Raw genomic sequence first — 285,735 nt, forward strand, 5'->3', positions numbered from 1 at the left:
TTAACTGTTGTCAGTGTTTTCCTAATGTGTGCCAGTGTCTTCTCAACTCCTAATATTTTTTCTTTATACTCTTTCTGCTTGTTCTTTTTTCTGTGACTTAAGTCTGAAAACTGCATTGGATATCTTCCTCTTTGCTGCCCAGAGACCTTTGACTAGAGCAGATGCCATACAGTATCTAACTCCATTATCCTGTGTTTATCTGAGTTTACAAATTAAAGATGCCATGGACTGTGATAACACTTCCAGCTACAGATAACTACAGCTACAGAACTAAATGCAACATGTAGGTGACATATTTAAGTTAGGCTTTAGTAATTCAATAATGTCTGCAAAATCAGCAAATTTTGTTCTTTGCTCTGCTTAAGGAATTATTAATAAATGATAGTCCTCTGAGCAAACCCAGTTTTCCATCCTAAAAATTGCCTGTGTATTTCTTTTCTTATCTCTGCTTTTCAACTGCTCTTTAATCAATGATTTCTGTATAATCAATCGATTTCTGTAAATCAATCAATTTCTGTATAATATTGTTGAAAATTTCTGATGAACCTAAAAGTTAATTTTATGTATTGTTTTACTGTTACAACCTCACAGTTCTCAGACTAAGCAGCTGTTGGACTATGATAGTCTTTTTCCAGCTCTCTTTTTTCACTTCTGCCCTCTCTGCACCACTATCACTCATTGCATTCCTGATAACATAAAATTACAAATTTATTAGAACAAATTACTCTGTTCTTTCTGTTGTCTCTGTGGAGAGCTTAGAGTAACTTTGGTTGCCTAACTTAATAATAAATTGGACTGAAACCCTCTTTTCTGACTTTGGCTTCTGAATGTGTCTTTCTTATTTATTAAGTAAAAGGGCTACATTATGACTATGTTGTACCATTGTAAAAAGCATCCCACAAGTTCCACCAAGTATGTAAAAGGACGACATTATAATGTAGCTACCAAGTAAATACAAGCCAGAGAAACTTCACTTTTTCATTCTCTGACCCAAGTCTTTCTTTCAGGAATACAACACTCTAAAGACACTGCTGCCATTTTTCCAAATTAGTTTTGATCTCTGTGTTAAATGCTGTAAGAGAGCTGAACAACACTAGTAATCTTGTGTCCTTGCACTGAGGAATGTTTGTGCAATTCAGGTAACATGATGTTAATTAAATGAACTGTAGATCATAAATGATCTCCAGGCAGGCATCTGCCAGTGGCGTGTTGCTAAAGTAATGGGAAAACAAGGGCTGACTCATTAACTGCGAGTTCGCCGTGAGGATGGAAACAAACATCACTTTTGGCTCTTTTGCTTCAGTTGGGTTGGGATGTTTTAATTTTCACTTCACTGGATGTTTTCACTCTCTAGTGTGCCATGTCACGAAAAAAACAACCAGAGGCCAACCCAAACGAAACCCAAACCGGTTCCTGCTCCAGGACTCCACCCTGGCATCTCTGGCAGGGTCGGGCCACTCACAGCCTCCCCGAGGACACAGTTCTGGTCAGCCCGTTCATCACTGCCGGCTGCAGCCTCTCGTGCCCCAGGCCCTTGGAACGCCAGGGCGGCCGCTCGGCGGGGCTGGGCAGTGACGGGAGGTCTGTCCGTGCCCTCCCGGGCGGCCCGGGCCCTTCCCGTCCCCGCGGCAGGGCGGGGCGGTGGGCGGGGAGGGCCGGGCCGGGCCGGGCTGGGCGGGGGCGCCGGCGCCTCCCAGTGCGGCGGCCGCCAGTGAGCCCGGCGGGGGTGGCCGGGTCAGGTAGTATCGGCGGGGACCTGAGCCGAGCCGAGCCGAGGGCGGCCTGCAGTGCCGGCATGGTGCTGCAGGAGCCCGCCGGGGCACGGAGTCAGTCGGCTGCGGGGGGAGGGGCTGCTGCTGCTGCCCCCGCCGAGGTGCAGCTGTCCCGGCGTCGCTGGGCCGTGCTGCTACTCTTCAGCAGCTACTCCCTGTGCAACGCCTTCCAGTGGATCCAGTACGGCAGCATCAACAACGTCTTCGTGCGCTTCTACGACGTGAGCGCCTTCGCCATCGACTGGCTCTCCATGAGCTACATGCTCGTCTACATCCCCCTGCTCTTCCCTGTCGCTTGGCTGCTGGACAAGAGGGGGCTGCGCCTCGTCGCCCTGGCTGGCTCGGCCCTGAATGCTGTGGGCGCCTGGGTGAAGCTGGGCAGCATGAAGCCGCATCTCTTCCCCGTCACCGTCCTGGGGCAGGTCATCTGTGCCCTGGCCCAGGTCTTCATCCTGGGCATGCCCTCGCGCATCGCCTCTGTCTGGTTTGGCTCCCACGAAGTCTCCACCGCCTGCTCCATCGCGGTCTTTGGGAACCAGGTAATGGGCATCTGCTCCTCGGCTGGCCAGGCATGTGGGGCCGGCTGTCACCCACCTGTTGGGAGACTGGGAGTGCTAAGGAGGAGAACCAGGGAGGGGGAAGAGATGCACAGGGCCAGGAGGGCAGCAGCAGTGATAAGAGGCACTTACCGGAAATTCCCGCTGGGAAATGCAGCTGGTACCTGGAAGGATGCCGCTGTGGGCTGATGCTGACAACAGAGGCAAGTGGGACCTAAGTCTACAAAGTTTGGGGCAGCAGGGGGGTTGGATATTATTCCGGATTTGAGAGATGTTTGACTCAGGGTCTTCTCCAGTGCTCTCCTCTTCCAATGTTTGTGAATTTCCAGTCCAGGGTTGTGATTTAGTAAAACCATGGATGGGCTGGAGGGAAATGCACAGTGCTGAGAAACATGCTTTAGGCAGTGTCCTTCCAACCTCGGATTTGCAGTTGCCTTTGGACTTGACACTGCAATATCCTCTTCCTGCTGACAACTGGATGGGGCAAAGGAGATTATCTGTCTGCTGAAAACCATATTTGTCACTGAGCCCTGGAGGAAAAGGACTTTAGCACTTTCATACCTCTTAGAAGTAGATACAGGTCCACTGCTTTTTCAAAGCAGTTGCTTTGAAAAAAAGAAAAGTTCCATCAGGCTAGTGTGAGGTCAGTTCCCCAAGCACTCTTGCATCAGCATGGGTCAGGGCGGCCCATGACCCACACTTGCTCAAGCTGTGACTGTCTTTTCTTGTAGCCAGCTAGAGCTCAGAGGAGATACATTTTTACACAGCTTTAAAAGGATCAGGAAAATAGCTTCTTGACCCTTGCACTGAAACACGCGATCATACCAGTTGAACGAAGCAGATAGGCCAGTACTGATGCAATGGGGCATAAGTAGAATGAATGTGGCTCTGCAGCCCTGACATGAAGAAGAGGGAAGCAGAACCTGTCATTAGCTGATGCACTGGACCTGTTCCCCTTGCTTTGATACCTAGGTACTCCTCTGCGCGTGACTCTGTGCATCACCCTGGACCATTCAGCCTGCGAGTGGCTGCCATTCAGATTTGAATGGTTTGCAGTTCTGGTAGCTTCTAATGCAGGCTTCTTCCTGTGTTTCTGTATTTATTTAAATACTGCTGAGGGAAAAAGAGGTGAATGCTTGGACTGAAGGTTGCAGAACACCACTAGGGAATTAAGGAGACTGCTTTCTTTACATTTTGAAAAGAGAAACCATATTTATCTTTCTCTGAATGCATCTAAGCTTTCCTTTTTGCTCTTATCACCCATTCTAGCGGGCTGGGTTTTATGTGTTTTTAAATGAATCTTTAGAGTGGAAGGCATCTAACTTGGCATTAGCAAATAAGTAACTCAGTGTTTTGCTGTCAGACTTTTTAAAAATTATTCAGGTGGAATTACTCAACAGTGTGCATAAGAAATCTAAACAGTGAAGCTGTCAGCCTGTACTATATGCCTGTGTGGAATCCTCATCATCCTAAAAGAAGCAACTTAGCATAACGGTTGTGAAAAGCAAACTTTGGCTACACTTTTGGTGCCCCACACTGCTCTGGCAGTTGAACTGACATGACAGTGAGACTTCAGTTCAGTACACAGTCTTTTCTTTGTAAGCTCAGACTTTCCTCTTATGGAGCATACTCCATAGGAAAGACCTATTAATTCCCATAGTCAAGGGTCCTGAGATGCAGAATCACAGTGAGTGAAAAGTAGCTATTTTGTTTACTGATGATGTCGGGCAGTGGGAAGAAATAGAGGCATCCAGTTTTCCTGACTGCAGTTAAAGAGTGTGTGTTAGGGAGCGTTGGCAAAGAGTATAATAGAGTGGTTTTGTAATTGCAGTATGTGAGTATGGCAAGTATGCTCAGTCCTCTACAACTATATGGTTTTCCTTTCCTTGCCATGTTGCTTAGTTTAATTATTATTATTATTACTGAATAACAAGCACTGTTGTCTCTCTCCATCAAGAACTGCAAGTGACTACATGAAGAAGTGGGACAGTGTCACTGCTTCTTTATTTGCTATACCTGCCCTCTTTCTGCTTCTGCCCTCTTGGCCTTAGGCTGTGCTTCAGCGGTGCTGCCCTACCTGCTGGCTCATCTGGGTCTGCCGAGGCCCTCAGGACGTTGTTTGCTGAGTGATGGTAGTCTTTAGGTTCAAAGTTAGCCCTGAATAGTAAATCATTGAATCAATCAGACCAGGTGTTAAAAATCCTTTAAAAAACCAAACAATCCCTAGTAGGGTATTAGAATCACCTCACTTGTTTCTGGCCATGTGTTGGCTGTGATATCTGAAGTGGAAAGAAAGGTTAGATTAAGCACACTTGAATACGTGCTGGAGAGCTTCTAGAACATCTGTGGAGGAGGTGATCACATTCACTTGTTTACCCACTGCTGATTTTCTTGGCATTTTACTTTTTTGCGATCTAACAAGAAGATACACAGATGTTTTTCTATTCCTTTTTCCTTTCTCCTTCAAGTTCATGTAAGGGTAAGTATAGAATGGAGTTTGCATGTTGTATGCTTTGGCATTATTATAGTAGTGTTATTAAAATATTACTTCTCAGTGCTTGAAAGACTAGGAAAAATCTATATGGGGAGTCATGCTCAGGCTTAAGTTCTGGGGTAAATAAGCAGAAGTGTTACAGAAAGTTCATTAATGTCCTTCAGATTTGTTTGAATATTGGGAGGAATTTGTCTGACATGCTTCTGAAATACAGCCATCAGTAGCAGTGTGCCTGCTATGTCAGCAGTGTTACTTGTGGAAGAGCTCGGTGCTGGATGTCCGCATGAAGCCCCCCACACAAGAGGCGGGTAGGGGAGGGCTGTTTGTGTAAGGCCATGCTTCCATTTGGCTGTATTGATTCATCAGCTGGTTCCAGTTCCTGGTTCAGACCAGCCTGAGAGCTCTGAACAGACTTCTAACATCTACACTGGAGAGAGATTGTCCTCTCATTCTCTCTGGTGACATGACCGCAGTGGGAAGAAATGCTTTCCTGAGGTAATAGCATTTGGTTGTATGTGCTTATTGGAACAGCAGATCTTGCTCCTTCCTTTAGCACACTTGCTCTTCTGTCTTTTGGCGATGAGGATGCACATGGTGCTGTGGCATGACAGAACTGATGCAGTGGTGGGGATGTTTAAATAACAAGTTAAATTCTCATGGCTTTTTAAAATTTATAAGCTGGAGTCTGATGGCTGGGTACTAGTTCTCTTCTTCAGCTGCCATAGTGCGTACTGGACTGCTGTGCCTACTGTTCTAGGCGTATCTGTCTCTTACTAGTTCATCTCCACGTTGTCACTTGATGGGCAAGGGACATGGGCAGCATGCAGAGAAGTGTATAACTGTGCTGCACATGGACAAAGAAAGAACATTTATGGGTTTGAATTTATATTGCTTTACCACCAGTGTTGGGGTTTGTTTCTATTGAGGGAGACCTTGTTCCTGGTTCTTGCTGTTTTGACAGAGAGAAATAAGCAGCTGGTGGGAGTAAAGATGTGGGGGTGTTAAATGATTTTTTTGCAGTGATTTTGCCTTTTTTTTTTTTTTTTTTTTTTTTAAGCAGGGTGATAGAAGGTGGTGATGTGGTTTTCAAGGAAAGAAAACTTCAGCCTCATATTAAGTTCTGCCTCTGGGGGAAAATGATGTAGCACCTTATTGATCTTTAGGTCTGTCCCTATTCTGATGCAGCTACTATGTGAGTTCAGAGGTTTAGGGCTTCCATAACAGAAATGACCTGAGACAGAGCTTTTAGGTGATATCTGCAGCCTGCTGGGAATGCCACTCTAGCAGTGATTAGGTGGTGGCTTTTGAAGTGGACAAACTGGATGATAAGCTGTGAATGAAATTCAGGGAGATGCTCCCTCTTTCACTTCTGATGAGTCCTTTTCTTTTATTCTGAATTAGGGGAAAGAATCTGCCTGGGGTAAAGGGTAGGGTGGGTTTTCCTGTGTAATTGGTCTGCAACATGTGAATGGCCATTGCTTTTGTGCTGGTGAGCCTGCAGTGCTGTTTTTGCTGAGCATGTGCTTGTTTGATGCCTCCCTGATAACTCTGTTCTGTACCTTTTGTCCTTCAGGGAAGGCAGTATCCAAAAGTCTAAGAAGCATTGTGGAAATGGAGCATGTCCTATGGAATTCTTGTCTTCCAGTCTCGAGTTTACTTCTAGATTTCTTTGGCTGTTCTGTATCTGCTGAAGGCTCCCCATCCCTACAGATGAGATTTGATCCCTGTTAGAAATACAGGCAGGTGGTGATCTGCCTCACTGTCCTCTGTAGCTTGGCCCTGTATCTCCCAGAGTTTTAACTATTAGAATAGAGAAGATTTTAGCAAGGAACAGAGAGGAGCTTGTAGTGGCAGTAGTTAATGGTTGACATTCTCCAGCCCTGTCTCCTTTCTCCCTCTGTAAAGAAGGGCGCGGTGGATCAGAACACTTGGGTCACAAGGAGTGCAACGTGGCCAACTCTCCAAGGTCCTGGATGTGGCTCATTGTGGGAGGGTGTGCTGACCAAATAGCAATGTGGCTTTCTATAAATGGACATGGGAGCCTGAAATGAACTTTTTTCTACCCGTTTCATCTGGTGCTCTCTTCCCAGCCATACACCAAAGCCAGCTCCCCCTTCTCCCTCATCAAAGCGTTGGGTTTTGGGTGAAGTTCTGCATGCGAGTTTAAATGAATGCCTGCAGTGTTTCTGCTGGGAGGGCCTGCCCTATGGCACCCTCAGCACCTGCCCTGAGGGATCCTTGGGACTGGCTGTATTCCGTGACTGTAGTAGGTCCTTGACCAAAGTATTATATTCTCGCTGAGGGTTCCAGCAGCAACTGAGGTAGTTGTCAGAGCTGAAACCTGTCTCTACTTTGTTCTCTCTCGTCTACTGCTGCTTTTTTTCCTGTATTTTGTTTATTTCCCTGCAAAGTGGGGGAAAGTGCATTCAAGGCTGACAGGCCCTGAATGACTTGCATAGGTCACTGTGCAGTATTGCATCATATTAAGCATTATGAGATGATGCCACAGAAGCAGAAGTGTGATGAGGAAGGGAGTTTGCTTTGCTTACAGAAGAGCTTTGGTTGTGCAAACTTCAGACAAGTTTGAAAAAAATTGTCTTCCACATCAATGGGAGAGTAAAAAGAGCCTAAGACCTATCTTATCTCATCACAAGGCTAGATTACAATTTTTCCTTTCACAACTTGGGTCCTTTCTGCTTCTTAAAACACTTCAAGAAATTTGTCTAAACTGTGCAAATACAAGCTGTGCAAATATGTACATTGACTTCCTGACTATCTGGATTTCAACAGTCTCTTTTAATTTTGCTCTCAGTGGTATGGAAGAAGCATATTATGGGCAGCAATCCATACAAAAGTATACTGGTAGGAACTGGCATCTCCCGCTTTAAATAGCTCCTCAGTTGTGTGTTTTCAGTTCTACTGCAGCCTTTTGTATAGAAAGGCAGCTGAGACTTGTGCTCTTAGCAAAGTATCGGGAAGTCGATGTGCAATTGGAATCACGGGCTGTGAGAAGCGGGTGGCTGGCTGTTCTCTGCGCATTGCGATACATGAGTTGTAGGGTCCGAAAGTTCAGCTCTTCCTGTGAAATGTCATGGTTACAGCGTGGGAGGCACCCGTAGTTAGAAAAGGAGGGAGCACCATAAGGCAGAGAGCTTTGATACACAGACAAGAGTAGAGGAAGAGTCTGTGGAATAGGCTCTGGAGCTCTAGAATAGGCTTCTCCTCAAATGGCCTCCCTGGGTGAATCCAGGGGTGATCTAAGTGTGATGTGGAGTGTATCCTCCTAACTCTCCAAAGTCTTGTCTTGGAAACTTGCTAAGACTGTGTTGAAATCATGGCGTCTGAAAAGCCTGTTGGATTGGTGTTTATCAGTGCATAATCTTAAGATCTTTTGATTGCTGCAGTTTCTGTCCAGTTGGCCAAACCAGCAGGCTGTTGGCCTTGGGCTTTCCTGGGACTCCTACCTGTGCTAGGCCTCTTAAAAATTCCCATCACTTTCCCTTCCTCCGTTCCTGATTTGAATATCTGGTAACAGAGTAGTTTGGTGTGTTTGTGTGTGAGTGGTGTGGATTTTCTGACTTGTTCTTTTGAACTCCTGGATGAATACCAGGTAGTCCTGATGCTTTGTAGAAGAAATTAGTTGAAATAAATTGTTTAATGTCTTCCACTCATAATGCTTCTGACTTTTGCTATGTGAAGAGGTTCTGTTGATGTGGAAACCTCCAGTAAATATCATGTCATGAATGCTGGCCCAAGACCTTCTCTTTCTTGAATGTTCTCCTTCCCCAGCGATCATTTTTTGGCCCTACAGACCTGTCATGTTTTCTGATTTTGTTGTGTTTGAAGAGTTTCAACTTGGTTTGTAAAGTTGTTCTGCTGGCTTTTTTGGTTTAATTATGGGTTTATGTCAGACCAGTCCAGCTTGCTGCCACTTTTCTTTGCTTGAAGGAATAAGATTCAGTTTTTGATTTAGGTTATGTTCTTGGTTTTTTTGGTTTGCTTGTGGTTTTGGTTTTTTAATTTTTGTTTTTTACTTAACTGTAGTTCTTTTATTCTGTTCTAAAATATTTTGCTAATATGCTTTAGGCTTACAATGAGCCTCTGATGCAGTGTCTTTGCACAGTCTGAATGCCACTTGCAAGCATTTAATTTTTAGGCTTTTTTTTTTAATTGCCTTTTAACACACTTCTTTCCTCTTAGGCAGCTTCCTCTTGTGAGTTATATATTGCCATAGTGCTTTGGAGGGTGGTTTTTTTTGTCACTGCTGCAAGGAAGCTGAATTTGAGTGCAGCGCAGAACCATTCTGTGATATTGATTGTAGTCACACTGTGCTGCTCTAGGTCTAAATCACAAATTGTGCTGCCTCTTATAAGTTCTCCTCAGAAAAGAGTATTTATGGAATCCAAAAATTGCAGTCTCTGCATCATCCCTGTCATGACACTTATTTAGCTTGCAAGGGCATTGTCGAAATTTCTTACTGTTGTATATTTTTTGCTTTTGCAGCATCTCTCTCTTTCTATCTTTTAACATTTTAATTGACCTTCTGGGTTTGGTGGTCTCCTCTGTCAACATCTGTACTTATGGAATTTTATAGGGCTTTTGAATTCTTGTTGCTGATTCTTAGTTTTTTTTGAGGTGGAGGTCCACCTCCTGCCCTCCACTCTTCCATTGATCATTCATTTACAGATTTTATGCAGATATACCGCTGATTATCTTCCTTCAGTAGACTTTGAGTATACAATCACCTAAACTTAAGAGATCTCATTTTCCATTTCAAGACTTTGGGTACATTTGTACCATCTTCTTAGCTACTTGCTCTTCGTTTTGTTGCCTATTCTTGTATACACTTGAATCTCGAATATGATGTTGTTGTGACTGGTCCTTGACAAAATTCAGGTAGGAAATACATTCCTTCTGTCTTTAACCAGCCTTTAAATAAAAAGTCGTCTGAACAATGCACTCTGTTGTCATTGTTGATTTCCTGGTAGTCTGTTTAAAAGTTACCCCAAAGCCTTTTTAAAATAAAGTGCCAGCAGCCTGGTTCCTGAAGAGAGATCCTTGGAGATCAGGGCAGTCCTGGGGGTTTTGAGTGTGAGGATGTTGAGTGATGTGCCAAATTTTGGGAACTGGAGCCTATCTCTATAGGTCTTGGACTCCTTTTTGCCTATATAAAGGTTGGAAATGCTGGTAAGAAGGACTGTATTATGATCCCTTATGACTGATGGTCTTTGTAAGAAGAGTAGAACAGATTGTTGCAGAACCAACCTTAGTTTTACATTGCTTTATTTTCCCTCATGTGAAAGGTGTGGAGAAGGGAGAAAAGTTATTTTTCTCTTTCTAAGTTATCTTTTGAATTTTCTGGTTAATCGGTTACAGTGTTGTCTGTGGGCTGACGGTGGTGCGGGTATTGGTCTGCTGAGAACCAGGCTAAAAATCTCCTCGTGAAAGGTAAAATATGTGCAGTATAATATTCTTCATATTGTTGAGAGCTTGTCTTCATTGGTAAAAATGGTATGACTAATCCAGGGTTTGTGAGTATCCTTCAGGAAATCTTCAGTTTTGGCCAGGTCAGAGAGATTCATCGTCACAGAATTAATAGCATCAGTTGCTCTGAAATATAAAATGTAGTTCCTATTGCTGTGATTTTTTTGTTCATTCTACTACCAAAGATATAATGAACTCTTAATGGATAAAAGTGATTCCTTTCTTTTGGAAAGAGAAGGGAGAGGACAAAACATCCATTTATAGTTAGAAAAATTGTTCAGGTCTTCTGAAAAGGCAACAAGTAGTGTCCAAAAATACTAAGTCTGTGTCACATTGGGTAAATTATGACTGTAGGACCTCCCAGTAAAGGATTTCTGAACAGTTTGCACAACAGACACTGAATACTTTCTCTGCTAGGTATATCAGATAGATCCTTTTTCAGGAAGGAACAGCTAGAGGGAGACCAGAAAAGATTGCATTTCAGCTGTGGTCCTGGAGAAACTTATGTCAAAAGTCAGAATAAAGCATGATCTCCCCTCCTCTCCTGTTGTTGTTTAGCTGCTGTTCAGCAGCTAATGTGGCTAGCGTGTGATTGCAGAGAGAAGTAGGCCAAGAAGCATGTAGCACAGGAATCCAGCCTAGTTCTTCCAAGAATTAAACAGTGGTAAGACAAAGGATCAATTTCCGGAAAAGTGTTTATAGACCTTATTTGTTAAAGGGTGTAGGGAACATGTGAGACCTGGTATGTAAAAGGCAATAGGACTCTTCCCTTGAATGGAAAGGAGCTATGTTGAGAGTCTCTTCCTCTAAGGTTGAACCTTTGGGAATGCTACGGAGATAGGAGTGAAGCCCAGGGTGGCTCTGTCCTGGGCTGACCATGCACACCAGAGCCACAGGCCTGCACTTGGCCACAAGCAGAGCAAAATAAATGCACTGCAGAGACAAGCAGACTTTTGCCCTCTGTGAGCTTCTGTGTTTAATGCAGTTACTCTTTCTGTGCAGCTGCAGGCTTGTGCAGAGGAGGGGAGGCATGCAATCTGAGGAGGATCAGAGCTTGAAGCCTCTAAGCCAGCTGATAGTTGTGCTCACTGATAGTGGGCAGTGCAGAGGAGGAGAGCTGGCCTGACTCGCTGCGATGAGAGGCTGAGGATAGACCATGTCTGAAAAAAGCTGAGCTCTGGCAAGTTTAGTCCTGTGTCAGGGGCTATCTATGCTGTGTGGGTGTTAGGAAGGTTTATCCTTCCTAATGGTTTAAGTTTCCTCCTGAGCTCTTTCAATCCAAGCTTGACTTGATGGCACAACTTGCGTCTGTCTTCAGTCCATGTAACCAAGGCTCAAGTGTTCTCATTCCTGACAGTACCCTGAACTGATGGGGCACATCTGTAATCTCTTGGTGGCTATCCCCCCTGGCTCCCTGCAATGTCCCAGCACCAAGAATGAATTTAGCACAGGTATCTGTTGCTGATCCTTACCCAGGCTATTCCAGGTCCCAGTGGAGGGCATACTGTTTGATACAGGAGAAGTTTGGCCAGACATGGTTGAAAATTACTTGTTTGTAAGCTAAATAGGGTGTCCGAGGGTAGCAGATATCTCTGTTTGAAACATAAGTGTTCTTCCTGTCTCAAAAATCCACCAGCTGGATGAAGGAGTAGGAATTTTGTGGAGAGTTTTCTTGGGCTGGATGGCACAAGCTGATTTTTATCTCAACTGTCAGATATGGGAACTGAAATGTATTTGGTCTGAGATTTTTATCCTGGCTAGTGAGTGGGCCTTCTAAAATGAGGCATTTGAGAAACATGGAGATATGACAGAAAAAGGATGCAGAAAGCATGAGGAGGTTTTGCTAGAAGGCAACCTGGGCAACATGTCTGAGCTCATGCCTGGGTTACAGGGCTCTTGGGACATCTGATCTGTGTAGCTTATGTGCTTTGTTGTGATTTATGGGCAGCATAGTACTCGCCTTTCTTAGTCCTTGCTTTCTATACCTGTAGAGTCACAGACCTTTTCCAGTGACTGTGAATACATTGAGCACTGCAGAATAATTCTTTAGGGAAGCAGTTGGCTAGTGGGGCTGTCTTGTTGCTGTTCAGTTGGCTGTGAGGCATAAACAGCATCCTCTCCAGTCCGTTGCTCTGGAACAATGACTCATGGTTCTGCTAATTGATTCCTATCAATCTAATGTTTCCCATAAGGAAACACTAAATGCAGTGGACTTTTGACTATATCCTCATTTACTCATAGTGTGATGAGTTCAGTGGCTTTATAGAGGTTATATTGGTGTAGGATGAATAACCACTGTTTTTTTAAGCTGCTATTCAGTCTTGGTTCAGTTAGCACTATGCTGCTGCTGTCAGTGCTTTCCTGCCTCTAGGCAAATAGTGTAGCCTGCAAAAGAGATTGGAAATCTCTGTTTCAAGCAAGAATGAGAATGGCTGCATGGCCACCTGGTATCTCTTTCTTGTATGCCTTCTCAGTCCTTCCAATTTTTGAATGCTCTTGTGTGTGCCTGGTCACTGTCCACAACAGCAAATATAGGCCTAAATCAGGCCTGTGTTGCTAAGTGAGGGTGTTGCTAAACAACAAAAAAATGTTTTTTCCCCAAACATGGGTGAGTGTGCAGAGCCTTGAGAGCAAGTGGGAGTTGAGCTTTAGCATGCCTCTTTTTCAGATGACCAAGATGCCTGCAAATGCTTGGGAAGAGTCGGGGGGACAGGTAAATACACAGTCCTTGGAAACCAAATGGTGATTGAAATACAGGCACAAACAGTGTAACTCAAGGAGTGGGGGGAAAATGGCTTTTGTAGGCTCCTCTGCAGTTTAGAGTACTCATGAATATGCTGAGTGCACTTTGGCTCCCACTTTATGAAAAGAAGAGTGTACTCCTAAGCACTGAAGCAGTGATTTCTTCTCTTCCATTTGAGGGTGGCACTGAAGGTTTGTGCCACTGTCAGTTGCTCTCATTGCAAAGTGTGTGGCAAAGCCCGTGGTGCTGCATCACTTTGTTGCTGAACTGAAGAAACAGCTGTGGAGTTAAAAGGCCTAACGTCTTCACCAGGCTGCATGCTGCCACTGCAGGAGCTTCTCAGCTGAACATATGAGGGGCTTTTGGCACAGTAGGGACTGTAACTGTAGGGGTTTCTTCTTGTAGCCCTTCAGAGCATTTTACCAGGGTCAGTTGCCAAGCCCCATCACAAAAGCAACCTCAGTGCGTAGGATACGTGCTGTCAGCGCTTCTTTTGATTTCAACCTTGTTGTTTTCCTAGGTTCTCCTGGTGGTCATAGGGTGAGTCTTGGGAGGGTGCTCATTTGTAACAGTGTCATAAAGTGACTAAGCCAGATTAATATCTCATTTATTATGAGTGGGCAGGTTTCTCTCTTGGCCCTTTCTCCTTGCGCTTGTCTGGTTGGAAAATAAATTGTTTCAACTCACTAACCTAGTAAAAATTGTGGTGGGTTTTGATGGTCTTGTTTTCTGCCATTTTTAATGAGCAAAATTGGATTACCGGGTAATGCGACCAGCATCAGAGCAGGTGCAAGGTAAGGAGTGGGATGTGTGTATGGACAGGAACATACATGCATGGGGGAGGTCAGGGGAAGCAAGACCTCCATTTCAATGGAGGCAAGTATTCATTCTGCTCAATTCTATTGTAAAACTTTGCCTTGAATATCCTGACAGTTGGAAGTGTAGTGGGGGAACCTCTCTTATGGCCTAATTGCAAAGGGTAGCTGGCTTTATCTCTTAATTTTTGGGTGGTAAGGAAGGTTTTCATCTCGGTTGTGAAATCGGATTAGGCTCAGTTGAGACTTTACTGAGCTATAGGGTGGTGGCAGTGTTGTGGTTTCATGTCATGCCTCTGTTTATCCCCTCTCTCTTTTGCTCAGCTTGGTATTGCTGTGGGCTTTCTAGTCCCTCCGGTTCTGATTCCTAATGTGGAGGATGTGGAGAAGCTGGCCTACCACATCAGCATCATGTTCTTCATGACTGCAGGTGTGGCATCAGCCCTATTCATCCTGGTCATCCTAGGTAAGGAGGTGGGAGCATGCACAGGAAACCAGGTGGGACTAAGAAGATCAGCCTGTGGGGGGTGGGGGGGCTGTGTGCCAGGAAATGGGTGGGGAAGGTCATCTGGTGATGCAGCATGCAGCTGACAGGGTCATGCAATACCCCATCTTGCTGCTTCAAGTCCTTGATGAACTGCACATGTGAAGGGGAGTATAAGAGGTTGTGAATGAGCTTGCCAAATTGTTCATTTCATCCTTTGCCTGCTTAATAAAATCCTGGCATGAGTAAGTCCTTTAAAAGCCAACAGAAGTCTTCCAAGTTTCTCAGTCATCTTCCCTGCAAACAGAGTGTTGGGCCTTGGGTTGTGCCTTGGACCTGATGACCTCCTCAGGGTAGAGAGAAAGAGGCAGGTTATATGGCATCACAGGAACAAGCTGTTCCTAAGAGAAAAAAAGGTAACTAGTTATGAGTGGATAGAAGGAAGCACTGACGGCAGTAGCAGGAGACCAGAGGTGCAATTCTCCTACTTCATGCTTAATCCATGAAGTAGAAGCCAAATCTTTAGCATGAAAGACTGACATGCTCACTGGAGAGCAGACGTCTACTGAACTCCATGGAATTTTTTGGATAGGCTCCTCTTGCCAGTTTGTTCATGTTGCTGATGGCTGAATCAGATGTAGACTTCAAAGAATCTGGGGCAGGGAATAGACAAGGTACAAGAATGGCTGTCTAGCACCTGGCACAGCAGAATTGCCTGCAACTGGCAATTCTGGACACTAATGCTAGTAAGGGACAGCAGATGACTTGGCCAGCCTAAAAAGTGCCAGGCCTGAAATAAAACCTGGCATACATAGGTCATTGCTCACCAGGCACTGGACACTTCAGAGGCCATCTTTGCTATCTGACTTTTCCTAATCTGCTTTGGCATTTGTAAATCCACATAATATTTTAGCAGCTGGCTGATCATCCTTCTGAAGACAAAGGAATGAAATGCAAGGCGTTTTCCTAGTGGGAGGAGTTAGTGTTGGAGAGAGCCTGTTCTCTCCTGTTCCTGGATGAGTTCATGCATGAAGATCAAAGCTTAAGGACACTGGTGTGTTTTGTACACTTGGTTTTACTAGTCTCTCTGCCATCCCTCAAATGGCTCTACCCACAGTGTGTGCTCAGGGCCCCTGATGACACCATTACAAACAGGTATACTTTGTGTCTGATTTCAGTCTTCAAGGAGAAGCCCCAGAACCCTCCAAGCCGAGCTCAGGCCTTGATCCAGTCAAGACCAACAGCAGAATATTCCTACGTGCAATCAATCCTCCGTCTGCTCCACAATGCCAACTTTTTGCTCCTTATGGTCACTTACGGTAAGGTCTGGCCTTTCTCCTTGTGCACTTATCACTCCTCCCTCCCTCTCTGTGCTCTGCTGGATCAGTAACTGGCCAGAGTTGTTTTAGGGGAGCATGAAGATTGCTGTCTTGCCACAAACTAGGAATCCTGATAGCCCAGTACTCTTAGCAGTAGTTACAAGCAAATGCCTAGGGAAGAATACAAGCAAGGCAAGTACACAGAGCACAATATACCCCCACTACTGTTCTCCCAGACTTTGACTGTTTTTTGTTCAGGGGATTTCTTTATCCTGTTCTTTATTCCTTATCCTGTTCTTTTTTCCTTAACCTGTTCTTTTTTCCTAGTCACTCAGTTACTTGCAATGAGCCAATCTAAGTGCTTACCTAAGAAGTATATTGGAGTGTCTAAGTGCACGTTACAGGACTGAGTGAAAGTCATTTCCCAAGGCAAGGGTATGACTGCCGGGCATCCCAGTAGAGGTCATGTGGACTATGCAGATGTGCAGACTTCGTCAGCTTCCTAGGCAGTCCCTGTGAAACAAATAGAAGAAAAGGCTGGAGAACATCTTCTTATGCCATCTGTCCTGGCACTCTGAATTTGCTGCTTGCTTCTCTTTAGCAGTCTCAGTCTGTTTCTCTGAGGGCAATGTGCTGTGTTGAATCTATTCCCTGATGCTGAATTGGCATATGGAACAGTGTTTTTCTCTTTAGCAGAAAGGCCATTGTAGTCTCTGCCTGGCTGCATAATAAGTTATACTGTAGCCAGCTAGTCTGCAGGGAGTTGTGTCCTTTCTCTTCCTACCATCTTGCTATGGAAGCTCCTCAGGTAGAAAGTTAAATATTGCTGAAAGTTCTACCATTATGCCAGCAATTGTATCTGAAGGACCTGGCGGATGAGTAACCAGGTTGGAGAGAATGAGACAGTGGCTTTGTACCTTCTGAGGGTGCTAATGGTCTTTGGGGTTGTTGAATTATATGCTTCTTTCCTTCTCAGTGCAATAGACTTTTAGAAATGCCCCTCTCAGATTGCTCTTAAACTCCACTGGTTTGCATTGCAGCTGCTTGTTTTGGCTTTTCTTTTTTTCCCCCATAGCACACAATGCCCTCTCAGAAAGTGAAGACAGAAAAAACTGTCAGGCAGACTGTGTCTAAAGTTGGATTGTGTCATCTGCACAGTACGCAATTAGGCTTCAGGGAAACAGAAGGTGAAAGCATTTATTTTAATAGGCGTAAACAAGTCCTAGAGGAGAGAGGAGGGGTCTCAGTACAGAAGAACATGTTTAGGAGGATAATTCCCTTCTGGGAATGTGGAATGTGGAAAAGCTGTTTCAGTGGCTCATAATTTATTTTTTCTTCCTGCTGGTCTGTGCATTTATTCTGTTCCTCTTTGTGTCAGTGTCATGTCAATCTACAGCTTGACTTGAGATGGTGACTGTTGCTCAGAGAGGGAACTATGCAGTGAAACTTTTTTTTAAACTTCTCTGGCTTTAAAATGGGGACAGTTTTTCCTACTTAAGTCAAAAGTTATGTTGGCCAAGATTTAAGACATCTGCAGCCACATGAGTGCAACTGAATCATCCTGCCTAGCTAACACAAAGATACCTGCAGCCTCTCAGCTTTTGTGTTAACATAGCGTATGCCAGGGGAGGGAGGGGGATACCTGCTGCTTTTTCATCTCCCCTGGCTGTAGAAAGAATGGGGACCCTTCCATGATGCCAGGTCAGAACAGGTCTGCAGACCTCTAAGGCCTTGATATTACTAACAGCTGTCAACTCCTTTCCTGTGGTAAGACTTGCAGTGCTGGAAACATTGGTGCCGCTGCCTCTGTGCCAGTACTAGCGAACTGTTTTTGAGGAAAGCCCTCAGATAGCCTTTTCTCCAGGCTGCTGACATTGCTTCCATGAAGCTGAGGCATAGCATGGAATGGACATTAAGAAATGTCCGAGTTTATTGAGTTGGGCTCTGCATTCGAGAGCATATTGCTACTGGGAGGCAGTAGGCAGGAAAGGGTGGTAAAGGCTGGTAAAGTAGGAGTGGTGAGACAGTCTCAAAGCATCAAGGTTTGGAAAGGTGACGGGGCAGTGAGGAGGAGGCAGGGCAGCAAGATCTGCATAAGGAACCATTGTCCTGGAGGCTTACATGAGTGAAGACAAGAAAACCAGGAGTCTGGCATGTAAGCAATAGGCTGCTTACCTACAGAAGACCTGGGTTCTAGTCTGAGGCTTAATAAGGGCTCCTTTTGGAGCCATAGGCAATAAACTTCCCCATTCTGGCCTCTATAAAATAGAGGAGACATTGTGAAGTCTCAAAAATGCTATTCTACAGCACGTTACAAGCAAACCATGGTAACTAGCTAATGAATCAGGTGGGGCTGGACCTTCAGATGTCCTCCTCCCAGCTACTAGTTCTGATTTTCCTCATCTGCATGGGCAAATGGCCACTGCCCTGTTGGAAACAACCGTTGCCTGTTTTATGGGCATTCAAACAGCTGTAATTCTCGGTGAAACTTCACGGAGCAGCTGTGACATATAAAGTGCCTACAGCTTTTGCCAACCCTCGCATATGCAAATTTGGCACACTGTCTTGATTCTTAGAATATTTTGCCTGACTGTGGTGCCAAGTGTTGCTGCCAACTCTACATTACTTTCTGCCCAGCTTGGAAGCAGGGGCCCTTCTCAGTCTTGGAAATCATATGCATCACAGAGCTGCTGTGAAGCTTTTGTACTGACAGCATCAACTACCAGAACAGCATCTGTCTATTTTCACAAGGCTGCTGTCCTCTTGGCTGGGTGAGAAGTAGAGGTGCACAAATGATTGGTCTATGTTCATGCCCAGCTTTGAAGTGAAGTAGCAAAGGGACTGTGCTGATCTGCCATACTCCCATGTCCTGGCACTGCAGTTTGTGATGTCTCCTAATGAGTGGGCTGATCCAGAGGTGGAGATAAGATGAAGCTGAATTAGGGTCTCTAGAACTGTTTTGCTACGGCAAAGTGTTTCAAAGAGACAGCTTTCAAGGCTAGAGGGCGCCTCCTTGCTGTGAGATCTCCAACTGTTCTCCCCCATCTCTGGCTGCTGGCTCTGCTGGAGTTTCCAGCCTTCTCGAGTAACTCTTGGAAAGCATTGACTAGATTCCTCCTGCCTGAAGAGCATGTCACTCAACTTACTAGCCTCTCCTGTAACCTTCTGACATGTGGTTTTGGAGCAGGAAGCATTGTCACAGGCTTATTTAGGATCACTTGAATGAGAGTTTTCATCTGTTATGTGTGCCATAAAACTGGGGAGTGACCTTTGCTTAATCATAGGATGGTTTGGGTTGGAAGGGACCTTAACAATCATCTAGTTCTAACCCCCATGCCGTGAGCAGGGACACCTTCCACTAGACTGGATTACTCAGAACCCTGTCTATTGTGGCCTTGAACACTTCCAGAGATGGGGCATCCACAACTTCTTTGGGCAATCTGTTCCAGTCCCTCACCACCCTCACAATCAATTGTAATGTTGTCAGAGATGGTGTGTAAAGGAAGTGTAATGTCCCCTTCAGCTGCCAATCTTGTGGCTCCTCATAGTGCTCCATGAGCTGTGCAGTGCAACAGGTATTCAGTGTTTAGTGGAAGACTGGGCTAGGCGCAGGATTGCTGAGTACTTAAGGATCAGGGGAGCTAGAGGACTTCAGGGTTAGGGGAGCTCAGGGGTTTGTTCCCTGTGTCAATGCTCTGCCTGCTAGACTGCACTTCTGTATCATGTATTGTGAGTTTCTGCTTTTAGCTGAGGCTGAAAGAGGAAAAGTAGGAAGTGGCAACTTGACACATATCTGTTCTGTGAGGATTTCAGGCACCTATGCCAGACTTTTTAAAACCATGCCTCCTTATGGAGCCCATAGATGTGTGAGCTGCAGTGGTGAAATCTGTGTCCCCCATCCCACCCCCCTACTTCAGGATCACTGAAGCCTTGAAGAGAAACTAACTGCAAATGTAAATGACTTTCTGAGAAGAAAGTTGTGCTGACTGTTACAGACCTCATCCACCTGGTGAAGGTTTCTCAGTATCACCCAAGGTGAGAGTGTAGCCATTGCAGTATTGCTGATTCAGTGCACGTGTGTATGTTCTTGCCTACTCTTAGCAAAGCGCTTGGATTTTGTGCCCTTTTGAGAAGGCATTTAACCAAAGAGAGTTGCATGTAAGCTGAAGCAGTGTGTCTGAACGGGGCTTGACCAGTATCACCCCAACAGTTTCATTCTCACCTTGGGTGATACTGAGAAACCTTCACCAGCTGGCCGATGTCTGTAACAGTTAATCTAACTTCCCTTTCAGAAATACAATTACTTTCACGGTTGGTTTTTTTTCAGGCCTCAGTGATATCTTTTAAAATGCAAGATTTTCCCATGCAGACACACACATAGCAGGTGCCTGGGGGTAGTGCTGTCTGTGCTTCGCCATTGGCTCTGTTTCTGCTTGCCTTCTTCTGTTTCTTGGCTTGGAGAGAATACTTTTTTACTGGCTGTCAGCAGGGAGAATGCTATCAGGCTCTTCTCTGGAAGGAAAACGCTCAGGTCAATGACACTGTTGTTAATTGAATCCCAGGTCCTTGTTAAAGGTGTGATGCTGAGGCAGGTGCTTTTCTAGTATTCTGACTTGGCTGGGGGGAAAGGAGAAAACTCCAGTGCTAAAGATGGATCTGGATGTGAGGAAGGGTTGAGACCCTTCCTCACATCTGGATGTGAGGAAAGGTTGCAAGACCTTTCAGTACCAGAAATGTGCACAGCCCTTCCTCTAGCTGCTAGGGTAAGAACCATCCTGAAACTGCAGGGTGCTTCCTCCTGCATGCTGAGGCCTGAATGTCTGCATTTCTTTCAGTATTCTATGTCTAGCCACTCTGGCTGAGTCTCCTGAGACTCTGCAGCCTTGTACTGGATTGACGCTCCCAAAGATTCCTCTCTCTGCTTTTCTACCTTTCCACAACCCAGCAGGAGAATAGCAGGCTCTGAATGTGCTGCATTTTTATCCCCCTCTTAGGTCTGAATGTAGGTTGTTTCTACGCCCTGTCCACTCTGCTGAACCGCATGGTGATCCACCACTACCCAGTAAGTGTATCCAACCCTTGTGGCCCTCTGATGTTTGCTGTTGTCTAGCACTGGCTGCCAAAGAAGAGTCTGTGAGAAATGCAATGTTACAGCACTTCTGGCTGGCTCTGGCACACGCTGGCTGGCTGGAAAGAGAGCATTGGTTCCTTTTCTCTTTACACCACCCCATGCAAAAGCTAGTGAGCTCTAGCAAAGACAGCTCCTTTGCACCCTGAATGAAAGTGTTTACTTCTGAGAAAATCTTCCAGCAACTCACTCCCCTTGTTCCTGACTATGATTTCTGCTAGGACATCTGTTCCAGGGGGCTACCCACACTGGTGCTCTGGTGGCAGAAGAGTGAAGTGCTTCAGTACCTGAGCTACTGTAGAGCTTACTGCTGGTGCTGTATGCCAGAGAGCTCCTTTCTGTGCTGCCTTATAGTAGGTCCTAATATTTCCTAGTCAATCTGGCCCAAATCCTAACACCAGAGAGCAAGCTTCATAGGGTTTATGCTGACTCCTCTGAGAGTATCTGTTCATGCTGGCCAGTGCACACCTTTTTCTCTGGGCTGGCTCAGAGAGAAGTGCCAAACTACTTTTCTTACTGGACCAGAATGCACTGGCTCATAGTGGGCCCAAAAGTGTTCTTGCAAAGGGTACTTCTGGTTATTGTTTTACCAGCAGAAAACATGTAGGGAGGCTAACTTTGATGTCTCTTCCTCTCTGGGTTTTCTGCATTTTGCTTTTTGTTGGCTATGACTTAGCTCCTGCATTTGTGTGAGTGTGTGTGTGTCTCATCACAGGGGGAGGAGGTGAATGCTGGCAGGATTGGACTCACCATTATAGTGTCGGGGACGGTTGGGGCTCTGATCTCCGGCATCTGGTTGGACAGAACCAAAACCTACAAGTAAGTCCCTTGTTTGCCTTTGTGTCCCTGGTGACTGTGCTCTTCCCCCATACTGTGCGAGTCTGGGGGCACAATCCTTGGGAGGATTTGTAGGGGAAAATATGGTTCTTCAAAATGCAGTTAGTCTAAAGTGAAGTTTGGAGCTGTGTGTTAGTCTGTACTGGGCCCATACAGTGGCCTTAGGGAAACATAGGGAGAGGGTGAGGTGGCCCAGCAGCTGCTTTGTCAGGGATGAGAGAGTTCTTGGTGCAAGAAGAATCAAGATAGTACCAGGCCATTTCTCAGCCCTTACAAACCAGCTTCTGTGAATCTTTGTCCAGCTTAATAAAAGGCACATTGAATCCAGTGCCCAGAGGCATTGTGTGAGGGTGCGTTGCTGTATTTAGGGCAGGCATAAGGGTTACTGGGATTGCTGGTGGATTATTCTGGGTTTGCTGCCTGGCGGGTTGGAAAGGCAGGTCTGGCCATCATACCCTGCCATATGCAAAGAGACGGTTAAGTCTTTGCTTGTCCTGCAGCTCCCAATCCTCAGGCACTCAGATCTCATTGGCAGACCTCTGTAGGATATCCCAGGGGATGTAGAGAGCCTCTCATGTCTTACACTGGGGTCCATGTAATCAGCTTTTTGGTTTCTCTGCTGTCTTTGAGAACTGTGCTATAACCTGTTGTCTGAGCAGGTTGGTGAGACGGGGCTTTACTGGTGATGTGCTGGTGAAGGCAGTTGAAGGCATTTTTGGAGTTGTTTTCTTTGCAGCAGCTTTTCATCTGGGTGAGTCCTACTGCCATTATCCTACCTGGTGTCTTGGTCCAGAAAAGCACATTCTCATTGTAGACAGCTTAGCTTAATCTGGCTAGCTGTGGGTTTGCAACTTCTGAAGTGGCTTCTGGCCCTAGCTGTAAACTACAGGGATCAAAAATAGATAGAAAATTGGCTTCTCTAATAAGAAAGAATGGTTGGTGAGAACTCCTGGGTCATAGGAAAGAGGACTAGATGACTAATACAAAGACCGGCAGGTTGATCGTTGCTGTTTCTAGATGGTTGTGTGGCACTGAGTTCTCATTTGTCAGTCCTGGGACATAGAAACACAACTGTTGGAACTGTTAGAACTGCACTGGCTAACCATTCAATGTAACTTGTGTCTCTTTCCAGCCCAGGGCTAGTGGTAAGGTAGCCTCAACTGGGACTGGATGATCTTCCTGATTCTCCGTAAGTGAGGGTAGGTTGTGCCACAGAAGCCTGAAGAGCTTTGTCGCTCACCAGGCAGAGCTGGGACTTGAAATTTGGCAGAATGGGTGAGGGGAAAAATCCACAAATCCTGTATTTGTTCCATGTCCCCTGCTTCCATGGAGGGACCACGTAAGTAGGCAGAGCTGGCTGACAGTGCAGAAAAATAGGACTATGCCACCCATGGAATTTATCCTACAGACCCCAGGGACTATCTGGGGATAGATTTAGCCTTAGATGAGGAAAAACACTACTAAGAATTTGTTCTCCACTGCAGCCCACAAAATGGAATTCTGTGAAACTAGCAATTTTTTTTTCGGAGTGCTACAGAGTCTTTATTTAGCCCCATTTAAAAGTCTATTTAAAAAAACTGTCAAGATGCCAGATGTTCTAGGTAGGTACCCTCCCCCTTCCCTCCGTTGCTGAGATAGTGTCAAGAATGAAGTGGTAAGCACATGAAAATCAGGAAGAAGAGATATCAAGTCCTTTTTTTAGTCAGCTTGGAGAGAGAGAGAAGCAAATGAATGGGATCCAGCTGTGATTGAGGGGAGCAGGGGAAGGTTAATAACAAAAGGAATTGCAGAGCTCTACATGTGTGTTTGATCTTTACTGTACCATCAGCAGTTCCTTGAAAGGGTGAAGCTGTGCTAAGTCAGGCCTTCCCCATCTGTCATGCTTGAGCACCAAATGGCCTTTCATTCTTGCTCTTATTTGGCAGGCAAATCCCTGCAGCAGCCCCTGCACCATTCTTGCTTTTGGAATTAGCAGGCACAAATTTGGTCAATAAAAATAAATACATTAGTTACGTAGTGATGAGTGAGCAGTGCCAGAACTAGGGTTGTTTCTGGTGGTATGGCTTGTTAAGAGCAGCCCACCTCTTCAAAAGAACACGTTTTAGAATCATTGAATAATTTAGGAAAAGACTTTTAAAGTTTTGACGTAAAGTTAAATGGGGCTCCATGTGCATCCTTCAGGTTCCTGGCTCAGAGGAGGGATGGCGTTGTGACACCTGGGGACTGCTGGGTGTATTGCTATTTGTAGGGGAGTCTGACTTGAAATGAGGTATTTGGGGACTGAATTAATCATCACTTCTCTTTGGCCATGCTTTGGTTTTAAGTGCAGTGTTCCCATGGCCTCACATCCAGCTGGTTGCAGTCAGCACTCTCTGTTTTCATTGCTGCATCTCTGTAAGGCAAGACGTCAGAAATATCCATCTCTCTCCATTGACAAGGCAGAGGACCCCAAGTGGTGTTTTAAACTTAGATCTGTACAGGTCCAAAGTGCATTAAAATGTGGGGGAGGGAGGAAAGACTTAGATAATGGAGAATGGGGCGCTTGGATCTCTTCCTCTGAAAGGTGAATGATCTCTCAGCCCAGCCTGACCAGCAATTTGAGCCTTCTTGTTGTAGCCCTTTCCCAGCTTAGTCCTTATGTAGTGCTTATGTCTTTACCCTGTCCTGCCATATGTTTTATATAAACAATTTACCAAGGCTGTCCGCTTTTGTGACCTTTATACAGGAAGAAAGTGGCATAAAACCAAGTGCTAAAGGATAAGGGGGTGGTGAAAACGAAACCAGCCTTCTCCAATTTGTCTCTTCTCCAGCATTTGACACCTCAATGTCTTCAGCAATGAGATTCTTCTGGAAGCACAGGGACAAGGCCTTTGTTCAGGGTCTTGCGCAGCCTGGAATGTCCTCATGGCAAAGCCTGTGGAGGCTATCTGTCATCCCAGTCTGTACAGCAGAGCATTCTGGAGCTGCACACAACATCCCAGTGAGCAGCTAAAACTGTTGCAGGTGGCTGTGACCTCTACCTCCTCCCTCCCTGAGCTTGTTCATTTGTTGCTTCAGATATTGCTTGACTTGTGTTTTCGCAGCTGCAGTCAGTCCCCTGTGAGTCTGGTCCTGTCACTTTGGCTTTCCTCGTCCAAGTGACCCTCTGAGACAAGGCTGGGCTGGGCCATGCCCATTGCATATTCTGAGGCTTCCTCTGGAGTTGACTGAACAGCAGTTGTGTTCTTCATTTCAGTCCTGTTCCCTGCTCATGCTGGCCCTGTCTGGCTTTTTTCCCCCAAGGTCTCTCTTTTCTCACAGTCCCTTGCGTGAGCTCTTTAATTTGCCTCTTCAGAAGGGTAGGGAATGTGACTGGGAGGGCAGCTGAGTGTCAGGGCCAGTTAGGTTCATCTAAGTGACAAGCGTGTTGGCTCCTTCACAGATCGTCCTCTGACTGCCACAGAGACTTGGCACCAGTGCCTTTGGAGCAATGCTTCCACATGGGTGCGCAGGGCTTCATTCCCAAACCCCAGAGCACAGAGCTGGATTAACCCCAGCTTTCCTAAGGTGGTGTAGCAGGATGCCTAACTTCCTAACTTGTACACACTGCACTAGGCAGCCTGGTAAGTAGGCTGTCAGTTTTCCAGACAATAATAATGAGTCCCTATGAAGCCATCATGAGAACAGGTTGCTAAAAACACCAGAATGCAGTGCCAATGTCCTCTGTGAATCTGCTTCTCCTTTGTACTTTTCTCTCTCCCATAAGATTTATGGCTATGATAAGAGGCTTATTAAGCTAAACTGGCATTCTTCTCATGTCCTAGTGCCCCCAGAGCCACAGAGCATTCTTGTCTTCTAGTGACAAAGGCCGCTTCCTGAGAAACACCCTGCCTCGCTGTCTTTCCCCAGTGATTTCTTTGTTTCCCTGTTCACCAGTGTCTGCCAGTATTTCAGTTAAACCCTCTTAAAATTTTTGGGTCTTGCTTGGACTGTTGAGTACTAAATCTCCTTTTTTGTCATCAGTGGTATGCTCGGGGGAGCAAGGTCTTGCTAAAGTCGGGTCCAGCAGAAGTCTACTTGTGTGTTTAAGGCTGTTTCCTGCAGCGGGAGTTGCATCCAGGGCTGTCTGTTCAGCTCCTGTGGGCGGCTGTCCTGAGCAGGCAGCGCTCAGGCGAGTGGCCTCAGGGCACTTCCCGGTCTGTGATTCCCACAGCACTCAAGCCTGTGGTCTTGTTTTTTCACAAGGGTCTGTTGATACATTTTATCTTTCTGCAGCCTAATGATTCAGGAAGGTCAGTGAGGAAAACTCTAGTCCCCTAGATCCAGCTAAATGTACACTAGATGAGGTACCCATGGCAAGATCAGTTTGCTGTGTTGTGCCCCCTGTTTACTTCTGCAGTTTCAGTGGAGAACACTTTCAAGAGCTGTCTGCTTCAGCGAGCCTGCCTGCTCTAGTTCTCAGTGGTGCACTGCATGTTCTGGGAACTTCTTTCTTGCACCTTGACTAATGACATAGCATCAATGTGAAACAAAGTCCCAACCACATCTGGTCACTATCTTGTTCATCACCTTTGCTTGGAGATGACTGGCAAAATGCAACTCTTGGCAACTGTCATGATACAGAATCAGATACAAATCACATGTAGTACTTGAATCATAAGCTTAGGAAACTGAGTGAGATGCTGTGTGACTATCCTAAGACCTGTGCACTGAGCCAAAAATGGGCTGTGGGGAGAAAAAAACCCCACCAAAACCCCAGCTGAGTGTCGCTGCTGGCAGCAACTAAACTTCTTAGGGCCACAGCCACCTCTTGGAGACCTGCACTGTATTTTAGCACTGCTGTGTATTTTACTACTGCTGTGTAGTTTGGAGACTCCTGTTTATGGAAGGAGCACCCAGTTCAAGCTTGGTCTGTGTAGCCCAAGCACAGAGCTCTAATTCTAGCTTTGAGGTCTTTTCCTAATCATCTCTTTTCTCCGTGGCTGCTTGTTAAGGCTTGAGAGACATAAGAACTCATGGGAGAGATCTGAGGAACCTGTATTGAGCGGAAAAAGGCTTTTACTTATATCTCTTTGACTTTCTGGAACTGCTCTCTAATTGCTCAGTAGATCTTTTAGCTCTTCGTCTGCAGCCTCCAGGCTGTGTGCCAGCCATGTAGAAGCTCTCTGCAGTGAATTATAACAGAAGTAAGCCATCCCTTCATTTCGCCTTCACAGATGATTTTTTTCCTCTGAAAACATTGGAAAGAATGTATTCTGGAGGTTAAGGGATTAAACTACTCCTTTGATACACAACAACATTACTTGTCACAGCAAAATGTTTAGCCTTTCAATACATTAAATGTGTCTGGTGAACCTTTGTAAGTATGGATCAATAGCTGAAGCCTGAAATTAGCTTCTAAGGCCTGTATTTGGATAAGAATTGACATATGAGTATGACCACACTGACTGCAGTCATTGCAGCAGTGAGGGAGGACAGAACCTTAGCTAGAACAGTCTGGATTTATCTGTAGTAATTCAGTGTACTGGAAACATTTTATTACCCATTATAATACTATCTGCCCACTTGGGGTTGGATTTTTGGCAGTGGTCATTTGCATTAAAAAGGAAAAGTGAAAATAGTTTGAGTTTTAAAACTAAAACTTCAGTAGAATTCTAGGAACTGGTATCAAACACATTCTTTGATGGATTAAGACTAAAATTTGGTTGAAAGTAAACAAGCAGCTCATGGTTATACCTTTAACTTCTTCCTAAAAGACAATGGTGAAAAGGTTTTATTAACTCTGATATCTGTTCAACTATCAAAATCCTGGTGGAATTTGAGTCAGGTAAAGGATACTCCTTTCCCTCCTTTCCCTCCTAAAAGCTATGTACTATGAAGAGTTACTAGCTGCCTCTTGTACTAAAAAGAGCCTTGGTCTTATTGATGTGGGAAGGCTTTCCTTGGTGTTTAGTCAGGGATGACAATTGCTAAACGTTTTGGATCTTCTAAAGCTGGCCTGGACTGCTGCATGTGTCTCACAGTACTGAGTCCACTGATGATCCTCACGTGGCCTGGCTGCAGGTTTGGCTGTTCCCAGGATCTGCCTGGCATGCTTCCTGAGCACAAGGTCTCTTTGTCTCCTCTGCACAGAGACAAGAGCTTGTGGCTCAGCTGCAGTTGGCTGTGGAACTAGCACTATCCCGTGGCTTGAGGATGAGGCTGTGAGGGCGACCTGGCTTGCACATCACCTCTCCAGTTACAGCAGGCAGTTTAAACAACAGAAGGGAGCAGCAATGAAGCTGTTTTGGACAGCACTGAAAAATATATGGCCATAAGACTGTAGCAGTGTTGACATCTCTTTCTTTTGCTTTTCCTGCTTGAGAGGGCTCCATCTCCTTAGCTCCTGTGTGTTCGATGGGTGCCCAAGAAAGATTAGTGGTTGTTTTATTTGGCTTTTGTTCTCCCCGTCAAGTGGCATGTACAGGACATGACAAGGCACCTGTCAGCCCATGGTAGGATTTTCCTTCTACTGCCCTACTGTGTGCACAGGTCCTTTCATGCTCTCTGTTAGTCCAGTTCCTCTGTCTCTGGTAGGAGTGGCGAGAGAGCTGTACAATTTTTTTTTAATTTTTTTTTTTAACCATGTGCTACAAGCTATACCAAGATCTGTGGGCAAAAAGGAGGACTGGATTAAATGAAAACTTGACTGCTTTTTCTTGCAGACAGACAACCCTAGTCGTCTATATCATGTCTCTAGTGGGAATGATAATCTACACCTTCACTCTGAGCCTAGGCCATCTCTGGGTGGTCTTTGTGACTGCTGGCACGCTGGGGTAAGTTCATGTGCAGGCTGCTTTCCTCGACATGCTAGGAGATGAGCAGGGAGGCCAAGCTGATGGTGCATGAGGGACTGGGGAGAGACATAGTGTGTGCATGGCTCCTGCATGGTTTAAGGAAAAAATTATCTGCTTTTCCCATCTCTCACTTGTATGTGTTTCACTAGAGTCAGGGACGTTATTGTGACCCTGCTCAGCTGCATCTGCCTTAATTGTTCCAGGCAATCAAGTGGAAACATTTGGAAAGCCAGGGATACCATAGGTGACCAATGGACAAGAATGAAAAGCATGTCTACCTAAGTGGCTGTTTGACCGTGCTGGGGGTGATGCGCCTTAGAGCTATGGGCCATAATCTGCCTCTTCAGTCTTCTTTCTGACAGTTGCTGAATCTTCCTTTCTGTGTGCTTCTTTACAGTTTTTTCATGACAGGATACCTTCCGCTGGGCTTTGAGTTTGCTGCAGAGTTGACATACCCAGAATCAGAAGGAACATCATCAGGGCTCCTTAATGTCTCAGCACAGGTAAGTGTGCTGTTTTCCCTTTGCTTGCCTCTTTTTAGGCAAAGATTAAATTGTAGTTCCAAGCCTTGACTTCTCTTTCTTATCCATTATTAGTGTAATGTACTGTAGATCTAAGCACCCTGAGACCTGGCTTTTTGATTTATGTTCCCCATAGCATTTCTCTAGTGGCAAACAGAAACATTCTGTTTCTGTTTAAGAAAATCCATCAGGATGCCAGTCGCCCTTGCCTTTTCCAACATTGCTCCTAACAGCCTAGGGCCTGACTCTTCTACAGTGAGAGATGGGATTCCAACCTTAAGGGTCATTTGTCATCCCATCAGCTGCAAGGATGTGCCTCTGGATGTGTTTATAACCGAACTTTAGCCTCACTAGGGCAACTGTTTGGCTGGCCTGTATGCTCTGACACTTTGGTAAAGCTGGGAAGCTGTTTGGGCTGCTTTATAATAGGAGTACAGCTGGACACTGGCTTTGTTTGTTTGTAGATTTTTGGTATTGCTTTCACCATTGGCCAAGGGCAAATCATGGATCGCTTTGGAACGAAGGCAGGAAACCTCTTTCTTTGTTCCTTCCTGTTCCTGGGGACCGTTATGACAGGTAATTAAAATTTTCAGTGTTCTTCTGCTCTGACTTTTCCCCTTGAGCTTGGCATATGAGTTGAAGGGCTTTTGTGTGCTGTGGTGTCTGCAGGTAAGGCCAGAACCCACACAGTAGTCCTGTAGCAATGCTGTTGTTCTTTAAGCATCTGATCTGTGTTAAAAAGAAGATCCAAGGCTTCTTGCTCTGGCTGCTGGTTGGGTTTCAAGGTTGCATCTCCTGCATGCTGCAATAAGGAATCTGTATCCTGCTTGTTTCAAAAGTGCTCTCAGCCTCATCCAGGAGAATGGTTTCCCTTGCTCACCATAACATAAGGGAAGAGGCTTCTGCTACTCCTTTGAATCCTGGGGAAATTGATTTGGTCTCTGCATGGTGACTTAACTGCCTTCACATCTCTCTTCCTCCCTCTGTTCCAGCATTCATTAAGGCTGATCTTCGAAGACAACAGGCCAATTTGGAAAATGAACACACAGTGAGTAAACCCCCCTTCAACCCCTACTGTGTCCCAGTTACTAGCTCAGGACAACACGCAACCTCTCTCCTTTCTAGCAAAGGGTCTGGCTTGTGGAGAAGCTCCTTGTTGGCATTTTCCGACAGGTGGATGTAATTCCAGCACATCCAGCTGCTGAGGCCTGTGTTTGCTCACTGTTAATGTCACGCAGAATCTATAGGCTCTGGTCCTTTGGGAGTCTGCAGGGCTTCACACATTTTTGTATTGGCTAGAGCCAGATGTAGGGCAGTGCTGTGCTCACTTCTCTCCCCTGAAAATGTGTTGAGCCCTTCAGTGCTTTGCCCTTTTTTAGAGCTGATTAACTATTATTCTTGGCCCCTAGCGTTATTCTTCTTATTCCTTGCCATCAGCTGCCAAGTGGGGTTCAGTATATGTGACCGGAGGAAACTGGGTTACAAAGCCCAAATGAGGGCTTGAGCAACCTGGCTCCTTACACTTTGCAGAGTGCTGAGGACAAGGCTACTAGTTCATATCTGCTCACCAGAACTTGGGGTGTGATGTCCCTGTGACATGCTGTGCAATAAATGCAGCTGTTTGCATGTGGGAGGGGGCCTCTAGTGAACTAATTGCACACATACTTTTAGAAGCTCTTTCTGCAGGGAAAGGGAGGGGACTGGTTGAGGCAATTTTCCTTATTCCTCCGGGCTCCTCTTCTACGACATTATCAGAGAGATCCACTCAATGTTCAGGAAGCCGTCAGTGACCATGACTAGCAAAGTGTGTAAATCTCAGTTCTCTGCCAGCTGGAGTCAGCTCTATTCAGAAGACAGTGCTGCCCTCGTCCAGAGAATCTAACCAGTCCAGTCTGGAGAAAGACCAGAAGGTCCAAGAAGCAGGTCTTCTCTGACCAGCTGCTCAGGAAGGTGGATTTTCAATTACAAAATACATGCTTTTTGATTTGTATTTTGGTTTTGTTTTTACTGAACTATCTGAGCACAAATGCAGAGGGTAGGGTAAGGGAGTTCATGCTACCTTGAGTAGTTCTTGTACCTATAATTCTAGACTAGTTGGATGAAAAAAGGCTGTACAACTTATCCAATTTGGATGTAGGAGCCCCCCCCCTCATTGTAATAACTTAAACATTATTTCTTCTTCTTTTTCTGCTCTGAGGCTTACAACTTTGGTTGATTTTAGCAGTGGTGAGCATCATGGTCTACAGGACCAAGCTAGAAGACAACTGCTCTCCCAGAATCCTGGTGTGAATGCAGCTAACTGAAACACACTTAGCTAAGTTGAGCGGGAGTAAAGACCAGTCTGTTTTGATACACACCCAATTGCTTGTATCCTTCCATTAACTGTTCTGAAGTCAAAGGCAGAAGATGAATTGTAAGGCCAAACCATCCTCTGCAAGCCCTAAGGCAGCAGGACTGTAATGAGAGGTGCTGGTGGCATGGTGAATTAATTCATAACATGTACGTGGAAGGCCCAGGAAAGGACCCAAGGTCATTTGGCAGTGAAGGTGATGCCTACTAGTACTAAAGTCCTTTCTATTTGTTAGGCATTTCTCTCACCAGATGAATTGTACATTTTTGCTTAAGCCATTTTTAGTATAAATCTTTTCAGTCTAAATATTATTGTAAGAGTTTGCTGCTGGAGGGGGGAGAGCATTGAGACCAGAGCAAAGGTGGCACAGGTGTCATTTTTGTAATCCTAAAAGCCTCCAGAACTGAGAGTAGAAAGAACCAGAGGGATGTGTGTGAGGTAACAGGTCTCAGTCAGTCAAGACTCCTTCCCCCGAGAGTCATGCTTTGAGGAAGTCATGATGGACACAGTCCACAGTCCCAAATGTGGCCTCCACATGGCTGAGCTCACCTGGCTACTTCTCAAGCTTAACAACCAACCACAAGTGCTCAACCAACTGAAGGTAGGCTGAATCTGGTGTTTGGCACTTAAATGGATGGCTCAGCCAGGAATCAGCAAGCTGGGCTTTGGCATTGTGTGCTGCTTTTGTGGAGAGTTCTGATGGAGTAAGGTATTGGAGCTTTTCTATGTGGCATAGCTGCCTTACACATGCTTGGGTGATTTTACTGGTTTTTTCCTTTACCTGTTTCTCTTTCTTATTTTGTCCCACTTTCATTTCCTTCCCTACTTGCCTCCATATTTTCAGGGATGGTGACTTGTGACTGTTGTTTCAGAGACTCCAAGGCAGCAATCAGATCATGGATTTTGGGACTGTAGCTTGTAACTGTAAATCATCAATTCCCACTCCTGCTCACTAGCTTATACACCAAGGTAGGACAACTGCACTAATCTACTTCTCTGAACACTCACGGGGTGGCACAGACACCAAGCCAGTAGCACTTCTGGGGTGACAGCAATGGCCATAGAGTATCAAGAATCTTTCTGGCCTTCTCAGGTACTCATCTGAGAGGAAAGACAAGACAGCATCCAAGGACATAGTGCAGATCCAACCAGACTCATGTCAGATAGAGTCATAGAGATTCAAATAGGTGCAGCGAGGCAAAGCCTGGTGCTGGATTAAATGGAGAACTGAATTGTCAGTCAGTTCTTGGGGAGAGGAGGTGCAGACATTGGCAGACTCTTCTTTGACATTACTTTTACAGTCCAGTTTCTTGGCTGGAGGTGATATAAGGAACCCTGTAGAGAGTGGGCTTTGATCACAGCCAGGGTGCATGGCCAACTTCAAGAAGGAAGTTTAAAAACATCTAGCAATAAGAGAGTCATTGGGTTCGTGCCATTTGGTATAAGAATGCCTGAAAATTTTAAAGCTCTGTGCTTGCTGGTCTGTGAATCTCAGTGGCACTTGGCATTTGCTCAGCTCTTGCTTGGGGTGGTATGCTTTATTACTCACTGTCCCCTGCTTCACATGGCTGGCTGGTCTGCCAAGTTAACCTTGCTACCCTTTGCTTTTCAAGGTGTTTGTAGAGTGTGTGTCCCTTAGTTCCGCAGCCAACAGGACTAACAGGCAAAACCAGAGTGAATCCATTGGGAAATCCAGACTTAATCCTGCTAAGGCTAAGGGATGTGCTACAGGGACCATGAAGCTGCTATGCTTTGATGGAAGTGTAAGTAAGAGTCCCATGGGCAGGGAAAGATTTTTCTCCAAGCTGAGTGCTTCTGAAGTTGTCTCCATGCTGCAGTCTGGCAGTTTTAGCAGGGTGCATGTGTGGTGTTGATTTGGGACCAAGTAGTTGAGGAGCTGTAGCTGTAGCTGCATGAGATGGGCAAACCCACTTGGGGTATACTGGAACTTTTTCGATGGCTGAAGTTTATGTCATCGCCTTTGTCAGCAGACCTAGCTTGGTGCAGTTACCAGTGTTACCACTGACATCTCAGTTGCAAAACAGACACTGCAAGCAAAGCTCAAGTATTAGGCTCAGGTATTGATGCCCTGTGTCAAAACTGCTTCCATAAAGACTGGTCATCTTCATAGGAGACTCCCTTCTGGACAGAACAGAAGGCCCAGTATGCAGACTGGACCTACTTCTTAGGGAAGTCTGCTGCTTTCCTGGGGCCAAGGTTAAAGATGTGAAGAGAAAGCTTCCTCCCCAGTACAACCCTCAGATTATTATCCATTATTGATTTTTCAGCTGTGCAGCAATGGGGTCCCAACAAGTCCCAAGGAAAGGCAGATCCTGCTTGACTAACCTGATCTCCTTCTATGATAGGGTGACCCACTTAGTGGATGAGGGAAAGGCTGTGGATGTAGTCTACCTGGATTTAGTAAAGGCTTTGACACAGCATTTTCCTGGAGAAACTAGCTGCTCACAGCTTGGGTTGGTACAATGTTTTCTGGGTAGAAATCTGACCAGATGGCCGAGCCCAAAGAGTGGTGGTGAATGGAGTTACATTCAGCTGGCACCCAGTCACTAGTGGTGTTCCCCAAGGCTCAGTATTGGGACCAGCCCCTTTTAATGAACCGGACAAGGAGATCAAGTGCACCCTCAGTTTGCAGACAACACCAAGCTGGGCAGGAACGTTGATCTTCTGGAAGGTAGGAAGGCTCTGCGGAGGGATCTGGACAGGCTGGATCCACGGGCTGAGGTCGACTGTATGAGATTCAAAAAGATAAAGTGCAGAATCCTGCACTTGGGTCACAACCTCAAGCAGTGCTACAGGCTTGAAGAAGAGTGGCTGGAAAGTTGCGTGTTGGAAAAGGACCTGGGGCTGTTGGTTGACCGCTGCTGAACATGAGCCAGCAGTGTGCCCAGGTGGCCAAGAAAGCCAGCACCATTCAGGCTTGTGTCAGAAATAGTGTGGCCAGCAGGACTAGGGAAGGGATCATCCCCCTATACTCAGTGAAGCTGCACCTCTTGTATTGTGTTCAGACAAGACAGACTGAGGTGCTGGAGCATGTCCAGAGAAGGGCAATGAAGCTGGTAAAGGGTCAGGAGTACAAGTCTTATGAGGAGCAGCTCAGGGAGCTGCGGGTGTTTAGCCTGGAGAAAAGGAGGCTCAAGGGAGACCTTTTTGCACTCTACAACTACATGAAAGGAGGTTGTAGCAAGGTGGGGGTTGGTCTCCTAACTAACAGGTGACAGGACAAGAGGAAATATCAGTTTGCTCCATGGGAAGTTTAGATTGGATATCAGGAAAAATTTCTGCACTGAAAAAGTTGTCAAGCACTGGAACAGGCTGCCCAGGGAAGAGGTTGCGTCACCATCCCTGGGGGTATTCATGAGACATGTAGATGTGGCACTTAGGGGGCATGGTTTAGTGGTGGATTTGGCAGTGCTGGGTTAATAGTTGAACTGGGTCATCTTAAGGTCTTTTCCAACCTAAACAATTCTGTGAATCTGTGGTTGTTGCAAGGAGAAGAGTGACATTTAAGAGTCAGTTGTGAGCTTCCAGATCATGCAGAGCCGTAGAGTTGTGCAGTCCTCACACTTCCCACTGAAGCACTGTACCACTGGCTGTGTAGCAGTTTGTCTTCTATCAGTGCCCTCATCTGCTAATGGTTATAATTGAACAGATGTTGCAGTTAGTAGATTAAATTAGCCTAATAGCATTGTGTACTCCTTGTCCTCTATTAATAAAACTGTAGTATGGTTCCAACAATCCTTTCACTTTTCTCTACCTCAGTTCCCAGAGCTCCATCTGGGTTAGCTTTCCAATCTCAGGACACTTGGATCAAGTGCCTATTTTACATGATAATGAGACTCTCTGTGTTCTACCTTTGTAAGTGCATCTGAAGCAATTCCAACATTGTGCCTTAAGGTTTTGTAGTAATGTCAGTTGATTCAGCACACACATTATACTCATTAATATACTGTGTACTGCCTGGGCTCATTTTCTCCTAGTTTCCAGCATCCATGCAAACCTTGTCATTGTTTCTTTGCGTTTTGAAAAAGCACTTTTGCTGATCTGCCACAGTTTGTTTTGATTTAGGATTGAATTATTCAAGTCTCAGGCTATGTTTGCTTGGAAATACTTTTTGGTTTCTTTTGACTTAGGATTGAATTGTTCAAGAAAAGTCTTAGGCTATGTTTGTTTGGAAATACTTTTAAGTTTTGAGGGCTTTTAGGAAAGCAGCTATCATTTAGAGTGCAGGATTCTAAAATGGCAGGACTGTCTTTTTGTTCAGAGTGGGCTTTGCTAGGCCTCTTTGAAACTTGCAAATTTGATTAATGTGTGTTCAGGGCACTTGAGACTCCTGTCTGCCCATCTAATAGAGTAGTAGATAAATTGATTTTTGTGTGTGTGAGAAACATATTCTTGATAACAGAGGATAAGTCAGGACTCGATCAGTGCCAAATACCTTTTTTGCTGGTTGTATGTTTGCCTGGATGCAAAGATGCATCTGTTGGATTGCAGTGGAATACCCAAAAGCTTTTCCTTCCAAAGCCAGTGTGATTTAGAGGCTGGCTTAGGTCATTAGGACAAGCATCCACCCTCAGTAGCTTACTGGTTTCCCTCGGAAGCTGTACCATGCTCAGTCTCTAGTGAAATACTGCCAATAAAATAATGCTAGAATTTTGTGTAGCAGGCACAAACAATGTACCCATCCTCTGCTTTCCAAACTTCCCTCCTCCCTTTCATGTTTACTGTGTGGCAAATAGCCTTCTCCAACTGTCCCAAAGCCATAGGCAGGTCATCTCTGTGCCCTTTTCCAGTACTATGACTGCTAGCTATGAGAGCAGCCTTCCTTTCCTAAGGTGATGGAGCCTTGCAGACTGGCTGATCTCCTAAAACTCTGCTCCTGTAGCTCCACAGCAGGTGAGTGGTGCTCGGACACCAGAGGTTCTTGGGGAGCCTGTTCAGAGTTGCTTAAGTGCTTCCATAGTGCATTCTAGTGGAGTTTCCCAAGTCTAAATGCAGTTTTCGCCTTATTCCTAAGTGTAGCATTACAGCATGCATTCCCCTACCCCTCCTGCTTGTAGAAGTTACCTCTTTGCACTTCCTGGCTTTTGCTTCCCAGCTTTTGCTTCCAGACATGTCTTTGAAGCTTTCCTGATCTCACTCCTCTGCTTTGGGATATTGCTGCTGATCTCTATAAAACCTTTTCACCTGCAGTTTGTGTAAGAGCCTACTCAAAATGAAACTGTTTCATATCTCTTGCTTCCATGCTGCCTGGACTTCTCTTGAACTGCACTGGCAATGTGATCTTCTTTCTCATGCACCTCTGACTTCTGCCTCAGATGTCAGACTTACCCCACAGTGAGTAAATTCAGAGCCCAGGCTGCAGGAAGCTCCACATTCACCCTTACAAGTCTGCATGCCGTCTTCTGAATTGGTGACAGCTGGGCAGAATCAGAACTTGGAGAGGTATCAGAAATCCCCTGGGAGAAGTCTCGGGTTTAATCCTAACATACCCTAGAAAGGCTCAGAAGAAGAGCTCATCAAGCTCCAGCCAGGAAGGCTGAACTGGAACTGCGAAAGTGGTGGTAATTGGGCAGCAGTCTTTGTTTTCCTTGCTATTCCTCTGGGAAATAACTACAGCTCCCTCCATCTTAAAGTTTCGAGTAATCAGGCTAGTTCTTCTACAGGATTTATGAAGAAAAAGAACTTGTGTATCTTTGCTCTCTAAGATATGAGTAAGGAACTTAGAAGGCATAACTCTGTGGAATTATCCCAGCCATAAATCCAAGTTGGGGATAGGGAAGAAGCAGGACCGAGGGTGCCAGCCCTGAATGGGCAGTGTGTGGGGACAAAAAGACTTGAGGATGAGCAAACCAGCAATGTGTCTGGGAGTTGACGCCTCACACGTGCCAGAGGAAGGACACAGAGAAGCTATTTGTTGTGCTGAGCCTCCTGAGGATGCACAGGATGCGGGTTCTCTCTGGTGTTTGCACAGACACTGTGCTGCCTCATGGCATGAAGGAGTTCCCAGTGCCTTCCCTTGCCCAGGGAATTGGCCCTACAATTCACTGCTTTGAGGCTGAGCTTGTGTCACAGTGAAGTGTTGTTGATGAGCTGGCTGTGAGGCTGGTACCACTGGAGGTATCAGCCCCACAGTGTATTAGCAGTGCTTTGAGGACTGCAGCAAGTAGCTTAATGGAAGTGGGACCCCTTGCACTGCCCTGCTGCCCCAGTGACCCTTGTTTGGGCAGTCAAAGTGTCTGGAAAAGGAAGAGGGAACCAGTTACACTCTCTGAGGATGGTGATTCTTCTTTGGGGATTTCTGCATGCTAGCAGGGAGTTAAAAATTAGGCAGGCTCTGGCCAGCTGATGTCTCTGAAGCCTGAGTCTGGCCACCCAGGATCCTAACCATATTATTTTTTCTGTCTGACTTGCAGAAAGTGTTGCCAGAAGCTTACACTAATCCCATAGTTCTTGAGGAATCAAGGTTGTGAAATGGAGGGGTGGCAGAGCTGGGAGATGCAGCCCTCCTCATTCCCATCTTTGCTACCTGCACCAGCCTCTGTGACATGTGCCCCATGGTCGGGAGGAAGCATCAGGACAGGAGCCCAGTGAGCTGCTTCTGGAGAATGTGAAAGAGCAAAACAAGAAGGGCGTTGCTCTCTTCGGTTATACCTTTGCATCTTGCTATTTTAGAGACTTTGCTGCTTGGGAGAAAAAGTTGGGAAAACCCACTGTGTCCCACCCCATCCCACCATGTATGCTTGGAAAAAGCACATGTGCTTAGAAAAGCCACAGTACCAGGCTAGCCCTCAGCACATGAGGGTGGCACGTTGCTTCTGGCTGTGCCTCCTCTCACAGGCAAACTGGGACATGAAATGCAGAAGCTGGACCACACTTTGTGAGTAGACCTGGAAGAGCTTTCAGCTAGTTCTCGGGAAGAGGGATTGCTCTGCCTTGGTGCCTGTGATCCTCTGTGTTGCACAGGTGATGGTGGAGGCCTCAGTACATCACCAGCAAGTGAAAAGCAGTGCATCAGCCACTGCCAGCTCTGTTTTTATTATTTGGCTTTCCCAGATGAAACACTCTTAGTCTGGATAAACCTCTGCTCAGAATTCACTGGGGTTGGCCTGATGTCCCTATAGATTAGGAGTAATTGAGAGATACCAATATGCCTCCTTCTACCTGGAGGCAAGACTAGTTCTGCAACCTAAGCCTAGCTCATCGCTACATTAGTAATAGAAGTGAGTCAAACCACAAGTTTGACTGTCTTCCATCTTAATAAAAAAGTGCCTTTTGCATGTTTCCACAGTACATAGAAACTTTTGTGAAGTGTTATATTAAGAAAACCAGCCAAGGCTGTGTTGCTCTTCACAGCCATAGAGAGGGGTACGATGGGAATCCAGATTTGCTCCAGTGTAGAAGCTGCCCTCTTACCAGCATTTGTGTCTTATAGACACTACCCATCTGTATGCTGCTTATCTTCTAAACATAAATGCAGATCCTTACATCACTTCTCCTTCATTTGCAGCATCCCACCCCTGGTGGAGACATCAAGTGTCCTTAAATCACGCAGTTATTCATTTATCATTTGAAGGAGGGGACAAAAACTGCACTGAGGTGGAACAGTTAAACATACTGCTCTCTGACATACCATTTTTGACAAAATATTTTTTGGGTAAAATTATAAGAGTCTTTGATACATTGCATTTTGATACAGCCTGCCTGAGTTCAAGAAGTGTTTGGACAATGGTGTGATTCTTGGGGTGTCCTGCCCAAGGCCAGGTGTTGGACTTGATGATCCTGATAGGTCCCTTCCAATTCTGCATATTCTATGATTAAAGTCCTATCTTTGGTAGTTTGGGATTGAGGATGGGGGTTTAGAATGATTTCAAATAGAAGTTTTAATGTAAAAACATTGGAAGTGTACAATGAAACCTGTCAGATTCATATTAAATATTTGAAACAATCTACATGTAGCTCTTTTAACAGGCTGAAATGTTTTGCAGAATGGAAAAATCATTTTCCTGCCCAGTGCTACTACTGTGCTCTTTTCTTCCGTGTTTTTCCTCTCTTTCTTCTGCATGTGAATTGTCTTCCCAGCTAGGAGTTCCTGCTGGTTCTTTCCTACTTTCTGTGTGCAGCCCACTGTTTTGGGCATTATTTTGTCTAGGTCTAAGCAACCTGTTCCTGTTTTCTCCATCTTCTACAGTTATAGTTCACTACACAGGTAGTTCAGTCCTTGCTCACAGATGCATACAGTTCAAATTTGCTATCACCAGCATGCTGCGGACGGGAGAGCTGCAGCAACCCTCTTCATGTGTGTGATGTGACCAGTCAGACCTGGAACTTTGTGGGAAGGAGTCAGGTAAAGGTAGGTTTGCTGTAAAGAGAGATGATGTATCCTGCAACATACAGTAGAAGCTGCTGTTGGCTCTGATCCTCTACCCACTTCTGTGTAGCAGAAAGACAAACATAGCATGCTGCAGCTTTCTGTCATTTATTAGAAATGGCCCCTGATGAACACACACATGCAAGTTACATGGCAGTGCCAGGGGCAGCACCTGTTCTCTCTTTCTGGTCCAAAGTGTTCAGTGAATCCTGGATAGCCCTGCACCTTCTCCCTACAGTTACACTGGGAGAGAAGTCCTTAGTGCACTGGGCACGCCTGAGACTTTGCCTGCTATCCAGGGAGTCAGTCATCAATGCCCCTTCAAATGCCCCCCACAAGCTTGACACAAACTCCTCTGGGTCTTTGACATCAGTCAGTTGAAATGTTGCCTGGACAAGAAAAAAAGACTTGGTAATGAACAGTGATTGACAGAGTCCAACACTGATCCACCACTGGGACTGGTGTCCTGGAGAAGTTCAGCTGAGCTTTAGTGGAAGTCTGGCAGTGAAGACCAGGGATGACACTGACCTATACAGAGCCCTCACCTTCAGTTTTTCTTCTTGTTTTGTGATAGTGCTTCTACCTCCAGGTACTGCAGCCCAATCAGCATCCCCATAATAGAGAAACCTGTGATGGAGATACAAGATGAGTTGTGTAGAAAATGCTGGACAAGAGATGAAGCATTCTCTCCCACCATCCCATCCCTGCCCGTAGCCTGTAGCCAAATGGGGAGTTTTTCTGGGGGGTCATAGCTCCAAGGAGAGTTTGTGGGGGGAGGATAGAGAGCAATACTTACTTGCTACCATGAGGGGTGCCATAACTCCAATTGTCAAGGCTGCAGTGTGGTAAATGAAGACTTCGGAGAGGAAGTGAGCAAGGGCCAAAAAGAAGGTAAAGAGCGTGATGTGATAAAGGCTGTTGGAGAGCAGAAGAAAGCAGGTTATCATATCATACTGTGGGCATGAGTATGGCTGAGTGGAAAAGAGACAAACCTGCATGCTGTCCCCTCTGCCCTCACTGTCAGCACAGAGGGCACTTGGTCCCTTACCTAGTGAGGTGCAAAAACTCCCTGGGCAACAGCAGAGGGGAGAATGGGGCATTGAAAGTCACAGGCATTATCTGGCCTGAAGGCAGGTGAAGAGAGGAGAGCACGAATAGGGCACTAGTGAAGTGAGAAGTATGTGCAACTTCTCACAAAAAACACAAAAAGAGGGTGAGAACAGGGTGAGCAGAGAACTGGGGTGACAGGACTTGGCTGACTGCAGGCTGCATCACCTAACATATCTTCCCACCTGTGCTCTGCTATGCCCTAGGGCCCACAGCTGATGAAAGGGAGCAGGTCCAAGAGATCCAAGATCAAATCCCTCAAAGGAACAACCAACTTAATGGGATTTGGCGTTGCCACCACACCCTAAAAACATATAATTGAATCCCTGCACCTCCCTACCTCAGACAAGCCTAGGCAATCCAAGGATGTGCTGCCAGGTGAACAGTGACTTCTGCTGTGGAGCTTAGGGAAGCAGTGACAAAAGAGTGTGTTCTAGCAACCTCCAATAAAGGCTTTGCCTAGCACAGACCCTGACTCAGCCTGCTTGGAAATCCCTCTCAGAAACATTTCTGTTAGCACAGGGAGAAATGGCCTGCCTCCCACCTCAGCACCAGGCTGCACCTCAGGCCTTGTCCTCTGCCCCAGATAAGAGTGTAGGGAAGAAGGCAGTGGGTTAAGGCCACTGCAAGGGGGCGCCTCAACCTGCCACAGTCTTCAGCTGAGCTGTCATAGTACAAAAAGTATTGAGCATCAGCATTAGGAATTGCTTCATCAACAGAACAGAAATACCATCAGAAAACGCTTTCAAGCTGGAGCTCAGAAACTTGTGAGAGTAAGAAGCTCTGAGCTAAGAACAGAAATCAAATGCACAGGCTGTCCCCACAGAGGCAGAAGGGAGCAGCTGCTATCACGCAAATCCTGCACTGGTGTTTGAGCTTTTTCAGGGGAAGGCTGTCAACACTGTCAACAGGACGTTTAGGAATAGCTTTTGATTTCCCACCTCTTCCGCGCTGCCCTCTAAGCTAGCTGCTCAGGCTGTGACTAGTAAGCAAACCAATCGGGCGTTTCTTTACATACGTCCTGTTGCGGATGTCAATGGCGCAAAGGCAGCGGATCACTGACGACAGCAGAGTCCAGACGCCGAAGGTCCGAGCCTGGAGTCCGTTCACTGCGCAAAGGAAGGAAGGAGCACATGGGAGACCACGCATGGCCCCGCCTGCCACCCCCAATCCTGCCGGCGCGGCGCAGTAGGCGGGTCCCGGGCCCCACAGGTGGGACCGGAGGAGAGCCGAAAGCCCACGGCTGGAAGGAGAGCTCCAGGCGCCGGGGTGGCCGGTGCGACCCTTACCGAGGCCGGGGCTGGCGGTGTACAGCTTCTCCGAGAGGAAGCCGTGATCGCGGAAGCTCTGCAGGGTGTTCCCGGCGGCGATGACGGACACCATGACGAGCCAGCTGCGCAGCACGTTCAGGAACCGGCTCATCCTCCCGCTGCTCGGACTCGGCCCGTTACCGACGGCGCTCCCGGAGCGCCCCGCGCGCGACACCGCCCGGCGCTGCGATTGGCCGCTGCGCTCCGCTCCACGCGCGCGCCACGTGACGTAAGGGCCACCGCCGCCAATCGGATCCCTCGCAGTGAGGGAGGCGGCCCCACCTCTACCCCGGGCCCGGCACCGCCCCCCTCGCGGAAGGAGGCGGGGGGCGCCTGCGCGCCTGGGCGGGGCCGCCGCCCGTCGGTTGTTGTAGTAACGGGGAAGCGGCGGGAGGGGCCGGGGTCGTTGGGTATGTCCGGTCCGGCTGCGCGGGGCAGGTACAGCGAGCACAGCGACTTGCTGCCGTGCGGGTCCCCGCCGTTCTTGCTGCTTCTGGGGTCGCCGGAGGTCGCCGTGCTCGGCCTGGCGCGGGGTAGGCCGGGCCACAGCCGCCCCTGGCACCAGAGGGCCGCTCCTGGGCCGGTGGAGGCGTTACGGTGTCCGGCTGGCCCCGGGCGAAGGGGTGGTCTCGGCGGGCGTTTCCCGTTGGGTCGGGCCGGCCTGGCGCGGGTCTGCGGCCAGAGGCAGGGCAGGGCAAGGCAGGGACGGGACAGGACGGGACGTGCTTCACCGGTTCGCGCTCTAGGCGCTCTCACGGGCAGGTGGGGAGTAATCTCTTAGACGGTGATGGTTCTTCATTTATTCTCCTGGCTAGGAGGTGATTTACAGCCTGTAATACGATCGCTGATTGTCCTGCGAGAAATACGTACTGGTAGGAGGTGGGAGTTATCTCACTTCTCTCGCTGCCCTGCTCAGCTGTACATTCGTGCTTTTAATCTTTTTTGCAGGTGACCACTCTTGCAAGAGCCCTTGAATCTCCAAGAAGGAGTTTTGGAGGTTACTGAGACTGGGCTGTATGAAAACTCCCAGAGGAAATGCCAGTTGGGATGGCTAAAGATCTGGAGGAAACGGGCTCATCCTCAGAGGAGGAGGAGGAAGATGCTATAGATGAACTGGAGTGAGTAGGGAAAAACCCTTTGAACTGTTTTATGTGTCTGTGCTTCCTGCAGGATTTGTACTAATCTGAAAAGACAGATGCATTTCTTACCCTCCTACCTATAAAGCGGAAGATGGTTGGTTTGGGCCTCAAGCCTGTGGGCAGGCTGCCTACACTGGTAGCCTAAAAGACCACCATATTCACCAGGGTTGGACATGCAGCTTTTCCTTGGCTGCCCTGAAGTCTGCAGTTTCATTGATTTCTTTCTATCATGTTCCTAAGCTGGGAACTTCTTTGATTATGTCCTTTTTTGTTTGTTTTGGTTTGGTTTAGCTTTTACTGCTGTAGAGAATAGAAATCTGTACAGTAGAATGATATACAATGTTTTATGCCCTTTTAAAAAACTGTCTTGTGAGAACTCAACAGCTAGAGTTCATGTTACTTCTAGTATAAGTAATTATGTTTGTTCCAGCTTGGTTTAGTAACCTCTTTTATCTTTGTTTATGAAGAAGTTACTCCCTTATTCTTTGCCAGAGTGGCATCCCTTTTCTTTTCAGCTGTAACATGTCCTGTTAGTTTTCTTTTGGGTGCACGTTGTGCCTGAGTGCCCAGTTGCAAACTGCAGCAACTTAAGGCATTTAGAGGAATTTCAGTTCATACTAAGTGGCTGGCTTGGACTTGCTAGATCCTCATGGATGGAAAGGTCCAGAACTGACTTCGCCTAGAATGTAACTTTAAAAGTGTGTCTGCATCAAGTGGCCAAGGGTTATGCTAGAAATGAATGACTGTCAGTGGGAGGATTGAGCCTTGCTGCAAATCCTCAGGACAGGCTTAATATAAACTCCTGTCCTTTTACCTCAGCTCATTGCCCACTTACATAAGGCTCTGGCTTGTAGTGTAAATTCTGGAAGCTTCTTGGGTCCCTTCCAGTCTTAACAGCTAATTACACCCTAGTAGTAGGTTTGGGGGTTTTTTTAATCTATATTTTAGAGGTAGTGGAAGCACATGGGAACGCTGTGAAGTTAATTTGTCTGGATGATAATGGTAATAACTTGGTTAAGAGACCAAGGCTACATTTAAGAGCCCTTGTCCTAGCTCTAGGAAAAGGTGGGGTGGAGATGCACCACCACCATCAGAATATTGCCCTTTTATCTCTGTTCATGTGTTTTAAGTGTTGGAAGTGTTTTGTCTTCTCTAGTTTCTCCAAACCTTTGGCAGACAATGATCTTGCACATTCTTTAGACAAATGCTTCTGTGTATCTCTGCCAGTTTTTGTATTTCTTCTTGTTAGTGTAGATACAGATGTCTCTCCAACTCCTCAGTCTCTGTTTCTTGTTAACTTTTTCTTAATCTCCTTGTGCAGTGAGTAATAAGCAGCCTGTTTTATTTGCTTAGGGAGGTTGACAGGTTTCCTTTGGGTGATCTTAGAATTTCATGTGACAGGTCTTAATTTCTTTGATGCGTTCTTAATTCCTCTGAGGAGACGATAGTTCCCAATGCTGTCTTGTTTGTTTTGCACAGAACCGATGACCGTATCCCAGAGCCTGTGGCTTGAGTGGCGGACTGGGGACATTGTTCTTGAATTCTGGACTTGCGTTCCACTGTATCTGACAGGAATTAAAAGGGAAGAACACACAAGTTTATCCATTGTGTTGAGTCAAGCTTGTTCTAGTCTCTCAAACTCTGCATTAGTGCATTTCTGTGCACTTCAGAGTCCAGGATTACAACCAGGCAGACCTCACTGATTTGCAGTTCTGAAATTGGAGGCTGAAACCTGCATTGCAAGGGCTGATTGTGTGGATACCAGCAATTGTGATTTATCCTGAATTATAGATGCTGTTTTCAGGCTATGCATTCAGAGAACTGTAGCTGTGAAAGCTCATGAGATTTCTCCCAAATTGTACTCAGTAAAATAAGTACGAATTAAACAGAACTCAGGCTGTTTAATTCATACTTAATCACCCAAAAAGAGGGTGATCTGGAAGATTCCCTTTATAGCTGAGTACCAAGGATGCTGTATTGAGTTTACGTGGCCAGGTTAGCAGGGGAGCTACAGGGTGGCTTCTGTGGGAAGCTGCTGGAAGCTTCTCCCATGTCTGACAGAGCCAATGCCAGCCAGCTCCAAGATGGACCTGGTGCTGGCCAAGGCTGAGCCCATTAGTGATGGTAGTAGTGCCTCTGTGATAACAGAGAAAAAGTTATTGTGCAGAGGTAATTGTGCTCAGAGAAGAGTGAGAATATGTGAGGGGAACAGCTCTGCAGACACCAAGGTCAGTGAAGAAAGAGGGGGAGGAGGTGCTTCAGGCACTGGAGCAGAGATTCCCCTGCAGCCTGTGGTGAAGATCCCAGTGTGGCAGGCTGTCCTTGGAGGAGACCCATGCCAGAGCAGGTGGATGCCCAAAAGAAAGTTGTGACCCTGTGGAAGGCCTGTGCTGGAATAGGCTCCTGGGAGGGACTTGTGGACTCATGGAGAGAAGAGCCCATGCTGGAGCAGGTTTACTGGCAGGACTTGTGACCCCATACAACCCTGCGCTGGAACAGCCTGTTTTTGAAGGACTGCACCTTGTGGAAAGGCATCTATGTTGGAGCAGTTCATGAAGAACTGTAGCCTATGGGAAGGACTCACATTGGAGAAGTTTGTGGAGGACTACCTCCTGTGGGAGGGACCCCATGTTGGAGCAGGGTATGGACTCCTCTCCCTGAGCAGCGGCAGAAACAACGTGTGATGAACTGACCATAACCCCCATTCACTGTCTCCCTTTGCCACTGTGGGGAAGGAAGTAGAGAATAATGAATGAAGTTAAGCCTGGGAAGGGGGGAGGGTGGTGAGGAAGGTGTTTTTAAGATTTGTTTTACTTCTCATTATCCTGCTCTGATTTTGATTGGTAGTAAGTTCAGCTAATTTCCCCAGATTGAGTCTGTTTTGCCTATGATTGTAATTGGTGAGTGATCTCTCCCAGTCCTTATCTCTACTCATGAGCCTGTCATTATATTTTTTCCTCACCTGCCCAGTTGCAGAGGGGAGTGATAGAGTGGCTTTGGTGGGTACCTGGTATCCAGCTAGGGTGGGACCTGGAACCACCACAGATGCCTAGTGTGTGTGTGGGTGGGTATGCAAGTCAGCACAGGCAGGGCTTGGGAGCAACCATGAAATCATGGCTGAAATGCAGACAGTAAATTTATTTTCGTTACCTTGCTAACTGTGGGATCCCCAAAGCAGCACCTGGGCAGAGGCACACAGGCAGGGATACAGGCACTGTGGAGCTTGGTCCTTGCTAGAGAGTCACTTGAAGCTGCTGTTCACACCTGTTTTTCAGGGATTCTTGCAGATGTAGCTTACCACTATGCTTTGACCTTTCCCACAGCATGACAGGAATTTCAGGCATGTTCAGTAGAGTGCCTCAGAGTCTATTAGATCCTGTGTTATCTGACCACAGATGTCCTACTTGTCAAACACACAAGGATAGATAACAATTAGAATGTTACATGTATTTTTCCACATCCAAGCTGCAAGTCACTTAGCTGTGTTTACGATCCTCCTCACCATCCTTCTGTTATTTGCCATGGTGTACCTGCCCAAAGGCTAGGTAGGCAAACATGGGCAAGTATGGAGAATTGCTGTGTCCTCATTGTGAGTAACTGTTTGCGTGTATGAGGCTCAGCAGTTCCTTATACTGACTGTCTTGTCATTTCAGAGATCATCCGTGTATCAAGTGGACCGGTGGTGGCTGCAGGCGGATCCCTGTCTTGGTATTTCATGCTGAAGCCATTCTGACCAAGGACAGCTACCTCCGCCTCATTGGAGGTGGGTGTTACTATGTGGCAGGTTTTGGCCTGAAGGCATGAGGTGAAAGTCTCTTCTCTTTGTGGTGTGGAAGAGGACGTGGTAGGAAGGAAATTGCAATCCTCTCTTGTCTCTGAGCACTGAGATGTTCAGAAATGCTTGATTCACTGGTGAATGTGTATAATGGTTTTGGATTGTGACAAGTGTCTGTGTTTGTCCCTCCATTGGTTCTTGATGTGTTGTGAGTTGGAACTGTCTGCTTTCAAATTGAACGTGGAGGCTAGGCTAGAATTTAGAACCAGAATATAAATTCACTATAGCTAAGAACTTTAAAATCAGTCATTGCAGTGAGTTTTGAGGGGGTTTCACTGGGAAAAAAAGCAGCCAGCCCTATGGTTGTATGAACAGTAACAAGCTGTAGTAACAGATCTGTGCATCTACAGCCTCACAAGAGAGAGAAGACCATAATAAGCAAAATGATTGCTGGCAGCACTTGAACTGGGAGACCAAACCTGTCCTGTGTCAAATAAGGGAGAACCTCTAAATAAGAGGCTAACTTGTTAAAAACAATCACTTTGGGTTGAGAGAGTTAGTACTTTTGGGTGTGTACAGCTGGGTGCTTATTCTGGATGTGCTGAGTTGGAGAAAACCTTAAAATCTTCTTTCTGTGAAGGTGCTGACACTTCTTTCCTCTCTTGCTTCTTCCTTTCTTAGGTAATTGATGCCTTCATTTCTAATATGCTATCCAAGCAGAAATGCTTCTGGCTCACTGGGGTAAGGGGTGGAGAAGGTGATTTATATGTGGAAACTCCTGATCCTTTTCATGTGAGTTAAAAACATACGTGGATGGTGGCAGAAGCTGATGGTAATTGTAACTTGTATTCTAACTAGAGTGTGGAGTCTCTTCTGCTTTTTCTCAAGTGATTTAACAAGTCTACTGCTGAATAGTGCAACTCATTAAGTTTCCTTCTGCTTTGTCTGGTCCCAGATTATGATACTTCTTACTCTTTTGACTTATTTTTGTGGATAGAACATATTTCCTGAGGTTTAATCTAATCTCCACCTTTTTATTCTCAATTTGAACCAATTTTTAAAGTGCCTTTTTGAGTCATTCTAGCATTGCAATTTCTGCCTCTTCTCTCTTGGAACTTTTATGGATTGCCACATTCTTTTATATGACAACTGGCCTCTAGTCTTGCTACTTGCTTTCAGTTTACCTTATACCTCCAGTAGAGTTTACTGCTTTTGTTTTTATGACTTTCTACTTGGGTGTTGATTTTATCTTTTTATCTCCTTGTCCTATTTACTTTATATCCTGATACATTTTGCAGTTATTTGTTGGAAGATCAATATAGGTGGATGAGGTGTAAACAAAAATTCAGTCTTTTATTTTGGGTTGTTGTGATCTAAAAGGTGATCATATAAGCTAGCTGTGTCAGTAAGAGGCATAAGGTTACTTTTAGCTAGAAATACTGATCTTGAATAGAGAAGAAAGAGCTAAAATCATGTTTGGAGTGTTATAAAGCAGTCTATATACAGGGATGTTTAAAAAAAATACTTTGTGTATTTGTTAGGATGTCCTGTGCTTTATTTTGATACAATAGGGTTCAGCGGTACAACTCTTTTATAACTAAGGATTGATGTAAGTTAGTTCAGTGGCATCATTGGAGTTAATGCTCCAAGAGATGGATAGGCATTTCCTATCACCCTTTTCCTGTTATGTGCTATTACTCTCTGTGAATTAAATGCAGTTGTACTATGCTGAGTCCTTTTCTCTTCTTTGGTAACATGAGTAACTTTGGTTTATTATTCTAAAGACTCTAAAGACTCTAATGTGTAGACTCTAATGTCATGTCTCGTTGCCTCTTAACAGAGCGCTACCACATGTCCTACAAGATCGTGCGAACAGACAGCCGGCTGGTTCGAAGCATTCTGACTGCCCATGGATTCCATGAGGTGAGTACCATGAACTTCTCATCTGGTTATGTGCTGGGCTGGGAGGTGATGATGATGATATTCTGGGGGTTTTTTTGTGTTTTGTTGTTTGTGGGTTGGCTTTTTTTTTTTTTTTTACTCTGCAGGGTTAGAACCAGGAAGCTGCTGTGCACCTCCTTGAGAATTTTATTTATTTTTTTTTTTTTAAAGTACTCTGACGGTCAGACTGAAAATAGGTCCTGATTCTGCACTCTCAAAGGAGTACCCTTTAGTCTTAAGCCTGCAAAATTAGGGAAAAAGGGATTATGAAGTTTGGTAATGTGTTTTTAATCTTTTTGCTTTTAAAACCTCATCTCATACCCTTGGAAAGATCTGAAGGAATTAATCTCTCAGCCTTTACAAGCTCACAGAACTATTGGTGTAGAGTTTCACATTTCTCTTCCATCACCTATCTTTCTCTAAAAAGTCTCCTGTATGCCCCTAATGACAGTTTGAGACGTGTGTTTAGGGTGGATTTTTTTCTGAATAACTCCAGATTAAGGAATTGGTCTCACAAGTTTCCTGAAGAAATATAAAGCGCTTTAAAAATTGGGTTTAAATAGTTTATGAAAAGAACAAACTCACAAGTTTGTTTAGAAAAATATGACATGGTTATTTCCCAGGATGGAAATAGCTTAGGGCAGGAGTTTGGCTGGAGTTACCCTTATATTAGAGATGCGTAGAGGAGATGGTCCTAAACTAGAACTACTTTGGTCTCGTAGACCTAAGGACCAGTGCTGCTGCTTTTCATTAGTTCTGTGTTTTTGTGTGTGTGTTTATGTTGCTTTTTAGGTTCACCCTAATAGCAGCGATTATAATCTCATGTGGACAGGATCACACTTGAAGCCCTACTTGCTGCGTTCCCTTACAGATATTCAGAAAGTCAATCATTTCCCTAGGTAAGGCCTTGATATCATGTTTTGCTGAATATCTCTGTGATGATTTGCAAAACTTTGAATATAGATACCTTAAAAAAATAGAGTATACATGATAACGTCCCAGCATACTGGGCCTGTGCCACATGCTGTCTTCATTCTAAATGGTCTTTGGGGTTTTGGGGAGATAGTGTTTGGGTTGAAGTACTTGTCTGTAGCCCAAATATTGAATTTATTGGATTTTTAATTTTATTTTCTTTATTTGATAGTGTAAGTAAAGTATTTGGGACTTTGGGTTTTCAGTTACAGATAGTCATATGTCCCATTTTAAGGTTTGCAACCAGCATTCCAACAGTTTGCTGTGTTTCAGTCTGTCTTGGGCATTTCAAGAAGTGCTACAAATGATATTAATACAGTGATAGGACAGTAAAACTCATGAGTATTGCAGGTTAGGGTTTAGACAACTTATAGGGCTTTAACATCTAAGATACTTTAATATCTAGGATAAAGAGTTGCTATAACGTTGGGGAAAAAAATAGATACAGTCTCTTTTTTTGGGACTTCAGGTCGTATGAACTGACACGAAAGGACAGACTGTACAGGAATGTCACTCGTATGCAGCTGGCCCATGGATTCAAGACATTTCATATCTTACCTCAGACCTTTATCCTCCCGACAGAGTACCAGGACTTCTGCAGTAAGTGAATGGCTAGTGATGCCCAGACCTAAAGCAAAATAACTGGGTGGGGGAAAGGGAATTACTTTTAATATCCTAGCCTTTTGATTATACCAGTGTTTAAGGTGACAAAATTAAAGAAAATTGGAAAGACAGTGGAAAAAGCCCACATGATTTCTTTCTGCTGCTTGCTTTATGCCAGTGTAAGTCCTCAAGAAGCTGATGTGGGCCAAAGGCTCCAAAATCGAGCTTTATGTGCACAGGGTTGTTGATGATCAACTTCACAATATCCTTGACTAACGTCCAGGAGAACTGAAGAGAGAAGTGCCAAAAGGAGGCATAGGGCTTAGGAATGTAGGCAACATTCTTGGTTCTTGTTTCTCTGCAAATAAGCAAAATGGAAGATATTTCAGACTTGTGCTGTTTTCCTTTAACCAGATACCTATTCTAAAGACAGAGGACCATGGATAGTGAAGCCCGTGGCCTCTTCCAGGGGTCGAGGTGTCTACCTGATAAACAATGTAAGTGTTCAGCAAAAGGAATGCTCTTCGGTAACGCTGTGTTCAAAACTATGTTGGCTTCCAGGCCAACATAATCAGACACTGTCCCTACTCTGAATTTCAACCATATGTTGGTAAGCAGTTCAACAGCCCTGAGCAGCTGGCAAAGCCTACCTGGACCTGTGCTGTGTAACCAAAAGCAATCTATTTCTTTCTATGCTATGCTTATCTTGCAATCTACCTTCAAGTCTTAGCTTTTTAGGAGTAAGTTTATACTCCCTGAGAGAGTTTGGGAAGCTGTGCTGCTTCATACTCTCCTTGTGGCTGACAGTAGGCTGGCCTTGGGAAGATTTCTAGAACTCTCCTTAGTTGTTTCCCTGTGTGACCTGAACAGTCCTCAAACAGACCCCTTGTCTCCCTCTTTCCCATGAAAAAGACTAGTTAAAAGGAAACCTTATACAGTAGGAAGTATGTCAATCTTAAATCTGTTATCTAAAGGACAGTGTGCCCTTCCTGAGGTGTAATGAGGGTAGTTCTTTGAACTAATATGCTGGTTATATTGTCTTCTGCTCTTATTGGGCTTTGCAGGAAGTTAGGTTGTCATAGGTAACAAACACATCTGAAAAGGAGCCAAATATACGAGGGGATTCCAATAAATATTCTCAGCAGTGAAACTGACTGTTGAGTCATTTTTTTTTTCCCACTCATTCGAACCCCCTTAGCCTTCCCTGCACTGAAGGGGTCATGCTGCCTCATCTGTTCTCTACTTGGATCATTTCCCATAAAATAAGGGAGCAATTCGCCAAGTGTATGAGGTAAGTATTTCCAGAGCTGCACTCAGTTTTTTCTTTGCTTGAAAGGGAGGAATGAGCTCAGGCTCAATGGCAGTTCACCATGACCTGGGGAAAAGACCCTTCTGGGACCAATATCCCTTTGTGTATTATCTCTGTTCCAGAAACACTTCAACTAGTTTAGCCCACAAGCCAGTTTCCTTCAGTGTGATGCCATTAAAGGAGTGTCTTCTAGAATCTCATCATGAAAGTTTTTAAAAGCGGCCCTCCTCCACTAGCAAAATAACAAACCCTTGCATTTCTCTGATCCATAATAGAACAGGACGTCACTTTTGTGTAATGTGCTGAGGGAAATTTATCTTGTTCCCTCACACTGTATAAATGCACTTTATATGCTTAGGTTTCCTGCTCATGATGCTGGTGTTGTGGCTGAACACATGCAAAATTGGATAAAGGCAGAATCATGTGGTTATCTTGGCTCTTTTGCAAACTGAAGGCAAGAAAATGTATGAGAAATTGTTTGTACGACTAGTTAAATAAAACTGGTTGCAAGAGAGGCTTCCATACAGCAAAAAGTAAAAGCCTTTTCAACAGATCCCATGACATTGCAATGTATGTTTGTCATAGTTAGAGCTTTCTGTTCTGAGCCTAAAGGGTAGCTTCTTCCTGGCACAGGAGCCCTGAACTGAGCCTCAGTAGACGGTATTTACTCATGTAGGCAAGAAGGTTGGACACCAGCCCAGGATTTGTTATAAAGGAGGAGTCATTTTCTTCACTTGTGACTTCCTTACCAACTGTAGCTACATGCTCCTTCCAGTGTCTTCTAAACCCCTCCTTTATGTGTTTGGTTAACCCTTGAGGAGCAAACACAATAACAATCACTTCTTAGATATGTCTTTTTTCCTGCTTATTTTACATCATTACCACGTGGCTGCTAAATCTGTATTCTACTCTAAGGAACATTACACTGGAAGATTCAATGAGTGGGTTTTTTTGGCAATGTAATCGTTCCCAGACTTCTGATTATGATCTAATTACCTTAAATATGTTGTGACTGACTGTTAAGTTTTTTCATTTTGTTTTTATTCCTTCCCTCCCCAGATGTAGTGATCGGTACAGGCTGGCTTTAGGAGGGCAAGACTGGAAAAAATGATGAGTTTGGTCTAGTTGTCATCTTATTCCTTAAGCCTCCTGTTTTTTCATTTTTGAATTCTCTGTTCCTCTGCAGCCAAGCCAGATTGTTGTGGAAGACAACATCCTGGTTTCTCGTTACATCAACAATCCCCTGCTCATAGATGGTGAGTGTGCTTAGGAATTGCTTTTCTCTCTTCCCCCAACTTGCATTTGAGGATCTCTTTAACATTTACAGTAATTTAGTTGAATAACTGAGTGGTCTAGCTTTGACTAGTACCAGAAAAATGTAACTAGAGAATTCGTTAAAACCTGAAAGCTTTTCAACTGGGAAAGCTTCGGGCACCTATGTCAGCAGCAGATAATGGTTTATTACTCTCAGGGTCTGTTGAAATTCCTCAACTGGATATGATGTCTGAAAGATATTTGCAGTCACTGACTCTTGACAACTGTATTTCAGATTTCAAATTCGATGTGCGCCTCTATGTTCTGGTTACATCCTACGATCCACTTGTCATCTATCTCTATGAGGAAGGATTGGCCAGGTAGGGGACGATTGTTCTATTTCAGTGTACCTGCACTTAATGATCCAGACATGCTTTGGATCTGTACCCCTGAAACAATAGTAAATAAGGGAAGTGCCAGTTAGGGAATTCTGCTGAGTTTATAGGTATGATACTTCCTCATGCCATTTCCCATCAGTTTTCTTTATATAGATTATTAGATCTTGAGTGAGGAATTTTATTACATATGTAATAAATAAAGCAAGTTTTCAACTCTTAAGGGTTGAATGGCCAAACACATCATCATTGGCATGTTCATTCTCAAGGTTGGATTCTTCTTGAAACTTCTTTGGATTATTGGTGCCTTTGTGCCCCTTCTCCATTCTCTAAGGTGAAGGAAATCCAGACTTTCTCAAATTTGTCTTAAAAAAGAAGAGCAGTCAGAGAACTGTTGATGGCTGTATTGGTGATTGTTTTAATACTTTAAACTACTCTTCTAAATACTAAGTCAGTATTTGTATTTTCTGCAGTATCCAGTAAGTGGGTTTAGACTACTTCAGTGGTTTTACTCTGCAAGATACTAATTTTCATGAAAGATACCAAAAATTCCCCAGGAAGAGTACTTATCTACCAAAAGGACCTGGTTCTCTTCATCACAGAAGTTTAGCTAAATATTTATAGAATCATAGAATATGCTGATTTGGAAGGTACCCATTGGGACCATCAAGCCTGACTCCTGGCCCCTCTCAGGACACCCCAAGAATCGCACCATGTGCCTGAGAGCATTGTACAAATGCTTCTTGAGCTCAGACAGGCTTGGTGCTGTAACTAATAAATTTGAAGCAATCACCCCTCTGAATTTCCAACAGATTAGGATTTTAACTATAGTGATGTTAGAGAAAAGAGCACCTTAGGACTGTCTTCTGCACAGTTTTAAGTAATGCTGTATCTGTCTTATAAGCGCATATGATGTATTCAGAATGAATATCTCTAGGGTTCGTGCCTGCCGTGGTTCTGACTTGGGTAGATACTCAATCCAAATTATCTTTATCCAAAGCAGATAATGAATCCCAAAGAATATATTAATAATGATCCCACAAGAAATATCGCCCTTTAAATAGATGAATACCCTTCAGGTGTGTTGTGATGTGCCTCTGCCTTCAGAGATAATGTGAAGAGATTGTTTCCCTAAAGGGAGGCAGAAGAGAGAAGCTCATATTCATCAGTGGAAAGCTTGACAACTGTATTCACTCTAGAAAGGGAGCCTTAAGCATATGTGGCATGCAAGACTTTTGTCTTGAGAATTGGCAATTAAATTGTTAATTGCTAATATTGCATGTTTTTGGAAAGTGAAGAGGGGAAAAAAGAGTTTTTGCCAGGATGTTCTCAGAATGGGCAGTGCATAGCAGGCCTTCAAAATAGGATTTGCACCATTGTTAATGTCTTAAAGGTGGTTCTGCTGATCTTGTAACAAAGGAGTTTACTTCTGGAAAAATCCATCTGTATAAACACAAATGTTCTACTCTGAGGATAAGTGTGCATTTTTATCTCTGACAGTAGAGTAACATGTTTGCCTTATGGTGGGGAAGGAGGAAGTGTAAATGGGGCTGTGTATGGTTTGGGATGTGGGGTTTTTTGTTTGTTTTTGTTTTAACAATTCCAGTCCAATATTAGAGGTCTGGGGAAGGAAAGGAGGAAGGGAATAAGTATATTCTTCTTGCTGAAATACACTGATCAGACAGTTCTGGTGAATCCCTTAAGACACAATCATCAAATTATTTAGGTGGAAAGGGAAGTGTGGAGTTTTTTAGTCCAACCTCCTTCTTAAGACCTTCAAAGTTTGGGCACATGCTCTGCAGCCTTATACCATAAAGTTTTTAATATCTTCCAAGAATGGAATTTCTGTAGTTTTCCTGACAGCCGGTTTCAACATTTGATCATTCTCACTGTGTCTGTGTTTTTTGTGTCTAACCAGAATTTCCCTTGTTGCAGTTTGACTGTTGCCTCTTGTCCTTCTGCTATGCACCTTTAAGAAAAGTCTGGCTCTGTTTTTATACCCATGCATTAAGGAGTTGAACACAACAGTTAGATCTGTTCTTAGGGGAGGTTTAGGTTGGATATTAGGAAAAGGTTCTTCACCCAGAGGGTGGTTTGGCACTGGAACAGGCTTCCCAGGGAATTGGTCGCAGCACCAAGCCTGCCAGAGTTCAAGAAGCATTTGGACAACACTTTCAGGTACATGGTGTGAGTCTTTGGGCTGTCCTGTGTGGGACCAGGCATTGGGTTTTGATGATCCTTGTGAGCCCCTTCCAACTCAGGATATTCTATGATTCTGTGATAATTTGTGAGCCAGAGTCTGTGCTTCATAACCTGGAGGCTGTCTGGCTGAATTCCTTTGTTCTTTTGACAGTCAGAGTATTCAATTCTAGAGCTCGAAACAGTGTTGTAGTCAACCCTGAGCAATTAACTTAAACTTTCTTTCTGGATATCCATCCAGAAGCATCAGTCTCGACAATTTTGGACTCTCCGTCTTGCTAAGGTCCCATGTGGCAGTAATACTTGCAAATCACTTTTCAGCATTCTGAAATCCTGAACAGTTTTATGTGTGTTGAGATTCCGTTTGTTTAAATGATAATCAAATCTGAAGCACATGGTGTTGACATACAAGGGAAGTGGAACAGGACACCACAGTATTACTAATGGTACTTATCCTTCAAATTGCATCCCATCTTACAGCTCTCTGTGAGAGGTAGATAGTATATGGAGAATAAATGGGGTATTAGGTATCTTAATATGTTCTGTGGTATCAGTCAACTCTACCAGTACAACTGGAAAACTGGTATAGAGGAAATAATGAGATGTTCTCTCTCTTCCAAGGTCCGGACTCTGGAGAGTAGCTCTAGTTCTGTTACTAAGCTTCAACTGCCCACTGAGCAATTTCAGCTGAAGTGTCAGCTACAGTCAGCCTTGTAATTGACTGGTTTCACATGATAGGTATAAGCTTATTGCAACCAGTATCTTTAATTGCTCTTAAGCTTTTCCCATCTTCTGTGACTGTAGAGGTGATGTGTTCGTGCAGCAAGTGCTGTCCAAGCTCTCTTTGGAGGACAACATTCAAGGTGAGCAGAGGTTGACAAAACATCAGATGGGCTGTTCTGTATGGCCTCCAGATGGCACTAGTGATCTTTAGCTTTAGCCATTCGGATTTTCCCCATGCTCTAGATTTGCAGATTCATTTGATGAGAGTTAAGGAACCTGGAGCTACTGGATTATGGCTTCCTATTTAGCCTTTTTGTGTTCCATTTGACTGCAAGTTAAGTGCTGGGAGAGACCCTTTTATTGCTCACATGTAATGCTTTGGTTTAAAGCTGGGACAAAACTTTAGTTGTGCATGGAGAGGGAAATGTTTTAACCTTGGAGTGGAAGCTGTTCTTAATTCTTTGTTTAAGAAAAAAACTTACACTGCTTAAGAGTAGAAGTAATTTTTAGCAGAGAATTGGGAGGTAATATCAGGATCTAGAATCAAAGGTGATGTTGAAGCAATCTAGGGTGAAAATCACCAGCAAAACAAAGGAATCTGGTTTTGCAACCTCTGCTAGTGCTTTTGGTGCACTATGGTGACTTCCATGCTTTGAGTTTGCTTTCTGAAGGCAGGTAGTCTCTGAACTGTAGTAAGGGTGACCTTCTGGGTTGTTCTCTTATTTTTTTTTTTTTCTTTTTTCTTAGTCTGTCCGAAAGGTCATGTTCCCCTCCAGTGTTATGCTTTGCATACTCCAAGAGGAACCTGACTGTTTCAGTGAAGTTGGTGACCTTATCAGAAAATAGTAAGATGTAGTCATCTTTAAAAGGAACAGACTTGGTATAACACACATTCATGATGTTTGACTAGATACTTCTTTAGACCTAGTTTCTTTTGGCACAGCTAGACGTGTCATGAAATGATCTAGAGTGGAATTTGAGGCTTCAGAGCTGAGGAGAAGTAAGGGATTATGGATCCAACATTTGTACCTTGTATTTCATTTTCCATGTGGAAGAGTGAGAAAAATTTCCTCTGAAGGAGATGGGAAGGATATGTACCCAGATGTGTATAACAATTCAACTTCAGCTTTTCTTGTGGCACTGGGTGACTTAAGATCCTCCTGTTGGATTGAAAAACGTGTTGAACGCTTTTCTAGTACATAAAAAAAAGTAGACAGAATGTGCTGCTGTTCAATTGGCAGATATTTAGTAACTTTCCACTGGAAAAGACAAATATAATCTAGATTGGTCGTCTGTGATTCACAGCCTGGAGAATTGTACCTGGGACCTTTGCATCGAAAGTGTAGGTTTGGAAAATGAAATGATCATGGCAAGCTTGATCCAGATTTGCCTGAAGGTATAATTCAGTCATCTGGTCATACGTGCATCTAGGTAGTTTTATTTATTTGAGACTTCCAAAACAGGTGATTTCAATAAATATATTGTATACCTTTTGTATCTTATTTTGAATAAGTGGTACATTGTTAATAAACTGCAGACTTAATTATAAACTTTGACATGCTTTTGAAGGTGACTCACCAAGCCCAGTTACGGGGAGTCCCAAGGCAGCTCTTAGAGCCAGCTGCTGAATTGGTGGGTTATGCTGGTTTTTGGAGGGGCGTTTATGCAAGTAGAGAATAACAAGCCTGACTTGTGCCTGAAGTACAGTTGAAGAGAACATAGGGCCAGGAATAGCTTGTGCTGTTTGTGAGCCTTCCCTGTTTTGTCAACTCTCTCTCCTGTCTAACTTCCCTTTGTTCTGTGTACTTCCTTATGGGACAGAAAGGAGCTTGGTGGACCTGTCTTGCTTGGTACCTGCAGGCATAATGGAGGCTTGACACTCAGTGTGGGGAATTCATAGTGAAATGGCTCCTTGTTTGGAGGGGACTTCTCTATAGTCTACTTTTTTTGCTAAACTACCTTGTTTAGGCAGCCCTGTTTCTGAGCTTGAATAGCTGTAAGGGTCCTAGCCCAGCAGGAACTTCTCATTCAGATTTACACTGAATCTGAAAAATAGATTAAAGGAAAAAAAAACAAACCAAAACTGAGCTGAAAACCAAATGTTCTTGCAAAGGGCCCAAGGAGCAGCAGACTGGGGAGATTTTCCAGAGGAACACGAGAGTTCACTCTGGGGTTAGACAGCAGCTGCAACCAGCTGCCATGCTGCCACCTGAGCTCACACCACTCAGCCTTGTGGCACTCCCTCCTTCAGTAGCCTGGCTTCCTAATTAACACTGGCCTCTTTGGGCTATTTGCTTTTTTGTGCTGGATTCTTGTGGTTTCCAAAGAATTCAGGTGTTCACTCTGAGCCAAGGAATTCACATTGCCTCACAGGCTGCACTTAGGTCAGAGCTGGCCAAGCTGGCTGCAGTAGCCCCATCCCCCTTGTAGTAACCCTTGCCCAACAGGCCTCTGCTCCTTAGGGAGTGTAATTCATTTCTGCATGGACACCTGGGATTGGGCTATAACCTCTTCAGTTGACATTGCCTTGCACAGAAGCTGTGGAGCAGTGTTACTTGCTAGATGTACTTCCTGGACTTTGGGCCAGTGGATAGTGCATCAAGCCAGGATGTTGCTTCCTTAGTTTTTAATTAAGATCTATCTGTCTATCTGTATATGTCTCTTAATAGAAATTTACTGCTTACACAGACACTTGTTACCTGATACATGTTTTTTACCTTGAATTTTCTTCTCTAAAATGAGGTAGTTGGGCCTCAGTCTGCTACTGTTTGAGAATTGCAACTAAGCTTACTATATATATTTTTATATATATGGGCAATATAAGTATTTTAATTTTTTTTTTAAATTATATTTAAGTCATGGCCTTGTTAAATCTGATTCCCATGGTAGATAACTAGGCACTTTTCTGTGGCATAGGATGTGATTCTTGTACAAGAGTTTCATTTTGAACAACGTACTCTTGTTGAGCATGGTCAAAACTGCTCTTCTGGTTGAAAGAGTTGTTTAAAAAAAAAAGTGAAAAAATGGCTCCTTGAGTCATATTTGTGTATCTTGTAGAGATATAATTATAGGACTGACCTAGCATATCCAGTAAAAAGATGTGTGCCTTGTCAACTCCAGCACCCTGTCTTCTTGATGTCATGTTTTAGGAAATTCTGAAGGAAAGGTCGCTAAACACTAACTAGCAAATTATTTTTTTATCTCTTCCATAGACCCTGCCTCATCTTTCGTTCCTCAAATTATTCCTTCTCTCCCACCATTCTCTGAGTCTTTGAATACTGGACTGGTTTACCCAGGCATAACTGGGTGTATATTATATATGTGTATGTATGTATGTATACATATGTATAACTACATGACCCTACTGTTGTGCTTAACAGACAGGGTACTAAAAATCATAAAGGCTGGTCAACTCTTGGTGTCAGTCTGAACTAGAGAATGTTTAACACCGAATCACAGAGTGGCTGAGGTTGGAAGGGATCTGATCCAACCCCTTGCTCAATCAGGGCCACCTAGGTCTGGTTGCTCAGAACCAATGTGCAGATGGCTTTTGAATATCTCCAAGGAGGGAGACACCACAACCTCTCTGGGAAACCTGTACCATGCTTTGTCACCCTCATGGTGTTTCCTTATGCTGTATAGGTTCAAAATCCTGCAATGGCAATGCCTAAGTTGGAAACATGCAAATTTGTTGTGAAAAGATAAACGGGGAAAAAAAAAAGTCTTTTCTTTTCCTGTTCCTGTAGACATCTGGTAAAACTGCTCCTGGATCTTGCTCTTTAACATAGAACTGTTTGAATAATTTTATTCAGTTTTGTTTAGAGAAACTCTGCCACTCTTTGGTGTCACCAAAACTTCTTTTTATGTTTAGTAATTCCCTTACAAGCTTTAGTTTCTGTTCATACTCAGTTGCTAGCTGATGTATCAGATGGATGCTGTGAAAGATACTAATGTTGGAGATTTAGAGATAAGGGGATTGTGATGGTCTTTAGACTTCCTTTTTCCATCCTGTACTGTAAGGGAATTGGGTTCCCTAAACAAAGTGGCAGCTAATAGACTAACAGGGAAACTAAAGTCTAATGTGTGTGTGAGGGACACGAGGGACTGGGAAAGTGACTCCAAGCATAAAATTGTGGAGCATGCTTGTAGAAACACTGCACTGACTCTTTCCAGGGCATTTATGCAGGAACTCTGTATGCAGTCATGGAAAAGTTTATAATTTTTGTAGCACTTGTTTGAGAGAAAAGGGATTAACTATTCTTTCCTTCTTCCCACTCTGAGGTTCTTTTATCTTCTCCTCTTCCTTTCCCAGGCCCTGACTAGATGCCTCAACTAAGCATTACATAGCTACCAAGCTTCATGTGAAACCATGTAACATCTTCAGTAAATATTTAATGATCCAGTTTACATGTTTTCAAAATTACGTGCAAAACTTAGTCTTGTGGTCAGTTAATTTCCTGAACTAATGCTGAAGATAAGGCAAAGAGTGGTGTACAATCCCTCAGGTAATGTCCTGCCTGAAACTGTGACAGTAAAAGGGTAGGTTCTTTGGGTTAAGGCAGTGTGTGGTGTGGATTAGGGCCAAAGTTTTGTGGGGTGGATTTGGGGATTTTCCAGTGTGAGCTTTGAAGTGTTTTGTAGTTTGCTAGGTGAGCAGGGAAAAAGCTTGCATGTCACTTGTGGAGTAGATGGTTTATTGAAGGTGGAGCTTAAGCTTGTTTATTAAGCTTATAATGGACTCTTAGAAGAAGGGGAAGGAGAGCAGTAACCTGTCAGTATCTGAATACCAAAGGTCACACTGAAGCGTGACAGGGAGGCAGGGAGTGGGGATATCTACTGTTAGTCTGGAGATTGAGAGTAGTTCTGGAGTCTGAAGGAATTAATAAGGATTTCTCCCTTGATTTACTTTTTGTGCTACCCTGGCTGCCTGCTGCTATTACTGCCACCCACCCTTCTGATTACTCTGTCTCCCTCTCCAAGAAAAAGTACAACCAGAGGGAAGGCAAATGTGCTATTGTTGAAGGTGAGCTCTGTAGCAGTGTGTAGCTGCTGATATAGAGAATTGGTTGTTGTCTTCATCCAAGCTGGCATATGCCAGTGTGACTTGGCTGTGACCAACTGAGACATGGGGAGGTGTATCAGAACAATGGAAAGTACGAGTGTCACTTCTCTATTCTAAGTTTTGAATTCAGAAATGAAGGGCATCTCTTCTGTCCTGCTGGGGAGCGAAGCTGCAGTGAAAGGGAGAGAGGCTGCCAGGACTATTCACACAATATGATTGCTGCTACTTCTTCCTGGGAGACTGTATTACTGACAGCAGTTTGTGTGGAAACTGAACAGTGCGCAGTCAACCTCAGTTTAACCTTTCCTATTTCCAGCTGTAGTTTTGGGGTAGAAGCTCTCCTACACTATTTCTGCTTAGAGGCTTTCGGAATCTAATCTCTTGTATGTCATGTTAATACGTGTCCTTTAATTTTCTTAACTTATCCATTTCCTCATATTTTAAAAGGACAACATTCATTACAAGGGGAGGATCTTTTGAACAGTAAGACCAGGTAAACAAGTTAATGAAAATGAATATCATGTCATTCAGTTTAGACAGTGAACACAAGCAGTACATAACAACAGGACATGGGAAGGTGCTTCCTGTGTTCTTGCTGCTGTAAGCTGTATTATCTCTGAGTAATACATATCATAGAGATGAACCAGGTTGATATCGTGATAGGAGCCATTGCTCTTGCATCCTCTACCTGTTTCTTCTGCACATTCTTTAAGTACATTGGCAGGTTAAAGAAAGTTCAGTGGTTCAACTTTGAAAACTGGTGATTAGAACTTGCATTATGGAGAAAGCAAATCTGAATTCAGGCCAAAACAGAGTTGATACCCTTCTGATGGTGGATATAGAACAGACATCCATTCCTTTCTTGGCTACCTGCATAACATTTCATGTTGTTAACAGTAAGATTTTCTGGTTTAGGTGAAGTGGGGTCAGAAGAATGCAGTGAAGTGGCAGAAAACCTTCCTGTCTAATAGTGGAAAACTTCTCCTTTTCCGAATTTTTGTTTTCACTTGACAAGTCCTACAGGAAAGTTCTTTGTAGGAATTAAAACCAATATGAATCCAGTTGTTGAACCATTCAGCCCACACACATTATCAACAGTGCCTGTTAAATCTGTTTGGGTCTGTGCATTGCAAGGCCTATGGAGTAGTCCATAACTTGGACAGGAACAGATCACAGTGGGGGGGAAATGACAATTGCTTGAAGCAGAGCAAGAAGAGATGGTATTAGTAAGCAGAAGATAGTGTTTAAAAGAGTTTCACTTGATAAAATAGACTCTTTTGGCTGAAGATGTGCCTCCACGTGTGGACAATCCAGCCTCTGGTTTAAGAGTACTCTTGGATTCCTGTCTAATTGCAGGCTCCCACATAGCAGCATCCACGAGTAATGCTTTGGCTCAAAACAGTCCTATCCTGGCAGACGATGGTCTGGACTCACTTACTTGTGCCTTCATCACTTTGGCTGGATTAAAGCAATATGAGACACCTGGGCATGAAGCCTTTAGTGTTTGTGAAAATAGCTCGTGCAGAAATTGCAGCATATGCTTGTGGTAAATTTTGTTACTGGGAAAACATCAAGCTCGCCCTTGATTTTCTGTGCCTAGTTAGCATATAGTTTCTGAATTGCTTTTAGGATCTTGACCCTTATCTTTTAAGTGACACATATTCTATTCTTAGTAGTGGCCCAGAATAAAATTGGAAAAGAGTAGAGGCCCAGAATGAAATTGGAAAAGAGCATAGCCCTGAAATAGAATCATCTTCTAAAAGATTGCAAGATTTCTCAAGAGTTTATTCTAATCTCAGGTTAACACCTTGAAGATTTTACAAGCATTGGAGTTTTCCTACCTTTCATTCTTACTATAAGGCCTTTTTCTATGACTTTGGTTTCTCCAAAAATAGCATGTAAATTTCTGTTGATGCAAGACATTCTATGGCATGCAAATTCCTTTTCTTTTCTGGAGAGAGCAAGTGTGGTGGATGAGTAGCCTAGTTACTACAGTGGAAGAAAGGTACAGTAAAGTATAATATGAAAAGCTGTAGAGCTATAGAGTACTGACAGTAATTGTAACTGGTATTTCAGAGGTAGTAACAGTCTTCCATCCAAAGCAAGTGCAGAACACAAGTATAAGGAGTGTGGACTATTGCCAGCGTTGTACTTGTGATCTGTTACTATTCTGACATCCAGAGACTATTGATAGAAGCTCTAGAAATAACTTGTATTTTCTATTTGCAGACTTGCACTTAGCATGAGGCTAGTCAGACTAGCTCTGGGTGAATGTATTAAAGCTGGTATTGAATTCTGTTGTATAAAGCTTGGGGGTTTTTCGATAGTAGATTTGAGTCATTAAATGTTTTGTTTTGGGGTTTTTTTTATGCATTGCTGAGGTGGCCCATGATGTCCCTTAAGATTGGTAGCATCCTAATAAAAGAGAAAGTTTTTGTAGTGAGAACTGTGGAACACAGCGAAATACCTTCTGAATAGTCAGTCCCCATGGAAATGTAAATTCTGTGGGCATGGAGCTCAGATCACCTAATAATTAAGGATGGGCTCTGTAGAAGGAAGCTAATACAAGCATTTGCAAGGTACAGAAATAGTGTTCTCTAGAGTATTGTCTGTGTCTACCAGGATTCATATTCTCATATTTCTGAGTATGAACAATTAAAAACATAAGCTGAAAAGCATGGTAAACCTAAATGTCCTCTGCTTTGAAGTACCAAGGGAGCCATGACTTCATGTAATGGCTTGCTATTTGTGCTCATTATCTTCCAGCATCTGGCTGAAAGTATATAATCTGTTGATTATATAGTGAATGCTTTCAGTATACTTTCAATAACTTATTGTTAAGATGGAGATAATGAAATCATAATTAAGAACAAAATACGTGGTAGGACTGTTGTCACTGTTTTCAAAACAGAAGTGCTAAATCCTGGAAACTTTCAGTTAAACTGAGAAGAAATTCAAATACTTTAAGCTGTGGAAATATGTGGAGAGGGGATCCAAACTTCCAAACTCTTTTCTGTTGCCAGATGCTCTGATTTCAAATGTAGTTAAAGTTGAGAAAAATACGGTGCAAAATATTTTTCACTCTTAACTTTGCCACTTAGTTACATCATGGAGGGTCCTCCCCCTTGCTTCCGCATTTGTATTTAAGGATAAGTTTAAACTGATGAGCATCTTCATGGATTTGCTGGTATAGTTCTTGTGGAAAGTTATTTCTCAAAATGGCTACTAAGTAAGGGAAGTAGTGGCTTCGTTTTCATAGAGAAATAAAGTCTTTGGTTTTTTGACAGTTCTTTCTAAAGGAAGGATTATTTTGTTTTTGGGTGTAACTTGTTAGATGTCTTTGTATAGTTCAGATTCTTCTGAACTATGAAAAATAATAGGAGAAGGATGAAGAGAGATGACTATTAATAAAGCAAATTGGAGATGCATTCTTTTCTGGACATTAACTTCATTGCATAACCAGGTGATCCAAATTTCCCTCCCTCTCTCCATCCTCCATTCTTCTTGAACACTCCTTTTTCCTGCACTGAGGCTTCACCCATATCTACTCCCCTTTTACTGCAGCTAATCCTGCCCTCTGTGGTACATACTTTTCCTCTTGCTGGGGCTTCTTTGGATAGCACGTGTTTGACTTTACCCTTTCTTACTCCTCTTTTTCTCTTTTGAGACATTGGCACCTTAAGCTGTTGTGGGACAGGAGGATTGTCAGAGTGAAGGTGTTTTTCCTCTCATTAATTTGTTTTGTTTTTTGGTTGCTAGTGGTCGTTTGGGGTTGTTTTTTTTTTTTTTTTTTAACTGGAACATGCTTGCTGTTAGATCTCTGGGGATTGTCAGTGTCTTATACTGGTCATTATTCCAACCAGATGCCCTGGATTCTGCTCTCAATTTTTTGTTTTATTTATTTTTCTCTAAAGTCTGAGGCCTAAAATATGTATTGAATCAGGATTACATGCAGCATAAGCAAATGATTGCTGTTGGGCTGAATGATCATTGCAGGTCCTTTCCAACTGCATCTATTCTATTACGTATTCACATTCTATTCCATTACATTTAACTTGATAACATGTCCTTGTCTAGATGTAAGATTTTGCAAATGTCACCACAAATAGTATTATCATGTGCTTAATGTTTGATTTTTTTTTTTTCTTTTAAATTGTTTGGTGACCTGATCCTAACTGGAGGCACTGCCCACTTTCTGTTCTGACTCTGTATCCTAACACTGTCCTTTGTTATGTTTGAAAGAGGATGTACCTGCATCTGATTGAAAGTTAATTGACATCTTTCTGTAATATGCTCAAGTGGTTGTTCAGTCAGATCTGTGAAGTGATCTGACTTGCCTGTGGCTACCTAATTTGTGAAGCAGATGAAGTACAGTGTCTGGAGTGTGCACTTTCAGCAGGTGATGAGCTTTCAGCTGCAGTGCATCTGTAGGCTGACAAAGGCTGATCATGCAACTACAGATTTAGAAAGCAACTTTTGCACAAGATGTAATTTTAAACATTTTAAATTGGCGTGGCTATCAAGAGAAACAGTCCTTCCTGAGGACTCTTCATGAGAGAAAACTCTTCCAGACTGCTGTTCTCATTCTCATTTTGACCCTTTCCTTTTCTGACACAGGTATATGATCGGTTCTCCTCTGACTGCAAATGGCAGTGGAGGGGTAGCATGAGCAGTTGGTTGCAGGAAGCTCCTTCTCCTCCCCCAGAAGCTTATATTGTTTCAACATTCATTCAACCTCTTCTTAAAGAGATGTCCTGTTGATAAGATTACTCAATTGTTTCAGTGCAGTTTTGTGCTCTATTCCTGTGCTCTTTTAGAGGCTTGTGGTGTCCACTGTGTTGTGTCACCACAAGCGTTTCTGTACCCATGCAGTGACCTGATCTGGTTTAATACATATTTCAGTAAAAAAGACTGGCTTTAGATGGCTTGCTGTGCAGCACAGATGCTCTTGTACAGGTAAAATGAAAGTGGATAGCTGAGGAAAGAGTTTGGAGTTTGGATAGCTCCAGTGGCCACTGGAAAAATAGGAAAAAAATGCTTATAAAGTTTTAACTTTGTAGACAGATCAGGGAGCATGATCTAACTTTGTCCCTTGGCATCCTTCTCCCTTTTACATTCTATTCTCTCTGCCTGCACCTCAACTCAACTAAAAAAAAAAAAAATCCCCAAAACCTTACAAAACAAAAACCCTGAGCTATTTTTCAGTTGAATCAATTATTTGATTCATTTCAACACAAACATCTGTGATGGTAGGGCACGGCTAAGGGAGTGGTGGTGGGGTACTTGGTTACACTATAAGGTAATACCTTTCAATCAGGAGGTTGCCACTGTTTCTACAGTAAACAGGCTGATTTCACTGTGTAATTGTTGGCTGTAGCAGGGTTCATATGGAGCCCAGATAAACTTGTAGCAGTGTCTTGCTCCTCATTGCGATCTTCCCTGTGCTCATCTAGGTGACATATTTGAGATATGAAGGGCTGCGTAGTCCCTAAGAATGACAGCATCTTGGAGCAGATGCTGCCTTATTGGACCAATTGGTCTGGCATTTAGGTTGTACCTGGTTTCCTGGATGCCTCTTGAGAAAAAGGATTGGCAGTTGTAGGCTGTGTAGTTGTTGTTGTTAGAAATCTGTTTCCACTCTTTCCTAAGATGTCCATATAGAGTACACAAAAACTGACCTATAAGTATGAGGCTTCAGGAAATACTGGCTGCGGTATGCATATGTAGTGTGATTGCTCTGAACGTGTGTGTTTCCCAGGACCAGTGGATCTTAAGTATTCATGGTAGGTCCTATTGTGACACTTACTGTCTAAAACAAAGTGACCTATTTGGCCAGAAAGTCCAGGGACTGCAAATTAAGGAAATAAAAAGAAAATGTCTAGCATGATGTGTAGACTGTTAAACTGTGAAAACTCCTAGGAGAAAAAACTTCTAAGACATTGGAAAACAAACTAAATGCACCTGGATGTGTCCCTTGAGGATGAACTATATTTTTTGTGTGGAGAGGTTTCATTTAATGAAGTCTCATTGTATACATTCTGTCCCTAGCTGTTGCTGTTGAGTGGTCTGTTTAGTGGTCTGTGGTCTGTAGTGACATGCTTGCTGTACCTAGCAAGCATGCCACTTTTTTAAGGAAGACTCTTAATCTTTATCCCTCTTTACAGGTTTGCAACAGTGAGATATGACCAGGCATCCAAGAACATTAAAAACCAGTTCATGCATCTGACCAACTACAGTGTCAACAAGAAGAGTGGAGATTATGTCAGGTACTTGGCTGGAAAATGGAACTTGATCTCTAGAGGTTGGGTCAGTTTACCTAAGTTGGTTTAATGCTGATCCATAGAGGTAGGCCAGTGGTGTTAATCTGCTTCTTTCTTTTATTTTTAGTTGTGATGATCCTGAAGTAGAGGATTATGGAAACAAGTGGAGCATGAGTGCAATGCTGAGGTACTTAAAACAAGAGGGGAGAGACACTGCAGGTCAGTACAGATCTTGTTCTTTTATTCCTTTGTTGGATCTTAATCATCTCACTAGTGTGGATCCTAAAAAGTCAAGGAAGAGCCCCAGTGAGTCCCAATTAGCACCAGAGAAGGGTGGAGGGAAGCATTGTTCCTTATTCTAGCATTAGAGCTGTGCATTTATTCCCTATCCCCAGACATGAGGCCTAACCCCTTCCTTTTTGCAAATAGTATTCTGAGACTTCCTCAGAGTGTGTTTCTTAATGTTTTACCTACATTTCCCGTTTCTTAAGGTCATTCCATTCCTTCTAAAAGCTTCCCTCCCTCTACTGCTCCCATGGCCTGTTCAGTCTGATGAGTGACCAACCTCTGGAGAACTGTGCCAGTTTGAATGACTCTTGGATGTGGTGTCATCTTTCCATGGCTCAGGTTTTTGCTGAGTGTTTTCATTTCAGTCTGTGTTTCATATAAAACAGCTCCCTCTTCCACACCTTTGCCAGGTCTGCTGGGAGTAAATGCATCTGCAGAGCAGAATCCGGGTATATCCTTTAAGGGATAAATTGGCCTGTGATACTAAGGCATCAGTTAAACTACTGATAGCAGCTATGGCCCATATTGCAAATGTTGCCAGGGAACACTTAGATGTTGGGTAAAGGGGTTTGAATCTGGCTTTCAGATGGAAGTAGGCTTTTTCCTCCATCATGTGTGTGCATGGCTGTCCAATCACTTGCATGATATGTATGCAGCAAGCCGTGAGCACATAGTTATTTATATTGATACATTTCCACACCTCACCCCAACCTGAAGTATAAAATGTGCCCTCCTAATTATTAAGTAAACTGCTGAGCAATGCAAACAGGTTTCTTTAACTATACATTAAAAGGCTTCTTGCACCTTTCTCTGATGCATCTGATTCTGGTCACAGGGAGGTAGAATGCTGGCTGGAAAATGCTGGCCTTGTCTGGGCTGGCAAGATTTTTGTACTCTAGAATGTTTATGTGCACTGGGATGTTTCCATGCTGTGTTGGCTTCACTTAGTTGTCTTCTAGTACAGAAATTCACATCTAAATTTGCTTGCATGCTCCTTCTGTAATTGTTCAGGTCCCTGCATGTCATCATCTGAGCATGAGAAATAGCAATTGTAGGCCTAAAGCAAACTCTCTAGTCAAGTGGTTTGTAGTAGATGCTCTTTGAAGTAGGGATTACCTCTGTCTGTGTGGATTTGCTTGTGCTCCCTCTGAGAGGTGGGGAAGGCTGTCCTTTCATCCCTACTAACTTTTGAGAACAGAACTCCAGTATTTGTTCATTCCTTTCTCCTCTCACTTCTCTATTGCTTGTCCTTGAAAACAGAAACTAACTGTGGTGTTCTTTCTATCGCATGACTCATCCCAAACCCAGTGTAGAATCCAGGTCTGCATCTAATATTCATCTTTTCTTGCCTTTTCCTCCCTCTGTCTGCTTAGACTCCTGTTCCAGAGCTCTGTTCACAGGCTCATGCAGGAGCTGCAAATGCTTTCTTATTGCGGGTTATCTATAGGTCAGCAGGACTGGAAGCTGTCACCAGTCATATAATTTTGAAAAGATTTATGAACAGCTGCTTTAGAGGAAGGTGCAACATCACAGAACAGTTATTTCATGAAAGTCCACAAGAAAAATTTTTATGTCTTGGAGACTATGGTTTATTTTCGGTAATTTAAGGGTTTATCTCACTAACCCACTCTGGTTTAATCCTTCCTAATCCTCTGAGTGGGCAGTGATCATACTCCAGCTGACTTATGCTGATGTATTTGCCATATGTTTCTGCTTACCTGCTCTGTACATATACTCACATTTATCATTCTCATTTGTGAGTATTTTTGCACTAGCATACTTTTGCATGTATCTATATACTTATGCTTGAATGGATTTCTAAACATCATTGCTTTGTCATCCATAGGCTCTTATGTGCTTTGATTCACAAAGGTATCTATCCATATGTGTATTCTCATGCCTTTCTAGATATTATGTTTTACTTTGCGATCTACTTTTTCCTTTTTTTTTTCCTCCTCTCCTCCCCTCCTTGCAGCACTGATGGCCAACGTGGAGGACCTGATTATCAAGACTGTAGTTTCTGCTGAACTGTCCATTGCCTCAGCTTGTAAAAGTTTTCTTTCACATCGTAGCAGCTGCTTTGGTAAGGCATTGGGGACGTTTTTGTTGATTGCCTCTTGACTACTGTTTGAAACCTCCAACTTTGTGATGCTAGAGAAATATGCAATTTGTAATGCTAGAAAGCTGGAAACTGTTTTGTTTTGATTTTATTTCTCCTCATTATAGGCCTCTGTGAGGGCAGGGGATGCTGGATCTTAGTTGACCTGTACCAGTGTCAGTCATCAAAATCTCATGATAGAAAATGAAAATGGGATGATGAAAAAGGACTTGAAAGGGAACTGGGGAAGCGCTGGAAAGTCGAAGTTACTGACCCACTAGTGCCCTCGCAAAGGATTGCTGTGGATGATTAAACACACTCTTAGAGCATTTGATATTTTCAGTTGAGCCACCTGAAACAATGTAGTTCTGCATTTTCCTACGTGCATCTGAGGACTAGGGAGAAACGTGAAGCGCGGTGCCTGGAATGATGGTGGTGGTGAATGGTTTGTGTTTGTGTGAGACGGCCACAGAGTGGCGTCAGAGCCCATTCCTGGCAGGCGCTGGAAGCACAACTATGTGCTGGCAAAGGGATTTGAGAGCTCGCTGGCAGCAGCTGCTGGGACGAGGTCCAGAAAGCAGCGGCTGGTACCACAGTGTGCCTTCTCCCACTTTCCAGTGACTGCTTCCCAGCCTTCCCTAAAGAGGCCTCCTTCTGCTCATAGCCATCCTTTGCTCATGTGGATACATGCACAAAGATGGAGTCCCAGTCAATGCTTAAGCCAAAGGCCAAGCTTGGCTTAAGCTATCCAGTGTTTAGGTATCAGGTAAACTAGCTGTGACAGATAAAGTAAATCCATTTATGTGGTCCTTGCACTGCACTTCAGATATTGACACTTCTGTAGCTTTCAACACTCCTCTATAAATGCTGTTATCTTTGGATATTTGGGGGTGATGAGACAGATCCTGATGTCTTTGTTCCAAGCTGAAGGACCTTGTCATGCATGGAGATTTATGAGTTAAATAATAGTTTCAGTGAAATAGCACTTTATTGGTTACTCCTGAACTATCAACAACTGGATTTAAAAAAAAAAGCACAGCAAAGAAACTTCAACTGCCTCTTTTTTGACTTCTCCCTTTTCCTCCCTCAGTTGTGTCTCTCAATTCCTCTGAGCTGTGTATATGGAAACTAATGTTCCTCATGTACTTTCTGCTGGGCCTGGCTCTGAGGTTATCCCACTTCCTGCTGCCTCCCCAGGGCTGCACTAACCACCCTCTTAGCTGCTCCCCCACAAATAAACTGTTTTGTTCCATCTATTTCAGTGTAAACATAAATTAAGAGCTTCCCAGGAAAGAGAGCTTAAGTAGGAGCCATACTGCTTCCCTAGGGAGCCTTAGGCATTTCCAGAGCTCAGTCATTTTTGCCACCTTCCCCCACAGTTAAGTGAGGGTCCTTGTCCCAAGGATTTGAACTGTCGTCATGCTGCACGGCTCATTTGTCACCAGCGTTTCTTGTTCTGACACTCTTTGGTTGTGCCACTTTTAACCCTGTTGTAAAAAGACACTTTTTCTAGCTGGAGATGTTCAGAATGGCTCAGTGCATAGCTGTTAATGCGAAGGAGAAAACTGGGAATGAAGATTTCAAGGCCAGCATGCAGAGTCTCACAACTCTTTTAGTTTTTTCATTGTGGGTGTGCACAATGAACTCCATGTGTGCCCTGAGAAGGGCCAATCATTTGAAAAGTATCTCAGACTTCAGAAACCTTTATCTGAGATTCAAATGCAGAGGTGGACCTTGTTTGGAAAACTTCTAAAAAATATAACTGTGTATTCTACTCTAGTTTTTGTAAAGCTGTTCTAGGGAATAGGATTCCTGTACAATTGCCACCTTCTTGCTAAAAATTAAATTATAACTATTATTTGTCTAGATGAGGTTGACCACTTCAACAAGTTAGTGGTTTTTCAGTCCTTTTCCAAGTAGATGTTTTTATGTGTAATGTACTTGTTTTCTAGATTTAAAGGAAAAGAATTCATTCATGCCTTCTTCATTTTCTAAAATAAGACCAGGGAGATAGTCCGATTTCAGCTACCAGTGCTTGCCTAGAAAGTGAGAGTGGTGGGTTGGGATGATTCTTTTTTAATGTCAAAGTGGAGTGCTGCTGACAGTTTGAAAGACTGTAGTGAGTCCCATTTTGGCTATGTAACGTGAGCTGTTTACTGCGTTCCAGTAACAATCAGTTTTCAGAAGACTTGGGATGCTCAGTTTTGGTCTTCTGAAGTGCATCACAGGAAGCAGTGCAAGTACTACATGATTTTGTTGCCCTGTTCATGCACTGTTATTAACAAAGTGATCTCAAACCTCTATTTTGTTCTTTGTAATTAGCTAATAATACCTCATGTAAAATTAAGCTCCTAGTAAAGCCTGTCTTAATGAGTAAGTAGCTCCAGAGGAGGGTATCCTGCAGGTCTCCAAACCACTGCATTGTCCTGAAGTTGGTAACCAGTTGAGTTGTTGGTTGCCTCTGGAGCCTTCTTTAAGAGAAAGCTAGATTTTGCACTGACATTGAGGGATGTGGTGTCTCAGTGTGAGAACAGGAGGTACAGTAGCAATGCGTATGCCCAAGCCAATTAAAGACTACATTGTTCTCCCTCCTGAAGTAAGCACTTCTGGGTAGGCTAGAAAAGGCAGTGAGACCTGCTTTCAGACAGTCTGAAAAATCTCCCTGTAGGATGGTTTAGCAGGGCATGAAATGAAGGCAAGTTGGGTGCAGCACATATTTTTGCCAGCATCCAGCGTAGCACTGGATTTTCTGCACTCACTGAAATATGAGCCTGAAGAAGCAATAGATTGAAGTCCCCTGATTCATTCACAGTTCTAGTCAAGCCAGCTGTGATGCTGTTGAGCTCTTCTGCAATCAGGAAGGCAGGGTAGGGTAATGGGCATATTGATCCCACCAGAGCAATGAGTTTCTAATTTAACTGCTTCTGTGTCCTAAGGCCAAATTGGTCAGGCTTATGCTTGTAATCACACCTACATTAAGATGGTATAGAACAAACAATAAACTATTGTACTACTTTAGTGGTGCTGACTTGGAGCTAAATGCTTAAAGTCTTCATTTGTATCTAATCACCAGTTTCTCAAGCACCTATGGTTGCTATTCTTCATGAACATTTTATTTTCTTGATAGTAGCAGTTGACCTATTTGGGGGAAGTCTTTTGTAGGATTGAACAATGCTGACCTGTTCCGTAATGACTTTTGCAGGGCACTAAAAATTTGATATTCTTAAGGAATTTCTTGCTTGACATGAGGTAAATCTCTGTTTAGTGACTTGGGTCAGCCGTACATATACTATGCATATTCCCTATGTTTTTCTGGTTTCTTAGATGACATATCACAGGAAAGCTGAATAGGGATTCCCTTCCCTTACCTTTTTTTGCAAAGCTTAATTCTTTATATTTTTATAGCCTTACCATCAGTCTTTGCTTTAAAGCTGGTATGTAAAGATGCCATTTGGAATCTGAAAAAGGTTGTCCTTAGAGTCCTCTGGCTACGATCAGATTCAGGAGGCCTGTACCTTTCAAGACAGGTATTGTGATTATCTAATGAGCAAAGTAGGTTTTGTCGTGTAACTATATCTTCAAATTTAACAAAACTGTCAGCTGAGCCTGGAGAGGTAAAATGACTTCAAAGGATAGGTCTTTTAGTCATAGATACTATAGGAATAGGGGGTCTATCCCTGCACTGATCTTTCTACTTATCACTTCCTGGCTCTAAATGGTACCGAACTGATTGTTGATGATTTAGCACCCAGAGCTCAGCTGAAAGGTTCAAGATCCCTGTTGCTGCAGAAGCTTTCTGGTTTCTTTAAGAAGCTGTCCTCAGCTTGGTAGCACCAGTTTTCTCTCTCAGGATGCTGGGGCAGACCTAGAAAGAGTTAAATCTTCCAAGAACAGTCATAAAGAAATGACTAGCATTGCCAATTTATCATCAGTGGACTGATGTGTTACCAAAGTCTGAATCAGTCCTGGCTTCTCATTCCATCTTCTACTGCCACTGGTTCTTGTAGTGACATTAAGGTCTTTGGCAGATAGACAAGAACACGAAAGTAAGGAACACCAGATTATTCTTGTCTCCTGGTTTTCTTGCAGCTAAGCTTCTTGGAGTTTGGGAGCTTAAAATCAGAAGAACTTGGGCTAATAAGGTCAGGAAACATGCTCTCTTTCTCCTTCACCTCATGTACCCATCTGTCTATGGAATCAGCTCACTTTTATTGTGATCTACCCGCTACTACATTTTGTTAGTTTAGGCACCTAAATTTGTGGAGGACCAAGCAGCTGCACATCTACTCTTATATTCCTCTGTGTCATAAGGACATCATAAGATGTCCAGAAATGGTTTCTGGGATATTAACTTCTTTGCTCATTGTGATATCACATACTGGGTTGAAAATGTTTCTCTTTCATGGGTGATAATTTATTTACCCAGTAAGATTAGGATTATAAAGGCAGCCCAATTTGCACCAAGACTCCTGTTCTTTGATGTTAGCCTTGAAGGTGACCTTATTAGCTTTTCTGATTTCAGGGTTGAAGGATGATTCTGAGTCTGATTTTGGTATAGGTGATGAGCTCAGCTCAGCTGTAATCTTCTCTTCACCAAGGAAAGTAGTGGTTTATGTAGAAGGAGAACAAACAAGATGATGAAAGGTCTTGTTATTGTTTACTTTGGCTGAACACCCCGTGTCCACCGAGACTCTGCTCAACCCTCCCAGAGGGAGAAGAAGGAGGGAAGGGGGAAAGGAAAAAAAACTTGCAAAACCGAGGCTGCTGAGAAAGGTGGTTTTATATTTACACAGAGAAGAAAAAGAAGAACTATAAGCACTATACACACAGGGAAAACTAACAATAAAGACTGCTTCCCCAGGAAGGGTGTTTTCCTCCTCCGAAAACAACCGTCTATCCTGCGCAACTGTCCCGGAAGAGAAGAAGGAAGTTGTTTCCTTCTTGTCTCTTTATATCTGAGCTGACGTAACATGGTATGGAATAGCTTATTGGTAAGATATACATCAGGTGACCTATGCTAGTTCCATTTCCCTCCCAGAGAGCGTTGCAAACCCACTACAGGTCTTGAGGACAAGACTGACAAGGAGTGGCTGAGGTCATTTGGCTTGTTGATCTTGGGAAAGTCTGAGGGGTGACCTCATTGCAGTCTACAGCTTTCTTAAGGAGGGCAGTGAAGGGGGAGGTGTTGATCTGCCCTCTGGTGACCAGTGATAGGACATAAGAAAATGAAATGAAGCTGTGTCAGGGGAAGTTCACAGGCTCTTCACTGAAGAGGGTGGTCAGTCACTGGAACAGGCTCCTCAGGGAAGTGATCACAGCACAAACCCTGTCAAAGTTCAAGGAGTGTCTGGATGATGCTCCTAGTCATATGGTTTAGACTAAGGTAATCCTACAAGGAGCAGGGAGTTGGACTCAGTGATCCTTCTAGGTTCCTTCCAACTCGAGTTATTCTGTGTCTCTATGTATGTGCTATGAAGTTAATCCACTTCTGAAGACTTTTATTTGGAATGTGACTAAGTGTCCTTCAGGCTTCAGTAGAAGGAAAGAAAGTTGAAGTCATCTTACGAGTGATGGGCTTTCTCTGGTTACCTATAGTGCAGAAAAGTAAGGCAATCACACATTTGGCCAAACTAGTATGACGAACTCTGGCAGATGCAGGCCGCATCTCATGGTGCAGACAAGAACACCAACATGTGGAATAATTTTGTTCCCTCTTGCTGGGTCCTTTCCTATAATAACACTGAGAGATAAAACCTTTATCTGTTAAAATAAAGCTCTGTAAAAAAGGAAATTAAGCTGTATTAGTTAGAGAGCAAGACAAATTCCTGTGCAAGACTACAGCACTAGTACTTCCCCAAAGCCTTTGGTGTACAGAGTAGAGTCTTCTATTTTATTACTTGATATGATAGTGTGGCCTTTTGCTTATCAAAGCATAAATTATTATACTGGTCTTTTGTAGAGTAACAGGAATGATTTGGGACCTGACTGTGATAGCCCCCAACATGCACATTTGTTCACGTCCCTGTAACTGAATTGAAAGAGGTACTGTACTATCACTAGGTAAAGGGATGAAGTTCATTTACAAAATACTGTGTAGTCTCTGAAGCATTAAGTTTGGCAGCATGTTCAGCAAAGCACTATGACCATCACTATACTCTTGGAAGTCTTTCTCCCTGACACTGACTGGTTGCTGCTTTGGATGAAATTGTAGCACAGTTAACTTTTTTAACAACTTCTTTTTTTTCTAACACCTTTATTCATGTTGTCTGTAAGCACAGTTTGCAGGATACCTTTATATAAGGACAGAAAAAGTAGGAAGGAACAAGGGAAGACTTGAATTTCAGTGGCAAAGGTGTAATTCCTTGCATTAGTAATGTCTGTAAATATGCTTCTGCATAAAATCAGATGATCAGATTTTTATTATAAAACCAGAGTAGTTGCATGCTCCGCAAATTTTTTTTCACTCTGTTTGTGTCCTTTCATAACTTTAGATTGTCTCCATTCAGTTGCCAAATATGTACTTTGCAGTAAAGCTGCTTTTTTCCCTAGGGAAGAAGCTGCAAACAAAGACCAGAATTACGGTGACCCCCTAGGAATTGAGTTTATTCATTCTATGCAAAATCGTGAAAAATTTGTTTGCGCTACCATGCTATCACTTGTGACTTACTTTCTAGACTTACAGAGAATAACAAATTCTTTGGGGATATTTTGTGAAAGGGAGTACCAGTGTAGTCTTTGGACAGGATTATAAGCTAAACTTGGAATACATGGAAGTTTATCAGAACCAAAAAGCTCGAGACTGTATCTCTAGCCTTCCTCTTAGTCTTAAATTATGTCATTTGCAAAAAAATCTCTGGCTGAACTGTTGCTGTTAGACTTTAGTCTGAAGATAGGCCTTCTTTTGGGAGGATGGGAAGCTCAGTCAGCAATGCCTTCTCTATGGCGATTAGAGGGGAGAGACTGGCTGTTCTTGCTGTGTCTTGGCAACAGCTGGTACCTCCCGATATAATTCCAGTCTCTTTAGCAAACTGCAGCGGTGAAACACATTTTGTGGATTGTAGTAGCGAGAGGAGGGGAGCAAGGGAAGGCACAATGGAAACTTCGTATCTTAGTTTCTTTTGTTCTTCTCTTACGAACAACAGTGGCACTTGGTGGGTAGGTGGGATGTCAGGAACGTACTGTTGCCACAGAATGAAGCGTGTTTTTCAGTCATTCTGTTTTCTTTACTCTCTCTGCAGAGGGAAATGGCAGTCCTGCTTAAGTTGGTAATTGCAGAGGATATACTTTCGATCTTGCTATGCTTCTTGTTCTGCCTATGTATTTATTTTTAGAAATGACAGAGGAGTTTCACAGTGGAAAGGATACTACTACTTACTTCTGTGTTTAATCTAGGTAGTGTCTTTTCTAAATGTGGAAGAGGGCCAAGGACATATTTCTAGGTAAACTTCTGACTGTTGAGCACATCTTTGTGCTAAGTCCTATGTGGAACCTGTGAGGCTTGATTCTGTTGCCAGAAAACGGATACTGCATAGCTCCTGATGCCATGAGGTATCAGAGAGATCTGTCTAGAGGTTGTAGATTTGACCTAGAATACATAAAACTTGGGGCATTATGAAGTGTCAGTGGAGTCTTCTTAGGAGACCGTGAGGCATTGCAGATGACATTAGATGTCTGATGTATTGAGTCAACAGGGATACCCGGAAGAGCTTACTGTCCTAATAAACAAGGCAGACACAAGGGAAAGGAATGTAAAGCTCCAGCAGCGTGGTTAGGGCTAGCTGAGGTCAAGAGGTTTCCCATGTGTATTTGTAAAAGTGGACAGAGTGAGTAACTGGGTGGGAAAGATGGAAGTTTAAAGAGCAAGTGATTGCAAGAGAATTGTGTGGGAGAGGAGGACCAGGTCAGAGGAGCCAAAATGTAGCAAAGGTCCTTTGAGGGGCAAAGGGAGGGAATGGCCAGCAGCAAAAGAAGCAACAGTTAGTCAAAACAAAATGCGCTGCTTCCTGACTGAGGCTGGGAGGTTGTGGATCAGCAGCTGCTACAGGCCCACTCATTGGCTTCTCTGACTTGACTATGAGCTGCCTCTCCACTGGAGTTTTCTATGCCATTAAAAGTCATGGGTCTTCATCAAATCTGAGATTATATTTTGAAATAATGTATTAAAGTCATCAGAAGCCTCCCCTGGTCAAAGTGCTTTGCTAATGTTTACACTTACAGTCCCCACCTCCTCCTTTCCTCTCTACTGCAGCCTTTCCTGTCTGGGGAGCAAGAGAGCCAAATGTAGATTCAGCCTCATTTCTTTGGAGTGAACCAGCTCTTTAACTCTCTGCTGTTTTGCTTCCCACTCAGTGTCTGGCTAGAGAGTCTAGAAAAGTGAGCACGCAATGCTCACTCTGCTGCCATTTCTCCCCCTTCCAAGTCCCCCCCACAGCTCATTAACTTCCTGTTATAAGATACATGAGCTTTTGCACAGCTGTCTGCATATGAAGATCTTGTCAAGCAGTCCAACTCTCCAGAGCCAGAATCAATGTCAGGCAGGCAACCAAAGGCCAAGGCCAGAATTCAAGGAAAGCATTATGGCAAAGAAACTTCCTGCTTTTACTCCAATCACTAGGGAACTGGTTAATTCCATGGAAATCCTCCTATTCTGCCAGTACCCTTTTCTGTGGTGTTTTGAAAAAAAAAAAAACTGTCTAAGTTGCCCTGGTGATCATTAACTGTATTTCTTAATGCTGGAAAAGGGAATTGCATAAATGGCAACTTGTGATTTATAGTCATTTTTATGTAGCATCCTTCTTGTGACTCTTTCCAAACTAGAGAGAAAGTGTGTGTAGAGTGAAATAGTAAAATCAGTCTTGGAATGGGAAGCTGGTTTCAGTCTGACCTGTGTAGAGCAGAACACATCTAGCAGATATAATATGTTGTAGAATGTTTTAGAAACTAAAGAAAAAATATTTCTATCATGGTTTGCTGCAAAGTGGCAAGCTGTCAATAAGCTAACGGGTTGTCCATGGGAGGTTGTCCATGTAGATGGAGCTACCTAGAAGTCTGTAATCCCATGAGAATATTGCAGAAAATATACAGGAATAATTGAAAAGAAGCTGATGCTTGAAAGAAGCAAATTTTCTCTAGCTGACTGGAACAATGTATATAGGGATTAAAAAGTGAAGAGGAGAATGGAGTTCTGTTGTTTCCAGGATCCAGTGGAAGAAGTAGATTGAGCCTGCTGTGTGTGTCAATTCTATGTGAAAACAAGTAGTAGAGTTTTGCATTAACTACAGTTTGTGGGCAGCAAATAGTTTATTTTCCTATATAATACTTCCCTAAGACTCCTTTTTTGTTCCCTTCTCTCCCCCACAGACAAAATATATTTAATCTTGATTCTGAGGAAGTGAAAATTCCCCCTTGTGGAATGTTATTTGTTCAGCTCTAGAGAGTTCACTGGATTTAACATAAATGACTTAGATAGGAATGACTTGATAGAGACTAGTGTTGGACCTTACCTGAATGCTTAAAGACGTAGTAAGATGAACTTAAGAGTGTCTGCTGTGTTTTCAGAGCTGTATGGTTTTGATGTCCTTATTGATGACACACTCAAACCCTGGCTGTTGGAAGTGAACCTGTCCCCATCATTGGCCTGGTAAGTGATTTCCAGTTTCATATGAGGACTGTTGCTGGAGATGATTGTCCTTGAAACTTGTGATCCTAGGAGGGCATGATTTCATGATACCTGCAGGTTATTTGTTCCACTGCTGATTGGCAGAGAGGATAATCCTTTGCTTTTTCCTTTGCATAAAAAAACGTGTTGCAGCAATAGGTTTTGAAAGAGCCCAGTTGGGATTCCATTTTCTTTTTAATTATTTCCTTTTCACAGTCCATCATCATTGTTAACACTTCATAATCTCCCATGGTAGGTGAATTTTGAAACTTTGCAGACTGTTGTGTGGGATTTCAATCTGCTTGGCTGATAGAAGCTTTAAGGTTGTGGAGTCCAAGCAGAGTTCAGTCATTATGTTGAGTATGTAGATGAATGGTCAGCCTCAAATATTTGGCCTAGTACTCTCTTTAGCTAAAATCTAAAGAGTGAGTGTTGTCTTGACTCTTATGCTGACCCTCATGCTCTAATGAAAATTGGGGATTTATTTTTGTAGGTTTCTCAATTATGATTTTTTTGTGAAAGAGGTGTAGTTAATTGTGGTTTTTAAGAATTCTAAGACAGTAACTTTTATCTACTTCATGAAATGTAGCATAGAAAATGTCTTTAGCTAAGCAGAGCTAAAACAAAGCTCTACATGTCTGCATTAGGACACTAAAAGCTGTGGAAAAAGGATAAACAGATTAATCTGTTACTGTTTGATCTTTACCTATACATGTGAAAATTGCCTAGTTTTCTTCTAATGTTGTTTTTGCCTTTGTTAAGAATCAGTACAAAGAAACTGTATTGGGAGATACACTGGATGCTGATGCATTCTTCTCATTTAATACCAGACAAAATAATTTCTCTTGTCCTCTGTTGCATGTGGGGACAGTGATGCTCCTTTGGACCTGAAGATCAAAGCTAGCATGCTCTCAGATATGTTCACTCTTGTAGGTAAGCGTAGCAAAAAGCTCCTTCAATCCTTCCCTTATTTAAGACCAATAAAAGGTAGGTTTAGGAGCTGCATGTTATTAGATGAGTATAATGGAGGCAAACTCCAGTTAAGGAAAGCAGTTGTATTTAGCACTGGGAGGTGGTATGTGTACACTTCAACTTCAGGATAATGTCTGATTGTTATGCTTAGATGGTATTAAGAGTCCCCAGTTTCATATTTGAAGACACTGCTCTTTTTAAGTACTTGGTTTTGAAGCAAGCTACAGTTTTTATTATAAAAATGTAATGGAAGGTACAGTGTGGGATTGAACAAAGCAAGGTATGAAAATGGAAAGCGTCCTTATTGGTTCTTGGGCAGGGACAAGAAGATTGTGTACAGACTGAGACTGTGAACAGGAATACTAGGTTTATATGTCAGGGTTTGCCTGTCCTAAAGTTCTCACGTGGCTCCTGATGCCCCTAGGCTTCGTGTGCCAGGATCCAGGCCAGCGGTCAAACCGGGCCATTTATCATTCAGCCGAATCTGTCAGGAGAAATCCATACCAGAAGATGCAGGTAAGTGATTTTAACAAGCCAGAGCTGCGAAGGATAGCAAAAAGTCATTCTCATTGAAGTTGACTCACTGGTGAGAGAGGCAGTGAGCGAGATTATCTGGATTTCTAGCATAACTACAGAAGAAGAAATTTTTAACTGTGTGGGTGGTGAGGCACTGGAACATGTCCAGAGAGTTTGTGGAATCACCATCTCTGGAGGTGTTCAAGACCAGGCTGGATGGGACGCTGAGCACCCTGGTCTAGTGGAAGGTTCCCTGCCCATGGCAAGGGTGTTGGAGCTAGATGATCTTTAAGGTGCTTTCCAACCAAAACCATTCTATGATTCTAAGAGACTCAGGGGATGCACCTCAGTTATGCACCTGAGTTATTCAACCACTTTCATTTTGTTGTGGGTAACAAGCTTCCAGAACCCTAGAGCTTTATGAATGTTTCCAAGACCTCCTTCTAGGCAGAAAAAGCTTCTTGCATTTGAAATTTAAGACTTTTTTTACCATTCTGTCTTGGAGTCTCTCACTTCCTCTCCCATGGATCATTGGACTGAGACCTCATGTGGCTTGCTCTGACTGCCCATTGCCTTTTCTGCTGAGGTAGTACTTTCTTAACACTGTAATGCTGAATGGCAGTTGTTCTCTATCTGTTTTTGGCTATGAAATGGATTCCATAAATATCTGTGGAAATGGAGCGTTCACAAAAGGCAGGGAGATCTGGTACATCGCTTGGACTTTAAACACATTTCTCCTCAGGCAAATAGGCAAATGGTGCACCCTGACAGCTGCTATGAGGGACATGAACATGGCTGAGTAGCTCAAGTTCAGTTAGGAAATGATAGGTCATTTTTGTTCAGTGACAGTCTACCAATACACTGTCCATTTTGGTATAGGGAAAACTCACAGAAGTTGCAATATTTTTTTTCTTGTAAAACTCAGTCTTTAGTCACTGGGAGAGAGATGAATAGCTGGTAAGATGCGATTTGAGTATCTATAGGATGCGTGTCTGAGTCCAAAACTTCTAAGGCCAATTTAATAGATAGTGTTTTAAATACAGATCCATATGACCATAAAGGTGCCCTTTGTAGCAGACTAAAGGTACATCAGATAAATTAGGAACCATTCCAGAAAAAGTACCCTTCTCTCTAAGAGTAATGTGATCAGATCCTGATGATTTGACATCTTTTATCTGAAAAAAATTATACAAGACAGTCTCAGAAAATTACGCTGCTGGGAAACATTGAATTTTAAGGAGGATTTAAACTTTATTTTACTTAAAAAAAACCCCACAAAGAGATGTAAAGCCTGGCCAGTTGAAATGTGCAAACATTCATATGAGAGAGCAATGGTTATGAAGTGGGATTAATTTATCTTTTGGGACAGGTGTCTGCATTACCTATGTTTAATAGGAAGAGGCTTATAATCCAGTGATAAAGTTTTATAGTATGTTTTTCTTATGTACCTAAATGGAAATTCCATGGCTAAATAGATGTTTAGATCTTCCCATTGTTCAGAAATGTTTTGGCTTCTTCTTTATCTCAGATTGTTGGATCTTTGATACCTTCTCCCATTCTCAGTTGCAAAGCGTACATTGGACCTCTTTTGTTTTTCTTTCCTCCTTCATGAAGCCTTGAGTTTTGATTGTTCACACAGACCGTCTTTAATCATTGTAAAATTGCTGCTTGGGAAAGAAATGCTGATACCAGTGCTCTTGAGAGTCTCTCTTGAATAAATATCCTGAGATAGTTATTCTGTTTTCTGGGTTTCACCAGACTGAACTGCAAGTTTCTTGTGCAATTCCTTTGGTTTGACTCTCTGAGTGTTTCTCCCTCTAGGGAAATGAACAATTTAGCTTCTTTCTTTGTAATCTTGTTGATTTGAGTTGGAGCTCTTTCAGTTAATTGTAAGCAATAAAGGGGCCTTGACCTGTTTTGCATAGACCAGCTGTAGAGAAGAACTTGTCAGTAGTACAGCTGGAAATTATAATTAGGTCTCTTGAGAAGCCTTTCTTACACCAGTTGCACCTCTTGGGCATTGGAGAAGAGGAGACAGCCTGAATACCACTGAAGACAAGAAAAATCTAAGCTCTTATGATAAGCATTTCCTTTTGAACCTGCCTCTGTCATTAAACTGGTCTTGCTTGTGGACCTGATGCCAGATCAGTAGTACAGGGTACTTTCTGATATTCTGATGATGTTTCTGCACCTGTTTCAGAGTGTTAAATAGTATTTTGTTTCTCCACAAGAACTGTAATATTGTTGAGCTATTTAAATGAAATTTCTTGTGGAATTTCAGGATTATTACTTTTTTTTAATCCTCTTTGTTTTATGAACAATTCTACTAGACAGCATCTGTTTCTGCTTAATAGATAGCTATTAAATATTTTTATCTGAGTGACTATCAATTTTGGTCATCGTAGCGTAGTTCAGAGCTCTTTTCTGTATGCTTTTGAAAATTGCATGTCCAGATACATTCTACACAGCTGAGCATATCTGAGGTTAGGATTAGTGCTGTGTTTGGAATGGGGATAGCATACGTTTGTGCAGGATATGAGGAAGATCTGAACTGAGGGTGGTAGAAGTGGGTAGCTATATCTCTGGACTTCAGTTATCATAGAATCGAAGAATGGTTTAGGTTGGAAGGGACCTTAAAGATCATCAAGTTCCAACCCTTATGCTGTGGACAGGGACACCTTCTACTAGACTAGGTTGCTCCAAGCCCCATCTGACCTGGTCGTGAACACTTCAAGGGATGGGTCATCCACAACTTCTCTGGGCAACCCGTTCCAGTGCCTCACCACCCTTCGCTTACATAGTGTTTTGCTTAGGGTACTTGCCACTCCTCTGCTACTCAGGCAAGGATGAGGGTGTCTTTGAGAACACAAGGTTTTTATTCTTTTTGTGTGTCTCTTGCAGCGTCCTGCATCTGCACAGTCACAAACAGCAAACACCAGATTGGTAAGTATCCTTCAGCTCCCAGCACCAATATGAGGGACACAGTTTCAAACACTACCTTGTACAATGCTTTGACGCAATTAGTCCCTAACTATATTTTACAACTAGAATAGCCTGGTGCGGGGTGGAGGAAGGTCAACAAGAGAAGATGGACTGACATACGTTTCCATGTGGCAAAAGCAAATGTTGGAAAAATATTTAAAACACTAATAGCAGCTTAAAAAAAAAAAGTAGGTGAGTTATGCTGAGAGACTGCAAGTATTTCTGAACTGCATTTTAAAGAAATTGTTAGAGATGTTTAAAGATAAAGCTGTCACTCTGATCATCAAATGATGAAAACACTGGCAGCACAGTAGGTAGGCCATTGAAAAGGAAAGTGCAAAAACCAATGAGAAACTGGTAAAAACAGGAGCAAATAGGAGTGTCACACCAAAAGGGAGGAGTAGGAATTTTTGTCTTGTGTACTGTAGGGGATGGAATAAGGAAAGCGCAGGTGAATCTGCACAGACAAAATTCAGGTGGCCCTATGAAAGAAGTAAAAATTTTATGTGAGACAGTCATGTGAAGGACACTGCAAAAATTTGAGAGTGAACTGGCTTAAAATAGAGATAAGAAGGATTTCTTAAAGTTAATGGAAAAATATGGACTGTTGTTAGCATAAGTCAGACTGATCTACCTTTCTAAATGTCATATTTGGTACCCTTCATGCAAGCCATATGGACAAATCAATGATAGTTTACAATTCTAAGCACCTGGCTGTGTGGGGACATGGTAGGTATTATTTTGCTGCTGGGCTTCCTGCATGAATGTAATAGGAATTATTTTAATTTGTTTTTTTATAAGGTTTCCCAGCAGGAAGGGAAGGTAGGACAGATGGAATCATCTTGAGAACCTAATTCGTTCTATGCACTGCTATTTATGTCATTCTGTGTAAGTTTAGCTGAGGCTTAGCAGAAAGAGTCTTATTGAATAATTAGGTTTTGTAAAGAATAGGAAGGATCTTTGTGCCAAGTGCTTAGTAAAATTAGAATCATGATGTGGGAACTAGGGATACTTGCAGAATTTGGAGATATACCAGAGCGGTTGGATTTATCTATACTTCTAAAGATAAGCTGGGTCAAAGAGGAAACAAGTTCTTTGTGAAGCTGGAGACATTTCTGTGCTGCAGCCAGAGGGTATTCTGTAGTGAAACACTGAAAAAAGTATTTGTGCAGGAAGCCCAGTAAAGTTAGACTTTTTCTCTAGCCTTTTGACAGCAGTGTAATTTTGTTTTCAGATAGGAACCAGAGCTGCCAGTACATAGGCATATATTTTCTGTTTGTAATCAGTGAAATCATCTCTGTTGTATTCAAGTGCTCCTTTAGTAAAGTAGCTCATCTAATAGGATGAAAAATTTCTGTAATATTCTCTTTGAGCAGCAGTTCTCACATGATGATGATTGTTATGGTAGTGTCGGGAAATGGTTTTTAAGAGAAGGTTACCTATCAGGAGATTCTAGAGGAAGCGAAGTTGTTGAGCTGTGGATTTGAAATGGAGGAAAACTTAGGAAGAAAGACTAAAGCCTTTCAACTTAGTATCATCTACAGCATCAGGCAAACCTGTTTGATTACTGGCATTTTTATTTCTTCTGCAAATGCTTGTGTCTCCTACCTTCTCTTCCAGATTGTGTAATTTTCTCTTTATTTTTTTAAATCAGTTTTAATTAGACTTAACAATGTTTCAGCTGGCACTGTCTATGTCTGTTTTATCTTTGGATCTTTCTGTACCAGTCACTGCAGTGTAACCTATTCTAGTGCAATGCCTGTTGCTTTTGCTGTTGCTTCATCTACAGATTGCATAGCCACTTGCAATATCTAGTGAAACAGAGAGAATGAAATTCAATTCCAGTAGGCCTTACAAATAAAGATGCAACATGATCTTGCTATGGATTTTATTTGTACCTGAGTAGTATGGAATATTCCCCTGGACTTATCCAGCTTAAGGTTTCTGTCATCTTTTTTTTTCTTTCTAGATTAAAAATGCCCTCTGTGCATTCTTTGCTCAGTATAGAGCTAAAAGAAAATTTTAATTTGGTATAAATGCCTGAGACCTTCTCAGCTAGAGTCTTGAAATGCTATTTTTAATGAACCGAGCCTAAGGCTAGTATTTGAGAACAAGTTCAAAGATTTCAGTCTTGCTCAGATTTGAAGATTTTATAATCTTGATAATTTGAAGATATTTTGGTTTCCTGTCCTTTTGTTAGAATTGGTCACGACTGCACATCAGGTTAAGAATAAGCATAGTGAGACTGTCTGCAAATTATTGATTTTCTAATTTAAAAAAATTTGCATAATTATGCAAATTTGCGTGATGTGTCTACGTACATATACAGGATCTGTCTCTTAAGTGCAAGAAGTAGTAAGCTGACATCCTAGCAGTATAGTAACAAAAGAATAACAGGTGGTGAACTTTTCCCTGCAACATTTATCTCATCAGTGAATTACAGTTCTGCTGTTCTACCGTAGCTACACAATTAGAACAGAGAATCAGGGTTCTGGTACCATTGATGTGTGAATCTAAGTGTATTTGGAGCCTGTGGATGCTGGCTCTAGTGCCTCATGGGTGAGAATTTTTCTGTATGACATCCTGACTTTGCTGCTTTTGGGTATGTCTCATGTTTTCCTGGAAGGGGCCAGGGGTGTAAATGTTGGCACCAATACATGAATTGCTGTGCTAAAATCTAAGAATGTGAATGCTCACACTTAGTACTGTCTGGGGTGTGGACTCTTCAACAGCTGGAGTGTGGAATTGTGAATTCTGGCTGTGATGCTCTGGAGTGTAGATCCTGTTGGGAATGGAGTCCTGGAATTTGAATGTAACGTTTTTTAATAAGAAAATAGAGATAGGAAAAGAGAAAAATCTGGATTCACACTGTCTCTACAGCGTACCCGTCCTCTGTCTGCCAGCGATGCTGAAGTTAAAAGCTCGATGCCCTTAGGCAGGGAAAAAGCAACAGGAAAGCATAGCAGCTCTGTGGTAGGCCTGTCTATGGAGGAGGTAAGTAGACTATTATATTGCTTTTATTTACCTTGGCTTTCATTCAGTATGTGGGGTTATTTGCTCAACAAAGAGCAAGTGCGTGTATATGAAAAACATGACAGAAGATGTATAATTTTAAAAACAGAATTGCTTGCTTTTACTGCTGGTGCTGTCCTTACCCTCAATTATGCCAGGTATAATATATGCTTGAAGCAGTGATAGGCTCCTTTGGAATTTAAACACAAGACAAAATTGCTTAAGGATGTCATATGTGCCCAACTCATTGGCTGAAACTCAGAGATTTTTGTAAGGTTCATTTTTGATTTTATCTATTTTGCTGGCTATTTTCTTTCTTTTTTTTTTCCAGATAAAAGTTCTTAGGCGAGTGAAAGAGGAAAATGAACGGAGAGGAGGCTTCATCCGGATATTCCCTACCCCATTAACGTGGGACCTTTATGGGTAAAACTAACAGTCCAATAAGATAGCACTAAAACTCTGTGTTGAGGGATATTCTGTGTTGGGTATATGTAGATCAGCCATCCTGGTAATCAAAAAGACATATTGAAAGTTTTGGTAGAGCTTATTTTAGTGTTGAGGAAGCTTTTTTCTGATCCCTTGTTTTTATCAGCTGCTGCTGTGCCTAACTACATCCCATGGAAAGCTGTCAAGAATTGCTTCTGGTGTCGCTTTTCTGTTAGAATAAAAGTGTCTTCCCTTCAGATAATCCATTATGGCTATCTACTTTTACGTCCTAGAGCTGCATACTATGTACTCTTGTCATTAGACCCTAAATGCCATATAGGACTCACTCACTCTGAAAGTGATACTATGTTAGACTTTTCTAATTTTATTTTTGCAATCTGTAATGTTTTCTGTCTCTTGCATCACCAGGAACTTTAGCTGAAAAACGATAGCTCTCCTCTTTTCCTCTTTTCTGTTATGGTACAGCATGTTTTCTGAATCCAGTTCTGGGATGTTTTTTACAGGTCACTTATTTCTGTGTTATGCTGCCTTTCATTGTGTTGAGCTCTGTCTTGATAATCCTGAATTTTGTTTTTCTAGATCCTTTTTAGAGCACAAGACATCAATGAACTACATGCTGGCTACACGTTTGTTTAAGGACAGGTAGAAAGCTTTTCTGTTTGGGAGTGAGGTAAAGGGCATGAACATCATGAAAAGGATTGATTCATCACTTATCCAATGTTATAAACATCAGTCTCTGATTTACAGGGGTGGTGATAGTTGCTCATCTTTTTTGTGCGTGTGAGGTGACTGTGGAGGTTTTTCATATTTACATGTTGTACTTCTGAATCCAGGGGCACAAAGGACAATGCACAAGTCATGAGAATCACTGGAGTACAAAGATTACTATAGACATGAGAAAACTTTAAGCACGTAGGTTTCACTATGAAGGGATTATAGGTCTTTGCTTACCTTTTGTGTCAAATTTCAAGTTACATTAGAGCTTGTCCTCATGTAAAGTAAGCACTGAAATTGACTCCTCCAATGGTTTAGTATCCTGTGTCTTGATCTGTGCAAGCATGATTTGATGCCTCTTTCTCTGGACTTTGCCTGGGTGGAAAAGACAGTTCATGCCTCTAGCTGAACTTCCATTGAGAGTTGTATGCAGTATCTTTCACTCTGTTTAATGCCCTTCCTTCTCAATGGTTCTTCTTACCCAAATTTGAGATCCACTATAAAGTAATTACCAGGTAAGGATAAGGAGGCTGAAAAAGGACACAATATTTACAGAAGCTCTTCCTGCATGAGCAGTGTACAATTTTTTTTTTCTCTGTGTACATTCAGGGATGCGTCTAAAGAATAGTTCCAAATGACGCCTTCTCCAACTTAAGCATCAGTAATGTAAGCATTACTGACAAATGTAAGCATCAGTTCTAGTACAGCTGCTCAGATTTCCTCTTTTGGAACTCTTTTTTTTTTTTTTCTCCTTTAACAGAGAACTCACAAGTGATTCTGTAAATTTGGTCCTTTCTTTGTACCAATGAAAGACTATGTAGGCTTTTTAATCCAGGCTGATACAGAATGGAAGGTAATTTTTGATCTTCTTCCTTTTATAGGGGCAAGATTAAAAGAGACTTCATCACTGGAAGATCCCGGTAAATGGTGTCTTAATTAAATAACTTGTACTTTGTAGGACTTGTTCTAAATTTAGATTTGCATAACTTCATCCTTAAACCTGTGTGTCAACACCTTTTCTTCCTGAAATTCATGAAAATAATTTTAGAAACATAAATACAGTGAGAAAAGAATATACCCATATGTGGAGAGCTCATGTTGGATTGGACCTTAAAATTGCTCTTCTTCCCACTTTGGTATTCCTGCCATATTTATAAGCCTCATCATTGAGTTCTCTCAAAAGATCCTGTAGTGCATGAGGGTTTTGGGCTTTGTATACCCATATATTCATATACCCATACTTTGTGAGATCTAAAAGATAAATGAAGCAATAAGAATTTTCTGTTGATGTTTACACTTAAATCATAGAGAGCACTTTTCTGGAACTCTGTGTGCTGGCAGAAAGTTGTTACTCTTGTATGTTTTCCTTAAGAAATCTGGCAGAGCTCCTTGTCCCTTGGTTTAGGCAGAACTTGCAGAAAGTTTGACATTTTCCACTTAGATTATATTAAAATTCTTATTTCTGACCAAACAGTGAAGAGCAAGCTATCTACATAAATGGTTCAGATGACTGGACTGAGGTCCATGTGCTCTCTTTCCATTCCCCTCCATTATTTTGTACTCTTGCAATTCAGTTTTCCCTATTAATTGTACCTTGTAGTTGCTGCTGATTTCCAGCTACTGATGGACAGATACTACTCAATCATGAAAGCATGACACTAGATAAGTGCATCCTGGGGCTTTGAGAGATGATGTTCTGTAAAGTACTTGCAAGACTTTGCAAACATTTGTAGGCTTAAATAGAGCAGAGTTAAACTGATGGTAAATATTTCTTCCCTGTATCAGGAAAGAAAGTTTCTTGAAGAAATTTGATCTACTAGGTCTCTTGTATCATCAGGAAGAGAAGTACAAAGAGAGATTGAGGGATGTCTCTGTACTATGCTTCCCAGAGCAGGTCTTAATGGAAGGCTGGATATGAGGATGGAAACTGTGGACTCTCATGCTCTGTTTTATGAGAGAAAGCTTGTTTCGTTGGAGTTACGGAAGCGTCGGCGATGTCATGGCAAGGCTAGAGCAGCACAGATGAGATCATCAGGTATGCATGGCTAGAGTTTTAGATGAGCAACTAGTCAAAGGAAAGCAAGTAAGAGACTCATTTGAAATGCGTGTGAATGGAGTTGTTCTGGTTTCAAGTGTTAATAGTTTTCACGTCATTCCTCCTCTGAGCTTCTTGTTTTGTAGTGCCTAAAATTTCATTCCCACCTTTCCACATCGTGTATATGATTAAAGGGAATCAGTACTTGCTTGGAGCTGAGCTTGTGGTTACATTTTGCATAAAAAATTCAGCTGTATATGTGCCTCTGTAGTTCTCCAGCTTTTCAGAGAAAGATGGGACCTTGCAGATTGGTTCTCCTGCATAGCAGTGACTCTAAGCTGTTGGAAAGAGAAATCCTTCTTATCCAAGTAGATGTTAAAAAAACTTTGAAGGGTACAGAGGTGAATGATCCTCACAGGTGACTGTTCCTGAAGCCAGTATCTAAACTCTTTCTAGTAACTGTGTGATACTGACTACAGTGGGAGAGATTGTACATTAGAAAATTATTTTTGCTGCTATTTTGAGGTATATGATCGTTACTGACACATGTGGAAGTTTAGATTTGTAGCTTTGGTTTATTTGATACAGAAAATAAAAAAAATGAGTGTATATATATATATATTAAGTATGGGTCAGTACATGTCAGTAAACATGTAAGAACCAGGATAAAATATAGGAAAATACCTTTGTCTCTTTGATTTTTGTGGTTTTGTTTTATTTTCATTTGTAAAGTTAAAACAAAAATCTTGGTCTGTCTTCTCTGATATTGGGAAAATGGGCTCTTCAACTGTTCAGTGCACAATCAGAAAGACAGAAAGGATAATATAGGGCAGTGATACTTAAGATTATGTTCTATAATGGTGGTGTTCTGTCCTTCTAGCAGAAAAGAGTGTAGGGGTAAACCAAAGGAAAGTCCTTTCCACTTTTTTTTTTTTTTTTTTTTTTTTAACTAGCATAGGTGATTTCTCCTCTACTACAGGCACATCAGAATCAACAAAGCTGTCCCTCAAGTCAGACACAGAAGGTGAGGAGGAAGAGGAGATGGATGCAGATGAAGCTGAAGAGCTAGATAGAACTGTTTGCTCTGTTTCGGACACCCAGGTGAAAAACAAGCCAAAGCTCTCTGACTCGGTGAAAACTGCTTATAAGGAGAGGTTGCCAAAAAAACTTGACAAGAAAGCTGGAGATGGAGAAGAGCTGTTTCTGCAAAAACTACACTCAGAATCTCAGTTTAACTTGCTTCAGATTCTGCAAAAGCATGGAAACCTGAGGTGAGAGATAGCTGCATTTTGCCTTTAGCTTTGACTTGCAGCTAATACTGTTTAAAATACAGAGTATGTACATTTAGTGCCACGTTTTAACTGTGAAGAGTTAAGACGTTAGAAAAGGGCCCTGGATTTTTGTCTTACTGTGGGCTACCTTAACAACTTGTTGGCACAGAAGGGAGATTGTTGCCAAGTCTGACAGTTTACCTAAATGCCTGACCTACTGGATCAGTAGAAAGCATAACTCATAGTTTCCATTGCTATTCTTTAATCTGGTGATGTAACCTGGATTTTTTTGTCAATTCAGACTTCTGAAATGCCTCTGTCTTAATGCAGGATGCCTGCTACTGAATTCTAAAATTTGTCTTCTCATTCTTTGCATTTGCCATGAAGTGGATATAGATATATGTTAAATTTTTCAAGAACACTTGGGTAAGAATATGTCAGTTCTGATCTCAGTGCTTTCTCTCCATAAAATTAGTTTTCTCATTTTTGTTTTTGATAGAATTTTTACCTCTGATAATAATTTCTGCTCAAGGTCATTGCCTGCTTGAGAGCAAGATTAGGAGGTCATTTGAGAGTGACTAATGACTGAAACATCTCATTGCATGTTGTTGAATATGATGTTGTGGAACAGAGTATATTCTGATACCTGACTCTGTTGCTTGGAGAAAAGAGAGGTACTGGAGGAGATTTTGTGGAGTAACACCAACCAGGGTCCTGCTAGATGTTTTGAAGTTTGATCCTCCACTTTAATGTGGATAGAAGAACTGTCTAATTGCAGATGGACAGAAAGGCTAACAAGAAAGCCTGATCATGTATATCTGTATAAGAGGATGTAAGACAAGAAGCAGTATTATGTTTTCTGTGAAAAATGTCCAAAAGTAGAGCAAATAAATGCATCTTGTTGTTGCTTTCTCAGTTTAGTTTCTGAGAAAAATCATGGATTATCCAGTGGATTTGGGGATTATTCTGATGTTTTATTGTGGCAAGGGCATTTGTTCTTCTGACAGGGAAAACTCTGAAACCTGTTTTGAGGATGAACATAGCAATGCTGTGTCTATATCTACATATATATAGAACTGATTCCTGCCAAGAATGTCTGATGTTCTTGGCAGAATCTTGCTCAGCACCCAGCACTGTTGGGATTCCCTACAGAGTTGTGTAAGGCTTGTGGTTGACCTCATGTTCCAAGATTGTGCTGGGCTTGACCCCATCTGATCTGTCATTGATGAAAGCTCTGCTTCTGGATTCAACAGAGGAGCTGACGTAATGAAATTTTCATTCAAGAGAAACCAGGCCTGTTTTGGTCAGTTTTTGTAAGTGGTAGGACTTCCTTCTCCTTTAGTCAGCCTGATGAGGAAATTTCTCCATCTTCCACACATGGGGTGTTACTGATAAAGAGGTGACGGTCAAATGAAACTTGTTCCCCCAACTGTGCCATTTCCAAAGGAATAAAATGAAAAGGGATTTATATATTTCTGCATTTTTAAGACCTCAGGTTTCAATATCCCACACATGATAGGAGATGCACTGTTATACAAGGACCTTCTTCAGTTTTTAGTCATAGAAGTATCAGGTGCAGGCAAAGAACTGTATCATTGTGCTGATGCTGATAACAGAGGCTCCTTAATTTCTAATTGAACTCCTGATCATGAGATGATTGAGTTGCACCTAAAACAAACCTGGCAGCCCTGCGGACCTCTGAGAGGAAGAACCTTTTCTGATGTAGTGTGGCCTGATGTAGACAGTGTTGGTTCCTAGCTAGGATTCAGAGTGTTCTCCTCATGTTCCACACATGGGGAAAAAGAAGGTATGTGTGGTGACTAGCAGCATACGGAGTTCAGATGTGTTACAAGGCCTACTGTGCATTCTGGAGTTCATTGAAGTTCCTGGAAGACAGGAATTGTAACCAGGTCTTTTCATCATGTTTTAGTTGCTAGTACAGGTACAGCTATCCACAGAGGATGTTAGTTTGAGACTCTTGTGAACTTATCATTTGCTTAGCCTCTCTTTGGTGCCTGGTATGGTGTTCCAGAAGCATCAAAAGTTGGTGATTAAGCAGATGTATGGATACTTCCAACGTATTTTATTTTAACTTCAATTCTTACCAAAATTGATGCATTAATCGCTCTAAGTGCTACTATTTTGTATGATTTCTGTGGAACACTGTAAACCAGAAAGGCTAAATTGCTGCACGGAGTTTTAAGTGCTATTTGAGAGACTCAGGTACATGGAGTTATGAGGATCATGTAAGTATCTGTGAATATTCCTAAGAAGCAGAGAACAAGTAGAGAAAATATGGTGAGGTTGCTCAGGAATCAGTCTGAGCCTGATTTTAATAATCAAGACAAGAATGACACAAAATGTAGAAATTTGATGATGGAAAAGATTTGGGAGTTGTTACCATGAGAGAAAAGTAATGGAATAAATATGAGAAAAACTGGATGACCTTGAGGATAGGAATAATATAACTAGGATGAAATTCAGTAGCATCAAGTTGCAAGGACATGCTTTTAAGAACTAATGATTTGCAGCAAAAATTCTGTCGGCTGGATGTTCATCAACTGGAAATTAATTATAAAGAAAAATATCTTGGATGCTGATTGATCACAGGATGTTTGCAGAGCTCTAGCTCACACATAAAAACACCAAATGTGGTTTAGGGTGTATCACTTGACATACTTCTGAGACTTCCTTTGGAGTATTGTATACAGACACTATCACTCATATTCCTGGAAGGTAAATTGTGACTGGAGCAGGCAGGGGTGAACTGTTAATCTCATTGTGCCACCAGTGTGGGTACTTTGTTAGAAGACACTGAAAGGTGTGGATAGTTCACCCTAATAAAATGAAAACTATGAAGGGATGTAATTGCTGTGCATAAATACATTGAAAGTGGAGAAAGAAAATACAAATATAAACTGCTCATGAATGAAGCTGGGCTGGATAGTAAAAGAAGGTTCCTAATTACAAAACCAGTAAGTTCTGGAGTGGGTAGAGACCTTTCCCAAATCTTTGTTCGCGAAGCCCAGCCATGAATTACAAAACCAGTAAGTTCTGGAGTAATATTCCAAGAAAGTAATGGATTCAAAAGTCTAGTTTATTTTGAGATGAAACTCGATAATTTATTAGAAAATATTAGGACATTGCTCGTGATAGAAAGAGGAATGAATCTGTCACTGACACTAAAGCTGCTACATCCTTATGAAAAGCTTCTAGCAACTATGGGGAAAACTATGAGGAAGAGCAGAGACTGCGAGAGCAGAATGCTTGAGGATAGGGTTTAGACCATGATGACAATGAACAGAATTAGGTAAAGCTTTCAGCAATTTCTCTCACAACAAATGCATATGCTAAAATGACTGCCATTGTGAGGGAATGAGAAGTGATGTGTCACTCCCAGTTCTTTCCTCAGTTCATGCTCACAGCTTCCCAACATGTTCAGCCAGCTGCACAGCACATTTTGCTGATGTTCTTTCATTCTTCAGTGGTGCCTTGCTCAATGAAATTTGGCTTGTGTCCCTAGGCCAGCAGGGGAGGAGCTCACTTTCACAGATTTAATTCTTTCATTTCTAATGGGAATTACAGGGCCTTTGTTATAACTCTGGCACCAGTACCAAGCCCTTTGTTTATTTTATGGTCTGTTGTTGTGGTGTTCAAAATGTTTGTGAAGACAGAGGCCCAGCAGAGCCTTGAATTTGGTTTAAAAATACACAGTTTTGCTGATGTTCATCTTGCTGCCTTTTGGAGAAGAGTAACTAAGGCTGTAAAAGGCAGGAAGAGCATTCCATTTTTAGAAATGATCTTAGAACTTAAGAGTGTCTGCTGTCTTTTATATCTCCTGCAATACCTATCCCATCTTAGTGAACTGAAGGTCTGCTTGAAAATGCTGGTGGGGGTGAAGGGGTCCCCCTTTGTTTGAGCATCAGCATTAGTGCACCTAGGAGGTCCTTGCTGACTGCACTTTGGACCATAAGCTGTGCCTGACTGCTGTAATTCTTGCCATTCCTACTCTGAACATAACTGATTGATCCTTTTGGCCCACAGCAAAGTGCAAGCCCGTACGGCTTTCTCTGCCTATCTACAGCATGTTCAGTTCCGACTGATGAAGGAGGCTGGTGACCAGATCCAGAATCCTACCTGGGCTGCCAAAGAGGATGAGCAAATGGTAAGAAGCTTTGTGTTGGCCAGATTGAAAAGCCAAGCTGAAATCTTCCTTGAGGATTTTGAGGTCTGTTCCCATCGTTGCAAGAATAGAAGTCCAACTGAGATGGTGGTTGTCTGTCTTTGTCCAGCTGCCAGTGCTGTATTTTTAAGGTACAGATAAGGAAGGACTGCTGACTAACCTCAGAGCAATGATAGAGTACACAGCTCTTAGTGACTGGAGTGTGATTGGCGTTCACACTGCTCAGATCTTTTGCTGGTTCTCCTCCATTGATTTCTGAGCTTACCTGCTCTTGAATTCTTCTTTTAAAGATTCTTTAAGATGATTTGTCAGGATCTGGTTTCTACTGCGATAAACAAAATATACATCTAGTCAAATGGAACAGGTACCCAGCTAAGCTTTTTCTCCTATGCAATGTTTTGCTGTATCCAGACATCTGCCCTTAGGAATCTTCCTTACATTCTAGGTAGAGGAAATTAAAGTAAAAGCCACTGAGAAAATAAAAGTGATTAATTTTTTTAGTCAGTGTTTTAAGGCCCTGTATTTGATGTGTATGCATTTTAAAGAGTGCAGCAAGCCCAGATACACTCACAAACCTTCCTAAAAGAGCTTTGTACAATAGGCTCTTGAGCTTTCTGCATATTCAAATGTACTTCCACTGAGTGCATGTTGCAGAGAAACAGCCAATGCAGTTCAGAGATAAAATTGCATGTCAAGAATAATCAGTCAACTCAGTGGAAAATGTTACCTCTGCTCTTTCCAAGTGGAAATTAAAACTGGATTTTGAGAGTCACTTTGTCTGCTGTACTGTGAAAAATAATGTTTAAAATAACAGATCAAACCAGCCTGGAGTAATGGCAGTGAGAGGCGAGCTGTGAAATCCAATAGTTTGGCTGTGAGGCTGCTCATTTATGCATTAATAGAGCTCCTAAGCAAAAGCAAATCCAGAGGGGAGACAGAAGGGTTCAAAACACCCACAAGATGCATCTTGACTTAGGATCTGCCTTACCATATGTTTTCCCCACCAGAGGTCAAATAGACGTGGTGAGGGATTGGAATTACACAGCTGTAAATGTAGTCATATATTACTGTGGAGAGGATGTGGCAATAGTATATATGGTTTTGTAGAGCTATACTAAAAACATGTATTGCAGAATGCTTTTGTCTGCCAGTTTCGTCTTGTTTTCTCAGGACTATATCTTTTGTTCTTGCCACTCATTAGCTGCTGTAGTACCTCTATTCTCTTCTCCCCACGTCTTGCAGATGGTCCATTGTTAACTCCATCTCTCTTGCTTACAGGAGCTGGTGATCCGCTTTCTGAAGCGAGCTGCCAGCAATCTCCGTCAGTCCTTGAGGTTGCTGCTCCCCAGCCGTCGTTTAGGACTAAGTGATCGTCGTCGTATCCTGGCTCGCCAGCTGGGCGAGTTCATAATCTGTTACAACAAGGTGACTAATTTTTTTCTTAATTTTTGTTTTGGTAGCTCTTTTGGTTTCTGTTCTCTTCTTCTAAAGTGTCTCCTGAAGGCTGTATCAAAGTCACTGTTCTGTCATTTACGTGACCTGCTTGCAGCTGTACATCCAGTAATGGTACTTTGCTGTTCAAATTGTCAGGTAGACAACAGTATTAGTACATTATATATGCAGTCCACTAATCATGGGGCCCTCTGGTGGTCTAGTGGTTAGGATGCGGCGCTTTCACCGCCGCGGCCCGGGTTCGGGTCCCGGTCAGAGGAGTCCCCCGGGTAGATGGAGCTCGTTAGCCCTGTAAGGCCATCCATCTAAGAGAAGGTCACTCTAAACAAACCTACGTCCTGAGGACCTCACTGCCACCGTCCAAGCTTGCTCGGCCCCGGCAGATGAACCTTAGGATTAAAGGGTGGGCTCAGCTCAGCGCACACTGTGTCTCACCTAAAAAAATCCACTGCGCAGGCTCGAAGGGCAAAGACCCTTCCCAAATCTTCGTTCGCGAAGACTGGCCATACATACCACTAATCATATGCATAAAAAGAGGTGCAGAAATGAAGGCGAATTTAATTGGCAGTTTGCTCTTTCTTTGCCTTGTCTTCGATTCTAGTGCTTTGTAATGGCTCTTCCCACTTCTTATTTGTATGGTGCTTCTTTAGAGATAATTTTTTTGTACAGAACATTATGAAATATATATTTTACTATTTGTTCGATATATGGAGGGACTGCTACCTATCTGTAGTGAGGGACTGCTACCTATCTGTAGTAAGGGACTCTCTGTGCTCAGTGTTAAGGACACGTAGGTCATAATTTAAATAATTTGCACATCTTTAGATGTAGAAGATGCTGTTCTTAGCATAGTGGTCTCATGTTACTCCTTGCTTTGCAAGAGCAACTTCCCCTTTCCTTTGCCCCCTAGCATTTCTTTAGTGTTAGAACAAGTGTAATTGATATTTTGCTTTGAGGCCTCCAAGCTTCTACTCATTAGGAGAGAGGATGTTCACTTACATTAGCTAGTCAGAATTGACATCTGGTAATTTGATCTGTCTAAGCAAGGTTGGTATGGAACCAAATCTGTTCCAGGGAGTGCCTTGTATGCCTAATGCTCACTGAATTACTGTGTTAGGAGTAACCACAAAACACTTGGGTGGCTCTGTGGTCAGTGAAGAATGCAGCTGCTTTGAATATAATTTCCACTCAAATTGCATTCAAACATTAGGATTTTCTGCTAACTCTTGAGTAAATTCACAAAATAAAGCTGTGCAACTGGTAATAAATCAGTGCATAAACATATTTTCTCAGAACAAGTGAGAACATATCACTTGATGTTTTGGGGCATACATGTTTAAGCCACTGAGAGACTGTTAGGCTGTGAGGTTTTTTGATGTCTGATTCCAACATGCAGACTTCTTTCATTGACTTGTAACTTCAGATTTAGTAGGGACTCCTACTAGCCACTATGTATCTTCTGTAATGACACTGAAGAAAAAAATGCTACCTCCAGCAAACTAAGTAAAAAGTATCACATATTGTCCAGAGAGTTACTTAAGTAGTGAAGGGTAGAGATATGTTCCATATTGTTTTTTAATTCCCTGTCTTGAGTTATCTTTCAAAAGATGTATCTGACTTTTCTTCTGGGAATGCTCAGGGTACCAACAGGCAGAAATGAAGTGGAGATCTGGTCAGAGATAGCTTTTAAACTGGTATTGGTATTTTAGACAGACCTGAAGCTTTTTTTTGACGAATAAAAATATTTGTATCAATACAACCACTAGTGTCAGCCAGTTCTACTGGTGTAAAATAGATCATTTGTATCTGACAGCTTGCTCTCATTTTCACATGCAAAGGCTTACCACTTACTCCAGTATATTTTAGTGTATAAGTGCATGTTTACCACAGGCTGTACTGTTTTACTTTCTTAGTTTTTGCTAAAGCTGTGTGGTTTTGGTATGTATATAAGCCCTCAGCAATTGGCTGCATGGCAAAAGAGATTAACTCAAGAGAAATACTAGTTTACAGTGGAAAATGTGGATGTCATCAATAGACATCCTTGATTCAGTGTCTTTATTATAATTTTATATTTTTTCCCTCCTTCCTGAATATCTGTCTACTTTTGGGACAAATGCTCAAATAAAAGCTGTTTTGAGGAACTCTGTTTGTGACATAAACAACAAAAGTAGAGAGGGGACCTAATATCTGTAAATAACGATTTTAATTTTTTTTTTCTCCTCCTTATTTCCTTATGTCTCAGCAAAGAGTGTATTTGAAGGAACAGCACGTATTTATGAAGGCTCGATCTTTTCTCAGCAAATAAATTATGTCAGGTGAAAGAATTAAGAGTTTAGTGTATGCTTAGGATGCTGTCGCTGGGGCTCTCTTTATTTATTCATGCTCTTGCGCATAGTGAAATACTTATAATTTGGCTCTTTGGAGTTGACATTCTTTTTTTTTAGATCCCATGGAACTGTTTTTTGTATTCTTGGAGCTGTAGATATGCCATGGAACATAGAGACACTTACTGATACTGCTTTTGACAGGAAACGGAGCAGATGGTTCAGAAAAGATCAAAAAAGAAACAGGAAGAGGAGGAGGAGGGAGTGAATCCTGAAGGTTTTCAGAACTTTATTACCAAAGCAAGGTAAGAATAGATTTTATTTGCTTTGATAAAGGATCTCCAAGCCCTGAAGGTGATGAGGTTATTCTAAAGATGATTTGATGGATCTAAAGGCCTTTAGATACCTTTACTGACTGTAGGACCTCTTCCTACTGAGGAGTAGAGAACTTGTCTTTTCTCTTGTCTTCCTTCCAGCAACCTAACCTCACTTGTAACATCAGCGTCTGGTGCATAGAGAAGGACACACAATAGATGTTTTGACCGTTAAGTAGCTTCCCAAAGGACAGCAGTGGTTGCCCTGGCCTGTGTAAATTTCAAATGGATGCTGGTGAACTAATGGTTTCCTTTTCTGTGTCGCTGGAGTAAATATACGGCAATACTTTGGAAGGAGAATGAAACTGGAATTGCTACTCAGATGATCTTGAGCTGCTGAGGCCAAACAGTAGTTATGGCTCTGATGCTTAAGTTTCTTCTCTTATGCTTGCTCCCTCTCTTCAGGAAGTCTCCAGGTCTGGACTTTGAAATGAGCAAGGATGGGAGTTAGGCCTCTTATTTGGCCTGCTAAGACAGTTCAGCGCAAACAGTTACTTTCACAATGAAAAAGCAGCATTTTCTGTCTCTGAGCTTTGTCTGCCTTAAAAGAGTCTAGTAGGAAGCACATTTTGAAAATAGTTAAGTATTGGAGGAGAGACTGAGGGGACACTTTGTTGCAGTGTACAACTTTATCATGATGGGAAGAGGAGGGACAGGCACTGATCTCTTCTCTGTGGTGACCAGTGACAGAATCGGAGGGAATGACCTGAAGTTGTGTCAGGGGAGGTTTAGGTTGGGTATTAGAAAGGGTTTCTTCACCAAGAGGATGGTTGAGTGCTGGAACAGGCTCCCCAGGGAAGTGGTCACAGCACCAAGCCTGACAGAGTTCAAGAAGTGTTTGGATGATACTCTCAGGCATGTGGTGTGACTCTTAGGAATAGTCCTGTGCAGGGCCAAGAGTTGGAGTCAATGATCCTTTTGAGTCCCTCTTAAATCAGCATAATCTGTGATTCTGTGAAGTATTCCTTAAGGCCTATAGCATTGCATGAAACCCAAGAGTTATTACAGCCATCTGACTATGGAGAGGTCTGAAATTGTTCAGTGAACTGGAATTACTTTTTCTAAGTCTCTGATTCTTGAGCATAAACAGTGATTCCTCTTGATTCCATTATTTAACTCATGTATTACATGCTTATATGGGCAATGACCCCTGTCAGTATCTGGACAGGTAGAGTTTACCTGCCTTTTTGTGCCTGTCTGTTTTCTCTTGGAAGATTGATGGTCAGTGCTGCTTTTTCATGACTGGCTATGAAACCATTCTTTCTTTTTCTATGTTCAGATAGCGCTCTTGGTGAATGATTAGAAGTGGGTGATATCTGAGATGTCTTAACTAAGTTCAGGAGGTTTCACAGTCTTTCTTGATGATACATTCTCATGAAAACAAGTAATTTTACCTTTTGCTAATATAATTGATGGAGTCATTACTGTAACAGATTTATAGGCTCCCAGAAAAATCTTGTTGCTTTTCAGATAAAGATGTCTGACTACCGTACACCACAGGATCTACTCCTATAGCTAGAAATGCATATTAATAGGCCTATGGCATGCTCTTGCTTCTCTGACCTTTCTGACCATTAAAATGTCTGTTGTGTCCTAGTGCAGGTCATTTTCCTTTTTGTCAGAAAAGCTAAGAGGTGACTGTATGGGACAGAACTGCATACTCTTCTGCTTCCATGTTATTGGCTGTCATGCCGTTGTGGCCTGATGCACGGTCTAGGCTGAGGATGGAGATTTTTGCTGGATCATTTGCCTGAATGGTAAAGAATGGTTTGCCAATGATCAGACAATTTCTGGTGATGATCTTTCTGTTTCTTATTAAGTATCAGGTATGTTTGAAAACTCTGATATCTGACACTACTTGGCACTGTGCTTGAAGCTTAAATCAGTGGACTAGTCATTTGGAGAAAAGCAGAGGGGATAGATTTCCACTTTGAGTGTTTGTTCTGCAGTACAGTGGAGAAAATGGGTGAAAAATGTTGCTTCTTAATTGAGATTGTCTCATTGACTCTCTAACTTTGATACCACATGGATGGGTGTCATGGTTTGAGATTCCCCAAAATCCAGTTCCCTAGCTCCATCCCCCCCTTCCACATCTCAACCTAATGTGGGATGATTCTTTCCAGACAAAACACACCAGACTCAGAATGGGGGAAAGGGAATATATTACAATGACTGTACAAATAAATATTATAACACATTATACACACGATCACAACTATCTCTACCATGACATATGTATTTACAATGGATCAGATCTCTTCTCCCCTCCAAATAAAAGTCCAGGAGGGAAAGAAGGACAGATCCCTTCCAGTCTCAAAGCAGGAGTCTCTTCTACAGCAGCAGTCATCTGTCCTCTCCACATGCAGCAGCTGATAGCTGGATTTCTGCCAGCACTCACGAGGGAGGTATCCAAGCTCCCTTGGCCCTGTCACCACCAAGCAAGGGGTCTTCCTCTGTGGACTACGTCACCCCAGACAAAGGTTGTTCCACCACGGTCATATCATGAGCACAGGGGGCTTCGTGACAGTCTGGTATCTCCAGGAGATTCAAGCTCCTTGCAGGGCCTCTGTGCCCTGCTTCAAGATGGCTGCCACCTTGGCAGCAGTGCGGGGGGGGGGGAAGAAGCCAAGGTCGGCCCCCTCTGCATTCCTCTCCGTCCCAGTCCAGCTTCCCAGGACGCTCTGAGCTTCTCAGCTCCTTTCTGCAGTGCATGTTGCACTTCAAGGCTCTTTCAAGTAAGAGTCTATCATCTTCCTCCTTTCCAGGAGGTCTCAAAGGAGTTTGGGGGGGGGGGGGGTGTCTGGTTCAGTTCTTAACCCCAAAAACTCTGTCTCTCAGCTGCTGGCTCTCTTTTTCCCGGCTCTCCTTCCAGGTGTTCTCTCTGCGGTGCTGCATGTTGTTTCTGCTGCTTCTCCGGTTCAGGTCTTATCAGTTGGCTTTTAGCCATAACCTCTGGATGCTGCTGCTGCTTCTGCTCTGTCTCTGCTTACTCACGATGGAAAACATCCCCCAGCTCACAGCTACAGACACATAGTCCAGCTTAACACTGTTCCAAGTCTCTGTAGCCCCCAACTGGGGCTGGGGGGGGGGGCAGAGGCCCCCCAGAGGGCTCCTACCCTCTCCTCGTGGCTCCTACAACATGGCCACCTCTCCTACCAACAACCAAACTACAACTCTTCTCTTCCGTTTGCTTGTGGTATGTTTACATACCTAGACTGGCAGCAGAAGGGAGAATTGTTCCTAGCTCGATGGGCCCATGATGCTTCAGGTCATCAGGGCCGAGATGCCACTCATAGATGGGCACGAGACCGAGGGGTGGATGTAACCATGGATATCATCTCTCAAGTTATCCGTGACTATGAAACCTGTGCTGCTATCAAGCAGGCAAAAAGGTTGAAGCCCTTATGGTATGGTGGACGCTGGGAGAAGTATAAATATGGGGAGGCCTGGCAGGTTGATTATATCATGTTGCCACAGACCCGCCAAGGTAAACGCTATGTGCTTACCATGGTGGAAGCAACCACAGGATGGTTAGAAACATATCTGGTACCATTGTGTTTAGTTACACATATGCTACGACCATTGATTCTAAATGTCCTTAGTGCATTGTAAAAGCATATACTTATACTGCTAACTTCACTTTAAAAGCTTACAGCACCTTTTCACCAACAACTTCACATTCTTACATTTCCTTTTCACCTCTATTCTCATTGGTTTGGGAGAAAAGGTGAACTGCGCAGCATGCCCTGAAGGTCCAAACTCCAATGTATCAGCTTTAGACGTTGCTTTTACCAAAGCTCAGGCTAGCTAAGACTGGTTATATGTGTGATATGCAGAGGATATTTTGAAGGATTCTAACTGCTGCTATTCTAATTTATATTCCTGTTTTATGTTTTCTTGTAGTGTTACTGGCACTATACTTTCTGCTTTTGATGTTTGCTCTGCCATATAGCCATTCACTAGTGTTGAGGCAACACTATAAAGCAAAAGGAAAGCAAATCAAAACAATTAGAATTACAACTTGCATAAACTCTAATAAGAATGACCAAGTAAATGATGCTGGTTTGGGACCAATAGATGTTTAGAATACTGGGGCAGTTGTACTTTCTTCTTGTAAAGAAAATGAGAAACATATGCAAGTTTTCTAAGTTTCACAAAAATATTGCCTGCTCTGTTTGTCCTGCAGTTTTGGCTTATTAACAAGCTTTTTCCTTCTCTTTTCTCTTCTCCCCCCACTGCTGAGTAGAAACTACTAATGATGACTATAAAACAGAGGCTGAGCTGAGTTCTCTTGTGAAAAGATAGCTGCTTGTTCTAAAGAGCACCTGGGGAAGATTCACAAATTTAGCCGTGAATGGAATCTCTCGTGTTGACCTGATCTCCCCAAATGTGTTTGGAGTGTTCACTTGCTCTTTATTTATCCTGGGAAGGCTTGAATTTTCTACTGCATAAGAAGATGGCATTTCAGTGGGATTCTCAGGTTTAGTCAAGGCATGTTGCTTTCCTTCCGCTCTTACCCTGCGGAACTGAGCAAGGCATAAGCTTGTCTGGTCTCACCTTTTTTTTCCACTCACCTCTTGAGTCTCGTTATCGCTTCTTGTCTTTTACATGAATGCAAAAAAGCTTAGCATCCTCATTCTGCATCCATTCTTCTCTCTTTATTGTAGTGAAAGTGACCTGGAGGAAGTACTGACATTTTACACACACAAAAACAAATCAGCAAGTATCTTCCTAGGAGCAAAATCCACAAGCACAAAACACAGGAACAGCAGTCGCCAGACAGAGAAGCAGCCCCGAGGTGGTAAGTTTTGCAGGCGGTTCTGGGATGATGTTGCCAAGACAAATTCAGTTTAACTTCAGTCTGTGAAAAAAGAACAACCCCTCCATAATGTTATTCAGTTTTGAGGTTGCATATCTTTTTATTTTTAACTCACTGTTATGTGAAGACTAGCGTAACTGCACTCCTAACTTTGTTGCCTGAAGTGAAATAGAATGAATCTCGACTGGCAATTATAAGGAACTAGATATGGTGGGTCATGACTGAAATGAGAACGTGCAAAATGAAGCCTATAAGAATTAAAATGAACAGAGAATCCTGAAATCAAAGTAAAGGATGAAAGAAATCAAGGCCTGAATTGTGCTGCCTACAGTGAGCATACTGACTGGAGGGCTGAAACTGTATATTTGAACCTGATTAGGCATTTCATGGAAGCAGGAACAGTGCCAGACATATATCTGGTAGTCCACACTACTGTACTTGACAGCTCAATTGTCATCAATAAAGCTGCATGGTCTACAGGAAATATTAGCAAGAAAGTCTATTATGGCAAGGTTAATTCTGTAGTCTTGTTCTGATGATACCACAGTTTTCAATGTTCTACATCCTAACTCCTTGATTTTGTTATAGAGCATCCTGAGGTGGTGGCAAAAATAAAAGGTGATCATCCCAAAAGTTCAGTTGCAGATCTGCCTGCAGAACGAGCACTAAAAGGCTATAAACACAAAGAAGTTAAATCAACCTGTAAGTGAACTGGCTTAAATCATCATCAAGAAAAAAAATCAAAGGCATATAGTGTTTTTAATACAGTTTTAGACAAAGGTTGGAACCTTTGGGTTCAAACTGAGAGATTCAGATGCCCAATTTTGGGGAAGATTCTTCAGATTTTACTTTTAAATGCAGTAGAAGATACTCTAAAGTGGGCACTAGGAAAGAGTTAGCTGCCCTTCTGTTGGGGGAAGATCTAGATATGGCAGGCCTTGAAAGAGGATATTTATTATGTAGAGCCTTTTCTTGTCTGCTAGTAGATAAGGTTGTTTTGGCTTCAGTGTGTCTGAATAGAGGCATATGTGTGTTGATATTATCGAAGGATTTAAGAAGCAGCTTTTTCTCATACAGTGCATTCATTATCTTTCTGTAGTTCCAGAAGGACCCACCTTCTCTTTAAATGCTGAAGTGAAATTACCTCGATGCAGCCGTTCTAGTGCTTCTTCCTCTGTTTCTGGTGCAACATTCCAGAGAAGTACCAGTTCCTGGGTACCGTCTCAGCCTGCAGCCTCTGAAAATTCGCAGGTGGATGGTCACCATTCATTGCCGGCTCCTCCAGTTGCTCCCAGGCTGATTCAGTCCCCACCTCCACTACCCTCCTTGCAGAGCACAGCTCCTGACAGCTCTTCTGTCTTCACAAACCCAATGTCCAGTGAGACCTGTAGCCTTGCAGGGTTACATCGTTGTCGTCCTGGTAGTTACACCATTGGCCCATTCTCATCTTTTCAGAGAGCTGCTCAGATCTACAGCCAAAGATTGTCCCGACCATCCTCTGCAAAAGTCGGTGAGTGTTCTGGGATGCATAGTAACCTGCTAGTTGAGTACAGAGATGTTCTGGAGTAGGTAAAAATTTTGTTTCCAGAATTGAATTTTGTTGAATGGTGCTAAATTTCTCACAGGAAGTAGGATTGCAGGATGCAGCCCTTGTTTTGCTAGGGATACCCTTTTATTGACCAGATGAACAGGCAATCATAGAATCATTGAGGTTGGAAGAGACCTTTAAGATCATTAAGTCCAACAATTCCTTCATCAAGTCCTACCAAGTCCCCCACTAAACCATGTCCCTAAAAGCCCCATCTGCTTGTCTTAAATACCTCCCTGGATGGTGTGACTCAGCCGCTTCCCTGTGCAGCTTGTTCCAGTACTTGACGACCCTTTTGGTGAAGAAATTTTTCCTAATATCCAATCTAAACCTCACCCAGGGCAACTTGAGGCCATTTCCTCTTGTCATGTCGCTTGTCATTTGGGAGAAGAGGCCAACCCCTACCTCACTACAACTTCCTTTCAGGTAGTTGTAGAGAGTGATAAGGTCTTCCCTCAGTCTTGTGCTTTGAACTCAGTCTTTGGACTTGTTCAGAAAGAGCTGAGAAATTAAATATTGTGTATTTTCTTTATTATATTACTGAAATAATTTCACTTTAGTGATTTTAAATGATTTTAGTGATTTTAATATTTTTTTTTATTAGCAGAAGCCCTGTCCTCTCTATGTGCTGTTCTTAGTTCCTTGGCTGTCTATCAAGCAGAAATCTTGTAATGAAACCTTGTAGGTGTTGAATACTTAAAGACGTGTCAAGACCTCCAAAAAAGAAAGATCTGAATGACTCATTACTGAAACTCATTCTCTAGGATGTTTCAGCACTGCCATATCCAAGAGTATCCTAAAACCACGATTTAGAGACTTCTCATCTATCATGCTGGGGTAGAACACAGTTGAGCAATGCAAATTTAGAGTGTGAGGAATCTGAAGGGTAGAAGAAATTGTAGGAATTTGGGTGCAGACTATAATCTATTTGGAAAGTTTTGGGAACCACATGTAGGCTAAGAGTTTGGTCCTGATAATACCTAATTTTTTGTATTCTGAATGATGGTATGTATTTGTTTTAGGTTGTGTGTCAGGGTCAGCACATGTTCATTAGGGTTGCTATATATAATAACAACAGAATCACAGAATATGTAGAGTTGGGAGGGACCGTCAAGGATCATCGAGTCCAACTCTTGGTCCTGCACAGGACCAACCCTGAGAGTCACACCACATGCCTGAGAGTATCATCCAAACACTTCTTGAACTCTGTCAGGCTTGGTGCTGTGACCACTTCCCTGGGGAGCCTGTTCCAGCACTCAGCTACCCTCTTGGTGAAGAACCTTTTTCTAATATCCAACCTAAACCTCCCCTGACACAACTTCAGGCCATTCCCTCAGGTCCTGTCACTGGTCACCACAGAGAAGAGATCAGTGCCTGTCCCTCCTCTTCCCCTTAGGAGGAAGTTGAAGACTGTGAGCTTTCTGGCATTAAAATAAATCTTACTTCCCAGCTGAACAGCTTGAAGAGATCCATTTGCCTTTAGGAAAAATGTTATAGATTTAACTTAGGTAACACCAGCCAGTGTTCTCTGGAATTGGTTGCCACTAGATATATTATAATAAAGGGGATACAGGTCTGAAGTTGATAATTGCTCATAGAGGCAATACCCATGAAGAACAGAGGTATTCTGTATTCTTCCTAGTGGCATATCTGCTTTTGTGTCTGTGATCAGCAGGCTGAGTCTGACATACCACTGGGTAAGCATATCAAAATGTTTGTTTGATAGGTTTGTGCCATCGCAGTTCAAGTGGGCAGCGTGTGGGCTCAGCCAGGATGCAAAAAGAAGCCGAATATACTTCTTCCCAGAGCAAATGTCATGGCCCCAGTATGGCAGCAGCAGAACTGCAGCAGCTGATGGAAAAGCAAGCAGCCTGTCAGTATTCCCCACCAAGCCACGTCAGTCTCCTTACACAGCAGGTATGTAAGCACTAAAGCTGGAGTCCCTGTGCAAGAGAGAAGTTTGTTGCAGGCTTCTGTGTCAGCACTGGACTGGGATGAGACATGCTGTAAGGAGTAAATCTCATGAAAATTGGTTTCTGTCATCTTGTTGTTTTGAAGTGTTTACAGTAACCAAAATTTCAGTTTTCTGTGAGATTACAAGAATGTTGCTGAAGTCCTTTTATAGGAGAAAGTGAGACTGAGCAGAGAATTAGAAAATATGCTATAAAAATGAAATCCATGCCTTGTCTTGTTAAACAGTATAACCAAGTCTTTTCAGATTTGAGCTTCCATGCAATTTGCTTCCTCATTGCTCCAGTGTGTCATCACAGTGCTGGGAATGAAAGTCTGCGGAATGGGTTTTGATGTAAATTCTATATTCCAATAACATTATAAAGACATAATGAAGTACTTACTAACATGGGGAATGATAATCCTTTTGTTAAACATGGTGATATATATCAAACTTACATTGAGTTCTGGTAGAATTCCACTTAGTTTCATATTTCTGTCCTAAATGGCTACACACGTAGACTTTTTTTTCTTTGTAATATACTGTAGTTGTGCTCATCATAGGTGTTCAAGTTGGACATTTCTTAGTTAATTAAGCTGCCAACTGGAGATGCCTTGGAAAATAATTTTTTTTCTCTTTATCTGCTAGAGAAAAACAATTTAAATGTCTTTGTTCAAATTCTTTGGTTTTGGAAGTATTGTTTTAAATTTATGTTTTGCTAAGTTTTCTGAGGCATGTTTGATAGTTGCAACAGCTGCTGCTATTTGCTTCTTTTTGCTTCTTTCAATTTTATTGATATATGTTTGGATTTTTAATATCTGGTTACATGATTGGCAGCATGTTTATTTCAAAATGTGGGATGCATTTATAACTCTAGGAAGCTGAATGATTTTTCTTTGCAGATAGGTTTTACCTTTTAACGGATAAGTCACAAAAGCACAGCCCCTTCATGTTGATGGACTCAGCAGAGAATGTGAGCACTGAATATACTAGTGATGCTGAGGACTGATCTTGTACCAGGCCAGATCCTATTTAGGCAAATTGTTCTTGTTCGCTTGTCCGGTAATACTCAGAGCTGTCAGTCTGGTTCTCAGCTGGTTTTAAGTTAAACTTTGCTGATAAAACTATTCAAAGAAACTTGGTAGTGAAACATTTTCATTCAGGAAATGCTGATTTGTTGAAAGCTAAATATATGATGGAAACTGCCTCCTCGGGTAAAAGTTAGTATCTAAACAAATATTTGGGAAAAAAATTGTAATTTGTCTGTTTCGTTTCAGTCTTTTCAGAAAGGAACTTTTAAAAATAAATTCATGGACTTTTTCCCTAAAACCATTCATTACCTGTTCTGCTCTTACTGCTTTAGTTTCTCAGGTCTATCTGGAGAAACCAAGGTGTCTTCTTGCAGCCATTTGTGTAGCTATTAAATGATTTTTAAACTTCTCTATTCCTACTATGGCTAATTACTAGTTAAATTAGAAAGAATAGAGAGGGGAATTTAGAGAGGAATTCACAAAGCTCTGCATGGGAAGGGCAGTGTAGCTTCCTGGGCACAGCTGTTTTGAGTGACAAAGGAGCATATTCCAGTGGCAACTGAAACCTGTTTAGCCATGAGTCAGTCAGTCAGTGTAGGTATACTATCGGCGGAGGGGATAGAGACAGACTGTGCGAAGACCAGTATGATCGACAAAATGTCCGTTTATTACAAGAAGGATACTCATTATATGCTGCTTCTACATCCCGACGCATGATCACTCTTCTACAGTATTGGGTACATAAGAAAAACATACTTTGTTGTCCAGTGCTAATTGGACTACAACAGGTGTCCATATGATCTTGAGGGCACACGTTTACCTTCTTGAAACTCCACCTTCACCTTGGCACTGATCCTCCTTTGTTCTAACTGCAAGGGCTGAAGCCGTGTTAGCTACGCAGTTTTTTTTACTCTTTGTGCTTTAGCTATGCCAAGGCAAGGCCTACAGAAATGCAGAGAAAATTGTTCACACATAATCTTTGTTCTTCCAACAGTATACTCAAGTCTGAAACAGGATATGAAGTACAGGGATAGCTCTGGAAATATGTTGGTCATAGTAAATGTGTCTGCATTGCTTTTTGCTTCTAAGTTCTTCCAAGATATTAACCACAGAAGAAGTGGGAAATGTGTAGTAGGAGAATGGAGGTGCTAATTCCCTTCTTTGTGACAAGCAAACAGTAGACACCTCAGCTCCTACTAGACATTGTAGGTTTTCTGACTGATATATTTTGTGTTTGGGTATGCAGTGTTTTTACAAGCTTTGGTTCAGTAGTGAAATATAGAAACATGGCTTGGGTTGCATTTGTCATCTTCTGTCATCATGAAAAAGATCCATGTAGAAAGGAATTCATGAATCAATGAAAAGTTTAGAGCTGGAGTTCTATCTGACAATGAGTTTCCTTCCTGAGCCTGTGTCCTTTCATTTCTAGACTTCTGCTCTCTACTGTGGTTCTCCTGGCCATGTTTTCTAAATGATTCCTTTGGAGAAATGAAATCTGAAGCTTGTTTAGCATGAAAATTCAGATTTAGTTCAGGACAGTTTTTAAGGCAATCTGCCTCTTCAGTACAGAATTTATGGCACATAGTAATTCTAAGCTGAGACCATTATTTTAGTCACACTTGAAAAAGCAATGTTTTAAAAAGTTCAGATGTAGCTGCAAAGCCTGATGGACATAACTAACGCACACAAGTTACTACTTGTGCTTTTTTTTTTTAACCTAGATGCATTCTACTCTTCTGTCATCAGAGTCATTCTGATTACTTTTTTCATCCAGCCTGACTTTTCAAACCTGTTCTGCAACAAGGACCAAGGGGTTTTGTGAGAAGACAGGGCTGCCATAACACTGAAGGGCAATAAGAGGTATCGGCGTACAATAAAAGCATAATAGTATGACAGCAAGTACCTCTACAGGAAAAACTGGAGGAGCCAAGCAAGGCTTGGGCTTATTGTTGAGGGACCTGGAACCAGGACACCTGGTTTTGAGCTGCTAGGCATGGGCGTGGATTTGAAGCAGAGGGATTGAATAAATAGAAATGCAGGCATTGCAGAGTAGGCTGGCAGTTTGGAAGGTGATTTGCAGAATGATAGATATCATGGATTTGGGCAGATCAGGATTTGGTCTGTACCAGGAAGGGGAAAATGGAGGCAGAAAAGACAGAAACATGTGATAGGGGATTTAGTAAACAGCTAGAAAGAATGGGGAAGTCAAAAGACTGTTGGTCTGGGCTGAAACGGGGAAACGCTTGAGATGGGAGTTTTTGGGGATTATGGGTTATGAAACACTGGTGGCTTTGGGTCAAGGGATTGCAAACTGAGAGAAGGAGAGATAGGTCTCGTAACCGGGTGATTTAGTTAAACAGGGCACTACTCTCCGATGCATTTCTAGACAGGAGATTCTGAATTGTTGTTTTCCCCCTTTTCAGTCCTCTGTTTACACCGCTTGAAATATGATAGTATTTTTAAAAAAGCATTCTAAAATAAATTGGTGTGAAGATGATCCCTGGAAGAGAACATTACTTACCTAAATAATAAAAATAGTATGATTGTTTAAAACCATTCCAGAAACTTGGAGTTAGTTTGCTTTGTTTGTAAGTGCCTGTATGAAAGGGACTTGATATTTCAATTTAATTATATTTCATTATAAGATTAGGATCATTTGTTTGAAGGGGTATATGACTTTTGAAAATACTGCTGTTGCTGTAGAGTATGTTTCTTTTCAAAGGGCAAGAACTATGTGAGAGTTGAATGTCTTTGTCTGTGCCTTGGTTCCCTTTGTTGTGCCTGGATTTTGGGGGCTGGAGTGCTCTGAATGCATACCTTCTTCCAAGAGCAGCTGGGAAGCTTGTTTTTCATTCCCATTTTTGTGAGAATTGCTTCTGGTATCCATGCAGTAGTGTGGGTCTCTGGGGTTCCCAGGAATGTAGCCTCAGCAGTTGTGCTTGGAATGACATTGTCATTCTGGCTGGGACTCCACCTCTGTCCCTCTCCAGTCTCTGCTGTTCTTCACTGTTTTCTTCCCATGTCCAAAGCACCTGTTTTATATTTCCTCTCTTACACTCTTGTTTTCTAGCCTCTATATTAAATTAGTTTATTATTTATTTATTTTTATTGATAGATTTTTATTAGTTATTGATATTATTTTTTTATTCACTACTGAAATGTTGATGTTCAAAGGCAAAATTTTAAGTGTAAGTGTCTGATGGACTTTGAATAAGATGTTTAAAATCTGTCCTCTTAAGAAAACAAGATTTTTGTGATTACATCAGCTTTCTGTCTTGACAGCCTTCTCCATTCACTTCTGAAACACCAGATGGGAACTTCACACTGATACTCAGAATGTGCAATTCTTAGTATATGGGAGATGGAGATGGTAGGAAGCTAAAGCTTTCCTGATGTGTGATTTTGTTCCATTGTACTCAGTTTTCAGTCCTCACAAAGCGTATGAGAACATTTTGCCTTTAATTTGTGTTTTTAAAAAATATTTTCCATTATATTGTATGAAATGTCCTTAGTGCATCCTCATTCTTGCAACCTGGAGAAAACAAAAGTGCCTTCACAGTGATATACAATAAAAAAATTGATCTAGAGTCCTTAAGAATCATTATTTAATTCCTTTGCATCACTGTAAAATGCCTTACTACCCAGTTATAGGAATGAATGAGAGATGAATAGAGAGAAAAGTGGAGCAGTATTATTCTATCTTAGACTAGAAAAGGAGAAGTTGTTTGGGTAACTTCCGTAGCTGTCTTTAATGGTAAGAGCAGAAAAGATGTTGCCTTAAGGACACATTTGAGTATGACAATCTTCAGTTATGTTATGAAGGATATGGTCTGTATCAGGACCAGTGCTATTCAGTGTCTTCATCAGTGACATAGTGGCATCAGGTGCACCCTCAGCAGGATGGCCATCCAGAGGGACTTGGGCAAGCTTGAGGAGTGGGCGTATGGGAACCTCGTGAGACTTAACAAGACTAAGTACAAAGTGCTGCACCTGGATCAGGGCAACCCCTGGTATCAGTACAGGCTGGAGGATGAACAGATAGAGAGTGGCCCTGCCGAGAAGGACTTGGGAGTGCTGGTGGGGTGAGAGGCTGGACATGACCTGGCAATGTGCACTTGCAGCCCAGAAAGCCAATTGTGTCCTGGGCTGCATAAAAAAAAGTGTGGGCAGCAGGTCCAGGGAAGTCATTCTGCCCCTTTACTCTACTCTGTGAAACCCCACCTGGAGTAGTGTGTCCAGCTCTGGGGTTCCCCAGCACAGGAAGGACATCAGTCTGTTGGAATGAGTCCAGAGGAAGGCCACCAAGATGATCAGAGGGCTGAAGCACCTCTCCTGTGAAGACAGGCTGAGAGAATTGGGATTGTTCAACCTGGAGAAGAGAAGGCTCTGAGGTGACTTTATTGTGGCCTTCAGTACCTAAAAGGTGTCTACAGGACAGCTGGAGAGAGACTTTTTACAAGGGCATGTAGTGATAGGACAAGGGGGAATGGCTTTGAACTTGACACTTGATATTAGAAATTCTTTACTGTAAGGGTGTTGAGACACTGGAAGAGGTTGCCCAGAGAAATTGTGGATTCCCCATCCCTGTAAGAGTTTGAGGACAGGTTGGATAGGGCCCTCTGAGCAATCTGCTCTAGTGGAAGGTATCCCCGCCCATGCTGGTAGAGGTTGGAACTAAATGATCTTTATGGTCACTTCCAACGCAGATGATACTATGATATTATGATAAATATTCAGCATTAAAAATTAATGTGTACACTGTAGTTTCTAGGGAGAGAATTTATTGTTCAATATAGCTGTTAACAATGAATGTTAGCTTTTACTTCTGAGGAATTTTATTCAATTACATTTATTTAAAACCACAGGTTTATGATGTTTCTGTGATTACATAAAGTCTATAGTAAATCTAATTCTGAGATTATGACAACAGTGGGAGTTATGTACCTCTATCCATAACATCTTTCAAACACTGCCTAATTTTTGCCTAAATTATGCACCAGCTAACTATAGTACTCCACAGCATCCAGAAATAGAAAGGTGTGCCTCTAGTTAACTGCCCGGTATGTCTGGGAGCAAGCAACACAGAGATCTCTATGGAAAATGTGCCTTTGAGGATCCAGCATTAACCTGGTAAGTCCGTGGCTGAGTAGGATAATAAGGAGGTATCTGATCTCAAAAGGTCATAAGAAAAATGAGTAAGAAAGAGAAAGCCCCTGTTGAAATTCCTTGTTTCGACTACATTAGCCTTAACATCTTTCACAAAACAGCCAAGAACATACTATATTTAAGTGTATAGAAGTGCAAGATCCATAAGAATCTTTCAGTTGAGGGCTAAAATCAAGTGGAGTTCAACATATCTGCTCTGGGCTGCTGCTTAGCCAGTCAGAATGCGTATATTAATTAGCAGTGAGCAAGAGTCTAATTTGGAACTAGCTGCAATGTGTACGACTTCTTACTTGTAAGTTAGGAGGATGTGGGGAGGAAAGATCTTGAAGATATCATAGGCACCAGACTTGTGAATGGTGTGGTTACTTGCCAGGGAGACATGTGGCAGTGCCACAGGAAATCAGATTTCTTTAAATATGCCATTGATAGATTAATTTATTATTGCAGTGAGAATACAGTCTAGGTCTATAGAAAAATAAATTTGGAAGATGGGGGCATTAGAGGTACTAAATAATTTCTTTTGCATTATTTTTCACTATAGTAGGTAAAGAGGAGATACATTTTCTTGCCAGGTAATGAAATTAAGCTCCTAGTAAAAAAAAAAAAAAAAGAAAAAATGCTTTGTGAGTCTTCTATGGCTGGATGGTATACATTCAGGAGTTCAGAAACACAACAGTGAAGTGGCAAAGTTTCTACTGAAAGGTGCAATCAGTCGTAAAGCTGGTATATAGGACAGAAAGGCCACATGTGCCTTTCTGTAATAAGGATCCTAAAGTTTCCTATAAATTAAAGTAATGAGTCTTGCTCCACTAGGAGATCTATATTAAATAGAAATAGAATTTTAATTCACAGAGATAAATGTAAGTCGGGAAAAAAACCCAAACAAAACAAAAAAACCCTAACCCAAAACACCCAACCCATGTCTTATCTATTAGAATTCTTTGAACTAAGAAAAATAACATCCAGTGGAACTATTGCAACTTTTTAAAAAGTTTTTTACAAGTTTTTAGCAAGGACTGTTAAGCCAGCAAGGTGTCTGGAAAGTTTTATTACAGATCAAAAAAACCCCAGAAAACAAACAAAAGAGTAACTAGTCAGTTTGCTACACTGCAAGTGGCTAACTGAAGATACAGAATACAGAATGTACATGGAGTGTAAAATTAAATGTTTGAAAGGGGTTGGTTCACAAGGACTGGCATTTTATTACCTAAAGAATGAAAATAAAAACAAGTTGTTGCAAGGTAATATGGAGTGTGAATTTACAGTAGATTAACTACTCTATAGTGTTCATCTATGTGAACACGTGCTTGTGTAGCTCATGTTTGCTACACGAGATAACTCGTCCTTCATTATAATGTGGGCTGCAAGAGTCCTGTGTTCAATGACTATGAAGTTAGGGGTATGCTGTAAACTCAGACTTGAGCCTACCTCCTAGTAATTTGTTAGTACATCTGTGTTCTTTTGTTGATTATTATTAGTAAAACTAAGAGAAATTTAATAGCTTCATTAATTGGACAAGACACTGGCAGATGAAGTTCAGTGTTTACAAATAGTGCGACAATCAATAATTTAACCACTTAAATGACTAATCTAAAGCTTATTTCTTCAGGAAAGAAAAAAATGAATTTTATTTTGGAAAGCTCAGTGGAGATACCTGTTCTAAGTCAAGCAGTAAAGGCAGCAAACAAAAGTTTTTAGTTGTTTAAGGAACAGGATAAGAAATAGTATGTAATTATGTAAGCATGAATTACATAACCTCCCTTTAAAAACTGTTTTCAATTCTGGTTCCCATTCCTTAAGTGAATTCGGGGAAAAATAACTGGGATTCACAGATGAATGACCGCAACAATCAACTGCAAAATGAAATTTTAATGAGGAAGTGAAAATATTAAGTTTGTTTAGGGAGGAGATGGGCATGAAGGACTTATACAGAGCAGTGGAAGACAAGGTAAATAAAGTTGATTTTATTCATGTTTCTTATAATAAGAAGGGAATATTCAGTTTAGTAGGAAGATACTGGAATAAAAAATGATAATAAAAGTGAATAGTTATTGTCACAGAATATACTTACCTTCTGAAACTCCCTACAACAGGATACTATTAAGGCTGAAAACTTAACAGGCTGTAGTTACCTCAGACAGAATAATGAGCATTTTGCAAATGATAGATCCCTAGGTTTTAACATACAGAAATAACAAATTCATTTCCCTTATCAATAAAATATTTCAGTTAAATGCATGGAAGCTTAAATTTCTTCCATCTTCTGAGATATGTCAGATGGGATAGCGAGTTTGCTGGGCTGTTGCTCTGAACTGACCTTTTATCTTGTATACTGAAGAATGTGGGCTATGCTGCTGTTTCCATATTTGAGATTTTTTTTGCTGCATTGCTTTAGTGTAGTCAAGCTAAATATTTTCTTTATGGCAAGTGGGTTACTGAGACACTTGTGATGAAATCAATATCTGAAATTAGTGATTTCCCTAGTTATGTCAATCAAATGATTGCTAATTATTTTTGCAGAGTGCTGATGTGTTTGTCAGTATGTGTAGTGATTCACCTACAGTGTTGTCAGCATGTTAACAGTACAGTTTTTCAATTGTCCTGAAATTTTGTTGCTCAGTTTGCCCATTGCCCTACATGAGCCTAAGATGGCAACAGTACAGTTGGAGAATCAGGGCAGGTACGTTGGTGTTGAGCTGGGGAATGAGACCTGAAGATACAGTTTCGTAAGCCCCTTTCATTGGATAGGGACTTAATTGCCTTTCTTACCTTGATTTGTGATCTAGGGATCTTACTGGCTACTATGTGACTTCTGGACAGCTGAACTAGGAGGGGTTTTTTTGCTTGCACTTACTGTTAGCTGCTGGCCTTTCATGGTGGATAGATGGATAAAGACTGTGACCAAAATAATCCAGGCTACTTTTCTCTCTGCTGTGTTTCTTACCAAGCCTTAATTCTAACGTCTAAATTTTAAATTTCATGTATGTTTAGCATAAAATATTTCCATGTGCTTGCACTGCAGGACTTTCTACAGAGAGGACATTAAAATGCACAGCATGTGTGTAGATCTAGAGCCAGGTGGCTGGATCCTGGATACCTATGGGTTTTTTCTTTGTGAATAGCATGCTACTTTTCTCTGAAGTATGCTGTAAGGTAAAAAGAAGGTTTTCTTCTGCAATGCTGTATCTGTGTGAGGTCTGTATCACTTCCTGGTGGGGAGGGCTACAGTTGATATCTACCAGGCTATACTACTTTGTAGTTATTAATGCTAGTGAACTGAAGAATGTGTTGAATTGGCCAGCTTCACCAGGAGGAGGAGGAAGAGAAGGAGGGGAAACGTGGTAGGAGCTCTGACCTTCTCTGTGAGGGAGAGTGTGAGATTTCAGGTCCCAGCTATCATCAGGAATAGCTCCAGTTCTTGCAGTTGAGGAGTTTAATCACAGGGATAACATCAGACCACCCAGGCAAAGGCTATACAGAGCTGCCTCCATTTCTGCTGTGCAGTCAGTACCCAAGATCCAGCAGCCAGGATTTCTGCAAACATACTGACAGATCCATAGGAGGATGGGGTGCTTTTCTTATTGTATGTTTTTTATTTGGACAGAAGGTTGAAATTAGCAAGAAGCGGATGAGTTTACTAAACCTTAGGACCAGGGAGAGGGAGTGGGGAAGAATTGAAAGGAACACTTTATGGTGTCCTGTGGAAATGTGCCACAGGAATCCCAAAATATCGAGCTTCATCATGTTAAACTTCACCTACGACAATATTGGAAGCCACACCACTCCTCATTTACCTGTCTTTGCACAGTGTGGTACCCTGGCCTGCCTTATCCTGAACAGAAGAAAAGTGCCACAAAGCAACCTGCTGGTCTGCCAAAACACACTGTACAGGACCCAGTGGATATCAGCTCTTTCATGTCTAGAGCTGAACAGCACAACGTGGTGACTGCAACAAGACCAATAAACTCAGGGTGCAGCAAATACTTACAGGAATTTGGTGGGGATGCTTTCCCACTGAGGTGCTGTGTTTTGGGTTTTTTTCAGTGATAAGCCCTTGCTTTGACTCAACCCACTTTATCTGAATCTTAATCAGATTATTTTCCTTATATAACCATTTCATTGGTTTTACCCTTCCACTGATGGAGAGGAAGGGAAGTGTAAAGAAAAAAGGCATCTTACTGTAGGAAGAGGAGCAAGAGGCAGGAGATCAAGTCTGAGGGGCATTCTCCTCTTGTTCACACACCTCTCTGCTGGTGTAGGGCCCCATCCCCTTCTCACCCCGGCTGTTCACACAGAAGCTGGAATTACTTTTAGTTCTACTAATTTGTAGCATCAGCAGTAATGTAACCGTCTCAGCAGAGGCTGTAGGAAATGAAAATATCAATGTAGTTTCTGCAGTGCTCAAATTGAACGCCTTTTGCTCTGAGGCTCCAAAGGGAATAGGAGGAGAGGGTTTTGTTATTATGCAGTAACATCTGTAGATAGTCACCAAACAGGCCAGGCTGAGCAGCTAGAACTCATATTGGGAGAAAGATTACACCCTGATCATCAAACTTCTGGCAGGATTGTGCCTTATAAAAATCACTCCCACTGGGAAGTTCTGAGGCAGAGAGTGTCTAAATGAAAGCCTGACTTTTTCAGGAGAAGGAAGAGGGGAGTTCAGCCATCCGCAGCAGCAGCGCTAACTTGAGTTTTCTTTTTTCATTGTTAAATGGATGCATATGCTGGAGACACTACAAAGGAATTTGCAAGTTTGTCAGGTTTCCCAGGAATGTCTCTGGCAGGTCTTTGTCTGGAACATTTTCTGGAGACTGGAACACTTGTGCTCTGTATGCATATGTATATCCTGTAAGCTGGTAGGCTCAGAGAGCAGAGAAGGAATGTCACAGGCCTTTGGCCAGATCAGCCTTGGTAAACACACAGATTTCACACTTCCTAGCCTACTAGCCCCAGTTCTTCTCTTCTGGCTGGTTCCTCCTGCAAATTTAAGTCTGTACGTAAAATGAGGGTGCTTTAGTAAGGGGTACAGTCAGCAAGATGGCCTGGGTAAAAAAAGGTGGTTCTAGAAAGATCTGTATTGCGTGGTTTCCTCACAGAATTTGTAGTGGGATATTTTGTGCCACTATTCAGACAGTGATTGTGTGTGTGTTTTATTTATGGTTTGGGGTTTCCTTTGCCTCTTGAGAGAGTGGTGTTTATTTCCCATACTAGGATGGCCTTCAGTATCTTGTTGCATTAAGGAAGGCAAGGCAGCTGGACTGTTTCCAGTAGTACTGGCAGACCTGTGTGCTGTGTTAGACCAAGTCATGCTAGCCTGCGCTAGATCACGGATGTACATAGGAGCTCTGTGGTAAAGCCAAGAAAATACAACATACAGTGGGGAGAGAAGAGATTAACAGTGAGTATTTATAGTTATAGCATCTAGTCATAGTCATCTCTGAAGGCAGAAAAATATAACTGAAAGAATAAAGCAAAATTCTCTTTCTTTCCTTTTTTTTTTTTCTTTTTTTACAAATGGCAAGTTCTTAGCTCTTCCCCTTTGTTCAAAATTTTACTGGTCTTGAAAGCCTTAGATGTATCTGTCTGAGAAAGGCTTGACTATAATGATAAGGAAGTGACTATCAACTACAGTGATAAGGAAGCCAGGTAATGAAAGAAAAAACACATTTCATTTACAAGGTATTGGATAAAGATGGCATTGCTGGATGAAAAATAAGTAATAAAATGGAGAATTAGGGATTGACTCAAGGGTTCTTGAGGGAGTCAGACTGGGTAAACATGTGCAGAGAGAGCACATGGGTAGAAATAGATCAAAGGGCTAAGGAGAACACATTACAAATGTTGAGACATTTTTGCACATTTTCAGTTTTCAGGTGGAATGGTTCCCTCTTTGAGCTTATGATGCAGTGTCTTGTCCTGTCTGACACATCAAAACTTTAAGATTCTGGTCTGGTCATAAGGTAGAGTAGCAGTGATCTTATGTGCATCTTACCATGATCCTTGTCCAATCTTTCTTTAAACAAAAAAGTTTCTTAATAAACTTTATATATACCTTTGAAACTTGTTGATAGGTTACATTGTGCTGAAAACTTTGTCTTCTCTCATTTCTGACTGTGAACTTTTTATCATTTTGAAGGTTTTTTTGGAAGAGACAAAGTAGGCCTATGATTACTGCATTCTTTTGGCATACCTCTTAGCCTTGGTGTTTGAGATATGGTTTGAACTCTGGAAATCTTATCCTCCTCCCTAGTCAGAAAGATCCAAATGGAAATGTGAGATGCGTGAACTGGAGGGGGGATGCAAGTGTGTCTCCAAGTAAGAGAAATGATTTTAAACTTTGTAGATTTTTGTAGATCTCCAGTCCCCAGCACTTTATAGGCATATGACTGGCTTCTGCCAGAAAAATGCTAAACCTGCCAACTGGGGAGGGTCAAGTAAGCAATTTTTGTAGTGTACTGCTTGCTCAGTGTTGTAACATATAGTCCAGTGAAACTCAGGATCTGCTGTTCAGGATGTTGGTAATGAAAATTTAAGTAACTTTTTCACTGCCTGCCAATAGGGACAGAATAACAACTTCTAGTGATGATGTGTCAACCTATTCATCCTGGTTGACTCCTGTAAATTAGCAAGAGAAACACTCAGGCTTTCAGGGGGCTTATCATGAATCTGTGGAGGCTGATCTGTAGCACTGGTTATTGGTTGTGGGGTTTTTTTGGTCATTGTTATAATTTACTGATTTAGCTTCTTTGAACCATTAGAGAAGATCAAAAAGAAAATACTAACTTTATTATAGAAACAAGATTATTGAATATGATCATGGAAACTCTGGAAGGACTAGTAAATGTAGATCAGAAAAGTTAAAGATATTAAGCTCTTCTTCTGACTCTTCCTTGTGATTGCAGTCATTAACTTACCTTGTAACACTTAAAAATAAATGTATAAAGGTGTCTTGGTTTGAGACAGTTTGGAGAGGCAGAGACCTCATACAGAAGTCTCCTCTCTCAGATTCAATACCTCTGGTTTCTCCAATACAGAGAGAGAGAGAGACCAAATATGCCCAGGTGTAAGTGAAAAAATAACTCTGTACCAAGATTAATGCTAATAACAATACTGATAAAACTGAGTTAAACCAACTGATGAGGAGGAACTTCCCGAGCCCCACCCACCAGACCAAATCAAGATGGTGGCTGGTCTCCTCCCCCTGGAAAAAAACCGCAGCCACAGGACAGAGACAAGATGGCTGCCCATCCATGTGGTTTGCCTCCCCCATGCCTGGGAATCGTGTCAGGAAAGCCGGAGAGTCAGTGTTGGCAGGAAATGGCAGATAGTGGGATTTGATACTGGCAGACGCTTGCGTGGCATTGTAGTGAGGCTGCAGTGCCGGTACAGGCAGTTGGGGCAGGACTGCGGACCCCCCAGGTGACTGGAAGGACCCGCAAGACACCTGTTGGATCCACGACAAGACTTGGTTGTTGCAATTTCGATGTTTGTTGGTCGAAGTGGTGGTTGCAGTCTGGATCCGTCAAGGTGATGGTAGAAGCCTCAAAACTCAGTTGTATATGCTCAAGTTCAGGTGGGAATGCCTCCAATACCTCCCCTGGAGCAGGAGTTTTGCACTGGATGATGTAATACTGTGAGTGTGGGATACTAGGGAGTCTGACACTTTCTAAGATTTTGCAGCTGAGTTCATTATGGCTTGTCAACAAGAGCTGAATACCTTCAGGCTTGGTGTGAATGTTTGGGGGAGTTATCACAGCTGAGTAATCTATGTAAGGAAAAAGAAACACTACCCCACCTCTTAGGGTTTGCTTCTTTCCTTATCTTGTTTAACACCCAGCTTGTAGGCTGAGGTGTTGGATGTGCACGTCTTCAGCCCCTGGCCTGAGTGGCCACTCTGGACACTGTTAGCAAAGCACACTGCTGATTGAGCCAATAGTCCAGTCTCTTACAGCACCTGGGCGGTCACTGCAGGTGATCCAATGCTCAAGTGAGTGAATCACTGGCAGTTCAGTCTCTTTAAAGAAGGCAAAACAACGAAAAGGCATATTAGGAGGAAAAAGAAAAGGTGGATACCAGAATTTTTGTGTAATCCAGGACAAAAGTATTTTAGCATTATGCAGTAATTTGTCTTTTGGCTTATTAGCATTCTACTGAACTAAGTATAACAGTGCATATATGTGCTGTTTCTAACACAGGGCTCTATTTATTGATATGGCTGTGGCAACCCACATGTTCTTCCCTCCCCTGTTTCTTTGTGTTATATGTTAAATAGAAGTACATGAAGTGGGCTTTTCTCCTTCCATAAGAGCTCTTTGGTATTTACTATCCCATGATGTTCTTTTGTCAGCATGTTCCTTTCAGCTTCTGATGTTTTTGCTGTCCCAGACAGTTTGAAAATTGTGGCAAAACTTTATGAATCTTTCTGTCTTGAGAGGTGTTAGCTGTGTATTGTCTTTTATAGACTCCATGAAGAATGCATTCATGTGAGGAGAGATGTTTGAAAATAGGGATGCTTGAAGTGTGCATTGCAGCATGCACAGGTCTCCTGTCATACTGTCAGTGTCAGGAAAAACACTCTGAACTCCATTGCTGCTAATGAGAGGAACAGAAGTCTTAGCAAGCAGGAGAGTTTGAACCCATCTTGTTGCAACTCAGTGTGAAAAATAACTTTATTCTTGTAGATCCACACTAACAACCACCTTCTCTGTTGAGCCCACTAGCCTGACTTTCTAGGGTTTAGGAGTATTTTTTTAATTCATTTGTTTTTTGCTCCATTGTTACAATTTCTGCAGCTACAAGCTCTTCTTTATGGCTCTTTTGGTCCAGGTGCTATACATTACCTTCTTTTACACCAAAATACCAACTGATTTGTTGCTAAGTATTTGCCTCTGTGAAGGGAATAATGCAGTTCCATCAGGTGCACAGGAAGACTAGAAAATGAAGCCCCTGCTGACCACGGATGTGTTGGGGGTGTCTCAGCAATACTTCAATGCAACATCCTAGCAAGCTAATTATAGCAGCTGAAATGTTTCAGTGCATGGCATAGCAACAAGCAGTAACACCCGCCTGGCTGGACTGGCTGCACTGGCTGCAGCTAAACCTTGCTGGTATTCGCTCTCTCATTCTGAATCCCTTGCCCATGTTTAATCTGCTGTACTTTAAACACCTGTCTATCTGGAATGTGTGAAATGGCCCTACTACCCATGCGAAGCTATTTGCTCACCTGCTTTGCTTAGAGAGACAGCTTTCAAATAAACAATGATACAATGTTAGAGAGGAAAGCATGTAAGCATGTCACAATAATAGAGCGGGATTGAGGCCATAATTCATCAGACTAAATGCATCTTAGTATCAAGATGATGAGAAGAGAAAATGTGTAAGCAAAGTTGTGATCATTGTTGCTGACAAGCTAAGAATTGTATATAACCTGTTCCGTTTACCATGTTGCCCTCTGTGTTTGCATCATTACCATTCTTGCTTCTTTTCAGACAATAAACTCTTTGTAGCCAGCAACTGTCATTGTTAGGTATTTGTATAGTGCCTGGCACAATCAGAACTAAACCTAAATCGAAGCTTTCTGTTATTGCAATGAAGAAACTTAAAATTTTAATTAAATTCTACAGAACACAACAACATTTAAGGGTGAGGTATGGACATCAAAATGACACCTAATGCTGTTTTCCATATAAGGTGGATAGCACTGCCCATTACTAAACTTGCCTGATATGTCCCACTGTAAGATCTTGTCTTAAATTAATTGTAGTGCTCTGAAATGTCATCTATTTGGATTCATATTTTCTGTATTTATTGTTCAGTGTTCAGAACACTTCAGGCAAGATGAAGTATTCCAGACAAAACCAAGGCTGGATTAAAAAAAATATTGTGTGCATTTTAATATCTGCACAACTTTTAGTTTAAATCTCTGGATCTCCCATGCTTTGAAATAGCAATTTGGAATTTAAAGTTTTGTCCGAGCTTGATTGCACAGTAATTATTTGAAAAGCTTCAAGTGAAATATGCTCAGCAATACCTGCTAGACCTTCTCAACTTCCTGAAGGTTCCCTCCCCACTGAGCATGCTAAACTGAATTTCTCTTTATCCCTAGTGTACTCCTTTTCTCCTGTGTTCTCAGTGACCTGGTCCTTGATGGTTTGGGGACTTGTCTGACTTGAGTACAGAAGGAGTGGGAATTCTGCCAAGGTGTGGAGAACACCTAGGAGAAGGAGGCTGTGAAACTTGTGCCTGGACATAATTTGGGAGAAGACACTGAGAACCATTCAGATGAAAGAACAGTTAGCAAAAGGAGTGGACTAGGGAGGAGAATAGAACTAGAACCACTTGGATAATAGGATATGTGAGGAATTAAGAATGGAAGTGTGGAAAAACAGATCAAGTAACTACTCCTGTGGAAAGTTTCAGGCCTGAAATGGTGTGTCTCATAGGCCAGAACTAGTAGGGAGGCCAGTGCTGCAAATCTGTTAGAACGAAACTGTACTGAGAAAAACAAGGAGAATGACACCTGCAGAAGCTGGAACTGACTAGGTGAGAATAGTGACACACAGATGAGAAGCAAGAATGAGAAAAGAATAGAGCTGAGAAGGGATGAGATGAAAGTGGATGGCTGCTTTTGGAGAAGTGGGCAAAAGCCAAGTGTGTAACCACTAGAATCTAATTCTGCCCAGAACTTGATGTAGGAATTAAAGATTTCTGAACTTACAAAATGCTTAGGTGCCTTGTACTACTAAACCACAAAAGGAGTGACAACCTCCTTCAGTGGCAATGTTAGTTCACGTTCTGGAGTTCATTGAGAGGATATGAGGTCTGTAATCCTGAACAAGCCCATTTTAAGTATGTGTAGTTATTTAATGAAGCTGGTTTGTACTCGTTCAAGTAATTGTGCACAAATTCTGGTAAAAGAGCATTGTTAAGCTATGCTTAAGTTACACCTTTAAGTGACCTAATAACAATCACCTTTGAGTTCTGGAGCAGGTGCAGGGCTAGTTGTTAGATTCTTCTGTCTGTGTCCGATGTTTCATTGGCTATATGCCTTTCAGTTGCCACCAGAGTGAGGAGGGCCAACATAAGTAAGTTTTGCTGTTTGATCCTAGTCTTGGTGCAGAACTGGGTGTTTTCACTGCTAAAAAGTAACACATGATCATGTAATTAAAGGGAGTCATAAACTTAATTCTGGCAGGGCTTGACTGGGAGGCCTTTGCAAAGTTAGCTTTTCAATGTTTGTAGTGTTTGGTGACCTTCATTTTTTTTTTTCCCCAAGTGTAAACCATTACACTGCTGTAGTAGATCCATTGTGTTGTGTATTTAGGCTTTCTTCAATACATTAACAGATAGCATCTGTGTGCAGTTTGGTCTTTCAAGAAGATAAGTAACTCAAGAAGAATGCTCAGAAAAAGAAACAGATACATATTATACGCTTAAAAACTCACAGATAACTTCTTTAGAGCTTTATCTAGCAAACATACACCTAACATGATTTTAGTACGTTTACTTGTGTGAACAGTTTGCAGGTGGTTGTGTGGGAAGCTTCTTTTGTGTGTGGTCGAGTTTGGTTTTGAATTCTATATCCAAGGTACATATGCTTTTGTGTTGTGCCTGTATGTATGTATAGAGAGGGGTAGGGAGAGGACATGTGCATGTTGTTGGCTTAGTTACACAGCTCATGATGACTGGAGCGATAGTCTGGTCTCTGCTCAATGTAATATGAGCTTCTAGCTTTTGATTACTGCACGTGGATTTAATTTTTTCACATGGCAGGAACATGATGTTGCTTTCTTACTTTGGGATTTTTCTCCCCTCTTTGTTCTTCTGTGAATGGAAGGGTTGAATTTTCATGCTAGCATTTGAATTCATTGCAAGCACAGTATCTGCTGGTGTCATCTCTTCCACTGCTTTATGCAACTAACACAGGTTTTTTGTGTCTGAAGATTTCCCTTTTCTAGCAGTTTCACTTTTCTTAGTAAGTGTTACATAGTGATACCTTTTGCTCTTTTCTTGGCTTTTAATTGTTTCTGATAGTTTGTTTGGGTTTGTTTTTGTTTTGTTTTTTTTGCCTCTTTAGTTAACAAACCTGAACTTGGCAAGTGGAGCTATAAGCAAGGGGAATGCAGCTGCCCCACAGAGCTACCGGTCACCACTCAACAAAAGAGGGTCACTGTTGGCTGTTCAGTCAGACACTCATAGAGCTGACAAAAGATCTGTCTCTTCAGCAGTCAGGTAAGTTAAAATTGCTGCTCTAGCTTTTGGAAGAAGAATGCAATGCACTCAGGAGCTCATTTGTAATTTGTGTTTGGCTTCTTGCTTAGATGCTGGAGTGTGTCCAGAGAAGAGCAGTGGAGCTGGTGAAGGGTCTAGAGCACAAGTTTGAGGAATGGCTGAGGGAGATGGGGTTGTTTAGCCTGGAGAAAAGGAGTCTTGGGGGCAACACAACATTGCTCTGTACAGCTGCCTGCAAGGAGGTTGTAGCAAGGTGTATGTTGGTCTCTTTTCCCAAATAACAAGCAATAGGACAAGAGGCTTCAAGTTCCATCAGGAGAAGTTTGGATTAGATACTAGAAAAAATTTCTTCACCAAAAAGGTTGTCAAACATTGGAATGGGCTGCCCAGGAGATGGTGGAGCCACTTGGAAGTGTTTAAAAAATGTGTAGATGTGGCACTTAGGGACATGGTTTAGTGGTGGACTTGGTAGTGTTAAGGCTAACAGTTGGATTTGAGGATCTTAAAGGTATTTTCCAGCATAAACAGTTCCATGATTCTGTCTAAGAGCTTAGTAATCGTTCTTCTCAGATCTGGAAACTAGGCCTATGATAATAGTTATGTTCCCAGAGCTGTCAGGTTCATGGTGAAATAAGGACCTGGATGAACATGTAGGCTGAGAGGGAAATGTCTATCTTTGATTTCTCTGCATCTGTAAGTTCAAGTTTGCTGGTGTTGAGACATATGCAGAATGCTGCAAAAATCTCCACTATGTCCTCATCTTCATACTTTTCCTGTGAATATCAAGTTTAGATTGTTCAAAGATAGAACAGCATAGATAGAGCAGTGTTTATTAGATTTTCTTTTCCAGATGGCTTCTTTATGCTCCATATGAATTTTGGATGTTGGAATTTATATTTATAGCTAATATGCTCATGGGAATCAGGGCAGAGGACTGTGATTCTGCAGTAAAACCATTCTTCCTGGGATTGAAAGAGTATCAAGATTGACTCACAGGAGTCTAGATCTTGTAGACTAGGAGCAAGTCAAGCTTGCTGTGGTAACTAGGCTGAATACAAGCCTGGAACTGTTGGAGATTTGAGTTCTTCCTTTGCCACTCCAGTAAATATTATTTATTCCTTTGCCTAAGCTTTCATTTTTGTCTTTTAAAACAGAATAATGAAGCAGAGCTTCTCCAGCACATGAGTTTAGGACTGGAAAGCACCGTACACATGAAAACACTGGTTCTTGTCATTGGCATCTGAATACTGCTGGAAAATGGAGGGAGGTGAGAGAGGGAGACACACAGTGCAGAAGGCATGTGACCGTAGTGGTCATCCTTTCCCACAAGGGTCCTTCAGTAGGAGAATTGTAATGGGATTTGGAAAGCTCAAGTAAAATTGTTCTTATTCCATCAGTCACTGCTTTTCACCCTGCCTAAAGAAGAGGAATGTGAGAAATGAATTCCTGGCCTGTTTCTGTTCCAGGACAATGTTTGCCTCTGGGATTTAAAGTTATTGAGAGAGGTGGTAGTGATTCTGCTCTTGGAGCCCAGCCAGGCAAGCTATTACCTAATCCAAATAAAGAACTTATCCAATAGGTGTAAACTGCGTTTTCTTCTTACACAGCTTGGGAGAGCAGCAGCATGCAGGATGTCCTAGAGCTTCCGTTCTTTTTTTTGACTCTGCTTGCACCTTTTCATGGGCTCAGAGATATAGCTGCAAACCCCACCATTTAATGCCCAGAACTCTGCTCTGAATGACTTTCAGGGCTGTACCTCATCTAGCATTGTGTGCATGTAGTTAAAATTTCTGTTTTATTTTCTACAGCAATCTGAAAATGCTTCAGAATTTTCCCATCACAACAGATAAAAGATTCCATCTTCAAACCTTTTATGAATCATTTAGTCTTTCAGTACTTCAGTTGCTCTGTTTTTTGTCCTCAGAGAAAGTGACAGAAAGATGTCTTAAGACTCTTTATTGAATTATTTTATCTTTATGGATGCTTTTATTGAATGGCCAGAATACTGGGAGTTAAAAGTGTTTTGTAACTCTGGAAATGAAAAAAAAAAAAAGGGATTCTTGAGGCAGTGCTGGATTACTTGGTCTGTGAACTTTTATTTTAGAGAGAATTCCAAAAAGAATATCAAGGTCATGATATATGGAGATTGCTGTCTTGTATTGTAAATGCCTTTTTTGCTACTTGATTAGTTACATTGGAGCAAGCAGTTCACAGAGGGTCATGTGATGGGTGTCAGCCTGTGCTCAGTGCTGGATAGCTGAAGAAAAGCTTTCTGTTTTGTTCCATTAAGGTTCTGGTCTATCACTTGCAGAATTCGGCAAGGATGAAAATGTTTTGTAAATGGGTCTCTTATCTGGCTTGCACTTGGCTCCAGTTCAAATATCTGCCTCTGAAATGCAGTCCTTACAGATTTTGTATGGCTCTCTGGTAAATCTAAGCCATTTTAGTGCTGCTGAGGTTTGTTTGAAAATTTTGGTTTGATGTTTGCAATCTATAGGATTTGGACTATTTTTGTTGACAAATCTTTCTCCCCTTTAATACCCACTCTCCGAATACTGACTTATCTAAATGTTTCTCAGAAGGACTCCTTCTTTTGTTGAATTCTTTTGGTTGTATGAGGTGAGGTGCCAAATTAGTAGTCCGCTTGCCAAAAGGCAAAGGAGATCTTGGGTTTGTAATATGGAGACAGAGGACAGTTCTGAATATGTTTAAATGTTATTTTATAAATCTACACTGCTGTGCATTTTGAGATTTTTTTTTGTCACTTTCTATAAGCGGTGCTATTCCCGCTCAAATGATGGCTTACCCTTTTGCTGCACCTCAAACAAAGAAGCCTGCAGAGCTCCACAACAGGTGAGATGTTCCAAGTTGTATGTGGGCTTACTTTTGACTACTGTAACATGGCTGTCAGCATCTGCCACATTTACTGCAGACCTGCCTTTGTTACCCTCTGTACATCATTGAATTTATGTCAAATCTGTTTTCTCCCACTCTAATCCTAGTGCTGTGCCCTGTCTCGATTGAGTTCTCACTCAGTTATTTGGGTAGGGTTGTCACCCCCTCACATTGTGCTGTAAAGGCACTAAACGTGATTACATATTTGGTAGTAGAATTATTTAAGGTTGCTATATATTATTTTTATCACAATTTTAATAATGTAATCTAAGGACCACAAATATGGAAGTAATTCCTCATTATCCAGTGAAACTACCAGTCACTGAAGCCAAGACCGTACTAGAACTGCTCTTGATAAAGCATTATCTTGAATGCATAATAAAGGTAAAAAATCAGCTGTTTAACAGAGTGAAGCTTGTTGATTCAGAACATAAACTAACTTTCAAGTACCTGTTGGTAAAGTGCTCATAACCTCTAGTAGTGGGGACAGCGGTCAGAGGTTACTTGAAGCTTCTGGCGCTGGAATTTGCAGCTGCTATGCCACTTGTTTTTTGAAAAAGACAGTGGATTTCTCCTCCAAGAATTACTTCATTTACTGCTATGGGTACATGTACGACACGTTCTAGGTTTCAGATGTTCTGTTCTGATCATACTAAGTATATATCCTTTGGATTTGTGAGGAAGAATCCCACATGTCTTTTGAGAGTTTTTTCTGCAGTGGTGTATTTGGCTTCTCTAGTTTCATTGAATCTTTGAGTTTTGCCAGAAAGACCCCAGACAGCAATCACAGGCTAATTGTGTTACATATGTGTTCCCTTGTAGTTCTGGGTTGATAATGACTTTTATTCTCTTCCAAATCATTTGTTTTGAACTCCGTGCAGTTTCTTGCAAAGTCGAGGCTGCCTGACTGCTGTCCTGTGCTGCATTTGCCAAGTGTTCAGAGCCTATTTGTTTGCACAGCATCTAGGTGTAAGGTAACTTGGAGGCTGTGCTGCAGTAATGCCTCTGGAGGAAATGAAAGGGGAAAGCAGCAAGCACTGAGGGATACACAGTAAGCCCTCAGTTCAGTTTGAGCAAACTGCGTTGAAGGTAACACCTCCCTGGCTAAGCAGTACAGAAGTGCCAGAGCAGCAACAGCCCAACAGCACTGAGTCCAGCCCTCTACTAGCATAGCCACATGTCTGTTCCTGTCTCCCCATAGTGCTTGTTCTCTTCCCTTTTCGCTTACCTTAATGCCTAAAGTAATTTGATTTCTTTATTTGCAGCAGAGGAGTAATTGAGGGTGGGTACAGTGATTTTTCTGTGACCTCTGTCTGCATCGCCTTTGCAGCTCTGTCATGGTGATACTGCCTGCAGTCCTTGAGAGGCAGCACTTCTGAGAGCTCTGAATTTGGAGTTTTCTGTTATTACCTTCTGCTCAGAGGAGGTTTGAGGAGGGCAGGCAAAAAATAGAACTACTGCCTGTATATTCTTGCAACTCATCCTGTTTCTAGTTTGTGCATGTTCTTCCTCTACAAGTATTTGTGCCTGTAACAGCCTTCTCCTTCCGCAACAACCTCTTATCTTTTTTTTTTATTTTATTTCCACACACATATTCCAGGGTCACCAGTGACAACTTGTTAACTGTGGAAGTGAATTGGCTGACTTAAACTTTAGAAATACATGACTTGCTTTGTATTTTTTTTTCTATATATATTTTGGTCACACTAAGGAAACTTGTGATGTCAGGGCCAATTGCTCTCCATCCTGCTTGGAAATCGCCCTGAGCCTCAGCACCATGGATTGGCACAGTCCTGCAGGATCCCAGCTTCCCACAGCTAGGCCTTGGCTCTGACTGTCTGGAGCCTCCAGGAGAGGAAAGGCAGAAAGCTCGTGACTTGCCCAGACAGTCTGAGGCCTGGCCCTGCAGCCTCAGCTCCCCAGACACGTTGAGTCGGACTTGGCTGGCAGCCGCTGCACTGTTACTTTTCCGAGGTAATAAGTGAGATTAATCACAGGACCCTTTCCAGAGGCAAAGGGGGTTTGTGCTGCCTGGAGGGAGACTATAGGAGCCAGTGCTGGGGCTGTGAGCCGGAGGCGAGAACTGGGGCCTCACAGCAGGGCAGAACAGGGCACCAGTGGAGTTGTGTGAGTGTGGACTCTGCTCAGCTGCTTCTGGGAGGCTTTGCTGGAGCTGTAGCCTGGTGTCTCCCTTGGATGGGCTGTGGCTGAGCACAGAGGCCACAGTGTCTGCATTACCTGTATCTGCTGGCCTTGGACAATTACGATTTTTGCAAATAAAAATTTGAGGGGGGGGCAGGTTTCTTTTTGACTACATGACTTCCTTTCAGAGAAGAGATGAGGATCTTTCCTACTGTTCCAAGCAAACAGCCCATATTGACAGGTGGATGGGCGTGATGGGGGTCTTGTACCTTCCTCCAAGCCAGTACTGCATAATGGTTTTGGGTTTTCTCATTACAGCTGCCTCCACAAATTGACCTTATTCTGGTCATCCTGAACTAGGCTACTAGTCTTTCTAATTCTCATATCCCGTGCTTCAGAGCAACTATCACCAGCATCTTCAGAAGAAATAGAGAGAACGTTCTGATGGGCAGCAGGGAAATTCCCTGTCTGGAGGAAAACTTGATTTTGCCCTCCAACGGCTAGCACCTGGCTGGTAGTTCTCACAATACTTTGTTCTATGTAGTCTAGTGTGGATATTGTTGTTAATCATGTATTTTTACTTTCTGCAAAAAATATAGTCCTGTTAAGCTGTAGCAGTGAGTTCCACAGGTGAATTTCATATTGTGTTAAAGTTTCCATTTTTAATTTTTTTCCAAAATTTGCTGAAAGTCTCTGTACCTATAATAAGATTACATGAAGGCAAACAGAAATGCTTGATTTATTTTCTGCACTATTTATCCTCTATCTTTCTATCATCTCCCTTCTTCTTTGTCTCTCCTAAACTAAACAGTCCCATTCTTTTCAAATTCTAAATGAAATCTTTCCCGGCTCTTTAGTAATTGTCTGGCTATCTTTATAGAGATGACAAGAAATGAAAATAGTACATCAAGTAGGAGTAAAACATGAATTTCATGTAAGTAACACTAGTGTATCTTTATTTTCTAACTCAGCTTACATATACCAATATCTTGTTGGCTTCTGCCCATGCTAAACACTGAAATTTTTATTAATATGCACTTGTTTCTCTTTGATTATTGCAGTAAATGTCAAACTGAGCAACAGGTATAGGCAGTTCATTTTTGCAGTTTGTTTTTTTCTTTTTTTCCATTTCTTCAGTAGCGAACTCTCCTTTTCCTGCTTCCAGCTGCCACGGGTGGATTTTGTTGGCTGTGATGAGTTACTTGCAGTCTTCTGTTCTATTAAATTCCTAATTCAATATAGAACAAGTTGAAATTTTTTAGTGTCTTGCACTACTTGACTCATAATCTCCTCCTGTTATCCCTGTTTTTGAATGTCTCTGAAATATGCTGTGTAGGTTCTAGGTATTTCATGTTGCAAAGTGACCAGCACATCTGCTTTTCCTCTGCATTTATTTAAACCTCCAACTCACCATTAAAATAGTTGTTTTCCGGAGCAGTATTCAGAGGGTTAATGTACCTGTAGCTCTTGTGGGAGAGATCTACTCTGCTGCTCATGGCCTTCTAGGAATGAGGGGACCCTGTAGGCTGGTGCTCTGTGGGAGTGGCTCTGGCTTCAGCAGCCTCCCTCTCTAGAGGAGTTTTGAAAGGGTTACAAGGGAACTTTGGCTGTTTCTTTGAGCTATTTGGAAAGGACGGGCCTCAGACAGCTTGGCAGGAACCTGGGGCCCTGTTTTTTCCAGCCCAGCCCTTCCTTCTGCACAGAGCAGGGAATCCCACGAATGTCTGGTTTTTCCCCTTTTTAAAATCTTTTTCTAATAATATTGTTATCCATCTGTGACTCTTCCCCACACAAGGATCTCAAGCTTTATCCATTGACTGACCTTACAGGTAGTGAGGTGTAAATGAAAGCTGTGCTACCATGCCATAGCTGTTGGAATTAGTTCACATTGTGCAACTGAGAAGGGCATTGGGAAGGTTCCCAGAAGAGTGTCCTTTCTGGCACTGATCTTAGGGCAGGTCCATCTGGCCTAAGAACAGAGGGATTGAATGGACCCATCTTTGAACTGTGCTATTCCTGTGGGTCACAGTTCGAAATCTCAGAGCTGCATGTTCCATATCCTCCCTACCAGACATACAGAATGCTGCTTTGTAAAAATGGAAGTTCCCTTTGTAAGCCAGGCTTATGAAAGGCAAGATGGGGTTAGCAACTCTTCCTTCATTTGCCTCATGTTCTCCAGCACTGTACTGAAGTTGAACTTATTGTGAATATTTTGAAGGTTTGCAGGTCTGCCCTGTACCTTTTCACCTCAAGAAAATGGAGGTGTCTATAGGCTAGTGTTAAAGGGAAGTTTGATTACTGGTGAGAGCAAAGTTCTTAAACAGCTATGTTGAAGACATCGGTGTTGTGCAGCCAAGAAAGAGAAATTAGATCAGGATTATGTTGCTATCTCAGTAAGCCTGTCAGATGCTGTAAGTAGCGTGTGATCTGAGATTCATGTAGAAAGCCTGTCCAGAAGGCAGCCCTCATGTGGGACAGTTCCTGGACAACCCTCTGAAGTCAGTAGCCAAAGGACCTGGAATCAAGCTCAGCTGAGTTAAGGGTTTCAGTGACCAAGTACAAATGCCACAGCAGGAGGCAGCAAAAAGGGCCAAAGGGGTTTCCTTCCTGCTAGGATTTGTTTTGGAGCTACCTTCCATTGTACAATGGAGTTTCCACCACCAATGCACATTTGTATTTTCCATCCAGGCCGAGGTCATGCTTTAGCTTGACTTGCTCAGGATGAGCATGGCATTCTTTCTGGTGTTTTATACTGTGATATAAATGGGAATTCCCTGCAAAATCACAAAGAAACCCCTTTCCTATCCCTGAAAGTATTAGTGGGCCTTTCCTGTGAAGATCCTGCTTTTACCTTATTTTCCCCAGTTTTCAGGCTGGTGAAGTTTTGTAGCTGACACCAGAGTTTCTGAATTGCATTCTTTTGGCTCCACGTCAGTCTGTTATTCTCCAGGGTTTCTCTGGGCTGCAGGTATCAAGAAGCAGCTGTTTGTGTACCGTGCAGAGATCCACTGTTTAACAAAAACCCCTTTTGAAAAAAGGGGAGGGGAAAATGTGAAAAAGTCAGGATTATTTCAGTTTCCCTATGTATTTGATGACAGCTCTGCTTGGTGATCCTTTTTACTATCTCATAGGTGTGTGTATATTGTGTAATCTGAAGATGGGTCAACTAGAACTCCACTGTGGAACACCAACTTTTTGTTTAGGGAATAGCGTGACTTATAATAATGAGTACTGTTTGTGGTTAGTAGTACTTTCTGAGTCTTTACTCAACACTGGATACTATCAACCATTGAGTAATTTGACCAAAATGCTCTGAATAAGAGAACTTCGGTTGGTAATGAGCAAAAAAGCATTTTGGTCACTTAGAAAAGCTGGTTATTGGATCATCCAGAACCAGCGCCAATTACAAAGATTTTGGAGTGCACTGTTAAAGCTAGGCTATGCAATGTCAGGATGGAATACCAAGAATCCTTAGCAGGAAAGTTATTTCTAGGATTTCATTCTGTAACAGTAGGTGAAAGATATCTTCTTTAAAAAAAAAAAGGGAGGGGAGAAGGAGCAAAAAAAAATAGATAGTGCTCCTATTGCACACACTGCATTTTTATTAACATTTCTTATCCAAGTACTGTTCACAGCAAACCAGGTGGGGGGCTACCAAACCAGCCTGGCTAATCCAAATCTACTTAAAACTGGCACTGAGACAACAACCTTTAGTAGAAGGAGTTTCAAAGTAAGAGAACATTATCAAAGACATTTTTTGTGTTCCAGCTGCTGGGTGGTTGGGCACTGGAACAGGCTCCCCAGGGAAGTGGTCACAGCATCAAGCCTGCCAGAGTTCAAGAAGCGTTTGGACAACACTCTCAGGCACATGGTGTGACTCTTGGGGCCATCCTGTGCAGGGCCAGGAGTTGGTCTCGATGATCCTTCTGGGTCCCTTCCAACTCAGGACATTATATGATTCTATGTTGCTTGACTTCTTTGCTTGAATTTCGGACTGCATCTGGTTCAGTAAGTGTCTTTCACTACCCTTTCTATCTTTCTGCGATCTGGCTTGTGGGATTTAACTGAGAAGTTAGTCAAAGAAGATCTGGCAGTGCTGTACATGCAACTGTCTGTCAGGGGTGCTTAGCCTGGGCAAGAGTCATCCTTTGGAGCAAAAGGGCTGTGACTTATGTGGTCCAAACCTTTTGTATGCGTAAAGAATTCTTTATTTGCTTATTGTTGGAAAAAAAAATTAGAATCTTCTCTGTGAAGAATGTAGCCAAGCTGGGCCATGAATGTCTTCAGTGTTGAAAATATGAGATTTCTTCAAAATTCAGCTCAGAAAACTTTCATATTTGGTAGAGCATGTGAAAAGGAGGAGGAAACCTCAAGTCTTGGACCATCTATTTCTTTTTTGATACTGGAATCAAGATGCTGATGAGTAAAATGAATATAAGCTGACACGTCTTAGCATTTTGAAAAGTTGGAGATGCTGAGACTTGAAAATGAGTAAGTTTAGGAATTTTGTTTCTTGCTACTGGTACTTAGATCAGAAAAACTTTTCACAGTCATATTCTGCATTTGCAATAGAATTTTTTGTTACTCATTAAAGACAACATACTCCTTAGTGTAGTGACTTCTACCTCCCATGACTGTTTCCTAAAAAATCCCAACTTGTGGTGTTAGAAAAAGTTTGAAATAACTTGTTAGAAAGTGTTCTGTTCAATAAATTTCTCATCGTGGCTCCACTAGACTCTTGGGTGTAAGATTCTTTGACAGTCTCATGATGCTTAAGATTTTGACTTCTCTGTAAATATCTCCTGGTGGATGATAATTTGAACAACAATGAAAGGCTTTCCAATTCAGGCAGTCAACATGGCAAAGAGAACACAGTCTCATCTTCTGTGAAGAAATCAACAAAGAAAACCATGTTTGTGGAACATCTAAGCACAGGCTCTTGAAATTCTCAGCCCCAGAAGTGATTCTTCGTGGACTCCACTGCTCTTAAAATGTGGTGCCTTGATAAACACATCTCTTTCCAATAAAAAACTTCATATGATATATCCAGAATATTTTCCAAGAGAATGAGATTTTGGTTTCTACTGACAGTGATCCCACTAACCTTCTGTTTTCAAAATTCCTTACTAAAAAATCAAGGAAGCTTAGAGTTATCCCTTATGAACAGTTCCAGAAAAGGATTTCTATTAAGATTTTTTGGAAAAGCTACCTTTCATAGAGTTTGGTTTTGAATATTGACAAGTTGCTTATCTTTCTTCAAAGTTGAAAAGCCTCAAGAAGGAACTGTGTTTTAATGTAGAATTAGTTTCATTAAAAATCCACAGAAATAATAACTTTATCTGTTATCCAAGTTCACAAATATTTTATTTTTTAATTTTTATTTGTATAAATATACACATATAATACATTTTAAAGTATTAAATAAAATAATAGGTACTAGTAAAATAATTTTGAAAACCCAGTTTTAATAATTGGATTATTCTGGTATATTTCAAGAAACTTGGATCCAATACATTTTTACCCATTTAAATATTTTGTTTTTCTGTTCAGGACATTGTTTGCATAACTGATTTTGTTTTTTTCAAAGGTCAGAGTCATGTTTTTATTTGTTTCTGAAATTCCACTTTCCTGCTGCTGATAGTAACCCAAATGATTTAAACATGAAAGTATCCTCTACTATCTGTGTAAAAAGAACAAAATTTATGCACCAATTTCTAGGTTGTTTTGAGGTGCAAAAGGCAGAATGTGATTCATGTAGTGCAATGGTTTTCTTTATTGATATTTTCTAAATAGGAAAAAAAAAGTTAACATATTAGGATTTCTGAAGCATTGCAGAACCTGAATATGAGTGCAGCAAACATTGTGTTGCTGAGAAGCATTTCTATGAAAGGGAAAAGAAATGTGGTGCTGGATATTTTGCTGTTTGCATGTCTCCCTCTGAAATTATCTAAACTCTTGATATCATGTAACTTCAACTGTGAATTGTTCTGATTGTTGCTACAAAATGCATAGTTGTCTGGGTATTGTTTGTCAAAATCTCACTCTGGTGTTTATGGTGTGTATTGTCAGGTAGCAAAACTAGGTAACAACTACTCTTGTCATTTAGTTTCAGGTTTTTTCTAACACTATTACTTTTATGTGAGAGCTTGCTTACTGTCTTATACTCCAGCTAGTCTCAAGAGCCTTAAATACAGTACACAACATGAAGGTTAACCTCTTAGCAAATGTTACTTGAGCCTTCTGGAGGCCATGTTTGGATTCTATTTTCTGTACTACAGATCAATTTTTCTGTGAAATGTACCGGTTGTGGCCTTTGAGAAAAGTCTACTCTATTTAGAATATTTGCTAAAACATGAAAGGCATCACGTATAAAGAAACAGTGTATAAGGTGGATTTCTTGGTGGACACTGTTATTGTCCTCTCTTGATGTGCCTTATCTATGCTAGGAGGGGAGTCTTGAAAGTACATTATTCCACAAGTGGCTGGAACATTTTACTCTGTCCTTTTAAGGGTTTAGCATCTGCATCTTTGATGTGCCCAGGCTCAGAATTACATGCAATCACTTGATGAAATTCCTGAGGTAGTGATTCCATGGTTCCCATCTGTGTTCCTGAGTCTGGGAGTTTCTGACTATTTATACAATTTTCTCTGTACTCATAGGAAACAATTCCACTTTGGCTCCAGAAAAAGGGATTGGGTTGGACTGGAATATAGGATTGCGTAACCTTTTTTCATGTTTAACCACAAATTCCTGTGAAAGCTATTGCACTTCCTCTGAAGATACCTACTCTTGGCTTTTGGTTTCTGGAGTCAGTAGAAATATTCAACACCCATATACAGTCCAAAAGACCTAGCAATTGAAAGGCTTACCCAAAATCAGTCATTAATGAATCCAGCAAAGTTGAATCCCTAAGGAAACAGCACCATCCCTGCATTCATATTCTTCTCAAACCTCAATGAGAAAAGATGGATATCGTATGCAGTTGGGATGACCATCCAGGCTGGCACAACTGCATCATAGACTCTTCTGTCCATACTGGAGGAGGAAATATGACAGATATGAGTGCCTGTTCAGATGGAGAGAATGTAAAAGCTTTTTCTAGGTGCTGCAAATAAAACTAGTGCTTATAATCTCTACCTCCTAGCCTGCAGTTGTAGGCAGATAGAAATGTCATGTAAAAGACTTCAGGCACCGGGTGATCCAAATAACTTTTGTGCAACTTGAACATCTTCTGCAGACAAGGTCTGACAGAGAGGGATCTTTTAACAAATACTAGACAAGTATGGGAACTGTCTTTTAGAGTGTGCTATCTCATCTCTTGATACTATAAAATATAATTATGGGAACATCCTTTTACTCATCTTCCTCTAATGACAGACTTTGTCTGTCATCAGATTTATCAGTTTCCTGAAGAAAGATTTTATTGACTCAGTTTACTGAGGTCACACAAACTTCGTGTTCTCTGTGTTTAATTGTGTTCTGTCAGCTGGTCTGCTTGGTCAGCACGTGTGTTGCTGCCTGCTGGGGAAAGAGGAGAGAACTGAGTGATTTGGGACTCTCCCATGATTTTCCACAGCACCACCTGCCTCGGAAGTGCCTGCAGAACTGCCAAACATGCTGAAGTGGTTAAGTGTACCAGCTCCTAAAGAAGCTGAAGGGGAGGAGTGATCCTTGCCTGATGGGTGTTCAAAGGGAGCTGAGACTTTGATGTTCTGTTTTAGCAGCTGCCAGGTATGCTGCCTTCAGCCCTGTGCAGCACTTGTGCCCCCAGCCTTCATGCAGTATATTCTTCTTTACACTGCCAGAATGGAGAGAAGGAAATAAAATAAATTTATTTAAACCAAGAACGTGGACATTACCAATAGTGTTGTTTTGTTATATTTTACACTTTGAGTTGTAGTGCCTGGTGCCACGTGTCAGTGAAGCACCTTGCACTTGCTTGGGCCTATTAGAATAATGAATTTATTTCACTTCAGTTTTCTTTGCCTTTCTCATTGCTGCTTTCTTACCTCTTTGCTTTGTCTGCTCCCCAAATAATCATAGTAATTTTAGTCTTTTGTTCTGTAATGCCCACATAAAATGGGCAGAGATTCACATCTGTGGTGTCCCAGAACTCCTTGCTGAGTCTAGAGGGACTAGATCATCTTTCCAATGGGGATTGAGAGAGAGAGAAATGTGGCTAAACTAAGGCTTCATATAAAGTCTCTGTTAAAGCAGGGACAGACATCACTCTGCTATATCTCATGGAGGCAGATAGCTGGGAACTTCCCCTTTATTCCCTTAACTCTTCTCTGCCAGAAATAAGATGCTGTAACTGAGTTTATTCCACTGATATTGAATTTCTTTATGATAATATGAACTATTCTGTGATTTTTCTTGTTGAAATATTGGATTACTGGAAATGCTGGAAAGCGAGCTTTGTTTTCAGGTGTAGAGGTAGATAGATCCCAATAGTAGGAGTGCAACGGGGACTATATCTGTATAGCTTAAAACAAAAGACCAGCAAGGAGGCCAAAATCGTTGTAATCTGGAATGGTCTTTTCTGGCAAGGCAGTATGCTTCTATGGTATTAATCCTTGGGGGATTAATAAGTGTCAAAAAATGGGGAGATTCTTGCTCTGCAGTACTAGCTTTTCCAGGTAGGGCTTTATAAAAATAGAAGTCTTTGCACTCTTTTCTTACAGTTCTTTATAATCGAAATCTGGTAGGTCACACCCATTTCCAGAAGCAATAGAGGCAGACAGATGCATAGGAAGTTTGGGAAGGAGATGGTACCATTTATTTTCCTTTTTTGTAGCAGTGCTGACTATAGAATTTCTAAAATATTTTGTCTTTCCATATTAAAAATCTATAACATCTAAATCAAACTTGAACCTGCCATTCAGCTCTGAAGTTAATTTTTAGGCTAGATTTTAGCTATCATCAAAATACAGCATACTTGTTCTTTTCTGAGGAGTAGTTTTCTGCAAGTAGGGGATCTGTGGAAGATTCTTAGAAGGAACACTACAGACCTGAAAGACTTCTGACAGTTTTAGCTTGAGAAAAGCATTGCTAGTAATTTGTGCTACCTTGGTCAAAATAGTGAGCACTTCCATAAAGTATCATCTGTTACCTCTAAGGAAGTTGGATGGAGTGAAAAATAGCACTTATCTTTTACAATACAAATACAAAGCTTTGTGACCATCAATGAGGCTTGCAGGGATTTTAAGAAAATCAGCTAGCACCACAACCCTGGTATTGCTTTGGTGTCAGTGTGCCATGCTGCTCTTAGGATGGCTGAACGTCTGTATATCATGTTTTTTCTGTAGTGTCTATCTGCAGTCTCTGTATAAGTAGCCTTTTTTTTTTTTTTAATTTCCTGCCATATGTATGATAGGATGGTCTTGCCTATGTAGCATATACAGTTACTGGGTCAGCTTCTTCAATAAGTAACAACTCATGCTATTATTGTCCTCTCTCAGTGTAGCTGAGCATATTCCATCAACATCCCCCAATTATACTTTATGTAATTGTTTTGTTATAGACTTTAGAAAGTATGTGCTGACATAGACGCAGTCACTTCTTCCTCTTCTTTCTCTAAGTCATTGTTAAATGTTCAGGGAGCCACAGCAGGTGAGTGGATCTTTTTACAGGAGGAGGAAGTAAAGGAATTTTTTCCTTAACTCCAGCATAACAGAACTGTAAAAGGAAACTGAGGAGGAAAAAATGCCAGTTTAAAAGGTAAATCACACTCATATACAGTCTATTTCATGTTATACATTGTTACCTTATAAATCCACTTGAGGCACAAGGAAAGCAGAAACTACCCATACATACAGAATTGAGTTTATAAAATGGGGAAGATAAGAGTGCTAGAGGCACCTCCTTAGTCAGCATATAAGTGCTATTGGGTCCAAGGGACTGTGTAAGTCTTATGTTTTTATCAGGAAACTAGTTTAGCTTCATTACATTTGAGCTAGGTTTATAAATTTCAGTTGCGTAAAGGAAGAGGTCTCTTGAAGACCTTTACTCTGCCCTTTTGTCAGTGCTTGGGGAATTATTCAAAAACAAGAGACTGTTAACCACAAGCATACAGCCTCACAGCTAGGACACAAAGAAGTGACCTTCAGTTCTTGTTTTGTATTTTTGTCTTGTTTCACATCTAAGCTAGATTTTATACAGCTTTAATTGTGTTATTGAATGGTAATGCAGCAGATGCATCTTATTGGTGTCATGCTGCTACTCTACCTCCTTTACCTGGAACATTTATCTTAATATGACTGTGTCCAGCTAGCTCTCAGATGACTCTTTCCACAATCTATGATTAAGTCAATTTGTAGATGCTTTCTCTGGAAGTGCTGAACAGATTCTAGCCTTTCCTTTAGGTATATATATTATAAATGTAGAGCTGTTGCTTCCTTTATGAAGTTCTGTTATCTGGGGCTTGAAATGTACAGACATGGTGTCAGGGAACTGTGTATTCAGCATGCATTGTTCCTGTAGACAGACCATCTAAGCTGCCAGATTTATCAAGTCTTCTCTAAGAGACTCTCATAAGAGGGTCTTCATCTACCACATAGGTCTACTGGATGTCAAGCAAAGTTGGTTGCTTTCATGAATTTCAGTGCACATTTTTTGTAATCTAGAGGCTTGACACGTTCTTTAGAGGTTTCTCTGTGTACTCATATTTAGTGTTTAGACAATGAACACCCAGAGTTAGGTGGATAAAATGTCGCTACTGTGTGGTCGTATGGAACTAAAACATTCATTTGGGCCTCCAGTGGTGTGAGACCTGGACAGCACAACCCTGGGGGTGTCCTTAAGGCCCTGTGGTGTGTCTTTGGGAGGCTGATGGTGGCAGGGGTATCTACCTCTGGGCAGGGGCAGTGCTTTAAGTACTATCCCCCATCTCATGAATCCTAACCCTGCAAAACTCAACAGCCTGTTTTTTGTTTGTTTGTTTGTTTATTCTTCTCAAGTGCTCTAGATTTCACCAGTTTAGCCCAATTGTAACTTTCCACTTGCCTCTCGGGACTGGAGAAGGAGCCTGAGTTGCTTTCTTTATTCCTCATTTTCTTATTCATTGGGATCTTGCAGCTGCTGCTTGAGCACAGATAGCAAGGAGCACCACACTCTGGGAAAGCCTGTGCTGGAGGAAACTTAATGGAAAATATGAAAGAGAAAAAATGTGTTTGATGGACTTTTAATATAAAAAGGGTGAAAAAAAAGAAAAGAAAAGGAGGAGGGGGAGATTTATTCACTGTAATAGGAACCAAATGTTGTCTGGGACAGCAGCTATGCTCTCACTCTTTCCCTGTAAACTTCGTGAGTGGCTTTTCAAAGGAGTCATTACAGGGTGCAGGGCTAATTTAGTGGTCCTGAATTAACCCCTACCTCTCTAGGCAGGGGTAAGGAATATGGATTTGCAGGAGAGATTAGTGATTTTAATTACAGATCTGATCATGAGCATATTCTAGACAGGTAGCAGTGACCATTTGCTGTTTTTATCCTCATGTACTACTGCTGCTATCCACCCGTAAAAAGCAAAGTCTGCTTGCATAAAGCACTAAAAAAGGCATTAAGTCTAGAAATAAATAGAGCACATAAGTCTGTTCCAGTTTGGTTTTCAGTATACTTGTCTACAGTGAAGAAGTAGGAGAACATAATTACAAACCATGTTCATCAAGTTGATCTGCTTGCTTCGTGTTAAAGTTTTACAGTGGAACCTCTTTAGTGAGGAGTACCTTTCCCATTTCTAAGTGGTGCAATACTGCATCTAAGTTTCTGGTACTTTGAATTCTGTGGCGTATGTATATTCACTCCAGAAAGTCTGCCTGGGCTAGGACAAGTGGTCAAATTTAAGATGGCACTTAACACGTGTTCTAAGTTGAATGACTTACCGTAGTCAAAAAGGATCTAGCCAATCATCATATCATGGCTGGGCTTCGCGAACGAAGATTTGGGAAAGGCTCTATCCACGTTTGTTACAAGCACATTGGTGGCTAATGAGGCCAATACGAGACAGACATGTCCGGTTGCAAAAGGCACAGCAGAAAGACTCCTTAGGTGGTATATTCTGCAAGGCACGATTCTTCCTGCGTTGTCTTTTTTCCTCGAGAGTGATCCTGCGTGCGTTCTCAAAGGAAACAGCAACGTTATAGATAGTATGTCTCCAGGCCCCCCAGTTGGAGGCCAGAGTAGACCAGTTATGTTGATCAATATGGCCAAGGCTGAGATGTTGTTTCAGGGAGTCCTTGTATCTTTTCTTCGGGGCTCCTCTCATGCGTCAGCCGGTGGCAAGTTCACCATAAAGCAGGATTTTAGGGAGGCGGTGGTCCTTCATCCTTGAGATGTGCCCTGCCCAACACAGTTGTGTTCTCAGTAACATGGCCTCAATACTAGTGACTGCTCCTTGTTCTAGAACAGATGTATTGGTCACATAATCTGACCAGTGGATGTTTAGGATTGTGTGGAGACAGCGTTGGTGGAAGCGTTCTAGGAGACGCAGGTGGTGGCGGTAGATGACCCATGATTCAGATCCATATAAAAGAGTAGACAGCACAATGGCTCTGTAAACACTGATCTTGGTACTTTTCTTCAAGTGTTTATTTCGCCAAACTCTTTTATGAAGCTTTCTGAAGGCACTATATGCCTTTGCTAACCTGTTGTCTATCTCTCCGTCAATCTTAACCGTCCGAGGAGATGAGGCTACTTAGGTAATTAAACTGCTGGACTGATTTGAGCTCTGATTAGCCAATGGTGATATGGGGATGATGGAAGACTTCCTGAGGTGCAGGCTGATAGAGAACTTCTGTCTTCTTTAAGCTGACTTCCAGCCCAAAGAGCTCAGCAGCGTCTGCAAAGCAGGATGTTAAACGCTGCAGAGCTGCTTCTGTGTGGGCCACAAGGGCAGCGTCATCAGCATAAAGCAGCTCCGGTACAAGATGATTTACAGTGAGGTAAATTCATTGAGTCCACCTGCTTTGTCTGAACTTAATTAATTAATTAATACTTTAAGATTGGGGGTGGAGTGGGGTGTGCATGTCAGAGTTAAGCAGGTAATCTTCCCCAAAACTTCCTTATGAGAACAAAATGATACCAGATCTCTGTTTTTGTCTTATTGTGTATATGTCTTGCTGTTAAAATATTTTTGCAGGCTCTGACTGTATTTGCAGGTGTGGAAATACATGCAAGAAACATGAAGTCAAAACCGCCTTCCACTCAGTAAAGCTCATCCCTGTGTTTGCACTAATTGAAGGTAGAAAGGGTATGTGATTTTGTTTAGATCACTTGGCAGAGATATGCTCAGTTGCCTTCATTGCTTCTCCACTGACCTGATGAGCCACAGTAGGATGAAGACACTGAAGTTTGCAGCCAGCTGGCTGTTATTTATCTTCTTGATTTAGCCTTTCTGCTAGTGAATTTCAAAGCTGCCATGTGTAAAGAGAAGAAAAAAAAAATACAATGTTTACCTGCCAAGTATTCCTCAAATTACAGAGACTGACAGTATTTTGTAACTGGCATGGTGCCAAGGATGGTGGACCTGACAAAAATTGGCTCCACTAAAGTGTAAATATTCCATTTAATTTACTGAGACTGGCAAATTTAGTGCTTCTGAAAGTAAGAGGTTGATAATGCCAGCTAAATCCAGGAATGGTAGAGATAGGTTAGGTCTTGCCTGCAGAGGTTTTTCAGTGCCCTATAATTTCTCACCCTGCCCTTCCCCTGCTAGACTATCACAAGGCTGTTTTGATGCACCTCATTTCTAACCTAGCACGTTAGACATGAACATTCATGACCTTGTCTGTATGTGGAGACCTAAGATGTAAAATGCACTAAATTCCTGATCTGCATTGCCTTGGTTATAAGAAAGGCACTTTTGTTCCAAAACCCAATGGCAGGAAAACAGCAAGTCATTTTCAGAAGCCAGGGAGCAGGAAATAAATTGTACAGCAACATATACCAGAAAAGAAGGAAGCCCATGAACTTTGATAGTACTCGTAGAATAAAGTGAAGGAGCAGGAAGGCAGTGGGCTTTCCTTGTATAGCCATGGTGCATGCACATCTGGAATAATAAAGTGGAAAAACTTCACAGAAAAGCAATATGCAATCAAGGCCAGAAGGGACTGAGCTGAGGAAAGAGAAGGGAGTTAAGTGTACCAAGGCTGGCTGAGCTCAAAGGAGGCATAGCTCTGGTAGTGAAGGTTTAGTCCTGAAATAAGAAGGATGTCACACAATGAAACAGAGAAAATAAAAGTTTTATTGGGAATCTCAGGGAAAATTCTTGACACTGAATGCGTACCTGCCTATGGAGTTGTGCAGCTGAGTGTGACACATGGACTCCTGCAGCCACTGAAATATATGCTAATCCTGCACCACAAGGAGATGAGTTGGATGCTTTTGCTGACATCTTTGTTTCTGAATAAAATTCTTGTAACAATATCAATTCTCAGAGCTGAAAGGGGGAATTGTAAGAATAGCAGAGGGGGACTCCTGACATTTGCTAGATATTATGCATATTAAAATGTGCTAGGACGCTTGAATTGTGCCTCTGGTAGCTATTACAGTTAAGCTGTGAATGGTTCTGGAAATTATAGTTAAATCCACAAAACTTCTCGTGTTCTTTGCCTAAACCAACTCAGTCCCAAGGCTTTTCATGTGGACCTTGTACATCTTCTGTTGTCTCATGGCACAAAGATACTGATGGTAAGAGCCCGTGGTGTAGGTAGAAATAGCCTGAGCTACTGGGAAAGTGGGGAGCTGAAAAACTAAGGCTGAAACTGTTTCAAGATGCCTCATCACTAAGAAGGGAAAGTTTAATTAATGGTCTGGGACAGAAACTCTCCTACATCTCTGCAGCTCTTCTGCCGTGGGAGACTGTCACTTTGAACTGGATTTGAACCCAGAATGCAGTTCCACAAGTTTATAGTGCCAATGCAGCCTTAAAAGTCTGCTCATTAACTTTAAAAGCTTTTCCTTGGCTTCTCTTGCAGAGCACAAAAGCAGATTGTGGGTCAGATGCTGGCATCCTCATTTTATACAGGCCAGCTGCCTCCTGCCCCTTCTCCGTCTCTAAGGACCTGCACCATGGCATGTTCTGGACAGCTCCCTCCCTGTGCCTAAGATCTCCAAAGTCCCAGGCTGAGCTCTTTTAGGAATATTCAAAATGCTTTGTTTGCCCCTGGTGTTTTGGAAAGCTATTTTCTTTACCTTTGTTACATAGCTCCTGCTGACTAAATTGCACCAAAGTCGCTCTTCCATAGACGCTCCTGATAACAGTAGAGGCCAGGAGCAAACCATTCTCAAAGACTTGTTGCACTGGTTTTCAATTTTTAATTTATTGCTTTGGAAGCTGAGGGAGGGAAAGAGGGAGAAAGACAAAGAAAGGCCTGGAGGCAAGTGGCCCTGTGAGAGGCCCAACAGTCCTGCATCCCAGCCAGGCCCCCAGCATCCTGGGCTTTATCCCACTCTGTTTATCATTGCTCCATAGCCAAGCCCCAATCTAGGGCCTATTGTTAGGGATGGAAGAAGCATGTGGTGTGCCAAAGAAAATGTTCTGTGTTTTTCTGAGTGCCTGAGTATAAGTCAGCAGGATCCTGGGAGCTACCACACTAGACAGAATCATTAGTTACTATGCCAACTACTTTCTAGCAGCTGGTGCTCACAGAGGATTTGTACTGAAAGCTTTCTAGACTGGTCATGCCACCTGAATGCCCTATGGGAAAGAAACTGCTGCCCCGGATTGTCTGACATTCCATGGCAAGGTGGGAGCAGTGATTTATAAATGCACTGGGCTCCCTTATTGTCAACAATGGCCCTTGTTCATCCTAAGCTCCAGCCTTTACGGGAAAAGATGCAAAAGACTTTCACTGTCAGCTTGTTTCCTTGTTTAAAAGGAAGATAATTCTTTTCTGAGTTTGCTAGACCTGCAGCTATACTGATTCCTGCTGTGATCCTATCAGTTCACAGAAACTAAGTGGGTTTAAGCATAAAGGAGTATTCTTCAAGAATGCTGAAGCTTCATTTACACAAGTAATTTAAGCCTAGTTTGCACTGTCTTTCAATGGAGTGTAGGCACTTTTCAAATACTTCAAAAGTGCCTGCTTAGTGAGTGCTATATGGGGAACACCAGTGTACTTCACAAATTGGTATTTTTGCCTGCCACACAGGAGGTGGTATCAAACAAATGCCCAGCTGTACCATTGGAAGAAGGCTTCAGTCAAAATATAAATGGAAGGCCAATTTGTAGTATTTATGAGACTTAAAAATCCTTAATTTTTGAGGGGACCGTTGGAAGCTTTAAACCCAACTCGTATGTAAATTGTACATTAAAAGTTGTATTCTAAATCCTTCTATTCTTGCACTGCTGTCCGCTCTCCTGATTATTTTCTGATAGTTTCACATATTTTTCTTTGTGCTGTTCTCTACTGTTGTCTTTTAATATCTAGTATTACTCATCCCAGCAATGCTTGTGTTATAGTAAACCCTGCTTTGTCAGATGTTTGAATAAGTTCCTTAGGAGTGATGGGTGCTGGAAGTGTGGGTTATCGTTGCTAGTTACCAGTGTCATTCTTTTAGTACAGACTTGCTGTATGTCCTGTAGTTCTTTGCAACTATGAGATTTTCAGTAGGTGTTGTTCTGGGCTTTAGTCTTGTCTACAACTTCAGTCCTTGGAATTCCCTTCAAATCTTTTTGAATTGGAAACAGAAGCCAGCTCTCTCCTTTTTTGTAAGAGCTGATAACCACATCCCTTCTGTATGGAGACTGGATTTCATAGAGACTTTTTTTTTCTGTAGTCAATGAATAAATCTATTAGTATTTTGTTAGTATATAGTATTTTAGTGCACTGGCATTAGTTGCTAGTATGGGTGTAGGTAGTTGATTGCATAAGGGTTGCTTGCATTAGGATAGAACTAATGAATTTGAAAAGGGAACTAGAACAGAAAGGTAATTTGGAACCAGAAAATCTAGAAATAAATGTATGGCATTCTAACACTTGTAGACTGGGTTCCAGTCATAACTGCATGGAGATGTGTTGACATATCCATGAAAATGGTTTCAGAAGCAAACCTGTATCTTTTGTGATGCAGAAAACTGCAGCAGGGAGGTTTTGCTGTCAGTGAAGAGGAAGAGGGAATGCTGGCCCAGCCTTTCTGAAAACTACTGTTGAAAGAAAGGAACACAGTGGGTTTCTTGCCAAAAACACTGAGTAGCCTGAAGAGCTGCTGGAAGGACAGAATCTTGCTTACAAAGGATGGGCCATAATGCCAAAAGCTGTGATTTCCTGTACACAGTGAAGGCCTGAATCTTGGCCAGGTCTCTAAACTAAGCAACTCAAAAATAATCCTGAGCAAGCTGTCAGAAGATTGCTCACAACCAGCCTGGCTGACAGAACGAAACCAAATCTTTTCTTGTGCCACAGGCAGGAATTTCTCTTTCCCGTTTGCGTGTGTGCGCGTCTCTGCCTAGCTCTGTTGTCTGTACATGTGAAGAACTGAATAATCAGTCAATCATTAGTTCAAACAATAATCCTGAATTATTGACTCTACAATCTTTATTTCCATTGGGAGCGTGGAGAGGTTTTTTCGCTATTTTTGGCTTTGCCTAAAACAGTGCGAATTGTGAAAAAGCTTATAATTCAGTTTGAGGTATTTATATACTCTCCCTAACATGTGCACTCTTTAGTATCTATTAAAATGTGAGGTCCTCTACAGCTTTTTTCCAGCCTTCATTATGGTGCTGAGCCAGCTGGCAGAAGAGTCAACTTCTCCTTAGGGGTGCAAAGGTGTCATGCTTCCATAAATCATCTGACAGGCAGAGACAGAGAATAGGAGATGCTCCATGGTGCGTTCCTGTGAACATGGGAAATAGATTGAGAGCTGGAGTGTTTCTCTGGCAGCAGTGTATTGAGTCTCAGATCCTAAGCCCCATTCACTGCCAGGGCAAACATTTGCCTTAGATGTAATATCAGCATTTGGTAACATGTTATGTGAGGACTTCCCAAAACTGCAGATGAAACATTTCTTTACAAAAGTGACCTTAAGACTGGCAAATGCACCGGTCTTCTATTGTCAAGTATTGAATGTTTATATTATAGAAGGTTGAAGTTATGTTTTGCAACATAATGCATAAATGCAACATAATGTGTTTTTGTCAGTTTATGTCTATAAAGAAGCAAAACAAATAGAAGCCAACAGAAGCATATTTAATCCAGAAGGATTCTGCTGGCCATGAGGGTAAAATCTATTTAGGCAAGCAACAGCATTTTCAATATGGTATCTAGAAAAAAAGTAAGTTCTCTTGTGTTTTGTCATGTGGAGAGAAGGTATTGGAACTGCGGGGAGTTGTGTACAAGACTGTGCTACAAGAATATGTTAGCCAAAGTTATTGCGGTTTTATTTGGTCTTTTTAAAGGTAGTTCTTTGTGAAGATTTAATAACATAGTTTCAATGGTGCTTTCCTGGGTAATTTAAGCTAAGCTTATCTGGGCAATATTATGTCTTAAAGAATTTGTTTTGGGGTATATAGATCATATATTGGTTAAAACAGAAAAAGTAGGTTAAAACAGGTTAGAAACCAAATGAAAACATTGAGATTCATTGAACAAAGGACAAAAGTTGGAGAAAGGCGGGAACGTTGGTGCATTTTTAAAAATCAGTCTTCAGGTTTTTGTAATTGCATAACAGTTCATCCTTTGCCAGATATCTCAAAACAAAAGAACTGAGGATCAGAGAAATGTTAATAAAGTTCTGCCATTTAAGTAGTGGCCCTCACATTGCAATCACTGTATGTCGTACGTGTGGCACAAAGCCAGTTTGGCTATCAGCAGGTCTGATTTTAGTGGAGTTTCATTTACATCGGTTTTGCCTCCTTTATTTTGTCTTGACTTTCACATTTTAGAGATAATCACTCAGTCTTTAGCTTCCCAAGCATTCTTTTGGATCAAAGGATGAATTTTATGTATTGCAAGTTCTGAGCTGGAGGTAGATATGAGAGCAGTTGGAATAGACATTACCTTCTAGAATTAATAATTTAATTTGAATAAATACCTTAAAGTGTGCTTGACTGAATTCTCTAACTTCTTTCTTAGACCTGAAACAGGTTTAGTTTCAGAACCCTGATGCATAAACAGCACTGGCTGCATTTTTGCAGAGCAGATGACTACCTGGTTCAATGTCTTGCTCAGACAGGGCCCATGGAAGATTCTGTGGGAAGAGCACTGGGTTATGCTACAGAATGGTCATACTTCCTCAGTATTCTCTGGGACTTGATAATCAGTGATTTTCTGGCTAGGAGGTGATATCTTTTTATATAAATAGTGTTAGTGGCTCTTGCTTCTGTGAGTTGTCTAATCATTTTTGAAACCCTTTAAATTTTTGGCATCCTTAACTTCCCGTAGTAAGAAGGCATCCATAGTTTAATTATGTGTTATGAGAAAAACTACCTCCTTCTGTTTGTTTTAACCTGCCCACCTGATGACTTCATTCAGTTTTTCCTATGTTTTTTAGTATGAGAGGTGAGTGATTGTTCCATCTTCTCCTTCTCCATGAAGCTTGTGATTTTATAGATGTATTTCCTATTTTTTTCAGTTGTCATTTTTCCAAGCTGAAGAATCCCTATTTATTTAGTCATTCCTCAATATGTAAGTTGTTCCTTACCTTTGATCATCTCTACAGCATTTCTGTGTACTTTTTCCAGTTCTACTGTGTGCTTTTTGAGAAGGGAGGAGGGACAGGAGTTAGAACCATCCTCAGTGTGCAAGAGATGTATGCAATTTTGGTTTATATGGTAGCATAGTAGTGTTAGTGTTTTTGTTCTCTATGCCTTTCCTTGTAAATCCTTACACTGAATTTGCTTTTTGAGAGGATTTAAGTGATGTTTTTGTAGAAAAAAAAAATCTGTTATAGCTATAGTTATAAGGTTTCCTTCCTGAATAAAATAAGTAGTTGTAGTGGGTTGACCCTGGCTGGATGCCAGGTACCCACCAAAGCCACTCTTTCACTTCCCTCTGCAACTTGACAGGGAAGTGAAAATATACTGAAGGTTTCACGAGTTAAGAAACAGGAGAGATCACTCACCGATTACTGTCATGGGCAAAACAGGCTTGAAGTGGGGGTATTAATTAAATTTATTACTAGCAGAATCAGAACAGGATAGTAAGAAGTAAAATAAATCTTAAAAACACCTTCCCCCCACCCCTCTCTCCTTCCAAGTTCTACCTCCCCTCCCCCAGCAGTGCAGGGAGACAGGGAATGAGGGTTATGGGCAGTTGTTGTTTCTGCCACTGCTCAGAGAGAGGAGTCCTTCCCTGCTCCCGTGGGGTCCCTCCCAGGGAGACATTCCTTCACAAACTTCTCCAGCATGAGTCCATCCCACAGGCAACAGTTCTTTAGAAACCGTTGCAACGTGGGTCACTTTTCCATGGGGTGCAGTCCTTCAGGCACAGGCTGCTCCAGTCTGGATTCCCCCACAGGGCCCCAAGTCGTACCAGGAAAACCTCCTCAAACGTGGGCTCCTTTCTTCATGGGTCAGCAGGTCCCTGCCAGGCCCCTGTTCCGACATGGGTCTTCTCCATGGGCTGCAGGTGGGTCTCTGCACCTCCATGATCCCCCATGGGCTGCAGGGGCACAGCTGCTCCACCATGGTCTGCACCACGGGCTGCAGGGGAGCCTCAGCTCTGGTGCCTGGAGCACCTCCTGCCCCTCCTTCTCCACTGAGCTTGGTGTCTGCATTGTTGTTCACATGTTCTCACTCCACTCTTCTCTAGCTGCAATTTTCATCTGCACAATAACTTTTTTCTCCTTCTTAAATATGTTACTATCATTCCTGACTGGCTCAGCCTTAGCCAGCAGTGGGTCCATCCTGGAGCCGGCTGGCATTGGCTCTGCAGGACATGGGGAAGCTTCCAGCAGCTTCTCACAGAAGCCTCCCCTCTAGCCCCCTGCTACCAAAACCTGGCCACGGAAACCCAATACACAGTCTGTCACTGTGTAAAACTAGGATTGTGTTTCCCTGGGTACATGACTTCGTAGTTATTAAAATGAATGCCATCTACCTATTTAATCTGATTATTCAGTAACGTGATTTTTTTTCACACTTCTCAGTGACTTTCAGTTTTTCACCAGCAGATTTTTTTTTTATTATTTCACTCTTTTTTCCCCCAGATCACTTAGAAATCTTTGAAAAGTAGAGATCATTGCACAGGTTCTTTTTGGAACCTCAGTGGTAATTGTGGAAACTGTCCATTTATTCTAGCTCTGGTTTAATGTGTTTTAACTAGTTACAAAATCCAGAAAAGTTACCCCTTAATCCTGTGTTGGCTTACTTTATTTAGGAGCATTGTAGCTGAATTTAACCTAATTTTCTCAACTGAGAAAAGCTGGTGTGAAAAAGTTATTCTAGGCAAATAGACAAATACAGTTGTTGTTTAGTTCAAAACAGAAGAAGATCATAATCTCTCATAAGTTCTGATGAGGAATTAATCAGGTCATTTACTGACCACTAACATGACTTCGATGGGGCTCCTGAATGCTCTTCAGCTTTGTATCTGGTGTAATGTTTGTTTCAAAGGCTGATCTGCAGTAATCCCCAGCCATCTCCCAGAGACCACATCCCAGTCTGAGCACAGTCCTTTGTGCATTTCACCTGTCAGCGTGACCTGGCTTTACTGGAAGGGTAACAGAGAGTCCAGCTGCTTCACATAAGGGTAAAGTCCAATGAGCTTTAACATCAGGGTGGATGGTGTAGTCCGTATTTATGCAGTGGAAGGAGCAGATATGACCCTTGGGATGAGTCCAGGTGACAGCAACATGCTGATAACCCAGCAGGTGAGCTGGTGGAATTGGGGAGGAGACAGCTGGGGATCATTTCAAAGATTCTTTGTTCCTTGTCCTGTCCTCCTTTAAAGTTGTGCATTTTGTGGCATCCTGTGCCTACTAGACAACAGTGTTGGGGCGCCAGCACCACACACACATCCGTGGATCCAGAGCTGAGCAACTGCAGGTAAAATCACAGTAGGAGAGAGAGATCATGACTTCATTACTGGGGCAGAAGAGAGGGAGGTGGGTTCAGAAGAGGGAAGCAGCTCTTCCAAGGTTAACCACAAAGCCAGCTTCAGACCTTGAGTTTCAAGTCCTCAGTACTGTCAGCAACATTACAGTTGTCAGTTTTCCAAGTACTGGTGAAAGGAAAAGAACTGAAAGACTGAGAATCTTCTAGCAAAAGGTAGTAGGGAGCAAGAGTCGTTTATCCAGTGTTGCACTGGGGTACAGTGCAAGCAAAGGAATGAAGAAACATAGGTGGGATCCCTTGAACAGGTAAGTCTAGAGAAAGCTGCCTGCAGCTCATGGCCCGTAAGAGCAAAAGTAGTAGTGGTGCTCCAAGCAGGGGAGAGGCCCAGAGGGTGGAAGGTGAAGGTGCTGCTGAACTCCTTTTCTCCTGGATTATCATACTCTTCTGTTGCTGAGGAGCTGAGTATGGAGAGTGACCCTTTAGTGTTTAGAGTCCTTTTCCTCAGTTTACTTTGAAAGGTTATTTTTGAGGAAGAGTAAATAGGGCTGGCAGTTGTCTCTGGTCTTGTTTGAAACATTCTTCTGAATATTTTAAGGGTTTGCAGTGATGAAAAAATTTGTGGAGGAAGGAGCAACAAATTCAAGGGAAGCTGTGACATGTTCACAGAATGTAGGTTGTAAGTTGTAAGTTTTAATAGGATCCTGAAGCAAAGAGATTGCAGTTAACTTCCTTGCCAAAACCATGAGCTACACACCAAATCATGGCATAAAAGACACCAATTATCTTTTACATCCTAGTTATTTATGATGAGGATAGGAAATATAAGGGAAATCTGCCCTGAGAATCTAAAGGAAATACTTGGAAGGAGTGGCTGAGAGATGAATGACAGAGATAACAGAAATTTGGGAAGCTCAGGCATTGAGGATTGAGGGTTTTATTAGCCAGAGTGTCAGGATTCAGTAGGTCATATGGCATCCTGTCTTGTGAGCACAGAATGTGTGAGTTGCTGGGCCATTGTAGCCTCTTCAGGACACCTTGTGGTCCTGTCAGTCGGCCACCTGCTCTCTGCAAAGCCCCTCAGCCTTATGTGTTGCTGCTGCCTTCTCACCGAGGCTTACAAACTTCAAAGCAAGCCAGTGAGCTCCTTTTGGTATTTATCATGTTGCAGGCCACAGCTGAACTCCCACTGTGTAAGCCTGGGTTGTAAGAGCTCCTGTCTCTTTGCAGGAGACCTTTTGTCCTCTGGGAAAGGCTTGCATTAGTCTGATGATGAAAGAAATGAACCTATCTTAACTCATCCCACGTCTTTTGGATTGTAACTGTATGGAGTCAATATGTACCCTAGTTGCAACCTCACTCAGCCAGTCATTTATCCTCTGTGGATATTGTGCTGCATGTCTTTCTTCTATTCCACTCTCACTGCAGCATGTGTGTGCTTAGTGTAAGCCTTGTGTTAGTATATTAAAATTTCTACAAATCCAAATAAATAGTGGTCTCATTAGTGATGGGAATCCTTAGCTCTTTTCCTGCTGCAACTCTGCCTCTCATCAATGCTAATCAGCCACAGAAATGCTCCAGTTTAGAGTTCTTAATCTCTTTTTCTTGGTTCTCTTCAAGAGAATGTCCAGTAAAATAGTCCCAGACCAGAATTCGTTAAAGTGTTTAGCAAGACTGCACTTGGCACGTGGCACCTCTAGCAGGTGTTGTGCTTGCTAAAGCCACTTACTGCAAATTCATAGCTGGCTAAGTATTAAGGGATTTTTTTGAAGCAGCAGTGCCTTATAAGTGGAGTCCTTATATGGAGAGTGGTGAAAACATGATGGCTCTTCTTTTCTCAGGGCTCCAGAGGATCATCATTTTGCCTGTGACGGAGAGATGGAAAACAGTGTCTACAACAGGGTGACAGAGAGTCCACTGGCACATCCCAACTATCAGCTTCACTTTGCTGTGCAGCAACTTCAGCAGCAGAAACTTCAATCACGACAACTGTTAGAGCAAAACCAAGCACGGCAACAGGTAACTAAGAAAAAATCCTGCCTGGGATGTAGCAGTCCTGACTGAGTCTTAGATGTGCAGAACAAACCCAGAGACAGTACATGTGGCACAACTTTCTTGAAGAAAGTAGCTTTTAAAGTGTGTTTCAAAGAAATTAATATTACCTGCAGTGATTTTAATAGCATTTTGATGCTGTAGTTCCCAATAGCTTCTTCAATTGCATTAGCATCTTAAGAGCTAGAGGAAATATGAAAAAGGGCTTGTATTAATGATGTTCTGGATGACACCTAGGTGCCAAAGGTGGACCACTGTGTTTTGAACAGCATTTCCATCCTTCCTGTGGAATCTTCCAAGGTTACAGTGACTTCGTTGATACACTTGTTACCTTACTTTGTTATTATGGAGAGAGAGAGATATTCTGAGTGATGTCCAAAAGGCTTCCCTGCTAAAGTGAAGGAAGTCTTTGGGTGAACAAACCTTCACTCAAAAGAGTTTGGATCTCCCTTAGTAAGGAGCTGTTTGCTGGGCAGTCTGGTATGACTGGACTCCTGTGAACAGAGTTAACAGATGGAGGTTCAAACACCCACTCTCCCTCCTGTGAAGCAGGTGAGTCATTAGTCAGGGTCTTTGAGAAAGGTTATAGGCAAATTGCCCTCATCCTTTTCTGGGAGCATCTTGAAGGAGAGGCCCTTCTGCTTTTGCCCCTTGCACTCCTTCTTTTAAGGCCCTTACTTAGCCATGCAGTTTCCACCTCAGCTTTCCTCACCTACAATCTTCTTGTTCCTCCTTCAAGCGGGAGGTCTTCCTTTCATCTTAATCCGTGGGTGGGCACTTGTGGCTGCTCATGAGCTCAGGAAAGGGCTGTAAAATGGCTTGTGCCTGTGAAGAGGCTGGAGCTGGCCATGGGGCCTGGCTGAGCCCTCTTCTAATTGCTGACATTGAGCTGATGTTATTCTTGGCTCGGACAGAGCCATTACTCAGGAGTTTCTGTTAAAGTAATTCTTTGTTAAACCTCCTCTTACACCCACAACGTCCCCCTCCTTTCTGTCCCTCCCGTCTCCTTCGAGCCAAGCAGTTTGGAGAGGCCATTGCCATGCTCAAGGGCTCAGGCTGCACTGAATTTGCCATTAATGAAAAAAGGTATTTGCTGAACTTGGGGCCTTTCAAACTTTCTGTCAGGAAAACCACATCTTAATAAAATGATTGTCTCTTGGATCCTTCCTCTCCCAGTTGACATTGTATGGAGCCAGCCAGCCAGCCCTCCTCTTCCAGTCAGTTGTATTGATTCTCTGATGCCCCTTCCAGTCACGGCACTATCCTCATCTTCATCTATCACCTACACCCTCTCTATCTTCCTATCACTGAGCTTTTACTTTGTTGACTTAGGTTCTCAGATTTCAGTCCTTTGACTTGGCTTTTCCAAGAACTACCTTCTCTTTTCTGCTGCTTATATGTTCCCTGCCCTACATCTTCCCACTCAGACTGCTTTGACTTCTGCCCCAGCACTCATACTGTCCCTCATTTGTCCTCTCTTTTTAGCCACAGTTGATGTAGCTTATCCTAGGCTGCATGGCTTTACACGTTTCCTAGTCAGTGTCACCTAAGCTACCTACCTCCCCTTGCCTGCTGTTTCCCTTCTGTTCCTTCCTATGTATTGAGATCTACTTCATCCCTGTTGTCTTGCCTGCTGTATTCAAGTTCATCAGCCTCCTCTCAACAGAAGAAATATATCCCCCGAGATGGAAAGGCCTATCACTTGAAAGAGTGTCATGATCTCTCTGCTTTGGGAAATGCATCCAAGGTATCTCCGAGCCTGTTTCATCTGATTGTTGAAGTTCTTGTTATGGTTAGAAGGCAGGATAGCCATTTGTCAGTTGCTGAAGTACATCTATTAATTAATGTATCTCGAGGCACACCCTGAGTGTGACATGACCATGCAACATGACTAGATGCCATTCTTTCTTCCTGTCTGTGACAAAGGGACTAGTCATAAGTATGACTGTATATATATATATATGAACAAATAACAGAAGCACCATGATTAATAATACAGGCAAGTGCTTCCTCTTGTACATTAACCAATTCAATATGCTGGAAGTGAGATGGATGCATTAGAAAGCACAGGCTTTTCTAGTCAAGTATTTGTGTTATACAGATAGCCCCATCTACCATGCAGTGGATGTATCTTATCATGAAGGTTTGTTGTGTACTTCTTTGTTCCAGCATCCACTCTTGGTTGACCACTTTCCAGACACTTAAGAATGATGATGATTTCTCCAGGCATTTAACAATTTGTGGAGTAGCAGATACTGGTGGAAGAAGAGGAATAACAACCAACAGTTTTCACTCATTGTATGGGGAAGTTAGTTCATGCAGTGTAGTACGGTTGAAATAGACCTTTGATGACAGAATAGATACTTCATTCACTGGACAAAAAGAAAAACACCAAACTGACCAGATGAGAATCTGACAAATAGGTAGAGTGACATGGACCAGGAACAGAGACAGTAGACACTCTGAGAAAAGAGAAGAAAATAGAAAGGGGAAGAGTTTGAACGTGAAGACAAGAAGCTTAAATTGGATATCAATAAAATGAAGGAAAAAGAATTACAAAATCAAACCAAAAGACAAGAAAAACAGGCTTATAGCAGTATTTTTAATGTTTAAAGGAGACTTCATGTGACATGTTATGACCTAGATGTTAGTATCACCACTGCAGTTGGCAAGACAGTTAATACACCCTCATTGTTTACTCTCTAATTGTTTCCTGTACTGGAAAGATGCCATTAGCTGTGAGGGAGTTTCCTTTTTCTGTGTGGCTATGTTCTGTCTGCTTAGCCTAGCATCTACTGGGTTTAGAATTTTATGCCAAACATTTCACATGGGAAAAAAGCTAAATTAAAACAAGAAAAGTACAATCATATGGTGGAATGATCCCCATCAGTCCTGCTTACATCAAAAAGGCTTATGCTAAACAAGACATGAATCATGTTAGTCAGTTGTGTGGGCAGTTATGTGACTACATTTTCAATGAGAAGTTTAAGTAGATTTTATGCTGTAGAACATGGGGCTAAGTTAATCTTAAATAATTCTGCTCTGTCATTTAAAAATAGTATGTTCTCTGAAATATTCCTCATTTTATGGAGTTCAGCAAATTTTTTTCTTTCAATGTTTGTGACTCTCTTCTGAAATCCTTAGAGTTTATTTAGATCTGACTGGGAATGTTGAGTACTCAGAATAATATTCCTAGTATTCCTAGAACTACATTATTCCTGTTTGAAGACACAGGGCTTCTTTGAATGCTGCCTTAAACATCATGAAACTGTTTTCTAAGCTGTTATGTATTGAACTGCTGTCAGATTTGCAGTATCTCTTTCCCTTCGATTTCATGTTCATTCTTGTTTTGCAGCTTTCTCCCTCAGATTGTTTTCCCACTAAATGTGCTAACTGCCATTTTTCCTATTTGAGTCTTGTGATGCTGATGAGTCAAAGTCTCAGTCTAAGTAAAACAGAACAACCATCCTAAAAGCAGTAGTCTGTGCTGATTTATACCAGCTGAAATTTTGTCTCCATGTTTCTGATCCTGTCACTACTATTAGAATTATGGTAATGCCCAGATGTATTAACTGTCTTTCCAATACAATGATATAGCCCAATCCTTGCCCCAGAGAGCTATCAGTACCAAGAGAGAGATAAAGGAGAAGGCACCAAGTCAATTGATTTTAGTGTATTTTATCCTTGCTCTGAAGAATTTACTAAGGAGGACATGCATCAGGACAGTCTATACATACCTTGAGTTTGCTCTTCTTTAAATTTCCTAATGACCCCAAGATACTCCTCTTACTGCAGTTTAACACAATGGTAGTTAATAGTACATTTCAAGTCTGTTCTTTATTGTCACTCTGTGAATTTTCAACTCCACTGCTTGTTCCATTCAAACTGATTTAACTGAATGCATTAATATGTATTCAAAAGAATTTTCACTAAACCATTTATATGACTGGAAAGGTCTTCCAAGCCTATTAATTCTCTGTATTTTTGCAATGTTATCTGAAACACAATTGCTTTTCTAAAAGTGGTGGGGTTTATTTTGTTGGGTTTACTTTACTTTTCTTTTTTTAACTTAAATCCTTGTTATTGTTTATTGCTTATAAACATCTCAATTTCCAGCACCAGTGATTTGGAACTAACTGCATGTATCTTTATGCAATACATGTGTGTGTGCATCTGTCTGTCAGTTCTCATATGCTGCTGAGTCTTGTCTTTTTCAGACTTGCTGATCCAATTGAAAGTGAATGAGTATGGGATAGAAATCGAAAAGCTATGTTTCATACAAATTTCATTAAAATAAAGAGCTGTATATCTGGGAAGGGGATTAAACTACTGTTCCCATTAAGGCAAAGGCTGCAGCATGAGACCATTCCTAATTAGACAGCACAAAATCAACAAAAGAATGCCCCAGACCCATGAAGGGAGGCATAATTTGGGGTATGCTTTGTATTAGATACTGTAAGACAGATTCTCAGGAAATGGGCTTCATTACCTCCTCTGGTCACACAATGAACATGTTTTTGCTTGCAACATTTGTTCCATTACTGCGCTAGGGATGGGTGTTAGATACAGGGATAGTAAGTGCCAGGAACATTCTTTCTGTTTTTGAAGATCATTAATATATCTGCTTTTCTTCAAAGTACTACAGTACCTTTCGGATATGTCTGTCGCGTATTGGCCTCATAAGCCACCAGCGTGCCTGTGGCAGGGGTGGATGGTGCCTTCCCAAATCTTCGTTCGCGAAGCCAAGCCATGATACAGTACCTTTCTGCTTTTAATCACTAACAGCCCAAGCTTAGCTGCTGCTGGCTAATACTCTTAGATGTGCATCTTCCTTACTGACAAGCTCTACATGTTGAGATTTTCAAATTAGAAACTACTCTTTTTTTGTACAGCTAACACTTTGTGTAGATGTGGAAGCAAGGAGAGGTGTGGTCTAATGAGGCAAATACGGTATTGGAAGTTAGGATCTTTTCACAGCTTTTCAAACATTTCAACCTAGCTTTTCATATTGCTCAGTCTGTGCGTTAGGGAAAAGCACTTTCTCTGGCAGTGCTAACATTCTTCATGGGCAAGACAGGGTTAATGCTGTCCTACCTCCCCGATGAATTGTGCAAGAGAATTAACTCACTAATGCTTTAGAGGATTTTTAGCTAAAAAGTCTCATAGCTTTCTTACTATTTTTCAGATTTGCAGCCCTAAGAACTTGTTAGGGTAGTGAATGTGTCCATTGATGCCAGCCTGCAACGTGTGATTGAAAGATTTTACTTGCAGCAGCAATAGCTGTAGAGTGCTGCCTGCTTCAGGACTGCGTTTGTCAGGGCTAGGCTAGGCTTCTGCTCTCCCTAGACCCTTAGCCTTCAGAATCCTGAGTAATGAGGTTTGTCTCCTGTTTTTTGGATGTGCTGAATTCTCTTCCCAACCCTTCCTTTGTGTGGCCAGGCTCTGCTCTCCCCAGCTGCCCTCTTTATTTGCACAGTAGCTTCTCCTGATTTCCTGTCCTGTCCCCATGGAGTTCACAGCAGGGCAGTATACTTTGTAGCTGAATCCAGAAGCCATGGTCCATGTCAGCTTCCAGTGTCCCCATCCTTGCCTGGAAGACAGCCAGAATCTTGGGACAGTGTAGAGACAAAGGCCTTTTTGGAAGTCTGTTACCCCGTGAAAAACATCCATGAGCTTTCTTAAGGCAGATTTGAGCCCAGCTTTTGCTGATCAGACTTTGTTAGAGCATCCATGCTTGCTATTTCTTCAGAATCATGGATCTCCTTGCCACTGCATATTAACACAGGGAGGGGGTTATGACTATATGCTTTGTTGACTCCAAGATCTTAGTGATTTTAATAACATTAAAGAAAAAGAACTTACAGGGAAGATGCATAATACCAAATAGCACAGTGAGATGTCACCCCTGAGGAAGAAGTAGGAGCAGTGACTTCAGGGTCTCCATCCCAACCTCATGATGTGTCAGGCTCTGAGATGCAAGAGACTAAACCAAGTTCCATTTTAGTTTATTTTGCTGGGGGGAAGTGGGGTGTGACTGCTATTTTCCAGACTTCTGCACTTGTACTAGCTACTTAATTTGAAATCTGAAAGCTGCAATCAAGGTAGAGCTTCAGGGAAGGGAGAGGTTAAGGAAGGTTGAGCCCAAGGGCATCTTGTCAGTGAGCTCTAGTTAGGAAACAGGCCTGTTTTGGCTTCTGCACTTCCTTTTCTCCCTAGAGCTCTGCCTGTCAGAAACGCCTTCCCACACTCCACTGCCCTGCCATTTGCCAGAGAATTGCGGGGGAGAGGGGCTTTTCCTGTCTGTGTGCTGAGACTCAGCCAACTCTCAGACTGTGGTTTTCGCTGGAGCCTGGAGCCCACTCGCTGTGGCTTTGTGTATTTTCCACCAGAGAAGAAACTGAGCACAAACTCAGTGAAGGGCACTGCTCCCAGGGTCACACTGAGGTAACTGGCCAGGGCTCAGCTATTCCCCTCATCTCCTATCGCTGACCTCTAGCTGCCAAACTACAAGGTTATGGTATTGCCTCTGTGCTGGGAATCTGACTGACTTCGAGGAAAGACAAGGCAGAACTCCCAGCAGGTTGCTCCTTTCTGAAGAGAGTTTAGCAGTCTGCAGAGCTGCCGTAGGGAAATATTCTCCACTCCCTGCTTTGCCAGTCCACAGCTCAGTTCTCCAGTGTGTCATAACATGCAGGTTCTTTTGTTTCCTGTGTCAAATCTCCAACATTACTCTCCCATGTGCTATAAAATAGAAATATTTTTTGTCCCCTGATATTACTGAAGATTTCTTTTTTTGTCAGAGGTGGACCTAAAGTCCCTTTTCAGAAGAAAGTACTCTAGAGCCTTTCTGCTGTTCGAAGTATAGGGTTAGACCAAATAACTGACATTGTAACATCTACCCTATAACCTTTTTCTTTCCTAGAATTGTATCTTGGTCCCACCTCCCACATAAAGAGTAATTTAGGAAGATAAATGCAGAAAGTCAGTCAACACAATGAAAGCTTTACTTCTTTGTGGGTGGAAGTCCACTGCAAGGTTAGATTGAGGATTGGACCTCATGTTTTTTAATCCAGAATAATATAAATCTGTGGCAGTTGTCTGCCTTCCTAGAAGGTAGTCCCAGCTTCCAAAGGCATAAAATTCAGCTCTAAGAACTACTTTACTGATTTGACCACTTAACTCTTCTTTTTATGCATGGGACTCTCCCTGGAGCCCTGGGAGAGTCCCATGCCTTCACCAGACAGATGTTATCCCCCACAAAAATGTCACCCACCTCCATCAGCATTCTCAGCAATGTTCACAGAGGTAATCACCAATTACTATGTTTTGTTTTGTTTTGTTTTGTTTTTTTTACCCAGGCTCTCTTTGCCAACTACTCACAATCCAGCACCAGCCATATGTCTATGCCAGCTGGCTCTGATGCCCACAAGACATCAAGTGCCACTTGTAGTATCCAAAAGGCAACCAGTTTGCACAAAGTGATGCCATCCCAGAGTACACCTCCTCAATTGGTTCCAAAGCCTCCAACAAACCACAGACAGGCAGTGATCAGAAAGGCTGCAGCCCAGAGGATTTCCAAGTAAGTTTTATCTCTTCTGTCCACAATAGGGAGTTGGCACTGGTTTCCCAAAAATAAATATCGGAGAAGAACCTGTCTCCATCTGACTTTGACTGATGTCTGCTGTGCTGTCTGAGATAGATCTCTCTTGAGGTGTGTGTACTGAAATCAGTGTGTATTATGTTGCAGTTTTGTATTTCACAATGGTAAGGAAGGTAAAACTGTAATACAAACATAAGAACATAGGAACTGCCAGACTGATTCCAGGGTGGGACTCAGTAACCTAAATACAGGTTGCTAGTGACATTCTAGATGCCTAGGGCTATTCCAGCTGGCCTCCAGCTGCTGTTCCAGATGAGTACAGGTCTTCTGTAGATCTTGTGTTGCATCTGCCAGTCTCATGCAGATGTCTCAAATAGCTTTAGAGCATGAAGTGTGGTACTAGACATCTGTGTTTAGGCACTTGAGTTACTCCATGTTTAATCTTTGATGGGGGCTAGAATCTGATGTGTCAGAAGAGGGTACCAAAAAAACCTGCAAAACAAAATAACAAAGCAATCTAATATCTTTAACAAGCTAAGCTACCCTTTAACCAAGTTTTCCCATAAATGTAACATACAATGTTTGACTTAGGTCTTCAAGCACAAGTGTTTATTTCATTTAAAGTGTTTATATTGTGCCTGATGTAATGATAGCTTTCCTCATTATTTGTAGAAATCCTTCTTTTAACTTTTAGTAAGCTTTTAGTTATATAGTGCTTGCTATTCTAAGTTAGATGGATGGATTTGGCATGTGTTATCTTTAAAAACAAACAAAAATATTCCCCATGAAATGTTGCTAATTGACTGTAAGTTTTCTTCCTTTCCATTTCTTTGTGTGTCTTCTCTTTTGTGCATTATGAGAAAATGTGAGCAAGACTTCTGGGTTTTCAGCGTCCTCAACTCTTTGTTTATCTCCCCTTAAATGACAGAATTGCTTTAGACTAAGTCCTTCATTAGATTCTTCCTCATCTATCCTCAGACTTATTTCATTCTAAAAAATTGCATTCATAACTTCCTCCCCTGTACTTACTCTACAGCCAGCAGAGTTGTAAAGCTTTCAGAGCAAGTTCCTGTGAGGTTTCCTGAATCTCAGTTCCCTTCCTGTTTAAAGAGAGAAGTTTTACTTAGTAAAAGATTACTAATGAAAGACATCTTATGAAGATGCTAGGGCACAGTCAGTGTGTGTGGATCAAATTTGAAATGGCAAGGCATATTTAAGGAACTTGAACAGAACTGCTTTGAGGAAGTTCTTGTATTTCCTGCCTGTACTCTTGCCATCTTAAGAGATAGCACACTGAATTAATCCCCCAAATCTATTTAAAAGGAAAACAAGGCGTTAATGAACTTTGTCAACTCAGCAAATGATGTGATCATCAGGTCTGGCAGGTATATTCTGGTAGGTTTGCTATCTGATTTCTTTTATGTTGGGTAGCTCATGTTAGTACAGGTGACAGACTATGTCAGTGGGTTTCTCTGCTGGGCAGCAGGGATGTGTATTTGAAGATGCCGGTGTGCTGTACTCACTTCTTGGCAGAGGAAATGTTTATCCTTGTGAGATGGAATTGCAGCTCCTTGGACAGACTTTACTTTGCTACATTTTTGTGGTTTCTGCTCTGTGACAGGCAGGAGTGTGGGAAAACCGGAAAAAGTTCAGCACCAAAAATGCACAGAAGGGAGAAAAAAAGCAAAAAGATTCCTTCAGAATTTCAGAAAACTAATCCAAGTATCGAAGGCTGCAAGGAGCCACTCCGGAAATACTTTCCAAGTTGTCTTTCAGTCTCCAACATAAGGCTCCAAACCCATTCTTACCACTCATGGGATCTTGCAGTAACATTTTTTCATTTACATGGAATACAGCAGTGCCCGGCTATATTTCCAGCATATATTTCCAGCTGATCGTTTAAAAGCTGCTATGTCTCAGGCTAGTCTAATCCATTCATTGTTGTCAGGAAAAGACCAGATATGCATCATTGGAGGGTGAATGGAGAGAAGCCTCTGTGTCAAAGGAATATAGATTAGAGAAGAAAAAGATGTCTTGCATGCTCCAGCCTGTTTTCTGCAGTCCCTGATTATTTTGTACAAAGTATTCTTGGACACCATGTGTAGTCTACTTTTAAAAAAGTCCAGTGGTAGAAACTCCACTGTGTGCTATAACAGCCTATTTAAGAATCTAGACAAGCTTATTATCAGCTAGTTTCTCCTGATGTGCTCTCTGAATTTTTCCTTTGTTTCATCCTGTTGTACCTTGTTCCTCCTTCCTGAACCACCCTGAACACTTTCCCTTATAAATACTCTCCATCTTTTGAATATCCTTCTACTTCTTGGAGTAACCTAATGTTGCTTAGACTTGTTGATGTTTTGTTCACCTCAGATAGTAGTTCCACCTGCCAAGTCCTTAGTTGTCTTAAATGTACTGTATTTTCTTCAGTTTAGCAGAGTGCTTGCATTGTGGCACTCAGAACTATACTTTTCCAGTGTGGGACTGCCATATCCTTAGGTTATGACATGGCAAATATCCCTCTCCGTAACATCTTTTTGGCTGCTTCATTTGTCTGTCTGGTCACTTTTCATTTGCTGCCCTCTCTCACCCCCTGATAATTCTTGGCTATTTTCCTGATCTCTTTCCTGAAAGAGGATCTTAGTGCTATGTATTATTTCCACAAGACTCACTGAAACTAATCCCATTCTATTGTTAAAGCTCTTGCATCTCTTCTTTTCCCCCTATATATTTCAGTAAGTTAGACCTTATTTGTGTCTGCTCTTGCATTACCTGGCTTTTGTTTAACATCTTAATAAAGATCATCTTTTTAAAGTTGTTTGTAGAATTTCTCCAGAGGCTGGACTGTGAAGACAAACTAAAATCAACTTTGTCTCTTTGACCTATCTCCTCCTTGCAGGCGTTATCAATTCTCTCCCAGCCAGCACACATGGCTTCCAGAAGAGGAAGAAATAAGAAGTAGAAAACTCAACTACAAACAAAATGAGATGTTAAAGATGAACATTACTGACTAATTCAAAAACTATGTAGTAACTTGGACACTTCCTTGGTTGAAACATAAAGGAAAAAAGTAATGGAACAGCCAGACAATTCCGTCTTGTCTTCAGTTCCTGGCCTCTCTTGTTTTCTTAGTCTCTCAACTTGTAAAAGGTAGTAGGTGGACTTTATAATGGATTGTGTCCAAAGCAGACTCCTTGGTTAAACTAACAGAGTGGAAAACTGGGGCCCATATTAAGGTGCAGGAAAAGGACTAACTGGGAGAAATGGTTTAAATATGCAGCTCTGTGCTGAAATGTAGTCCCATAAAATGGTCTCATGGGGCTCCATAGTTTTGATTAAATGTCGTCATATCACAAGTAGAAAGACAGTTTTTGGACAGCTGGCACAACAAGCTCTTCTTTCTTTCCAAGAGCCAGACTGTGACCTTTCCCCACTGCTCAAGTTGCCACTACTGTTGGCAGGTCTGTGAACCATGAAGAGACTGCTGATAGCTGAGAGCAACATTTTGGGACAGATCACAGATATAGTATTCATAAGCCATGGAATGAAGCAGATGTCCCTGGAAGCAGCATCTAATGTATGGAATCTTCATATTACTAATGGCAGCATGCAAAATAGAAAAATATATTAGCTCAACTGTCAGAACCCAGAGTGAACTGGTACAGATGGTAGACAAAAAAATCTTTCTGCTTTTAGAATGACTGAGTTATAGTAAATACAAATTTCTGCACTAGTAACTTTTCAGAAACTTGCTCTCTAACTGTGACAGCATCAGATAAAGCGAGGCTTTGAAGAACCTGTGAACAGAACTATCAGTCAAAGACAAGATGTCATAAAAATTCATCTGTCAATTTTATACCACTGTATATAAAAAGAGGAAATGCTAGGTGGAGAAAAGGAGCATATAGTTTAAGATGTTATCAGGGAAAGAGAGACCAAGAAGGTCACCAGTTTATCAGCAGTAGGCTGAAACATCACGAACTGTTGGGGATATTGATCAGCGTGGCATAATTTCTTGTGCTGAACATCGCTCTAAATGTCATTCATAACATTCAGGAAGCCTTTTGAAACAAATATTCCCTTCAAGTCCCAACACCACAGCACAAAAATCTTTCTGCCTTGTTCTCCCTTGTATAATTGTTTTCCACTGTGCCAGCAGTAGAAGAGCCAAAGTTCTCCTATATTGTAACTAGTACAGAAATAGGGTAGAGGGGATGCATTTCTCCAGGGTTCAGGAAGTCCATCCCAGGGCAGGGAAGAGTCCTGATTGCAATTGGACACAGCAGTAGCCAGCTTTTCTAGGACAGGCTGGCCAAGCCTAGCAAATGTGCCAAAAGTAGATGATGGTCACGGAGTAAGCCCTGTAAAATATTATGGTTCTGGTTTATATCCTGTCTTGCCCATGTGTGCTCATTCACAGGCATGCGTGAAGTGTCTTAAGTGAGCCAGGTACATCACATATGTAAAATGAGTGCCACTGAAAAGAGGACAGGCAGTGGGAGAACAAGCATGTAACTGTTACTGGAACCTTTTTACCTTTTGCTACTGCTGTACTGCGGCACGCTTGTTTTTTCAGCTCCTGAGTAGCTGGGTTAATCAGGCTGCCTGACCCTTAGACATTTTTGGCAGCAAAACCAGTGCATCTGAGAGACATGCCTTGATTTAACACCCTGACACAGCTGGGCTTACTAGACCTGTAGCTCATAGCCCTTGGCTAGCCTCAGATCATACACACAGATTCACATGCAGGGATACCTTGTCCAAGAACAACAAAGAGGAACAAGACTCCCTGGCCCTGGGACTTTACATCTGTTGCTATCCTCTTGTTAAACCTGGGCTTTTCGTGATATGAATATGTTAGTGTCAATTCTGTCTGGTTCCACTGGATCTTTAAATGTGTTCAGAACATCCCAGGAATAGGTTGTTAAAACAAACGTCTTCAAAATTAGGTCAAGAAAGTATTTCTCTGTCACTTGTGGAACAAATTTGCAGTCCAAGGCTGAGCAGCTTAGGGCTGGTCTAGTGCCTAAATGAAGGAACTTTTTTAGTATCAAGGAGGGGTTAGCTGTATAAGAGACAGAGAAGGTCAGTGACAGAAATTTAAATGCAGAGGACAGTGGGGAGAGTGCTTTTGTTAGTATTGAAGAAAGAGAAATGGAGAATATAACAATTGGAGAACTGGAAGTAAAAACAACACAGACATTAAAAAGCAGGAAACTGAGAAAGGCAGTTTGATTTCAGCCAACCTGAGGAGGAAGAAAGTGGAAAGGAATTAAGTCAGTTTAAGTGGTGAATATGTTCTGCCACTGAAGCTTCCATCAGGACACAACAGAGAATGTGAGGGATGAAATCCCAGGAGCAATGCTGAGAATGAGCTGTCTGGAGGTGGCAGTTGAAACTGCAAGAATCAAGGTACATTGTGAGTAGGCAGAGAAGAAGGGCACGTCTGTAGGGAGAACATAAACCACACTTTAAGGTAGAAGTGTGACTGTTCTCTTTTTTTCCTTTTTTGTTGTTGTTATACTTGGCTGGCATTCTTGATGACATTTTCAACCACTAGTCCTGCATTCTACCTACAGAAGGGTGAGCTGAATTTGACTGTCAGCTGTGCTGTGTTAACGAAGTGGACTAGCTAATTATATGCGTAGAATCTCTATGTAAGAAGGATAAAGATCCATCTGGATTCTTAGCTCCTACAAGGACCATGCAGTATCAGCGCAAAAGACACCATAAATACAGATCCAAAATTCTCTCCAAGAGACAATAAACGTAGAAACAGGCCCATCATTTGACAATAGCATTTGCAATTAAGGCTGACTGAAGTAAGGGGTTGTGTTACACAAATGTATCTGCATCCTCCCCCTTCCTGTATGGACTCCAGTTTGTTTCACTGAAATCCTGCTGTGATAAAATGTAGGAGTCCCTCACAGGCCTTTTAGCTGTCAGGAATGCCTGGATTACTTGCTGACCTTGAAATCTGAAAACAAAAGGTTTCAGATAAAACCATAGAAACTGCACAGGTGTGTCTGGGTCTGTTAGTTGTCAGGGCATCACATGGGGATTGGAGATTACAATGCTTTTTTATGGAAGAGCTGACAGTAACTGTAACACTGCAGAGCTGAAGGAGTGAAGGAGAAGGACTCTGGTAGAGATGAGTGTACACGCAGAAGTCTGCAGCGATCAGAACTGAGTTGGGCAGGAAGAAAGAAAGGCAGGAGGAATAAGGGAGGAGAGGACAAACCAGGAGTAGGTGAATAATTGTATAGATTATAAGGACGGAATAGATCCTTGCAGCTGTATAGCTTGCCCTTCCTTTTTGAGTAGACCCAATTTTTATGTAGGAAGACGTGGTCTCAGTTTGGTAACGAATCTTCGTAAGTTAAAGGAAGTGCAGTTGTAGTCCACAGGATATACTTTTGCTGTAAGTCAGATGCTAAGATCAATGCAGGAGGATTTGCATTGAGGAATGCTTGAGGAATGGCATTGGACTACTGGAAATTGTATGGATCCCAGGGGTCCCAGTTTCCAAGATAAGTGAGAAGCCTTGCCTAGATGGGTTCTCTCTACTGAGGCAAGATGCAAGGACTTAACTTTGAATTTAGCATGTTTTTGACAGCATATGCATTTCTGCTTGAAAGTTGCTTAATCACTTTAGTTCAAATCACTGGAATAAGATGACCACAGCATTACTTGTTGTAATTACAAGTAGTACCTTGGTGGTACCTTTTACTATGTTCTTTATTCTCCAGAATCAGCTTCCAAGGCACATGAGACAATTAAGTGTTTTAATCACATGGAAGTCTTCCTAGTGGCTTGAGTGTTCATCTGTCTTGCTCTGTCTTTTTGGATTCAGTTGCTGTCTCTGCCTTTTTCATACCATGTTCAGACACAGCTTCATAGTTACAATCCCAGTGAGATGATGTAAACTGGGAGAATTCTCAATTTTTTGTTTGAGTTTCATTCCTCCTTGATATATCACTTCTTTTCACTGTCTAATTTGATGCTTTTACCTCTTAGAGTGACCTCCACTGAAAAGAAACTGAATGGATTCCAGAACAGCCTTCACAGTGCTGCATCCCGTGAGCCAGGGACAAATTCCACAGGTGAGTGCCAGTGCCAAAGACCAGGAAAGTGGGGGTGGGCATGCTGGGATGCTTTAATCTTCTTCAAGAACTGGTGGGGAAAAAACTTTCTCAGCAAGAAAAAACAGCTGCCTCCTCTGCATGTAGTGGTTCCTAGGTAACAGTCTGGGTTCAGCTGTGCAGGGAATTTATTCTTCCTGGGTTAAAAAAGGCTAAACAGAAGGGAACAAAGGCTGAGTTTCATAGAGTTGGAAGAGGAAAATTCCTTAAAATGTGGCTGGGGGGAAAAAAAGCACCTTGGCTAAAATGGCTCCTCTTTGCTCTAGGCTTTGGCTCAAGATGCTCTGTTGTTTAAACTTGGCCTGTAATATAGGGCTGGAACATTCTTTACATTTTTCTTCACTGTTGCAGAAAAGCCCCTGAGTTCAGAAAGACATAGCTGAGACTTGTGAGTCAGCTGCATAGTGAAGTCAATCAGTAGAGGTGAAAGTTCCCAAAGGAAAATTAGAGACTTACAGAATCAAATCTTCATTGTTCCCTAATGGCTACTTAGTTCAAACAGGTTTATATGCTGTTAAGTTCTCAGCAAATGAGGACCCAAATCCATTTTTCATTGATGCAGACCTGTTGGCAGATCGAGTGTAGTCTTGAGGAACCCATATTATCCATGGCCCACGGTAATTTGTGATAGTGCTGTAATGGAATATATGGACAAATTATGTTCTAGAATGCTTTGAAAAATTGTATTTCTGACCTTTTGTTTTGCTGTGAAACCCTGAAAATATGACTTGAGTATCACTAATTTAGTGATCTGTGTGTTTCATAGGCTGAAAGAAAAGTTTGCATAGGGGTGAACTACCCAGTTCATCTCTTGGATATTTATCTCTGAAATTTAAAGATGACATTTTCATTATTAATGTTGGTGATTTTATTGCTGATCCTTTAGCTAATGCACTTAATGTACAGTTCCAAACTGCCTCCCACACTTTACCACCTGCCAAAAATTCCTACCAGAAATTTTATAGGGTGAATAGCCTTAGTCAGTAAAAAAGACCCTACGGCACATTGGAACGTGACAATGTATTCTGGCATATGATGGGATTATCAAAATAAATGAAATTATGTCAACCCTTTAGTATATGTGTAGCTGAGGCAGAAGTTCTGGTCTACTATATAGTTCAAGTTAAGTTTTTAGTACAGATATTAAGTAAGGTTACAGACAAATTTGCAAGTAAATGTAAAAATGGAGTTCTCAATATATTGAAGGAACTTGTTTGTTTAGTGGACTTACAGAAAGGTGTTTGTGTGCTGAATTCTGCCTTCTTTTTCACACTTTGAAGGGCACTGTCACAGTTGTCCCGCTGTAATTTTAACTTTTGCAAGAGAATCTTTACATCTTCTCTGAGTACTGTTGTTGTTATGTGTGTCCATGATAACTACAGGTAGCATTTTGCTGTCCTTTCCCGTTTCTGTGAGTATTTATTCAGTGCATGCTTGAGGATTGTTGATTGTATTAATGCTGGAAGGCAACAGTCAGAGCTGGAGGAAAAAATATAGGCTAGATAACAACTACAAAGTTCAGGGTAGTCACCTTCTCTGTGAATACTTGTAATCCAGTGAGAACTGAGAACTTCAGCTCATGTTTCCTCCAGTAGGACTAGACTGGCTACACTGTACTAAACTTATCTTCTCTGAAGCTCAAACAAAGGGTTTAGCCTGCCATGTAGCTAAGAGTGTCAGGGCTTACATAAAGCCCTAGTTTGGCTAGGGGTAGGCTAGCAGCACCATAGTGAATGGATTACTCAAAGCCTCCTTATTGCTAGAAGAAGTATATAGCTCCATGAACAGTGCTAAGCGTTTCGATGATTAAACTAACTAGTGCAGAATGTTTGTTCTTGGAAACTGGGAAATGATATTTTCTTCAGCTTTGCACCATGCCACTGGTATGCGTCAGTTTGTGTGTCTCAGAAACTACTCTGGTCCTTGCTGTAGGAACAGCTGGTTTTCTTCTTCACTCTCTCTATTGATTGCTTACTCTAGGGCCCCAATTTCCTCTCAGCAACAGCTTATTTGGGGTTGTGTTTCACATATATTTAGTATCCTAAATACCAGCTAGAGAGGTTGGACACACAAATCATAAACTGCAAGCATTTAAAGATAGAAGGCTCTGGAAAGTTGGAGAGATAAAAGAGGAACCAGGCAGAACCTCTGTATAAACACACACACAAATACTCAAAAATGTCTGAGAAGCTTGGATAGGCCTTCTTCTCTAACAGCCTTTCTGAGAATAGTTATGGGCCTCTGTGGAGAAGCAGCATAAAGGTGTCATAAGTCATCTAACCAGAAGTCAGGATGATGCTCAATGGAAGAGAGAGTCAGGCGGTATGGAAACTTTTAACCAGATTATCCAAAAAACAGTTGACTGGTGGTTAGTGCTGCAACTGTAGAATAGCAGTTGTAGACACTGTTGTGCAGTGGGCTCAGGCTCTTGAGGACAGGTCCTTTGACATAAAAGGGAGAGTAAAAGTTAGAGTTTCTGCAAAGCAGCTCAGGATTCTGAAACAAGCCACCATTAGAAGACAGTGTGGCAGCCTCTGATTCCTAGGGCCTCATCTACATTTAATGAGGAGGCAGAAGTTGTGTGAGCTGTGTGGCACTGATGTAGGGATAGAGAAGGCAGAGATCCTCATGACTATCTACAGACAGGAAGCTAAATCTGCAAGATATCATTGGGGCGTTATTTGTAGTGTCTGAACAGACAGTTTCTTATCAAAATTCCTGAAAGTTTAACAGGACTTATTCTATTCAAGAAATACCAAGAATCACTAGCTCTAGGGAGCATTCAAAATGCATCTAACATGATTTTTCACTGAAGTTGAAAATTCAGCCACTGATGGGTTGTCAGTCTTTCTGAAAATACAGCCATAATCGCATTGCTTTTTTTATTCTGTGTTAATTTGAGGGTCCCTCACTGAATGTTTCCTGCTTCACAGAATTTAGCAATTCAATTAGTATTATTGAAATAGGGTGATTGTGAACTAAGAAATCAGTTCTCTTCTCCAAGTCTTCTTCGGAATATAACTTGCTGAGTAACAGCTAAGCTAAGTACTGTGGTGGGTTGTTCAGTTCCAGGTTGTCTTTAGGAGGCTGTGCTTGATATGATGAGTTCAAATGATGGTCAGACTTGTCATTTTTTGTTTATATATTAAAAATGTAAGGTGTATGGAGACATTTTTTTGTGCTTTGCTGCTTTATTTTCTGTTTCTCTCTAGTACCATTAGGTGAATAGTGTGTGAATTCATTTTCTCAAAATAGTGAAGGTCTAGGTGAAAAAGATATAATTTTTCCACTAGAATTTAGCTTTTGAACAACTGGAAAGTAATGCCAAGGAATGTGTGGTTATATGTAGGACCTCATAGTTAGAAATTAATTATATTTATTATTTTTCCTTTTTGAAAACGCTAACGCAAAGCAGGTTTTAGGGAAAATAGAGCATGAAGAGCATTTCATGAAAATATAACCACAGCTTCTCTGTTCCTGAGCTGTACTCTTCTCTGCAAGAGCCTGGAGACAGGAACAATCTGGAAGTATGGATAACCCCTCAGTGTAGTTGTGGAGTAGATGCACAAGTTGATTTTATTTGGTTTGAGGGTTTGATCCTTGTATGGGCCATTCACTTGATGATCCATGTGGGTCCCTTCCAACTCAAAATGTGATTCTCATTCTCATTTGCAAAGGTAACAGCAAATGTTGAGTTGCTGTATGAGTGAAATCTATGTTCTGTCTTTAGGCTTTTCCCCTTCATTTCCTGACAGCTTCTTGAGAGTTTGTGAAATTTTTATTTTAAAACTTCAGAACACAGAATGCTTCTGGGGTTCTGTTTTGATATGGTAAAACCATAATCCACTAATACCCTATATAATAACAAAAAAATATGAATCATGATTAAAACTAGGCAAGACTGATGCCTGACTCTAAACTTGATAGGACTTTCACCTTGTTATACTCAGACTGATTAACAGTGATGCAGTTTTATTATGCTAATGCTTACCTTACTAGTGACCACATGACTTTTCCACTGTGTGTGCTGGGAGGAGAGAAAAAACATTAGAATTACCGATTAGGGGAGGTAAAAATTGGTAATATGCATTTTGAGTTTGACAGCCGTGAAGACCAATAATTCATGCCAAGTCTTGAACCTCTGCGTAGTCTGGTTTAAAACATGAGTCCAAAACTAATTTATTTGTGTTTTAGTTCCCTTGAGAATACGTCATACAAGTGAATGTCAAAACTCAGTCTGAAACTAGAGAGGAAACTTCTTGGGCTAGTTGGTATAGACTTGATTTTATTTCCTGTGATTCCTAGGTCTGTGTCTCAGCTTATTGCAGGGTGATGCACAGTTGTCTGTTTATTTTGGACATTCACCTGGCCACCAAATCTGCATGAATGCCAAGTCCTGAAAGTATGCAACTCTTTGAAATAAAGTGTATCATCATCTATAAGGACTTAAAACTGGATCCTGGACTGCCAAGAGACTAGTTGAAGAATATGGGGATTAATAAACTGGTTTGGATCTCCTCCATGCAGAAAGCAGGCTGCTGTTCTTTGTTTTCTAGTAATTTTCTTCTATAGGCTAAGTGGAGAGCAGTGTCTGAATACCATCCAAATATGAAGAATGTACAAGCAGTGTGGTCCAGTTTAGAGCAATGAATGGAGCCTGCTTGCAAACTAGTGGCAGTAAGGAGCACTTTTGTACTTCCTCTTCTCACCATCTAGCATGCTCCAGATTTTTTTCATTTTACAGAAAATCTACAGGTAGACTGTGTATTTCTAAAGTTTTTTATATTCTGTATGGTCCTTCAAAAGAAGGTCATGTTATTGTATGTCTAGTTCTAAAATTGGAGTTAACTCTGGTTGTGCTAAGCCTTGACTGGCTGTTGTCTTCCCACTGCTTGAATTAACATCATGCCTTAAATGCAGCCTCTTTTATGTGAGCCTAAGGAAAAATAGAGATTGGTTTAGCAGGTATGCAAAAGTACAAGCTTTAAAATTGTTCTGCACCAGAAAAAAAAGGCAAGTAAACACAGCAGGCATTTAAACAAGACACATATAATCACTTCATATTGTTTGCCAGATCTAACCAGAAAAAAAATGCCTGGAATTTGGAGATTCTTTTATCAGCCAGTGTCTCTCAACTCTCTTGGATGACAAAGGGTAGGAATGGGATGGAATATGTACTGTTACCACTGTGCATGGCCTGTTTCAGACTCACAGCCATTTGTTGCACTGGAGTGGAATTCCCAGCTGCCCAGCCTTGTCCAGGCTTCCTCAGCTTCTGCCAGGTTTCCTGCAGTCTCGGAAGGCAGTAGATTGTTGAACATCAATGTATTTATTTTTACGTTGTTACCACATTCCCAAGAGGAACCTTGGCTATGATTTCAGCTGGTCTCACCACACTGTCCAAATCCTTCATCAGGAGCAGCTGGGAAAAGAAATCACTCAGGTTTCTGCACAGCACATTGCTGGTACGCCTCCTCCCTCTCACTAATCCTGTTAATTCCAGTCTTCATTTGCCTCCCTCCTGGTTCTCTCTGTTGTTGCTGTGACTGACTGCACAAGTGGTCTTCACTTTAAAAGGTGACCTTCAAATGGGCACCTCAAGTAACCTTTACCTCGGACTACTTGGGCATCTCCAGCACAAGATATCTTATGACACAGAAGAACAACTTTTGATATCACCTCATTACTTACCCTAATCCAGGAATGGAGTAATGATGAGCTCTTCCACATAAATCCTCCCAGACACACCTATCTGGATGAGAAGCTCTAGGTGGGTCACTGAAGAGGGAACTCCAGTGTCATATCCAGCACTTTGCATTGTATTTTTCCAGTGCGGCCTCTTGCCCTGCAGCCTTTTGTTAACAGTTAACATTCTGTCAGCATCTCTCTGTAGTGCTGTCTCCATGCAGAGAAAGGATTACTGAGAAACAGAATTGGTCCATTTTACCATATTTTGGAAAGCAGTGGAGCTTGAGTTGAGTCCTACTGTTTCCCCTCCCTTTATGGGAGGGCAAAGAATCAGTCACAATGAAAGGATATTTTAGTTTCATATTTGTTCTAATAATTATCTTCCTAAATCCATTGTTCTTTCATGCATCACCAAAACATCCTGGATCGTCTCTCTCTTACTGACTTCCACAGTTTTATAAAGGGGGCAAAGAGGAAGGGGAAAAAATAGTTCCTCTCCCTGCTTTAGTTGTTGCATCAGTCCCAGGTCAGATAATGACACACAAGCCTGTAGTACCAGATGGACCAGAAGGGAAAGGATGAGGGTTGTGGTGGTTTGAAACTCCCAAGAATCTAATTTCTAAGTTCAAGCCCCTCTCCCGCAGTTTGCCTCTGTGAGAGGGTTTAGTGATGCCATGGACTTGATATCTTCCTCACGTGGAGAGTTTTCAGACAAAACACAACCATTTGTTATTGAGGGAAGGGGAAAATATTTACAAAGGTTTATTTACACACACAGATATATATATATATTTACATTGAATTAAATTCTTCTTTTCCTTCAATAAAAGTCTAAGAAGAAAAGAGAAAAATCTTTCTGTCACTCCTGAGGCCACAGTTCCTTCATTTCAGTTTTTTGTGGCACTGGTTAGTGAAAAACTGGTTAGTTTTTCAAACCACCACAAGGGTTAAAAAAGACCTTCTTCTTACCCCATTTCTTAATACTCTTTGAAGGGGCAGGGAACAGTACCTTATGACTATCAATGAGCAAATATTGATATTTCTAATCAGTACCTTTAAAATAGATACAAGTCATTAACAGGACATGACTATGTTTGAATTTATCCAGTTATGAAAAATCTGTATGTAAGTCTCATTAAATCTCAGCAGAGTGTAAAGTGCTGCCAGAAGCAGCATTCCAGGCCCTTCTCAGATGATGTTAAGAAGACAATGTCCAACTCAGCCATGGCCTTTCAGGTAGATCTGAGGGTCAGTGTTCACTTCTAATGATCAGAAATTACATTTATTCCTTAACCTGTGAGAGCAGCCTGCCTCTCACACCTTTACTCACCCTTTTGGCTTTCTTTTATGAAAGGAAGGAGCTTTTTCCTGTTGCTACTGATCTCATGCCACTGAAAGGACATTCTAAGTGTCAGGACTTCTCCTGGGAAAGCAGGAGAAAACGGAAAGAATAGTCTCTAGAAATTGGCTTCCTTGTTTAAAAACTAGAACCCAGCTTGACTTTTAGGAGCCTTCACTTCTGACAGACTCAAAGAAAACTGAAGCAGGATAAGTAATGACTTCAGGCAATTGGCATTTTTGCCTTACTGGCGGCTGATTGTTGCTTGTTCTCAGTAGTGAGGTGGTGACAAACTGCCTGTATTTTCTTGCTGTGTTGGAAATGTCATTCAAGATCAGGTGTGCAAAGACTGGGGAGAGGTTATATAACATCTTGGCTGCTTCTGTCTCACATCTGGCCCTTTGGCATTAAGCTACCTATAGAGAGGATGATTTCGCCCATCCAAATTGGATTTTGTTTTAATCTGGCATTATTTTATTGAGAACTAAAAATAGAAGCCAAAATGGGTGTGAATAGGGTAAAAGGAGAGTGAAGTTATGAAATGAAACATGGGGAAGAGCCAGAGAAGAGAGAGCCACAAAAAACTGGGGAGTAAGGAGGTGAACGAGAGATATTAGAATGAAGGCTGTCAAGTACAGAAGGGCATTAGCAGTCAGGGTGTGTATGTGTTAAAGACACAGTCTCTTTAAAATGGGAAGCAGGAAGGCTGATTTCCACTGCTGTTTCTCTCTTGTGAATGAGTCTGCTTGCTGCTCTTTTTGTGCAGGAAGACTTCACTGGAATACAGTTGTTGTGACAGTTGCGTGTACTGTCTGTGTCACACATACACATCACACTCCCCCCCCCCAGACACACCCTTCCCCCCTCCCCACCTCCCATGCCCCCAAGGAAATTTTCATGACTTGGACTTGGTGCTTTATCTGGCCTGCCTGGTCCAGCAAGGCAGGTTGAAATTGTGCCCAAAATATGGGGGAGGGAGGGCTGTCTTTCTGTTTTCAGCTGTCCTGGCTTGCTAGTGTCAGTCAGCCGTGGATATAAATAAACTCCATTTATTTATTGCCTTTCTTAGTTGCACTGTATATTATCAAGAGAATCACTTGGATTAGAAATTCCCTCTGCTCTGGGATAAAAAAAAAATCTGAACTTCTAGGATAATCCTAGCTTTTCAGGGAGAAAGAAAGTTCCTGCTTTCAACACTAGATTCATGAGAATTCAACATGCTTCTCAGTTCTCCCGCAAACTTTCTGCAGATATGATGAAACAGCCCAAACTAGCTCTAAAAAAATATTAGCATGGGTCCCTGACCCAGTACTGTCATCTAGCCTAGTGCTCTGCTCTGTCTCATTCCTGCAGCTTGGAAGGTAGATTAGGTGCTGGTGTGTGACCAAGGCTGTGTACATCTGTGCTGGGAAAGTCTATATGGCACTGAATTTTAGTGTGCAGGCATCTCTTAAGTTACTTTAAAGAACTCCTGTGATTTCCTTGTAACTCAGAATCATATCCATAAAATGGAGGTAATCCTTTTCTTCCCACTGTGTGACTGTTCTGAGTTTTTGAGGTGCACTCATGTATGACATAATGGTGTGTAAACATGTGGACAGATATGCAGGCAGATATTTTAACACCTCCTGGCAGGCAGAGAATAAAGGAAATTCATTCTGTTTTATGTGGTGATTCACTGCAATGACTCTTATCACTGGAGAGAATCAACCCTTAATATTGGCTCCTGTCAGGAATGAGTTTTTTTCTGTTGCACTTACTCAACCAGAAGAGGTGGTGAAATGCTCACCAGTACCTTTGAAATTATAAAACTTCATAGAATTATATACATTAATATTTATGAAATTATTGTATTGGCCATGAGCTGCACTCATGTTAGGAAGCTATATATTTGCTTGTAGACATAAGAATGCTCCTCTCTGTGCTCAGTCCTCAAGGTAGCCATGCAAGAGCTCCAGCAAAGTGATTTTAATTCAGTTTGTGAGAAAAGACAAACTGTACTGTGCATTTCTATAGGAATTGGAAAGCTCAAAGGTCTCTTCAAAAGAGGGAAATGAGGTTGAAATTGGCTGCCTCTCATGTGCCTTTGTTTCCTTTATTTCAGCATATTGCCAAGGGATAAGTTTCTGGACTGGTATCCTATCTTAATACACGTGGTTGACAGTTTGATTTTTAATTCAGTTTCCAGACTTTCTGTGCAGTGACATAGCTGGCAATCCTGCTTTCGAAACATCTTTCCAGATCCTCTGTGCTCTGTGATGTTTGGCTCTGTGCTGAACTTTCAAGGAGAGTGTATTTTTTAAGATACAGCAATACTTTTAATAAACAGCTCTCAACAAATGTCACTCATGTTTAGGAACAAGCCAATGTGCCAATACACAGGACAAGCTTTACCTACTAGATTAGCTGCAAAATGCAAACTGTCCAAAATAAACTTCGTACATTTCTAAGTGTTTTGGATTTTTCTTTTTAAAGGACTGTATAAGGATGTTTAAGTAAAAGAAGTGAAGATGATATTGACTTTTCCCTATAACATGCCTAAATAGGAGAATGTTGCAGTATGTAGAAGTCAAAAATATATCTTTATAATAACAGGAAGAAAATTTTTTTTTCCTTATCCTCATTTGGTTTCTTTTAAAGATCAACCTTCTCATACCCCCATCTCTCCTGCACCAAGGTCCTCAACATGTGTTGGAGTGGGGAAGTAGACTCCCATACAAGGAAATGAGTAAAAGACCTAAAGAAAAAAGACAAAGCATACTGATATGGAAGAAGGATTTAGAGGAGGATGCATGTGAATAGATGAGTCATGTGAGTCAGAAGCAAAGAGTGAAGAAGGTATTCTGGTGCTCAAGAGGAATACCGAGAGTACTTTTTCACACAGTAGTTTATGAATTTAAGTTTTGTTATATTGATTTGTGATCTCCTCTACTAGGGCAGAGAGAAGTTGTGTGATAGAGAGACCCAGATTTCTGGTAATGGCTGAGATATGCAGAGCAGTACAGCAGTTTTTCCACACATAACAGTCCTCCATGATTGCTTAAAATCTTTGAGTAAAAAAAATTTGTTTTTTTTCCAGCCTCTGCTCGCAAAGAAAGATTAACACACAACACCAGGTGAGGAATCTGGAGCGTTGCTTCAAGTATGGGGTAAAGGAAAAAGCAGCAGTGACTTCATGCCACCACACTCCCCTAACAGCCAGAAAAGAGAGAAGAGGAGGCCTTGGTGAGAGGGAAACCCACTGATGAGAGTACCTGAACATCTGTGGAAGCAGATTGTGGTGATACGCCTGCAAGCTGAGGTGAATGATTGACTCTGAGAGCTTCTGCTGCTGAGTCTTTGGGTCCCTTCCTTCCACCTATTCGTGATCACTTAACTGTGAGATCTTTCTGTAAGACAAGAGATCTTTCCTCCAGCTATTCTTCCAAAGGTCCAGGTTTGAACATAAAATCTCATTTGCTCAGCCATTTCAGTCTGTCCTAGTCTGGTAACAGCCACGATTCTGTGCTTTCATCACATGGCAACCATCAGCAGGGAAAAATATTAGAACATATGACTGGAGACATCTGTGTTTGTTGCCATCTTGAATTTTGGCACAGAGCCATGGAAATGATCCATTTGAATAAAGTAATTTCATTTGTTTGTTTTGGTTGCAATTTCAGTTATTAATTCACACCCCCAAAATATTTGCTGTCCTTTTACTGGACAGGATTTTAAATCTGTCTTTATGTTTCACTGTTGGATGCTTATATTCTGTGTGGCTTATTTTTGTGGTTTGATTTCTGTTTGTTTAGGCTTTATAAACCTTTTTAATTGGCTGATATTTTCAGACCCAAGCTTGAATCCTAAGGCCCAGGTGGCTCTTATCAGTTGCAGCAGTGGCTTGGTGAAGCACTCCAGCCACTAAATTAAAATTTGCCTAACATTATGAAAGTTAGTTTGCTTGTGTTAGAAAACAACATCAGCAGCTGGAAAACATATTGGAGAGAAGATCCATCCATCCTTAAAATGAACAGGAAGCAACTTCAGCTCTGGCTCTTTGTTGGTGCCTGGATAAAGGAAAACTCATTATTTTGCAACTTCTGCCTTGTCCAACACCAAGGAGTATGATTTCAATTCTCAAAGGGTACAAAATCTCCCTTTGCTTGTATCAGAGTCTTCTGAGATTGGATTCAACATCCTGTTTGATCTCGTTTCTTATTCCATAGCTGCCCTATCATTTATAGCCTGTATAGTCAGTGTTAAGAGATCATTCTAATCTGTTGGCAAGTAGATAATGATCAACTCAAAGGGCTGACAGAAGAAACCACATCAGAAGGGGAAAGTGTTTTCTCTTGAAATGATTGTGTTCCTGTCCGCTCTTGAATTCTGCATATTTTCTGTCACTCAAGACCAGATAAATTGAGAGAAGATTAAATAATTATGTTCATACCATCACTTGCTTCAAGCATGAATTTTTCTTTTTCTGTTCCACTCACACATATGAAACACATTGAATACTTCACTTGTTCAAAATACAGCTCTCTGAGATAGCTGTTTCCTTCATTGGCTTATCTTTCATTTCTGTTAAACAGTCATGATCCTGTTGGGATTTCTTTGCATTTTTTCAGCTGTGTTCTTCATGCATCTCTACAGCATTTTTCTGCTGCCTGTGCTGCCATCACATATCATCAGTGACCAAGAGATTTGTAAAATCTTGTGAAGTTATGTTCAGATCATGTCCTTTCTGTCTGTAATCATTGAATTCCATCCATAGGTCTTGAAGATAGATGTTTCTACTGGTGCATCAAATTGTTGGCTCATGATTAGTGAAAGTTTGGTTGCAGAGTTTGTTACTTCAGACTTCTGCACATCCTCAGCAGCTGTGGACTTCAAGACCTTGGGTCTGTCTTCTCACAGCTTACTCTGCTATGTGTGGTATTGGCTGTAGCTTCCAGCTCCGTTCTGGAAATTTTGGAGGGGCTACTTCCCTATAAGATTTAGCTTCAGTAAATAACAATTCTGTTCCTTTTTTCCTCCTGAAGGATCTGAGTTATCCTTATTCCACTGGGTTTCATGTGCAGGATTGAGTAGCTATAGGATATACATCCTTGTGGAACTCTCATGTCTGTTTTTGTTCTCTAGTTTGTTTTTTTAGGTTATCACAGTCACCACTGAAAACTATAGAGATGTTTGAAGGATAGAGATTTAAATACAGTTAGCCCAGGAAAAGTGATTGTCTTATGAGAATTATTGGCAGAAGCAGCATTGTTACATCTTTGTCAAGAAAATTACCAGTTAATGCTGACTTATTATGAACACAGGTTAATTGTTTTGCAGCTTTGCCAATCTCCCACCCACTCATTTTGGGATAATAATTTGTACTTGATTATAGCCATGTTTTCTGAACTTCTTTGCATTGCGTGTTAGATGTAGCCCACCTCAGACCTGTAACTGTGATGACTTAGTAGCAGTATGTCAAACATCCTGTCTCTAAGATTTTTTAAGTATTCAGAAAAATGCACAGTGCAGTCTATGACCATCATTTTGAAGGGATGAATTTTGTCAGCATCAGGAGAGTGAAGCCTTGCATCCTTTGCCCCTGGAAAATTTTTCTTGTTTCCAACAAATACAAAAAAACCCTAGGGGGTATCAAGACTGGTCGTTTACCTGAAGCCAAACACCTAGACCTTAAACTGCTGTTCATTCTCAGGATATGTTAGGGCAACCAGAGCATCAAAGGACATAGCAGTATTCCTTTGCCTTGGGAATCTGCTGATCCCAGCTCTGAGCACAAATACTGTTACATTGAGATCATGTGCAGTAGAGAATCAGGAACAAATCTTGTGATTCCAGTCTCTTATTTTTTCCATCTCTCCGTATTCCTCAGCCTGGAGTCCCTATATGTCTTTGTGCATGGTGGGTGCTGTTACTGAAAGATAACATATGCATTTTGTCTCTTCACAGCTCTGCTACCTCCATGTCTGTCCCTTTTCAAAAACCTCTCAGAGCGTGCTTCAGTTAAGAGATTCAGTGGGAAGGCATAGAACTGTTTCCCACACAACTTGGGAGAGCAGGCATTTTATAGGAAGTGTCTTCTAGTACAAGGGAGGAAAGTAGAATAGCAAAGCATTTTGGATTTATAATAGTTGCACAAGGGGAGTAGAATTATATATGTGTTCCTCAAGTGCAGATTATTTTTCTCTACTTTTTTGACATTTGCTTCCCTGTATTCATCAACGAGTTTCATCAAAAGTGCCTTTTCTTACTGTGAGAAAATTACCAGTAGAATGCCCCAACAGTCATTCCAAATCTGGTTTAATGGTGACACTGAATAATGTAATTGAGGGATTTTCCTCTTCTGGGATGTTTGCATCACTTCTAAATTATGCACCCTGTTCTAATGACAGAGAATCAGACTTGTTAGTCTTGAAAGGAGTAATGTGTACATCAGAGTCCTGGAGGCTGAGGTAATGCAGAGTTCACACAGCATTTTGTGCTGTGTTTAGCTGATGAGCATACTACAACATAAAAATTAAGGGAGAGGTATTAGATTCTCCTCTCCAGAAGAGCTGACTTGTACTCACTACATGAAGTATTAAGTTCCCTTTTACATGTTTTATCTTGGCCTTAAAACATCCTCACAAGTCATGTGAGTGCCATCAGTGCGAGAGCACGTAGCACTAGATAGACCACTTAGTCTTGGATGCCAATAAGACATCCTGAAATTATCTAGTCTTGAGAATAGAATGTTTTTGGGCAATCATGGTTTGTTGAAAATGCTCCTCATTATGATGCTTGAAAGGTTGACATACATATCTCCAATACTGGTTCCACACTGTGAAAGGAGGTTTTGGTATCAAGACCTTTGTTTACAAGTAGGAATTTCAGTGCTATGCCTCTTCCTCATATCAAAATATGGAGTTTCAATATGCATGGAGTTGAATGGCTGGCAGTGCTAGACCATTCTTCTTCTTTACCTGTGAAGGAGGTCATTGACTTACAGAGGACTTTACAGAACAGACTTGGATTCTCAGCCCTCATTCTTTCAGGCCCGTACCTTGTACTAATACAACAGTTCCAGTAATTTTGGATTATTTGCTAGAAACAAAAGTAGTCTGGCTCCTGACTTATTTTTTTTAAGGTTTACTTGATAAAACTGCCAAGGACTTTTTTCCTCAGTCAGTCCTACATTTGCTGCTCATAATAATCCTGGGCTCGGTGTTTAAATCTGGATAGGTTATTTGCTGCTGTTTAAATAGCTGGATTTTTGGTTACAGTAAATGGCTGATTAATCCTCTTCATACTGTTTCCTTTCTGAATGCATTATTCCTGTGGATCTGTCATAAGTTTCTTCCAAAAGAAGCTTCTGAGGCTTTATTTAAATATGGGACTTGAATTCCTTTTCTTCTTTCTAGAACCTTATGTTTCTAAAGCTGAGACATCTTAATGAACCTGGTAACTGGTTTCTTCCCACTTCAGAACATGCTGTCTTTTCCACAGAATGAAGTGTCCCTGCTGACCTAGAGATGAGCAGTTAGGAAACACAGACCAATCTCAAAATTGTTGGATTCTGAGTCTCCCTGTATAGCTGTAATGCAGGAAGACAAACTCCACTGAACTAAAGGTGAGAAGACACCAAGTCTGCCCTGAAGAGTCTGCTCTGTCTATTACCTTACCAAAAAAAGGTTTTACTGGCCCTCATTGAAAAAGAGTTTTCACTGCTCTTTCCAATTTAAAGGAAAGAATCACTGATCAGTGTGGAGACCCTGGTGTGAAGCTTTTGCCAGTGGTATTCAGTGAATCATAGGGGTTCCCTAGGGAGAAGAGTATAAACAGGGCCTCTTCTCTACAAGTTCATGCCTACAGCACACGCAATGAGCTTGAGAAATCTTATATTCTTTGAAAAGAAGTGGCTTGTTTATCTAACCTATCAGACAAACAAATCAAATTGGCCTTAAAAAAGCCAAATTTGATTCAGTCGTTAAGAATTTAGGGGCTGTTAAAAATGCATCATTTGTTAACAAAATTTTTATAATTTGTTTGAGGCAGCTGAAAGAGGCGCTGTTATCTCTAAAAACAATTTCAGCACTGTGCTTAGCCTTTTGCCTGCTGCTGTTCTGGGATGTGCAATGGAAGACAACTCCAGAACGTTAGTTCGATTTGGTGCCCCTGCAAGAGTATTTTAGAAAATCTTATTTCACCATAGTTATAGCAGGGGTAAAGTGTAGTCTCCTTCCTGCACACTAAGAGGAGACAAGTTACTGTACTTAGTGTAGTTATGTTGAAAAGTCATAAAATCTCCCCAAAATATGTTTTGGGGTGATTGAATAAATCCTTTTGTCTTGACTACTATCATGTCAAAAGTCAGGAGGGAATCTTTGAAAAGTTCCTGTACTGCCAAGTCCAAACTGTCACTCTCTCGTTTTCCTATAAAATTGGGTTTTTTTCTGAGATTGGGGAAGAAAAATGACAAGGGATTTTTCCACATTGTTTCCAGTAATTACTGCATAAGGTTCACCTCATGGATTTCAAGTGGTTTTGCCTTATTTATATGATCTTCTGAAAATGTCATGTATACATTTTGTCCATGATACCAGCTAGGAATCTTTTTTTCTTATCCACAGACCTACAAAACTCGGGTCTCCATATGTTTACTAAAAATTTCTTTTGAAAAATATCTAAGAATAAAAATTGTTGACTGTTCCTGCCAAATTGTGGCCCAGCAAGTTTCTTGGGTCTTTTGAATGATGACTTGGCTGAAGGCAGGTGAAATGGATAAAAATAAGGACAATTTAAAATGTGTTAGCACATAGTAACTGTTGCCACACCATCCTTCCCTGAGATTTTATTGCCATCTCCTTTGTTTTGTTTCTCTTTGTTGTTCTGTTCATTTGTTTCTAGTTCTTCAGATTAGCATGATAGAGCACTTAGGATGGTAGTGACCAAATGAGATCTTCAGATCCTGAACTATACTTCAGAAATTTCTGTAGCAAGTCCCCAGATGTCAAATTGTGTCATGCAAGGCAGCTTGTTGCAAGCTGGGTGTCTTCCAAAGACTCTTGTGAGTCAGACTGTCTGCTACTGTTTTCCTCCACAAGTGGAGTTTCTTACAAATCCTTGAAAACAATGGATATCTCCCAAGCATCTAGCCTACCTGCAAGAGGGTTTCGGCACTTCAAAAGACCAATTTTTTGTTTCAAGAAAGGACCAGAACATGGTTACCAAGACATTCCCCAGTCATTACACCATGTGCATTGCACAAATCCTGTAAGATTTGCCCCTGGCTGCACAGCAAATCTTTGTTTTGTCTGCTTCCTGAAGAGGAGAAAAAAGAAATCCTTCCTGAAAAATGTCAGGAAATCTCTGGTTTGATATCACCCAGCTGGCTTCTTTCATCAAATGATGTACATGCACTGGCCATGATATATTATTATAATGCCTCGTGCTGATTTCTGTATCTGATGAATGAGTATCTAAACAGGTAGCGAGAAATGGCTGACTGTTGGCAGACCAGACAAAGGAAGTCATCTTTGCTTTCTGCAGCATGCCCAATGCCTACTTGTTAATTATTTCTTGCATTGACCTCTGTGGACAGCAATGAGGTATCATCTTCCTTTTCTTCCCTCACACATGAAGGATGGGATGCCATCCAGAGGGACCTGGACAAGCTCAAGATGTGGGCCCATGGGAACCTCATGAGGTTTGACAACACACAAGTATAAAGTGCTGCACCTGGCTCAGGGCAACCCCTAGCATCAGTACAGGCTGGGGGAGGAAAAGATCGAGAGCGGCCTTGCCAAGAAGGACTTGGGAGTGCTGGTGGATGATAGGCTGGACATGACCTGGCACAGTGCACTTGCAGCCCAGAAAGCCAAATGTATCCTGAGCTGCATCAAAAGCAGTGTGAGCAGCAGGTCCAGGGAGGTGATTCTGCCCCTCTACTCCACTCTGGTGAGAGCCCACCTGCAGTGCTGTGCCCAGCTCTGTGGTCCCCAGCACAAGAAGGATATCAAGCTGTTGGAGCGAGTCCAGAGGAGTGCCAGCAAGGTGATTAGAGGGATGGAGCACCTTACCTATGAGGAAAGGCTGAGAGAATTGGGTTTGTCAGCCTGGAAAAGAGACAGCTTAGGGGTGACCTAACTGCGGCCTTCCAGTACCTGAAGGAAGCCTACAAGAAAGACGGAGAGGGACTTTTTACAAGAGTATGTCAGAAGAGTGATAGGATAAAATGGAATGGATTTAAATTAAAAGAGAGTAAGTTTAGATTAGATATTAGGAAAACATTCTTTACTGTGAGGATGGTGAGGCACTGGAACAGGTTGCCCAGAGGAGTTGTGGATGCCCCATCCCTGGAGGTGTTCAAGGCCAGGCTAGGTAGAGCTCTGAGCAACCTGGTCTAGTGACTCCTGCCATAGCAGGGGGATTGGAACTGGATGATTTTTAAGGTCCCTTCCAACCCAAAGCATTCTATGATTCTATGATCTTGCCTAGTCAACTAAGTGGAATGAGAGACAAAGAATATCACCTTGCACAAAGACCACTATGCCCCTGAAAGGGGGAGAAATCAGTTTTTGTCTTCAGAAGGTACCGCTTCAAAGACTGGTATTCCTGGGTAATAGTTCAACAGTACTAGCATAAACCATAGGGGACAGAATTTCTGCCTGAAAGCTGTTCACTAAGTCTGCAGGATATGGGAAACTAATCATATGTTGTGGGGTTTTTTTTGCCACAAACCACAGCTGTAAATAAACTGTTATTCTGTACTAGATAGAAAGGTCCTTATCCCTAAGTGTATTTTCCTTGAAATCATACTGGGCCCAGTATGAGGCCCAGCTGCTTGACTGAATGCCTTCAGACCACCATCTTTGCATCTTCCCAAAGCAACCTAGCCCTAGATAAGGGTGTTCTAAAAGCAGATGAATAGCTGAGGTCTGTAATCTTGGAAACTGTTTTTTCCTGGAAACACACTGTGACATCCAAAGTGCTGTACCATAATTCTTTCTGAAATTATGGGCATTAGTGGCATCTCAAATGCATTACTATCATTTAGGTAATGGCAACCATTAATTAGCAATTTTCATTTGCTGTATTTCTTGTTGCTGTACCAGAATTCATTTCTAAGACAATCTATTATCCAATGAGTAAACTGTCTCATCTCTTCTAGATTGACTTGTTGCATGATAAAGGATCTTGCATTTGTACAGGGCATCTGAAGCCTCTCTTCAAAAAAGGACAAGAGACACTGAGCTTAGTTACTTCCATCTCTCACTTCTGGAATTGCATCGAAACTGGACCAGAGTTTAAACAACTTCCTGTATACAAAAGAAAATATTGGTAAAGCAGAGATCTGAAAGTCCAGGTGTTCTTTTACTAAACATAATAATTTCATATAGCTTTTGACCAATATTTTCTAGTGATTTTGAATGTAAAAGTAAAAATTTAATAGATGTTATCTTTAAAGAATTAGATGGCAGATTTTGCTCCTTGTGCTACATCCAAATTGCTGCCGTTACTCTAAACCACAATTCATGTTGTTTATAGGCAACCCATAAAACCACAAATTAGTATAGTTTTGCAAGTGTGTAGATAGAGCGCTGTTGACTCTTGTATGTATTGAAAACTTTACCTTCTTGGTTGATTTCATTGCCTTTCAATCACCTATTAGAGAAGACAAGCCAGAACTATAGATATGATGTTTTGTATGCCACTAAAAACACTTGGAGTGGGCAAGAAGCCTTTTCTGCACAATGGAGCTGGCCTTAGAGCTGCATCCTGGTCACCGTGTGATACTGAACCTGTCCTGCATTGGACCTGAGACCATACTGAAGACATCTGCCTCCTAAGACATTGCAATGGATCCCCTTCTGTTGTGGGATGGCTGTAGTGATTTCATTTGCACAGTAGTCTTGAGCCAGGAGACCTGTATATTGCTCTGATGAGGATACTCTAGTCACAGGCAAGGAAAGCTTCAGAGCAACACAGAAAGGTAAGGATCTGTGAACTGAGAAAATGAAAATTTGGTAGCTACAACAGAGATGTGAGACAGGACCAAGCAGAACAGAGCTATGATGTTGCCAGAGTAGTGGACAAGTATGTTTGTCCTCTGTATCTTATACTACTTTCGGGCACGGTCCATCTTTTTGGTTGAGTGTATTGATGTATGTTGGTTATGGAAAGGTGAAACAAAAAGCAGCATATTCCAGTTCGCACAGTGGCAACAGGGATGTGCTTTATGTAAATGCAGTGAGATAGCCAGAGATCATCCAACCCAGGGAACAAAGACACGGGGAACAAAGACACATTTAGTCTGCAAAGACTATTCTTTGCTGAAGTGTAAGTGTACATTCCTGTACTCACTGAAGCAGTGTTCCTATCTGAGCTCTACAATACACTACAGCCTGAAAAGCAAGGTGTAAGCCTTTTACATGCTATAATAGAGTTTGCCACAGAGAAACAGGGACTACACAGATGGTTGTTTGATCATCTGTGCAGGATCTGCCTTATGGCACTACAGAATAGGTTTTTTTCACTCTTTCTAACCATTGATCTTTGTTAAAGAGACAAAGTGTGCTGGGCTTGTTTTCATCAGCTTTTGTTTGTTGCTGCAAACAAAAAGGGAACTGTTGAGAGCTGTATTCAGTGTTGGCAATGAAGATCCCACTTTTTCTTTCCCATTGTCTTCTTCAATTTGCTAGCTAGTAACAGCATATAAAAAACTGCCCTCTGCCTTCTCACACAATTGTCCTGAAACATTTTGGTATGCCTGCACCCAGGAGAGTATTCAGTCAGTTATTAAACCTGATGTAGCTAGTATAGTTTGTTGCTGAATTATAGCTAGGACACCCCTAAAAATGCTATTTTAATTTTAAGAAAATTATTTTGGAGCCTGTCTTACCAATCGAATTCTCAAATGTTGCTAGGGAAATGGAAGGCTGGGCAGAGAAGCAGTAACTGAAATGTGTGTGATTTCAAAGATTACTGTACCCATGAGCGTACTTGTGTCCACACTGGTTGGACACACTAGGACTCTTCTCCCCTGATTGCCATTTTGCCTCTTTTGCCAAGAGGCAAAAGGCTTGGTTCTTCTGCCACCCCTTCCTGCTGCTAAGGAACAGCAGTGAACAAGGGCCAGTAAGACAGACCCACCCCAAGGGGCTGCCAGGCTTAATCCGTGGGTGATTCCAATGTGTTCCAAGTGCCATATAGGACTTCCAGCTGTGCAAGTGTTCTAGCTCAACCCTTTGCAGCTCCCCTTCCTCGTTTGTTTGGGGTTTTCCCCCCCCCTCTTTACTAGCAAGGAAGCCCTTCAAGTGGATGGGGAGCAGAGCCAGCCCAGGGCTCTGGAGGAACAATGACCAAAATGCAGCTTGTAAATCAAAACCTCCTGAGGGGCTGCTACTAAAAGGAGATCAGAGAGAATTCCTATGCCAATAGGCATCTGGATTTTCCCCACCCCCCCGTCGAAGCCACTAAATTTCTGGCCTATCAGCATGGCAGTGTAGTTGTAATTTGCTCCCTCCTTGGCAGGCGGCAGGGAAGCATGGGCACGGAGAGCTGTATAGGGCACAGCCAATACCGTAGTGCTGCAGGACTGATCAGAGCTGCACTTTTCATCATCACACCAATGACATGGGTCAGGGAGCCCCAGAGAGATGAAAGGGATAAAGCCAAGTGCTGGGGAGCGCTTCCATCAGAGCATGTGTGCCCCAGCCAGAACGTCACATGGGCTGGCAGGCTCCCTCCACTGACCCACCCTTGCTAACCTCTAGCCAGCTGGTGATAGTGCAGGAAGGGTTGTTTACAGTTTATTAAGACGTTTGAGTTTACATGTTATGGCAGCCTCACATGAGGTATTAGGAAGCAGCCACTGTTGTGAAGGGCTTGGAAGAGCTGAATTCTGAGCTGACCCTGCAGAGCCCTGGCCACATTAACCAGCTAGGTGTCATTTTACACTCAGTTGCTGGGGACCAGAAATTGGAAGGGGACAGGGAGGAACCTCTGTGGTCTCTAGAACATGACTTTGAGTAGTTGTAGTTTGGGGAATCAGATACAGCCTCTGAGTCTCATGTGGCATGCAACCACCAGAGATTTTTACCCCTGGGAGTATCTATGGCTGAAAAAGCCCATTTAAAAGAGTACACTGATTTCCTGCTTGGGCAACATGTGTAATCTTTTTTTATGAGCATCTGGAATGTTCATGGTAAATGAGGAGGAACAGTGTGTTATTTACCTGTATGGACAGGTCTATACTGGCAGACCATATATATTCAAATGGACATAGGACATTTGTCAGCTGCACCACCCTGGGTATTTAAACAGTATTGTTGGAAGTGTTTTACATTTAAAGGGAGCTTTATATGAATCTATCAAAAGCAGATGCTAGAGGTAATATACATGTCTGAAGGACTAGGGTGAGACAGGGCACATATACACCAGGCACAGTTTGAGGGTAAGATGGAATTTCCATTTTGAGATTCTCTTGCCAACCTAAATTCTATCTGTTCCTTTGAAGAGACATTTTGGAAAGCGTAAAAATTTTAGACTGAGTATGCCACAGTGGTAGCACTTTAAAAACAGCAAATCATCTAACTCTCCAACAAACAACTTGCTTGTGAAAAAATTAGCATCTCCCCCCAAAATATTTATTTTTTTGCAAAGTTTTTGAGATTACTATTTTTTAAGTCTTGGCAGGTGAGACCTGGGTCATGTTCAGGTCATCATGCAGAACAGGTGCAAACCACCCCAAAGCACCTCACAAACCACAACAGACGAGAGGTCCTCAGGGTGTGTCAGATCACAAATGAATGGGCCCAATATTCAGGTACCCCCAGATATTGCTCCTGCCCTCACCCGAAACCATCTTTTAGAAACTCCAGGAAGGTGAAAGAGCTGGATGGAGACACCAGTCCCTCTGAAAATGGACTCAGCACCCTTTTTCCTTGTATTTGCCCACCCTCAGTACGCTGGCTGGGAGCCTCGCAGTTTGCATGTGGAAACCAATAGGCAGGATCTGTCAGCTGAACTTAGAGGTTTGGCAGACATGGTTTCAGTTGCAGGACTCTTGGATCATAGCTCTGAGGAACAAAAGTCTTAAGTGTATCTCTGAGCACTTCTTCTCTCAGCAACTTCCCATCTCGGTGCATTTTCCTTCTCTAAAGAAACTTTCAAGGTTTCCTCCTACAGGGAAAGCCTTTAGTGCTTCAAGCCAGTGGGGAGGGCTAAAAGGTCTTAAGACAGCTAAAGCTAGAATAGAAAACATCTCCCCATTTCCATTCCCCCTTGCACCTGCTTTCTCATTCTCATTTTCCCAGCTCAACCACCCAGCATTCAAATACACAGCAGTTCCCCCATCTTATCCTCCACTTCCGCACCAACTGTCCAGCCATTTTGGAGAGTGTGGCCTTTGTGTCACCAGAGTAACTCCTAGAAGGAACTTTGCACTGCCAAGACAACCAAGAAGTGTTCCAGAAGAGATCCCCAAAGGCTGCCAGACTTTAAGCCACAGGGTTTGGCACTTGGCCCTCAGCATGCGTAGTCTCTGACCCCCAGTTCTCTTTGTGTTAGCCTGGGAGCAGGAGAGTGGGTGCTGACAGTTTTTCTCCTGGCTTTGGGTGGGCCAGGGGGCCTTTCAGCTGCACTTGCAGGATTTCACCACCATGTTGGAGAGCTGCTCCACTTTGGGGTTCCTCCCAACATAGTACAAGATAGTGAGCGGCTCCAGGTCCTGGGGCACACAGCAGGGCGAAGCAGATGCCTCAGGGTTCAGCGTGTTGTATAAACCCAGAACCTGCAGAAACAAAGTAAATGTGGTGACAAAGTCAGGAATATGTTTAAGTTGGTTGAGGACAGGATGGGGCTGCAAAGTCAATAGGCCTCTAGATGTTTGGAGTATGCTCATCAGAGGGTACTTCCCTGAATTGAGGAATACTCCCCTGTCACTTCCTGATCATGGCCTGCTTCTAAAGGGTCTCACCTGGCCTGACTTATGACTTTGGTTTTTAACTGTAATAGCCTGTGACTGATGCCTAAGGATTGAAGGAGTACAACCTAGTTGTCTCCTTTCATCTCTAATTTGGTAGAGCAGAATGTCACAATTTTTGCTTTTAACAAGGCTAGGTGTAACCAGCCTGGGGCCACGTTGTTTTGGATTCTATAAAGAAACCAGAAGAAAGAGTGTCAGTGCTGCTTATTTCAACCAACATCTCCAGATAGCATTGGACAGATCCCAGTCCTCTCAAGTATCCACAATTCCCTCCCAGCTTTGAACTCTCTGATGCCTTCCCCCTCCACTCCATCCTCCAAGTCATTACACTATAATGCAGGAGCCAGGAGTGTGTCCTGTGGGACCCCACTGGATTCTTCCTCCCAGCTGGCCCCAGCCCACAGATGCCTCTGTACACTGTACACTGCAGCCATGTAACCACTACAAAACAGTTGCCATGTTTCTTGCCAGAGGTGACCACTTCTCTGCAGTACACAGCTTCTTGAGTTGTGGCACCAAAACATGATCTCACCTGCTCTACTGTGGTCTCTTTAGTGCTTATCTGGTATAAATGACAGGGTCTGGCACATTGTATTTTAACGACTTTACAGTCTTTGGGGATGGGAAATGCTAAGGATACATCCTGTTCTATCATCCAGATCCATGTAATCACAGTTATTGTGGCAAAAACTCTCTGGCATACCGAGCAAAGTACCCCTGGCTGTACCACATGCTCTGGGGCTGCTTTACTCAACAGCAGGTTAAATAGACTGGTGAGAAGTCGTTTTTTCACCATGTTCTTCCTAGCTGGTGCTGGCAAACTGTCAGCAGCTATATTGTTCTAAAGGTTTCTATGATCACTTCACTCACCTTAATGCTTGGTTGTTTCCTCTCTTGCTCAAGAGCAGAACATTAGGAACCATTCTAAAATCTACTTTCTCTCACACTGATTCTGTCCAGTTATCTACTAGAGAGCTTCTCAGGACAACCAGATGGTAAAGCTACATGCCCACTACCCTTTCAAAGCTGTTCATTCCCTTGCTTTGTCTTGTGCTTAATGCCCAGCATCTGTTCACTCCTTCATTCCCACAAATCAGCTGCTCCCACTGATATTAGTCCTTGAGCTTCAGTGAACCTTACTGCTGTGCAGACTCTCAAGCTGTCAAGAAAATGTTAGCATCTTTTCTGCAATATCACCTTTACCTAGTCATCCATTCTTCAGCTGAAAGTGCTTTTTCCAGTAATTCTTTTAGTGAAATCTGAAGCTAAGTTGCTAGTGAGCTGTTGCATTATCTGGATTGCTGCCTTTTCTCTTCTGTGGACAGCAGCACAGGATTTTCCTCTGGCTTTTCCTGCTTCAGCAGTGGACTGACTGATCCTTAGTCTGTCTTCTCTTCTTGATACTTTTCCAATGCCTGTGCTCTTCTGTTGCTTTTATTTTCTTCCACTCTAGCCAGGCTCAGATTGTATTCTTCCCAAAGACTGACCAGTCTACTCATGTTAAAGACAGGTTATGTGTAAATTACCTAAAGACATTGCTTTCTGCCAGTTTTTACTCACAAATATCACTGCCTAATAGGTTCCTCCCTGCTGTAGGTCAGGTATAAATCCTACTGGAAAGGATACCTGTGCAGAAAGGAGATCTTACTGAATGGCTGTATTCACTTCTAGACAGGGACATGGATTTCCCTTCACTTTTGGGCTACAGCTGCCCCTGTGGTAGCAAATGGCAGGCATGTGCCATTGCACAACAGTTTTGCATTACAACCTGGCATAGAGAAATCCTCTATCCAGTGCAAACAGCAGGAGAAATTTAGGCAGAATTGATGTTTGATGTGAACAATTCAGTTAATACTATGGCCACTGCCAAATAAGTACCCTAAAACCATCACTCCTGCTGTTTCACATCTTATCCAAGAGACAACAGCATCCTTCTCCTCAACATTTGCCTGAAAGCCTGGACTCAGTATTGACTCCAAAGGAAGCACATTCTTTCTCCTGAACCACCTAGGCTTTTTTCTGCAGTTTCCTTGGAATGGTTTTTACAAACATTGATCTGAACTGCTTTTGCTGCTTTGAAGAGACTAGATATTGATCAGACTTAAAGAGGAAGGGGGAACCACAGCCACAAGCCTTGACAGGATAATATAATGGATGTACCGTGCTGCGAGTGGTGTCTGCGCTGCGGAGGTACGGACAAGGGCCCGAACAAAAGTTAGCAAAGTAGCCCTTAGGCTCATGGACCCATTTCCAGCCAAGGTCCTGTCGGAAGTCAATGTACAGAGGACGCACGCAGCAGTTCTCCTCCAGGTTCCTGAAACACAGTATTGGAACACAATGAATGCAAAGGGGAGCCTTATATGTGACTGCAAGATGCAACTTCCCAAGCAGAAGGACTAGTATCAGCAGTGCCCAGTGGGATGTGGTGTTTGCATGCGCCAAGTGCAGAGGAGCGGCACAGGCAAGCGGTAGTGGGGCAGCTCAGCAGCCTGGCACAGCTTGTGCCTGCTGGCAGGCAGCTTGCCCACCACCCCAGGGAGGCAGCACCCAGCTGCTCTAGCAACCAAAAGGGGGCTGCTGCAGATCCCTGCCCACACTGGGCTCCAGGAAGGTGCTTGCAAGTCTCTTTGAGCCAGGGGCTCAGCCAGAAGCACATTGCAACTCTGCTGAAATGGCCAGCATCCCCTTCTAGGACACCACGAGGAATAGCTGGCCAAGCTGTGCTCCTCATGCGGCCCTTCTGGCACCATGGTGACCCACAACCCCCTTGGAAGAGCTCTGCCTTTCCCAGAGGCATGGAGTCTCACCAGGCTTACCCACCTCAGGCATAGGATCCAGGCATGATTCTCACTTACCGGAAACAGTAGTTGGTATCCAGGGCACGTTTCTTTCTCTGGCCTCCCAACACTGGGCTCTCCAGTCGATGTGAGGGTAACATCATCAAGATGAGGTGGGGATTATGCAAGTCTTTCTGCTTCTTCAGGCGCCCCAAGTCCCCACGGCCATAGTCATCCTCACTGTCAATGCCTTCAGAGAAAAAGAGGATCCACAAAAAAGAAATCAACATGGAAGTGGAGGATGCAACAAGACTTTTCAATGCATTTAACACTCTCTTGAACCAGGTAAAAGGGATTCAGGCACCACGTCTGCTTACTCTGGGACTTCTTCCCTCACAGGGACCCCTTTATTTCTGGTGAATTTGACTGCTGCAGGCCTGAAATAGAGGCTTACCCGCCACCTGTTTTACCATTTGCAAACTGCTGGTGGGGCCATTAATCCATCCCACTCACTCCTGGCTTTTGTCCCAGGACAGGCAGAAAGATGAATGGTTTAAAGAAGATGTCAGATAATTGGCACTCAGCAGAACAGCCTCAGAAATGGAGCCTGTGGGGGCCAGTGGCTGCTGCCCAGGGCTGCAAGCCAGGAGGTTCCTAGTTCTTAGGCCAGCCAAGCCACTGACTCTCTGAGCCACCTCATAAGGGATGCCTAACTTCCGTGTGTTTCAGTCACCCTAACTGGAAAGCAGAGCCTCTGTGGAAACCTGAGAAGGCATCAAGCTGAACTTCCCAGAGAGACACTGTAATGCAAAATTATTCCTTTCTGCAGACACCCATGCAAGCCCACCCAGCCTGCTCTTACTTTCTTCCTTTTGTAACCTATGTATATAGTGGATATGCCCATATAATGAACATGCAAACCCAGATGTGTATGCTTTAAGACAAATGTTGCACAGTGTAAAATGCTCAAATATGCAAAGCAAGACCTATTTTTTTCTTTAGATGCTCCAGGCTTTCCCTTCCCCAACAGCCTCCCCTGACCCAGCTCTTTATCACCTTTGAACTTGATCTCCAGGACCTCATGCAAACTCTCCAAGATGTCCCCGTTGGGCTGAAAAGTATGGCAAGGACAATGTATGCTAATTTCCAGGCCAAGGTTGGACTCTGCAAAGAAGACAACTCTGTGAGAAACAGTCTTTCTCAGCTGCAACAGCTCCTGGCACAAGGAAGTCTAACGGAGGACATGTACTGTGCTAATTCCTAGACAGTGGGCTAGTTTCAAAGTCAGGGATGCTATCAGAGTTGAGGAACGGAAGCTGCTTTGGAAAGGAGAATAGGAAGCAAAATCCTCCAATTTCACCTGTGCCAAAGGCCTTGCTCTTGTTAAAGGGAACTTTCTGGACAGGTAAGAAGAGTGCTCCTGGTTACATTTTTTTTAGGCTATTCAGCATAAATTTTGACTTTGTGAGCTTCAGGGAGCTCCACTGGAAAAAAAATATTTTGAATAGCTGGCTTGTGGTTGTCTGTTAAATCAGTTTTGCCATCCTTGGTACCTCTATTATCTCACTTCTGGCTAGTGTCTGAAGGAGAGATCTGAAAATAAGCAAGTTGGATATGGACAAGTAATTTCATTGGAAGCATTCTTCTCAGCAGCTGCAACCTCCTGTTTTGTTGAACTGCTAGCGGTCTAAGTCACACAGACTTTCCAGAGGCAAGTCTATTTTCATAATAACTTCCTGGACCAGTCATGCTGTGTGGGCCTGACTAAAGGAACATAAGACTCTTATGAAAGCTCCTTTTTTATGTTGTGCCATGAATTAAAACATCTGGCTCCCTGGGCATTGACAAGGTGCCTAGCACCTTTTTTCCTCAGCGCTATATATATTCTCTAATGTCTTGTCAGCTAGTGTGCCTACCCAGAGCTCACTGCAGTTCCAGCCCTGAACTCCAGCCATCAGGACACAACTTGATTGCTTGAAATAGGAGAAGCCTGCAAGCCCACAGCTTACCCTTCCAGGGAGCGGCTGCTTGCCAGTACCTGCATTCCAGTCTTCAGTGGCACCTAACTTCTATCTGTGAGGCCAGTCCAGCTGTGAGTCATGATGCCTTATGCTCCAGCTGTGAATGGGGTCAGTGTTCTTGCTAGGAGCTGCCCCATAACTATCTGTTGGGCTGCCCGGTGGTGGCAGAGGTATGTTCTCCGCAGTGTTAAAGCCTCCATGTGTCTATGTATGTCAACTTCACCTTTACACCTGACAAGCTGTAAACAGCTAAATAAGCCAGGATCCTTGCTGCTTTTTCCCCTACTATATTTGCTCTAATCCACATGAAAATTAAAGCAGAGCATTCCTCATTTTCTAAGTATTACAGATTATAGTCTAGACAAGCAGAGGGGTCCCCTCTGGGCTTAGAATTGAACCAAAAGAAGTTTCAGCATCTCTCAGTGAAAACAGTTTCCTCCTCCAGTTCTGATTCAACTGACAGACCTACACAGTGGGGCCTCCAGGGCAGAGCTAGGAATCTAGCAAACGTCACACACTGAGGAAGCTCTCCGGAGGAAGGCTTGTTCTCAGACTGAAAGAAGCTGTCCTCTATGTGAACCAAGCTCCTGCAACTAGGGGAGCAGAGAGATACTCCTGTCAACACGGATCCACATTTCTATGGATGCCTTGGCACCCGGTCCAGCTAAGACCCCTACCTCTGTGCAGAAGCCACTCACGCACAGTCTCGGTGACATCAAAGGACAGCCACTCAGGGGAGCCCCGTGTCTGCACATTCCTGCCACTGAGGTACCGCTGCTTCGCTATGTGCTCATCCGGACGAAGGATCTGTGTCAGGAGGAGTGGTAGAAAAAATCAGCCAGTGCCGTGCATAAATAAGGGGTAGTCTTCAGGCCTTTTTCTTCCATTTGCTAAAAACTAATTCAGAAGGTTGGTCCTGGCAAGTGAGACACCAGGAATACCCTGGCACAGGTAAGAAGGACATGCTTCAAATCAACCTGAAGTCCAGAGAACAACGCGACCCTGATTTCTGTGTCCTAAGCAGCCTATCTCAATTCAGCATTGTTTTGGGGCACACATCCAGAGGCAGAAGCATACAGCCATTGACCTAAGGGGTGGGTTTGTTTCAGTACAGACCTGTGGGATGTGGACCTGGATTTCAGAGTAGAACCAGCAATGGACAATAGAGCATCTGGCCACAGATCCCTTGCCCAGCAAGCCTATTTACTGAGTCCTCACTGTGGTGTTTTCAAGTTTTCTACTCTCTTCAACTTCTATCAAAACACACCAGGGCTGATCGTTTGGAGACCTCTCCCTCTGTTCTGACGTCTCTTCCCATTTCCAGACAACCGCAGCCTGTTCTGCGGGACACCAGGTTGACTCCACAGAGCACTGAACTTACAGAGAAGCTCTGAGATCGCCTCCTTGTCAGTTGTGTCATCTGGTAGAGAATTGCTCTGACCTTTGAAGCTTCCAGGAAGTCCTCAAGAGCTACCACCCACAGGGCAATTTTAGAGGCACTCTTACAGCAAAGTGGACGGACACGAGCCTGCGGGAATGTGCTGCCCAGATGCTAAACTATACCATGAGTTGGGTGGTCCACTCTGGCCTAAGACCACTTCCAAGCCTGAACCAGACCTTATTCTGCCAGAGGAGTCAAAGCAAGCTCCAGATAAGTACCTGGATTAACAGTGACCTGAACTGTGTCCCTGAGGAGCTGCTGCTGAAGGGAGCATTGAAAGCAAGCACTACTTTTCTAGTAAGTCAGAGACAAGACAGAGAGCTCCACCCATTGGATTAGTACCAATTGTACTGTGACAGCCAAAGGAACAAAACTGCCAAGGGACCTATGCATGCAGATGTGGCAGAAGGGTCAGGGCTGCTCCACTTGTGAGGAGCTCCCCTTCCAAACCCCTTCTCAGTGCAGCAAAGAGCTGCGGTGGGCACCATGCCAGGATGCCCAACGCAGACAGCCAATGTGAGTGGGAAAAGGACAGCATCACATTGTAAAAGGGAAGAAAGGTGACTATCACTACATATGCTGGAAGAAGCCTGGGTTACAGCATTCAGTTTCTTCTCCCTCTCTTCTGTGGCTCTGCACATATCAGAGCCATTGAGGCAGCCATTAAGGAGACAAGCTATTCTGGGTTCAGGCACTGGGGAAGGTAATAACAGTACCCACCTGGAAAAGCTCGATGCGTTGCTCACTGCGTTTAGAGCTTGGGTTGGGCACACGCAGCACACGAAACTCAGCTCGGAATAAGTTGGTGCTGTTCTTCTCTGCCGAAGACACATTAAAGCGGAACACATTGGAGGTGACACCTTTTGGACAAATGCCCAACTCATCTAGGAGAAAGAAACAGAGAGACTGAAAACCACAGCTCTGAGGGACAGGATCTCAAATAAATATTGTTTGAAAAAGAGCTTTCCAGTAAGACCTGTCACTGAAACATCTTGCCACCTGTAAAGCATGGCTATCTAGATGAAGATAACACAGGATGAATTCACTCACATTTCCTCTACATTGCAACATTTTGCAAATATACCCACTACTGCCACTGTTATTTTAATGCCACAAGACAGAGAATCAGTAGAGATTGACCACAGTATATTTATTATTGTCTCCTAACTACTCATCAAATATTGCTAATGCTAATGAGTCAGCTGCATCCAAAACGACAACCCCAGCACAGACAATGGGGCAACTTCACTTGCAGTTAGTGGGGTCTATTCCCAACAATGAGGATGGTGTGATTCTGCTCATGATGGAGACATGAAGCCACACAGGAGGTGATCCAATTGCTGTTGAATCTTAGTTTTACAAACCTTGACACTGTCTCCTAGAATGGAAGCCAGCCAATGTCTACAAAGCATGAGGCGTGGAAGACTCTTTAGGGCAGCAACTATGCAATGTGTACTGAAAGAAGTGGGTTTTAAGATCAGCTCTCACTCATGACCTGGAGAATGAATTAATGAATAGTGCTAGGCCTGTGGACATCAGACACGTGGGCAGTAAATAACACAGCAATCCTCTGCCTTCATGTGTGCCTGCTAAACACAAAAATCCATTTTACATATGCTTCAAAAGAGAGTAGGTAAAAGCTGTGCGGTCCAGAGTCCTCAAGACAAAATAAGGCTCTTCAATGGGACCATTTTGGTCTCGTGGAAGTCTTTGTTGTTGCTGTTGTTCCTTTCCTATTGACCTGATTAGCCTTCAAGGCTCTAGCATCATGAAGGCTTCCTGCAGACAAGACACAACAGCTCCTGCTCTACGCCCACATGCAGGTTTGTTTGCAGCCCTACAGAGCCTCTCATATGACCTGACTGTTGTCCAGTGCAACACAGCTGATATTTGTTTCTAAACAAACAAAAAGAAACAGAAAGAAAAACTTATCACCTGTTCCCAGACATGGTTCCAGCCTCTGACAAATAGACAAGAAGCCCTAGCTGGAGTAACCTTCAAATTACATTCCTAGAGTTCTGCAGGCCTCTCTTTTCACACCACCATCATCCCCCCTGAGAAACAGCTTCTGAAGATAGAGTAGTGTGAAACAGCAACAGAGTGTAGAGGTTCACTTCCTATGCCAAATTCTGATTTGAGCAACACGGATGCACTTCCAGAGTCACATCCATGAAGGTGAAGGTTTTCCTGTTGAGCTACACTCGGATTCAGCAAGCAGGAGCCTGCCAGTTTTCAAGGATGTGTTCTTAGGGTGATGAAATTTTACTCAATAAGCTAATGACCACATGCTCGCATTGGGCTTTAACTGGAGGAGGTTTTGTCATTAGTGCTACTGAATAGAACAGCTCTCCCATATGGGAAAGTCTCTGGCTGTTATTGAAGAGATGGCTGTTCACTAATGCCAGGAGACCAAACCCCACTGCAGCCATGAGCTGGTATGCTCAGCCCAACATCCCTGCAGTGCAGAATACACCAAGCCACACAAAGACACCTGCTGTGGAGATTCCACCTGAGACCAGTTCTAGGTTTGATGCCACAGAAAAGCCCAGCAGAAAACCCAAGCTCTCATTAAACACCAAAGACATCTTCCTAGCTGAAGTCTAACACCGATAACTATTCTGTGTCCTAGACCTAGGCAGATACTGTGTTTTAATACTTCCTGAAGCTGTCTTGCACTCCTAGCCCTATCAACAGTGCTGTTAACAACATGCTCTTCCATTTCAGACCTGCCTGTCCCTAAGGAGTTGTCGTCGTTGCAGTGGTCAATAAAAGAAAATACATAGACAGTCTAGTTCCAAGCAACAAGACAGGAGAACTTTTATTGTAACAGAACACTGACTCTTATAGCCCTTGGCATAACATACATGTTAAAACTACCATTGGTGTTTTTTCATAAACATACATCACAATTGGCTGCCCTGCATCACACCATGATGATTCAGCGTTTACAGAGTTACGGTGACTTGTTTAGCTCTGTCTTCCTTCCAACAGATCTGTTGTCAACCCTGACAAGGAGTGTCTCAAAAATCATCAGAAATGCCTTTCTACATCAGACCAGTGGTCAGTCAAGCTCAGGATGTTTCCAACAGTAGTGCTTTATGTGACAATCTGTTTAGAGACTGCAGATCTGGTCCTACAGCACAGTGCAGATGAGAGACAAATAATTTAGAGTGTATCATCTCCTTAAGATTTTTTGCTAAATTAGGCAGCCATGGTGGCAAGACATTACTGTATCTACTGTATATTATCGCCTACTGTCCCCATATTACTTTCTACCTAAAAGGGGAGTCCCTTTTAGGGTGCTGGTCTTGGGAGACCTTCCCAGTGAAAACAGTAATAGCCCTCTTACCTTCCCTATGAAGCTTCATGTTCTCTTTGTACCCTGGGAACAAGCCCTCAGTGATGCAGAGATGGAGCTGTGACCTGTGTTTCACTCTGAACCACTGTGAGGCTGGAGCCTGCTTCTCATAGCAGGGTGTTCAGGATATAGGTCTCATTCCCAGGAAACTGACAATTTGGAGGCAGGTTTTTTTGCACAAGGTCACAGGCAAAAGCAGCAAGAGGATTTTTCAGGGAACTTGGTGCAGTCCCAGCTGAGGTGTGTTAATCACACTGGAATCCAGACATGTTCATCTACCAGCACAGAACAAAGCCTGGTGACAGTATTTCTGCAAGCTCTTCCAGTCCACAACACTCAGTGGCAGTAACCAAGCCTGGACACAGTGAATCTGTGACACTCTGTGCAGCCATGCCAGGCTATGTCTCATATGACAGGACGCATCCTCACAACTAGACTCTGCTATTACTGTGTAGCCCAGAGCTGTTCACTGCACAAATGATGAGACCAGTAGCCTCTCAGTGTGGATAATGTGATACAGGGATCAGGTTTTTTTGTGAGCTTCCATCTTCCTATCACTGCTGTCAACAAGGTGGAGGTTCACCATATACTGCCGATCCAGCAGAAACACCTGCTGTTTCTGGCCAGCCCCAGGAAGGATGATGGCTCTGCAGTTCAAGTTTGATGAGAAGGAAAGGCAGGCTGTCTGTGAGCAGGTATTGCCTTGCTCTATATTACACCACTGAATCACCAAGGTGTTTCATACCAAAGCTGCATAACTTTGGAGAAAAAACCTGATCCATCTGGAACTCTGCAGGTGGCAGGTCTTGAGAAAAGAGATGCTTGGCCCCAGTGACCCATGACTTTAATTGCCTTGTGTCTCAAGCTGCCTTGGAAAATGGCATGTGTTTTTCCTCAGGAGGGTAAGCAAAAAGCCATGAGCAGGACTGTTGCAGATGCTCTCTAAGTTTGAATCTAATCAAGTTAAAGGGGTCTGATCCCTATGAGTTTTAGGAGATCCGTAAAGTGAATGGCTGGTCAAAAGGGAATTATTCTCTGAAACAAAGTCCCTTATAATTCAGGCAATGTGCCTGAGAGGCACAGGAGGAAGACTATTCCATGAGTCACCAAACAGCTCAGAGAAAGGATGGGGAACCTGGTCCTGAATATCTGTCCTTCCTAGAAGGATATACTTCCTATTTTTGCTCCTCAGCTCTCCTCACTTTTGAGCCTTCAGACTTTGAGAAGCATGGGTTCTCCGAGCCAATGAGCTGCTTGACTAATAATCTGGAGCTAGAACAGTTCGTGTGAGTGTGCACGCATTTCAGACTTGTCTGTATCATCCTTGCAGTTCCTTCAATGGAGCGGTCCTCCCCTCTCCCTCCCCCCCAGAGGAGACTGGCTTTAGCTCAGAGCACGCTCTGAGATCACCGCCTGGCACAGTGACAGAGTCATGGGAAAGTTGAACACCAGCCACTTCTGAAGACACAGGGCCAAATTCAGCCATGGTGTAAGCAACGAAACTCCCCAGGTTTCAAAAGGAGCGCTTGACACCACGGTATGTCTGGAGCTAATCTCTCCCAGTATGACCAAATTCTAAAGTTCTGAGTCGTGGCATCTACATTACCCACTCCCAGAAATTTAATCTCAGCACTACTTAGTCTTTTGAACTCACTGCTCCAGTGTCCTATGGGGACATGGGACAGAATCATTCATTTACATAGGCATTTTCCCCAACCCACAGTCCATGCTCACCATTCCTTATTCTGCATCACTTTTTCAATTCTCTTTCCCCTCAATCTTATCTAAATTCACTCCTTTGACTTCATCTGCTGCTGCTGTGCTTTCAGTTTCCTTCCCCAAAACACATGGGTGTGTAGCATGGCCATACTATTTCGCAGACACTTGGTTTCCCCATATGTTTAGAATTTCACAAATGACACTTCAGTAGGTCAAAAATGTTGAAATACAGGTAAGCTGCTATACCCTGTGCACTTTCTGTTCCTTGAGTCTTGGTGTCTCCTGAGCTACAAGCTAATCATGACCACATGGAGTGCAGTCTGCTAGAGATCAAGTAAAATTTGTTGTAGCTCTTTGTACCACATTGTAGCTCTTATTCCAGCTCATCATATGTCAAGATTAACATAAACCTGACAGAGTAACTGCATTTTGACACTGCCTACACCAGTCACGGCTCCTCCCCAGAACTGCTGGTGTTCCAGTCGTGTCCCCAGGACTGCACTAAGTCACAGGAGAACACCCTGGATAGTGGTATGACTGCAACTTCCAATCCCAAGGAATCCCAAGCACAGACCAAATGACTGCTTGTGCCTACATGTGCTCAGCATCTGCAATCTGCTTTGGGTTCATGTCTGCTCAGTCTCTGTCTTTGCATCTGCTCAGCTTCTGCACCTGAATCTGTTTAGTGTCCACATCTGGGCCTGCTCATCATCTCCTCCACACCTGCTCAACATCTGCCGTGTTTTCCCAATGCCTATGTTCTAATGGGGGTCCCTTTCACATCACTGTCTGCTTTACACCTGCTCAGAACTCGTGTTCTTCTCTACTCGCTCTCTGAACCCTCACACTAACCGAGTAATATCCTCGTCAGTGTCCTCCAAGCAGAGTCTCTTCAGAGTGCCTCTCCACCTTCTCTACTGCCGGCGCGGGTGCTGCACGGACTGGACAGGTTGCCTGTCTCTCTGCGGCAGGCGCTGGAGCTTCAGCAAGGAGGAGTTCCTCTACCTGCTCGTCACCCAAACACCAGACCTGCGACTCCTCCCAGCCCGGTGCGCAGCGTTCACCCCAACACCCGCGTTGCCTCCTCCCCTGCTGCCTTCCCACCTCACGGCTTCCCCTGCCCGCCTTGTCCAGATTTCAGGGCTCTAGGCACGGGTTCCGCTCGCCGCTGCCGGTCGGGGTATGGGCCGCTGCTGCTCCCGGCCCCCGCCACCCACCGCCGCCCGAGCCCCGCGCCGTCCCGCCGGTGCTCCGAGCGCCGCCGTCGCACCGCGGCTTCCCCCCGCCCTGGCCCCCGCTCGGCCCCGCACCCGAACGCACGGGCAGGCAGAGACGCGCCCCCCGCCCGCCTCCGCCCTGCCGGGAAAGCGGCCCCTTCCACGGGGGCCTGGCGCCCCTCCGGCCCGGCCGGTCGCCCCTCCTCCGCGCCCGGGATCCCGGGCAGCGTGCCCCGCGGGCGCGGCACCCCAGCCGGCACGGGGGGAGCCCCGCACTTACTGTGCTCGGGGAGGCCCTGGATCATGTCAAATTTATGAATCTCTTTGGCATAGTATTCGGACTCGGTGTTGTCCTGAGAGCAGCTCTCCTCCTTCTCCTCCTCCATCTCCTCCAGCAGCTCCCGAGTGCTGTTATAGAGGGCCAGGATCTGGTAGGGGACATGGGCCGGCCCCACAGTCTCCGGGGGGCTGGTGAGCCGCAGCTTACTCAGGATCTGGCCCCGGATGGCCTCCACCCTCTTCTTCTTGATGTGATCCAGGTCCAAGGTGGTGCAGGAGGACAGCGAGAGGCTCACGGTGGCGAAGCTCAGTAGGGAGAGCAGCACCAGAGCTCTTTGCACGTACATCTTCATGTGCGAGGGGGCGGCGGCCGGGGCGCCCAGTAGGGACCCCCGAGCGGCGACGAGCGAGCGCGGGTGACCGGGTGGTGTGCTGGCGGCAGCCTCCCCAAATCCCGCAGGCTGAGGCTTGGCGAGGAGGTGCATGAACTCACTGCGCCGTGCGCGACTCAGGACTTCCAGGAAGAGCTGGCAGCGCTCCGCAAGGAGAAGCTGCAGGCGCCGTGCCTCGCCGCGCCGCACTCCTTCCCCATGCGCCGCCCCGCGCCCCGCGGAGCCGGGGGCGCCCCGCCGCGCCGCGCCGCCGCACGTGTCAGCGGCCCGCGCCGCCCCGCTGCCGCGGGGGGAGCGCCGCGCCCGCCCCTCTCGCTGCACCATTCATGCCCCCGCCGGGCCCCGCGCCCTACATCGCCCGCTGCCCCGCTCTCGCCGTCCGGCAGCGCGGCACCGCGGCGCCCCTCGCCCGGCTGGGAGTGCTGCCGCCGGGCCGTCCGCTGCGCCCGCGGCTTCCGCCAGCCGCCGTGCCCCGACCGCGCACGGCACCGGCCGGCCCGCGCACACTGCCGCTCCCCCAGCACCGCCGCTGAAATTTTATACCTCCCTCCCATGACGTCCCCGGGACGGGGCACGGGGCGGGGAAGGGAGCTCCAAGCCCGGCCTTCGCCCGCTCCGGCCCCTCGCTAATGGCTCCGGCAGCCGCGCGGCCCCCGCCACCCCCCCGGCCCCGCCGCCGCCCCTCGCGCCACCGGGGCCGCCTGGCCCCGCGCGCCCCGGGCCCCTCGGCGCGGGGCGGCCCCGCGCGCCCTCCGACGTGGCCGCCGCACCGCCCCGACGGCGGCGCGCCGGCGCCCCCTGCTGGGGGGCGCGGGCAGCGGCGGGCGGGCCCTTCGCGGTGGTCCGGGTGGCGCGGGGAGGCCCCTCCCGCTTCCAGCTGCGAAATCGCATTAAAAGCCGCTAAAAATACCCCGCATACTTTCCTGATGTGGTTTCTTTCCGGGGGAGAGAGGGAGGGAGGGAGGGAAGCGGCGGGGCCCGGGCGCCGCGCTGTGGATGGGGGGCTGCGGCGGGGCTGGCGGCCGTGCGTGGCCCCGCGGGCCCAGGGACGGTGGCGGGCAGGGTCAGGGCGATGCCCCGCGGCTCAGAAGGCAGGTGGCCAGAGGGCCCTGGGGGTCCCTTTCACGGCAGCCCTCGCTGAACGGAAGGGGCTGCTGCGGGCACCCGCTGCCCTCGGAGGGGGCCAGGACCACAGGCAGGAGACAGCACCGGCCTCAGCCGGGGTCACGATCACCCGGGCCTGTTCGGGCCCCTCTCCCGGGGCACGTTCTCACCACGGCCACCCGCCACACCCACCTCCTCCTCCATGCCCTGCCTGTGCCCGCTGTGCTGAACACCAAGGAGGTGTTCCCAACCCCTGGAGCGAGTGAGAGCCCTTTTGCCCTCACCTGGACCCTGCCCCAGGCGAGCAGGGACTCCCAGCCTCACTACCCAGCGCTTCTCCTGGGGCGAGCAGAGGGGCAGCCCCTGAGCCGGCGAGGCTCCTGGGGCCAGGTGGCAGCTTTGTGCCTTCCCAACCATGGCAGCTGCTCGAAGCACTGCCAGTGGTCTGGCGATGTGTTGGGAAAGTGGTGCAGTGACAGCTGCTGCCGGGCTATGGGCTAGGTGGGAGCTGGGCAGAACTCCCTGAGGAAGCAAGTCATGGATCTTCATGCTCTGGGATAGGTGGGCTCCAGGGGCATGTGACCCCTGTGCCTGGAGCAGCTGGAAACACCAGGCACAGCTGCAGGGAGCTTTCCCTCACCTACATGTTCAGGGGCCTGGGGCAGGGAGAGTACTGCCAGCTCAGAGGCCAGTGGCTCACTCACAGTGTGGAAGAGGTTGACAGGAAACCCATTGGGCAGCTGGGGGTGCTGGATGCCTGTTGAGCTCATTCCCTGCAGCTCTGAGGAGACAAGAGTGGGCTGCTCACTGTTTGCTTGTGCTTTGCTTGGGGAAGAGGAATTTGAGCTCCTTGATGGAGCAGACAAAGATGTAACAAGATCTAGTGGCTCTAAGATGAGGTCAGGGAAATCACAACTTGGAATAAGGTGCAAATTCTGAGTGCTGACGTTAACAATCTATGGAGTATTTTAACGTAGATTGGGATGGATGTTTCTAGAGCTCCCCAGGCACTTCTGAAATGAATTTTGGATGCTTTTCTGCACTGGGACCTCCTCTACTCCGTGTTAGGTTGTAGGTCACACTAAATCCAGTAGAACTGATTGCTTTGGACTTCAGTAATCCATTTACTGTGGTGCCACATGGTGAATTATTAGTTAAGATGCAGATAAGTACAGAAATTATAAGAAATTAAGAGAGTTCCCCAGAGGCTGGTCCTGGGCCCAGGTTTTATTAATGATCTTGGCATGCCAAAATGGATGTGCTAATGAAATTGGTTGTTGTCCAAAACTGGGAGGCATTGTCAATACAGGGGAGGACTGGGTGTAAGCAAATTTGAAGGCTGACACGGTAGAAATTGGATGAAATGCAATAGTACAAAATGTAAGGTTATGTTGTTAATGGCTGCGATCAGATTTTTCTATTACAAGTTGACAGTGGAAACTTACTGCTTGGAAGTAATAGCGGATGATTATTAGAATAATAGAATAATAGGTGTGGTGCTGGTAGGTGTAAGTATGGTGGACTACTCACTTTCTGCTCCAGGTGTTGCTCTGTGAGATGAGAGAGGTGTGGGATCTCCGTGGTCTGACATTCACTGGAACCAACACTGGTGGCTGCAAGTAGCAGTCATTAACAGATTGCACATCTCGGACATGCTGGAATCCAGCTAGGCTGAGGGAGAGCCTGACATGGCTACTGAACGTGTGAGTGTCATAGGAAATATTTCACACCTGGCAACTCAGGCTGGGGTTTGACAGTCTGAGCTGGAGCAGATGTAACCCGAACAGCATCTGTTCTCCTGGAGATCAAGACAGGCAAATGCATGGGCCTTTGCTGCCTGTCAAAGCCCCTTCTACCTTCCAGAGGGAGGAACCTCTCATTTGAAGCTTTGCAATTGTTAGGAGATTTTGTTCTGGAGCCCACAGAAATAATAGAATATTTGCAGTTGCTTCCCTCCTGCAAAATCCCATAGAGATGAGGTAAATCCTTTGAGGTGCATGGAGAAAAAACTGCAGAAAAATCAAACTGAGATGCTTGGAGCTGCCAGTGTGCTGCTAGTGTGGAGCAGGCTACAGCAACAGTTTTTGCTGAGCACTTTGCTTCCCAGTGGAAGCTTACTGTTTTTAGTGAATTGGCCCATGTCAAAATCGGGAATCTGGCTGGCCGCCTGACGTGAGGATTGGGTGAGGAAGAAAGGCGCAGCACTGTGTCACTTGTTGCTACTGGAATTGCCCTGCATCCCATAAATCTTACTGCTGCCAGGGAGCTACTTAACAAAACCTTTGGCCACTCTGAATAAGGTGGTCATTGTGCTACCATGTCAGCTTTTCACCATAGCTGCAGCTTTAACTACACACAGGTGCCCTCTCTCTAAAGGTGGTCTAGGACCAGAAGCATATGGGAGTGCTCAAGTGTGATTGCTTTCCCAGACTCTCATGGCTTTCTCATGGCTAGGAGGACCAGACACAAGCTCTATTCATACATCTGTCCAGTCAAGGGGTAATCAACAGTAAACAGTGCTAGTGGGGGACTCTGTTAGTCCTATTCTGCGTGATCAGGTTTGGGTTGAAACCAGATGGAGAGAGTCCATGCTTAGGTGTAAGAACTTGTCCGTGAAAGGAATGCTTGCATAGTTCTTATTTGCTGTTCAGATGAGAGGGGGTGGCAGCAGTGTGATTTATAATGAGAGCAAAACTGAACAAGTAAGGCAGACTGAGACCTGAGAATACACCTGGAACTGTACACTGGGAAAGAGAAACCCTGGCACCACAGGCCTGAACTGGACAGGAAGCAAGCACAAAAAATGGCTTTGGACAATCACAGCAGCACCAGACGTTTGTCCTGCTACCTGGCTCCTTCTCAGTTGGTTGAGTGGAGCTGCTCTAGGCCCAAGGTCAAATGATGCCTGTGGTTTCACGAGTAGGACAGAGGAGAATTAAATTATTCAGAAAAGGTGATCCCAATGCTTAAAGCAAGCAAGATCTATTTTAGCCACAACACGAAACAATGGATGAAAACTCCTTTATCCCCATTGCCCTCCCTAAGCAGGCAGAACTGTGTCAGGGTGGGTAACAAACCCCATTTCAATAAACTGAGTCCAGAGGGACTCAAGGCAGGACAGATTTGGGGTTTCATTCTTTCTACACATCTGCTCTTTTCTCCTATTGAGAATCTCTTAAGTCAGAAGTCAAAGTTCTGAGGCAAGGCTCAATTCCCCAAGTGCTTAAATGTTTTCTTTCCTGCACATGGACTGTGCCCTTCCTCTATTTGCCTGAGACTTCTGTCCCTGGAGTGGGCAGCAAGCAGCACACAGAGTGTCTTGAGGGGAGCTGGGAAGTGGATGTGGGATGGTGTCTGGGATGGGGACCTGGAGGAATTGTGAGGTGGAGCTTGGAGAGGGGGGGCAGTTCCAAACAGGTGAACCTGCTGTTCCTGCTGCTTCATGATCTGTCTGTCCAGGATGGCACTGGGTATTGTCTCTACCCTACCTCCAGTAGGAACACACTGCCAGCTACCTGTTTGGGGCCACAATGCTGGCAATGCACTCCTACCCAAGGATTCCCACCCCAGGGATGCCCTCCAGCTTTAGTAGACATTTCTCTGGGTGCTATCATGCTCCTCTTGGGATGCTGTTTTTCTGATCAAGGTCAGCTGTAAGTGTATGCCTGTACTTGGACATCCTGCAGTGGTTACTGTAACCCCAGAGCCACAGTCCCCTCTGTCTCCTGGCATCTGTGTAGCTGCATTGTTGCAGCAGCTCTTTGTTAGGAGTGGGTGGGAACTGGGAAATGCAGGGCCATATTCCCATGGCCCTGGTGGTGAAGCACGGGCTAGGTGAAAACTGCCCTCTATACTTCATGAATATTTGAATCTGTAATTAAAACAGAAGCACAAAGTATCTGGAAGATCATAATTTCACAAAGCCCAACGAGCCTGGCTTCAAAAAAGGAAAATCATGTCTCACTTACCGAATTCCTTAAACATGTCAAGGTTTGTAAAGAGAGATAATATCTTTTATTAGGCCAATTGATATAGCTGGAAAAAACACACAAGCTTTCAGGCACAGAAACACTTCTTGTATGTTTTTTTCCAGCCATATCAGTTGGTCTAATAAAAAGTTATTACCTCTGCCCACAAATCTTGTTTCACTTAGTCCTTAGATCATCACAGCACAACTTGAACATGTCAGTAAGGAATGGAAAAAAAGGAGAATTATTTGATATAATTTATTTAGACTTCTGAAAGTTCCTCAGCCAAACCATGAGCTGCTACTAAAGCTAAGCAGGTATGGAGTGAAATCTCATGCCTTTAGTAATAGGTATTCTTGGAAGGCTTAAAAGTTTAGGGTTACACAGTCAATTTTCATCATGGCAAAGTATTAACAGTGTAGTTGGTGGTGTGGTACAGTTCTTTATTGTAGCAGCAGAATAAATGAATGACAATTACTTAGGTTAATGAGGATGGTTGAAGATTCTGAGGAATGTGAGATACCAGAAAAAATATAAGCAAATGCACAAAGCACTAGAAAACTGAATGTTTATTTAACATATGGAGCTAAAAACAGATCTATTTACAATTAATCTATACATCTGTCCAGTCAAGAAACAGACTGGGGACGTTTTATGCAGCTCAATGGAAATCTCTGCACAACTCATGCTTGCGAGGCACGTGTGTAATGATCGTTGTGCTTATATTTGATCCCTGGGACTGCTTCCACTTGCACTCTGGAGACCGGCTGCCCCATCTGGAAAGCAGTGTTGGAGAGCCAGAGAGAACCGGGAAGAGCATCTCAAGCGATCAGGAGACTTGGCAGAAGCCTCTGTGAGGAGACAATCTGCAAGGCTGGGATTATTTGCCTTAGTGGGAACTTAAAAAATGTCTACGGGCAAAAAGCCGTAGAAGACGGAGTGGCAGGCTGTTCCTGACCTGCCCCACTGCACGTGGGATTAAAACCGGGTAACAGAGTACCTGCATGACGTATTGCAGCACTGCTGTCACCGGTGGTCAGGCCAAGGTTTAAGGATTGCCAGGGCGCTGGACGTTGCCGTGGCTGTGCGGAGCTCCTGGCGGGGCAGTTCAGTGCCGGCTGTCTGTTGCCGGGCCGCGGTTGCCGGGGCGGCGGGGCGGGCTGTGCGCCGGAAGCACCGGCGGCGGCGGCGGATGGAGGCTGCGGCTGAGCCGGAGCGAGCGGAGGCGCCGCGACGGGGGGGCGTCGCCGGGGTGAGCGGGCCCGGGGAGGCCCGGCCTCTCCGAGCGCGGCTCGGGGCCTTTAGGCGCGGTCCGGGACGGGCGCGGGGCCGGGAGGGCACCCTGCGGGGAGGCGGCGTGGGCCGCCCCCGGAGTCCGCCCGCCCCGTGTGGCTGCCGTGCGCCGGCCGGCGGGTCCGAGCAGCGACTGGCGCTGGGCCGGGAGGCGACCGCGGGGTGAACACCTGCGACTGCGATGCCTTTGCACCACATCTGAGGGCACCGCGCCTCGCTGCGGGGCATGGCGCGACGGCACAGCCGTGCCTTGCCTTCTACCCCCTGCTCTGAAACAGCTTTTATCAGTAACCCTGTGCCCTCCGCTCCTTCGTATCTCCCCCTGTGCTCCAGATACTAAAGATGGGCCGTCGAGCCCGCCAGGACCTCTTGGCAGATGAAAAACTCATCAGAAAGAATTCCCCGTCTGCTTGTCTTGGAGAGGTGGGTGTATTGTCAGGAGAACCTGTCATTTATCCTGCTGGTGTCTCCAGGGGAGGAATCTTCATTTCTTTCCTGCGTGGTGTGCTTTGTCCTTTGAAGTTTGTCCTTAGAGTTGGGACCCGTGTGACTGCCCTGTCCCTTTCCTGGTGTTGCCCTTTGCATGATGTGTAGTTTTCACACAGGACCATATTTAGGGTCTCTTATTTGTGAAGTATGGAGAGCAGTATCATACAGGACTTGGGGCCTCTCCCTCCCAGAATTAAAATATGAGCAGGCATATCATTTTGTGACCAGTTTTGCCACCATCTGTGGAAGCAAGACAGAGTACAGGTAAACAGATGCCTTACTTTTGTGCTTTGCTTTTGCTAGAGCCAGAGTACAGTATCTGATGTGGTCACTATAAAGTTTGTGTAGTGATGCTCTTTTTCCTTTCCTCCATGCATAGGCTACAAAGGTCATGCTAGGAGCCAGCTTTGCAGCATCTGAGACTTTGTCTTGTGGGTAATAATGTCCAAACTCAGTTTCCACTTCTCTTTGGAGGAAAACATTTGTTCAGAATCTGTTCTATCAGTACATCTTCAAATGGTAGAAGGGGGTCTGGAACCCCTCTTTCTCAGGAGAATGAGGCAACATCCTCTTGTATCCAGAAATATGAGAACTGTTTCTATTCACTTTCTTGCTTAGTGCTGCAGAATGCTCAAATTCTACCTGGAAGTTTGCTCTTGGATGTTAGCATGGCTTCTCCACAGGCCTCTCCAGCTGGAAGGAGCACTTCTCAAGAAATGACATAGAGATTTTGCTCCTTGATATTTTCAAATGGACAAAAGTGTCATCAGAGTTCCACCTTATTGACAACAGTGATATTTGTTTAAATGAGGTGATGCTTAACTTTCTGCAGTGCCAGTCATAGTCTCCAGCATACATATTCTTGGCTTCTTTAAATTTCAAACCCATTTTGTCCTGCCAGCCACCTTGGCTCCAAGTGTGCTTCAAGCTGCTCTGCTCAGAGCCCTAGGGCCTTCTGCCTTGGAACTGGCTACTCCCTGATTGTCTGTGCTATGACAAAACTTTCCATTTACACTGAGTAGTTGTGTCCCAGCCATCTGTGATGAAATGGTTTGCTGAGGGGGAATAATTCCTTGGAGACCCTGGGATGGTGTTGAAAATACACTTTAATGGCTTAGCTTACAACAATGCCTCATAGAGCAGGCTTTTTTTTCTGGAGAAAGTGTGCTCTTTTCTTTTAGTAGGCATAATGGAGAATCATGTCCCACCTATGCATTCTCCCCTCCTCAGATGTGCTGTAGGCATTTAGGATGGATTCTGTGAGGGAATATGGAGAAGACGTAATTTAAGAAATAGAAATAACCATGGGCCTCATGGGTAAAAACAGTCTTAAAGAAACCAGATGGTCGTTTAAGGGGGTGTCATCATTGGTTGGCCTCCAGGTTAGGGTGGCTCACTGTCAGATTGTTCTCTTGCTGGCACTGGCCTTCCTAGTTCATGGGCTGATTCCCTGGTTTGAAAGAGACTGGGGTGTTATGTAAGGATACAGTTGATTGACTGTAAGTTACTGCAGTTGCACTTGGTGTGTCTCATCACAGCCATTATAACAGCTGGGAAAAGATCATAGGGACTCCAGTCCTTGGGCACCCCTGGAGAGGACTAAGAAATAGTTACAGTGTTGGGTTTGGCAGTGAGCTTTTCAGCAGCAGAAGGGTGAGGCCTTCCACGCCTTACAACATTCAAATATGTTATTACTGGATCTGAACCACCAGGAAGAATCGTTTGTGTCAATAGTTTCTCTTCAGACAGGTCTTTGTTGCTAAATGTTTCTGTTAATTGAAAACCTTGGAGCTACTGGAGGAGAGACAAAATCCACTATAAATAATCCTCAGCTTTTCCTTTGCTCAGGAATTGGAGGCTTTTCATACATGACCATATTTGATACCAAAGTGAGCATTTAATAGAACTAATATTGTTTTTTCCTTCACCGTAGATTGGAAATCACCTTTTACTTTTCTGGAAGCTTGGCCTTGGCTTGCTTTTAAGTGGTGGGGTCAGCTGTTACAATGGATGTCTCACTCAACCATCTGGTCATCTTGAAACCTTTTCAAGGAATCTTCCCAAAAGAAACGCAAATTAAAAAACAGTCCTTTTTTTTTTATTTTTCCTGGAACTGGCAGTAGTGGAGTAGGCCTCATGTAATTAATTTCAGCATAAGAGGTTTTATTCTTATTACTGATTTTGAAGACAAAGGGGTTTGTCTTTAACCTTTGCCATATTCACAGCTTCATATGCGGTTTTGCATTCAGGATGGTGATTCTACCTATAGAGGTTCCTCAGGGTTTTAAAAATGGTTTAATTCACTTTGACTCTTTCTTTTTTAGTTCCATGCCAATACACTCAGTTTCCACCCAGCTCAAATTTCTGGTATGAACATACCATTTGTGCTATTGTTCTGGTCTTCTCATGACGCTGAGAAACATCCCGGAAGTCTTTTCCAGGCAGACCAGCTTGCTTGAAGGAAGCAAAAAGTACCTGTATATCCATGTTTCAACATTTGGGCTTATTATAAGGAAATTCACTTCGAGGGGGAACAATTAATGTAGTTAAAAAGATCTTTGTTTTGAAGTCAATAGGCAAATCATCTGACTTGGAGCATAGATCTTATCAGGTTACTGCTGATCTCTCCTTGACCTGGGCTTCCCCTTCCAAAAGAGACTCCAAACTGTGTGTCTTTGCTCACAAATGCATTGTTAAAACTCCCTTCTCTAGGGCATAACTCTAATGTCTTGTGCCTTGTAGCCTAATATACTTGCCTCAAGCTCTATGAAGACAGTCTGATATCTCAGTATCTTTTCAGCGCCTGTTATGTGTATGTATCTCCCACAATAATATTCTTAATTATAGCAGCAAATCTGTAATTCCTCTGCCTAGGTCTTTATTTGGTAATTCCCATTCCTGTGTGGAAGTACCTGCATTATCTTCAAATGTAGACCTCTGTCTCCTCAAGGGGCTCACAAAAGGTCACAAAGCTCACAGTCTGCCATCTGACATGCAGAGCATTCCTGCCTTTTCAGAAGTACGAGTACTAACAACACTGCTGCTATGTATTATTTCGCGAGGCAAGAAGGAACATGATTATTTGCTGTAATTGATGCATCCTCCTGCAGCAAAGGCTGTGCACGTACCTTGCCTTCAGAGCTCCTTGGCAAATTGGCAGGCACTTCTTGTGCACCCAGGGGAATATGCTTCAACTGGGAATTCCTAGAGACAAATCTGCTAGCTGCATGCCAGAACTCCAGATTTCAAACATTCATTTTCAGAGAGACAGAGGCCTTACCCATCCTCTGACTTGATGTGTTACATTTACTCATTCTGATGGTATCAAGTTTCTGACAAAATGGGAGAAACTCAAGCTGGTCATGTTATTTGTATAATGGGAGAGACAGATCATATAATGAGATCTGTTGAAGATCTTTGCTAGCCCATTCTAACAGGCCTTCTGCACACTTCTGTAGAATGAAAGTCAAACCTATTTCCTGGCTCTAACATCACTGCACCCAAAAACCTGAATGCCTGATGACATCCACCAGAAGATGATGTTTGGCCAGGTTTGGAGCTCTCAATGAGATTGATTTGGAAAACTGAGTGGAAAAGCCTTTTTTAAAAATATATCAGCAAACTTTCCCGTTTCTGTGTCTTATCTCAACAAGAGTGAACTATTTGTTGTTCCATAAGAAATCTGTATGCAGAAATATTGTAATGTTATCCAGCTTCCACAGTCTGTTTTCTCTTCATCTTATGGTGACAGGATTCCCTTGGGACCTTGTTCAAGAGTCTCCTGGTTTCTGCCTCTTACAACCTCAATATGATTTTGCCAGTGTGTCTCTGGTGGCACTTTGTAGATCCTTTGAGTGGAGACTACTTTAATATGCAATATGTCAGCCTGCAGGATGAGGGTTTTCCAGACTATGTTGAGAGTATCTCCACACAGATATGACAAGGTCACTTTATATCAGGGTTTTCCCACAAATCAAGTTCCCTGCTGGTTCTCTTCCCCATTTTTCACCACAGCCTGGGAAGAGGCTCTGTACTTTCAATTCTGAAAGTATGTTTTTCTCTTGTTATCCGACTTGGCATTTGTGAGCTTGCCTATGTAGCTGTCGTCCTTGGGTTAAAAAGTGAGCATTTCTGTGCTGTAAAAAATACCTTAATCAGGGTACATTCATGTAGACAGACAAAAGCTTGGGCTGTCTCCACTGCACATTGGAAGGATGTTCCCACAGGTGAATTTTGCAAAGCAGCTGTCTGGACTTCTACCACCCAGTTTACAAACACTCCTGGCAGTGATTCTTTAGGCTGATATCCAGGCATCTTTTAAATAGGATTCCATTATCTAACCCAAATGAATAAACAATACAAAAAATGAATTGCTGAGGGTGAAATCCACGTGGAAGATTGCTCAAAGAAGTAGTTATTTAAATGCTTTTCCAACATGTGTTGTCCAGCTGGATTTTCTTCTGTGCTAGAGCAAGTCTTAGACCACTCGGACTCTCTACATCCAGAGAAGCTTAGATCATGTTGGACCCCACAGAGGCCTTTCTGCTTTTGGATGTGGGATCAAGTGAGTCCCTGGCTGATAGATACACAATTCCAACAGGTTTTTACTGGTTGGGCAAATCCGATCTCATTTGTGCTGCTCATTGATATGGATACTTTTGTGCTCCAGCTGTCCTAACCTGCATGTAGCCTCCCTCTGCTCTTGTCCTAGTAAGACTATAAGAACAGATGACAAGACAGACAGTAAGTGAACTCAGATACCAAACCATTTTAATCAGAGATATGCAATTGATGAACCACATGGTTTCTGTGTTCCACAGGAGAGATGAGGCAGTCCAGAAGAAAAGTCATGTGCGTTAGTGGCGTTTTTCCAGCTGTCCTATGTGTACGCCTGGTGCAGGGTCATGGGTCAATCTAGGATACCCCAGATTCTCTCCCTTGGTGATTCTGAACACTGTGATTTCTAGAATAGCATAGAGCTTACGGGGTTCTTAATTGCCTCCTTGCATTTGGTGCCTGACAACAGGGGTTTTTGCCACTGGTGGTGCTGACAGTCTGCTCATCTGAAAGGTTCTCAACCAGTTTGCACCTTTCACAGTGATTAACAGGCTACTTTCCTTGAGTTACTCATCTACCCCACAACCAAGCTACTCCCCTATACTACAGTGTTAGCTAAACATCATCTGCTAAAGTGAACACTGTTCTCAGCTATGCCTGTCTTATGCTAACTGCTACAGCTCCTGCTCTCAGGGGAGGATCTGAGGTTGTCTTGAGAAATAGTAGGTCCTGAAAAAGGCTGCAGCCCACTGTAGTATATAACCCCTAGTATGACTGGTCCAGCATAATTTCTGGTCTCTGGCATGGCTGCAGTGACTATCCATACAAATCTTTCAGGCATCCTACACACTTGAATAATTTGGGATTTTTCATTCTATAGAGAGAATGAACTAAGTCTGTTCTTTTCTTGCTCATGTTTCTTTTCAAGGTCTGCCAGGGTGATGCTGTTCAGATCAACCTGAGAACTTCTACCTGTTTCTGTTAAAAGTCTTTGGGCCTTGCACTCTTCGTAACAGTGGAATGGGTGTTGCCTAATTTTTCCTGCCTTGAGTTGCTCTCTGTGTATGTTAGACAATTAAAGCACCCTCTTCTGTATTCTTTAATTCCCCTGAAGCACCACCCCAGTATGGATAGCATAGTAGATTCATTTGTGAAATTTAAAGCCCAGAAAAGAAACTCGTATCACCCATCTCATTAATTCTGGCCTCAGAAGGGTATAGTCATCACAAGGAGTCAAGACTATTCAAATTAGCTCAGTTTTCTCTTGGTAGTGTAAGAGATGATATTGTAGGAAAGATCCACTGGGTTTATTTGGCAGTAATGGATGGTTCAGGACTATGCCCAGAGCACTTTTCCATTTATCAGGCAAAGAGACCTCCCACTGATGGGTATAGTTTTGGGGACTGGTTGCCTAAGAGAAATTTTTCCTGATAATTGATATAATCTCCTCCCCCCCTCGCTGGAACCAGTCCTTACAGTCATTTCACTGGAACTAATTCCACCTCCATACAGTGCCCTAAGTCATTGATTCCCAAAGTCTGCTGTTGAATGCTGACTGGTCACATGCCACAGGCGCCTTCTTGCTCCTGGCTGCTAAATTTCATTAAAATAACTAAACTGATGTGACTCTTCCACATGAGCAATTGTTGTTGCTTCAGGGGTGTTATGCAATGGTGCCTGGCAAGGAGATTTTCCTTAGTGTGAAGGGATCCCTGCTTTGAAACCCCTCTTGTTTGGATAATTCCCTGTCCTTTATTCAGGCTTATGCTCTTAAGCATCACAGTCATACGTTATAGTATTTTTCTATTTGTAAAAGCCTGTAAAAGGTATAAAATAGTTAACTGAGTGTTGAGAAATCTGACTGATCAGTAAGCTGCTTGTAATTTACAATACTACATGCTTACAAACTTCTGGTAATTGTATCATGAGTCTGTTCCAAACTGATTGTTAGTGGAACTTTATATTATAAAGTATGATCCAAATCTTGTTGCAGTATATCCCTCCCTTAGTCATTGCCTGGCCAAGCTGAAATACTTGGCTTCTTGAATCATTTGTCCGAAGTTGGCTCCTTCGTCCCCCTGATGGCTCATATAACCCTTCTCTGAACTCCCTTTGGGCTATGCTGAGTGTTACAATCTGAACTCTTCCTGGATTTGGTCCCTTTCCTCTTGCTGTGCTGAAGATAACTTTGTGGCTGCGTGAATACCAACAAACAACCGCATCTGGGCCATTGATGTGAATGTACCTGCTGAAGTTCTGCCCTCCAGCCATCTGACTGCTCTGAAACTTGTTTTGCATCCCCTGGCAAACCACTCGTCTTGGATCTGAATTTTTGCAGTTGAATCACTCATTTGGCTGCACCTTCCAAGGCTGCCTGGGACATTTAGCCAAAGGCTGTAAGGCTGATCAATGGTATAATACAGGGTGTATCCTAATATTTCAGTTAATTTGCAGAGGCAGAATAGGCATGAGGAGTATGAACATGGCTGTGAGCCAAGATTTTGATGGGTTCTTTTCCTGGCTTTGCCATGGATTTGCTCTGGGGCCTTGTAGAAGTCTCTCCACTAGTTTCCTTTAGTCCCTGTCTGAAAGGAGGGCTAGAGCTTTATGCAGAAGAACTGTATTGGTATTCCCTAAACACAGAATCCACAGGTTTAGATGCCTTATCTTCATAGCAAAATCCATAGCTTTTACTGGGTGCCTGCATAATTTGTAGGTAATCTCAGGATGGGCTAGTGGATCTATTAGGGTGGTAAAGAGTAGCTGGAAACCGCAGTGTGTCTGAAGCTGTTCCTCTGTGGAGTTCTGGCCCTGTTCTGAGAGCTCTGGGAGCACATTTCTGCACTACCGGTGAGTGATCCTGATCCCCATCCTGTGTTTTGTAGCCTTCAGAAGTGGAGTAGGGCCTTTCCTTGCCTTTGGAGACCTCCAGGGATTGAGGTGTTCATTTAGGTGTTGAAACAGCATGCTTTATATGTAAAGATTAAACCTGCCATTTCCTTTCTAAGCTGGAAAACACTGATTTTATTGTCCTCTTCCTCCTCTGAGAAAGATGTATCAAGTAATGTTTCCCACCTCCATAGAGAATATTATATATAATGACAAAGCTATGAGCTGTTCTGGGTCAGAGAAGGCTCTCAGTCCTTTTTCCTGAAGCTGCTCTGCTTTGCAGATGGAACCAAAAGGATTTTGGTGCCACAGGGAAGGACTTTCTAACTGAAAGCAACAACATTTGAGTGGGAAGACATATGTTCCAGTCCCAATGAGTCCAGCTGGGACCTCATTCTCTGTGCTTTGACAGACATGCCATAGGTAGTCTCAGGGTCCTTCTTTGACTAAAACAGGGACAGCACTTGATTTCTAACTCTTATATAGGTGGATGCTGACCTCTGTGGCTCTACTTCACTCAGTGTTTTGAGTGATGACATGCTTTAAGGCAACAATTGGAAAGAGGATTTGAAGATGTGACATTTCCAGTGGGGGCAACAAAGTCCTGTAGTTTTAGTTGCCAGTGCTTTTAAAACATTTGGGTAGAAAAATGGGCTGTTGCTTTTTAGTTTAAGACAACATATCAGGAACAATTGATTTCAGTGAATGTTTTTTGCAAGAATAACTATCAAAAAAAAAATTAAGTATCTGAAATATAAAGCTATTAGTGTTCTTATGGTGCTAGGTTACCCAGTTCCATGGAGTTGATCGAGTGAGTGTATTTGCATCCAGTTGTATAGTGCAGAATGATGGGGAGATCCCCTGATGAGAAGCAACCTGCACTCTACCTGGGGAGGTACCAACTTGGTTACCAGAAGGACCCAAAACAAGACCATTTCCAGACTTGAGCTGACTCACATGAATCCTGCTTGCAGGTATGTCTGCACCTGTGGTGTAGACATGGCCTGGGGCTTGATGTGATCAGGGCCTTTAATCAGAGCGGTATTTTCCTGACCCAGTTCTTAGCCTCACACAGCTCCAAACTCATTCCACTGTCTGGTCTGGTCTGATCTGGATCTGCGCAGCAGCCACCCTCCAAGTGCTCTTCCCCATGTTCCCTGAAAGTTAGAAACGTGCGACTGAGGAGCCCAGTGCTGGCTGCACTCAGCTAGGTGCCTATTGGGGGACCTTATTTGTATAAAAATAATCACAGTGGTTTAGGCACTGTCCTGCCTCTCTAGTTCAGAGAGTTCATGACCTGAGAAGTTATAATTGTAATGCAGTCACTTATAGCCACTTCTGTATCTACAGTTTGCATTGCAGTAAGATCTAGAGAGTGTTGGTGTGTGGCTGGAACAAAAGTTTCCCATTCCCAAAGACCTTACAGTCCGACTGCATTGTTTTTCTCTAGCATCCTGTTTTCCCCTGTGATCTTCAGCTTGTAGAGGAGCCTTCACCAGGGGCTAGCTGCATTTTGTGTACAGAACGTTGCCAGGAGTTTGCTGCCTTAGGCATGCAACTGGGAGTAGGGTGGACTGGCAGTAGATAGCTCTTGAAGCAACTGGCATTTCTGAGAACCTGGGAGTGTTCTCTGAGGCAAAATTCCTGTAGCTGTTGCACATTGTGAATGCCCTCCCATTTGCTTGTTAGTCCTGAGCTACATTTGTCCCTCCAGGTCCCAGAGTTTCTGTCATCTGTTTGGATTCTTGCACTGTGCTAATAAACACCCTCTGCTAAAGGGAACCAGCATCCAAGGGAGCACTGGGTTTTTTACCTGTTTCCGTTATATGGGGATTACATAGGGTTTTTTTTCCAGAGGTCTTCTGGTTACTTGTAGAAATGCTGGACTCCCAGCCCGTTCCTGGGGACCTCTCATCTGGAAGTTGGCCAGATTCTCCAGGAGGAATCTCAAAAATGCAGCTGAACTTTTGTTCCCTAATTAGGCCAACTTCCCCAGTGTGAGCCCCAGCAGTGCATGGCCTGGAGCTCCCCAAGGCCTTGCACTGCCTGTGCCCCGTGCACCCCGAGTGGCTGGCCAGCAGGGCAGTTATTTTCAGCTTTCTGAGCTTATCTTGTAGCTTTTTGATGACATCTTCTGAAATAGCTTTTCTAGTCAGCCATGTTTCCCAGCCTTTCTAGTAGTATCCTCTCTGCTTGGCAACCTTGATGTGGATTAGGGACAATCTCATAAAAAATAATTTTATTAAAAGCTTTTCCTTTTCCATACATATATTTCATGCTTTGAGTGCTCCTGGACCCACCTGAAGGCAACAGAAGAATAGTAGGAAGGGTGGGGGTGGATGGAAATATGTCTGACAGTATGTAGCACAAGGTAGTAGCAAACTGTTTGAGTGATGTTCATGCCTGGAAAGGCTGGAGGGGCATTTCCCTGTAACTATGGGTTGGGAGAGGATTCTATTGGTGACCTCTTGCTCAGAGAATCAAATTGTTGTGTGCTGATGCACTGTTTTCATGCAGGGGAGAGCAGTAACTCCTGAGACACGTTAAGGTGCCAAATGCCACAGAGGTGACAGATTTCCTCGCAGGTGCACATATGAGCTGACTAGATAGCTGACCACTGTTCTAGGGAAGAAATTCTTGATAGGTGTTTAACAATATGAGCTGCTCCTTTACCTGCTCTGATAGATGACAGAATATTTGAAGCCCCCCCAAGCACTTTTCCTGGCTCAATAGCACTTTCTCTAGTAAAGGAAAGTCAGTGACAATGAAGAAGGACAGTTTGTGGATGAAATGGAAATCAAGTATCTTCTACTAGGTAAGTAAGACATGCAGAAGTCCTTGGAGGGTATTCATTAAAATCAGATGCACTATTTGAACCGTCTGTGGACATGATAAAGAGAGCTAGCAGAAATGGGTTGTTCTTTGCAGAAAGCCCAGGCTTGCATTGATCTGGGAATTGATCCCTTTTTGATATCATATATGCTCTGAGATCAGTACAGATTGTGTTACGTGGCTGCTTGGAAGCAGTGGGGCTATTTGACTTACAGTTCCTTAATTGGCAGCAGTCAAAACTAATTCATCAGACCTGTTTGTTGAGGTTTGCTTTTCCTCAGTCAGAGGAGCCTCAGGCATCTTGCTGGAGAAGAGGATCCTTGAGACTGGCCATACTTTCTTTCCACTCCATGGTCAATACTGGATAAAAACAAGACATCTGTATATAATCTCTCAGTGTTTGTATATTGGGAAAACATAGATCCTATAGATTTTAAGAGATGTATTACATGATAGAAAAATTGTGTGTCCTCTGTTACACGCTGTCAATGTCATTTGAGTCCCTGCATCCCTGCACAGAATGCTCAGTGTTTCAAAGGAGTTGTCATGTTGATGAAGGTAAATTAATCCGTATTTCCAGACCCACCTGAGAATCTGAGGGACCCAACATGTCCATAATCTGTCTCTATTGTGGTAGGTCCTAAGAGAAACTTTGTTGGACCTTTGGGATCCAGAGACACACAGTACAGCTGCTTCCATGAGGGAAGCAACATCCAACTGGCACCTTCAAAACTTCAGACGTGATCTGACAAGTAACCTGGAAATTTCTGCCTTAATGAGGAAGCCAAATTAGAATTCTGCATCTGTCTGATAAGAAAGGTCCTGACTACAGATAAAGAAGAAGGTAGAGTTTCTACTTTAATACAGGAGAGATGGAATTCAGGCCAGTCATTTTTCAAAGGGAGAGATAAAACACTGATTATGGAGGTAGCATGAAAGTGTTGGTAAGGAGGGTGGCCTGAGAAATACTGGAAAAATGCCATCACAAAAGCAGTGAACTGAGTTTCTGAGAAAAAAATAAAAACTCAGACCATGGCAATTTTCCTTGAAAAAGGGGGCAATCTGCAGAAACTAAAGTAGAAGAAATCTCCTGGAGATAAATAACCGATAAAACTGAAGTAGAAAGGCAAACCACAGCAAGTAAGTGATTAATTAATGCTGTTAAACAGACTGAGCAGCAAGAGCTGAGAGGGAGCACTGTTGTCAGGAGCCAGTGGAATCTCAACTGTTTGAACACCAAACTGTTTGGGTGTATAGCTCAGCTTTGCATTTAGGAACATACATAAAAATCTTGCCTAAGGTATTACAGTAGGTACCAACAAGTTCTGATCATTTAAATTCCTGTCTTTTTCACCAAAAAGGTGTGTTCAGGAGCACATTTGCTGCATTACAGAAGAACAGGGTCCTCTGTTTCTGCTCTGATCCCTCAGGGGTTGACATTTGTCCCACTTTCTGCCTCAGGGTCTTGGTTGCAGCTGCAAAGTCCCTACCTGGTACCGTATTGTGGCAATGCACAACATTGCATTCTCAGTTGTAAATTATGCTGAGGTTTTGGAAATGTGAAAGTATATGAAGGTAAGTTTATTTACTTGACAAAAGTGCATGTGGCGTGTGACCTTATTACAGCACTTTCCAGGCAACTAACAAAGAAAAGCTATTTATCCTCAGCTGACAGTTAACACTGCCTTTCCTGTTGCTAGTGCTCCTGTAGGCAATTCAGAAAGAATTACCTGATTTATTGTAAGAGGAATAAAAGACCTGTAGGTATGTGTGAGGTGTTTGTCAGGGCCTGAGAGACATTCAGGGTTGTCTGCTGTGTATGGTCAATGGGAACACGTTAAAATGTTGGCTAGATGCCATGGAGTCATGCCCTGTGCAAAGGCTGGAGCAGGCATTCTCATCACCCTCTGATCTGGTGTGCCCCACTTGAGATATCTTTGACCTTAAGGCTAGTTTTGATGAGGAGGAAATTAAATTGCAAGTGTATTTCAATGCCCAGGAAATGCTACATTTTCCCTCAGCCTTATGGCCCAGGATCTTTGGTGCAATTTGTGTATCTCTGTGCACCTTTGCGAGGAGTTGAGGCTGTGTTGGAAACATGGCTTGCTGGCTATCGGAGGGATAGTGTGAGGGGAGAGGGGTTGTTTGCATGGGAAGGGCCTGTGTGGGAGGGAGTGTGTTTTTGAGGTAGGGGTGTATGTAATGGGAATAGGGATGTTTTATGTGGGCATGCACACCCATATGTGGTGTGTTTTCCCCCTTTTTCCTAGGCTCTGGGTGTGTCCAGATCAACTGAATTCAAAATGCTCCTTTTTTGGCACTGTAGCCTCTTCTCTGGTTTGGCATCTTAAGAATCTGGGGGAATCATTTAAAGATCAGAAAACTCCATTCACTTGGGCCCCTGAAGGCTTCACATTCTGTGACATGGTCATTCCAGTCGACTGAGCTCTGTCCCCTACGGATGAGCCCATATAAGGAGGCTGTTTCCTGCATTTCACGCTCCCTGCCTGTCCCTCTGCCCTCCTGTGCTCCCTTTGCTGAAGAAAGTTGGTATTTTGGGACTGCAGCTCCTGCCTCATTCCTGCTCCCTGTTTATTTTTGGAGGATGACTATTTTTGCTCCTATCAGGGAGCTATGCAGGGTCATGCTCCCTCCCTGCAGCAGGCAGTGGCTGCCCCTGGCAGGGTCTCTTAATTTCCCACACTCACAAACAATGCTTCTACTTCAAGAAATAAACATGGGAGACCCCTACCATCAGGGGCTAGCTCAACCCCTTCCTCGTGTGTGGCAAGAGGTGGTTTGGCTTTGACTCAGGGTTGACTCCACCACACATGTGGAGTTCTCTCTGAAGTCTAAAATCATCAGGAGTCATCCCACTCAATCACTTAATAAAAGCTGTGGGAGCCACCTGTCCCCTTGCCATTCCTTTGCAGTTACCATTTTTTTTCTGGTTTGGGACATCTTTTGCCTAATCATCCTTTCTCATGATGGTCCCTTCACTGGTCCTTATAATCTATCTTCCCTCGCTGGGCACCATCAATTGGGAGCTATATAAACTGGGCTCACCTTGCCTCTCTGCTTTCACCACTGCCTGTCAGGCCGAACACTGAAGTCACTGCTGTACAAGGTGCCTCAGGCTGAGGGAACTGAATCCAAAACTGTAAAGGCAACGGGCAGCTCCCAAATGGTGGGAATTCATCTGAAAATTCCCGTCATAAGCCCCAAGCTGAATTCCTGTTTTCTCTTGCCGTGTGGCAGAGTACCACACAAGACAATGCAAGAAAATAGCAGGGAGTGTCTTTAAGCTCCAGATGAACTTCCCCTTTAGATTTCAGTGGTGGCAGTGGTGGGATTCATCCCAACTAACTTTGGAAGTGTTTGATATGGCTCACTGTATCTGAACTTGGCGTCTATTCTCCTATTCTAGGCAGTGGACAAAAGCATACTTTTTAGGAACAATTCCTCATCTAAAACAAGATGTCTAAAACATGCTGTCTGGTACCCTATGAAAGTTGTAACATAATACCTCCCACTGATATGTGGGCAACACTAAGGAACAAGTTCCCAGTGAACCCTATTTTGCTAGGAGAGCACATCCTCTGTGGATCAGTCTGGTACTGTACTGTGTGTCCTGGACAAGTCAAAGGCACACAGACCTGAAATTTGTCAAGATCCTGATTAAGGTGATGCAACTTTTGCTTACAGTGATGCTTAAAAACCTGTCCTGTAATATATGTCCTCCTTTTATTTTATGAATAAGCAGCATTTTAAACACTATCTCTCCATCTATCTATTATTTGGTAAAGTATTACATTAGTTTGTGTGGACCTGATGTCTCAACTGGCTTGACTTTGCCTTGACTGGAGCTGCCTGTAATGTGTCTCTTCTCTTTATTAAAGGGTCCACCACCTAAACCTCCACGCCGGCAAGGAGGCTGGGCAGATGATCCTGTACTGGCACCTATCAAGTGAGTCCTCACCTCTTTCCTTATTAAGAGGGGCTTAGGTGTGAATTAAGTGAACATCACTAGCTGGACTTTGCTGTCAGAGATATTGGAACAGTTTTTGTGGGTCTTTTACATGGCCTCTGTCTCCAATACCAATGTAGCTCCTTCAAGCTGTTTGAATTATTGCTCTTGCTTGGTTCCATTGGTTAATTGACTTGGTGAGTCTCAGAACTGTGTACATGTCACTGTTTGCCATAGGCAGTGTGTTCCTTACCTGGTACAGTACCTGGAAGGAGTCAAGAACATAATAAGCATGTTAAATGCAGGAGCTGAGGTGGGGGGTTTTGGCTGGTTCCATTCTTTCTAAGAGAGTGACACATGACAGCGCCCCACTGACAAGAGTGCAATGAACACATCAGGATTTAGTGATCAGCCTTGACAGTAAAGGTGAAATTTGTCAATGTTTATGTGTGTATGGGGTTATGGTATAATGGAGACTGATAGAAATGGTCATCAAGAAGAGATGGGAGGAAAAAAATATACAAATTGTAGAGTATATGTTGAGAAGCCTAATGCTTATGAAGGACACCTAAGGCAAAGGAAATATCTGCACATGGTTTATGGAATAGGTATGAAAACTAAAGGAGGAGATGACTTGCTTTCAAACCATTTGTTTTGAAATGGTTTTTTTGTTGTTTTCCAAGCTATGAAATTATACTGATGTTGTATTTCATATTCACAGAGCTGAAGGGCTCAGCCATGGAGTGGTGTGAGATTGCTTGTGTACTTAAGGGCCTTTAATAAGAGTGTATATGCCTTAATATATACTTTGGAGGCACTCTGATTTATGAAAAGTTATGTCTTTTCTTTTTTGGAACTCTGAGAATGGATGAGGGCATCCAGAAACCTGTTATACAGTCACTTCCTTGGGAGGTGAGAAAGGTGGTCTGTATTCTGGGGTAGCCTTTCTGGAAAACAGTACTTTTCTGGGAAAATTGTCACTGTGTTTGTCTCTGAAAAATAAATAATCTGGAGACTGAAATAAAGCAAAGGAATAAAGATTTCAGCCTGAACTCCCATTCCTCTCCAGTTTAACCCTGATAATGGTTATTTTTCATAGGCTGGCTGCAGCTAGAAGTTGCCATTGCAAAGTTGAATCCACCTCAGGGTATTAAAAAAGTGCTGCCAGTGATCCTGGATCTTTGTAGGACCAAGCAGAAGCTTTATGGAAATGTGACAGCAGAGAACAAAGGTGAATTTCGTTGTTCAGGAATAATAAGTTATGTAACTGTTTGCTAGGCAAAGGACTGGACTGGAGGTAATACATATTCAGGGCTGTGTCTAATGTGCCCTGAAGGACAGTGTACAGGTTCCTAATGTAACAGCACCGTACCATGTGCTACTTTACCATGTTTTCCATTGTTTGACATTAGCCTTATTAGCCTTATCCAGTAGATTTGCAGCAGTAGCTATCAGTGGTGCTTCCCCAGATCTCAACTGCATGGTTTACAGACATTGTAGGTGTCTGCAGTAAATGTTGGATGCAATTCAGCTGAAGAAGCAGAACAGGAGATTCTGTAGGGTTGTAGGGTTGTAGACCTTTATGCCTGTGAGACTCTGCACAATGGGACATGAGATCAAGATGTGCCCCTTGCTCTGTCATGCATATGATACCGTGTCATATCTGACAGTGTTCTTTTCATTTTAATTAAGAGTTTTTATTGAACAAATTTTATGGAGGAGAAGTTTGTTCTGACTTCTTCAGTCATATGAGCTACAAGGATTTTGTACAACTAGTTCCCCTGTCTTTCCTTCAGTTGTGTATTCTCCCAAAGCTGATCTCTCTTCTCTCCCTTAAAAAAGTCTGAGATGCTGGCCTGTAGGGCTGTCTTTGTGATATATCCCAGGGTAAAGCCTTCATGTGAAAAGTCTGAGTCATCGGCTGATGTCATACCAATGTTGCTGTAGCTGTGTTGTTTCTGTTTTCTCAGGCTCTGTCTCCCCACAGCTTTTCAACCAATTTGACTCAGTTTGGAAGCCCATCAAGTTAACTTGCTCCAATTTCACTAGTGTAGATGTAGTTAGAATAACATGCTTCTGTTGATACATCTGATGTAGGTTTAAGCTCTTTTATGCCAGTGTAACAGAGCCTGCACTTGGGAATTTTTCTGTTAGAAGTAATTAGATTTTCAGAACTGACAATGTTAAAATCTGATTTTTTTTGTTTACTTAGAAAGGAAGGATGAGCAGAGTGGGTACAGTTAGATTTTCTGTGTTGTGTAAAATACATTGTGAGTCAGATGCGATGCTGCAGCCACTTGTGCAATGATTTTGTAGCCATTTATGTGTTATTCTCTTTCCATTTGAAGTCTTAGCTTTTAGTTCTGTTTCTGACAGATTCAGCCAGTTGCCTCTGCATGTGTAGCTTTTCCTGCAGGGATACTTTTCTGCATTTCTAGTTCAGAGTCTTACCAATGTGAAATGATCACTTAAAAATGTTTTTTTTTTGTTTCCATTCAGCACATGTTAGAGAATGTAGCTTGCAACCTGTTTTTCTGTTTTTCTACCTTTCCTTCTCCCTCTTCATCCCTTACCTGCCCAGGTCTTGTCATGCTTAGGTAAACCTCCAAATCTGCTCAACATCTTGCCAATTATTTCCATCAGACTGCTGCTCTCTCAGACTTTTGCAAGATAGGAAGTTGAGGAGGGCCCTTAAAGTTTTCCAACCTATAATTATTTTTTAAATTAATTATCACAGATGGTGTGCAAGTGAGATAAAGTGTTTTATCCTGAGTACCCATAGCATTTACATTTCGATATTTAAATTGCCGAGAACTATCAAAATGCTCTTTTACTCAAGTTTTTAAAAGCCGTGCATGGAAAGATTACTTTGGACTCTTAGTACATCTGTAGAACTGCTGTCATTGCTAGGAGTCCCATTTGATAAATCTGGACAATGATGAAGACTGCAAGTAAACTTCCAAACTGAGCAAACTCTCAGACTGGTCTTTTGCAATCAGCAAATAAATGGTGCAAAGTAGTGACAGAAAATTCATTTTCCATACTGACAGGGTCATCTGTACCTGAATCTGCCTTATCTGGTTAAATTTGTACTCAGAAAAATAATTCTCTATGAGAAGAGGCAGTCCCATTGCTGCCCCAGCAACATTCTAGCCCCAATATTGGTGGAAAGGGGACCAACCAAGAACTTAGGCAGCCACTTGGGGACTTGTATCCTGCTGAGATATCAGTAATTACAGCTGGGTTTTGCTACAGAAGCAGCTCTCTAACCACTGGATGGAGCCCAAGTGCCATTCTGAACACTGTGCTGATGTCCCTAATGACATCAGTGTTGACACTTGTGACAAGCAAAGCAGAGGTTTATTATCAGGTTATCTCACACATCAAAAGAAAGAAACACAAAGTGCCTGCCAGTGGGAAAAGGAAAAGGGTTTTGCATACTGGTGAGGATTTGATAAAGGAGGAGTGCTTCCAGGATCCATTTAGTTCCAACTTCTTCTGATCTCATATCTCTGACTTGACTGATAGAATTCTTCAGTTTCCTCTCTAGTAGGAAACCTCTTTATTTCTTTGCTTCTTGTGACTCTTTCTGTGTACCTGGGTGCTTGGTCCCTTTGGTCTTGTATTGAGCCCCCTAAAATTTCTACAGCTTTGCAGACAGCAGCTAGGGTTGTTCTGGAATAATCACAGCTCATTTCAGGTGGCCCTGCAAGCAAACACAAGTGCTGTTTTCAGTAGGAAGTCCCTTCCAGTGCCTGCAAATGTACCTCCTTTCTTATACATTGATTGTGGCAGTTTAGCAACAGGTGCTTCAGCTACAACTGAAGTTTCCCCTTTCTGACTGATAGGTCACACAGAGTTGGAATATTCAAGGCTTGTTTAGGAAAACAACCATGCTGAATATTTTTGGACAGAAGTAGTGGTACAGTGTCCAGGAATGCATTTACAAAGAAGGTGAATATTAAGGGCCCAAAGGAAGGAAGAGGATGCAGTTGGGGTGACCTTTAGAGCAGGGTAACTGAGCCCCTGTGTAGATATCATTTAGGGCTCTGGAGGGTGGGCAATGGTGAGATTGCACCCTGGGGCTGGAGGAAAGTTATTTAAGAGATTAAGGGGTTTTATGATTCAAGGTCTCTAGAGGTAAGTAAAGTTAAAAACCTCCTGTTTCAAAAATATGGGCTTAAACTGTCTTGTGTTCTGTCTATAAGAAATGACCCCTGAGAGTGCCTGGTTTTAGAACCTCCAGTCATTTCTGTGTTGCAGCTGGGAGTAGTAAAGTGCTCATGAGTTTCTCCATCTGGCACAAGCTTGTCATTGCTTCTGCCCTCTACTCCAAGTCCAGCAGTGTTGAGGTGAATCTCAGGCTAGGCTTCCCTGTGACACTGCCAGGTAAGGTGGGGAACCAGACATCTGGCTGCACAGGAGATGTTAGCCTCACTCTGCATCTTGCAGCCATCTGTGGATGTTCTCAGTGATGTGAAGAGTATGGGCACAGAGGATCAAGGCTGCCAAGTGAGGGGGCACAACTTAGAAGGAGAAGAAAGAAAAGGAAGTCTGATTAAGTTTTGTCTTGAAGTGTCTGTTTTTGGGTTTGTCCCTGCATTGATCTGCAAGGGAATGAGGCAAGTAATGGCCCCTTGGGGACCTTCAGGACTTTCCTCTCAATGTCAGCCGTCATTTTCAATCACCCTCTCCCTCCCAGCCATTAATTTTGGCCCAGGATCATGGGGACTTGTCCATCTATCACTCCTAATTGACACTAAATGATCTGTCAGTTTATTGATGAACGGCAGGAGTGGAATTGTCACAATATATTTTACTTTCTAACAACTCCTCCTGACAATTTTACCTTGTCCATCTCACTCTCCTCACATAAATCTCCATTGGCCTCTCATTCCTTCTCTTGGGCTGATCCAGTGCCAGCCACCTCCATGCCATCGGCACGCATCAAGGACATCAAGATGGTGGTAAACTGCAATGTGCAGGCCCAGGGTCGGTTTTTTCCTCTCTGTCCCTGCCCCCCCCCTTTTCTTTTTACTTTTTTTTTTTAACAGGCTGGATGTTCCAGGAATGCTAACAAGCTGTCCTCTTGTCCCTTCATGTTATTACTGGGGTGAGCTCTCCTTGGTGTTTCTGTTTAGACTCAGTAAAGATAACTGGCAGAAAAAGAAAAGTTCCTAAAAGACAGAAGAGTCACCTGAGAATTCCTCAGTGCCCTGGCTGTGATGGGGGATTTTTTTTCTTTTTAAACCAGCTTAGTGTGACTTGCAAAGGTTTCCTGCAAAGGGAAAATGTTAGACTTGTGCCCATTTCTATCTTTGCAGTGCCAGAGGAGCCTGAAAGAAGAGTTTTGCTTTTTCTTTTACTCTTTTTTTTTTTTCCTTTTTCTTTTTCTTCTTATTTTTAACCTAGATTTGTTTTTATTTTTTTCCCAGTTAGTGAAGTTTTCTTTGACTTCTTTTTCTAGAAAGATACTGGGCAATGGATGGACTAGTAGGATTGCAGCTTCTGGCTCCCCTAGAAAACGAAGCCAGCTGGACAAAACCAGAACAGAACAGGAGTGTTACATTTTTGCTAACAGTCCATGTAAGCTGCTGAGGTGGCAGAATATGCTTAGGGTAAAGTCCCTTTGATTTTTTTTCTGATTGAGGACAAAGCATCTTCCTTCCTTAGTTCTCTGCATCTCCAAGAAATTTACCAGCAAATTCAGAGGATACTATCATTGCTGTCCCAAATATTTCTAGTTTGAAAAAAGTAAAATCTTCTTGAAGAACATATGCAGCTTGCAACCCTTTTGTATCTGTCAAAGCCAAGGCTAAAACGTTGTCTGGCCATTGTAGGTCACCTCTAAAGCAGTTGTGAAGTCTAGCTTAAGCAGTTTACCTGCGGAAAGAGACCTAAGATGACCTGATCTACTTGCTTGACCCTATTTCCCCCTCCCTCAGCTCCCCATCCCATATAACCCCTCCACTATTCTCAAGTTCTTGTTCCGGGTTTTTAAAATATCTCCTTTCAGAAGCTGTTGCTCTCAGATGACAGCACAAGGTGCCATTCAGTAATAAACACCTAGTTCTTTCTAGTAAATGTTTTCAATGACGAGTGAAAGGTCTTTGGACTTCAGAATCATGAGTTGTTTTCTATTGTGAGATTTGAAAAAGAAAACCCAAACAACCTTAGATACTTTTTCTTGCATTCTGTCTAGTTCTGTCTCCTAGTAGTCCTTTCTTGTAACCATGATGATTAGAAGTGTGCTTTTCCCTTTAAATGGAAACTGTAACCTCAAGAGTCTTTTGGTGTGAGAGTTGGCCCTTGTGCTTACTGGAGACTGAGGACGTGATCACTTGGATAGGAGCCCCTGTTCTCAGGGACCATAGATGTGTGGTGGATACCTCTAGAAACTGCAGCACTGTTTTCCCACACAGCAGGAATTTGTATTGAGTGGTGTTTTTTTCTGTTGCTCGGTGGGAGCTCTGAACAGCTCTGCCGGTCAGCAAGCCTACCAGTGAGCAAGTGGGGGAACCCTGGGAACATCTGTTATGAGAATGATGCAGTGAGTAGGCTGAGGTTCAGTGACCCCCGTGAGCACTTTGTCAGCTTGTACTTTGTTCCTAAAAGTCCTGTTTGCCAGAGCTTTCGTCCTTTGTTGTTTCTGTTAAGTAAGCCCATGTATTAGGACCTGAGGAGAAACAAAACCACTTCAGCTAGAGATTGATTAAGTGCCTCACAAGCCCGTTTCAGATGGAGCCTGCTAGCTGCCGTGTCTGTCAGATCCTGTCCCACAGAGTATGCCTGTTCATTGCTGCATCCTTCCTACTCAGGGCCGTGTTCTGGAGCAGTGGGTTCAGCATGTGGTCCAGGCAGCCCAGGGACCACAGGCAGCCCAGGGGCAGAAAGTGGGACCATTACAGTTTAAAAAATGTATCTGCTCAAAACCTTGTTATAGAGATAGCCATGCACCCCAGGGCTTGGAAGTGAAGAACTGTGAGGTGACATCCTGTGATAAAAATAAAGGCTCATAGTAGTCTTCCCTCTGCTGAAATAAATGGCAAAACTTGCCTTGATTGTAGATGTGAAGATTAAACTCCCTAATTTAATCAAGGAAGATCTGGCTTTTCCAGGATGCCAGAATCCAGTGAGAGGGGTTGGAAACTTAACTGATCAGACCTGCAAGAAAGGTGCAGTGGAATAGCTGAGAAGACACCTTGTGGTCCTGTTTTCCAGCACAGGCAGCAGTTCTAATTTACATACAGTCTTGGTGAGTGTTTCTTTTCCTGTGCCTCAGCAAACAAGCAGTGATCTACTCTTGGAGAGCCTGCAGAACTGATCAGTTAGCACTTGTGCATCATATTGGATGTGTAACTTAGTTGTGCCTTAGGCTATTGAACAAGCTGCAACTCCTAGCTCACCACCCACTCACTGTATTGATGGGCACTAAAGAAATACTTGAGCAAGAGATTACAATGTCCTTTGTAATCTTTTTTTCCCCCTCCTCCCTCAGGCCTAGACCTGAATTACAGTCTTTGCGCTAGAGGCAAAAGGCAGGCTGAGTCAAGCATTTCGTCGTTTAACTAACTGGGTATAGTGTTGGATGGAAGCATGAGGCAGAATGCTGGGTGGTGACTTGCTTCCTGCGCACCCAACCCATCTCTGCCCACACTTTGATCGCCCTGCTCTCTCCAAACAAAATGTATCTCTGAACATCACGACGTTCTCTTCCCCCTCCCCCCCCCCCCATTTCATTCCTTTAGCAAGAGGGCTTTCTGATTCCACGTGATTCATAAGAGAAGTTGGTTGAGACATGCCAGGAAATACGCTAACACACATGGGCAGATGAATTTCTCCCTCCGCTGCCCTGTAAAATGACGATAATACCCCTGGGCCTGGACTCGCGGCCCCTGCGGGGGTCCGTCCCGCCCCGGGACAGCCCGCAGGTGGCGGCTGTGAGGCTCGCAGTCGGTGACAGCCGAGCCGCGGCGCTCGGCTCCCTCGGCGCTGGCGGCGGCCGGGCCGCAGCCCCCGCACGGTGCCCGGCAGAGGGCGGTCGCGGGCCGGCAGCGGGGCCGGGAGCGCGGGCACGGCGGCGGCGACGGCGGCGGTGGCTGCTCGGCCTCGGGGCGGGCGGGGTGCGCCGGGCCGGGAGGGCAACGCCGGGCCGGCCGGGGGGCTGCCCCAGCTCCCGCTCTCTCTGCTCCTCCGTTCCGTACCGGGCGTTCCTGCCCGGCCGCCCCCGTGCTCGTTTTAACAAGCTGTCATAATTGCTTCCCTTTTGCTTAGCTACGCTGCTGCAGCGTCCTGTGCCGCGGTTCCAGCGCAGTGACCTCCTTGGAGCCTGGCGATGGCTCGGTGCAGGACGCAAGTGTGTCTGAAGCTCTCATGAGCTGTGGACATTAAAAGATTTCAAGGACATTTCCCCCCATTCATCCCAGTTATGTCCTCTGCTAAAATAGGTTAATGGTGTCTAATTAACCACTGCACATTGTCATGCTGCATAAAGATAGCATCCTGGCTGTTCTCTGAGCCCTGCTACTTTATCTCCATTTAGATCTCCGTGGTAGTCCATTAAATGAGAAAGAAACAGTTTAACAGAGATTATGTCTACATTAGAACTGCCTTTCACCCTTCAGCATTGAAGTTGCAGGCAGCTTGGAAGCAGCTCAGCTGTACATTAGGGTGCAGCTGTACACTAAGGGTGTGTGGGGGGGTAAAGCCTTGGTTTTGAGGTTCTCATTAATGTGGAGGAAGGATTCCTCCTGGCCAGAACTGAACAAAGACCACACTCAAGAGTGAGAGCAGATCTTCTGCCCCCAGACAGAGTTAAGAGAGAAATAGGTATTCTGTACTAGGAGTTACATACTATGGGGTTACATGGGGTCTGTCAGGGTCTTCTGCCCGGTTTCCAAACTATTCAACACCCTGAAATAGAGAGAGGGTAAGCAGCTGGCTGAAGCTGTAGGGAATATTCCTGGATTATGGTTATGTTTGGGAGCACTGACAGTCTCACGGGGAAAGGGAGTTTAAGCGGATCTGTCCAGGTGATGAAGTTGGTCCACGTTCTTTGACACTCCAGAAAAATGCATTTATGAGAAGAAATGAGTGGTATCACTGCCTCACAAAAGCTGGGGATGGCTGGTGTATAGTACTGAGAACGCATTTCTGAGCACTGATCCCGGGATTATGCTGTTTTGCTTGTCCTTACTTGAGTGAGTGTACCTGTAGTTCATATTCACTTGCTCATTTTGTAGGTACTTGTTGCTGCCCTCCCTGGGCTGTGCCTGCTGCTGCAGCAGACAAAGCAGGGCAGTGCACTTCATGTTGCTGAGAATATGAGAAAAGAGTAGGAAATCTGTGTATGCTGGCTTGAGTTTACAGTTGGGTTCATTCCATGCCTGCTTTCACTCATCACTAGAAAGCTAAGTGTGACCACAAGGTGAATGAAGAGGGTGCTGTGTACCCAGGCCTTATATTCCTGAAGGATGAAATGTTAGTCTCAGTGTGTTGCAATTGGCATTGGTAAGCTGAAAGTGTTCTCAGGAAGAGATGCTCACAATGCTTAAAGCAATACGATGGCTTCATGAAGAAATCCTGTGAGGCTTCACGTAGTACCTGGAGAGCAAAGAGACTAGCAGGTGACTTGTATTCTGCAGGAATACTATCTCCATGTGTAGCTTAGCCCTCAGCTAAGTTTATGGAATGGATAGAGTTGGAGTTGGGGTACATTTTGAAGACTGAATGATTTCTCTTACTGCCTTCAAGGTTTTTAACCTTAGGACACAAGACAAATCTTGTCTTTTCTCTTAGAGTCACTCTGTTAGGTAAATTTAGGTATTGCAATTTGGCCAAAAAAGCAAAAGACTAGTCAGGAACAAACCTGCTCAATCATTAAGGCCACAGGGAGTATAAAACATGCAATTCCTTCCTGTGCTCCAGAAGCTTCATACTATATTTCTGGGATAGTTTTCTACCCATGAGCTTATCAGCTGGTTTGAAATGCCAGTTCCATCAAATAATGCTATTCCAATTCATATATTAACAAACATATCTAGTACAGGTGACTGGAAGCAGAAATCTCCCCTAAACAAAACAAGTAATTTCTCGTTCCTGCTCTAGTGTAATTGGTATTTAAATGCTCTGTATAAACCACAGCACTGTCAGCATGAGAGACTTGTATCACCCACTGCCACTGTCAGGCCCTGTGGCAAAGGGACTAAGGTGTTCTCCTGGGGGGGCTGACCACAGGGCTTTTACTTGCCCTAGAGAGAGGAAAGGAATGGTCTTGTTTGACAAGAGAGTGTTCTAACATCTGGGCTCTGGGATTAAAGGGGTAACTACTATTCCCCCCTCCCAGCTGATTAATTTGTTCCCCAAATTACTATTTTTTTCCAATATAGTGCAGCTGTTTCATAATTAGGTATTTGTTTATAGTCCTGAGTAAGTCCTTTCCTAGCACAAGGAAAAGTTGAGAAAGCTTAAGTCTCAAAACATGAGCGAAGTAGTCTCTGCCTCTAGGACTAACATATGACTGCCTTCCCTGTGGACCACCTGGATATCTGTTATGACAGGGAGCTTAGGAAAAAGAGACAGAAATTGCTTACAGGGATAGCAGGAGTGACCTTCTCCTGGGAAGTATAAACATGTGGTGTGTTTCACTCCTGCCTGGAGACAGGAGATGAGCAAAGATGTAAGAAGTGTGAGTACTGAGGAAGAGAGTGTTATTTGGGATTGGACAATAATCAAGAATAATGGGATCATGCTAAGAAAAGGTTAGATTTAACCCCCAGGAAATCATCTCACTGTGCAAGGCTGTGCAATGCCATAATTTGGGATGTTTCAGCTCACTGAAGGCAAGGCTATGAAGGCAGTGTGTGGGAATCAGTTCTGTGAAGGCATAAGGAAGGGATAAAATTGGAGAAATCTTGCATCATCTTTTCACCTCTGTCTTTTCAGAGTCTAAACTCCAGTGAGAGCTGGTAGTGGCCTCTCTGAAGCCATCTCCTTCTTTCTCCATGGTATCGGGGGTTCACAAAAAGTGCTTTGTACTACCACTGAGGAGAAGGATGGAGCTGAACAGTTTATCCTCGCTGGAAGAGCTCTTTCCTAAACTCCCCAGCTCTACTGCATTTCTGCCTCTGAACACAGGGTTCAGATACAGCTGAAAGCCCAGATGCAGATGTCACCCACTGTTCTGCAGTTCTGATTATAGCAGTGGATATTACTGGGCTTAGATCACTGATTCAGTGTAATTTTTAACTTCTTACAGACTGCAAGCTCCAGGGAGAGCAGTGGAGACAAAGGACTTTCTTCTCCTTATACCTCTTCTTCTTATAGCTAGACATCCTCTGTGCCCTGCTCCTTGCTCTTAGAAGAATAGATTATTCATAGGAGAGCTGATGAAGATCGTAACTTGCTAGAGCAGAGAGCAGATGAGGAGAGGCCTGTCCCATGTCACAGAATTGCTTTGAAAGGAACAGTGCAAGGCAGTGAAGCAACTTCTCTTACATCTTGGTGTGTCCTGGGACAGTGCATATGGTAGGGGAGAGCCCCATTTATTCTTTGTCATAGCACCCTGACTTCAGCAGAGGGGAGAATATTTATTCCCAACACATAGAGATGAAACTTCACTCTCCAAAATGGCCAAAGCAATCAGTGAGTGATGGAGTATCTGCTAAAAAGAAACCTGGCATTTAATTAACTTTTCAAAGTGCTGGTTCAGCAACCTCCATGTTTTACATTTTGAATATTGAACAAGTGTTCCTAATCGGGACTGAATTACTTCTGGGCTTGCTGGGGTGGAGAGCAAAGGAGCTGCCATTTGCCAGTGCCTCCCCCCCATGTTATTATTATGAACTCCTGTTAACTCAGCCAGATCAGCCCTGATTTTCTGCAGTGACTGCATGTCTGACCTGAACTTGGCCAACTCGGGTGGGACTCCTAACCTAAAAGGCAACCAGAAAATCTTTATGTATAACCAGGGGAAGGAAGAACCTACCTTATAGGCAGACAAAGTATAGCACCTGTTTCACTCCTTAAAGCATCGACCTCTCTACTCAGGTAAGGCAAGCTTTACCTGCAACTGATGGCAGAGGGGGTGAAAGAGTGTCTGAGAAGCTAAAAAACCAGGGAGTGTGGTTCTTGCTGTATTTGGCCATGGCTGTCTTTTGGGATCCAAATGGTTCTTCATCAATCTGTTTCACTCAGGGACTTTTTGATACACTGGTTTAGTGGTCACACAGTGTGTTATATCAGACCTGGTACAGAAAACTGTTTTGCACAATAACAGTTATGTAGGGAAAGGTGCAGTTTTTTTAATTTTCTCTAGCCTTTTCTAAGCATAGGCCTTTCTCATCTTACAGGTCAGGAAGAAAGCATGCAGAAGAAGTAGAAGAGTAAGTTTCCATTGTTGCTGAGACTTCTTCCACAACTTTCATATTTGATCTCACATAGAAGGGGCACATGCCACTAAGCACCAGAACTCCAAGATCTGAAACTTTGGAAGTGTGCAGAGCCTGTCATGAATTCATGCCCTGTGTCCTGGGAGGGGGCAGGGCTGGTCATTCTGTAGTTCCCTGGATGTGGAGTAGGTGATGGCTCTGTCACTCCCATATAACAGAAAGAAAGAAAATTAAAAAGCAACTGCTTTCCTCCCAAACCCACCCCAGGCCCTACTGTCTGCAGCCTAGAAGTTTATCTTAGGTACAAGGCATGTTGCTTAAGCTGAGATTTCTGCTGAGCCCAGCAATGAGGGGTATGGAAGGTTAGTCTGCTGTTTAAGCATATCTGGGAACTCTCCCCTTGATAGGCCATGAGGCTTGGTGGGAAGGAATGGGGCACAACAAGATGCTTTTCTGGGTTTGCAATTAAAATTCTTCCATGTGTTTTGCTGCAGCCATCGTCTCAGACAGCAGAGCCTGGAGGCATCAGATGATGGAGGAGGTAAGATATCACATACTTGACTACAAGAAGTGCCTTCATGCATGTGTGGGGACTCTCCACTAAAGTAGCAGAAGCATCCTGTAAGAAATTGCGAAGAAATGAACCAGTCTGAGGGTAAACAAATGTGGGAGTTGCCTGGGTCTCCCCACCTGCTGAATGAGGGAGAAATTAGAGGAGATGGAGAAGGAAGACGAGGAAGTGAACCTGTAGTCTAACTGTGGCTCTTCATGGACACAGAATTATAAAAGACCCTTGGAAAGAAGGAAAGTGTCGAGGACACTTCTCTCTATGATTGCCTCCACATGGAAAATAGTGGACTGGGGCAAAAAGAGAGCTAAAAGCATTAAAAGTTAAAAGGTTAAGAGTGGGGAAGGGATTCAGTGCTGTCCCGAGTTAGGTGATAGTATGCTCTGCATAAAGCCTCTCATCTGTTTTATGACAGCATCCTTGTCTTGTTCCCAACAAGACAAGTGCCTGCACCACTCTCCCAGGGTCTTTGTCATAATGGAATTCTTAATTTAAAAAATCTGTTTACCCTAACCCAAGATCATAAACTAAACATAAGAACTGGTGGGTAATCCCAACCCATCCCTATACAGGCTGCTGTGAAATCTACTGACTTAGCACTAGTTTTCTTTATAGTGTATATCACCTGCTCTTCTAGGACTGGATGAGTCAAGAAAAATCTCAGGAAAAATCCACAGTATGAATTTCAAGATGAGCGCTAGAGAACTGTGAGGAGCATAGAAATTCTTTAAGTCTCTGGAGCTACCTCAGTTTTCAAGGACTAGGAATCTTATGCAGTGTATAAAAAGTTGCATCTGTAAAATATCATCAAGCATCAGAAGAATTACCTGGAGTCACAAAGGATCAGACATCAGTATAATTAATGAGATTAAATGAAGACTTATTTGGGTCTTCCAGACAGATTAAGCATTGCAACACATGATTGCCATAAGTGGCACCTTTATAGCATTGGCATCTTCAGAACAGACTAAATTTTCCCCCTGGGAGGTTTCTCAGGCTTCTTAAATTTCAGCGTATGTCACTGAGGCTGATAGTCTGTTCTGAACAGCTCTTTGACTGTTTGCATAAGTGCTGTCCTTTTTGTTGAACTGTGGTCATATACTCAGAGTGTAAAAACTGTCTTTGCTAACCAGGCATAAAAATGCTTGCCAAATGTTTGTTTGCAGCATGTGACTTTCAGCACTCCAAGACCTTGGGTAATAAAGATAGAATAGAATTGATGCACAGTGTGGTCTGAAGATGTGTTGAATCCTAATATGCTTCAGTTATTTATCTGTGCCTAACCTATGGTTAACAGTTGGATTTGGATTGTTTGCAAACTAGAGTTCAGCTTTGGATTAAATTTATGTTAGAAGGAAGAGCCTACTAACCTGATATGGTTCCTACCCAGGCAGTTTCTGGTACAGTGAAATACGCTGGGTTGTGGGTCTAATTTGCATATGGAAAATCTCTAAATGGATCAGTGCATTGCAGGCTTGTGGTCCTATTTCTACAGGGAGATTAAGCAAGCTGTTCTGGGAGAGGAGTTTTCCATGTGGGCTCAGAAATTGCAGTGTAGAGAAGTGACAAATAAACAAACTGCAGAACCTGAATAAAATTACTTTTTTTTTAATAAGCAGAGAGATACAGCTAACTGCCTAGTGAAGAAGGCAGGGAGTAGCATGCACTGGCTGCATCTGTGCAGTAAATTGAGCTGTATCAGCCTCCACTTTGCATAGAACTGCACTTGAGTTTGTGTCCTTAACTGTAACAGTAAAGCTTAGATTCTAAACATACAAAAATCAAGACATTGGTGTATGGATCCCCAAGGATGGGTCACGGTTATTTTGTGCTGCATAATGTGTTAGCTTGTACACCTTAATATGAACAGGCGCAGTTGTGTAATGATTGCTGCTGTCAACCATTACATTTGGATCGCCTTCCTTTAACCTATTAGAAAGCTGAGCTGTACCATTCCATTAACATTGTTCGTCCCCCATCCAACCTTTTCATTAGAAGAATGAAGGACAAAACTATATGCCCTTAAAAAGGTGTTCTTGTGAATTTGAAATGTGCTCAGTTGTGATTGCTTATGCATCACTAACCCCCAGAGGCTCAGAATTTGGAGTCCATTTGAGAAAGTGTTAAAAAAGCCTAGGGCCTAGGGAGAGTGCAGTTTGGCATGTGGAGAATAGAGGGAAGGTTGTAGAGCCAAGTGGAGGCTTTTGGGCTTGATATGCCTTGTAGTTTCAGAAACAAAAGTAGAATTCTTTCACTGCTCCTGGCCTGTGTATGAAATAGCATCTGATTCCTCATCTCTGTGGGAGTTTGGGAGAGGACAAACACTTCCCAGGCTGTGTGGAAAGACTGAAATAGTATGGGAGATTGTAAGTGGGTGGGCCAGACAGGGACAGGCATGGAACGATCTGGAGTTTCAGCCATTCATTACAGTTGCACAGGGAAACCCAGAAGGTGCAAGTCATCCATACTGCACAATACAAAACACTGAGACACTAACAGTGAAGTACCTTGGCTCAGGTCATGCTCAGAATTCATTTTCTCCGTTTTATATTTTTCTTTCATAAAGGTTTGTCCAGGACAAGAGAGCCCCTTTAAAGAGGCGCCAGTATTGAGTTTTAGGAAAGCAAAGACTTGTGTTTGACTAAAAGCACCATTTGCTCCTGTAAAACCCCCAAGCTGAAAAGACTGTTTTGAAAAAGTTTAGCGTCTCTCCAAAAGTAGCTCTGGAATGTCTAGTTGCTAGCTAGGTTGATTTCCTACAGCACCCCTGCGAACTTAGTGCCCATCCTCCTGAACACATGCTGGTACATACTACTACACAGGCACAGCAGATGGATAATGCACCTTTGTTAGGTGGGTATGTGTCCCACTAGACTTTGTCATGGGGGGCCAGGTCCTCTGCATGGTGGGAAACCTGCTTTAGCAGGATTTAATGCATCACAACTTGAAGAGTAATAAACCTCCACAAGCAACATAGAAGTGTTTAATTCCTAAAGGACAGGCCTAGTTGAGTCACTTTTGGCCAGGGGCAGTTGGGGGCTAAATGTTTTGTATGTAGCAATCTGGGCAAACTGAGAGAGAGGAGTTTAAGGGTAATTGCTCAATTTTCTGTCCATGTCAACTGGGGAAATGAGCAGCAGCGACTGAGTTCTGTACGGCAGGGAAGCTGCATGAGATGGGAAATGTGAGACTGTTGGTGGAATTCAGTATGTGCTATCTGCAGAGCACTGCTTCGTTTTCTGTAGTAGCCAAGAGCTTCTGCCAAGTGCAGACTATTCTTTTTCATGAGACAGGACAATCAAGCTCACATTGAAGGCCTTCTCTTTGCTCCTTTCTCCATCAGGGTATAGAGGGCTTTACTCTGCTTGCGTGTCTCTTTCTGGCATGCAGCTACAAAGAGCTGTTTCCTGTTGGGGCAAGAAATGCTGGCATTCCACCCCGTACGCAGCAATCAGCTTTATCCTTCTGTCGAGAACTTTCTTTGTTCTTCCTTTCTTGTCCACCAGTTCTGCACTGCTGAGTTGCACTCCCCTAGATTTCTTTCTCCTCACTACTTTGCCCTTGGATTTTCCTCCTCAGCACTCTACAGGAGCTTGTTAGCTGAGGTTGTAATCTCTGTCCCAGCTATTCTTCTCACATAGACTATTACCCCATCTTCAGAAGTCCCTTTCCACCTTCTCTCTGTTACCCTTGAATGCATAGCTCCTAGAACAGGGCTTTTCTTGGAAGACTGGTATGAGATGTGTGATTCTCTGTCTATAGGAACAATGGCTTGATATTTTAAAGCAGATAGTGTGTGTGAACGAGACAGCTGATTGAAATGAAAGCCTGACTATGTTACACAGACAAGCCAAACCTGACCTGCAGGTGAGGAAGGCTGCTGGGAGACAGTCACTAGTTCTGTGCCCTCAAGGCAAACCCCCTTCCTGCCTGCTGGGAAGCCTCCTCAGGGAAGCAGAGCTGATGATTAGACCTCTCAATGCAATGTTAAACCTCTGGAAGGACTTCTTACCCTTCTGGCATCTGCCAGCAGCTCCTTTGCATTTGAACAGGATGGGAGTCCAGACTCTGTGAACAACAGAGGGGGAAGTGGGCATATGCTGTGGTCCCCACATCCTTCTGGGGAATGAGGTCTGTCCATCAGGTGGGAGATATTCACAGCCATATAATATCCAACACCTCTTGAGCTGCATGAGAATATGCACCAATCATGATATTGCTCCAAACAGAGCTGAGAATAGAGCACAGTGAGGGTTATGATTGGCTCTATCATTCCTGATAAATTTTGCCAGTTACCTGGTAAACTGCTGTTTTTACAGAGCACACCAAGTGCTGCTGGATCCCAGGGGCCATGAGCTGCAAGGACAGCTGCATTGGCTGAGCATGAGGGTAAGAGAAGGCGTAATTTGCAGGAACAGTCAAGGTAATGGCCAGTGGGTACTTCATAGGCTCAGAAGGCAGTGATGGAGTGATTTGGGGAGAGCTAAATGGTTGAAAAGTTCTGAGCATCAGTGAAATGGAGACAGAATGAAAAATATAGTGTTTTGGAAGTGGTGTGAATGGGCTGAATAGAAGGTTCTGGGGCAGAGAGGGTCAGTGACTGTTGAGTTTCTGGGATTTTGCATTGTGACTTTGTGTGTGGCTCTGTCAGCACACCACAGTCTTCCCTTTGGCTGCTCTTCCAATGTACTACCCCGAGTCTCTGTGCAAGGTCACTGAAGGGCAGACTCCACCGAACCTGATGGTTTCCACTGAACTGTTGGTCCAGGCCAGTTTGAACTCCTCCGGTAACTGCTGGTGTTGTGATAGAGAGCCTCTGGTGTTCAAAGAAGGCTCCCTCCTGACAGCCACAGTGGTCAGGGGAGAGCAGAGAATATGTCCCAAGAGATTGTCTGAAGTTCTATTTGAAGCAGCAGACCACTGGCCAAGGGGCAGTGGACACCTTAGTTACAAGGGAGCACACAGCTTGTTGGGGGCTGAAAATCACAGTTTGCGTAAGCATCTTCCATTGCTAAATTCTGCGATGTGGCTGATACACAGTCATATTGGGGCTGTGATTGCTGAGTCCGTAAGTGTAATTGACGGACTAGGTTTACCTAAAATACCCTTTAAGAAAAAGCTCTTGAAAGATGATTACAGAATTGAGACACCATCATTTAAAATTGCCTGAGGCAAACTCCTTTGAAAATTGCAGCAGTGGAGGGACAGAGAGAGAACCGCATACCCTTGATTGTAGTGTCATTCCCTCAGGACTAGTCCCCCCTCCTCCTCAGTTTCTCATCTGATATGAGAGAGAGCAGCAGTAAGATTCCTCATCTGTCTTATGAAAATCCGATTCTTAGTGGCTCTGATCAAACCTGTCTGGCTGTCAGCAGCAGTGGCCTTGTGTGGAGGGAAGGAGGCTTCTGAGGAGTCTCTGGATGTGAAAGTGTCATGGGTGCTGCCGATCAAAGAGGCATTTTTTAATAAATATATATAAGAAAAAATAAAAAAACTAAGGACTTAGCACAAAAGAAATGTAGTTTGTCTTGTTTTTGCAGCGTAACATGAAGAGGATGAAATAGAATCAGACACGCCTGTTCCTGAACATGCTTCCACAGGAGCATCCTGAGATGCTGCTTTCCCTGCCCCAGTAATGTTCTAATGCAAAATCTCTCATCTCCAGCATTGCTGAAGAGGGTTTTGTGTTTCTGAGTTCACCAGACCCTCTCAGGGCACCTCATGCCTTCTCATCTGCTGCCCCACTACCTGCTGAGTATGTGTAGTGGTATGTTTCAGCAGGGGAATACTGCAAAGGAACAGAGGAAAAGAGGAAAACAGATGTTACTGGGAAGGAAGGCAGGCATAGTGCTCTGTCAAGTGGCTATTGGTAAGGCTAAGAGTTGTGTTATCACTCTAAATGCTGATAACCTTGGGAATGCGGTGGACTCCAGGTCTTGGGCCTGGCCTCCAGTTTCTCCTGTCTTCTGCTGCTGGTGAACAAACCCATGCATTAAGAGGTTCCTCACTTTTAAGACCATCAGTGTCTGCTCCTACTTCTTGCACTATACAAGCCATGTATTACTGCTTGTGAAGCCGTGCACTGAGCCCAGCGACTCATCTGACAGGGCTGTTCCATGCCCCATCTCACACTTCATAGAGATTTAAACTGGGCAGAGCCTTTGTGTCAGTAGCAGCCTTGGGAACTAGCAGATATGCCTGATGCCTGTTCCCAGCAAGCTGTCCGATGTGGAAGAAGCGATGCCACACCAGGTAGTCCATGAAAGCACTACACTATTGAAGCAAGTAGAGTGTCTCATGGCCCACCCGACCCCCCAGCCAGTCATCTGTCTAGCTGAGATGCAATACTGTGCAAGGCAAACACATGATCTTTTAAGGCAAGGCTGTAGGGTCAGTACTGAGTCTGCTGCATGACCTTCCCTAGATCCTGTGAATCCTCTGGCACATGCTCACAGTGTGACTTTTCCCATCAGCTTGGCCAGATTGTGCTGTTACCATTCTCTTCTGAGAAGGATGCTTTGGGACATGGGACACTCAGGTTATCTTCTGCATGTCTCAGCTTTTTAGGCAGTGCCCTGGTAGCTGTGGTACTGCCTGCTTTTCAGTCTACAGTTTTCATCTCCCTCTTGGCTGATCAGGCAGGTGTGCTGTTCTGTGTTGGCCTACTGGTAGGGCAATTTCAGTCAGGGAAAGGCATCCCTATGAAATTAATGTCCAAGCATCCAAAGAAGTATCCTTTATCCTCTCCAATTGCCTGCTGCTCTCCTGAGAAACCTTCCAAGAGGCTTCAAGCTTGTTTGTGTGTTCAGCAGAAGCTGTCTGTGTCCCTTGTTCTTTATGGGTTTTTGAAGATTTTTTGCCTGTTGCTTTCAATTTTTCTTTTATTTTTTTTTTAATTTTCCATTTTTCCATTTAGAGAGAAAAAATATTTATTGCATTGAGATGCACTAATTAAAGCCATTTTCTGGTGTTTGGTTACTGAAGTGTTTGATGTCTCTCTGACAAGACCATGAAATGCACACAGTGTCCACAGGGACAGAATTTGCTGAACACGGTGCTTTGTAAATGAGGGGACACAGTGTCGCAGCAGCTCATGAATATGAAACGCCCATGATGCTACCTCAGTGGACTTGGGAACACAGATGAATCCTGTCATGTGCTAAATGAGACCAATTTCTTTCACTTAACTTCATCTTCAATCAGACCTTCCATTTGCCTGTTTAAAATTCCCCAAACGTGATGCAGAAGGTAACAGCATTCAGTAAAACAAAGTTTTGCAGCAGCAGAGATACTGTAATAATTTCAGTTTTTACATTTTATGAGCAAGCAACTTAAACTAAAGTTAGTTTCATTCTTATACCTGCTTGGTTACAGGGGACTGCCAGATCCAGAAGCCACTCTTTCTGTTTTCTGGATATGGTGGTGTGTGGACGGGGAGGGCAGCACAGTCCCCACTATAAGAGTGTCCATTCTGAATTGGTCTTTGAAACACTCACCCAGTTGGGGGAAGTGAATCAGACAATGGGAGATGAAGTGTTTTTTTGGGTTTTTTTTCGGTGTCAGGATGTTGGCTCAGGAGACTTAAAGCAGTTCAGGAAGGAAGCAGCCACCACACTGCTGACTAACTGCATGCCTGACCTGGGATATCGTTTCTAGATCCATCTTAGCTACTGATTTGTTGCCTGACCTGGAACAGATGCTGTCTGTCCCCATTTATGCTGCCTTGTATCTAACAGAGAACTTAGTTCTTTGGGACAAGAACCAGATCTTGCTATGAGTTTGCAAGATTTTAAGAGACCCAGCCTGCAGGTGTTGCTACTAAATCAAAAATCAGCCCTCCTTGGGAGGGAAAGTGCAATTCACCACCTTGCAGGAGCAGCTGGGTATTAGGTTGGTGCAAGTTCTCCCACCTCCTGCTTGTTGCATTTTGTGGTTGTTAACCTTTGCCTGTCAGTAGGTTATTTGCTAAGAGGTAAAAAAGATGATGATTACTGCATATACTTTAATATGAACACATAAAGCCCTCCTTTCTTTATGACTTGAAAAGCTGCTGTTCCTTGCCTATTGTTTGACTATCTGCATGTAGCGTGGGTCACCCTCAGTCTTTCCCCTTCATCTTTTCCTCCTACCATTCACACACTTCTGCCTTATGTAATTGGTGCTTTGCCGTAATTTAGTCATGAAGTTCTTTTTGTGTAAGACCTAGCTCAGTTTAACTATTGCAGTAAAAACATTCTTACTTACATACTGGAACTTAGATGTTCTGAGACAATCAATTTGGTGCAGTGACTTAACTCCCCAGTTAGCCAACATTTGGTACCGCTGTCTCCTGCCCCACCATAACTTCTCTATGAATATAGTCATTTTGGTTTCATTCTTTGTTCACCCTTATTCACCGTCATCTGGGAGGTGGAGGGGAGTTTGTATTTGTCATCTAGCACTCACCACCACTGTGTCATTGTGGTGCTCACTCATCATTGCATGGGCCATTTGTTCACTTCATTGCAGTGACCTGGTGTGTCCTTTTGTGCAGTTATTTCTAAGGTTTGCCTACATGAGCATGAGAGCCTGGCCAGTAAAGTAGGTGTCAAGGTTCAGCACCAAAAACACAGGTTTGTGGAAAATTATGTGAAGCCCCCACACTGAACATGAGAGTTAAAACGTTGATCACAGAGCAAAGCACACAGAGCGGGGGTTTGTAATATAACCTTGTTTTTGGAAAAATGCAGCACAAGACTGGGAGGACATGGTCCCATGAACATTTCTGCGTGTGCTAATGTTATATGTAAAGCCTCACTGCAGCGAATGGCAATACTAAAAGTACAGCCTTTGCCTACTCTATTGCAGCACGATAGCCCATGTGCTTCTTTGCCTTGCAGCTGACATAGGCCATGACTTGGCTGTGTTACCACAGCTTACAGGGAAAAAAGATCTGAGTCCCAAGAAGAGCAACAAAAACAATTAGGCAGCTGGAGACTGAGTGAGGGGAAAGGTTGGCTCCTTGGTGATAAACTGAGAACTGAGACACTTTGCAAACTGTACAGAGAGAGAAGGAGGAGGGGTTGTGGAGAAGCGGCACCATGGGAATTGGCAGAGGGAAGAGGAAATTATGAGTAACAAGTGAAATAAAGACCCAGATATTTCAGGGCTGATTTGCCACTGATAGCAGTTATCACAGGGAGCTGATATTTTCTTAAAATTTGTCACATTTCCATTCTGTTTCCTGTCAGCTCGACAGTCCTAAAGGGCATTGCTTCTGCCTAGAAATGGGCAAGGCATCCACACTTTGCAGTAAGAACAAGCTTGCGGTGGCCTTTGTTGGAGGGGCTGGTAGGAGCCCCCAGAGCATTTGCAGCTCTTATGTGTGAAATATTTTTAAAGTGTCTATAAAATATCAGAACCTTGAATTTCTTTTGGAAAGAATTTCTGTGTGATCACCTGGATTTTGCTAATATAGAGTGGAGGTCACGCTCTGCAAGGGGTTTAGAAATCTCTCCATGGAATTCAGTGGCAATGAGACAAAATCAGCACTGAAGAACCCAGGAGTATTTGGGAACCTGCAAAATAGAGGGGACATCACTGACCAGGCCCTAAGTTTACAGCTTTTTCTAGTGCAAAAAGAGATCAACAAAACCAAAACAGAACTTGGAAGAGGAGACTCCAGAAGTAGCTGCCAAAATGAGAACTGAGTGAAGAAATTCAGTTTGCTGCAAACACCTTCCACATTTCTGCTGTCAAAAGAGGATAAGGATCTGACTTTCTCCTGCTACAGGGAATGTGCTTGAGGGGTGAAAACAGCTTTGTTCCCAGGTAGTTCTTAATTTAGTTGTGTTTGCTGAGAAAGATTCATAGTCTCCTGATGAAAAGGATAAATTAGCTCAGGAGAGGTTAAGTGGTTTCTCATTCCCTTGCTCGTTTGCCTGGACTTAACAGGGCACATCTGCACAGAGCTTCATTCCCTGCCTTGGACCAGTCTCACCAGTCCGTTCCCTCCTTGGTGTTTGTTGCTTATATACAGGGGCTTTCTCCCACATTATTACTGAGCAGGTTTTACCAGCTGCCTCAACTGGTCAGTCTGTCCATGGTGATATTTTTGTCCCATAAGTGCATTTGCTGCAAGTTTTACTAAGAGCTGAGAGCCCCTGCAGGGAAGAGCCAGCAGGATAGCAGCTTCTACCAGGTATTGTCCCTTCAACCAGAGGCAGAGAGATCTGCCTGAAATGCCCAGCCATGCACAGGTGAGGCCTTTCTTGCACATGCCTCCTCTATATCAGACACAGCCTGGGGGACTGTTGCTGCAGTTTCCCTTTAAATGTCTTAGGGAAGTTTGCTGCAGTTGGAGAGCTGCTTTGCAGGCACCTGCTCCTTGGGTGGCTGGGGAGCTAGAAGGCACAGCTCTGCTGAGGCTGGCCAAGCTGTCACTCCTTTTGCCGTGGCCAGGCTCTTGCGACAGCCCCTGTCCTGCTCAGCCTTCCACCAGGCAGCCAATTAGTGAGAAATCCCACTGGGTGGCCAGCTCTGGATGGCCACCGTGCCAAGGCCCAGGCTGACCCGTGCCCTGCTGCAGCTGGGCCAGGGCTGCCTCCTGGCCAGCGAGTGGGGGAACATGATGGACGTTCAGCAAGGGAGGGCAGCTGAGAGCCTGCACAGCTCTGACAGGCGGCTGGACCAGGGGCTTCTCAGGAAGACTCTGCCCAGAGCCCTCAGCACCATAGGTGGGAATGTCTCTGCATCTCCTGAATATTCATCTCAGCCTGGGCTAAAAAAAAGTGGCAAAGCCAGGCCCAGCTGCCTGCTGCCATCCAGCAGTAGCATGGCCACGCTGTTGGCAGAGCCAGGAGCAGCCTGCTCACTCCAGCACTGAAGGAGCCAGCTCTGCCTGTACACTAGCCAAGTGAAACCTCTTCCCTGAGCCAAACCACCAGCTTCTACATGGTCTGTGGGCTAAGGGTCTCTGGAGAGCCTTTGTGGCCTTGAGTCTTTAAAGATGCTCTGTGTTGGGGTACTCTTTTCTTGTTTTGTGCCTTCTCTTCCTCTCCTTTTTTACTGTCTAACTTTTTATAATTGTAAAATCACAAACCATACAACACTCTCAGAGCCTTAATCCTTTAGCAGGACTCAGTGTACACTCAGTTCTTCCTCCTCTCCTGAATTCTTTTGTTTGTAGCAGCCTTTTTAGCTGGAGTAGCCACAGTCCTTGTGCTGGGAATACCCAGTGACCCTCACCCATTCCAGAGTCACACCGGAAATCATGAAGAGGTTTGTGACAATGCAACTAGATGCATCTTTCTTGGTGTTTATATCTGCTGGACCACTAGCACTTCCTTCCTCAGCCTTCAGGATGATCACAGGTCTACACAGCCTGAGACCCCACTAGCAGTTTCTTCAACATGCAGTTTTACATAGCTTCTCTCAGTTTCTGCCCCACATTTCATTTCTAACAGTCTTGGTGACTGATGGCTGAGCAAATGATAACACATAACAAGCAAATTCCTGCCAGCTGATGATGGCAAGTAGGCAGCAGGGTTTAGTGCAAGCGGCTTCTTTCGGCTTCACGGTTGTGTTCAAATGCATGGTCCATGGCCTACAGAGTTCTACCCGTACTGCTCCTCTTGGAAGATGTCTTGTGACCCCAGGCTTCAAACTTTTATTACCTTGTTTTAATATTAAGCAATATATTTTTAATTATTGCTAAATAACTCCTTTGCATTCTCCTTTAATAAGGAACAGGCTGCTTCATATCTGTGAAGCAAGGGAACCTTTGTCTTCAGTGAGAGTAGAGCAGAGCACAACACTCCTCACTTACTGATGCTGCTTTCTCTTTTTGCAGACATTCCCGTGATCCCTGATTTGGAGGAAGTCCAGGAGGAAGACCTGGCCATGCAAGTGGCAGCTCCCCCCAGGTAAGAGCACTGCCAGGTGCTCTTGAGGCTCTCATCAGCTGTGCGAACTGGCTAGTGAAATTAAACCCATTTTATGCCTCTGGATGTTGGCAGCAGTGCCATTCATCAGGATTTGGTGCTGTGTTTTGTGGCAGCAAGGCTCCAAGGTGGACAGCGCAAACTTCTTGTTTCCTATTATGCAGAAAAACAAGTACTGCATATTCTCTCTCTTTATAAAAAACCTATATTAGAATAACATATTTGATATTGCAAAATTAAATTCTCAAAAGTGAGGAATTACTTGATTTAAGGTTGCCTGTATAACCTCAAATGCCTCCTACACATGCATTACCACACACATTTCGATTACGTGTGGTCGTAGGCTGCTTTGCCCTCCACAGGATATCCTTCTTACTCAAGTGCATAGTTAATTTGCAAAGTACAATTCTGTTGTTTGAAGGTGCTATCAGAGTAGCCTTGGGATTAGCTCAAGGGAGACCAGAAAGTTTTTAAGAATGAAGGTTTTTGGGGTTTTGTCTTAAACATATGAGAAAAATCTTCTCTGTTGGGTCTATTGCCAAGATCACAGACTGGGATTTCTGTTGACCCTTACTGGGAGGGATGGGATATCTTACTCCTGGCCACAGATGCCTCTCTCACAAGTGTGGAGTAATCATTGTAATTATATAGCTATTAACAAAAGTAAGTGGCACTTTACAGTAGTAAGTTTAAAATTACTGTGTCTCTCACTGGAGCTCATTTCTTTTTCTCTTCTTTTTTTTTTTTAATAATGCTGTCTGATCCTCTTGTATTCATAGTTTTCCTGCAATAGAAAAGAGAAGTGGTTTTCATGGACAAACACAAATAAATTCAATTAATATAGGTCTTTTCTATAGTATTTTATCACCTGTGAAGGCAAGTGTGGTACGACAGTATATCACCCCCCTACACCATGTTTCTCTTGGAATGCTACATTTTAAAATGTCGTATTTGGTAGCTCTGACTCAGCTCAGACATGAAAATCACTAAGTCTCTTCTATTCAATAGCTTATATGGTGTTGCTCTCAGAGCCTCCTTTGCTATGGTGCTGGGGCTGTTTGAAGGCTCGCTACAGTCCTCCTTCTAGCCATTGCAGCTAGTCTATGGATCTTCTTTTTGGCGTCTAGTTTCTCTGAGGGAGTTCATGGTTGTTCCACATTCTATTTTTATGCATGTGTACAACCTGATACACAGATTTGTCAATGATTGTTCATTTGCTGACTGAGATATGGTTCTCTCTGGGTACATCCATCTCAGAAGTCTACAGGGGTGATGTGGACACTCAAGGTGGGTGTCACCAGACTATTGTTCATGCCACCCTTTTCCTCACATGTGCTTCCACACTGACTGAAGCTTGTTCTTTGACCCTTTCTGGTTGCAGTGTGCAGGTGAACCGAGTGCTGACCTACCAAGACCTGGACAAAGATTTAATGAAGTACGCTGCCTTTCAGACTCTGGTAAGTGAATGTTGCTATGGGTTGACCAGTGTGACTCCCTCTCCTTCCAGGAGCCCATCATCCTCCACTGTGATACTCAGCTGCACAAAATACACAGCATTTTGCAATCCAAACTGCTTGCAATCTGGCTGTAAGTTTGTTCTTCTCTTCATTGTGACTTTTGTGCTTGTTTGTGTCTGTAAATAATGTGTTATGGTATCTGCTGCTCAGATGAGGCTCCTGCTGTTGTTCTGGACAAAGTATGTGATCCTTATGAGGCAAATGTGCTGATCTCTAGCAAGACCTGTCTGGTTAAATGAGGGTGTCTGCTTTCTCAATGTCTGTAAGACTGACTCTGTGTGTGTTCATAGGATGGGGAGGTAGACCTGAAGCTCCTCACCAAAGTTTTGGCTCCAGAGCATGAACTACAAGAGGTGAGTCTTTCTTTTGTGGAAACACCAACAAGGTAAAAGCTTCTTTTGTGTCTCAGACTGTAATAGTAAGCCTTTGTTGGTGGGGTGGAGAAGAGAGAGCTTGTCCAAGGTGTAAAAGGTTTCATTTACCCAATAGATGATTTTAAAGATATATAGTGCTTTCTCAGTGTGAGTTTATGGCATCACTATGATTGGCCACCTTCAACATGAAGGAGCTAGTAAGGAAAATGTGAAGGGCCTAGTACTGTCACAGATCCCTGCAGAAACAGTGCTGTGTTGTGTATTGTCCTTTGGTAGCCACCATGAGCTACAGGTGGTTCTACAGAACAGTACAGAGGAACAAAGGCAGAAAGCATTTGGGGTTTAGGTAGAGGGGTTTTAAAGCAGGACAGAACAACCTCAATACAACTGGGCAGGCAGGAGCTCAGGACTTGCAACAAAGGATTTCTGCATCTTTGAACTGCTCATGCTTCAGCAGAAGGGTATAAGATTTTTATGGCTCCTCTTTATGACCTACCAGGGTGTATCTAATGTTAACAAGTATCAAAAAATCTGTCCTTTATGGAATTTTGGAACATAAATAATTCTGTCAACATTTTTAAATTGTAGCAGGAATTCACATTTCATTTTGGCTAGTATTCCTGTTCTAGCCAACTGAATCTGTGACTTCCCTGGTCAGGGCAGTTACCATTTACTTTCTCTCTTCGCTGAATGTCTGGCATTGTTCAGACAGCTTTGGGTGTCACCAGTAACATTTCAGCATGTTTGTCTTTTTCCTCTTGGTAGGATGATGTCAGCTGGGATTGGGACCATCTCTTCACAGAGGTGTCCTCAGAACTAGTGACTGAGTGGGACCTGGGACAGTCTGAGAGAGAGGACCACCTCAGTATGCCATAGAGTACTGGCAGAACAGACATCTCATACATGCATCCCCTGTAAATAGTTTAGCACTTCAATTTTCTATTCACTTGTTTGTATTTGAGACCTTACTTCAGACATGAAAATAAATAGGACCTTGCTTTACAGAAAAACTGTCTCGTGAGAAGTTTTGGGTATTTTGTAATAAGAATCTTTGTTCTCAAAAGAGATGAAGAATTCTAAACACAATAAAATATTAACTTACGAACAGTTGCTCCACCTCAATAGCAGCTTTACAGATAACTGCAGTGGTTGATCTTTCCTCTATGGAAACCCAGCCTCTCTGGAGTGGACCGTCTTCCAGTGGAGTGTGGTTTGCAGTGATGGCTATCAGAGAAGCTTATGGGGGAAATGAACTCTATCTCAGCCAGACCCAATACACTAGGACATCAGGGTTACCATCTTCCTCACAACAGACACCACAAGTTGTCAGGATATCTGGTTTACATTTCATCCAGCAGCCTCCAGCCTTTCCCTGCTAATTTAACCCCTTTACTGGAGCATTACCTCTGTGTTGACTCAGGAAGCACCACCTGTTAAACTGCCAACACCACTTCTTACAGCACCTCTTTTTACCCTGAGGTTTCCCAGCTAAATTCTGACCAGGAATAACCCCATTTAGCTTTTGCAATCACATGAAACCACAGCTTGAATGGAGATCGCTTCAGGCAATAGGTAGTTTGCAAAGAAAATACTGTTTATTCCATGTGTGTGGAAGAATGGAGCCTGATGCTCTCAAAAAAGGTAACTCCCTGGTGGGTGTCTCCTTGGAACCAAGTGACCCACTCCTATTTTCATCTAAAGAAAAACCCATTTAGCTGTTAATACCTTATCCCCATAGAACTGTGGTCATTATTTGCAGGAAACGGTAACATTACTTCCTAAGCCAATGTCCTTCAAAGCCTTGTCCCATTGGAGAATCTTGCTGTATACTTTGGGGGGGGCAGTGTGCTTGGGAGGAAGCTTGCTGTGCTGTTCTTCTTGGCTTGTTTGGTCAGTCTAATAGAGTACGGCATTTCCATTTTTATGACAGCAGGACAGGTCAAATAACTCACTGTGAATTCAGTACTCTGCAGAATTTCAGATCAGAGTTGATAAACCAGACAACTCTACCAACAAGAGTGGGGTCCCAGTCTGGGGCCACAAAAATGATGGAGGCTTATCTGTCTTAAGGACACACTAAGCTTTTTACGACCAAGAAATCTCTCCTGTAACTAGAAAACTAGGTGAGACAGAAGGGAAGCCAGTGTATGGAGGTTAATCCAAATGTCTTCCTCTGAGCAGAGAAACCTGTTTTGGTATGAGCAGAAACTTCCCAGCTGCGCTAGCATCTATTTTTCTGTGACACCTATGGTTCTTGGCCAAAGAGAATTTAGAATGGTTCCTACATTCCAGAAAAAAAAAAAATAAATTGAGCAAACTAAAACACTAGTAAATCAGAGAAACCCAACAAGCCACTCTGAGAGAGAAAAAAATAGGTGCCGTTGGCTACACCCCTCTGGCTGGGGGCCCTGGGCGGGGATACTCTGTGGTGGGAGGCAGGTGTATGTGGGCCAGGTCTGGGCCCAGTCTGGGCCCTTGGGAGCCCAGCAAATACCCCAGCAGAGTTTGAGAGAAGGGCTTGAAAAAAGTGACAGCCTCATCTATTTTAAGGCAGGAAGAGGTAGCTTTGATCATTTAGTCTGACCTGCTATAATATAGACCATGGCAGAGTTCAGTGGCTGAGCCTTGCCTGTCTTTTAGAAAGGCAGACAGTATATTTGAAACTCCTAGTTAGTTTTTAATAGATGATTGCCCTTATGGCTTAAAATCTGCTTTATTTCTAGACTTGGTTTTTGAGTTTCATCTTCTGTTCCCTGAGACTGCTTGCTTTCACCTTTCCAGTCAAGCCATGCTGTCAGGTATTTTCTCCTTGCTTCAGTATTTATGTGCACAGTGATCAAGTTGTCTCTTTAATTTCCTTCAATATACTTAATAGACTGAGACTTCTTTCCATGTCCCTTCAATTCTTTCCCCAGCTGGAGAAGGGGAGGTGGGTGTCTGGCTTCTGGCCTTTTTCCAGCAAGCTGTTCTCACCCACCTTCCTTCCACAGCTATGTTTTGGTTGCAGTCCTGGGAGGATGACTGAGACTTGAGACTTTCTCAAGTCCTGGTGCTGTCAGAGGATGTGCCTTTTGCTGCCCTTGTTAAAAAGAAATGATGAGCTGCTTTTGCATGCCCAGGCCAGCTCTTGGCTCACTGATGCACCAGTGCGTATTGGCTGTGACAAAGTTGCCTCGGGAATCTTCATTTCTGACAAGTCCCATGGAAAGAGCATGGGAAGGAGGAAATGGCAGGTGTAGCCTGCAAAAGTGTAGCTCTGGTTGAGCCTCAGGTGAGGTGAGAAGCAAGAGCAGTTTTCAAAACAGTGTGTCCAGTTTCTAGGAACTCGGATCAGCCCTCTGGGCTGTGCCTAGCTGAGGCATAGACAGTAATTCTTTGTTGGTCTCCACAGATGCTGTGTCACAGAGGCATAAAGCAAGGTGCAGTGGTGTGCCCAGGGCTACACAATGAATCTTTGGCAAAATCAGGATTAGAAACAAAGAACCTCAGGTTCCCAATTCAAACAAAGCTTTCATATACCTGGGGAGTGTTTTCTATCTTCATTTCAAAGATGACAATTCAGTGCAGATAGTCTTGTGTCCTGCTTATTCTTTGTTCTGCTCTGTTCATACATTGCTGAGGAAGAGCTATAAACCTGTCGTGTGTGTGTCAACAGCATATTTAGCTCAGTGAGCTGATCTGGGGTGTCTACCCAGGGACTTGCTGGGATTCTGGATGGGTGTAAATATCTACCTGCAGATAGTCTCTGGCAGACTCAGCGCTCAATAGAGCAATACTGGGCATATGGCAAGCCTCATCACAGATAAAGTAAAAGAAAGGCATAAAGGAAAAACTAAGTCTAGGTTCTATCAGTTTTAGGAATCTCTGGTTTTGGTTGCAAATATATATGTGATATTTATAGACTTTCTTGGTGAAAGTGTCTTTCTAGAGTGCAGTTTGTTGGTGACTGGGAAATATTGGGCTGAGAGAGCTAGGCAGCACTGGAAAAAAATGTAGGAAATAAAAGCTGAAAGAAAGCCAGAGCCAGCAACTTTCCATTAAAGAACTTCTTAAAGGGGCTCTGTCTGGTTGTTTTATTAAGTGTGACAAAGTGATGGGAGGTGGGGGGGAGCTCCTATGTTAATAAGTTGGAAAGGCACTGCCATTCCTCTCTTCAAAGCATCTCATGGAAAGTGGAATTAATTCATGGCATATGCTCCCAACATCTGCCGCGGTGACCTGGAGTGGTGGAAGTGCAGCGCCAGGCAGTGTGAGCCAGAGCCTGTATTCCTAGCTCCTCTCTCGGGCCTTGTGTGCTGCTGCCTGTGGCTGAACAGGAGAGTGGCGGGGCTGCTCCGGCAGAACACGCGCCCAGCCCCTGCCTGCCTGCTGGCTTGGGTGAGATGGCACAGCCCAGGTCACAGTATTTCTTGCTCTGAAGAAGGAGACATGCTCTAGACTTGGGAGGGAGCAGGGGGTGTTTCGATAGAAAAGAGACCAATTTGAATGGAAACTAATCCATTTTGTCCCAAACATCCTTTATTCCTCCCACAGCATTCCCCAACTGAGTCCTCCCTTCACTAGCCATCTGACTTGTTCTGTGGCTTGCTGTGAGGTTCTGAGTCCTTGGTTTCCCTCTTCTTTCTTTCCCACTGCACCTCTACAGGTGATTTGATTCTCTTCGACAGAGAGGACGGAGGTTGTATTTGCTGTTAGGTGGGATGTCATTCTCTGTTTAATGGCTCCTGGGAAATAATTTTCCACACCTTGTTTCCCCTTGACTGACTCAGACCACTGCCAAGAGCTGTATCCAGCTAGTACAGGTGGGTGCACTGTATTGTTTCCAGGTTGTGGCAGTCTTTTGTCTGTGCTTCATGATCTGCATGTGAGCTTTCCCTTGGGAAAGGGCACCCAGAGCCAACTCTCCACAGGCTGCTCTTTCTGCAACCACATTCTTCCACCTTTTTGGATGACTGCCTGAGATAATGGGGCACTTTCCTGGCCTGGAGACCTGACAGAGCCAGGAAAACCGGAGTGGTGGGTGATCTCTAGACAGGGCAGAGATGCCCCACGGTGCTTCTGTGCTCTCCCAACAACTGCCCTCACACATCTGCAGCTTCTCCCACTTGCCCTTCCTTTTGAAATGTGGCACCCCAGTCCCGGGCTGTGCTGGGATGGTGTGGTGCTGACTGAGGGCCAAGGTAGGGCACATGAGGGATACACAGTTGGCTGCCCTGGTGAGACCAGTCCTCCCAGGACCATACTTTATCTGGGGGATGACCTGCACTCCTTGCAGTCACAGCCTGGGAAGCATCCTGATTGACTGATTCAGTCCTGACTGCTGCGTGACATGGACATCCAGAGCTCCTAAGCCCATTAATCTCTCTGCCACAGTCTCTGGGGAGATGAAACCTTTCCACCTAGTGCCCTACTACCTGAGTATGCCCCAGCAGATTGTTCTGCGCAGACCTCACTAGGGCCTGAACAGCTCTGGGCCATGGGCTCTGTTATCAGGCTCAATCTCCTGTCACTTTCAGGACCACTTCATTATCCTTTTATTAGCCCTCTTCTCCTGCTTATCGTTATTAATAATCACACTGGATCAGCTGGAGTGCTGACAGCTGCCCCTTGTCTATTCTTTCTGTCTATTTTAATCCTGCCTGCTTATCTGAAATAAACCTGATCCTTTTTCTTTTAATTAAAGAAATTTGGTCAGCCAGCCCCTCCTCCATGCAGAGATAGGACAGATCACACCAGTGATATGGAGAGAGCAGGAAAAGAGGCAGATTACTGGGTGACAGTGTTTTCCACAGCCCAAAGATATGGGATGTCGGAGTAGAGGCTGGAAGAGATTAAGGCACGTGTGTTGTGAGGAGAAACACAGCCCTGGGGCATCGTGAGGTGCTCATTTTGGGGTCTCTGTATCTGGCCCAGTGTATCGATGCAGGGTTGTGTGACTACACTGCGCCAGTGCAAGACAGTCAAGGGAGGTCTGCTCACCTCTCTGCTTAGCAGGGGTGGCAATAGCAATGCCAGGCTCAGAGCCTGTACGAGTGGCACTGCCAGGGCTGCTGGGATCACTGCAGTTCCTACAGGGGCTGGAGGAGTTTGTTTCTCAGTGCTTTATAGTGCTGTCAAAAAATGGAAGTGCTGATCTTCACAGTGATGCACCTGCTCTGTGCTCCCACAGGCATTGCTTCCTGGGGAAACAGATCTCCTTCTAGTCTATTAAAAATGCCTCACTGGGCAGTTTGCTTGAGCTGAAATATTTGTGTTGTCTGAAGGGACAGGTCACTCAAGGAGGGGCTGTGCAAATAGGCTGGGAGAAAATTGTTGTGCTAATTCACACTTTTATGAACCCATAAACTCAAATCTGCATTCATTGCAATCTGTGAAGTGACTGGAGTGTGGGCCAAAATGCTTAGAAAGTGTTAATCAGGGGTCCGTAACAAAGCAAAATGCTCTGAAGTGCAGCAGCAGGAGCTTGGCCATAAGCAGCAGGAGTATTCAACCTTAGCGCTAAAATGGCATATTCTTTGGTTCCCAAATGGTTCATTTCAGATGCACAAGTTGCAGGTTGACTGAATGCGTATGTACCCTCTGCTACAGAATATGACAACTGGCTCAGATTTATAGGGCTGTTTCACCCCTGAGAAGCTGCAGGCCCAGGAAGGGTATAGGGCAGAACTTCCTGATGCTCAAGTGAGAGTGTAGCTCTGAAATCCTGTCAAGCAGAGCCATGCTGGCTTCTGTCCCTCTGCTTCTGTTGCTTGTGAATATTGCAGCTAACTGGTATGAGCGTTAACCTGCAGTTCAGATGTTGGTGAGGGAGCTGCCACAATACAAACGTATGCACATGGCTTCACAGATCCTTTAAAAATGTGATTCTGTAACAATCATAGGCAAGAATTCTGTATGGTGACATTTGTGCTATTGCTTCTGTGTGAAAAGTCCTGTTGCTTACAGAAAATCTCTTCATCGTTATTTAATGTTGAACAAAATGTTTGAAAGATGAGAAAATGCAGGGTTCACTTGCCTAAACTGACACACTAGTAACTAATCAGAGCTTTTATTATCTGACCCTGCTCCTTCAACAGAAATCATTCCTCCTTTAAACCCAAGTAAGGAAAATTCTCAGGATGTTTTTTGGCCCTGAAATGATGAGGGGCACCGTTTTTGGTGTTGTGGGACATTTTGAATCATTCAAAAGAGATGGACTTGCAGTCCATGTGACAGGCTGAAGTCTTGCTCTGCTCGTTACCCTGATCAGCAGAACTACTCACAAAGCCAGAAAAGTGCCTTGGGAAATTGCCAAAGAATTTGATCCAAGTCAAGCAACCTTCTCAGTTCTTTGAGCTCCAAAGCCAAACTGGAGCTAAGCTTTTGGCTCCCTGTGGCCAGCAGGGTTGCATGTACAGATGGCTGTATGGCTTGGTGAATCAGTCTGATAAATGGGTGATAATAGTTTAGGCTATTGTAGCTATACCTGAGCTTACTCAAAGCTAGTCCAGATAACAAACTCCATCTAACCCAGAGGGGCAAGAAGCAGCCTGGACTTGCCCCACTGAGTGCTGTAAATCCTCTTTAGGCATCTGAGCTGGCTCTTTTAAAGCCATCTCTAGTATTGCCCCTTTGTATTGCTCTATGCCCCATGGAGACACTGTTATTCACTTTCACGGCTTTCAAACACACGGTGCCCAAGACTTAAGACCCTGTCTGTCCGTGTGTGAAGGGGATTGGATGCTCTTCATTTTGTACGTAGGGACCAGAACTGTAGGCTGATAATGCAAGTTCTCCAGGGTCCCACGGTGGGACTGTAACATAGTTAGGAACTGAATCCAGCTCCTCCAAGCATCTATCCAGTGTTGCAGCCACATTACTTCACTAACTGAAATGATGCACATTTTGTTTATTTTGTTTTTCAACCAAAAGCTGGTTTCAGGCTATAGATCTCCTTCCAGGTTTTCATAAACACAAAGTAAAACTTCACAGTCTCTGTACAAAACATCTTCCACAGGAACAGCACAGGGCACTGCCCACCTGGTAGTACCCTTGCTGAGATAGGAAACTGTAATCATCTCCTGCAAAAACAGCTTTCTACCATAAGGCTGCTCTCCTTGTCCCAGAAATAGCCAGCCAACAGTATGAGTTGTGAGTGTGCCCGACTATTTTCCAGTGCAAACTCTGGAAGTCTGACGCCAATAGGGCTCTTCAGCCTACTGATGTCTCTCTCTGGGGAGTCCCCAGAATCAAGTTCTGCTGAGTTCAACAAAAGATGACCACAAAATAGGGATGGGAAATCTCCATGCTGAGAGATGCACGGGACATTCAGAAAGGCTTTGATAAGTCATACAGTACCATGCTGCCTTAAGATTAATCAAGCAAATATGGAGCGGGGAGGTTGGTTGGTTGGTTGGTTGGTTGGTTGTTTTTTGAAGTCATATGATGGTCCAGAGCCTTTAACTAAATTGTGGGACCTTCCTGTTCCAGGGGCTGTAGGCTCTTGTCACAGGGTACCACAGCCCCAACACAGTTCTTAATCAAGTGGGACTGGTTATGGCACTGTGTCACACAGCTTCTTGTGACATGAGACAGGCAGAGAGAGAGCTCTGTAAGGTGCCTACTTGTGTGACATGCAATTGAGTATGACCAGTTTGGAGAATATTGTTCAGTATAGGCAATGTCACATTAGGCAAACGGCCCTGGAATACTGAAACATTTATCCTTAACTTCTCAGATAAATGGTTTTTTTGCTTACATAAAGTGGATATATATCTGGTTCATAGTGGATACATGCCTTTCCTTGGCTGGAGGTGTCTCTGTGCCATATAGAGCATAGCTGTATCTCATCAGCTGAGCAGGTTCTGTCTTGTTGGGCCCAGGGATCTGTTTGTCTATCTGTAACACGTGCAAACACACCAGTGATGGCTGAGGTTGGAAGTATTTATGGCAATTAAAATGTTTTGCCTGGAAGCTGTTTTGGGGCTTTTTTGAAGTGAGGATTTTCAGACTTCAAGGTGTTAACAGCCCCTCTAAACGGTTTTGTTTTTTAATTGCAGCAAATGACTGTGGAGCCATTAAACATTCGCCTCTCTGCAGTTGTTTCTAAGCCCTTTCAGTCCTTCTTCTATTTATTCTGTTTAATTCAGTCAGGTAGCTTCAGGGCAGTGAAGATCAATACTTTACTTTGATAGAAAAGAGTCAGGTTTGAAACATAGAGATAAAACTGACACATTTTGTATAAATTTAATTAAAATGCACCTTTAGTGGCTTGTTGCAAGCACAAAGCCAGCCCTCCATCTAACTATCTCTCTGTCTCAGTCTCTGTCTCTCTCTTCCCTTTCTTGTTCCTAACAGGAAGATCTCTGAATCTGCCGCACCAACAAAGCACCTCGTTTTATGATTTTTGTCTTGAAAGTTTAGCACTGAGGGAACAGGATGGAAGGGATGTGAAATTCTAAACAGACCTTCTGCTCTCTCCCTGGTCCCATTCCTTTTGGTGGTGGTGGCTGGGGGGACGGGGAAGGAGCCAGCTCCCCAGTGGAGGAAGGAGGGGGATGAAGGAAAATTATTTTTTTCTTTAAACCCAGCAGATTGGAGACCCTGGGGCACTTTCTGTTTGGATCTGTAGCTTTCCTCCATTCCCGCCCCCTCTTCTTGCTTTGTTAAACTGAGAATTATTTTTCTGACTACATGTGCATCCCTGATCCCACTAGGACGGTACTGGCCACAAGACAGTGTCTTTATTTTCTCTTTCTTTTTCCTCCCCTGCTCCCCCTCATTTCTTCCCTCTCCCTCTCTCCCTAACGCTGCTACCAGTGGGGACATTTGTCTTGTGTTTTATAATCTGGCCCCTTCACCCCCTTCCCCTACATGTCTCTCTCTCTCTCTCTCTCAATCCTGTTTGGCTCAGTTCATTTTTCACTTGAGTGCCTTTCCTCCCAGACTCCCCTCTGCTCCGGCCTCCCTCTGCTCAACACCAATAAAACACGCACAACACAGGTAGAACAAGGTGCCAGGGCTCAGCGTGACAAATGACTCACACACCACTCAATAACTATGGCTGTAAATTGCCCTCTCCTCACTCTCTGCCGCCTTCTGGGGACAGCAGCTTGTCCAAGCCCATGCAAAACGGGCTGCCCTGCCAGAGGGTGGGATTGGGAAATCCAGCCAGAGTTGGGCGGGCACCAGCCACTGCTGGGGTAAAGACCTTTCCAGTGCTGTCATTTGGGGTTGTGGGATTTAGTGTCTTTGTTTCACTCCCCATGGGGCCGTGCAGCCCAAGGGGCCCCAGGGACTTGTTGGAAAATGGGGGTTGTGCAACAAAGGGGTATGGACTACCTCCCTGACCGACACAACCACCTATTTAAGTCATATTTTGTGGCCAAGAGTCTCAAAAGCTATTACATTCATGCAAGCTTAAGGAGGGCTTTAAAGGGGAAGGATGACAGTGTCTTCCTGAGGGTCCCCCTGTTCCTAGGCTGGCAGCTCTGGCCGAGTGCTGTGTCACCTCTGAAAGCTGGGGCCTCCTCAGCTGGTGTTCCCCATGTCTGCACCAACCCAGCCGAGGCACCTCAGACCCTTCAGACCCCTTACTGCTGAGCCACAGCATGGCCTTCCCTGGGAAGCAGCATTGCCCCTGCTGTCCACTCACACTGCACATGTTGCTGCCATGCTCACATGGGCTTGGTGCTGGACACTGATGTGCAAACAATGTACACCTGAAAAAAATAAACCACTTGTCAAGGAATAGGCAAGGGCAAACTGAGTAACAACTGTGAACAACAGGTCTCACCAGCCAGCAGTACCTGCCATCAGTTTCTTCCTGGGTCTGTGGAAGCTCCATCAAGAGCAGTGGCATTAAAGAGCACATGGAAAATGCTTGGTACGTTATGGATAGTGTGGGGAATGGGAGCAAAGGGACACAAAGCAGGTGTCATTGGTGGAGGCTGGACAGAAAGGAAGGAAAGGGTCGAAAAGATGAGAATAAGCTTGAGGCTCATGCACAAGCAAGATGAGCTTGTGGAGGAGGCTGAAGGACAAAGAGGCACAGCTGCATATACTGAAGAAGCAGCAGCAAAAACTAACCTGGATGATGGGGCAAAGGAGAGATGGTGTCTGCCTGCCTGACCGTGGGCCTGGGTGATCTGCGGGTGTATGTGTGGCTGTCAGTGGGTCAGTATGCAGGCGCTGCCCAGCCTGAGGCAGAGCAGGGGCTTTCAGATACAGCCAAAGGGAGCAACGTGCAGCTGCTGCACAGAAATGTACTCTTTGGATTCCATTGTACCCAACTTCAGCTGTCAAACTGCAGTTGCTGTGAATTTTGCTTGAGAACTGTGTGGATGGAGCCAACGGTTTTGCAACAAGGTGCAAGGTATTGTCCAAGCCCCATGGACTTCAGATGTCAACCCCTCTTGTCTTAGGTAATTACCAGCTCCAGCAGATGTGCGTGTATCCTGTTACCAGTTTCATTTGGCTCTGGGATTCATCTATCCCTCTGTTAATTTGTGGTAGTAATATATGTAGGACTTCCTAGCCTCATATTTACAGGAGTCTGCATTTCAGCTATGACTGAAGAGAGTGTATTTTGTAAATTTTTTACTAGTGCTTTAGCTTGCCAGTGTAAAAGGAAAATACTCATCTTTGCATCTCCCCGTGCCCCAGCCTGTACTGGCATCTCTGCTCTGCAGCTCAGGCTGCTCGGTTTTACCAGCAGTAAAAGCACAGAGTTTGCTTGCTAAGCTAAAGCGTGATGGGTTAACTCTGTCAGTTTGCCTACTTAATATCGACTGGAACATCAGTTAAAGTCCTCCTGAGTGATTCGTGGAGGTGAGTGTTGAGGGCTGGTTTCTTGGGGACTGTGCCGGGAAGGAGCGTGCCGCACCGTGTGCGTCTGCAGACAGACAACTCCCGCGTCTGCTGCCTTTAATCACGGCAAATGAAAGTTTCTAAACAGTGAAAGATGCCATGCTTTGTGTTCTGCCACTGGAGCTGCCTCTGCGCCGCCGTCAGTGCCGGTAATTGCAGACAGAAGCCGCTTTGTGTTAAAATGGCATCAGTAATTGAAACGGAATTCAGAATCAGGACCCTGCAGGCACCACTCGGTGAAAGAAGAAATAAAGATCGTTTGGGTCACATCTTTTGTAATTTGCGTTTAATAATCGTACCAGGAGGTACATACAAAGGAAGAGGAGAGATGAGACACAGCCCGCTCCCCCTCCTCGCCTGCTCTGCCTCGCAGCCTTCCCACAGAGATGGGGGAGTCTGTGGGAACCCCGCACCCCGTTCACCTGGGCTGGGTGGTGGGAGGGCTGCCGGCTCCCTCACACCACAGCTCAGGGCTGCTCGTGAGGCCAATCCAGTACTGCTTGCTGGCAGCCAGAAAGAGAGAACGGCTCCCTGGCTTTGTGATAAACTGGATGCTCAAGTTCTGGTCTTAAGGTTAGGCTGAGGATTTATGGCACCAGGTGCTGGCTCTTGCCTAGTGGGTCTGGCTCAGCCCTGGGCATCAGAGGGCATTCCACTGGTTTGCAGTTTCTGAGTTTCCCATTGAAATGGGCTCCCTTTGGTATCCTTCAGTGGGCTTCTGCAGTTAGGCTTATATAAGTATATTCTAGCAAATGCAAGCTGTAGGGCATGGCTCATGCTGAAACGTCCCAAACCTCTCCTATCACAGCACAACAAGGCCTTCTTTGTTCTCCTCTGGGGAATGGAGTGTTGCTTGTGCTCCCCCCCACAAAAATTGCAGCCAGGCTGTGCCTGAGAGAGCACAACCTGGTGGGGACCAGCACCCTGCCAGGAGTGTGCCCATATTCAAAGAGTGCCAGTGCTAGAGCCTGTGCCCTAGTAAATTCACTGGTGTAGATACAGCCTTGTGGTCTCCTTCTTGACCTGTTTGGTGTGTGACTTCTGAACTCAGGATATTGGAGTTACTGGGGAAAAGCCATGTAGCAACAACAGTGTTGCAGAGATGCTCAGGAGAGGGCTGCAGTACAAGGCACAAAGATCCTGTCAAAGACTCTGAGGAAAATGTGGGTGCACACTGAGTGCAGGTAACTTCTGCTCTTTTTGGCTTCATGCTGCACTTAGCTGTTGCTTGTTTGGCCTTGGAAGAAGTGGGATGCAGTCTCTCCTTTATTCACAGTAAAGCGTACAACATTGCTCGCCCTGTAGTCAGTGCTGCTCCCAGTCGCCCTGTTAGAGCAGGCTAGTGGGTTGCGTGGTCCTTTGGACCAAGCTGGTATGACCGTTTATCTCATGCTCCTGGCATCTTGCCATGGTGTGCTTCTGCTGTGCTTGCCATGGAGATTGGGTTGAAGGCCTCAGAGAGGCCACGGTAGGTTGGTGATGAAGATCATCTCTCTCAGCCTCAAACTCTCCAGGGACATTCAGTTTACAGTGCCCAAAGCGTGCACTCACAAGTCTCTGCTCTGAAGACTGCATCAGGCAGTACAGGGCTGCCTTGTTCCCTTTAGCCCAAGCCCCTGATCCTGAAGGAACTAAGCCTGTCAGGTATCTCCACTATAATCTCTAGTATTGTAGTGACCTATGTGACCTATGACACAGCATCTAGCATATGTGAAACAAGAAGATCTGGTTCTGTGATCATATAGGCTGCTGATCTGCCCTGTGATTTCCCCTAGTTTTGCTTCTGTTGAGCTTTGCCATAGGGCAAATATAACCCAGATTTCTTCTTCAGGAAAAAAACCCAGCACCATTTTTATTTCTTGTGCTGAACCCAACCACATCAAACACACACCTAAGGAATATCAATTTCCATTTACATATTCCACTTTGGTCTTTTGAAAATCCAGTGACAACCTGGGAGCTACTCTAAATCCAGATGAGATGAGATGAACACAAGTAGAAACAGTCAGTTCCATCCTTGAATAACTGGTCTCTTTACCCTAGATTTCAAGTCCATTTTGGAGAACAAACTCAGCTCTGTTTACCTTTATTGGTGTCCTGTTAATCTCAGTGCAAAGGAGCACCTGTTGCTGCATGGGTTTCTTTCATACAGTGCACATTTTCTCTACCATTAGGCTTGACTCAGGGACAGGCTTCATTGTCACCTGTGGTCAGGATACAAAGGAGATGTCTCCAATGTCCAGCAGCCCCACTATGCTCTGTATTGATGCTCTAACCTCATGGTTTCCCTTGTACATGCACTCTGCATTTCTTCCTTAAGCTGCTCCTGTCAGCTCACCATTTCACAGTTCTTGCCTATGGCCAGGAAGAGCATCATCTGTCAGCTACATCTGGATCTGCCATCCTGCCTTCTCCCAGGGAGCCCAAGGGGTTCTTATCAGAGGGCTAGAGCAGTAGTTGTGACAGGAGAAATTTAGGTGGGGGAGAAGTACCTTGCTTCTTCTAGTTTTAATTGCTATTAAAAGGAAGAATCTTGTTAAATTTTAAGTGCAAATATCCTTATTTTTATTTAGCCTACAAAAGGCTAAATGTGGCTTGGTGTCCCCCTGTTCAAATGTTATCAGTAAGTACCCAGAAATAACTACCCAGACACCTGAGGTCAGATGAGGGAGAGCATCTGAAAGAGGTAAAGGAAAGGAGATTCTCAGCTTGGTGGAGTGTCCAAGCCTTGTGTAACAACACGGAGCCACCCAACCTTTCCTTTCTACCTGAAAACTAAGGCTGTGCTAGCCTTTGGGTGCAGCAGCAGAGCTGCAGAAGATGTCAATAATTGGCTGAGGTGGTCCATAAAGGGAACTGTGGATGCTTTGGCCTTTTCTCTCCAAGCCTTCCTCTCACCTCATGCATGGCAAAAACCTAGCAGGCATCACCATGTTAATCCTGTTCCTTGCCAGCACTTCAGAAAATGACTGTGCCACAGCCTGTGCCCTGCAAAGACACCCAAGTGAGCTGCACTGCTGCATATGCATGGCCTTCTGGCTGTAAATGTATGTCCTAAAGTGTTATCAGCCATAGTAGGGTGCTGTGGCAATACTCTTCTACTCTCTCCTCTCCTTGGTTCAGTCCCAAATCCCTCCCCAAATCCTCAGCTCCACATCTTCACACTCTTCCTCAATGGAGACCTATAGAGCTTAGGTGGATAGTCATGTGTTAGGTGAAGAGGGAAGTCAGAGATCTTGAAGAAGAAATGAGCCTTCCAGGCCTTGCCTTGCTTTAGTAATCCTCTTGGGGGGCTGTTTTCATGGACCTGCTGTTTGGCTCTCTGACAGCTCTGTCTCCTTTATGCTGTTCTGTTAGAGCTCCTTTTGCATGCTGCAGTAAATAGGAGGAGGAGGCTGTAAAACTATCAGCAACATCCTCCCCTGATCTGTACATCTCTCCTACACACCCCTTCCACCACCACCCATCCTCACAAAGGGATTTCATTTGCACTTCCCACACACTTGCCTGGGACTCCCATGCACTCACACCTACACACGCTGACACAGATGCACCATGCTCTTATTTTCTGTGTTCCCCAACCTTCCTTCCATTCTCCCATCTGTTTGTTGAATAATTCCTGCCTAAGTAACTTTCTCTGCACAGCCCCCAGGCTGGGGCACAGGGACCTGCCCCATCTCCCCCCTGACTGTCCAGGGGGCCTTTGAACATGTGTTTCTGGGAGGCAGACACCAGCTGGCTGGGTGACATTTGCATAGTCAGCTAAAAGCCCATAAGCTGAGCTGGGAATGTCTGGAGGAGCCCATGGCAGGATACAGGGAAGAGGGAAGCGCTGGTCAGCTCGAGGTCAGCTGGAACAGATTTCTCAACGAACAGACAGATGGTGGAAGGAGACAAGGGGTGGGGGGAGCACGCAAAGGCTCCTACATCAAATATATAAGTCACTAAATGTAGTATGAGAATAAGTGACCAATATACCTATGGGCATGGCAGTCACCTTGCTGCTTCCTTCCAATCCCATGGGACATACGGATGGGGCAAGCACAGGCTCTCATTGCTCTCGGTGCCAGGGAAGGGAGTAGGATGGACCAGAAAAGAGCAGGGAGAGGCATGGGGCTCTGCGGGGTCTCAATGCTGTGAAGCAGCAGCAGGAGCTGGAGGCTCCATGCAGCTTCCTGCATTGAGCCAAAGAGGCCCCGCTGCCGGGTCTCCATCCAGGCACCAGCAGGGCTGTTGCAGCTGGGAGGACAGACCGCCAGTTTGTCTGGCCACGCTGAGCTCCCAAGGCATCACCCATCTTGGCAGGTTTGGGATGGGGGTCTGTGCAGTCCCAAGCACAGGGCACCCTCATGGTATGGACCCTCCATCCCTGCTGTTCCTGTCTGCTGTTTGCCCCACTTTTCCCTCCACCCCAGCTAATTTCATTGGACTGAAAATAATAAAGCCATCTGTAGGGTTTTGCTCCTACAAGGATGTGTCTTTGCCATTCCAAAGTAACAGCAAAACATATTTACAAGCCCCTGTCCTGCCCTTTCCCTCTCTGCTGATCACTGTACCCGGCTGCCTGCCTGCTTTCATGCTCTCTTCTGTCTGCACAGCTCATTCCTTAGGACAGAAGATACACTTTATTTCTTGATCCTGCAGCACCTTTTGGAGAGCTGGGGAAAAAAGCACTCCCTTAGTATGGGAATTGCCCAGGCAGAGAGAACAGACTTTTGTCCTAAGTGCTCAGGATGGCCACAATTGAAGACTTAGGAAAAAAAAGGCCAAGAAATGCTATAATGGAACAATTAGGGTCTAAGCCACCCAGAGATTACTGTTTTTCTCCTTCCAAGGTGTATAGCAGTTGCTATATGTCCTTGAACAAGAAGGTTCACAGATTACATATTGTCCTTAAATTCCTGCCTACTGTAACTGTGGGTGTTTCCCTAAGCCTCATGAGTGTTGGAGCCTCTTCTGGGCTTACATCCTCCACATACAGTTGGCAACTCCTACAGGCTAGTTATGCACTACAGTAAGAGGTATTCCCATTACAAACCCCTTTTGTTTTTATTCTTCGGGAGAAATAGAAATGTATTTGCATTATTTTTAATTCAGTTTGAGGGAATTGGTGGTGTTTACTTTTTTTTTGGGGGGATGCTTTTTTTTTTTCTCCTAATGCTGTTGCCTAGATGGTGCTAAATCCTCTCCTGAGGGATGTTGAACACATGTTCCCCATCATGTGTGCAGGCAGACAGATGTTACAGGAGCGTGTAAGGAAAGCTGGCACTCAGGGCCAGCTAGAGCAGCGGGGCAATTGCACATAAACTCCTTGTGTGGATGATCCTGCCCCATGTGGAGGGGATCTGTACATTAATCAAAACTGTCAGGGTCCTGACAGGCCTTAATTGCCCGGATCTCATCAAGGAACCCCACCCACACCCTCTACCCAGGGGCTCCATTTAAGCTCAGCCTGGGCTACTCATTGCCTTCCTGAGCTGTGCTGTGGGTCTGTCTTTCTCTAACCATGTCTCTGGCCTCATCTCCTGACCTCAGACCTATACTGCAGCAGTGTCTTCAGGCCTGTCTCTTGTCGCTCCTGATGGGACTCCCTGTATGTACCCTGGGCCTGGTTCACTACTTTGCTATGTCTGGGCCCTATTACCAGTACCCACCTCTGCTTAGGTGCTTGCTTAGGACTATGCCTTGGCCAGTGAAGACACTGCCTCAGCTGGGATCACCCTTGGCTGTGATCCGGTGCCAGAACTTGTCACGGCTTAGCTTCAGCAGCAGCCTCTACAAGATGATGAATTTTTGTTTTGGCAGGCCAGGTAATGGACTCACAATTTTATTCAGAGGCTTCTAGTCAGCTAAGGATGGCTGGCTTTCTTTTAAAAAAGAATTTCGGACTTATCCTTGGTTTCCATTCCTTTTTGCTCTTCCAGTTTGTTACCTCTAGCCTGGAGGTGCTGATGGGCAGAAATCAGTCTAGGCTGCTGTGGACATTGGTCAGTAGTGTAATGCTTTGCACTCTGACCAGTAAACACAGAAATCCCCCCTGACTGCTCAGATCCTGCCTTCAGCTTCCCCAGTTAACTGTAGGGCTTTTTAATGCAAGAACACCTATCCAGAAGAAACAGATCTTATCTTTCAACAACACTGGCTGAATTTCTAACCTGTTCAGTACTTTTTTTGACTAACCCATAGTTTATTAAGTAATTGACTCCTCCAAAGTACCAGGTAGTCTTAACTCAGCCCAGCTCTCTTTGCATTTGATCTAAATGTCTCTGTTCTGATATATTAGAAATGAGCAAGCGAGATGTCCTCTGCAGTCAGGAAAGTGTCATGCATGCCTGTTACAAGAAAGAAGTAGTAATTGTTATTAGAGCTCACTATATGTGAAGCAAAAGGAAGTGTACCAGTGTTATTTTTCTTGAAAAGTTTTGAATTTGGTCCTCAGGGCCTTATTTATCACTTAGAAATATTCGCATGCCTATTGGGATTTCATCAGAACGCTTGCAAATCCCCAAAGTTTCCTGAATTCTCGCAGAGGAGACTGTTCTGTTTCAGGTGTAAGCTGTTTTGTTGTTCTGTGCTCATGTTTGCCCTCTAAGCAGAGAAATGTTCAGTGCAAACATCCCATGCAGCTGTTAGAAAGCTGCATTTGTACTGTGCTGGGAAGCATGGTGGGATGCAGCAGCGTGGAGGGGGAGGTCACCATGCAGGCTGTTCTCACCTGCCACTTGCTCTCGTTTGGGTCAGATGTGCTCTTCAGTCTGAATGCACCTCTGCATTCTGATGCACTGAGTATCTGAAATACCATCAATGAATTATGCAGGGGAAGAGAAAGCGGGCTTGTGGCAGGTATCTCTGCATACATGTGTGTACACACGCATGCACACACTAACCCTGACACCTCCTTGAAATCCCTGAGTGTTTGTGTACCTCCAAACTTGAATGTGTGCTTCCCACTCTGTGGGCAGCTGCTGCCAAATGCCCAGCTTGTGTTTTGTTTTATGAATCCCTTGCTTCTGTGAGGCTTTATTATTATTATTTGAGCTAAAATGGATCCATAACCTTGTGGGACAAGGACATCGGCCTAACTGGCAGTGTACATGCTTTCTCGTGCTCTCCCTCCCCTCCACAATTACTCTTCATGCAGCACAGAAAATAAAACATTCCAGCAAAATATGACTGCTCCTCATTCAACAGGAGGTCACCAAGGTTTGGGCTAGCACAAGAAAAAGAAAGCCCAGGGAAAGAGCTGCTGTTTTTTGATTTATGTGCTGGCTGGGCAAATGGAGAGACTGCTGAGTGGAAGGAAGGTACTACAGGAGCTGCTAATTGAGTAATCGCAGCTCAGAGCTGCAGAGAAGGTGGCAGGAGCAGGCAAGGGAGGCCTTCTTTTCTGGCTGGCAGGAGTTCTTTTCTCACCACGGGTTTGAGAACAACAGGACAGGTATATGTGTCTGGTTTTTGACATTGCACAGCACAAGTGCTGTGCCTCTGCCATAGCCAAGTCTGTCCCTGTGTTTGCCTCTTCTCCTCATGTTTCTCTTCAAACCCTTTTCATACATGGAAAGTTTAATGCACTACTATTGTGTCTGAGTAGACAAACTTTTCTTGGCTCTGTGTCCAGCCCTTGGTACAAAGAGTTGGGAAGGTGAACAGCCTGTCTTCTCTCTGTGCTGGGTGTTGGATGCTTGTCATGAGCATGCCCTTATGCCCGGTCCATCATCCTTTCTGTTCACACCTGGACACTGGGGGGGTTTGAGGCTGAATTCAGCAAGAGCCAAAACTACTCCTTCCTGCAGCTGAGTGCAAGATACTGCAAATGTTAGGGTTGTGCAAGGTGGATACCAGAGGCATCTCCTGATATGGCTGGGCTCAGCCAGGGAGCTGCTGTTCCTTGTGCCTGCCTCTCGTCACACTGAGCTGGCAGCCACTGAACTCTCTGCCTGAATGTAAATTTCAGGTACATGTTCCAAATTGCAGCCAAACTGCACATCATTTCCTGCTGCTGGCAATTACCCACTCTCCACATGCTGAATCATATGCCTGATCCCAGGACCACCCTGGAGCTCAGACAGCTGCAACTAGAGAGGCAGGTTGTGGGCAAGACCTGAGCCCATTTCACTTTCGTTTGTCAGTTTTTCTGAACCTCTCCAGTCTGGCATAATTGTTCCCCTGTTCTGAATACCATCCCTCCACCTCCTCTATGGATGAGCAGATATTCTTGTGATCGACACGTGTTTTTCTCCCACTCAGGAGAAAGGCCATTGCTGCACGAGTCAGAGCAATTGTTTCTGGCTGTGAGGGATGCTCAGAGGGGGAGGCCAGGCAGAGTCCCTCCAGCATCACTAGAGGTCTCTCTTTATCTGTATGTGCTTGTCTGCAGGGTAATAGGAGAAAAATACACTTGCTCAGAATAATTTCTTCATCTGCTTCTTGACATGTCACAGCCCTGTAGAGCATGCAAGCCCAGGGAAGTCACAGGGCTGAATTCTCCCTGGCTCAGTTTCTCTGGATGTCAGCTGATTGAGAATGTCACTGTCTGGGATCAGCCTTCTGCTGCTCAGCTCTTCCAAGCTCCCATCTCTTCCCAGCACCCTTGTCAGCACTTCAGGGCTCTGCAGCGGGGTGGCATCGAAAGCCCTTTGCCCTCGGTCAGCCTCAGCAGGCTCAAGAAGTGATTTGCCAGGACCATAGTCTGAGCTTTCTAGGATCTGGTGAAGAGCTGGTCCTCTCCTGACTCCTCATGCTCTGGACAGGCTGTCCAGATGGGTCTCATGCAATCGGTCTCAGCTTGCCCCTGTATGCCTATGCCTCTCCAGTTCCTGTGTGCTTGATGGATGCTGCAAAATCCTCCAGCAAAAAGCATCAGCAGCAAAATATTGATGCTGCTTTGAAGCTGAGAGCAGTGGAAGGAGGGAAATTGTGTGAATTGTGCTAAGATTTTTGGATGATTGGTTGTCCACTCTCCCACATCTCACATCATTGTAGCACTGGTGAACCACATCCTGAAGGTAAATTTTCCTTTGCAGGCTACCTGGAGCACAAGACCTGCTCGAGGGGCTGGGGTATCCACATTTATGGCAAACACTTTGTTCTGAACACTGTGGCTTGTTTTCCATGTGCTGTTTGGTGACAGGCAATGAGCCACACCCTGGTGACTCCAGAGACCAGCACTTCCCTTTGATGTGAGGGCCTGGGCCCAGCCCTGTGGTGAATGAAGCTTCAGTTGTTTTCTCAACACAGGAAGGAAAGTTTGCTTCTGTACTGTGTTTTCTCTTCCATATGTAGTGGTGTGCAGCAGCCATCACCACGGTGCAGCCAATATATCAGCATTAGGACCCCTCCAGCCATTCTGAAGGGTGGTTTTGTACAGGCCAGGAGTTACCCAGCCTGTAACCAGGCTGCTACCAGGGACACGCCAGAAGCGCTGTGGGAGTGGACAAATGGGCTTCATGTGGCTTCCATCTCAACTCACTAGTAGCAGGGGTGAAGGGTGTGCTGCAGCTTTTCCTAGCTCTGCCCAGCCCTTTTGCTCAGCTTCTTGTGAAGGTTCTTCTTTATTTTCTTCTCTTCTGACTTTTTTTTAAGGTGAGAAATAGATGAAATGTTTGTGCTTAAATAAGGCACTGTCAGGATGAGGTAGACTGCAAAGCCAGGCTGTCCCTCGGAGCTCTATCAGTGCTACCACAGTCTCCTCTGACCTGTTGTCCGCTGGCTTAGCCCTCTTCACTGACACAGGCTTGCAGCTCTGAAAGCCCAGACTAGCAGCCTTGCTGGCAACCCCCAACTTGACCTGTAGCACCTTGGTGGCAGTGATTCAGCAAGGCGAGCCATGGGGATCTGGAAATCTATTTCTGGCGGTAAGTGAACTTTGGAGAATCACTGCTAAGGCCTGGAAAGGTGGAAGTACTCTAGAAAGAGATGGTGCAGTCTGGTTTTGTGTAGCTAGAGACACTGATTCTGGTATGCTACTGGCCTTTTGGAAGCTTTTTAGATTAGATCCTTATCTTGTTTTGCATTCTAACTGCTACCTCTGATATATCCTTGCTAACCTTCCATTGAGCAAAAGACGGACAATTCAGGACATGGCATATGAGTGAATTGGGAAACATGAAGAAACAGCATGCCTGCAGCTTCATTGTGGTAACTTCTGAGCCAGGAAGTCACTGGCTGAAGAAGGCTAGTTCATTCATCTGTTGTTTCATTTTTTTACTATCTGCTCCACTGCTCTAGTCTCTTGTGCTGTACTAAACATCAGCAAAAACAGTGAGATTGTAATATCCCCTACCACTTACATTTTCTAAGAGCTTACAGATGCCAGTAATTACTATCTCTCACAGATAATAAAGGCAGACATACCTCAGTCTAGTTCTTCATGGTGAGATCCTGCCAACTGCTTCTCCGGGATGCACATGAATTGATTATTTTTATTCTACTCCTTTGGCAAATTTGCTAAATTGCCTAATGCTATCTTTGTGTCTTGCTCTGGGCTTTTCTGTGAGGAGCACTGAAAGGTGAGATAGAGTTAGGTGTTCCTGATTGCTGGAATCCTGTGAGTGTGTGAGCTCTTTGTGGCCTGATTATGACAGTGAGGCAGAAACCTGCCTTAATGCACTGAAGAGGTGGAGAACTGATGCAATAACTGAGCACAACTCCTCTGTGCTTGCTCCTGGAAAGGTGAGATGCATTGGCTGAGATTTGGTGTTGCTGGGTCTCTGCAGCCCAGAGGACTGCTCTGAGTTGGTAGCAGAACAGATGTTGGGATGTGCTACTCTCATTTGTCCTTCTGATAGATTTTTCCCTTGGATAATCTCAGTTTGAGGGAGCTCAAAAGGAGGAAAATGCTTCCCGGGCAACTTTTCTTCCACATGCATATAGCCTCAGTCAGGTCAGCATTGGGCACATTTGCAGAACCAGTCAGGTTAGTAAAGTCTAAGAACATAAACTAGATCAGGAGAGGAGGGGGATGCTTTGTTTTACCAAGCCAGGAAGTGTGCACAGAGGCCACTGTATAATAGCCAGTTCAAACATAAAAGAACCACTGGCATGTCAGTCATGTCAGATGGTATCCTTCACTGTCCTGTGAATCCCAGACTTGGTGTTTGGCTATAGTATGCATGGTGAAAGAGTCAGTGTTTGGGATACAGCGATCCTCTGAATTTGGTGCTTGGGAAATGGACAGCTTCCCCAAGGGGGAGAAACCAGTACATTAACTGAGATCCAAAACCCAGAAGGGGTGGACATGAGCGATGTGCCATCTCAGTTCTTTTCAAGATGTTGCACTGATATGTAAAACTTGAAATACATTTATCCTGTGACCTCTCATCCATCAGGGAACTGGAAAGATTGAGCAGATACATTGGGTGCTGGTGGAGGAGAGGATTCTCACCCACAGACCAAGCATTTGCCTTCCTTTACCTGCTTTCAGTGCAGTGTGGTTTATGTACAGATGTGTTAATATACCTGTTATGCATGAAAGAAGCAGAAAGACTGACACCAGCTGCTGCTACTGGTTTCAGTGGGATTTAGTGTGTCTAAAAGCCTGGCTGTGGATACATTTAACCCTACTGTGCTGTGTCCTTGCATCTTAGAGATTACTGTACATGTTTACAGGCACACAGGCAATTATCTGCCTTCATTTCTCTGTGTGCTCGTGTGTTGGTAGGTACCTCAGTCTGTCCATGCACCCATGTCTCTGCCTGTGGGTACAGTACAGTGCCATAACCAGGAATGTCGTGGAGCCGAAGCCACTGTAGTAATTACAGCAGATGAACTGCTCTGCTTGAGGGTTGCTGTCCACACCAGACTGCAAGGCAGACAGCCTGGCTTCACCACTGAAGTCTATTCATTTTAATAAGAGGGACACCCTGTGTTATTAAGAAGAGTGTTTATTACTGTCGCTGCACGCTGACAGCAGCTTCCATCATCGTTAAAAGGCAGATGTGGGGGAGGAGGGTAGGGAGTGGTGCGCTCCTGTCTCAGAGTGTAAGACCCAGCTGGTGAGGAGGCTGGGGGCTTCAGGGCTTCCCCCTTGACCCAGAGGGAAGTTGCCAGTGGAGAAAAAGCCTTCAGGAAGGATGAAGTATCTGGCCCTGGTCAATCTCATCCCCACGTCCCAGCCTAGATGAAGTCTGTTCTGTGTGAGAGGCAACCACCTCTGCCTCCTGTTGTGCCCCAGGGGCTGGGGGCTTCGGGCAGAGGTGGGCAACCTGAGGAGGGTAGCAACAGTGGGCACTTGCTGGGAGAGGAGGGTACAAGATACGCATAGGATGCTGGTGTGACTGCTTGGTCCAAGAGCAGGTCTCAGCACTTCTCCCTCTCATTTAGTGGTGGCAGCAGCACTGAGCTATATGGCTTGTACAACCCTGTCTGGAGCTGTATGGCTTGTACAACCCTGTCGTTCTTGGACATGTGCAGGGATATCTTGATGTACAAGAGCAGGCCTTGCTCAGGGAAAGGCATAAGCAGACCTTCACCCATCACTGTCTAGGCACACCTCTCATTTTAGCAAATGGCATGTCTTATAAATGAGAAGATACCCTACCACAATGCTGCGAGTTTGTAGGTCTCAGGGAAGTGTAGCAGGACATGGTCAACAGGTGATGCTTATGCACAGTGTGAACAGCCAACATTAGTAGCTGGCTTTGTTGATGTTTCACTGTGCAAATGAGACCTGAAGTCTAGAGGAGCCACTGCCAGTGCAGGACAGGATGGGAACACAGCACCAGTGTAAAAGGTCTGCACAGTGCTTTCCCACTCTGCCCCCAATACTTTCACATTTCCGAGCACCTGAGACATGGTGGTTCCCAGATATAAATGTTTATGGAGCCAAATCCCTCCTGGTTACTAGGATTCACTTTTCTTGTGTTCAGTCAGGAACAACTACCCTCACACCTGGAAAGGGGTTTCATTACTTTGTTCCCTGATGCACAAGGGAAAGCCATCAAAGTTGTTGGCTTTCAGCTGAAGAGCTACAGTTTCAGATACTACTTTCAGTTTTCAAACAAATGAAAGAAAATATTCTTAAAATTTCCCTGTCTTCCTCTCAGGTGTTGCCCTCTCCCTAATTTCTCCTCCAGTATATTCAAAAGCCCACAGTTCTTCTCTCTGGGCTTCCTTCTCCTTTCTACTCCTTCTGGGTTAAAGTTCCTGACTTCTCTTCTCTGAAGATGAAGTACTAGGGAAGTTACAGCACTACTGGGGACATCAGCTCTTCTTTGCCACTCTCCCTCCTGAGAAATATATGGATGAGGGGAACAAGATGACCTGTAGACACCCTGCATAGTGACTGTCATAGAATGGACTTGATGATCCAGATGGATCTTTATGGTGCCCTTTGTCCTCTACTGTACCCCTCATAGCAGGTGTTAGTGCAACACACTCCTTCTTGGCCCTCTATAAAAGTAAAAGGTTTCTGCAGTCTGATGAGGAGCAATTCTTTCACAGCAGAGGTGCGATGGAGGAGTGTTCCTTGGTGGAAACTCCAGATGTCCTCTAATGGGAGCAGCTGACTGATGTACCAATGATTTCATCCTACCAAGCAACAGGTAAGTGCGAGGGAGTAGGTGAAAAGGAGATATGTGTCAGGGGTGTCTGCTGGTGAGCAGAGGCCTGGGGAAGTTTGAGAGAATGTGCCAGTTAGGGAGAAACCTGTGTCCTGAGCCAGTGGTGGGTGCTCTGATGTTCAAATCCTACTGCAGCTATGCTTGGTAGAGATGTAGAATGATCCTTGTTCTGTGTGACTTAGTGCCTTGCTGACTGCAGAAGCTTATGCTGGTCAGATGCCTCTGGTGGCTAGGGACAGCTCTGGCTGCTCCCCTGGCCCTAGCCCACCTCGTTGAGGCTCTCCAGCTATGTGTGACATTAAGGCTCCTCTAGGTCTTGGCAGGTTTCGCAAGGTTGATTGGGACCAGTGTGTGTCACTCTCAGCCACTGCCTCATCACCATAACTCTGGGCTGAATAACAAGAGGCCGAGAATCTGCTAATGCAAGCCCCAGCAGAGTGCCCCATCACTCTCTTTTATTCGTACTGGAGATTTATGCTGCCTATCTCCCTTCCCTTTGTCCACCAGCCGGGCCCTATAAGTCATGTCCCTGGGCTGACAGGTCACGTGTCTTGTGCCGCTGCCCTGTCAGAGTGACTGATGCCAGGGGGTGATTAAAAGAGAGGAGGGGTGAGAGGTCAGCAGCAGGCAGCATGATGTGAGCGGAGGTATGTAATTATCACTCCTGTGACATACTGCTGGGGGCTTTCATGGATCGTCACCCAGGCTGGAGGTGGGGAGGGTGGTGCTGGAGCAGGGAGGGGGAGTGGATGGACACAGGGCAAGAGTGAGCAGTGGGGTTATGGGAGGCAGGGGTTTTCTGTTTCTGAGAGAAACTAGAAAGTGTAAAGCTGAGGCTCTTCCCCAAACTGGACTTGTAGCCTGCAGAAAGACAGAAAGGGCATTTGGAAAGTTGCCAGGATCAGGAAGCAGCCCTCTGTCTGGAGAGGCTTTTGGCCACTTAAAAATGTTTTAAGTTCCCTCTGCAGCTGTATCCCAACACTGACAACACAATACCGACCAGAGTGCCTTCAGACATTCAAACATCATATGTGAGTGTGCTTTGCTGGGAGTGATTTGATGGAGAAACTGGCAGGCTCAGTAACCCAGTGTTCTGTGCTGACACTGCCCATTTCCTTCTGCAACTCCCCTATCTGGAGTTTTGTGGACAAGATGAGGCTGCCTGGGTAAAAGTCTCCCAGATGCAGGCTATACCCTTGAATGTCCCCTTTGAGCCCCAAGGTAGAGATGGAATCTTTAGCAGAGCAAATAATGAGGAAAAAGTAGATGAAGACAGACTGAGAGTTACATATCTGTCCTGGAGAGGAGAACTTCAGATGGAACAGGAGAACAGCTATCATATAGGCATATAAATGACAGAAATAATTTAGATACTGACAATGGCAAGATTAAGAATGCTATCTGGCAGATAGGGGCTGGAGAGGCTAAAATGATGTTGAGAATTGTCTTAGCAGTGAGCATAGTCCTGAGTCAGGCTACTGAGCTTTGGGATAAGAAGTGAGGAAAGAGTTCACTGTTTCTGTCTCTAGTCTGACTTAGATAACTCCAGGGTATTAGAGTTTTCCTATGGATTCTGTTTGTGCCTTCCTAAGGTTCTGTTGCTTAAACTTGAATTTCTAGTTTTGTCATCTTGTAACTGGGAACCACTTCATTAAGGTGTTCCCTAGGCTAGGACTGAGAGCTCCCAACCTCTGAGAGTATACATGGAAGTACTTTCAGTTCCCATGTCTTCAGTGACTCAAACTGTCTTGGTGAGCCACAGAATAGCATGGGCATCTCTCTCTATAGACAAGCCCAAAGTTTAGTATTAGGATCTTGGACTATGCATGGGAAGATGGTAAAGAACATACAGTACTGTGCTGTCATGCTCTCAGAATCGAGAGATGTAGGAATGCCCCTGCAGAGTAGGCAAGTGGTCAATATCCATCCTCTAACAGTGGCTGTCATCAGCATGTCACAGGGAGATTCATGAAACAGGCAGATGTGCCCCATCACTAAGGTCTTCCCCTAAACTTTTGTAGTTGGAGGACAGTGATGTGGACAGCTGTACTTAGTGCCACTTTGAGCTTTTGACTAGTGGTTTTTGACAGTACAGGGAACGACAGCTCTTCATGCTTGGGGGTGAATATGTACATCAGAGTTGCTCCATTTGTCTCTCAGAGGCAGAGATGGGACTTCTTGATGAAGTTCCATAGGCCAGGAATAATTTATGTTTAGAGAAAATATATCACTGAATGATCTAGAGTAAATATTATTCATGCAGTCTGAATTAAAGGATAAGTGTATTCTAAACATTGTCGTTCTCACCAGCTCTGGACGGAACTACTGTCACACCTCATTGAACCTCAGAACTTAATGTTTCATTAAATTACCTAAATTTAGAAAGAATCACAAAACTCAGCAATATCTGCAGCAGGTAATCTTCAGTCTCCAAATTATGCATCTTTGCCTTTCATGTGGAGGAAAGGACACATTCCTTCAGATTCTCAGCAGTATCATGGTATACGTATAGTTGCTCTTCTTTCTGCTTCATTTCATCATAGCCATGCTGGGAGGCATAGACAGGACTTAGTTAGTGCCTTGTATTATTATCATTCATAAGCTAGTGTGGCTGCACTACAGAATTGCAGCTAGGAGTTTATTTCTGTAAGGGACTATGATTATGGGTAGTCTCTGTCACATTAGCAGAATATTGTCAAAGTATTTGCAGATTCAGAGAAAATACAGAAAGAAGGAATGCTGAAAATTCACCTAATCCAGCCAAAATATATGATTCCTTCCAAATGCTTACCTAACTTGGTCTTTCTAAACAAATTATTTCTAGACTTTACTACATATACAGCTAAAAAGTTCTTTGAACTTTCTAAATCTTCATTAATACAGTTTAAGGCTACAATTTCTTCTACTTTCCAAAGACCCTGCCTCTTCAAAGCAGCCTGCTATGAATTTGAAGATTGCCATCATCTCTTCCAGTCTTCTTTTTCTCTAGACTAAACAAACCTGGTTACAGCCTTTTCCATGCAGGCCAGGTTTCCTAGATCTCTGATCATTCTTGCTTAACTTCCTGTGGCCTTCCGGCTTGTCTGCTTTTCTTCTTGAACCTCAGTGTCCAGTGAGGAACAAGAGCCAAAAAGTCCACCACAGACCTTATTAAGAGTAAGGAGAGGACAAGGATTAGTTCTTGTGCCTTACAGGCTGTTCTCTTGTTTGTACAGCCCAGTACATTGTTTGCCTTTTCACAATAGCTTGGCATGTGGATTGGTCTTCAACCTGTGAACCACTGTTTCATCATGTATCTATTTCTGTAGTGCTGCTACCTACCTGATTCTTCTCCAGACCCATGATTGTGAAGCTGAATACTCAGGCTCAGATGTACTGGAGGGAATATGCTAAGGGAGCTTTAGCCCATCTCCTTTATCACTTCCAAGTGCACCATGCTTGTGGTATGTTCTGAGCTGAGGCAATATGGCTCTGCAAGTCTCTCACCTTCCGTTTAGTTGTAGAGTTGCATTTGTTTGTGTTATTCCTACCTGATGGCTAAGTGTGGTGCTGGGGTGCCTCTGCTTCCTTTCTTCCAGACATTTTCTTCAATTTGTCAAGGTCATTTTGTATCCTCTGCCCATCCTAAAATGTCCATTCAATTGCTTCCAGCTTAAGTAACCTGTAAATTTATAAGCAAAGGTTCTGCTACAGTAAAACCTATGTTGATGGGTGACCATCCCCTGGAAAAGAGGAAAATATACCTTACTGGAAATTATCTCAGATGTTATTGAAAATTAGAAGGGTGGGAATTGGAAACCTAAAAGGATTAACCTAACCAGTGTATTGTCCACTGAGTCACCTTCTGTTTGCTGATGCTGGAACAGTTGCCTTTTTCAGTGTGGCTTAAAGAAATCTTGTCACTTTAAAGTACTAGGGACTGAAACTGAATGGGATTGGGAAATGAGAGACCATGAGTGACACAGAGTAGAAAGCCACTTGGGTTAAAAAGAGCTGTGTAAATACATCCAAGATCTTTTGCAACTATTAACTGTAATAAAAAATAGAATTCCTTTCCCTTGTGTTCCTTTTCTAAAAGGATTACAGGTAGTGACATTGGCAGGAAATGTTTGATGAACCGGAAATTTTAAATCAAGGAGGAGTTCCAGATGGAAATTCTGAGTATTTGTGTTGGAAACCTGGGTTGTAGGGCTGATCTAGTATATTACAGCATATGGACTACAAATAGCTCTTCCACACCAAACAAGTAAGATGTAATCTCACACGCCAAGTGGAAAATCCTTTTTCTTTTGTCTTCAAGCCCAGATTCATGCCTCAAAACCATTTGGTGAATTTCAAACAGCAAATACACTTGAGAGAATTCAACTCGAACAAACAACCCATCAGTGGAGAAATAGGTTAAATTTGTCAGATAGAATATTTGCTAAATATTCCTCACTTTGCTTTACTGGGGACTGGAAAGGACAAGCCAAAACAGCTGTTCCTAGTCTTTGCACAAAAGATGTTTCCTTGAAGAAGGCATTAGGAGTCTCTTGTTCTGGAACAGAAAAGACAAGCAGAAGGGAAAATTTACTGATGTTGAGCTCTGGCAATGGTGATGGGAAGCAAAAGGATATGGTGGTAAACAGGGACTGGATGAGGATAGGCAGGGAGAATAAGAGCAACAGATAGGAGTGGGAGACACTAGAGGAGTGGGGAGCGTGGGGGAGGAGCTGAGGGAGTGAGCCAGGAGAAGACAGCGTGACTGTGTCTGATCTACACTGACGACTACCAATGTTAACTGTCACCTCTCATCTCCAAACTAAATCACGCCTGGAATTGGAGGCAGCAAGGAGCTGATAGAGTCAGCCTTAGAGAGCCGACAAGTCAATCAGAGCGGAGATGCGTGGAGAGACACCAGCTTTGTAGGGCTCGGTGCCTTCATTCATCGTGGGATTTACACCTGTCAGACTCCTAGCGGGGGGAGCATGCTGGGACTTACTTTGGCACCACTTAAAATGGGACAACAGACACATTACTGCAATCACCCTCTGCTCTCCTGTCCTCTGGAGGGTGTGTTTTATATTACAGCAGCTCAGCTGACTTTGCGAGTTGAATTTGAAGCTGAACACGCCTCCTGCTACGGGGGAAAGGACTGCCTGTGTTTCAGCACCTAGAGGGTTACTCCCCATGCAACTGTAATGCCCCAGACCAAAGTGGGAGGAAGGGCTGTGTAGGGCAGGGGGAGATGATGGGGTTTGCTAATCAAAAGGCTTCAGGAGCTATGTAGGTTGTGCAAACCTATCTCATTATCTGAGTCTGTCATGATATTTATTAGACGAGGTCAGTGGAGGCCAGAACAAGAGATCAGCCTCTGTGTCTTCTACTCAGCTCTTCTCAAATACCTGCAGTGCTCCATAAAGACTCTCTTCTCCTTTCAGAAGAGTGCCCAGATCAGAACTCTTCCCTGCTGGCTAAATCCTGGGTACCAAAGCTTGTGATACAGGCTTTGAGCTGCCTGATCTCTTAATCCAGCTGTGTGTATTCATTTGAAACTGAAAGCAGCTCCTTTTTGTCGTCTGCTTCTCAGCATTAACTTCT

At 43.5% G+C, this 285,735-nt stretch overlaps 5 protein-coding genes and 1 long non-coding RNA gene across 26 annotated transcripts; 3 read left to right on the forward strand and 3 right to left on the reverse strand.

Moving 5' to 3' along the window:
• The first annotated feature begins 1,704 nt into the window (after positions 1-1,704).
• Positions 1,705-39,294, forward strand: FLVCR2 (FLVCR heme transporter 2). Of its 6 annotated transcripts, none has more exons than XR_004357495.1 (11): positions 1,717-2,311; positions 14,190-14,331; positions 15,528-15,668; positions 20,663-20,730; positions 21,512-21,615; positions 28,317-28,427; positions 28,846-28,951; positions 29,434-29,545; positions 29,962-30,017; positions 32,164-32,288; positions 37,754-37,771. XR_004357495.1 is itself a non-coding variant. In XM_032690077.1 (11 exons), the coding sequence occupies exons 1-10, from the start codon at positions 1,796-1,798 to the stop codon at positions 32,273-32,275; spliced, it is 1,440 nt and encodes a 479-aa protein (XP_032545968.1). In that variant the 5' UTR covers positions 1,717-1,795; the 3' UTR covers positions 32,276-32,288; positions 37,754-39,294. The 6 variants fall into 6 exon arrangements, 5 of the variants coding, with proteins under 5 accessions (XP_032545969.1, XP_032545968.1, XP_032545970.1 ...); XM_032690077.1 differs by having other exon boundaries at positions 32,192-32,288; positions 37,754-39,294; XM_032690078.1 differs by lacking the exon at positions 32,164-32,288 and having other exon boundaries at positions 1,705-2,311; positions 37,754-39,294.
• A 506-nt stretch (positions 39,295-39,800) lies between these two features.
• On the reverse strand, positions 39,801-42,323 carry ERG28 (ergosterol biosynthesis 28 homolog). Of its 3 annotated transcripts, none has more exons than XM_032690081.1 (4): positions 42,105-42,323; positions 41,834-41,924; positions 40,505-40,623; positions 39,801-40,335 (listed from the first exon to the last, which is right to left on the reverse strand). In XM_032690081.1, exons 1-4 carry the CDS (start codon positions 42,235-42,237, stop codon positions 40,256-40,258), a joined length of 423 nt encoding a protein of 140 aa, XP_032545972.1. In that variant the 5' UTR covers positions 42,238-42,323; the 3' UTR covers positions 39,801-40,255. The 3 variants fall into 3 exon arrangements, with proteins under 3 accessions (XP_032545972.1, XP_032545971.1, XP_032545973.1); XM_032690080.1 differs by having other exon boundaries at positions 40,505-40,564; positions 42,105-42,316; XM_032690082.1 differs by lacking the exon at positions 40,505-40,623 and having other exon boundaries at positions 42,105-42,317.
• A 108-nt stretch (positions 42,324-42,431) lies between these two features.
• On the forward strand, positions 42,432-181,364 carry TTLL5 (tubulin tyrosine ligase like 5). Of its 13 annotated transcripts, none has more exons than XM_032690063.1 (35): positions 42,432-42,563; positions 43,074-43,243; positions 46,918-47,027; positions 48,880-48,962; positions 49,773-49,879; positions 50,422-50,552; positions 50,970-51,052; positions 53,051-53,120; positions 53,414-53,498; positions 67,662-67,763; positions 67,885-67,976; positions 70,021-70,128; positions 79,702-79,783; positions 80,673-80,734; positions 81,198-81,289; positions 84,191-84,232; positions 87,152-87,265; positions 87,615-87,706; positions 88,310-88,372; positions 89,326-89,364; positions 90,334-90,479; positions 91,438-91,750; positions 95,795-95,915; positions 97,212-97,358; positions 99,914-100,014; positions 104,751-104,884; positions 105,491-105,604; positions 106,002-106,412; positions 108,217-108,407; positions 126,715-126,869; positions 155,737-155,914; positions 163,306-163,526; positions 170,562-170,647; positions 180,391-180,507; positions 180,793-181,364. In XM_032690063.1, the coding sequence occupies exons 2-35, from the start codon at positions 43,161-43,163 to the stop codon at positions 180,831-180,833; spliced, it is 4,116 nt and encodes a 1,371-aa protein (XP_032545954.1). In that variant the 5' UTR covers positions 42,432-42,563; positions 43,074-43,160; the 3' UTR covers positions 180,834-181,364. The 13 variants fall into 13 exon arrangements, 10 of the variants coding, with proteins under 10 accessions (XP_032545954.1, XP_032545957.1, XP_032545959.1 ...); XM_032690066.1 differs by having other exon boundaries at positions 91,459-91,750; XM_032690064.1 differs by lacking the exon at positions 42,432-42,563 and adding an exon at positions 42,750-42,858.
• Positions 181,365-192,028: 10,664 nt separating this feature from the next.
• On the reverse strand, positions 192,029-207,085 carry TGFB3 (transforming growth factor beta 3). Its single transcript, XM_032691268.1, has 7 exons — positions 206,491-207,085; positions 200,637-200,800; positions 199,153-199,282; positions 197,511-197,618; positions 196,533-196,704; positions 195,838-195,991; positions 192,029-193,482 (listed from the first exon to the last, which is right to left on the reverse strand). Exons 1-7 carry the CDS (start codon positions 206,972-206,974, stop codon positions 193,324-193,326), a joined length of 1,371 nt encoding a protein of 456 aa, XP_032547159.1. The 5' UTR covers positions 206,975-207,085; the 3' UTR covers positions 192,029-193,323.
• A 5,419-nt stretch (positions 207,086-212,504) lies between these two features.
• On the reverse strand, positions 212,505-213,096 carry LOC116788930. The gene is made up of 2 exons (XR_004357806.1): positions 212,954-213,096; positions 212,505-212,819 (listed from the first exon to the last, which is right to left on the reverse strand). It is a non-coding gene; the product is annotated as an uncharacterized LOC116788930 (long non-coding RNA).
• A 21-nt stretch (positions 213,097-213,117) lies between these two features.
• Positions 213,118-255,759, forward strand: IFT43 (intraflagellar transport 43). 2 transcript variants are annotated; one of them, XM_032692172.1, is made up of 9 exons: positions 213,118-213,205; positions 213,580-213,669; positions 227,913-227,980; positions 240,331-240,363; positions 240,864-240,910; positions 252,768-252,840; positions 254,240-254,315; positions 254,666-254,728; positions 255,515-255,759. In XM_032692172.1, exons 1-9 carry the CDS (start codon positions 213,146-213,148, stop codon positions 255,623-255,625), a joined length of 621 nt encoding a protein of 206 aa, XP_032548063.1. In that variant the 5' UTR covers positions 213,118-213,145; the 3' UTR covers positions 255,626-255,759. The 2 variants fall into 2 exon arrangements, with proteins under 2 accessions (XP_032548063.1, XP_032548064.1); XM_032692173.1 differs by lacking the exon at positions 213,580-213,669 and having other exon boundaries at positions 213,127-213,205.
• Positions 255,760-285,735: the final 29,976 nt, after the last annotated feature.

The sequence above is a fragment of the Chiroxiphia lanceolata genome, chromosome 6 (assembly GCF_009829145.1).
Source record: "Chiroxiphia lanceolata isolate bChiLan1 chromosome 6, bChiLan1.pri, whole genome shotgun sequence".
In the NCBI taxonomy this organism is placed as follows: domain Eukaryota; kingdom Metazoa; phylum Chordata; class Aves; order Passeriformes; family Pipridae; genus Chiroxiphia; species Chiroxiphia lanceolata.

Bases quoted from the DNA above. Each gene is read 5' to 3' on its own strand.
- FLVCR2 (XM_032690075.1), top strand. From the start codon at position 1,796: ATGGTGCTGCAGGAGCCCGCCGGGGCACGGAGTCAGTCGGCTGCGGGG. The intron at 15,669-20,662 runs GTAAGGTCTGGC...TCCCCCTCTTAG, and splicing joins GCTCCTTATGGTCACTTACG to GTCTGAATGTAGGTTGTTTC. The intron at 29,546-29,961 runs GTAATTAAAATT...CCTCTGTTCCAG, and splicing joins CCTGGGGACCGTTATGACAG to CATTCATTAAGGCTGATCTT.
- ERG28 (XM_032690080.1), bottom strand. From the start codon at position 42,237: ATGAGCCGGTTCCTGAACGTGCTGCGCAGCTGGCTCGTCATGGTGTCC. The intron at 41,925-42,104 runs GTAAGGGTCGCA...TCCTTTGCGCAG, and splicing joins CACCGCCAGCCCCGGCCTCG to TGAACGGACTCCAGGCTCGG. The intron at 40,336-40,504 runs GTAAGTATTGCT...TCTCCATCACAG, and splicing joins GGCACCCCTCATGGTAGCAA to GTTTCTCTATTATGGGGATG.
- TTLL5 (XM_032690063.1), top strand. From the start codon at position 43,161: ATGCCAGTTGGGATGGCTAAAGATCTGGAGGAAACGGGCTCATCCTCA. The intron at 48,963-49,772 runs GTGAGTACCATG...GTTGCTTTTTAG, and splicing joins CTGCCCATGGATTCCATGAG to GTTCACCCTAATAGCAGCGA. The intron at 104,885-105,490 runs GTAAGTTTTGCA...ATTTTGTTATAG, and splicing joins AGAGAAGCAGCCCCGAGGTG to AGCATCCTGAGGTGGTGGCA.
- TGFB3 (XM_032691268.1), bottom strand. From the start codon at position 206,974: ATGCACCTCCTCGCCAAGCCTCAGCCTGCGGGATTTGGGGAGGCTGCC. The intron at 196,705-197,510 runs GTGATAAAGAGC...TTTTCTCTGAAG, and splicing joins CCTGGAGATCAAGTTCAAAG to GCATTGACAGTGAGGATGAC. The intron at 195,992-196,532 runs GTAAGTGAGAAT...ACTGTGTTTCAG, and splicing joins GATACCAACTACTGTTTCCG to GAACCTGGAGGAGAACTGCT.
- IFT43 (XM_032692172.1), top strand. From the start codon at position 213,146: ATGGAGGCTGCGGCTGAGCCGGAGCGAGCGGAGGCGCCGCGACGGGGG. The intron at 213,206-213,579 runs GTGAGCGGGCCC...CCTGTGCTCCAG, and splicing joins GACGGGGGGGCGTCGCCGGG to ATACTAAAGATGGGCCGTCG. The intron at 254,316-254,665 runs GTAAGTGAATGT...GTGTGTTCATAG, and splicing joins ACGCTGCCTTTCAGACTCTG to GATGGGGAGGTAGACCTGAA.